Raw genomic sequence first — 288,358 nt, 5'->3', positions numbered from 1 at the left:
TACCCTTTTTCCTTACACTGTTAAGGAATGGACTTTTTCCCAGCTGGTATTTACCTGAATAATCACATCCTCTATTATAAAAGCAACACTGTGCACCCTGGCTTTTAACTGTTTATCTTCTTTGTAGAGCTAATATCACCGTTTCTAGGACAACTTTTGCCTGATCGCCTTTCTTTATCCAATTCAAAATCTACAAATGTTGCATTTGCTTTCAGGCTGCTAGTTCATCTTCTGTTGCAGCATAACCTTTTGCCTCTAGACTTAATTCATTTGAATAAAGGGCACTGCCTCAGTCCCCAGTCCACACCGTGCACAATGCTGTCATTTGCAAAGTCCAGCTAAATAATATAATCCATTTCTGATATTACCTTCTTGCCTTTCCAATCTCTCCTCTCTATCCCAAGAATGTTAAATTAATCCTGGAGTTACACATGGCAAATGCATGCTGTCTCTGAGCTCTTTTATTTATTTATTTATTTATTTTTACATTTGGTCATTTTTCTTCTATTTTGTGTTGTCTGACAGACCTACATTGTCAGAGCCCTGTCCATCAGCTTCAGTCTGAAGGGAGCTGGGGAGAGCTGTCAATTTGCTTGGTAACTTCTAATGACTTCTGAAGGGTTAATTCTCTTTTCCTACTATGAGTCTGCACATCTGCCTCTCCTATTGCCATCTAGAATAAATCTAATTTTTTAACCATAACAGTGCCCTGGTGACTGAGAGCTGTTAAAAATAATCATTAAAAAATCCACCACCAGAAGCACAGCTGCCCTCAGATTTCTTTCCTTCATGCTAAAACCCACTACTTCCAGATTCAGAGTGACATGTGAGTAAATCTTCTCTGCATTTCAAGAATGTCAAAGCCAGCAGAGCTTTTACCTTCACCAGTCTTTCTCTCAGGGTGTTATTTTCATCACCATAAAACTGACTCCCTATTATTTCTTTCTGAGCAATTTTAAAAAGGCATTTCACTGAAGAAGAATGACTCATTTTCATCTAAAATAATTTATCCTGAACATATATCAGGGTATTATATTGAAAAAAAAAAAAAAAAAAAAAAAAAAAAAAAAACATGCTGTTGATTCCACAAAGTGCAGACAGAATTCTTTAAAAGCTTTACTGTGGCACGGTTGCACACCCTGTGAAGTAATACACAGGTATCATGATGTTTACACTTCTTCAGAGTTATTAGTTGAACTGCACCTACCAGTGATCATGTCTTATTTAATAGCACAGTTAACATTCCAATCATTTAACTAAGGTGTTCTAATTAGCCTTCATAAAGGTCTCTCCTTCTCTCCCATGACTATACATCAAATTAGACTCTCGATTTTGATCCTTTAATGAGGATATATCAATGATGTGCCATTCCCCTGTATCCCTTATTTAGTATGCAAGTCCTGGTCCTCCAAGAACCATCTGTTTGCAAAAAGCATCTCTGTCACAGAATCACAGAATGACAGAGGTTGGCAGGGTCCTCTGGAGATCACCCAGTCCAACCCCTCTGCCAAGCAGAATCACCTAAAGCACATTGCGCATGGTGGCATCCAGGCACGTTTTGATTATCTCCAGAGAAGGAGACTCCACAACCTCTCTGGGCAACCTGCCCCAGTGCTCTATCATCCTCATAGTAAAGAAATGCCTCCTCATATTCAGCCAGAACCTCCTGTGCCCCTTGCTTCTCATCCTGTTGCTGGGCACAACTGAAAAGAGACTATCTCCATCCTCTCGACACCCTTCCCTCAGATATTTATGTACTTTGATGAGGTCTCCCCTCAGTTTTCTCTTTTCCAGGCTAAACAGGCCCAGTTCTTTCAGCCTGTCCTCTGTGTTGAGGCATCATGTTGCCAGTTTGTACACTGAGTACAGGAGGCAATAATTTGACACACACAGTGAAGTCCCATTTAAATCTTCCATGTATTTATTCCATGATACAGGGACAGAGATTCAAAATCACATTTTAAACACCTTTGGATATTTTATTCACGTTAGGACAGGTGATGCAGATCTAAAATAGCTATATTAGTGTTAACAGAGCAAATTGCCATCAGCAATTTGCCATCATCAATTGCCATCATCTCCTTTCCTTCTTCCTCTGCTGTTTACAGAACATTTGACATTTTTCTAGAGTTTAATACAAAATGAACCAAAAAAAAAAAAAAAGGGGGGGGAAAAAAAAAAAGAGTGGCCTGAAAAAAAGTGAATGTTGTGAAGATAACGTTACAGTTCCCAGTGGTATCCACTGTTCTAGATAGACATGAACAAGAGTCCATGTAACACTTCTCTGAATCTATCAGGCTTTACAGGTCAGTAGTTAGGCACCCCCTTACTTCAGACTGTGGTGTTAGTTCAGATTACTGGACTTTTTCTAGTTCAGGTAGGCCTACAATAGCAGGTTATATGAGGAGTAAAAACAAGACAAACATTTTGAGAAATAATGTCATCTTTTTTCTCTGTCTGACATTAAGAATTTATATTTCATTTACTTTAATTGCAGTCCCTCATGCTTCCTTTACTGGTGAACATATCTTATTTCCTAACACAATTTGTGGATTTTGACTAGTTTCTGGCCATCTGTTTTTTTGGTTGTTTTTTTTTTTTTTTTTTCAACAGTCATTAGAGTCTTGTTAAATTAACAGCTTGCTTGAAATTAACAGTTTTAGTAGCATGTAAATTATGAGCTATAGTGCCTGTATGAAGCATTCCAACCTTTCTCCAAATATAACATAAATCACCATCCTTCTGACACTGTGTAAAAATTTCAGTGGACTGCATTAAAATGAAGACTCTCCTGTGCTATTAAAACAATACAGGCATTTGCACATTTGAGTATCCCTTGCATAGGCAGAATCTGAGGGCGGGAGGGGGGGGGGGGGGAGATCACAATAAAATAATTTATAAAAGTCTTCTGTTGAAAATATGACAGGACAACCATCTCTGGCTCTTCTGCCACTGGCAACTCTGGGAAGGACAATGGTCCTCCAGGCTTCCAGACAGATCCAAAATATTCGCATCCTTCAATTTTCAGCTTCACAAAGTGCAGCAATTCCCTTATAAGCTCCTCATAACATGGTTTACCTTTATTTTATAACAGTTCATAGTTTCTTGTTTGCTTCTGGACGTAAACTGCATAGAACAAGAAGCTTTCCCAATTAACTTGGTATTCATAGAATGCTGTGCAGCAGCAAGGCTTGAAGAAGACCTCCTGAATCACTGCACTTAAGTATTGAATGCACCATGTAAAATAGTTCCCTTCATAAATTTATTATTGAATATCACCTAAAGGAAGTTTACTATTTTATTTCTCTTCTCACTGCTCTGACTGTTCCAGAACTTCTCTGGGGTTATGTTCAGGGAAAGTCTTTGGATTTTTAGCCAAGTCTTTGGATTTTTAGCCAAACTTCAGTTGTTACTAGTTTATTCTTACCTGGTTAATACATCTGTACACATTCTCACCTTGCAGCATGTCCCTTGGAGATATTTACAAAAAGTCATAAAGTACTCATTTTTCCGGAGGTTACAGACAGATGGATCTTGAATATTTACTGTATAAGAAGCCACATTTCCTGAAATGTACTAACATAATTCACAGACAAACATGAAATGCAATTTGCTACTGATTTTCAAAAATGGCTGACAGTCTTGAAAACTGTATGAAAAAATACATTTTTGAGCATCAAATGCTTCTTTTTTGATGACTTTTTATCTTATATCCTGGGTGCTTTCCCTTGGTCTGGGAGCATTCTCTGTTCTACTCCTAAAGACATTGGCCAATATGGCTATTTTAGGATTTTCCTAAATACTCAAACCAAAAGTTGAATAAGGCCTTGTCATGGAGAACTGTGCTTTGGTTGTGGTGATAAGGAGACAACATGTTAGCAGTGTACCTGTAAGGGACATGGGTGGCTAGGAGAGCAAGGAGGGAGGCATGCAAAGCAGGAGAGCAAGACCAGCAAGAGTCAGCAGCACAAGTTACACTACAAGATCAGCTATGAGATCAGAGTTCCTTTATTTGTTCACCACTTCAGACTTCTGTTTTCAGTTTGATCAAAATATTTGTTAAGACATTTTTTAGGACATGTAAGCAAGGAAAACTGGCTCATTTGGTATCAAAACATTAAATTTTCCTTTTTACCCTTTTGCTGGGAGGCATGTTACCAGTCAGCATGTTACCAGTGACCCCTTTAAATCTAAACCTGTCCTATTTTGCTTCCAGTAAGGTGCTGACAGAAAGGCTGTGTACAGTATAATGAACCATGGCTTTCATGATTAAACACATTCATCTTCAAACTTATTCTTCAAGACAGTTTGAACAACAGTCCTCCCTAGAAACTCTTTAGCTTCAAACATACCTGCTAGTTCAGTTAGCACTGTTTTTTCATTAGAAGCACTACCGTGTTAACACACCAGGCTTTTCTATAATTTTATTGCAAACCATCTCAAAAAAAAAAAAAAAAAAAACAAAAAAAAAAAACAATATAGAAAAAAAGATTAGGGGCGCAAATAAGGCTTTAGGAATATTACCACCCTTCATACCAACATCCAGCAAGGACGCCTGCATATTGTCCAAAACAAGATTTCACAGAATCACAGAATTGTCTAGGTTGGAAGAGACCTCAAGATCATCGAGTCCAACCTCTGACCTAACACTAACAAGTGCTCCACTAAACCATATCGCTAAGATTTTGCTTTCTTAAAGCTAAAAGTCTTTGAAGTGCCCCTTCATGAAGTGTGGATCCATCAAACAATGCTGGAAATATTAGTCACTGCAATTATAGTTCCTTTCAAATGTAGTTATGTCATGTAGGAGCTGATTTGTCCTACTTACTGCAGCAGTGAGTGATTAATTCTCACCCAATTACTTTTTGGAACATATTTTGGGGGGCTTCTGAAAACCAGAAAAATAAATAAATAAATAAATAAATGATTCCAGGATCAACATTGTATTTTCCAGCTATCACTTTTACTAGACACACAAGAGAGATAAATATTTTCATTCCTCTCTTATAGCTTACAGAAGCCTTATAACACTAGCCCCCTCATACTTTTTCTGGGTTTAGTTTATCCCCCTCCTCTGGTTGTTCCATTTCATTCTCGCTTCAGTGTTGTCTATGAACATTATCTGATCTGAGGTTGGCTTGGAAAACAGCCTCCCAGCCCTGAACAGCTTGCACTTGGTTATTCTCTAAACTTTTTAGCCACTTCAGTAGTAATTTTGTTTTGAATTTCAGCAGCTGACACACAGAAGAGTCACTGGAAGGAAAAAGATTAACAACTAATAAATTAAAGAGTAGCTTGGCCAAGAGATGTAGCCAGCATTTTATTGTGTTTCACTATCATGGAATACAGGTCTGACCTTAGTTTATTTAAATAGATATTTAATGTAGATTCTCTCAAGGTTGATCCCTGGCTGTTCTGTGGTGCCAGTGCCAGGCTTAGCTAAACCAGCATTGCTTGATTCTGGTAGTCTCTTAGCCAGTGGAGTAAATGAAATTAAGGTTCTCTTCAGCATAGTGATTTTATTCCCTACTGCCTTCCAGATTTATATTATCTCTATTATTTGCAGAAACACCCATGCCTCCTTGCATCCACCAAGTATATGCAGAGTTGTCTAAATGTGCCTAATCTGCACTGGAAAGCTGCTAGAGAAGCTCACAGATGCATCATCGAAAATGCTGTAAGAATGAAGGCTGTTTCCTCTAGGATAACAGCTCTTAGCCTGTCCCATGCTCTCTGACCTCATTCTCCCTCATGAATTATTTTTTAGGCAAAAGTGCTCATGCTTTCCAAAAGCCAGTTAAAATGAATGCAATGACCCCCTGCAGGAGTCAAGTGTTTCATGGGGTGCAGGGCGAGTACTCTAGTAGTCCAGAGGACTGGGCACCACCTTCATCCTGGTATTTTTTAAGCAACACAGAGATCATGGGTGTGCAGGGCTGCGATGATGGCAACACTCTCAATCCATCTTTCGGATCCATCTTTCCTGTATCACCTGCAACAAAGCTTGTATTTTGGGAACCACTGTAATGCAAGATAAGAGACAGAATCCCAGAAGCAGTTTTTAAATTGAAACTTTCCTTTCCAGGACCAGGGGCAGGGTAGAAGTTGAAGAAAGGTGGCCTTAAATTGTTCTACCCCAATCAATGATGGGGCTGTCATGGACATAGCCCATGATCTCCATCTGGAGAAGCCCTGCAACAAACTGAACTGCCCACTGGGGAAGTTCTCTGGGGTGAACAGTTTCCAGCTTGACCACACAGATAATATGGAGGGGGTAAGATTTTTTAGGGGGGAGCACACACTGAGTGTCTATATGTCTATTTCAAAATAATCTAGAACAGTTAAATTGTATTCTATGAGAATAAAACCACTCTGAAAAAAAAAAAAAAGGAGGGGGGGGTTGGAGTGGGGAGAAAAAAAAAGGTACATTTACAGCAAAGTTAAGCCTCCAAAATGCAACATATTTGAGATTAAAACCAATCAAAAAAAAAAAAAACAAAAAACAAAAAAAAACAAAAAACAACTCCACAACCCTGTTAATCTAATAGTCCAAAGGCAAGTGCTATGTAACAAAATAAAAGGACCTATATATAACAATATAACAGGACCTATATCTTCATTTATTTCCACTGAGAGAAATATGCAATACACATTGACTTTGTAATTTTTTCCCTGAATACTTTAACTACACCATTTTCAGTTTGGGAATCCTTTTCCTCACATCTTTCCTTCTTTCATCCCTGCAATGTATTGTGCTGATTTGCAAAGACCCTGCCACAAGTCTGCTCTAGACTTTACTGTTGGTTGTCAGAAGCTAGAGGTAAGCCACTGTAATTTAGACAGCCACTTAAGTCTGTTTGCATTAAATTCAAGACTTTTCTGTGTCTGTTCTACAAGAAATAAATTAGAAGGTAGAAAGTTAATTTGCAGTGATGTTAGTTCCTCCTCAGGACCCCAAGCTTTGAATTTTGCGTTGTTTCAGAGAAGATCAAGGAAAATCTCATCATCCATATTGAACATCCATTATGTAAATGAACTCCATCTGGGCATTTCAGAAAACTGTGAAGATACCAGGTGCTGATTTCCACCAATGAAAACCAAGTTGTCTTAGTAATTACAGGAAGGTACAGTAGGTAACTTATGTCCAGCAATAGTTTGTGATTTTTCTGTCAATACAAAATAAATTTGGATGATTGGAGAAATGATCTTGGAGGTCTTTTCCAACCTTAACAATTCTATGAAATTTCACTGACATTATGACAGCATCTTCAACACTCCCTTTTGCTTGGGAGCTAAACTTAGTCATTTTACTGGAGAAAAGAAATTGCTCAATACTTTAGATTGCAGTACCTTCTTCATAGCACTGTTAGCATCTGTTAAAGTCCCTTTTAAGGAGACATACCTGAGTCACTTAGGTCTCTTAGGTCTCTTCTGCAGCTGCGCATGCAGTTATGTGCACAGATGGTCTGGGGAAGGCTTTAACCTCTTATCCCAGAGATGGAATGCCAACTAGCTCTGCAAAACAGGTAACAGGTGTAAAGCAGCAGAAAGGGGAAACCTTGATGACATAAATTGAGAAATTATTTTAAGTACGGTTTGGGAAAAAAGTATTCTATAAGATGAGAGGTCTTCATTCTGTACATTAGATACTTGAGAAGCGCTTAACACTTAGTTTCCATCCCTCAAAACATTGAATTTCTTTGCATGTCTTCTTCTGTATCTCACTCTGATGGTGTATTGTCTGTTTATACAACTCCAAAAGAAATTAAAAGTATTGAGGTCTACATGAACTGTAGAATTTGTTTCCTCTATCTCTCTATCTGGTTTTCTCTTTTGGAGAATCACGTATAGCACACAAACACATACTAAACTCAGGCACATCTCTGAACATGGCATGAATCCTGACCTCTGGAGGATCAGAGACTAGTGGAGCTACTGATATAGCTGTGATTTATGTGTAAGTTGCTACATAGCTCAGCCAAGTGTGAGGAATTGGATGCAGCCTCTCTCAATAGAAGTACCACTCAGAAGTCATCCATTCTCATCAAAAACTAAATATCACAGTCACTGGAGTTACACAGCAAGAGCAGAAATGTGTTCTCTAGATGTACAGAAGTTTTAACAAGAAAATACACTGATCTTTGCAGCTATGTCACTAATATTTCTTGATGGTTTTTGGACTTCTGGAAGACAACTAAAACTCTGCTGCTTCTTAGGATGTTACACCACTCCAGTCACCACACTTGATTCAGAGATTTGACTGAACTGTGGTTCTCTCTTGTTTATTTTTGTATGCATAAACAAATATCAGAAGATCTAGATCTTTTAATGTATGAAGCTCACAGTCCAAAGAAGTAATTTCATTGTTATTTGGAATATCCCTTCAGATATTATTTGTGATAAAAACTCTGTCTGAAGCAATGATAAACAACATTACTGCAGTGCAGTTTGAATGCTGTACTTCTGAGGAGTGATGAATACTGCTTTTTGTAGTGATATTTGAAAACAGCCCTCCTGGAGCCTAGCTCATTTTCCCATTACAAGTAAAAGCCTTTGGCAGTTAAGAAACTTATTTGTTTAAAATTTCTTCCATTTACATCTGTGTGTCAAGGATATACTCTTTTCTCTTTCTCATACACTCATGATTTGCCAAACTGTGATACATTTGATAGGAAATAAGGTCTTACATATCTGTTACTGTCTGAGAAAAAATGTAGATTCTGTTTGCACACTAAACATTTTGCAGAACACATAAACTTTCTTACTTTCTTGTACACAAACTTTCTTACCTTCTTGCAGAATAGAATAAAGACTATTTTCTTTCAGTAGACACAGCAGAATTTCGGAATTGGCCCTTTAGCCTCTATGTGTTCTGTAATATTTACTTTGAATTTTTACTTTAGATGTAAATAATGAATTTGCAAATCAGAAAAAAAAAATTAAAAAAATCAAATTTTTTCAACAAGCTGATGTAGCAGACTTGGTACCATACAGCTTTAGGCCTGATTCTAAAAATCCTCATTCAAGTTACAATCCACAGGAATAAGAATTACAGAAATAAAATTTGCAGTCCTGTATATCCCTGAAACACCTTATAATTAAATATAATTCTCTTCATTAGCTGAAGATAGAGACAGATTTTAAAGTTAAGAAAAATATACCAGTGACAAAAGGAAAAAATTCTAAACATGTTCCATTTCAATTCTGTCTCCCACTGAACAGACATGCTTTAAGCTTATACGCCTTACCTCTCTTCTCATACTTACCTGTCAGAGCTTGGTTTTCATCCTGTATAAAAAGTAATTCAACACCACCCTTAGGTTTTTCTTTTGAAGCCATTCCTGTAGCTTTTTGAGAGCCACACTAACTTTAAGTCACTTTTCACACTACCTTCAGTGTTGCTCCTGTCTCACTTTCATTGCAGAAGGATCTGAATGGCTCTAAGCTCTGTCAGCTTCTGCAAAAGAGACTGCAACACTCCCTCACAGCCACTGTCCCTCTCTTTCTGCTGTGGATATTCTTACCTAGCATTAAAGCATAGTAAACTATCTCAGCTTCCACCTTAAGAACTTTTGTGCCTTCATTCATGTCCAAGACATTTGTTCTAGGATATGCTAGACACTAGTGAAATATTTCACTTTATTTCAAATAAGAAAGTTACTTCTTCCTCTGAATTTCTTTTCTATACTTATTTCTTATAGTTTAGCATGATAGGCAGTGTCAATTTTGTCTTGTGCAGCATGTGCTGCCTTCTTAGTGCCTAAACCTCCTAGGCAAATAGGAGGTCCATTTAAATGGGTGAAGGCTGGAAGTCTTATTCCTCACAGGTTATGGAGACACAACTCTCTCAGAGACTGTGTATGAGCTTGAAGTTATACAAGAAGGCTAAGCAGATCTAAGCATGATCATTTAGATGGCTTAGCTTTACAAGTATCTTTGCAAGAAAGTAAATATCTCAACTGAACCACCACTAACTTTGTATAAGTAGAAAAAAATGGCTGTCATACGATGATGAGCAATTGCTAGAGCAAGACAATAATTACCTGTCACATAAAGAATCAGCACTGCTATGTAAGTAGCAAATCAAGTCGATAATTGACATTATATAATTGCTCAATTTTTATTTTATAGTTAACTTTATCACCTATGAATCACATTAAGTCCCTTATTAAAAACCCTTCAATGTTAGCAATTGCTCACAAATAATTAATGTAGATAAAGCCAATCTCTAAATGAAAGGAAAAATCCATGATCATATGCCCTTTCCATTTCCAAGTGCCTGGCAATAATTATATAGGAGGCTTGTTATCTTGAGAGTTTTGTCCAGTCCTGCTCTAGTAAAGTAAAAGGTTCTTCCAGTTCTGTAACAACTCTCAGGAGAGTCCAATGCCACTACAAATCAAATTCAACCTGAAAGAATAAGAGCCATTTCTACCACAAGGCTTCTCAGCACATGTTCCCAGGCTACTGTAAGGTTAGGAATTTTGGCAGTCATTTGCATCCTTGTGTGACCCATCCAGGTTACATTTGCATCCTTGTGTGACCCTCTGTAGATATGCTCAGGATGCAGGTCCCTGAGCCAAGGAAAGCTCACAGCTTTCCTTGCTACAAATCACAAAGATTTGCGTTGCCATTTTTACCAAGTACATGTACATGTATATGTGCAAAATATAGCAGAGGCAATATAGAAGAAGGGAGGAGCTGGGAAATGAGAGGTAAAGATCCTGTCCCAGCTGCTCACTGGTTTGTAATGTGACAGCAGACAAAATCCATTTCATTGCAATCAAAGTTCTCCCTAAATAAATAGGAAATTATGTTGAGGCTTTCATATAAACAATTCATGTGGGAAATTGCAAAAAAAAACTATTTTTTGTAAAGCCCTTGAGATTATGAAATGTGGATTGCATATCTTTCTCATGTAATTTTATCAAGCATCTCAAAATACCAGTAAGAATATTCTGAAAGGCTACATGAAATAAAGATTTACTTTGTGGACTCTCTTTAGGAAGCTTTATACAAATATGGTGTTATCTCTCAGTGAAGTTGCTTTGATATAGCATGGTGTAAAAACCATAACTGAGGGAATATATATATATATATATTTCCCATTAAAAAAATGTGAGATTTTTCACTGTTAAACTGTTATAGTTTAATCTAATAATTTTAATATTTGCAAAATTACCACAGTAATTTACAAAATTTAATTGTTGATGGTTTTTTTAGAAAGTCACGTGCCAAAGAGATGGTTGATAGCAGGCCATCTATTAACTATTGTTATTTCATACACCAGTGTAGGCCTATATAATAACTGTAAGTCTTAATCATGCTAACTGTGAAGATAACTGAGAACTGTCTTTATTCTTGCTAGGAAAAAATTACAAGATTTTGAGATGACTTCATGTTTTGAAACTGGATAAAAGGTCATGTAGAATTTGACAGATCATTTTTCACAGTGGAGAAAAAAGATCTACAATTCCAAAGCTACACTAAACTGTAGAATTTACCTCTGGCTGAGAACTATGTCTTAGAAGAAACTCAGAAAGAAAAAAATTAAACTTTTCTATACATAGTTGTATATTATAGCTATGTTACATAAATTATTGTAGAACAACATATTGCAAGAAGCAGTGTATTACTTTATCTGTTTGTGTGCTAAAATTATCATTCAAAATTTTTTCTTCCATTAAGTATGTGAAGCGAGACAACTGAACACATAAAAAAGTACTGAATACACATAGAGGTAAATACTAAATTACTGTTGTGGTAGATGATGCAACACTATTTCAACCAGAAATTAACATTTCTTTCTAATATCAGTGCCACTCATTCTTAGTATTTTACTGAAAGCTTCCTATGGACACAGAAGCTTCCATGGGCAGATCAACTTACAGGAAAAAGGTTGAGTTTCTAGTTTGTTCCTCAACAATCTGAGCTCAATTCTGCTACTTAAACACACAATATGTTGTTTGAGACGCCACAATTTTCTGAGACAGCCTTTCAGAGAAGGCTGGTATCGTAAAGGACCGGTGAGAGCTCAGTGCCCTTCAGAAGACCATCTCAAATTGTAAGGGATGCCTTCCAACTGCATTGCACTGCCTATGTCAAAACATTGACTGGCCACTGTTCATGTAGACAAACCTGAGCTAATATAAAATAAGCTACCTTGGTGATGCTAGCAGCAGCAACAATTAAAATAGCAGAGGATAAATGTTCTACCATACTCCTAACCTGGCCACGTGCTGCAGTGAACTACAATGCTGCTAAGATTACACTGTCAAATTTAAAGCTAGATTGGTAATGTCTGCATAAGCAGCAATCACAAATAAAAACATGATAGAAATACAGGAAGAGAGGGTCAAAATAACCTGAAGAGAAAATACAGTGGTTCAGCAATTTCCTAAAGTTTCCCAATGACAGAGGCTGAGCCAATAAAATTCTCAGTCATGCAATCCAAAAATAATAAACCATATTTCCTGACAGAGAGGATGACCAAATATAGATCCATTGATCTGTCAGCTCTTTTAGTCTTCCTGTAATACGCTGTCCTCTTGAGACCTTAATTATTGATTCGCATTCTCCAGAGTTTCCTTATGAATCAATTTCAATAATCTTTAAGTAAAACTGAGCTGATATCATTAAAAAAATGTGGGCATTATCATTAGAAGTTGCAACACTGAATTTGAAGGCTTATTGCTTGCCTTTGATTGCATAGTTCATAAGATTCAAGGAACTGGTGGCAATTCATAAAAATTAATGTGTGACCTTGCCAGTAGACAAGGAATTCTTTACAGAGCCTATAATAGCTTTGGCTCAAAGGTATGTGCTAGAGAAGTTCTCTCACCATCCTTGATATGCTCTTTGTTCTCCACCTTTTAAGATGATGACAATAATTCATCTTCTTATTTAACCAGATGCCTTGGATATGTGTAACACTGATTACAGAGAGGGCCACATTTGACACTTCCGATTCTGGCATTCAGAGCAAGTGAATTTGAAACTCTCTTTGCCTTTATTTCCCAAACCAAATGCAAATAAAAGCTCTGGGGGAGATTCTTCAACTCTGGCATCTCTGAACAGTACATGATTTCCCTGAGAGTGGCCAGGCTCAGCTGCACATTTTATTGAAGAAAGTAAATCAACTCAAGAAATACAGCAGGATTTAGTGAATAAAACTTCTCATATTGTTGAAATAGACCGCTTATGCCCTGATGCAGATATATAGGGCAGCTTCTGAAAATACAGTCAACTTTGACTCCTTTCCTTCTCCAAATATAAGCCCAACACATGCTTTCAACTCACTGTCATAAAATTGCCTCGCTTCATCATTAATTTAATTTTCCTACACTCTCCAGAGCATAAGACTTTGAAAGATTAAACCTCATCTTTTAAATAATCAAATGACCTGCTAACAACCACTATCATAGCCCAATTTGGTGGAACTCTTCTATATTTTGTCTAAAAATATTGGAGAATTCCTCATTTTTCAACAAGTTCTACCAACAGGAAAACACACTGTTGGCAGAGGAACAAGTGAAAGCAGAGCTGGGGTACTAGATATTTCAGCCCCAGAGGTTCCTAAGAAGCACTGACAGTAGGATGCTAATCACAGGGTCAACACAGGAAATTAAATAGCTCTTAGACAACAGATATATATATATATATATATACTGCCGTTAAAGATAACAAAAAACATTTTTATAAATACATCAACGCAAAAAGGAGGACTAAGGAGAATCTCCATCCTTTACTGGATGTGGGGGGAAACTTAGTTACAAGAGATGAGGAAAAGGCGGAGGTGCTTAATGCCTTCTTTGCCTCAGTCTTCAGCGGCAATACCGGTTGTTCTCTGGATACCCAGTACCCTGAGCTGGTGGAAGGGGATGGGGGGAAGGATGTGGCCCTCACTATCCGCGTAGAACTGGTTGGTGACCTGCTACGGCACTTGGATGTGCACAAGTCGATGGGGCCAGATGAGATCCACCCAAGGGTACTGAGAGAACTGGCAGAGCAGCTGGCCAAGCCACTTACCATCATTTATCAGCAGTCCTGGCTATCGGGGGAGGTCCCAGCTGACTGGCGGCTAGCAAACGTGACACCCATCTACAAGAAGGGCCGGAGGGCAGACCCGGGAAACTACAGGCCTGTCAGTTTGACCTCCATACCAGGGAAGCTCCTCTTGAGAGTCATCATGCAGCACTTGCAGGGCAAGCAGGCGATCAGTCCCAGTCAGCATGGGTTTATGAAAGGCAGATCCTGCTTGACGAACCTGATCTCCTTCTATGACCAAGTGACGCGCTGGGTGGATGAGGGAAAGGCTGTGGATGTGGTCTACCTTGACTTCAGCAAGGCTTTTGACACCGTCTCCCACAGCATTCTCCTCAAGAAACTGGCTGCTCTTGGCTTGGACTGGCGCACGCTTCGTTGGGTTAGAAACTGGCTGGATAGCCGGGCCCAAAGAGTCGTGGTAAATGGAGTCAAGTCCAGTTGGAGGCCAGTCACTAGTGGCATTCCCCAGGGCTCAGTGCTGGGGCCGGTCCTCTTTAATATCTTCATCAATGATCTGGACGAGGGCATTGAGTGCACCCTCAGTAAGTGCAGATGACACCAAGCTATGCGCATATGTCGATCTGCTCGAGGGTAGGAAAGCTCTGCAGGAGGATCTGGATAGGCTGCACCAATGGGCTGAGGTCAACTGCATGAAGTTCAACAAGGCCAAGTGCCGGGTCCTGCACCTGGGGCGCAATAACCCCAAGCAGTGCTACAGGCTGGGAGATGAGTGGTTGGAGAGCTGCCAGGCAGAGAAGGACCTGGGAGTGATGGTTGATAGTCGGCTGAATATGAGCCAGCAGTGTGCTCAGGTGGCCAAAAAGGCCAACAGCATCCTGGCTTGCATAAGAAACAGTGTGACCAGCAGGGCCAGGGAGGTGATTGTCCCCCTGTACTCGGCTCTGGTGAGGCCGCACCTCGAGTACTGTGTTCAGTTTTGGGCCCCTCACTACAAGAAGGACATCGAGGTGCTTGAGCAGGTCCAGAGAAGGGCGACGAAGCTGGTGAGGGGCCTGGAGAACAAGTCCTACGAGGAGCGGCTGAAGGAGCTGGGCTTGTTCAGCCTGGAGAAAAGGAGGTTCAGGGGTGACCTTATTGCTCTTTACAGATACCTTAAAGGAGGCCGTAACGAGGTGGGGGTTGGTCTATTCTCTCACGTGCCTGGTGACAGGACAAGGGGGAATGGGCTTAAGTTGCGCCAGGGGTGTTTTAGGTTAGATGTTAGGAAGAACTTCTTTACCGAAAGGGTTGTTAGACACTGGAACAGGCTGCCCAGGGAAGTGGTGGAGTCCCCATCCCTGGAAGTCTTTAAAAGACGTTTAGATGTAGAGCTTAGGGATATGGTTTAGTGGGGACTGTTAGTGTTAGGTCAGAGGTTGGACTTAGGAGATCTTGAGGTCTCTTCCAACCTAGAAATTCTGTGATTCTGTGATATATATATATATATATATACACTGTGCCTCAACCCCTTTTATCTAGTCATGCCAGGGAGTCTAACTGAATGCTGAGTCTGCAAGCTTGAATGGAGACACTGGAAAAAACAGCAACTTGGTAAGAGCTTCTCCTCTTGCATCTCAGGCAAAATAAAGGAAAAAGGTGGAATCTCACCACATCCCAAAGTGGGCCTCACAGAGTACTTACTCTCACAAAGAATAAGAACTTCTACTGATATATGGCTCAGGTTTTGCTGTTGATATTTTTTTGTAGTCTCCTGATGTAGAATTTTACAGTCAGATATTAGTTAATCAAATTATTTCCTTGCTTATGCCTGAGAGTATCTAATGGAACTAGTCATTCAGGAGAGGCAGTGACTTTTTAAACTAAAAGAATGTAGATTTAGATTAGATGTGAAGAATAAATTCTTTACTATGAGGGTGGCAAGGCCCTGGAACAGGTCGCCCGCAGACGTTGTATATGCCCCATCCCTGGAGGTGTTCAAGTCCAGGCTGGATGGGGCTTTGAGCAATCTGGTCTGGTGGGAGGTGTCCCTGACCATGGCAGGGAGGTGGAATTAGATGATCTTTAAGGTCGCTTCCAACCAAACTGTTCTATGACTCTATGATTCTATGGTTCTATGTATAGACATGTTTCATTTGATGAACAGGAATTATGGAAATTTAAGAAAGAGTTGTCTACAAACTGTCCCTGCCAACTCCAAAAAGTGTTGGTGGACCAAATTAAACAATGATAGCTTGTATAATGTGTTACCATTTAGTTTCTGGTTTATGCGTTGTTAAATAACTAATGGTTTTAGCTGAGCTCATATTTGACAGAGATGTTATTTGTGTACTTTTTAAAAATCCATTAGTCCAGAAAATAAATTTAATTATTTTACAGATATATGGATTTCACTGAACCATTGACTCTGTGTGAATAAACAACAGATTCCAGACTTCTTTGAGGTGCCAATTCTCACTATCATGAGAGAGATCATGAGAGAGAAGCTAGAAGTTAGAAAGCTCTTATAATGTCTTTTGAGCTAAATACTGAAAGAAGAATGAAAACAAGTCCAAAGGAGAATATAATCAAGTTTCTCTAACATTTTCTGAAAATATTGGTTTGAGTTTTTCTTCAGGTGGGGAAATAAAGGGTTGAAATTTGTTTATTATTTCCAGAAAAAAAATAACAGTAAGCATTTAAAATGACTAGGAGTCAATTTTCAATGATGTTGAGTAAACTTACTTAAAGAATTAATTCCACATGGGATTAAACAAAAGAATCCATAAGACAACATAATTAGAAAGGCATTTTTCTATATTCTTGTCACCTTCTCTTTCATGTTGCTAGCAGTTTTGTTTGTTTTAGCCTGAGGCTTAGTTTAGTGATTGTGCCTAACAGAAGGACAAACATGGAAAAAAAATGAGGAGACAAACCAAACTCTGTCTGTAGATGAAGGTCAAGTTCACATCATCTAATCTCAGGAACACAAATTTCCCATTATCTCTAAAATGAAATACTGCAGACAATTTGGCTGAAATATTTGAGCCCTGTGAACTGGTTTAGGAAATCTTCAGGCAACTTCTTTTGCTTATGAGAAGAAAAGTAATAGCTGTGAGCTAAAAAAAAAAAAAAAAAAAAGAATTTGAGAAAATCTATTTACCACCAGGTTTGCTGCCAGGTCCTGAGCATGGGCCCCCTATCCACAGGCCCCTTCCCTGGGCTCTAAGCCACACAGCAAGAGTGACCCTGTCCCACAGTGACCATGGGGGAGATCCCAATGGTGTGGAGAGGCTTCAGCTTAGCCCAACCCTGGCCCAAGGAGGCCCTAGCACCTGGGGTGATGGCTCTGCTGTAAAGCAGCCCTGCCTAAGGCTCACCACAGATGGCCTGACCTGTCCCCAGCCCATCCCTGTGTAAAAAAAGCTCATGGGTTTAGATATGGATAATTTAATTAAAGGGAAGAGAAGAGGAAAACAAACAGACAAACAAGGGCCATGTGGAAGCACAGAGAAGAAAAAAATATCCTCTATTTCCCATCAATGAATGATGTTTGTCCACATCCCAGGAAACGGGACCTCAATACACATAGCAGTTACTTGGGAGGACAGACGTCTTCATAAAGAGAGGCCCCCCACCACTTCCCTCTTCCCACCTTTTATCACTCAGTGTGACACCATAAAGTATGGAATATCCCTTTGGTTGGTTTAGGTCAGCTGCCCTGGTGATGTCACCTTCCCACCTCTTGCCCACCACTTTTGTTATTTTGTCAAAGATTTTTAAAGAAAATTTATTTACCAAATATATTCAGTAAATTTGTAAGATGCTATGCTCCTCAATCCTACATCCTTGATTATGAGCTGGAGTTCTCTCCTGGGATACATCCTGAGGCTCATGATGCTTATGTTATTACTTTGGATTGCAAAGTTTTTTGGTGGTGGTGGTTTTTGTTTGTTTGTTTGTTTGTTTGTTTGTTTTTGCTTTGTTTTGTTTTTGTTTTTGTTTTTGTGACACCTGTTTTGACCCAGATGTTTTCCCTCTGAAGAGTGCAGAGGTTTTACAACTATTAGCCTGCATTTATACCAGTGGTAAAGACTGATCAGATTTCAGTAGGAATAGAGTATAGCTCACAGCTGAGGTGCTTCATAAATCCTATTTATCTGCTAATGTTAAAGAGGGTAAAACCACCTGCAGTGAACCAATTAGATGGAAGACAATTTATGTGTTTTGTTCTGGAGTCCAGCTGAAGTGCGCAGTGCAGGACAGTCCCTGGCAACATCTTCAGCTCATTTCAGGGAGAGAAAGGTGTGAGCCTTGCAGCTCATGCTGAAACATCCTCATCACTGTCAGCTGCTCCTGGCTGCAGGCTCTGGGTTTGAGCCCAAATTTAATAATTTCAAAGGTGTGAATTAGTATCTTCAGCCAATCTGAAAAGCATTTTTCTTCCAGGCTTCTGCCTTCAAACTCAGATCTCAGCAGCAGCTACCACACAAATCTTGGGCTTAAAACTGGGCAGTGAATAGGACCTGCTGCTTTTAATTATCTTTTAATCTCTTCTGAGCTGCTTTTCTTTAAATTGCTAGTACAGCTACTTAATTTCCCTCCCCAGCATTACCATTTGTTGGTGGTTTTATTATTATTACTGTTGATGTCGTTATTGTTATTATTTAATTGTTTCTTCTTACTTGAAGATAATAGCCACCCTTCCCATCTGAAGATAATAGATAGCTGGAAAGCCTTCCCCAAAATGCATCAGATCACAGCTTCTGAACAGGTTTCTTAAACTGCTTTACAATAGCAAGCTAAAAGCCTTCCAACTCAGGTTTACTGTGCCATGGCTGTGGGATGAGCAGAGAGCAAGCATTAATAACTTGGTGTAAACATAGTCACAAACTAAAGTACTTTGGACTTCTATCTTCAGAGCACAGCCTAATAAGATTTCAGGTACAGGAGAACCAAGAGAAGGCACTGGAGAGCAGAGACCGATTGGCTTCAATGTTCAGGAAGAGCATGGAAATGGACTTTTGGATCCAAAGACCTGAAATGGCTTTGCTTGCTGCCTCCCTAATCCTGAAAGCATCAAAGTCAGGTGGGTGTCTCTCTTAACTTTAAAGATCACAAACATTTGTTCCATGTCAGCTCACTCTGACATGGGCTTCTGGGCTCTGATCTCCTGCCTACTGACAAATCTGACTGTGAAAGGAGAAAGAAATGGTGGATTACAAAAAGGCTTTGGGAACTATACATACAGTATTAAACTCTCAAGAGTGCTCAGACCCAGGCTAGAGCTAGACTGTCTCTTTCTGTTCTTTCTTTAGCCCATTGACTCAAATCCCTGGATCCCAGGCTCAGCTCCATAAGGATCTGTAGGAAGCATTCCCACTCAAACATCCCACAGTGCTATGATGAGGGTACTTTTCTCTAAGGTGGGAAAATGAGTAGAATCCTAGATAGACCAGGGAAAGTTCAAGGTGCCAGTGTGTGCTTTATCCACTAACATATAGCAAAAGACACATAGTACCTTATCTTCCAGTGAAGAACTCAAAGAGGTTGCCCAAAGTTGTACATGCCCCAACCTTGAAGGTGTTCAAGGCCAGGCTGGATGGGGCTTTGAGCAACCTGGTCTGGTGGGAGGTGTCCCTGGCCATGGTAGAGAATTGGAACTGGATGATCTTTAAGGTCCCTTCCAACCCAAACCATGCTGTGATTCTACACCTGAATTATGATGGAAATAGAGCCTGAAGATATGTGCTCATGTTCCTAGAAAAAGCGCTTTGGAGTATGTGTGAATGACTAAAGTGAGATACCGCTTTAGTGAGTTTTTTACTTTTTTTAGCGAGAGGTTTCCAAGTAGGTAAGTGCCTACAAAATTAGGCAGTATTTGAAAGCAGCAAGTCTAGGTTTCTGTCTAGGAGGAATGCATACAGCTTTGATTTATGTGTCTACATCCCAAATTAGATGGGATTTTAGCAGCTTAGTTCCTATCCAGAGTGAATATATAAATATATTTTTGCCACAAGTTGATGTGAAAAACTTTGTCAATATAATTTCTACAGTAGATTAAAACTAATTTCCTATATTTATATATAAGCCTAAGTGACAAACAAGAATAGATAGGTAAATGATAAATAAAATGCAGTGCAGATCCTTAATCGGCTTCAGTCTTCTATGCCCAAAAGACTGTGAGGAACAGTTGCAGGTATGAATAAACGAGGAGCCAGAAGACTCACATCTCAATTATATCACAAGACTTGGGCTTGCCCTGGTATGCCACATAGGTCAGACCTCATAATTCCTGCTGAGAAATCTGTGTCTGTATGTGCTTATAGAATTACTCTGGAACTCTTTAACCTAAATTACAGTTCTAAGACGTCCCAAAGCATCCTATAAGTTGTTTCATATTTTAGAATCTTTCTAAATTCTACTGCTGCTTAAATCTAATTCATTTTCCCTCTGAGTAAAGGTACAGTAGCTCTGAAAACAACAATTTGTATTATATCCATATACATGGATATAATGAGTGGAGAAGGAAGAAGTAGCTTTTAGAACTAAACCTGTCTTCTTCTCAGACATCTTTGCAAGAAATATTAAAACTGTTATCTCTAGTCTTCAAGACTCAATCTGATGCAAACATATAATTTTCATTAATGTTAATGGAACTTGTGCAGATGCATCATCTTAAAAAAAAGCCAGTGAGTAATAAAAGCTGTAGCAAAGTAAAAACAGGTGGCACTACACAGACATGGCTAGCAAATACAATATTTTAATATGAACCTTCAATTTTCCCTAAAATTACAATATCCTAATCAATTCTTGGAAATTTATATGTAAAGATGTGGGGAAAAAAAAAAAAAAAAAAAAAAAAAAAACAGTGGGACAACTCATCAAAAGTTTTGTCTGTCCCTTAACACCTGTGTTTCCTGCTGTTCCCAAAAGGAATAAAAATCTTATTGCACATGTTGCATTGTTTAATTAACAAGAAAGCAGCTATAAGTTGTTATTTCTCCCTTTCACAATTCAGAAAGAAAAGAAATCCTCCATATCATAATTTGTTTTTAATAAATATTATGTATATAATGTATATATATAGTGAATTTTTATCTACTGAACAAAACTTAGATGTTTTTTAGCTATCTGAAAAGCTGAATGAGAAAATGCTCAACACATGCAAGTATTTTGTTTTGTTTTGTTTTTTGAACTTGGTGTCTTAAATACTAAGTAAGACCAACTTTTGAGTCTGGATCAATTCTTTCTGAGATATTACTTATTCAAAGGCCTCAAGACTTCTCTGCACACTCTCAAAGGGAAGTTAAATGACTGATATTAAAGGAACTCTTGTGTATTTTGGCTGATCTTTGCAGCAGTAAAAATATCTACATCTACCAACTTAGTATTTTTATTTGTAAATTAATTCTGCACTTAACCAAATTCCCAGATGGTAAGAATGGAACTAGAAACAATCCTGTTTCTAAGAACTAGACATATTTGTTTTCTTTTGTTTTTTGTTCCAACTTTTCTGAAACGTTCCTGTGTTTGCTAATGTACTTTTTAGCCTACAAAGTCTAAGTTGTGTGGAAGGAAGTGATGCTTTTCAGAGTAAGGAGAACAAAAAGAAATAGAAGAAAAATAAAATAAATAAATAAATAAATAAAACACCTCTTACGCCTGATTCAGATAGAGTTTTAAACTGTAATCTGATTAACAATTAAATTGTTAAGTCACAAACTTGTGTCCTGGATCTCCTAGCTTGGTATTTCAAAACCCACTAATCCCCCAGGGTCAATAACTTACCTGCAAGTGAGAAAAGCGTAGGCTAGTTTACTTCATTTTCCTTGTTTTCTACTTTAATCTTTTGAGGTCTTTTCAGTCCTCACTTAGGCTGTGGATTAAGGCCAGAACATGTTTGATAGAGATGCTGGTATAAGATATCCCATATCTCTCTCTTCTTCCTGGCTGTTCATTCCCACCTAAACTAGGGATAGGCATTAGAGATAACTCTGAAAGTTGTTAAGGAAAAATTAAAATAATAATAATAATAAAATAAAAAATAAAAATAATAAAAAAGCCAGATTTATTCCTGGTCTGATTGACAGAGCAGATAAGTCCTGTTGTGCCGGACAGTTCACTCTGTAAACAGGGATCTGATTTCTCAGTTCACAGGTGGTCATCCATCCCTTCATAAACTGGCAGGTAACTGTGCAAACAGTAAATAAACTATAAAAGAGAGAGAGGAAAAAAAATGTTTGTAGATGTTTAAATGACCTTTTAGCAGGTAACAAGCAGATGGGCTCTGCCTACCACTGGCAGTGAGGGTAAGCGTTTTGTTGATTACTAGGAAAAGCTGGCTGGAAAACTCTGTAGTTCTCCCCTCCTTTCCTGCTCCACATCATCACTATCTGCATGATCATTAACACAGCAGTTAGTTGAAGAACAGCAGCTGGTTAACATCAGTTATTTTGGAACATTAATAATTCAGGTAAATGATTATCAGGTAAATGATTAACAACATTCACAATAAACTTTCTTTTCCTTTCTTCTTTCTTTTCCTTTCTTCTTTTCCTCTGTTACCAAAAAAAAAAAAAGTTACTATTTCAGATAATACATGCCTGAATTGCCTAATTTGGCAAGTCAACACTGTGACACCTATTGTAGAAAAGTGTGGAGAATTGGCCTCAAATGTCAGTCACATAGTCCTGACATATCGTTCTTATAGAGAGGAAAAAGAGGATATTTGTCTAGTGATGAATTAGTGTTTCAGGATGGAGCTATAATAATTTGTTCAAAGACTTGGGGAAAAGATTCACTGTTCCTTTCACTAAATCTTACCTTACAAATTATGCTAGCAGGGAATCTGTTTTCTAAATCACTGAGGAAAGCAAAGAAAAATACCAAAACTTTCCGAATGACTTCTAAATCTAGTAGCATGTATGTTTATATGTGCAGGAAACAGCCTTGCTGGTAACTTCAGAAGCTGGTAAGGATAGAGTTCCTTTGATGGACAGTAGAAGGTAAAGAGCTATCCTATGGCTTATTAATTTCTCACTGGTATAGTTTTTTATAATTTTCTCTTAATAAGATTTTATAGATTTTTTTTTTCTCACTTTTGTAGAAGGAATCTGTCTGAAGGTAGAATTTGTGAGTAGAAAATAAGAAGTCAACAATAGATGCATGTCTTAAACAGATAACAACCATTGCAAGGAATGCAGGAATCAATTTGCCAACCTTATGCATGTGAACTGTCCAGTATCCAGCATAAACTTCAATGAGCACTGTCCCTTACTGGAAGCTTAGAGTGGTTTCATTTCATCCTTCATTCATCAAAATTTTCCTGGACAGCTGTCTGAAATTACATTCTTGCAGTCACCATATTTAGATGCAGATTTTTGTTTAATTTTTCAGCTTATTAGGAGTAGGAGTGTTCATAAATATGATCTTAAGTAAGAGGTGTGAGTCCTTTCAAGTGTTTTCCAACTATGCTATCTATATTATGGGAATGTTGTAAGGCAATATGACTGATAACAGTTGGAATTTGTGATTCACAACATAATTTGAATCAGTGAAGCTGTATAAATAGCAGGCAATATTGAAAGAATTTCTGAAAATCCTTTAAGTTTTTGTGTCATCTTATGGCCATAAGGCTTTAAGTCTTCATGTCATCTCAAATACTGTCAGAAATACATGACATTTAGGGCAGAAGCAGAGCTAAGGTACTACAAATAAAAAACCTTATGTTATAGAAAACATTTTTCCTGTACTCTCCAAAATCTATAATCCTAACCATAAACAACTTCTCTTCATGCCTGGTAAAGTCTTAGTGCCCTCTGATTTTTTGAGTAGGATCCTTTAGAACCATAAAAATGTTAGAAGCTTAATTTAAACAAGTCTTATTAGTTCCTCAGTTGTAATGAGGACAGACAGGCAGTCCCCAAAAGTATCTGACCTCACATGTTTTCAACACATAAATTAGGATGAGATTAATCACCCCACAGAAAGGTGTTTTTATCATCAGGAACTAGGGAGAAGTCTAGGCAACTGTCTTAGACTAGACCCCTCAAGTTTATACAACTGGTGTTAGTTCTCACCCTTTGAATTAGTTTTCAAAGATGATTTTTCATTTAGGGAAATATTTTCATAAATATTTTTTCAATAGAATCATACAGTAACTTAGGTTGGAAAGGACCTCCAGAGTTCATGTAGCACAAGTCTCTACTCAAAGCAGGTTCAGTTAGATCAGGTTGGTCAAGGTCATGTCCAGTCTTGAACACTTTCAAGAATACAGATCCAACAACATCTGCCTCCCGCAGTATTCTCCTGGAGAAGCTGGCAGCCCATGGCTTGGGCAGATACACCCTGCAGGGTTAAAAACTGGCTGGAGATCTGGGCCCAGAGAGTGGTGGTCAACAGACTGAAATCCAGCTGGCAACCAGTCACCAGTGGTGTTCCCCAGGGGTCGGTGTTGGGGCCCATTCTCTTTAATATCTTTATTGATGACTTTGAAGAGGTAATTGAGTGTACCCTCAGTAAGTTTGCAGATGACACCAAATTGGGGGAAGTGTTGATCTGCCAGTGGGTAGGAAGGCCCATCAGACAGATCTGGACAGGATGGGTCGATGGGCAGAGACCAATGGGATGAGGTTCAACATGGCTAAGTGCTGGGACCTGCACTTTGGCCACAACAACCCCACAAAGTGCTATAGGCTTGGGAAAGAGTGGCTAGAAAGCTGTGCAGAGGAAATGGATCTGGGGGTGCTGATTGATGCTCACCTGAACATAAGCTAACAGTGTGCCCAGGTGGTCAAGAAGGCTGATGGCATCCTGGCTTGGATCAGGAATAGTGTAGCCAGCAGGACCAGGGAGGTGATTGTTCCCCTGTACTCTGCTCTAGTGAGGCCGCACCTCGAGTACTGTGTTCAGTTTTGGGCCCTTCACCATAAAAAAGGCATTAAGACTCCTGATATGTCTTGTGGTCCAGCTCCCTGAGCATCTTCATATGTCAAACTAACAATATGCCCATCTTTCATGTACAGGGGAGCCAAAATCTGGATGCAGAACTCCACATCTGTCTCACAGATGCTGAATAAGGGAAAATGATCATCCAGCCTTCTGGCTATAGTTTTACTAGTACAGGCTTCACTCTTCCTAGTACACTCTTGCTGATGGTGATATGACAAACAGTCTAGAGTTGTGCAAAGTTAGACCACAGGATACAATTTAGCCAAATGGTGACCATAAAGGTCTTGGTATCTATGACTTATATCTAGAAGGATCTGTGAAGGCTACTAAGAGCGTAACTCCTGGAAACAAAGCCAAATTCAATGAGATAAAAAGAGTGAACAAATACTAAGCAAAGCAACTCAACTCTTTTTCTCCTACTAAGTTTATTTTTTGGCCACGTCAGTTTTGTTACTCAGCAATCTGTTATATAAACAAAGCATGATTAACTGGTATAGAGTAGAAACAAGGAGCAGTTGTGGGGAAGACATAGGTTTTCATTACATATTTCTCCTATTGGAAAAATTATCTGTGCAAGTACTCCCTAAGAAAAATAAGTGTAGTCTTTTAGGGTTTAAATTTGCTTTAATTTACTGTCCATGGCTTCCTGGGAAAATATTTTCAATCCAGAAATGGAAAAAGATTGAAAACCACAGAATTAGAGAAGGACAGAGGAGATAATTGACTCCAGTGAACTTGTTAAAGAAGAGTGAGCCGTTCCAGTTAAGTCCATTAGTGAATACATAGAGCATACCATATGCTTGGCAAGATGCATTTCATCAGATTCTGCTAGATTTATCAAGTTTCATTGGTTTGCAATTTCTCTGAGATATAGAGAAAATGATTTAGCATCCCAATAGAAGCTAAGCCCCAATAGAGTTTTGCTTATCTAACTTAACTGTGAGAGGTGCATTTGCACCAGTGGCTGAAATACTTCTAATGGAAGAATAAGGTTTCCACTCTATACCAAACTGTATAATAGTTACATGTTTTATGAAGGTCTTTGGCTGGAATGTTTAGTCCTCAGCTTTAGATGGACCTTTAACCTGATTTATAGTTGTAAATATAATTAGATTGAAATATAAAAGTATAAACATGATTATAATATTTACAATTGTTACATTAGAAAATGTTGGACAACAATAGTTATTAGTGACACAAACTGTATGTTTTTTGAATTCCTGAAAATCAAGACCGTAGTTGTACTTCCTAAAAAATCAGCTTTCAAATAAGAGTCTAAAGGTTTTGCTCATAATACTGATCTGGAAGAAAGGTGTCATGAAGCATGCTACAATCACACTCCTTTTTCTTCCTTCCCATCCCTATTTATTGAGGCTATTGCTATCAATAGATAAGGTTATTATAGCAAAACATATTCGGTCCTCAATGGAAGAAACAATTTATTACATATCTTAGCAGTTTCTCAAAAGGAATTTGGGAGATCTACAGACTTACAGCAAAGTGAGAAGAAAAAGAAGAGAACATTATGTCAGTACCTTGAAACGGGACATTTACCAATGACAAAATTTAAATTAATATTTATAGAGAATGAAATAGAGAAGAGAATTTTGATTTGTTTGCTCTCCACCACTGAAGTAAAATTAAATATGGAGGTTGGTTTTACCTTAATTTAGGTTGTCTAAATGCATTTAACATTAAAGTGCAGACATGTTAATGTCTGGTGTCTTTTATGTGGAGAAATCATGGTGAACATACACTATAGTAATAAGCCTGAGTTAATGGAATATGTATTTTAATTAAGTGGCTCAACCATGGCTGAGTGGCTAGAGGAGGAATCAAACCCTGTTCTCCAGCAATAAAAGAGCTATCATTTTCATCAAGTTGCACACAGATCCACAGAAATAGAGCCGTGAAGAAGCAAGATTGGAAAGGCATGCATGAATTATCTGAAGGCAATATTGCCCTAGCTCAATAACACCACAGTAAATATTGTATGTGTCTGAAGACCACCTACTGGAAGAGAACAAAACCTATGGTACACAGAGATAATTTGAAGTTCAGTTCAAAACTAGAAACTTCAGGATTAATGAATTTTTTCATGTTCAAAACTTCTAAGAAACAAGGTCAGGCCAAAAGTACAGCAAGCACAGTATCCTGTCTCCGACAGTAAAAAGCAGCAAATTTTGAAGCAAAAGGATAAATATAAAATAATTGTTTCACTGATAAGACCTCCCAGCTAGGATAATCTCACTGGGGAATATAACTAATGGAGAAAACAGTACAACTGAAACTGGAAGTTCTCCAGGGTTTAGACTATTTCCCTAATCAGTCTGGGAAGGGAAGAACCTGTAATTTACAGTAAAAAAAAGCACTCATATATTTCTGATGAAACAATCGTTTCCAGAAAACAACAATCCAGAGGTCTAAATGGTCTCTAACTCTTTCCTCCCACATTACAGATTATTTCAAGGGAGATAATAAACTCAAATTTAAAGAAAAAAAAAATGTATCCATGAATATCAATAGTTCATCTGAAAAAGAGGGAAGATTCAAGGTCCCAAACTTCTCTCTCTCCAGTGCCAAAGCAAAAAAGACAGCTTTTGTTAAGGAAGAAAAAAACTCTTTGCCTCAGAGCTCATTGAAAAGAATAAGACAGGAACAATGATTATAAAGTAAAATTATAAAGAGATTCCAAGAACAATTCAATTTTCTTTGTCTGTCTAGCGTATCATTCATACATTTGGAAGCAAAGTTTATCTTCTTCCACCTAGGCATCCAGACTAAAGTCATACTCTTTCTTCACTGGAACTCTTAAAACATCTTTCCAGCTAAGTGTTTTATACACAATTCTAGAGTCCGAGCAGTAGCTATTTGATTATGAGAAAAAGTAAATTAGCTGTATCAAAGAATCACAGAACGGTTAAGGTTAGAAGGGACCTGTAGAGGTCATCTGATCCAATTGCCCTGCTTAAGAAGTGATACCTAGAACAGATTGCCTGGGACCATGTCCAGGTGGTTTTGAAGATCTCCAGGAAGGAGACTCCACAACATCTCTGGGTAATTTGTGTCAGGGCTCAGCACAGCACAGCACAGAAGCGCTGCCTGGTGTTCAGGGGGAGCCTCCGGTGTTCCAGTTTGTGCCCATTACCTTTCGTTCTGGCACTGGGCACCACTGAAAACAGCCTGGATCTATCATCTTTGCACTCTCTCTTCAGGTATTTAGAAACATGGATGAGATCTCCCCTGAGCCTCCAAGTCTCCATATTGAACACCTAACTCTCTCAGCCCCTCCTCACAGGAGAGATGCTCCAGTCCCTTCATCATCTTGGTGGCCCTCCACTGGTTTATTTCCAGTATATCCACTTCTCTCTTGTACTGGGAGGCCCAGAAATGGACACAGTGCTCCACATGCAGCCTCACCAATAGTGAGTAGAGAGAAGGGATCACCTCTTTTGACCTGCCTTTGCCTAATGTAGGCAAGAACACCATTAGCCTTCTTAGTGGCAAGGGCACATTTCTGACTCATGTTCAATTTGGTGTCTACCAGGACACCCAGGTTCTCTGCAGAGCTACTTTTGTGAGAAGCAACGTTGCATTTTTGCAGTGGAAAATGTGAAAGTAGAATGTTGTTTTTGCAGTGTAAAATTCCACTGAACTTGTATATTCAAAAGTGATCATGCATGCGTGACGATGGCATAGCAGTGGGGAGAACATTGAGCAGATAAGGGGAAGGTTCCACTGTCCCAAAATAAGGAAGATAGATAAGAAAAACATTATGAGCAGTGAAAAATCAGTAAATAAATAAATAAAAATTAAAAAAAAAAAAATCACAGGCCCTCTAGTCACAAGAGAAGGAAGAAAGAAAAAGGAAAAGGAGAAATTAATGGTTGGTCAAATAAAATTGTACATACATGGTAAAATAATAAGTGTTGAGTAGTTTGTGAACCTGTAGTACCCAGCCAATGAGGAAAGAGGAGGAATCAAGTGTCGTGTAATAGGAAATATACCGTTATGATATACTTTTACTGTGTGCTCCTATTTGCTGGACGCCTGCCATTGCAATCACAAATAAAATAGCTTCACAAATTTTCTTGTTGTCCTTGACATACCTGGCTAGATTAAATTCTTACTGGCCTTTCCTAATTCAATCCCTTGCTGTTGGGACGATGTCTTTGTATTCCTCCCAGGTTACCTGTCCTTGCTTCCACCCTTTGTAGGTTTCTTTTTTGTGTTTGAGTTTGGCCACAAGATCCTTGTTCATCCGTATAGGCCTCCCAGAATTTTTGCTTGACTTTGTCTGTGTTGGGATGCTTTGCTCTTGAGCTTGAAGGAAGTGATACTTTAATATTACCCAGCTTTCTTCATCCCCTTTTCCCTCCAGGGCTTTATCCCTCAGAACTCTACCAAGCAGATCACTGAAGAGGAGAAAGACCGCTCTCCTGAAGTCCAGGTTTGTGATCTTGCTTTGCACCCTCCTCACTGCTCTAAGGATCCTGAACTCCATCATAGTACATTAATATGTTATCTTACCATCTTAAAATTTTTCTCCTGTAAACCTGTTTGTAAAGAAAACAGTCAAGTATCGCTTACTCTCAAACTTAGCACTGGTAAGGTAATTTAGTCTATAGAAAGTCCTTACTTACAGTAATTTAAGATTTAAATTATGTGATCTTGAAGAAAAGTAGATTTGTATTTGAGGAATCATAATATTCCACTTGTTATTACAGCATAAAAATACAATTGTGTGCCAAAAATAATTATTAAAGTACAAATAATTAAACTGCGTTAACTACTTGTGAATTTATTTAATATTACCATTTTAAGTCTCAGTATACTTAAGCAATTTGAATACTTTATGAAATATAGGCAATCAAATACAAAGCTGACAGGTCCTAGCCCATGGTACATAGCACTTACTGCAATCTGGACCGCTTATAATTTTTGTAGTTCTAGATGTCTCCCTAATGAAATCATAATCAGTTGTAAAAACTGGCTGTTGGCCAATTCACTGAGCAATTTCTTTTCAGGGACTCATGATTGTACTTTCCAGCACTAGAAGGTCACTGGTTGTCTTTTGTCGTGGTTCTGCTCGAGTGGGCAGCCGAGCTCCACCACAGCCGCTCTCTCACTCCCCTCCTCAAAGAGGAATGGGGAGAAAATATGTGAAAGGGGCTCAAGGATTGAGATAAGGACGAGAAAATCACGCAATAATTAGTGTAACGGGCAAACCAGACTCAGCATAAGAAGACAGATAGTAAGATTTATTACTCATTACTAACAAGCTAGAGAAGTGAGAAACAAAGGAAAGAAACCAAAAGCACCTCCCCCCCCCATCCACCCTCTTCCACCTCCTCCCCCCGAGCGGCGCAGGGGAACGGGGGAATGGGGGTTATGGTCAGTCTACAGCACTTCTTCTCTGCCGCTCCTTCTCGGTCACTCTCGTCCCCTGTGCTGTGGGGTCCCACCCACGGGATGCAGTCCTTGACGAACTGATCCGGCGTGGGCTTCCCACAGGCAGCAGCTCTTCCAGAACTGCTCCAGATATGGGTCCATACCACGGGGTCCATCCCTCAGGAGAAAACTGCTCCAACCTGGCTCCCCTACGGACAGCAGCTCCTGCCAGATCACCTGCTCCTGCGTGGTCTCCTCTCCACGGGCTACAGGTCCGGCCCGGAATCTGCTCCGGCAGGGGTCTTCCACAGGCGGCAGCCTCCGTCGGTGCAGGGCCACCTGCTCCAACGTGGTCTCCTCCACGGGCTGCAGCGTGAAACCCTGCTCCACCGTGGTACCCCATGGGCTGCAGGGGGACATCCTGCTTCACCATGGTCCTCACCACAGGCCGCAGGGGACTTCTGCTCCGGCGCCTGGAGCACCTCTCCCCCTCCTTCTACACTGACCTTGGCACCTGCAAGGCTGTTTCTCACTCCCTTAACTCTCCCGGCTGCTGTGTGGCGCAGCAGTTTTTTCCCTGTCTTAAATATGCTCTCACAGAGGCGCAAAACAACATCGCTTATTGGCTCAGATCTGGAAAACAATGGGGCCCTTCCCAAACATGGGGCGGCTTCTAGATCTTTCTCACAGAAACCACCCCTATGGCCCCCTGCTACCAAAGCCTTGCCACGTAAACCCACTACATCCTTTAATCATTTAATTTTTGAATTCAGTTTTGTTTTGTCCTTTATCTCTTTCTCATCACTGTTGTATATGAGAATTTCCTTTCCTTTCCCTGGTGCAATTTTTCATTGTATGCTGAATTAGACATGGACTTATATCTTCTTTTCAACCCCTTGACATTTGTGATACATGAAGAAAGGCTAAGCAAAACATGTCTGTCTTACATAGTAGGCTCAATGTTCAATGAGTGAACAACATTTTTCAGGATTTAAGTCATAAAACCTGCTTAGTATTTCAGCACAAAGTCCCTGACACACCTGCAGAGGTCACTAATGTGAGAGCCTGCTGTGTCAATTCAGAATGAAGAGATTATTGTGATAGCAGATATAGCTTGTTCTGCATACATAATATGTAATCTTACATCATCCTGTTGTTATGTGTGAGTCTGATCAACAAAGTAGACCCTGAGAGACATGCTTGACATCCAAGGTTGCTAAAAAAAAAAAAAATGTATTCTTGATAAATTCAGCCTGCTTTTTTAAAGATGTTCTCTATAGCCAGCTCTACTCAGTCCTTGCTTTAAGCAATTGTCTTAGTAGGTTGCTAGGGAAGGGAAGGGAAGGGAAGGGAAGGGAAGGGAAGGGAAGGGAAGGGAAGGGAAGGGAAGGGAAGGGAAGGGAAGGGAAGGGAAGGGAAGGGAAGGGAAGGGAAGGGAAGGGAAGGGAAGGGAAGGGAAGGGAAGGGAAGGGAAGGGAAGGGAAGGGAAGGGAAGGGAAGGGAAGGGAAGGGAAGGGAAGGGAAGGGAAGGGAAGGGAAGGGAAATATATATATTGTAATTTGTATTTCCTTTATGACATGTCTGGAAAGATTCATATTACCATTGTGGGATGAGGGAGGAGAAGTGATGTACTGCATGAAGTTAATATAAGGACTCTTATCTGTGGACCTGGCTCTCCTTTACTTGTGAGTCACAGTACTCATACAGCAGTGACTTGAGACTGAATCTAAGGTCCATGTGGAATCAGTCAGGCAATAGAAATATTTAGCCAGCTTTAACTGAACATATTCTGCATGAGAAAAGATTTATAGAGCAAATGCAACATATGTTGAGCTATAATTAGTTCCTCAAATGTTGGGCATCTTTCTGAGAGAGCTGCTATAATCTATAGTGCGATAGAGTACAGAGCATAATGTAATCACAGATTATTCTTGAATTTACACCATACTCAGTGAGTTTCAGGGCAAACAAGATGAACATCTGGTAGCAGAGACAAGTATCAATGAACTTAGCACTGTATTTTGACTCATGCAGCTGTCCTAGCTAGCTGCATTAAAAGCTTTTGTTACTCCTGATGTCTGCAACGCATGTGTAAGAGTCTGTGGGAAAGAAATAAGTCTCACATCATTTGCAAGCTCTCTTCCTTTCATAAAATATGTATTCATTCAAGCTAAAAATACAGCTTCGTAAGTCACGTTCACATGACCTATGTACTGAGAATGTCCTCATGACATCAGAGTAGTAAATATACTAGAGGGACTGACAAAGCAGTGATACCTGGCTCTACACTGATCATGGTCCCCTTTGACAAAAGATCTTTGTCTCCCTGTGAATACTTCTAATATTTTGCCCTAGGAACTGAAGAATCAAATTATCTTTCTATTCCTTGAAAGTGTGATGAATTTCAGTTTGATCCAGGTTATGTGTTTCCTGCTGCCTCACTAAAAGTTAATGAACTTGCACAGTATGTATGTCAGCAAATAATGTGGAGGACAAATATAGTATGATTTATGTACATTGGACCCTTTCACTGATTTTGTGCAGAAGGACAAGATTAATCATATTAGCATTTTTCTTCTTCCCCAGACAGTGGAGGAATGTGTAACATAGTTCTGAATATACTGACCAGAGGAAAACAAATTTTTATGTCTTCCACCATGATCTGGGTCCTTTTGATAGAACCAAGTACTACAGAATGAGTTTTATCCCAGCCATTGCCTAGAGCAATGATTTTGCAGGGACTTATGGTTGGACAGCTGGGAAACCCATTCCTGATGTGCCAAAAAACTGCTCTAAGTTTGGCTGTTTAGATTTTGAACAAGAGATGGGAACAAAACAATCTTAAAAGTCTACTATTTAGAGCTTTCATCTCCCGACCAGTATGGGATTGATTTTAACTGCAGAATATTTTGTCCACCCTGGCTGTAAATGAGACACTTCACTGAGCTGTAGGCTATAGTATCCTGACTACAGTATTCTGATTATATTATTCTTATTTGTGATTGAAATGATTCCTATGTCTGGAGTTAGCAGCCTCCATAGCAGCTTTCTGCTATCCTGAAACACCTACTTATACATATAAAATAATATATTATTTGTACGTTATTATGCATCAGTGGCTCCAAATCATTAGTCAGGAACTACAGCTGTAGGAATTGTACAAACTCATAGAGGTAAAATGGGGTCCCTGAGTTTGCATTCTAAATCTAGGAAAGTTGTAATAACTATATATATATATGTAATATATATATAATTATGTTGTTATTACAATATATTATATATCATATATATATATATAACCAACTACATATATATATGTAGTTACATATATATATATATATGTAATATATGCAGTTACATATATATATATGTAATAACACATATATATAAGTATATATATGTATAGTTACAGACACGGTCAGGCAAAACATTTGTGGTGTTACCTTCTTTAAAAAATCTTGGCACTTTTAACAAATGCCAGTCAGACACCCTACCAGCATGCAAACACTGAAGTTTTCTTAAAGTGTGCCTTATTGATATGGGATCTTAACTTCTTCAGATAAGGCATTGATTTCCAGGTAAGATGCAGTCTTTAGTAATCAAAAGTTTTACAGCTGGAATTCAAGCTGCATGGAATTTTACTTGGGACTGAGGTATTAATGGCCTTGTTTAATAAACGCCTCTCTTGTGTGCAAGTCAGTGTAATTCCATATGTTAAAAATAGAAAATTACTTTTTGGGGACTACCATTGCTGTGATAAATATCCTTTAAAATCAGTGTGAATTTGTGCTTAGTACGTGCCTTTCTGAACTGCATGATACTTATGGTCCTGGGAAGAGGATTTTAATATCAACAAACAGGAAAATTGTCACAAAGGCAAGAGTCATGCAGCACGTAGCCTCATTTCAGGAAACTTAGTAATAGCTGAGAGTTGCTATATGTAACTGGGTTGCTATTGGAGTACTAGGCTTAAAACAGTGTGTTTTATTAACAAAACCAGTATTAATTTCCTGTTTCATCTTTACTAATAGGCAAGCTAAAGCAAAATACAAATGCCAAGCTCTCACGTCCTTCCATGAAAAAAATACCTTTTGGAAGTCAACCAGGTTCATGGATGCAAACAATAGTGAATTGTTCCATTGGACCTGTAGGCACTCCCCTTAAAGCATTTGGTAACGTGAATTCTCTGTGAGCACACAGGTGATTATGCCAATGGCCAAAGCCACCCACAATACTAGAACTGAACAAGTATTCCTTCTGAGGTTTTATCACTTCTTGGAGGGAACAAACATTATATTTATAGCACAGCTGAGAGCAAGGTTCTAGGATACTATATTTGAAAAAAGTCATTACATGACCTTGTGCTATGTTTCCTGTCAATTAAGCCTCAAAACATATTATTCATAACTGTGAAATATGCTCCAAAACAGAAAGTTAAGTCTTTTGAATCAAGACTATTTATAGCTAATTACTGTGCTGCTCTGGTTTTTAAGTCTTTCTTGTCTTTGTGTTAATTTCCTGTTTATATGAGAATTCATCATTCTTTTCTACCATACATAACTTGATTCTCTGTAATGATTCACTTTTACACAGGATCATCATAAACATTTTTATATCTTGTTACCTGTACTGAGCAGTCACTTCTTCATTTTAATTTAAATCAGAATTATAGAATATCATTTTGATTTGAACCATTTTATGTGAAACATTTAATATTTAACTCTGCCATTCACCGATTGTATGTTGAACGCTGCCAGTCTCAAGGATCTACCTAAATTAGTATAGAATTCTTTTATCTAGAAACAAAATAAATTAGGCAATTCTCAGGTAACCCAAAGCCATTGTTTTATCAAGTCTCATGTCAAATTAAAAAACAAGCAGAAGAAATTAGAAGCCAAATCTACATAGTCTGAAAGGTAGGGAAAAAATGACTGAGAAGCAAAGTCATGGCAACCAGACTAAAATATTTCTAAACAACCAGTCTGTTCAATCAGATTTTCTCTTCTTTTTAAAAGTTTTTAGAACAGGCTACACAGGTGTAAAGCTGGGAATGAGAGAGACAATATGAATGAAGGATGGGGATGAGTGGATAAGCTCTTGGATGATGCCAACTCCTACTTCAGGCGACTGGATAAAATGCAAGAGAGAAAGTATTGTAAATTAACTCTGAAATTATGGACAAGATGGGACTTGTAGATGAGCCCATCCTTAAGACTGATGTGTGGGTGAGAAGGAAAGATACACCTGTAATCCAATAATGTGAATGATACCACTTTATAAACATAACAACGCGCAGAAGACTCTCCAGGCTCAGGGGAACCTCTGTTCCCCTGGAAGAATGCTTTCAACAGCATGTGTTTCACAGGCATTCAAACTCATGTTTTGAATTAGTGAAGTAATTTATTCATTTTAGTTCTGATTCATAATCAAATGTATCAATGGAAGAGGCAAATAAATGTAATGTACTTGGCTAGAAATATATGAAACAATGTTAACCATTCCTTTTGCAATAAAATGAAGAACTGGTTGATGACCTGGTACGGCACTTGGATATGCACAAGTCGATGGGGCCAGATGAGATCCACCCAAGGGTACTGAGAGAACTGGCAGAGCAGCTGGCCAAGCCACTTACCATCATTTATCAACAGTCCTGGCTATCGGGGGAGGTCCCAGCTGACTGGCGGCTAGCAAACGTGACACCCGTCTACAAGAAGGGCCGGAGGGCAGACCCGGGAAACTACAGGCCTGTCAGTTTGACCTCCATACCAGGGAAGCTCATGGAGCAGATCCTCTTGAGAGTCATCATGCAGCACTTGCAGGGCAAGCAGGCGATCAGGCCCAGTCAGCATGGGTTTATGGAAGGCAGATCCTGCTTAACGAACCTGATCTCCTTCTGTGACAAAGTGATGTGCTGGGTGGACGAGGGAAAGGCTGTGGATGTGGTCTACCTTGACTTCAGCGAGTCTTTTGACACCGTTTCCCACAGCATTCTCCCCAAGAAACTGGCTGCTCTTGGCTTGGACTGGCGCACGCTTCGTTGGGTTAGAAACTGGCTGGATAGCCGGGCCCAAAGAGTCGTGGTAAATGGAGTCAAGTCCAGTTGGAGGCCAGTCACTAGTGGCGTTCCCCAGGGCTCAGTGCTGGGGCCAGTCCTCTTTAACATCTTCATCAATGATCTGAACGAGGGCATTGAGTGCACCCTCAGTAAGTTTGCAGATGACACCAAGTTAGGTGCGTGTGTCGATCTGCTCGAGGGTAGGAAGGCTCTGCAGGAAGATCTGGATAGGCTGCACCAATGGGCTGAGGTCAACTGCATGAAGTTCAACAAGGCCAAGTGCCGGGTCCTCCACCTGGGGTGCAATAACCCCAAGCAGTGCTACAGGCTGGGAGATGAGTGGTTGGAGAGCTGCCAGGCAGAGAAGGACCTGGGAGTATTGGTGGATAGTCAGCTGAATATGAGCCAGCAGTGTGCTCAGGTGGCCAAGAAGGCCAACAGCATCCTGGCTTGCATAAGAAACAGTGTGACCAGCAGGGCTAGGGAGGTGATTGTCCCCCTGTACTCGGCTCTGGTGAGGCCGCACCTCAAGTACTGTGTTCAGTTTTGGGCCCCTCGCTACAAGAAGGACATCGAGGTGCTTGAGCAGGTCCAGAGAAGGGCGACAAAGCTGGTGAAGGGCCTGGAGAAAAGCTGGTGAAGGGCCTGGAGAACAAGTCTTATGAGGAGCGGCTGAAGGAGCTGGGCTTGTTCAGCCTGGAGAAGAGGAGGCTCAGGGGCGACTTAATCACTCTCTACAGGTACCTCAAAGGAGGCTGTAGTGAGGTGCGGGTTGGTCTGCTCTCCCATGTGCCTGGTGACAGGACAAGGGGGAATGGGCTTAAGTTGCACCAGGGGTGTTTTAGGTTGGACCTTAGGAAGAACTTCTTTACCGAAAGGGTTGTTAGACATTGGAACAGGCTGCCCAGGGAAGTGGTGGAGTCCCCATCCCTGGAAGTCTTTAAAAGACGTTTAGATGTAGAGCTTAGGGATATGGTTTAGTGGGGACTGTTAGTCTTAGGTCAGAGGTTGGACTTGATGATCTTGAGGTCTCTTCCAACCTAGAAATTCTGTGATTCTGTGAAAACAATGGAAACAATCACTAAATAAGTGTTCCTCTATAAAATAATGTGCATGTGTTCATGTATGTTTATGTGTGTGACTATGGCAAGCAGAGTTATAAGCATAATTTGGTATCATATGTTGAAAGAATGAAGAAAAAGGTTTGCAGATTGAAAAAGATGCTTGAGAACTTTCAGTAAGTGCAAAGTCATACCTCTTTTGAGGTATTGTAATTCTTTACATTACTTTAATTCTGGTGACTAGTTAGCTTAATGATCACAACAATAAACAGTGTTTAATCTTAGAAAATTCATCCATATTGGGAAATCTGTGTAGTGGCTTGCTGGATGACACCAAGGAACCAAATCCCAGCACTGGGATGCACTCCAGCACCCCAGTTGTCCAGGCATTAATGGCTGAACTGCTACTTGAAGAATTAGTTGCAGGTGAAGAACTGCTGAATAACTGTTTTGCACTGTGTTTGCTTGTGTGACATACACCTTATTACCTGCAAAAGAATCTAATGAATAATTGCAAATTTCAAACTTCAGGTTTTTACAGGATGTTATTCACAATTTGCCTATTCAGTTTATGTTGAGTGATGAATGCTTGAAACAACACATGCAGTCATAAACAGTATAAGTCAAACCCCCACGCATTTCAGACTTTTCTAGCTGTATGTCTCTTTTACTCATTACTTTTGACTATTCACTAAATTTCAAACAATCAACTTAATCAGAAAATTACCAAATACAATAGATCTGTATTAGCTCCAGCAATTATTGTGATTACTGGTAATAATCAGGAACATGCCCTGGCAATTTCTGATGGTTCTGGTTGCCAGGTAGGTCAGGAGCACCATGAGAACAGCTTCTTAAACCGCGTTTTGAACCTTCCCTTTCTTGTTGTCCCTAGTAAACAACAAGCACAGAGGTAAGCAAAACAAGTCAGAAAAGAACATGAGGATTTTTTTCAAAGCTTAAAAAAGTTTTGGTTTAAGTCTGATGTGAAAGTTCATGAGACTTATCCAAAACATTTCCACCCTATTAATAGCCTTGGTTTAATATAAGCATGGAGCAAAGACACTGTGAAAACTTCCCAAATAAATCTGTTAATGCACTTCATTTGGGGGTTACGTAATTGCTTGATTAGTTCTAGAACCTCTTCAGAAGCCAAACTGTATTATGCAAAATTTAAAGTCTTCTAAACATGGCTCATGGCAGTGCCGGATAAGATGTTTCCAACAAGAAACAATGTCAGCAGTAAGAAAGCGAAGATATCAACTCAGTTCTATACCAGATTAGTATTGTTTTATTCACAAGACCAATTCACATGGGTGCAGTGCTAGTGAGTCTTTCAAACCTTTGGAGAAGGCTACAAAAATTACCATAGGAAGGTCATTTTTCAAGCGTGGCCTTAGCTTTGGAAGCTGCAGATGGTGCTACAGAGCTATGAACTATTTCAAAATCTAGCTTAAATGAAGAATCAAATTACTTGTAAAATTATCAGGCATCACCCATCATGCAGTTGCCTTGTGACTGATATCACTCTTGGTCTCAGTTTTTCAGACATAGTAACATAAAGATCATTGCACTGTCACGCTTTGTAGTGAAAGTTACTGGTTTTGGCAACAGCAAAGTAGATGTTGAATGTTTTTTTTAGCACCAGAGTATGCCTATGAGGCATTTTGAGTTTTTGGCATATACTGAACTGGGATGAAATGCTTTGAAATTTATGAGAGGTTTTAACTCTTCTGTTCCCAAATTAGCAACATTTTACATTTTGTGTGTTTGTTGTTTGTTTTTTTCCAAGTGTTCAATCTTTTAAAAGGGTAAATAAGCTCATTGGCTTTCCACTTATATTAAAATACTTTGAAAATCTCATTTATTTCACTGCTAAGTGCAAAGTTTTCTTTAGCCCTCCTACCAATCAGAAGAAATAAAATAGGATTTCAGTTAACGTTCACAGGCATAGGCAGGTGATGCTTCTGGGAAGGGACCAGAGAACCTGTGGCACAAGGAGGACAGTCAGAACAGGAGAAGACACAGGCACCCACCAAGACCCGGGGTGGGGAGAAAGGATACCCAAGGTGCAGAGTTTGTGGGGTCAACCACAAAAAGGGAAGGGCATGTGGAGGAACTATGTAATAATAATTTTGCTTTGGACATGAACTTAAATTTAGGACAATCTGGTAAAGGGTCTTCCAGTGCCTAACTTTCTGATTACTACTGGAAATGATAATAGATATATATTTTTTTCAGTGATTACTTTCAGTGCCAAAAAAATAAGGGATGAATAATAAACTTAAAATTTGTAAGACCCTCAGTGGCAGATGCTCAAAATGTGTCTCCTGGGGAGATATGATTTGAATGACCTTGACCTACAGTAGTCATATTTTAGCAATGTCCAGGAAAATGTTGTTACTCACAGAAAAGAGACATCTGAAACACACTGCTATGACATACAAATAAAACCTTGCTGCAAAGGGTCTCATATTAGGTATAGGAACCCAGAATGTGGTTTCATTCAATGCAAAACTCCACTTCATGATCTCAATTGAAAAATAACTGAATTTTTGTTTAACTAAAAAGGCGAATCAACACCCAGATTCCAACATGTGCTGGAATGTTTTGCTGAAATGTGTATTAACTATTAATCCTGTTACATTGGATAAATATAAGTATAAATATATATGTACATATACATATAATCAAAACCGTGAGAAAGTTAAACAAACTAGCCTTGATTTCAGGGATAAGGTATAATAAAGCCATCAAAACTCACAAATAATAATCGTGATGATAGGGATACAAACAGGCTTTTTCCCTGGTATTTTGCATAATAGGCAGAACACTAGGAATACTAAATAAATCAAGGTCAGCGAAGTATTCAAAGCTTAAAAACAAACATTAGAACAGGCTAACAGAAATTTAGAACTTGGAAGTGTATTGTAACAATCACAGAATGATTTCAAATGTTGGTACATCACTAAATTCTGAATTCTGCAGTTACTGTCATCGGGGAGTCCCAGTTAAAAATAACATCTTACTTAGCAGTTCAGTGTAATACAATCTCTGCAAGTAAGATGAAGGATATGTAAAGTCAGCCAAGATTAGACTGCCCATATGTAACCTGTCCATAGGTGCTGACACCCTTGCTTGGGGATGTACCAACTGGTTACCTCCTCAGAGCTGGATGCTTGGAAGGGGAGGTAGATTTTCCTATGTACTCCGTCAAAAGTGGGGGGCACCACCAGGTGAGCATACAAAGGAATGCACCCCAAATGTAAACTCTTCCCTTGTTTGCTCTTGGGGAGCTCCATAAAGGCCATTGAGTTTTCATTGGCCCCAGAGGTCCTATCATGTTAGCGTAATAAAAGATCATTGAGCATCCACAAAGAGCATCTTTAGGGAAATTGGAGAAAGAAAATTCCCAAGGCCTGGGAATCTGTTCAGTACTAAAAGTTAGTTCCTTCCTACCATATAACTTCATACCATTTTTTCTAGTGTGGGAGGATACATTTGAAGAGACAATTTCTCAGTGATGTGGCAGCTCATTTTAAGGTTGGACTAGAACACAGAGATGTGAGAGGCTTGATGGAGGAAGAACCAAGAGGTGGAAACAGCCTTTGCATCCAAACCTAACTATTGCAGGGACATTTCTAGGAGGGAATAATTAGGAAAAAATAAATAAATTTCAGAGAAAAGTGTGTGTTTACTTGTGGTGTCCTTCATCCTCAGATTTAGGTCCAAGAACCAGCTATAAGCTTATCTGATCATGATTAAATATATTCCTCACATCTAATTTCATGGACCTGTCACACTAGGGCAGGAATAGTAACGAGTTTTTAAAATCCTAGAATCTTGAAACAGGAAAAATATCTTCAAATTAAAGTGTTATAACTTCCAGGAAAGAAGCCAGTTATTTCAAGAGCAGATCAGAAATTATTTTCTGCAGAACAGAACAATTAGGGGAGTTACCAAATTCAGCCCTCTGCTTGAGTAATCAGATCTGTCTATATTCTCTAGCAAACATCAATTCACAGAATGTAATGCAGCATTTATTTGGAACACAGTTCTGTTTGCTCCAGCTTTTTGATTGTTTCACAGTCAAGAGTAACAGAAAATAGATTCCCTATAATTAATTGTTCTTCAGTAAGGAGAAAAAAATAAATATATTGTACATAAAAGCTTTTAAGCTGTAGTTTCTCATGACAACACTCATCTTGTTTTCTAAAGCAATTTGGTCTTTGCAAGAGACTGCAGGCAAAATCTGGGCCATTGGGTAGTGGTGCTATGTAACATAAGGGATGCAAACAGATATGTAAGATCAATATGAACAACTCTGAAAACACAAACTTTTTATTCCCACATGGAGCTCATTAGAACACACACTGAAATCTGCTTCCCCAATATTGATTTTAGTACTAACATATAATTTGATAAAAGGCATGAAATGAATAGAGTAGGAAGAGGAAGAAACACCACAGTCTCTATCTCAGAGCGTGTCAGAAGTGGACAAATTCTGGAATTTCTATTCTGTGTGGCCATTTAGTTCTTTGGTGTTACCTTTTAACAGAAATTGAAATTAAATGTTAAAAACTCCCATGAGGCTAAATTTCTAGAAGAGTTCACCTCAGAAATGTTGAATATTATCTGAAATTTCATTTCAATACAGACAAAAGAGTCTTTTCACTAAAGTTTTCCATGACAAATCCTAATATAAAAGTCAACATGATAAAGCCAGAACAAAGCACTTCAGCTTTATCACAACACTCCATTAAGAACCTACTCACAACTATGCCAGCTATGAGAACTGACAGTTCCTGCAATAATGTGACTTAATCTGATCTTTGCTTTTCAAATAGAAAAGTTTTTGGAGGTTTTAATAAAACAATATATTCATATCAAGATTCTCAAACATTCTCAGACATTAGTTCCTGAATTTGAAGGACTGGGTAAACATTTAAAAGTATTTTTAGAAGCATTTATTACTGTCCACAGAAGATTAATGTATCTTATTTTTTTTTCTGTTTGTGGTTAATTTTCCTGTTTTTTTGTGTGTTTTTTTTTTTGTTTTGTTTTGTTTTGTGATTTTTATTTTTTTTTCCTCTCAAAAAATGTTGCATGATGAAAGCCAGTATCCCTTCAGTCCCATAGAGCTCTACAGCAGAACAGAGGCAGCTAGTGGACACTGCAGTTCAAGCAACAGTTTCTGGGCTCTGCTTTGAGATCCTGTACATTTTCTGGGAACTTTAACTGAGATTGTCAAGGGACGGCTGGGAGCCCTCCAAGGAACAGCAGGGTGCCTGCTTCTGCCAGGAAAGGTTGGCTGCAACTGCCCATAAGCTTTCAGAGATGGAGGAGGCCAGCAGCCAGTGCAGCATTGGAGTAATGAGGGCTCAGGAGTCCCAGCCCCAGATGCATTGTGTGGGATCTGCAGTGCTTCTGCTTACTGAGTTGGGAAACTGAGATTTCCACAACACTGCAGTCCGGTAGCTGGTGAACTCTGGCTCCTGCTCTGCCTGAAGATCTGCAGCTACAGAAGAGTTTCAGTGGAGAAAAGGAGGAGGGTCAGGAGCCATATCCAGCACAGCTCCATTGGACTGAACCCAAGCTACATGGGAGCACCAGGATGAAGTAGTGAGTGATGGGCTGGTGAGAGATTCTCTATGGCAAGGGAAGTGAGACCTCCATCCGATGACCCAACCTGTCACCTAGGCAGGTTTTCTGCTTGCTGGTGGTGCAGATCCGGGACATTGTTAGAGGTTGCCAAGGCTGTTAGTTGTTAGACAGCAACTCTCTGCTGCTCCTCCACATGGGCACTGATGGTATGGCCAGGAATGGCTGATACACCAGATGGATGTGCTGTCAGTCAGAGGGACCTCAACACGTTGGGAGAATGGGCCATCAGGGACCTCACAAAGTTCAATAAAGGGACATGCCAAGTCTTGTACATGGGAAAGCCAACTAGAGGCAAACTGCCTGGAAAACAGCTCTGGGTCCTGGGGGTCCTGGTAGACACCAGGTTGACCATCCATCAATGTGCCCTTGCTACAAAGAAGGCCAACAGCCTTCTGGGCTGCATTAGTTAGAGTATTGCCAGCCTGTTGAGGGGTTTGACACTTCTACCCTGCTCATCTCAGGTGAGACACACCTGGAGTACTGTGCCTGGTGCTGGGCTTCTCAGTGCAAGAGAAACATGGACATACTTGGGAGTTTAGAAATGAACCACAAAGGTGATTAGGGGCTTGGAACATTTCACATACAAGGAAAGGCTGAGAGAGCTGAGACTGTTCAAGCTGAAGAAGAGAAACTCAGGGGATCTTAGTAATGGATATAAATATCAGATGGTGTGAGTAAAGAAAACAGAGCCAGATTCTTCTCAGTGGTGTCCAGAGACAAGAAGCAATGGGAACTGAAATAAGGGAAATTCCATTTAAACTTAAGAAAAAGCTTTTTTACTGTGAGGGTGATCAGATTCTGGGACAGTTTGACCAGAGAGGTCTGAAGTCTTCCTCATTGGGGATATTGAAAACCTAATTGGACAAGGCCATTTAGCCAGAAAAAGCTGACACTGAGCAGGTCTGAGCAGGGTGGTTGGGTTTAGGTGATCTCCAGAGGTACCTGCAAATCTAAGCAATTCTATACATCAGATGAAATTACTTTCAGTTTAGAATCGTGCCTTTGTGATTGCAATAATAATGTTTTGTAAGAAAGAAACCACATATACTGTCAAATCATTTCTCAGTGAATTTTTTAGTCAGCTTTCTATCACTTAACACTGTAACAGTGCCATCTCCTTCTCCTTGTTATCTCCACCCTATTCACTGACAGACAAAATGTGTTTGATTTTTTTCTGAATTACTGAATATTAAACGAGATGAAAATAGAATCCAATTTGAATAAAATAGGAAAAATATCATAATTTCATAGGAAGATTTAAAGTGATTCAGTAAATTCTAAGATAACTATATATTTTATTCCTTTTATGAAATTAATCCAGTATCAACCTTTTGGCCCTGCTTGAGCAGAGGGTTTGGACCAGAGATCTATTATAATTAGAATCCATTCTAAAGTGGATCTGTCCAGAGATCCACTTTAATCTCAGCTATTCTGTGATTCTGTGAATGTGTCTCTTAGACATGATTTTTGCTTGGTTTGGTATTTTTTTATGGAAGAGGAAGGAAGTGGCCTGACTAATATTTGTTTCATTTCCATAGTTTTTTCTGACTTTTTTCATTTCCTGTACCTTGCATACATTATGGGTCGCTTATGTTCAAAAATCATATGTTTAAAAGGCAGAATTAATATACTAACTGTATTTTTATTTAAGACACTATTGGATGTCTTGCTCCATGGTGCAGATGAAGAAGTAACACCAAGCATTGATACAGCTGTTGCAGTAGAATGAAAGCCTAAAACAAGGTAGTAAACAGCAAAAGGGAAAAAGGATGAAGTAGAAGGTTTGTGTGACACTAGGGATTATATTCACACTACAAATTACAGCTCATGCTTTGATCTTTCAATTTAAACCACTGCAGCCACTTTTCTGAATACCATTTGACAAACATTGTTTTAGGCATAAAAGGTAATTTCCTCTATAATATGCAAATGTCAGTATTGAGGCAAAAAAAAAGGTCTGTCTAGGCAAGGATCCTCATTCTTTTCCTAGTCCTCTTCTACTGTTAGAAAAAGAACAGCTTATTAACATACAATTCTTCACTCTAATACTCTCCTGACTCATTTCTCATATAAATTTAGACAAACACAACAAAGATGTGTACATCTGAGATAGTCACTTTGGGAATCCCACCATATGGAAAATACATTTGGTGAAACTTGCCTGACCTACTTCAAGCATCACTATCAAAATGAGATGAATCATGCTCTAAAAGTATTTACTTCTTCTTTGGCTACAGAAGGAACCAAGCAAGATTAGCTCAGATATAAATGTCTTTGTAAGAGACAGATTAAGGTCTCTGAGATTAATCCCATTCAAAATGCCTGTAGTCAAACTTGAATTTGGGGTTTTAAAATAAAGAGGTATGGGCTAGGTCTCAGACCCATTCTCAGACCCACACCTGATGTAGCTATACTCCCAGGGAGCAGAAAACTTGTGATACTGAGATGTGTTCAGCAAAGTGGGAATGGCAACAGCAAAGCAGTGACAAGAAACAGTGATAGAAACAGAGGTCAGAAGCATAAAAGGAGCAGCAAGAGGGTAGCAGGCAAAGCAAGTAGTTTCAGAACAAGCTATTGAACTGACTAGGAGCTGGGCAATGAGCACGTAATGCGGCATAATCAGGGAATAAGGGCTGCATCTTCAACCGCATCAGTAAATCTCAGTTGAAGGAATACTGTTATCAACATTTCCTAAATACTGGTCCTTACCTCTTTAAACTCCATTAGTTGTTTTTCCAATATGCTTTTCTTCACATATATAAAAGAGGACCTTGATCTTCCTTAAGGCTTTTGTTTAAAAATATTATCTCTGTGTGACTGCTGTTCCCTCTGAAGCACCCCGGAAGGTGCAATTTAGTGTCTGAGATGGAGCATGGGCTGAAGTTGTTTTAAGCTTTTAATGGAAATCATTAGAAATTGAACCTATCCTTTTCTTACTGGTTAAACACATTTGACAGAAGGGTCAGGTCAGACCAAGATTGACTGGTGCTTCCAGCAAGGAAATTGTACAAAACAGCTTCACTCTGTACAGCATCTTTCATGCAAAACAAAGCAGAAATACCTTTAAAAGCAAGAGAGTATAATAGAATGATTGCTCTTAATGAAACCCAACAAAATCATCATCAAAAGCAAAACTAAACAAGGACAAAGCTAAGAAAATAATTATAAGAATCAAAACAAATTAAGAACAGGAAGGAACAAGAAAACCTGGTAGGTTATTTCAAAACAAGAAAAAAAAATGCATCTAGGCAGTCGTAGCATCAATATTTCACTTTAATTTACTTAGCAAAATGAGACTGCAGCCTCCAGACTCTTTTTCTCAGATAGAATTTGAAATTCTAGCTGCCTTATGGTAAAATAGATTTGGTAAAATAAAGCTACAGAGGGTAAAACAAAACTCAGTTTTCTCAGGAAAACATGGTGCTACCAACCTCCTGTGACACTCTAAAGTTGGTTCTTATTTAAGCTCAATGAGCAAAAATCTAGTGTATCAATGAGAATCCTTATAACAAAATGTAACATTCTCATGATGAAGGTCCTCTGTCATCACTGTTCAAAATTTGGGGCTGGAAATGTCAGTCATCATTAAAAAAAAAATGTTGTAGATCAAACTTCCTTCTAATAACACAGGCTTTTCTAATCCTTCTTCCCACGGTTCTGCTTTCAAGACTTAGACCTTTCTTTCTGCAGGCCTTAGGGAAAATCGCGTGAATCCAGACTCTTTGTCATAGATGCATTGTTTTTTGCCCAAAAAATAACTGTTTTTTTCCTTCCAGCTGTTCTTATCCCACAGTCATACCCTCTGCTGTCAAAATAGTTTAATCTACAGTGACTGTTGATGTTACTTTTCACTCAAATAAGGAGAAAAAACAACACCAAAAACAACAAAGAGAAAGAAAGGCAAGGCAAGGTAAGTCAAGGAAAGGAAAGGAAAGGGCAAGGAAAGGCAAGGGTGCAGTCTACCACAGTAGTTCTGGAGTAATGAACCTCAGGTTGGAAAAAAAGGATTGTACATATTTTTTTATGCCTTAAGTATACAAGTGTCTTAATTTTAGAATGAAATATTGCAATATTGCTCTATTACAATTTTTGAATCAAAATAACTTCAAAGACCATTTACTATGTGAATATTTATTGCTGGTTTTCAAGATAGGTCATGAACAAGTGCATTGAACTTTAAAAGCAATCATGACAAATTATTTAAAGTAGAGATGCCAAGTGTCTTGACATCCAGACCACATGGCATTTACAAACAAAGACAGTGAGACAGAGTAGAATTGCTCCCTTGAGTAATATGGTCTTTGTTTCCACGACCTACGGTGATCCTCTTGCTCAAGCGTGCCATACATTTCCTTTCTATGTGAAACACTACTATTTCCAGTTCATAAAATGATTTAAAAGGTCACTATCAAAGACTGGCTGCTCCGAGTGTTCTAAAATTCACAGGCTTAATCAGATTCTGTTGAAATTTTCTGTGGCCTATGACATAGGGATTAATGATGCTGAAATGGAGTCACTTGAAAAACTCACTTCCAGAGAACATGCTCTCCACTTGCTCCCAAAGCAGGCCAGTAAAAGTTCAACAAGTTCTCCTGGCTTATTTACTTGGAGCTTAAAAAATGGCCCAGATCAACAGTGCTCCATATTTTTCAGGGAATAAGGCAACTATAAATAAGAATCTAACATTTTCTCAACAAAGGCAACACTTTTATTTGGAAGAACTGTGCCAAACAGGACTAAAACTTGTCTTCTTTCAAACCCAGAGTTTCCTCCAGACAAATATGTCTACATTTCACAGTCTCTTCACCTCTCATGGCTACTTTTAAGCCTTGCACTTAAGAGACCATGGAGCAGAGCATGATGCCCTAAAGCCACCTAAATATCCCTTCAGCATATTTGACAAAACTCAGCACTGAAATTTAGCAAATCTCCTTCCCCAGGATATAAAGAGACTTATCTTTAATCCCAAATACATATTTGAAAAAATGCAGGGAACACTGGTTAGACACCTCATTGTGAAGGACCCTCACCACCAGTTACTTCCCATCTCAAGCCTGGGACACAGGAGAGATTTCTGCAGTGTCATGAACAGCTGCTCATCAGCTGACCCACAGTCATGAATCATGTTTATATTCTCAGTCTTAGGAAAACACAAGATGATGCACGCTGATTAAATGAGTTGAACCTAGTCCACATTACCTCACATTTGCAAGGAGCTGAAACCACCCATGCAGTCAGACATTGCTACTCCATGATGCACAATAGTGTGTTAAGTCACGAAATCCTGATGGCTCAGACACGTTAAGGCCCAGCTAAGACAATCTTCTCTAGGCTACCTCTCCTCATTTGATACAGCTGCCTGAGAAAATTCAACACCACCAAACTGTACACATTATTACCGATTACTCCAGTGGCTCCCCATTTCTGTGGCTTTGGCAAGTATCTGAACCTTCTGCTATGCAAATCACAGAGTGGATTACTAAAGGTTTCAGGTTTATCTTGTATCTATATTCAGACAGTTTTCCAAATAATTTATGAATATTTAATACCCAAAAAGAATAACTAAGTGGTTTCTGAAAGAGGAGATATCTAGTTATCAACATTACGAAGGCCAATGGGCCAGTTCTCCACAGAATTTATTTTTAAAATACTTTTTCACTCCTTTTTACCCCAGTTATTTTATGTGGGAAACATTAAATGATTATTCTGTGATGAAATGAAAGGTAGCCAGAGTTCTTTACCTGAAATGTAGCAAACTAACAGCTGAGTTTAATGGCAAGGCATGTGCTAAGGTATGCCAACTCTACCTAAATGTCAAAGCCTAAATACCGACCACATCACAATACCCCATAGCAATCCTAGGAAATTTAGGAGGCCAACATTGTACCTTTTAAGTCACTCTCTGTCTCTCGGTTTAGTATTTATGGAGCATCTAAGATGGATAAGCAAAACAGTAAATTGGTTAACGGAGAAGTCTTCATTAGCAAACTACATGCAAAACATTAAAATCAAACAGGTTACACTAAGGAGGATCCAGAAGGATGTAGGGCTTATATCCATCCTGGTCACTCATTGGCTCTTGTTACATTCTAGAAAGACTGGTGATGACGTTGGTAATGACTGACAGAAGCCCTTCTCTGACCTTTTCCCAAACTAATGATGTTTTCACAAAGAGGCAATAGCAGTTATTTTCTGTTACATGAGAATTTATTATATCATACCATAGAATATTATTCTTCCTAAGTGAAGCTGGAATGAAATCAGAGGAAAAGAAATCTCATCCACTTGACAGACTAAAATCCTGCATTTGTTAAAAATAAACATGGTTTGAGTGGTAGGGACATTGTGTCTGTCTTCAGCCTCACATTTAGCTGCAGATTGTGAGCAGTGAAAGATCTGATGATCTGATGATTTTCTCATAAATTCTCCTCTCGGAGAGAAGTTCAAAATGAACTCTGTGATTTCTACCTAACACACAGATTCTAAAAACTGAAGACATTTGTAAGCATTTTTTCCTGAGATACTATGAGAGTTTCCATATGCACAAGCAGTGATATTAATGCAAGTGCATAAGTTTTACTCAGCAGCTATGAAGTGTGACTGTTCTACAACTTTATACTGGGTCTTGCTGAACTACCAACTAGACTCAAGGCAGGCAAAACTGTGCGAAATTGAAGAGGAAAAGACTGACTAGAAAATCAGCTCCAAAGATCAAAATGTAGCACTTGATTCCAACTTAAAAAAAAAAAAAAAAAAAAAAAAAAAAAAAACAGACTTGCCCATTGCTGTTAGTTTCTTTTAATTGAAGACAAAATTCTCTGTTTACGTTTTTGCTTCTCCAACAGCATTGCCTCTGCATGAAAAAAGACATTGATATGGTAATTCACAGCAGTCATTTGTATCTTTAGAACATCTGATAATGTAAGTTGTGCTTCATATTTCGGAAGTGTAAGTGTAGAATCAACAAAAGAAAAACTTAGAATGTGAAATGAGATAGAAAAAAATAGGGAAATTTTGGTGGAAAAACTAATGGGGATAAAATCATGTTCTGCTTCTGTCTCCTGGTGGTTTTGTTTCATAATTGTTTCATTAACATGTCTTCCTTACAGGAAAGAAAAAGAAAAGAAAAAAAAAAAAAAAAAGAAAAAAAAAAAAAAAAGAAAAGAAAAAAGAAAAAAAAACTCTGCTTCTAAGTCTAATTATTTTCATTACAATAGTTAGTATATTCTACAAAAAAAATTTGCTACAAAGTTAAATATTTAGATGAAACATTAAATTCCAAGCAAAACTTTCTACTGTCCAAAACTGATGACATTTTTAAATCTAGCTAATAGAACCATTGAGAAGTTTCAGGATAGTTTCAGATATGATTCAAATTTCTCAAAATTTGTTGTGAAGTAAGACAGTGATTTCCCCCCAGTTCTTAACATGTAACTTCATTAACAGTATTCTTGCTGCATTTCTATCGTTACTTTATTAATTGATGTTCTTTACATGGTACTTTTTCTAACAGATGATTTGAAAGAGAGTATTTCACAATGGAGCTGATTTGTCTTCATTTACATTTCTGTAAAGGTAACCATTGATTTCTGGAGTGATATTATATTCATTATTACAAATAAGGGCAAAATCAGACTTATTTCCAAGTCTGATTTGGACTTGTAACAAGTTCCATGGAAGTGGTTTTATCAAACACTTTCTTTATCACAGTAATTAATTTGAAATGACTTTAACAATGTTATAGTATTTCAAATCAGAGGAGCTGGCTGTAGTCATCATTAGGGCTGTGAAAAACTCAGTCTTTTCAGTTTGCAAAGGATCTTATTAACAAGTGTCATGTTTTGTTTTACATTGGCTGAAGTTTAACATCGGAATTTAAGGTCAAGCTAACTGAAAAATTTTCAAATGTTTGACTGCTCAGTATTGAACATGCTGGAGCTGGTTTAAAATAAAATTGGTCTGACTCCTTAAAATAAGCTTCTTAAAACTTTGTATATACCACCTTTGTAGTACAGATTCTTTGGTTTAGACAAACTTTAGTTCCACCTCTGCACATGAAATGTGAAAATGTATTGGGTTCAATTGCCATGCCATTTATACTTTTTTTCCCCATGTAATGGAAGTACTAATTAAACTGATATGAGCAACTCAGTTATGGCTTTTGAGTTTTGTTATAAAACCTATTTGGAGAGTGAATTTTGCCATATTCTTCAGACAGAAAGAGAAGAAAAAATGTTCTACCCACTTTCCAGCTTGAGCAATTATAAATTCATTGTTTTCAATGGTCTTCTTCCTAAGTTCTTTGTGTAAGAACTCCCCCACCGCAAGAAAAAAAAAAAAAAAAGAAAAAACACCAAGGAGGTTTTAAAACCCGGGCTTGTTGCTATTTTAAGATTTTATACCTTGCAAATAGATTTCTTCTTTCCTTGAAATTGCAAACAGACTGTTTACTCAAATCTTTCCAACAGCTATTTAAAAAATCCCTGTACCTATCTTCCTGTAGAATAACCAGTTCTTAGGAACAGAGCACAAAGCAGCACGTAAGTGCATCCCCTTCTGGGCATCCTGTGTTCTGCAAGGCCAAAATGATTTTCTATGTTCAGAACAATTTTTCAGCATTTTGAGGGATCAGCCCAAAACTAGTAGATTTTTTTCATTTTCTTTGATCAAGCTTCCAAACAATATTTAGAAACTTTGGAGGGAGACCCTCCATGTTCAGTGTAATATGGAAATGGTCGTGGGAAGCAAAAGCTGATTGCTATCTAATCAGTCACATAGCTCTTCAAACTTTATTTTTAGTCTTTTATCAAAAGGAGAGTTTCCCTAAGTACCTTCTCAGGAAATGGAGTTACAATGCTAAGGTAATAAATCATCTATACAGATGTAAAATAAATGTGTATCATAATTCAATGCATTCCATTACTAATTTTATGAGGTTTAATATTGTCTGACATGGTTGACTCAGCAGACTTTAAAAAAATGTTCAATACAGGCACATGGGAATGTGAGTGGTCTGTCCACTGAGCTTTAACTCAAAAGTATAGATAAGAAATCTGACTTTCTAAGTCAGTTTTCTAAGTGCAAAATGGAAAACTTTCAACTACTACCTTAAAAACCATCTCAATGACAACGTATTTCCTAACCTCCTAAGTGATGAAGAAAAAGGGCAAAAGCAAAGACCTCATCACCCAGTTTTTGTTTTGTTTTCTTTTATGAAGACTAACCCTTTCTCTAGTTTTAAAAGAGAATGATGAGAACTTATTTCTGGAGAAGGTCTTGGCCTGTAGTTCTCAGGCAGGCTCAGAGATGAGCACAGAGACTACTTGCCCCTGCCCTCCTTTGAGCCCTGTGCCTGTCCCTGGTGGGCACTGGGACCAGGGGTGCTTCAGGCACTGAGTCCTATGCTAAGACTTCACCAAAACTGAAAAACAGTGTGGTACAATGGAAGCGGGTTGGTAGGCAGGCACACCTGGTACCAAGGTGCATGATAGATTCAGACAGGGAAGTTAAACTCCAGACTGGAACTAGTCTGGCTCTGGAAATTTAATACCCCTCAGTGGTCAGACTGCATTGTATGTGGTCTTGGAGCCTATCTCCCAGTTTAATTTTCTCCAGAAAGAACTGTGTCTGTGTGATGCGAGACCAAACCACAACATGAACAGCAGCACTGTAATTGCAGAACATCGGGATTCACTTCTGAAGTGCACTCCCAGCCTAAATTGAGAAGCTAGCGTAGATGCAGTCTGAGATGCTCAGCCTCCTGCACTGGAAAAAGACTTGGTGCTGCATATAACATTACTAATATAAAGACAGAGAGTCCAGCAGCCTGGAAACAGCAGTATGTGGGCATCAGAAGTCTGATAACAATGAGCTCACAGAGTTTTACCAAAAGCAATTTGCTTTTGGCCTTAAGTTAGGTATGCATCAACCAAAATCAGCTGACGTATGTTAGTAGACTACGGCTCTAAGCAGTCACAGTGATCGCTCCCGACCTCATGTTGTGTGAACCAGTGGATTATACTCTTTGTAAGCCAGGCAGAATCCATTTGGCAGAAACAAGATGATATCAACAAAAATAACTCAACTCAGAGGTTATCAGAAGCTTTTAGTGTTCAACATCACCATGAAGCTAGTGAGTGTCTGAAACAATCTGCTGACTGCGTCCTACTTTTTTCTCTTTCCTTCATTACCTTGGGAAGCCTGTTTCCAGGCAGTGTTCAGCAGTAAAGGCCATCACTTGCTATTACTATTTAGAAATTAAATCCTTCTCTGACAACTCAGCCTGCTGGAAAAAGCCAGCTTTTGCTTTCTTACTGCACCACTAAATGAACTAAATTAACTTCCAGAAAGGGCACAGGGCTCACTCTCCTGCATATTTCAGTTGCTGGCTGTCAACTGGGAGTTGCAAATGCTCGGTTAAAAGATGTCAGATAATTTTGGCTTCTCAGGTACCTTGAAATGAAAATCTTTTTAAAAGCTATATAGTGCCTCATCTCTAAACAGACAGCTGAATACTCCAGCTACAGCCTTAGAGCATGGAGGGTGAAGAAGAACATCTTGTGTGCAAAAGGAGCTGGGCAGATATCTTTAAACTAGCACAGAAGGACTGGTCTGTGGACATCCAGCTACAGGTTCGCTGTGCTTAAGTAGCACTTACTGTTAACACTGGTTCTTGGAATATATGTTTAGCTTGATTGCAATTATTTTGCACAACCGTGGCTACACTACACCCAGCCTCTCCCAGCTCATACTAAGCCATGTTGGGTGCCTTCACACGCTGTTCTTAGATGTGGTTTGCACTTGGTGTGACTGCAATGTCTGCAAGGGGTCCTCTACTCATCTACAACACACATGGGCCATGTCTCAGCACTTCTCTCCTGTGCACACTCATCAACAGGCAAAAGCTGTGCAATTGTGCACCTCTGCTTTGAGAGGGCAGAGAGAGCACTGACCTCATTGCAGTGTCACCCCACATACTGTCACCAGCTCAGATTTGACCACAGGCCCTCTGGAATCACTCCTGGCCTCTGATGCCAAGACTGAGGTTTGTTAACATCAGCAGTGTTAACACAACGCTGAAATTTTCCGGCTGCCCACTGGACATTCTTTTTTACTGCCAAACCTAGCAATATGTGCTAGATGCATGCACACACAAATGCTATGACTATGGTCCTGCTCTCACCAAAACTAATGAAAGTTAACTTAATTTACATCAGAGGAGGCTGTACTCAATTCCTTATCAGAGAAAAATAGAAGGAGTGAACACAAAAGAGATACAATGCACTTGCTAATGTACCCAGTACTGGCAGCAATACTAAAGCACTACCCATACGATACCACTTACAGCCAGGCAATCACTACACTCTGGGGACACCAACACTCAGCATAGCATTAGAGCCCTCATTAGCAGCAATGAGATTTCATGCACACCCCCTACGAGTCCCGTTTGACGCACTGACAGTAAATATCAAGCCAACACACTTGTGCACGTACCCATTAATGCGGTTAAAACTCAATGCAATGAATGCCTGATAACAGGTTTAGTACTTTGAATTAGCTTACAGGAAATGCAAGCTGGTAAAACCAAGGCATTATTTCAAGCTTGTTATTTTAAACAAAGTTGAAAATAATTACATTTACTTTTTGCCAGTTTATTCAAGGCTACAGATTTACTTCACACCAGCCTCCAGTACTTTTGATCATTCAGCAGTGGATTCACCTTCTGTTGGTGTTAGAAAAACAGCTGGAGACAAAGAAAGAGACCCCATAGCAGGAGAAAAGCTTTTAGCCTGAGGCATACAGCACTGAGGCACACAGCAATAGAAATGCTGACCTCAGAGACAACCTGATGGCTGAAGCAGCTGAGGACAGAGCTGGCACTCAGTGACATTGAGTCTCAGCTCACAGCATTTCTCCAAGTTTTCCTCTCATCCCTGTATCAATTCACCTTCAGCTGCAGATCCAATTCAAGACTCTGTAGGAATCCACCCTCAGAGAGATCCCATCCAGAAGAATGCAGGTTGATTATCCCAGAGGTTTCGTACTGGTGTGGAATCAAGCAAGCAGCACTTCTGTGGCTCCAGATGTGACACTGAGAGTGTGGCTACATCCAGGTCCCTGCCATCCCCTCCCCACTGAAGGTGGCTGTCCCTACAGCTTCCCTCAAAAAAGGGGTCCAGGTGGGTGTTTCCCAGTCTATTCAGTCAGAATAATCCAGACCCTTCATTAAAGTGTTTAAAAAAGTTATGCCTGAAGAAGAATGCAGGGCACATAGATTAATTTTTCTCCTTCAGGAAAAATTGTACTGTCTGTAAACTTCAGCAGGAGGACGGACATTGTGAACCCATGAAGCTGTTTGCTTAGTGAACAACTCCCCACAGCTCTGTATTCTCTTCTTATAGGCATTGCTGTTCCAGTATAAAATGTTTTTTCTTAGAGGTTTATCACTTCCGGCTGCAGGAAGATTACTACTTTAGATTAGCTTGTGTCATTCCACTGAGACAAACAATTTAAATATAGAAAAGTTCTCAGCAACCACTGCCTCTTCTTCAAATAATGAGTAAAAATCAGAGATATGCACCCTCCAGCTTCCTATGGCTAAGGCTTCAGCAGGGCAAAGACACATCAAAATGGAGTACCAGTAAAGGAACAGCTCTTTAAGGTACACATGCTCTTGTTTTACCATTTTTCTTTTAGTATATGACAAATTACTTCCTCTGCCTATTAATATCTTAATTTTCTTTGCTAATTGTTTACATCAAAATGTTGGATATGAAATATGAGAGTATAGAAAATTAGAAGCTAAATCAAATTATATGTCTCCGCATATTTGTGCTTTTCTTTGTCTGAATTTTTCCTATGTTATGTTCACCGTTTGATTCTCAGGATACTAAGGCAGCTTTTAGTGTAGCATATTGAAAGAGTTGTAAAATATGGAGCCAGTAATTTCCAACTGAGATGAGTTAATAACAGTAATAAAACAACAACCTACATATTTCTCAGCTGAAGATCTCAAAGCACTCAGATAAGCACATAAAGCGACACAGGCCTTTAGGAAACAAGTTATAGCTAAGAAAATTGAGTTATGAAAAGATGGCATGACTGAAATACAGCAATAGTGAAACTGAGAAAGACCTGATTCCTGTCAAATTTTAGTTTTCAATGGCAAGAGTCTATATAGATATATATTTGAGAGGTACAGGTCAAAGGTAAGACAACTGTTTAACAAAAAAAATTCATAGACTTACATCATCTGGGAACAAAGAGCATCTTTTTTATTCCTGTGGTACAATCTGTTCATTTTTCTTTCCACATTATCTACTTCGAAAATGTACTGAGAAGTTTCATGCCAGTTGCATTGCCATGCAATAGGCGTTTTTAAAAGGCAGGGGATGCCTCAAAAACACTTAACTTTGCTAGTATCAAACATGATGAACAATTTTTGCCACTAATGAATTCACTGAGCACTTAAAGTCTTCAAGTTCCTTATGGAGGAGTGTTAAAGACTGGGGGCTTGTCTTTATGCCTTACATCTCCTATCATGGAAGGTTTCTGTTGCAATTTTCTAGGCATAAATAAATATTTTAGCCTGAACTGCAAAGTGATATCAGTTTTCTGACCCTAATGACCAATTATTTAGCTGAGTTCTGTTCAGCCACATACTCTACCACGTGCCTCCCTCTCTCAGATGTTCAATGTAACTCAGATGTTCAATGAATTTTCTGCCTCAAAGTTGTAGGTTCAGTTTATTATGCCATGGAAATAATTTGAATGTATTGGAAACTAAGGATTCTTTAGAATTTCATATACCTTTTAAAAACCATTTACCAGATAAAAATATTACAGACATCAAAGAAAGATGTAGAGGCCTAAAGGAGATTTCTCTTTCATAGCAGTTTCTGAAACTTTTTGTTTCTATCCGTGAAGTCTGAGATCTTTTCTCTAAGATCTTTCTCACATCTCCTTGATATGAATAAAAAGGCTGGACTGATATTCTCCATTCCTGCTGAAGATGGATGACTATGTGGCAATGACTACTCAATTCATAGGAACTGGGAATATACACCTGGGTCTGTTAAGCAGCTAGAAAGCAAAAGATCTGGTTTCTGGTGCCTACATCCAGATCCTTTACAATTACTCATTCCTTAGATAGAATGTTTACATAGCTCAGGTAAAAATGATTAAGAACAGCATTCACATGCATAGTTGAATAAATACCATGTCACTTGCTACAGAGGAGCACAAGTGTCATGTCCAACTTCAGCAGAGAGGGTGGAAAATATCTGCTTGTAGCCTAGATGGTAGCATTGTGGTTATTATCTCATGTAAGGTTATCATCTCATGAGGTTATTATCTCATGTAAGGCAGAAAGATGATCTTATGCTTAGGGCTTTGAATTCAGGACTGGATGAGTGTTCTCAGTGCTATAAAAGATAGACACCACCAGTGTCAAAAATGTCTTTTCTAAGAAGCAGCCCTAGTGGATCAAGACATTCATGAGATCCAACTCTTTGTAGAGACTTACTCCAGGGGAGGTGAATTCTGCTCCTGTACATCTGCATCTATTCATGACCAGAGCTGCCCCAGCTAAACAGTTCATGGCTTTATGGGCTAACAGGGAATAGACTTGAAAAAAAGGGTGTTCTTCTTCATTAGCTCAAGATAAATCCTAACTAAGTTGTCTAGTTCAGATGTAGTAGCAAAAACCTGATATTTAATGTTCTGTGAGACAAATCCAAGTAATAACTTTGCACTTAAGTACCTCAATTACGTTATTAAATGGCCACATTCTCTGTTGAATTAAGTCCTTGGAGGATTAAGCTAGCTGCATCCTGTGCTGATTTGAAACATTGAAATTAATGAGTCTAGAGAGGTTGAGAATTAGTCTTACCATTAATGTTCTTTATGCTGATTATCAATTCTAATAAAATCAGATTTATTGCAATTGCTGAGCAACTTCAGCAGTCGTATCACAGACACTGCAAAATTATGCAAGTGGAAATGTTGCCATAAAATACAGGCAAATACCATTAGCACCTTCTGAAAAAGAAAGCAAAAAAAATAGATGCAATCCTAATAATATTTATGCATATGTGGGAAGAAACATTCAGGTTTCTTTGTTTGTAAAATATTACAAAAGATTTCTGAGCTGTGATTGCAGTCCATCAGATGCAAGGTAAGATCCAATAAAAGTGAAAATAAAATTTCACCAGTTCAACATAAAAATCATCTCTTCTGCAAAATGTTGATAATGGTGAGATAAAATTGATGTATTTTTCTATTTACAAATAGCAAAGAAAAGCTGAAGTTCACCGTCATAATGGATTTCTCAATGAACACATAGTATAGAGCAATAATGGGAGAAGTATGGCTGGTGCTTCACAGAGATCTCAGCAGGTCATCACACTCTTCCCATCTAACCTTAGAGGGTCCAAGATCATAATAAAAATTCTCAAACACTTTCACCAGAAAAATCCTGAAATAAAACTCTGAGAAAATATCTTAATTGTTTGCATATTGTTGCAATTGAATATGTGTATATATCTACAAATTAGAGACTGCTGTGGTGGGAGTGTTCAGAAGACTGATAAATAAGTCTGCATTACAGAACCATGAAGCTGAATCCACAGTCAGCACTAATTGCTATGGTCCTTGGTGATCCTAGTTACCTAGGCAGAGGTAATCAAGCCTTAAAGCTCCTTGATAAGGGAGGTTGGACCTGAAACAGGTCTCATCCTTCTCTCCTGTTGTCCTCAAATCTGAGATTTCCTTTTGTAAATTTTCAGTCTCTGGATATTTACTAGGCCTTTTACCCTTGTTCCTGAAGTACATATGGGCTATGTGCTGTTTTGATGGCGTTATATTCCAGACTATAGCTGGTACCTTATTTTACAATTTAGCTATGTTTTGTTTTTTTTTTTTTTTGTTTGTTTGTTTGTTTGTTTTTTCTTGCTTGCTAAACTGCATCTTCTTGTCTTAAAGCAAAAGCAATCTGATCGGATCTTACCATCGCCCTTCCCCTGTGATCAGCAGGTGACCAGTAGGTGACCATCAGCTACTTATTCATAGTTCTCAGGCCTCTTTTTAACCTGTGCCCATGCTTCCAAGGTCTCCACTGCTACCCCATGCTTCAGCTTCACACCATGACTGGAGACACCCAACAGCATGTTCCAGTTCAGACAGCAAGCTCTCACCACAAGTTGGTAACAAGCCTAGGCTGGGGCTTGTTCAGTTAGCACACAACAATTAAGCATAAGGTACAATGACTTTAACTGGGTCACTGTGTACAAAAATATTCATCTATTGGTTACCAGTTATTTATATTAATTTGTTTATGACTGAGTTCAAAGCAAGTTAATACTAAGTCCTTCTCAGCCTATTTCTACTTTGTGCGTACAAAAATCTGCACTTAGGCTTCATTGTTGACGTTGAACCATGAACAGTCAACAGGTCCTGCTGCTTTCCATGGTCTCCATGGGAGCAGTGGGTGGTTGTGCAGAGAAATGGCCCATTATTAGTTCAGAATTAAACCCTCGTGCCCATTAGAGAGGAAAGAGTGATGTTTGTGGAGCATATGCTTCACTTTAAAAAATACTAGCTCCCAGCAGTCTTGTTGACATAATCCAAACTAATAAGCAAATGGGCTTCAGGGCAGCAGTTGTACCCAACAAACCTGCTCCCCAGGAAGTGCATTAGAAATAGGAAGGGGCATGTCAGACAAAATGGGAAACAGCCACAGTCTGTGATAATGTAATTTTCTTTTTTGTACAAATCCAAATTGTTTTCAAACATACTTACCTCTTCTTATTATCAAATAACAACAATTTACTCTGGAGCACAGGAGTTTCCTTGAGAAGGAACTATTAAAGCAATTTTATGGTCTTCTGATCTCTTCAAATCCCTGACTAATGATGACACTGGTTGCTATTGTGCTTGCTCATTTGTTTGCTAGTTCAAGGATTGTGTGACCATTAGTGTAAAACTTTTTCCACTAGGAATAATCCCCTGTTCCAGGGAAATGGCACTGTGTTGTTTCTCACTGACTGAAGATGAAGTGCCAAATTTCCTTCTCACCCTCTTAGGCCCCAGTGGGCCAGGCATGTTAAGAGAGCCATGCTGGTGCTTTTTGCTGCTGTAATGCATCAGGGAGAGCAGGTGAGGCTGCAGGATGAAGCCCTTTTTATATACTTCATATGTGAGAAGCTGCACTGTGAAAGCACTCTTGAGCTGCCTCTATGGATTTGAAAAAGTATTTGGGGCCTTCAGTGTAATGCTACAGATGTAAAGAATTAATTAAATTGATTTAAATCAACACTGATTAAAGCTACTGCATCACTACTCGTGCAAGCTATTCCACCAGTGATGTGAAATGTGTAGAGCAGCAAATAACAGAAAATGTTTATATCTGCATCTGGTGCCCATCTGAAGAGCTGTCCTGCTGGGTGTATTCATGCAAGTCATTGGCTTCCAGGAAGAATATTGCATCACCATCTGGTTCAGAAGTTAGAAAAAAATGTCAACAATGACAGGATTCTGAATTATGCAGTGCAAGTTTTTTGTCTGTAAAAACTTCCTTAGAGTAAAATGAAAAATGTTTTGCTCCTCTGTTAATTGTGATGCCCTGTGTTGCTAGTAGGGAAAAGGTTTCAAGAAAAGTGGATAAGTATAGCTTCTGGTAGGTTTTTTTCTTTTATACTTAGGGTTACACAACAATAAGAAGAGATGAATAAAAGTGGGAAGAGTAAACCTGCAATATTGACATAATTTTGTGTTTATTTGATACTAAACTACTCATACAGAAAAATGTTTACATTTATGCTTTTAAAATCTCTTAATGTACTTGCTAATATTTGCATGTAATTTGTTTTAAAGACTGTAAATTATGGACTATGTTAAACACTTCCTGTTAGACCCACTTCTTAAAACTTTTGTGAATGCAAGTTGCAAGTTATAATATAAGCAGGAAATCAATATTAATACAAGACTTGCCCAGGGCATCATTTCCTTCTACACACACACACAAACACACTAAATAAACAAATAAATAAATATTTCTTTAATAAAGACATAAAAAAAAAAAAAGAGAGAGAAAAAAAAATCTGCTACAGAAGAATCTCTAGTTTTAGTAAATATTAAATGAAAATTGTACACCAAAAAAATCTTTTTTTTTTTTTTTTTTTAATGAAATACATTTTTTGGCCTTTTTTTTTTTAGAAATTCCAACTTGCTTCACCAGGAGCACATTTCTAGGAACTTATTCTTTGTGTGTTCTGTTTGTCACTATTTCTGTAGTCTGGTAATTACACCAGTTCAATAATCATTTGTGGTGTTAAATAATTACCTATCAAGTACTTTTACAGTCATTTGAATTTCAACACATGTATTCCGGATTGTTCTGAGTTAAAGTTAAAACAACTTTTTTACAACTGGATATTTTCAAGTAATTTATATGCAAATATAAGCATAATATACATATATAAGTGTAGTCCACTTCAGCATCTGAACTAGATCTCCTGAGGTCCCTTCCAACCACAACCATCTGTGATTCTGCGTTTTTTTCTTGCTAAAGTGAATCATCTTAGAACTTTGATCATGATTCTACCAATTTTCAATGTTACACTACTGTAACTATATTTAAACTCTTCGTGATTTACAGAAACCTATGTGGAAGACAGTCCAGAAATAGTATTTGTAGAAAATCATATCAAAGTAGTAATAATACAGCTGGTTATATAATGCCACACTTTAGAAAGATAAAGAAAGCATTTTATTTCATTTTTCTGGCCTCACACCAAAATAGTACAGATATTTCCTACTGTCACATAAGTTCTGGATGTCAGAAATTATGCTGGGAAACAAACTGCATCTCAGAGAGCAGCTGAGGGCTGGCACACAGCTGTTTGTCACTAATATAATGAATCACCCTCTAGAGATTTGCATAGGGGAAATTAATAGACTAATATGTCAACTTTATATAACATCAACAGAGGTCATTTGGAGATTGCTCCCTGTAATTTCTTCCCTGAACATGAATGACAATTCACGTTGCTATGGAAGTATCACATAGTTCACTGTTTTTCCCAGCTTTGACCAATAAGTTTAAGTAACCAGAAATTTTGAATGTATGTTACTGATATGGAGAAGAATTCTAACTGTATCAAGATAAACTGATCCTTCAAGACTTACCAAGTGACAATCAATTGCTTTCATTTGCTTTTGGAATGGGACCCCAAATTTCACTCCATCTTTGAGTAGGTCACGAAGTTACATCACTTGTCATCAGTCATCCTTTGCAAAAGTCCAAGAAGTCAACCTTCATAAAGGTCTAATGAGTTTTTCAAAAGATGAGAGTCATTTTTTGTCAATTGTGGGCAGCAAAAGTATAAAAAATCAACTCCTTCAAAGTCCAGTAGACTTTATTGGCCAAAAATCCTCAGCATATGGGGAAGAGGATTTATGAGAGTGAAGAAAAATGCTCTCTGATCTATTTCGCCATATATCACTACCAACATTTTTATCAGTACAGTGGCGGTGCATTAGTTAGGGTTGGGATAAAGTGTTTGCTGCTGAGAAACATGCCTGTAGAAACTCATCAGAAGCCCTTCTAAGTGGAATCCTCACATGTTATCTGAATCATTCTCAGGGAGGCAAGCATGAGGATGGGACATATCAAACAACAGATCCAGCACTGGAAAAATATACAAATTCTCTTTGAAGTTATTGGTCCGCTAACTGTAGGGAACAGAGAAAGCACCTTGAATTGTACCAGCCTCCAGGTTGTTTTAAAGCACATTAGACTTCATCTTCCAGTGCCCATCTTCAACTACAAGAGATGAATTTTTGAGATTTGCATTTCAATATAATAAAGTCATGTAAATTTTACTCAGCTTCTTTGTAGTCTTAAAAGAGATTTCATGATGGGTGACCAACCAAAGTGTCTTTTCTTTACGTAGCTAAGAACTTAAAACACTGATATTTGTCTGAACTTCTAGCACATCTACCCTCCACATAGTACCAAAAGTCCTTTCAGTAGTGTGCAGAGATTTTTATTATGAACTTACAAGGACATTTTCAGAAAGTGATAACACAGAAAGACTCCTCCAAGAAGCAGAAGAGTAGGAAGAAGACTTGAAACTTATGGTTGTCCACAAACTGAGATAACACTCCTACTATCAAACTGCAATAGCAATGATCACTCAATACTTAATGCTCCATACCTCCCCTTTTCTTATTTTCCTCCACATCATCCATCATTCTCCACTTTCAGTATTACAGTCCAAAAGTTCTGTCCCCATGTTATACAATCATGTGAATGTGTGCATGAATGAATCAAAACATTAAAGAAACTAATCTCAAAAATAATCTTTAAAGAACTCCAGTGGTAAAATCCCCCAAAGCTGGCTCCCACTGTTTCAGCTCTAAGCATTTCCGTCTTTCACTTCCTCAGTTAATCACGCATCTTATAATTTCCACATTAATCCCCAACTTCTTCCATTTAATGAATAATTTCCATGGTGACTGTCTGTCGTATTCTATGCTTATGTCCAGATAGATTAAATATCACTTCTTTTACATAGTCAATAATTATTCTTTTCAAATAAAGATACTGAGTTAATGATGTACAGTGGACCATTGGTAAATCCATGTATCATTTTGAACCATTTTCTAATCATTTGGATTACTTTGATAATTCTTTCCCTTGATTTGTGTTCTTAAGTCCATATATATTGATACCAGATTGAAAAGGCAGCAAATATTTAATCAACAAGACAAAAAGGAAAATTCTAACTTGAGTTAGTAACACAGGTAAGGAGAGAAAAAGTCTTTTATGGAAGTCTTAAGAACTAAAGAGATAGTGGGTGTAAATGGAGTGGAGTCTATAAAGAATGCAAAAAAAAATCCCATCTGATTATGAAATAAAACTATGGTTAAAGTAGCCAGGAAGTGTGGGGATAAAGGAAGAAAGAAAAGGAAAAAATAGGGTTTCTGAGAAATGAGGATGAACAGGTAATAAATAACCTCAGCATGTTCCCAAAATAACTACTTACATAGAGTTACAAAGTTTAGCTTGGGGGCAAAGTCAGGTTATCCAGTGGGAATGAGAAGAAGAAAACAGAAATTACCAAACCTAAGGTAAAAGCAAATTTCAGCATTCACTTGGTGGATTCTAACTGTATAAACAAGGTCATCTTTCTCACAGCATGCTGAAGGAACACAAAAACACAGGTCTGACACAAAGGACTGAGCTCCCTGATATGAAATAACAAATATACATTTCATCCCCAAGAAAAGTAGCTGGAGAATCTCTGAGAAAGTAACAGGGCAACACTGGGCCTCATCAGAGACCTGCAGCTGGCACTGCCATGCTAACTGCAGTGAAAACCACTGCTCAGGACCAGCACGGGTGGCAGAAGGTGATATAACCCCCATCAGCAACTTTGCACTGGGACTAGCTCTCACTTGGCTAATCCTAACAGAGTCTATAAAGTTTGTGAACTTTGATCTTGAAGATGATGCTGAAGCCTTCCTCCTTGCCTCTGAATAAACTGTGGTGGTATCAAAGTTGCTCTCTTCATCTGTTAATCCCATTAGCAAGGGATTAACAAGCACAATCCTGAGTTGTAACTAGACAATGACTCCATCCTGTGTAAAGTAGAATCCCCAAGGAAAAGCCATTAGAACTGAATCAGCTGGGTTCGGATCACTTGTCCTGAGGGTTCATGATTCATCTGAAGATGTTTGTCTCCCCTTCCACCATTTCTGTCCCCAGTGCCATAGCTTGCAGCCACATTATCTGCAGTGAAATTGCTTATGACAAAGGAGCTCTGTAAAAGTGATCACTGGAACAAGCTGAGTATATTGCTATTGAAAGCAATGCAAAAATATTGGAAACTAATAGAAAGCATGTGGTAGGGACTGAATGCAGAAGTTTACTGGGATGGAAACACCCTAAAAGCCATCCCTTTTCCTGAATCTGCTGAGGTATTTTTCTTGGGGAGTCGGCAATAGGGGGCAGGAGCAAAACCAGGATGCTTACTGTCTCTGGGGAAACCCCAACTTGCCAGGCTTAGGAGTCAAGCTTCCTCTTCTATCTGTCTCTGGCCCCATGAATCTTTCAATCCTCTTTGAACAGTGGCCCAGCCACTTCTGAGCAAGAGATTTTGCCAAAGGAATGAAGGGTATGCGGCAGTGAAGCTAGACGTCTCTCAGGACTTACTTATGAGGTTCATTGTAATACTGTTCTACACGGTGATCTTACAAAGAATGTGAGTAAATAATAGGAGATAGCATATATTCACATGATCTTTACAGAAGCTAATTAACAAGAACAACTGTAGTAATAGAGAGACATAATAATTATAGTCATAATAATTAAATTATTATTGTAACAGATGTCAGATTTGTATCATTCGTGAATACACACACACAGAGTTTACTTCTAATTCCTGTGTGTGCGGTTGATTTTTATACTATGTCAGTATTATTTAAACATTTACACTAGAGATTTTTCCCACAGCTTGCCTCCGTTTCCTGTTTGAAAACTGGTGACCTTAAATACCAAGAAGCCCTTTAAATAGCTCGTGGCGGGTGACACAAGCTCATGTTTTTATTTTTAATGAGAAAAGAAGCATATCTAACAAGGACCTATTCATGCAATATGAATCACAGGGGTAGAAATGTTCCAGTTTACCAACAACATAAAAGCAAGTTTATATTTTCTTTTGAAGTTCCAGCAAACAAAATCTCATGTTAAGAAAGTACATGTCTTTTTTATTGTGCCAGGAAACACATGTAGTTACATAATCTAACTCCAATACGTCAAAATCTGATCTCAGTTCTCTATATTCCCTTTATGTTACCTGCTAGAGCTTAAAATCTCTGGATAGAACATATCACAGCCTGCTTTTTGCTTTAGTCTCTATTGAAAAATCATTCACAATTTTCCCAACTTTATTTCCTTAATGCAAATAACTAATAAGCATTTCTATGCTAGTGTCTGCCTATGGAATGAGTTCTCCTAACTGATGTTCTTAATAGTTTTGCCAAACAAATGGAAAGCAGAATCTTGACTCAACAGGCAGCCACACCAATCTTACATCAATGTCTCTTCTTTGAAATTGTTGGTGTGAAGCCAGTTTAGTAGCAATTGAAAATCACATAAATGACCAATCGTATTCCCATCATTAGACTGTGCTATGGATCAAATGGTGCCACCAACACGCATGGAAAGTGAGAAACTGCTATGCAACTGTCTCCTTAGTAGTGAATTCAACAAAGTGGCCTGACTCTCCACTGTTCAAACAGTGACAAAATCAGAACAGTAGAGTTTTTTTATTAAAATGCCAGTGACCAGGCAAACTAGCTACACATACCATCTTGCCTGTGCCCACACTGGTATCAGACATCAGACTGATGTTCCAGTAGTGCTTAATGATGGAAAAACAGCACAGGCACATGTTCAGTGATGTTACAGTTTGCCTGAAGAGGACCATTGTCCCCATCATAGTAAAGGGGAACAGGACAAATGACTCTCAGTTGAACATGAAATGGTTGCCCTAAAATCACCTGTCACACTGTGGCTAAGGTATCATGTGCCAGCAAGAGGGATATGTTGTAATCAGAAAAAAATATATATATATGCTGCATGTAATAAAAGTGTAGTGAAATTTCTTGTTCTCACAGTCCTCCTGCACCCACTCTGTCCCTTTCTCATATTCCTTACAAACCTTTTCCCTTTCTTTGCTTAGGACAAATAACAAATATAAGACAAATTCCTGTTTGTTTTTTGGCCTCAGAAGTGGTGTCATTAGGAGGTGGATCACTCAGATTTTCTTTTACACCCTTTTCTCCTCCTCCAGACAGAATTGTCCATCTAGGCAGCCACAGCACACTGCTCTGCCTTTTGTGCCCTTCCCAAGGCCTGCCCTGGCTGGGTGGACCTGCTAAACAGCCTTCACATCATGTGCTCTTTTGGCAAGTCAGTAGAAAATAATTTTCATCTGATTAAATTCTCTCATTCTCCATTATGTATTTTACAGAAAGTGCTAGAGGAAAGTTAGCATACTAACTGATGACACATGAGATGGAAAGAGGCCAAGCCAGCACCCACCGGTATGACAATCCATGGTGTCATACACAGGACAGTGACACTAATGCCATAGACATGAGTTATCATAACAAGGCTTACAATGGTCTTACAACATCTTACTTAGCTTGCAAGGCTTACAAGTTCTTACAGTGGTATTACACTATTATTTTTACACCATTAACTCATATATAGCTGCTAGTTCTAGGCAGTGTATCCTGTTCTGCAGTGCTGGTGCTCAGCCCTTCTTTGTGAGTGCATGGCATTTCACTGTCCATAGCTCAGTCGGCTTGCCAGTCTTCCCCCTTATTCTGTCTCTGTCCTTCTAAAATTTCAAAACCTGTTGGTCAAATTCAAATTCAACAGAAGTAACAGTCTCACAGGTATAAAAACTTTAATCAGCCAGGGAAATAAATCTTATTAGAACTCTCATTTCTGTGATAATAAGTTCTAATTGGAGCTTATTTGAATATATTAGGCCTTCTTGGAGCTTTCTATAATTACCATTTCTCTCTGTTGAATGAATGACTACAGGCTCGATGCCTCTTACAACTCTGAGAATTCACACAGGAGCTCAGCCTCCACACACAATTTCGCATCACTTTCAGCATGCATGGAAGGACCTTTTAATTTAAATCTATGCATAATATCCAAAATCTGCCAGTAAGCTGAATGAGGAGCTAGGATTTAACCAAATTGCATGTCTCCCATTCTTTGGGGCAAAATTTGGTCTGATGATCCAGTGGTAAATGCATGATGGTGAGTCTGGAAAAAAAAATAATCCTGATTTCTTGTCATTACCAGAAGTTCCTAATGAGATGGTAGGTGAATCACTAAGGGCCATGGTCAAACTGCTTCAATTCACAAAACTGATTTCCTAGTTGTTTGGCTCTAGTTGGTTGGATAGCTTTTACAGATACCCAGTAGATGATACTAAGAGCAGATATTTAAGAGAAAATTAGAAAGTTAAGCTTACCAAATATATATATATATATATATTTATTTTTTTTTTGTGGTTCAACTTACCGATTTCTAAACTGTAGACAACTGCATTCATCTGTTTTAAAGGTATGAGAAAATATATTAACAACTCCAAGGCATTCAGATGTTGTCCTGGCAAGGAGGGCCATATAAATGCCAACAAACCATGAATGGTATTCCCAGTATTAGTCAGTAACAATGACTTAGTTTGATTCACTTATTTTTCTTCTGCATTTTAATCTCCCATTCTGACACCAGAAACCAAAAAAAAAAAAAAAAAAAAAAAAAAAAAAAAAAGAGCTAATATGTTTGCTGTTCTATCGTCAGTCTTTCCTTATTTGGGACACAAAGACTATTGTCAATTTCTTATATTTTGTGTGTATAAAGTAGCTTCTGTGTATCACTTCCAGCATTATGTGAAGCTACTCTTTTCAGAGGAAACAAAAGAAAGCATGCTGCTTGTATAAATCTTAAAATAATTCACCATAAATCAGAATAGTTATTATTATACAGAGTTAGAAATTGCCCAGTTTACTGGGTACCAGTCTTCGTAAAATTATACTACTGCTACTCTTGTCAGTGAGTGAAAATAAAGCTCTTTTGTACTAACTCAGTATGTTCAGGAACTACTTATGAAGAAATGGAACCTCATTAAGGTGTTGACCAAATTCACAAATACAGTTTTTCATTATTACGATGAAACAGAACAATGGTCAATCCAATATCATTTATTGGTTAAGTAAAATTTATAAAAGTGTGAGATCATCAGTCTTACCCAAGAGTTTAGAACAAGTTTAGAACAAGTTTAGAACAATCTTGTGAAAGTGACCTTGTAAAGCAAAAAACAAGTAAACCAGACATGAACTGGAAAGAAAATTCCATTTCATCGGAGCACAAAAAATAAATAAATAAATAAATAAATCTCAAGACATTACCAGTAATCAAATCCTACAACTCCCAGAGGGTCAATAAAACTTTCTTGAACTTTTAGCAGCTTAGCCAGTAAAAACTCCAAGGGTTGATCTCCTCTTAAATTGCTGTAAAACCAGCAAAGTTCAGAATCATGCCATGTGTACTTCCACAGCATACACAAACAAATCGTTACAGCAGATCTATCAAGCACAGGATAGTTTCAGATGTTTGCTCCGCCTACTTTGCATCCCAATGTTAGGTAGGGCAAAGTTTGGATCTTGGATTTATTTTCATGGAAACGACTCAAAACCTCCTTGTTGAACATCTCACTGCTCTAAAAGTGCTACCAATGCATTTACTGGGGACTTGGTACCCTGTCCTTACAAAAAATGACTTAGATTCTTCCACAAGGAGTAGGTATTTCATTTTCAATTGGGGTTATGCAGCTGAACAAACACCAAATTCAAGTTTACGTGTATGTTTATCACTGCTCTTCCTTTAAATAAGTTACCAGACTGAGTGAAATCACCCATAAAGGATGCAACTAAAAACTAAATACTGTCTGGCCCCAATGAATATTGTCTATGTTGTCCCATTATGCAGCAACAGAAAAGTAATCAAATGATGTAGAAAGCTGTTCCCAAAACTATTTAAATGGCAAGGCTCACGTTAATAGAGTTAATCATCGAAGATCTGATAAGGGTTCATGCTCCTGTTGTATGTGGTGATGATGCAGGGCCATAACCAACTCGGAACTATAAGACCCTGGGCAGCCACTGTCTCTGAATCTGTCCCACAGTGCTCCTGAATGGTCTCATCCATACTTTGAGATGCTTATTGTTGATTGCGGTAGCTTGGGTTGATTTGATGGTAGAACAGAGAAGTACCCAACACTGCACAGAAAACAGAAGAGGTAAACAATTGCATCCCTGCATCAATTTACTGATATGAGGAGGACAAAGACCCTCACAAGCAGGAACCTTTATAGGTTCCAGATGTAATGAACTAAATGTTATTGAACATTATTAAAGCAACAAGTCAGCAGAATCACTCCTAGACTGAATGTGGATTTGCCATCCATCTATGTTACACACATAGTATCACACTGCTGAAGCAATCCACATAAATCGTTTATCTTTAGATTAAGATAAAGATCCCCTTTTCGCATTCCTGCTCCAAGTCTATTAAAGGCATTCCATTATGCTAAGATCCTATCTCTCTGTACAAAGAATGTCTTATATCAGTGAAATATTAAATGATGTTCCTTTCTTCAGTGGCTACTGTGACCCAGCTCATTTCTAGCACTTGCTTGGAAGCCATGTGGCTGTCATAGCTTTATTGCAAGGCCTGGCCTAGAGGAAATTGTACTCCTCTCATCTCCTACAGAAATGCCCTTGCAATTCCACATCTTTATTGCAAATATTTTCTTTAATGAAGCATAATCCAGTATGAATAAATAAATGTGTTATAAATTTACTTGAGACTTTTACAATCATCTTTCCTACACTTTCCCATTTGGCTTTATGTCCTCCATAACGGAGGACCACTCACATGCCTTGTCTGGTCTCCATTATCTCATTTACCATACTTCTGGACTGCATGTGATCTTTTACATCTGGCAATAGTGGCAACCCAGGTACACAGACTTACACAGGGCACAACTGGAGGATGGCAATCATTATTATTATCACTGCCATATGCAGCAGATATTCAAAGCAGGAACACACTCTTGGATGAATGGGTACACTCTTGGATGAATGGGTTCAAACTGAAACAAAAGCCTTAACGAAGTATGAAATGTTGCCTTTGAGTATGTATCATCAAACCTAATCATTTGTGCATGCACCAAGGTAGTGGAAAACATCACCTTGATGCCTCCCAGGCTGGAAAGTGAAGCTTATTTTCAAGAGCTCTCTAATCACTTAAGTTGCCCTATAAAAAGCACCTGCCACTGAGAAAACAAAGTATGAGCTAATTTTCTACAGTTCAAAAGACAACGAAAGTGCCTGAATCAGGGATATGATTTCAAGCTGTGACTCCCAGTCTTATATGGAAGAAGGTGAAATTTTCAAGTTTTCCCATTTTCCACCCCCATGTTCAACAACCCTTCCTCCTGATATACACTAAATGCAGATACAGATGTGATGCCAATACCAATGCAAGGTGAGTAGCATGTTATTTCTGTCTAGCGTTAGTATTAGGCCTTTTCAAACCTTCCTTTGGCTTTGATACATGCACTTTCTGGCAGTTTCAGAACGCCCATGCAGTTGTCCTGCCTCCCTTCTTCCTTGCCCATGGTCCCCCCTCACTAAATGCACTGCAGGAAAGAGGCAGCAGGGCTGGGCCAGTGATGTTCATTATAATAACAATAATGAATGGATATTTATTCTAATAATAAATCATTTATTGACTGCCAGTTTGATTATGCCTGACTAAACTAAGATAAGATATTCATGAATGGTAGCTAAATGGCAAGTTTCTTGTTTTCTGGATACCTGACAAGCAGCCCCAGCGTCAATTTTCCTGAGGTACCGAGCCTTTCCATCTGTGTTGTATAATATGAAGCATATTTTGAAAAGTCTCCATATTTAGTAGATATCACTGTGTGCCTCAGTTCCCAAGATGCACAATGGGGATAAAAACAGTCCTTCATCTCGCTGTGTTTTTTGTGAAAATAAATTAGTATGTTAGAAAGTCTTGTACTCCACACAATGATTGCCATAGAAACACCACAAGGAAAGGATTGGTTTGATTTTCAGAGAAGCATATAGTAAATAAAGGGCTAGGCCATAGCTTGAACAATGAACATTAAAATAAAATAAAATAAAATAAAATAAAATAAAATAAAATAAAATAAAATAAAATAAAATAAAATAAAATAAAATAAAATAAAATAAATAAAATAATACTGGCCATTGTAACACAGTCCATCTTGTGCACTGAATGAGGAAGCGTACATCTGTAAAAAGAATATGTGATCACATCATGAACATTTAGTCATGCGTACATGTTTTAAAGTGTTTTTCCTCTATAAATTCCCCACTCTTTGATCATTGAAAAAAGTTATTTATCTCTTGCATACCTGTATAAAGAAGTTTGTGTGCATATCTGTAGGAATACTTCATAAAATCTTTGTATTAATGACTTTTAACATTAAAAACTACCTTTTATTTTTTTCCCATTTTAGATCACTGATGTTACTACACCAAAAGCTTCCTCTGCTAGAGCTCATGTGCAATGGCATTCCTGTTTTTATGCATCAGCTCTGCTTCTTTTCAGGTGAGTTCTAAACACAAATCTTCTGGTTTTTTTTTTTTTTTTTTTTTTTTTTTTCCTATAACATTTGAATAGTCAAATGGAGAAATTAACCTCACAATTTTTCTGTTTCACCAATCCTTCAATTAGGTTGTGTTATTTGTTTGAGTTAAGAATGAAACACATGAGGAGTAAGTATCTTCAACGCACCGCTGGCATTTCAGGAAATCAGTGTTAGATGGGAAATCTTTAACAGAATCCTCTGTTCATGTCATCTTACTGTCTGGGGAGTTCTGGAATCTGATGACAGCTTTTGTTCAAGTAAATTAGTGAACAAATACAAGCTTTTATTTACTGCAGGCATAGATCTGGTGGACAGGGCAGAACAACCCCTCAGGGAAAAATGACAATGTCAGGAAACTCCATCTCGGGTGTGTAAAGTCAAATAAGAACTCATAAGGAATATTATCCCAGCCTCAATAATTTACAAAATCGCAGCTTGTTTATCACATAAAGCATATGTAAGAGAAGCATAACATAGTTTCACTTAACTCGGCGTGTGACAAACTACTGTTAACCATTTCCATGGCAATGCATGCTTGGCAGCTAAGCTTTGATTTCAGAGACAAAATTTGTTTGTTTCTTTTTTGCTCTTATCTAACCACAACTATAACAAAATCTTCTCCTGCCTTCATGCACTGGCATCCTCTCCACTTTTGCAACAGATTCAAGCTTCTTTACCTCACCTTAATTCTTCGAGGATGATGGTGTCTGTAGCCTGGTCTGCCTCATCCTCCATCTCTCTCCATCTCTGCCTTCCACTCACTCCTCTCCTCAACCACCTCTGCTCCTCCTCCTGTCCTTTGCACCTGTTTTCTGCCAACAGATCACCAACAGTTTTTCTTCCTTTCTTCCTTCTATAAAAGAGATGGGCTTTTGTTTGGTAACAACACTCAGCCAGTTGCTACTGAGTACAGCTAATTTTCCTGGAGCAGAAAAGCACATGCAGGTCTATCTTGCTACTGCTGTGCTTTTGCTACCTCTTAAACAACTGCCAGTTTCCTCTATGCCTAACGCTGGCTTCCACTCCACATGCTGGCAGAAATTTTCAGGTTTCCTGTGGGATCTGAAGCTTCTGAAGAGCTGCTGAAGACTCCAGCTGAAAAACTCACAAATAAACAGAAACTGAGACAGCAAACAAGCTTCCAGTAGCTTCAAAGAATGGTATTTTACCAAAGAAAAATGTTGGTCAGGAAACTTCTGACCAGTTCCACTAAATTCACTTATTCATTTCCCCAGCTGTAAAATAAATTATTTTTCATTTCTCCAGGAACGATGTACAGAAGTTCAGCTAAGAAGCAAACACCTTGAAAAGCTTTCAGTATTTCTGGAGAAAATAGTTACACAGATGTGGAAAATCAGAAATAAGGAGATATATGGTTACGTCAAGGATTTAATCAACTCATTATGCTCACAGCCATAAAGGACACAAATGGCAGATACTTTGTAGAACTGCCCTGAAAAGTTTACATTGCCTTTTTTTTTTTATTATTATTCTAATGAACTGGAAATTTTCCACCAATCAGACTCTACAAAAAAGCCTTATATAATTTATAAATATACCTGGTGCAAAAGGATCAGCTGAGGTCTGCCTATCTATTCACAATAATAATCACATATTTCTATAGCAGACCTGATTCCAGAATAATACTGACCATTATCAGCTACAAAAACAACCATGCTCTACTCTCAATTAAAATGTTTTTTTTTTTTGAAGGTTCTTTTTCAAAAATGAAATAAAAAATACATAAAATAAAAGTCTTTCAATCTAAGATTACACACCACAGTGCACTGCAAGGGTCTCCACTTTTCCATTCAGGAAGCATATTTAATGTGTTTTTGGTTTGGTTTGGTTTGGTTTTTTGTTGTTTTGTGTGTGTGTGTGTGTGTGTGTGTGTGTTTTTCTCCCTTTCCCAGGAGGATTTTCAGAAGAGCTGCATGGCTCAACTCCATTTGTCCACAATTACAAGTTTTCAGGAGCATCCTGTGATATGAGAGCTCACAAACATGCACCACTTATATCTCCAGGAATTTTCTTACAACAAGGAGACTGAGTAGGGATATAGGAGTCCTCTTCCTTTAGGTAAGTGGGCTTGCTCCATTACGCCTGGAAAAAGTTAGGTTATCAGCACCATCTAAATACCAAAAACATCATCTAAAGAGGTACCTAATTTAGGTACAGGAACTACTGGAGTTACTGGGAACTCGAGACCAGGGATATGCTTTCAGGATCACCAGGAAAGCCAGAGAAAGGGCCTGACTCTCAATGCATGGTGAGCCTGCACAAACTGATTGCACGATATGCAACAGGGACTAATTTGGGGCATTTATTTTCTCAAAAGCCAATGAATACTAAGCAAAACACACCTATGTCTCTGTCAACCTAGATTTTTTTCCAGTAATTCTAATCAGAAATGGTACATACTTAGTTTGATGCAGTGATGCATATTTGCAAGCTTTCCTCGCTTGTAGCTGGCTTCTGAAAAAGTTGAATCTAGAATTTGAGTGCTTCCTTCATTGAAAAAGCAAATTTGTAAATAATCACAAAATCTTCTGCTGATGATGGCATTAATTACATCTATTCATATAGTCATAAATACAGTGGCTGTCCTCAGTAACTTTGTAAGTAGTGATGTAGGAAAAGACAGAGAATTTGTAATGAACAGCACGAACTAGTCAATAAAACTATATTTGATTATCTGTGAATTCACTGTGGAATTTTCCTGTCCTTTTATATGTTCTTTCCTTACAGCCCAGAAAATAAAATAACCTGAGGCTTTCTTCATTTTAAAAGTTATCCACAACTCACCAAATCAAAGTTTGTCGTATACATTTTTCAAAGGCAACAGAAATATATGGCCATTTAGGTTTAAAATTATTACATACCTACTTCAGTGAATGAACTTAATCACAGCTAATTCAACTCAATAGTATTTCAAGGAAGAGCATAAAAAGGTTTCACTTTATAACAAAGCAGAAATACACTCTATAAATGCAATTCAAGGGAATGTCTTGCATCAATATATTAAATACTAAATTTAATTAAAGATTTCACCTAAAAAATCTTTAGCTTGATTGTCTAATCTTGAGTCCTAAACTGAGACTTCAGCTTGGATTCAGGTAAGCATTTAATTAAGGTAACGTGCAAGTACTTTAGGTTGGGGTGCCCAAGCTGCAGGAGGCAATGGTAGGGCCCTGGGTGGGCAAAGGGGAGATCCATTCCAAGGTTCAGAAAGGGAAAGTTCAGGTGTCCCCAGACTCCCTATATAGATGTATCCAATGAAAGGAATGTGTGGCTCCCCAGGTACCTACCTTCCTCTGTCGGAGCCCAAAGGATGCCCAAAAAGCTGCCTCTCTGGCTGTGTTTAATCTCCTGATTTCACTCAAGTTTCCATTTCCTTTTAGGAGATTTGGGCTGCAACTGCAATACAGCAAAAACACTTAAGAGTTACCATATCGTACACTTACTCCCCCTCTTTTTCTTTTTTTTTTTTTCTTTTTGTTCTGCATTAAAGGTGAAGATAAAATCTTAGCTCAATCAGAGAAATTAACAGCAAGCAGGATACATTAAAATCTAAAATTATAGCCATTTTGTCTCAAGACAATAACATAACAAGTGTTATTTATAGATCTCTCCAATGAATTTTTATATGTGTAAATGAAGGAGTTACATTTTGAGTGCAGTTGGCTTCGGGCTTTGAGTATTTTCTATGGTTAAATAACATTTGTCACAGAAATTAAACTGAGGCAACATGACGAAATTTCCACCTGTAGTTATAGCAAAATAAGTAGACAAAGTTTTTGAACTAGCTCTTTTTTAGTATTTATTTATCTGTCATTTCCAGTACATTTCATATCCATCTCCAGTTTTTTTGTTGGTATGGAAAACAAGGCCTAAAACTATTCCTTTTATTCTTTTAAAAAATGTAACTTCAATTTAGGTGTTAATATCCTATCAATTGAGACTGTTCCCCCTGCTATCCTGGCTTGATATCTTCAGATTCTGCACACAAATTATGATGTTTTGCCAGGCTTGAAAATGCTGCAGGTGCTACTATGCCCACCACAGCAGAGGACAATTGCTTTTCTAGTCAGAGACAGACCCCCCTTCACAGAGCCTCCACCCTACGTCCCATCCCACACCTGTGCTGCTCTACCTCCTAGTCCCACTGTCCCCTAGTGTTGGGGACACTGCTGAGAAATTAAATGATTCAGTGGAGATGGCTTTATAAAGCTTCTTTGACTTGTGTTGCATCTTCCTTTGATGACTATTATAAGTAAGTATTACATGGGAAAATAAATTAGTAGAATCCTCCTGGTCACGCCAACGCAAAATGGCTTTAAAACCTCTCCATAATCACAGACTAATGGGAATGATGCTAAAAGGAGTTAAGACAGGCTAACTTTTGAGAAAAACTCTCATTTAAAAAAAAAAAAAAAAAAAAAAGAGCTATCACTGAGGAAAAAATACAGACTTACTGGGGATTTACACAGATAAAATCTAAATTGAATTAGTATTTCTCCTGTTCCTCTGGGTTTTATGTTTTCAATTTCATTTTAAAATCCTGCTGTGGTTAGGAATGGACTGCTTTTCCATCTTGAATTTACTTGGTCTAATCCAGTGGACATCCTGGAAGCAGACCTCTCCCTAGTTCTTACAAAGACTTATAAACTTCTCCCCAGACATTCATCTTTCACTTGGGATTAGGGATGGGATTAGGTTACTGATCTTTACCCCTTCCAATTGGTTTAGAAACTTTCTCCCCTTTGCTTTAAAGTCCCCAAGATCTCAGCTTGTCTGCTCTATCACTGGGACCTTGAGGGTTTGTAGAAGCAGCCAGGCTGTACACACTGACACCTCCTCATTCAGCTTTTGCATGCATGCAGAAGAGTATCCAAAAGAAGCATTCCCATTCCTACAGCTGTGGAGGAGCTTAGGGAGAAGGAACAAGCCCCCAGGCAGCTGGGGAGGGCAAATTCCTTGTGCAGCATCCCCACACCTTGTATCTTCACTCTGGAATCCAGCAGCGAGTCCTCCAAGGGAGCATCCCTGCTCAGGAGCAATGTCTGCAGCAGGCAGTGGCACACACAGCCCTGCAGTAATACTCCCAGTCATACCTAACCCTGCAAGGATGCATCAGCTTTCAGTCTCCATGCACTGATGTTTGGCATCTGCACGCAGGCTTGTCCAATGGCTCTTCAAGGGTCGTGAGACTGAACCTTACATGATGACATGATGATTTTGTTTCGAAGAGAAACCTCTGAAGGAAAGGAAGTTTCTTGAGAAGATGGCAAAATGATAAAGACTTGCAGATGATTAAACCCACACTGATTTACAAAAAAAAAAAAAAAAAAAAAAAAAAAAGATTTCCAAACTAGAAAGGTTATAAATAAAAGGACTCAAGCATTTCTCTCACACATATTTAGAGGTGGATTAAGCGTATTTTACCCCAACATGCCCATCGTTACTGTGTGGGTCTGGACAGACCATGGGGAATTGTTCTGCTAGAAGGGTACATGCCCCATGGAGGACAATCCTTCACAAAGCCAAGCCTGACAGCAAAGCCGCCCCCAGACCTACCCCAGCTTGTCAGCAGTCAGTGGTTGCTTGTTATACACCATGGAAAAAGCAGCATTTTGTGCAGGAGGTCAGACTTGAAATTCTTTTGAAAAACCTCTAAGTAGAAGGTGGTTAAAAATGATAAGCATTAATCACTCATTCATTGTCATTAGTATGAAGGAGTTATTTCTGCCTCTGCCTTCTAATTAAAACGGATAGAAAGGAAGTGGGGGGAAATCATTTAAGCATCTAAAAAGACATTAGCAAATGGACATAAAGCAAAACTTAACCAAAAATGTCTGAACAATTAGATAGCTGGATTACTTCAAATATTTCACCCAAAAAATAGAGTATGCCTTTTCTTCTTGATTGCAATTTTCTATCAAGAAAAAAGGTTATTAAAACTGTAATATCTCATATGCTTTGTGTCAAAATATTCTTTTATATTACTTGGACCTTTTCAGCTTTGGTGCGGTGGTCTGCTCAATTCTGTTCTATTTATTTCTCTACATGGACTATCAGTCTATGTAGTCGGATCACAATTAAATCAGAGCACTAGAAAGGTCTGCAATATACATAGACTTGCAGGACTTTATTAAATATTATAAGGCAAAAATAGTTTTAAACATAAAAAGGAATCTACTGTCATAGGCAGAAAACATGCAAAATGAACACTTTTTTAAAGAAACTTTCATTTCTGAGTTCTCAATTTTATAGCTTGTATTTACTTTTGCTTACCAAAAATGTAGAAGAAAAAAATAGTTTTGATTTCATATCTGCTCATTGGAGAAAATTAATTGATGTTATTGACATTTTTATCTGCAGCTATGTGCCACAAAATAGCTGAGACCTGGAAACCACTGCTGTATTTTAATGTGCATCATGGTTTCCCAATCCCTGGTTCATTTTAACAGCTTTGTCAGAAGTTTGCTGTGAACTGATTGTTGAAAGAAAATATGAAAATAAACTACAATCTGGAAGGATAAGGGGAAAATAGAAAACGAAGACAGGAAGAAATTATTTCATTAAGAAAATGTTTTCTTGTGTCCATTTATAAATTTATAATTGCAATATTCACAGCAGTTATGAGACAACTTCCTAAAAGTGACCTCTGCTTGCACTGGCAATTAAACTGCTTCCTTATTTGCCATTCAAAGGCGGAAAGAACATATCAGCTGCTTCCTAAATTCCTAGCTCCTGTAAACGTACAGAAGCTTTTGCATAAGCCCAGAGCTGGCAGCCTGAGCTGTACTGTAACACTAATGAAAATTCAGAGACTGCTGTCTCAGAATAACATGTCCAAGTGTCTGTTTATGGGAAATTGTACAGTCAAACACACCAGAAACAAAGGTGCCTCTGAGAAGTGCTATCAAGAGGCCTGACCAAACCCTGACACAGCTGCAGTTGGCAGCATCTGGACAGTGTTCTCCTGCAGGCTTGGCCGTGTGGTCAGCACGCAGAGATCCAAGCACACCAACTGCTCTGCACACCTGCACAGCACTGCTCTTCGCACCAGCTGCTGACTTCCAACATAGAAGGCAGGCTAGAACTGGAACACTGAAACAGGGACCTACGGTTTGTACGTGGTCTGGAGAAAGAGGCCTGAGCAGGGAGAGGGGTCACTTTCTCCATCGGTACAGACACATGGCTGCATGGTGGCCCCTGAAGTCCTGGTCTGACAGCTGCTCTGACCTGGTCACAGCATGCTGTACCACCCACCTCAGAAACACCATGTAATACTTTTCCATGAAAACTTAGTGCACCAGGGGAAGAAGTGTATGGCATGCACCCAGGCACGAGAAGAGTTATGCAGAAGAGGAATTAAGCCACTGCCAGACTTACCTGTCCTAGAACTGTTTGAGTCTTTCTTGTGTCATTTTGCTCAGCTCATAACTCATGGGTAAGTTTCGGGACTGTCTACAATGGCCATCACCACAATGAGTGGCAGAGCGTCAATGAGATGAACTTTGAGGTTATTGGACTGTCTGGCTTGTCCAGGGGTTCTGCTTGGGCTCTTGGAAAGTTTGGGGTAACTTTATTGTTTTCTTGGTATTTTTTTTTGTTTTTCTTTTTTTGTTGTTTGTTTGTTTGTTTTGGTTTGTCTTTTTTGTGTGTGTGTGTGTGTGTTTTGTTTGTTTGTTTGTTTTTGGGGGGAGTAGTTTGTTTTGTTGTTGCTTTTTCCCCTGTTTTATCTGTCAGATTGCCTACAGAGAACCATGAATTTCTTCCCAGTCATTCTAGCACCTGCCCTAAAGACCCATTGCCCATCCAGAAGATCGTAATAGATGTCTCCATGCCATCCTGTGGATGTACCCTAGGAAGTTGCCTTCGCAACTCTGGTTACCACAGTTTGAACACAGTGCAGATATCCAGCGCAACTACACTTTTATTTTCTGTTTTACTGTTTAGCACTGGATGTCTGCACTGTACCATGTGCAGAGAATTCAATGTGGTCACTTTTAAGAGTGGAAATTTATCACCATGAGCCCCTCATAAAGCACCCCTAAAGCATCTCAGACTGCGTGGAGGAAAGATAAATAAATAAATAAATAAATAAATAAATAAAACAGTAAAGGGAAATGCATAAAAAACACAGCACGTAGGAGCTGTGAGGGTCAGTGTGAGCTATAGGGGTTTCCTGACGGCAGAGCACAAACACAGGGAGCCCAGCACGGGCTGCCCTTCCTACCACCACCAGCTGTGGTGTGAAACCAGTAACTTCCATGCAAACTGGGCTGAGGTGCAGTCAGGTGAGGACAGCTGATGTAAAATCTGGAAGATAGCGTGTAAAAATAAATAAATAAATAACTCTTATAAAGCGGAACGAGGGAGGCTGGGAGGTACAACATCTCCCCTGGCTCCCTGAGAAAGACCGTCCCGGCGAGTCGCCGCGGAGCTGCCTCCGAGAGGGGACGGGGAGGGGGCGAGGCACGGTCCCGGCCCCTCTGGAGGCCTCGTCCCCTCCCCGTCCCCTCACGGCGACATGTCCTCGGTGCTTTGTCGCCCCCTGCCGGGTGGCACCGAGAAATGTTGCCATGGCAGCGCCTGCAGCCCGCCCGGCCATGTCTGTGGCGCTGCCCCCGGGCGAGGAGCGCGGCCTAGCGGGTGTCTGTGCTCTGCCTGTGCCGGGTTAGGTTGAAATTAACCCCGGAGGCTGAGCTGAGCAGGGGGAGAGCAGCTCCCCCCACATAAATCCATAAAACCCCGGGGGAGAGAACAGCCCCCCCAAAAAATCCATGCAACCCTCCGGGCCTGGTCATCCCCTTGGCTTTCACCAAGTTTGAGTCTGTCCCCTCAGAATTTGAACATCAGGAGGAATGTAGGTGCTTGGCAGTTTCCTGTCACTGGCAAAAGGAAGAGGTGTACCTGGAAAAACTTTCCAGGTTTTGGATTTTTTTATTTTTATTTTTTTTTCTGTTTTGCTTTTCTTGCCTGAAAGCTGAGCCTGGTGATTGCTTCTGTGTGTTTGATTTTGTTACAGACCTGTCTGCGTTCCACCTTCCAAGGACAGTCTTTGGGAAAAAAAAAAAAAAAAAAAAAAAAAAAAGTAGAATCATCAGATCACATATGCCTGGAGAAACGCTCAGTCAATGGAGAAAAACACATGGAAAATAAATGCAGTCAAGACAGTTTTGTAGTGATCTTACCAGGCACCTCTTTCATTGAGCCTTACAATAGAAATGCCTGGGTATGTCTTCACACGTGATCACTATACACATACAGACACACAGCTAAAATTCAAAATCTTGAAGGAAAGAAAGTTTAATGGAAGGACTACTCATTTAATTACATGAGTTATGTCTTTATGAAATGCTGCACACAATAGAGAGTTTTGCAGTGTTCCATGTGAGGATTTGTTAGAGCCTGTTGTAAAGTAAGAATTAAACTTTTGATTGATGACTAATCACAGAATGTAGGAAAATCAACTGCATCCATTGAGAGCCCAAGATGTCCTTCTTCCCTCAATTTTAATACATTTTACAATGAGCTGCAAAACAAAGTACAGCCTGTCTTTATTGATCAGCACATGCGGTGGATCAATACCCAGCCTGGAAGTTGGTGTGAATGTTTCCAGTATCCATTTTATAAATAACTTCTGGTCTCCATACAGTCATGCAAGCACAAATCACACGGAGCAGCTCTCCTACACCGATGGATTATCCCTGCTGGTTGCCAGGCTAGTACTGAGACCCACGCAGGGAATGCTCCAGAAGGAGTACTGCAAAACAAAGCTAATGTCACCAGAAAAATTTCTGATTCACTGGTTCTAAATATAAAATCATGTTTATTCTTCACTGTTAGGTGCATTACATATAAAACTAGTTGCAGTGGCTGCATGTAGAAGGATCCACATCAGAAGTAGAATTGGCATATATGTAACACAGAAACAGAGTATCAGGAATTGGAGGGGACCCACAAGGACCATCGAGTCCAACTCCTGGCTCTACACAGGACCACCCCAAAATCAGACCACATGTCTGAGAGTATAGCCCAAACACTCCTTGAACTCCAGCAGACTCAGCGCCATGACCAAGTCCCTTGGGAGCCTGTTCCAGTGCTCAGCCGCCTTCTTGGTGAAGAACCTTTTCCTGACACCCAGCCTGACCTTCCCTAATTAAAAATGGCTGAATGCAGTTTGCCAGCTGGAAGCTCATCTCCAGGAACGGCAACAAATACATCTATGGCAGCATTTCTGGTGTGAACCACCACTGTGGAGACTGAAAGAGACAACAGATACCATCACTATGTGCCTCATGGGATCTCAAGGGGAGGCAGAGAATTACTTCCTTGATGACCTGTTTCATTCTGGCATGCCCTGTCAGATGTCACTGTCAAAATTATTTCTAACTTCTTTTCTGCCATTGCTAACAGTCAGGCCTCTCCTTCTGGGAAAGGTTCAGGTATTGCAAGCCAACTGAGGTGTCCCTGGGTATCCTGCCTGGCATATACTCCAGCTCCAGAGCAGCCAGTGTCTACCATGAAAATTGTGTGGGACACTTTGTGTGCAATGACATTTCCAATGGCTCCAATGCTTCTGCATAGGCAGATTAATCCCTTTCTAAAGGTTGCCATGTTTACAGGACTTGATTTGTCCTGCTAAGCTCTAGGTATCCTCCAAAGCTCAGGTAAGAAGCGCAGGTTTTCTTTGCTCCCTGTGCAATCAACAGGGACAGTACGACTTTCCTCAGGGCAATTTAAAATCTGGATCAATCTGTTAATATGCGTGTCTTTTGCTGATAAGATGGGGAGCACTGAGTAGCTGAACTTCCTAGTTGAAAGTCTCTGCATGTGAGAATTTATTATTTTATTTTCCAGTGATGAGGCCAGCGTAAAAACCTGGCTGCTTAGATAGCTGCCTAAGCATTGTACACAAATTCAGAAAGTAAGCTGTAAGGATTTCAGGGCACCTGCAGATGGAAACCTCTGCATAAGCATAGGTTTGGTACCAGAGGAGCACTGCTTGGATGCAGATTCCTTATTTTACTGATTTGTCACTAACACAAAATAGAATCATAGAATGGTTTGGGTTGGAAGGGACCTTAAAGATCACCTAATTCCAGCTCCCCTGCCATGAGTATGGACATCTCCCACTAGAGCAAAATAACCTTGGTCTGTACGGAGTCATGAGCTGTAAGTAATATTATTTGATCCTGATGTATCCAAATTTATACTAAGGCTAGCTTTCAGATCTTTGCATGTGGAAAGTATTGGTTTATTTCTCTCTTCTGCGTCTTATCTGCAATGTTTTTCAAGTCATCATATTTCCCACTAGCCTAATTAAAGCTAAGCTTAAAAATGCTGCCTGTTTTTATTATATTGGGGGAGCAAATACTCAACAGAGAACGATCCTACTATTTCCTGTATCATTTTTTCTGCTATAAAAGACTAAGACTAAGTGTTAGGGCTAGCCTCATCAGACCACAGTTCTGAGCAAAAATGTCATGATTTTATTCTCTGTTTTAATCTTGGAAAAACTAGTGTTTTTTATTCTATGATCTCCAGTTCATTATATGTAATGACTGTGTGTTTATTTTATCTCACTTCTTAGGGAATTCATTCTTTTTGCTTACAAGGAGAAAGACCCAAACTTCAAGACTTGCTTACCTACCACAATCCCTGAACGCCACTTTTACAGTTTTATTTTTATTTCTCTCAGACAAGGACCTTCCGTGACAGCTTTCACAAATGTGTTTCAGTCGAGCCACAGAATGTGGTGACTTGGCTGCTTTGGTCTCTTCCATTTGTATTTAATTATAAATTGTTCAGTGTGCACATTTACCCTTCTAACTCTCCCTACTTTCATTGATTTCAGATCAAAAAAAACATTGGCTTTGTGGTCCTTGATTTTTCTCCTTCACCACGTGTTCTTGTTGTGTCTGCAGTATCTTACTTATGTCATTACTTTCCGGTCAAGAATTTCACTTATTCCAAGAACGTGTTTGACAACATTGATGCCTACTTCTCCTTTTGGAAGTTGATTCTTCATTAGAGGTCTTTCTTCCACTGCAAGTCAAAAATGTCCACGACTCTACTATGCACTGAGCATCAGACCCCAAGCACAGCTCAGAGATGTACCTGGCCTCACATCACATCTTAGACTTGGCCTGCAGTGACTGTTTCAGATACTTCAGGAATCAATGTGAGATGAGAGCAGTTAAAGAGTGACTTCTCACTCATACCTACCCACTTTCTTTAAGTCTGGTATTTAGGAACCTCCTGAACTGGATATTACATTTGGAGTTTGCATCATGTTTAGCAGTACCTAAAGGGTCAAGATTACGTCTCTTCTCATCTTGAACACACTTGTGTTTTTGGCATTCACAATATATGATGGTAATATCCTACATTTAATCACAGATTATAACGAAAGGATTTCCTGTTTGTATTGAGGCAACTGTTAGATTAGACTGGGAGCCACTTAACAGTGATCAAGGATTCATCGTCCCTGTGCCAAAAATGGTTAATCACAGATTTCCTTCTTATAATTTTGTTTTTCTAACCTAGAAAAAGTGTCTTTAGTTTACCTAATATTTCAGTTGCTCTTGTCACTCTTGTTTGTACTTTCTTCTTACCCTCCTGTGACCTTTTATAACTGGAGTGGCCAGAACTGTATGTATGCAGTGTTCAAGATGCAGGCACACCATTTAAATCTGCATTATTTCTTCATCACATAAACTCTTTGTTAGGATTCTTGCTGTTGATGCGCTTGAGAAGTTATTATTTATTCTTTTTCCTTTTGCATGTTTCTCCCGAAAGTTGTTTTTAAACATAAAGCTACAAATGATCGAGCCAAACCACTAAGAGTTGTATTGCATTCAATTTTCATCCATGCAACACAACTTCAACTTTTATTTGTTATTGGAATCTCCTCTGAAATTTCAAAACAATTCAAAGAGGATACCAGTGCCATGTTCTTTATCTGCAACTGGAGCATGCTTTCAGCAGTGGAAATAATCCTGCCAAAGAAGGAGGATGTTATTAAACACTTGTTTTCTGCCTATAGTCTATTTTGCAGCATCCAGCAAGTTCAAAGCAGATGTTACCCATCTTTCAAAATATACTTGTCTGGGACCGTGTTGCATTTCTAAATATTATAAACTGCAGAGTCAACAGAAAATTAGCCTAATTTCTCAAAACTCATGTCAAAGTATTCCATGGCACATAGCCCTTTTTTTTTTTTTTTTTTTTTTTTTTTTCCCACAGTGCTAATATCTTTATTCAGACCAGCAAAATACTAGCAGACAGCATGCATTCTTTCCTTCTTCATCACATCAATCTCATTTATATCACAGGAGCTGGAAACAACTTGTCAGGGCCATTAAAGAGGTGCAAAGCCCCTGCACAGTTGTTTACTAAATGTCTGCTTTAGTTGTTTAAGTCTGAACTTTCTCCTTTGTGCACTGGAGTCTCTTAAAGTTTCAAAAGCATCTATAACCGGGGAAGGTTTGCAATGTTCTCTTTTCTCTTTTTTACCTATTCTAACACCGGTATATTTTTTATTCTCTTAATATCATCTTTATAGTCTTACTCTTGAATATCTTTCATCTGTGGGAATTGTGTGATTATTCCTGTCACCCATTTATCAACTTTCTTGTGTGACATTTCAGCTACCACTATGGGAATGTTCTATACTATAACTTTTTATGCGCATAAATCTTTCCTTAAGTTTGAACACTGACTCAGTTACTGAATCATGACTAGACATGGACTGGTAATACTCATCATCAGAAGACAATTATAATTTTCCTTTTCAGAACAGAAACATGTAATTGGTTTAAGATATGGTTTTACAAAACCTAATTCTGCCTACCACTGGGAGTGAAATCACCTAATGTAGTTCATCACTGTATTTTTCAAAATCCAGCTATGGATCCAACTATCAGCTCAGAAAGTATTGTTTTCTACCACTTTTTAAGAGATTCGCTAAGCATTTTGTTAATGGCATAGCTGATCATGGTAGCAACCATCTTCTGCCTAACAGATCAGTGGTTAGAGCAGCCACCAAATGGGACATCTGATTTTAGGCAGACAGAAATACAGCAGAACCGTGTCCTTATCTACCAGACTAATGTCTTACTGAAAACAATCTCTACTCCTAATGTGGAAACCTGGAGTTACACTTTCATCAAGAACCCAAGTGTCAGCAACTTGGGAAAAAAGCACATAAAACCGAGAATTCAGGTGTGCCTATCTAAAATAAACTTCATTTATACTTTAAGTAGTATAATACTCATAAGTAAGCAAGCCTTTCTCCTGTGAGCCAAGGTCTTTCATAGACGGTGTCCTTGTCCCTTGATTCTTATCATCAAGACTGTTGAGTGCCTGTTTTCAAAAAAAAAAAAAAAAACACCCTAGAGCTTATGGCCAAGGTAACCTGCTATATACAGTGATCTGTTTTAAACTCTAAACTTGAAACTGATCTATACCCCTACTTAATGGCAAAATATTTTAGACACTGAAAACTGTAAGCTATTATGCAAGCAAAGAGCATGTTCTTCCACTTTGATTATCATTTTTTTATGAAATCTAAATGTATCTGTCCAAAAGGAAAAGAATTAGAATACTGTTTTAATGAAGGCACAAATATCTCTCCTTTTTTTTTTTTTTTTTTTTTTTCTGTGTTGTCAAAGAAGGGAATAAAACATTGAAACTGTCTCCATAGGAGTTCAAAAGGTGGACCTCTGGAAAGTAGAAGACACTTTTATACTGAGGTGCTGGTTGAATGCCTCAGGAGATTGCCCAGAGGGGTTCTGGAATCTATAACTTGGGAATACTCGAAACACAGCAGGACATGGCTGGTCCTGGGCAACCTGCTTTATGTGACACTGCTTGCACAGATGATTTTGAGAGTTCCCTTCCAACTTCAGCAATTCTGTAATTCTGTGATCTCTCTCCATTGATTTGAAAAACAAACAACAAAAAAAGTGTTGGGGAAAAAAAAAAAAAATGTCCTTGTTATTTCTTGGGTCTAGACAGCTGAATTTCAACTGTATCTGGTCTAACACTATGGACAGTGGATCTTACCTTAAATTCCTAATCTAGGCAGATATTCAGGAAAAAAAAATAGTCAATTGCTGCAATTCTAATACTTACTTAAAGAGCCAAAATTGGATAGTGTGAATATTTTGTATGCTATAGGCTTATTGTTTTGCCATTGTCCCATTACTAGATGAGAGACATCTCTCAACTTTGGAAGAAGGGAAGAAATAAAATTTTATGAAGTTGCAAGGCACTAGTTTTAAGTTTGAGGAGAACGATCCTATTCTGTTGCATTCCCAGGAAACTTATTCACTGTACTATTATGGCAGGAAAAGCTGACGTATTTCTCTATGCATTATAGACTTGTTGCAGAAACTTGACTTTACGAAGGAAAATTTGTTATTGTTTGCTGTTGGTCTATAGTTCTGTAACCAGGATGATGTCACCACCATAGTAACAAACAATTGCACTGCAGTGAGCTTGGAGAGTTTCTTTCATCAGACTTAGTATGTATATATGCAGAGCCAGAATTTTCTCCAGAAAAGGGAGCAATCAATTCTTAAAAAAGTAGAGGTCTTGTAGCGGAAATATAGTAATGCCCGAGTCTGTGCTCTGTTATATTACTTGCTATTGAATAAATAAATAATCTTCAGAGAGCTTTAGAATATAAATAAATACCCCAAAATGCACACAGATATCTGTCCATTTCACAGTACAGGAAGTAGTGAAAGCATGGAAGTCCAGCATGGATGGATGTGGAGTTCCTGACTGAGCTCAAACACAAAAATGAAGGACCCAGAAGGTGAAAGCAGCAACAAGCTCTTTGAGAAGAACAAAAAGACATCACCTGCAGTTGTCCAGTAGAATTTGCAAAGCCAAAGCTCAGCTGAAGCTGAAACTAGCAAGGGAGATGAATGTCAACAAGAAAAAGGGTTTATGAATACACTGACAGCTAAAGAAAGGCAAGGAGAAGGTTGACCCATTGCTCAAGGGGCAGAGGATCTCATGACCAGGGACATGAGAAAGATTGAGGTACCTGATCCTTTTTTTGCCTGTTTTTGCTGAGCCTTGTCCTTTGGCTTCCTTGGTCCCCCAAGCCTACTAGCAGAGTCTATGGGAGTGAAGCAGCACCCACAGCAGAAGAACAGAGAATTAACTTAACCCAGTTCAGACATATACAAGAAGACAGAGGCAGTCCAGATAGGACAATAGGCAGCAAACACAAGCTGGAACATGGGAAATTCCAATCAGATGTTAGGAAAACAAATCCACCATGTGGGTGGTCAAATGCTTGAACATATTGCCTCAAGAGTTTGTTTCGTATTTGGAATAGAGGAGTCTATGAGCAACCTGATCTAATTAGATATGCTGTTAGCAGGGACTTGGACTAAGTGAGCTTCATAAATTATCAATGATTCTTCAATGACCTGTACCTCATTTTATAACCCCATATAATGAAAACGTCTGTCTCTGACTTATTTACGTGCATCATGGCAAAATGCAACTAGAACAGCTAGAACAGATCTATAGTGAAGGCACACAGAAAAAAAAAAATAAATAAATAAATAAAGCATCAAAATGTATCAAATGCCATGCATGCACATACACAAATTTTCTTAAGGACATAAGCTTTTTTTTTTTTTTTTTTTTTTTTTTTTTTTTTTTTTTTTTTCCCTGTATTTGTAAAGCCTGAATGGAGTCTAGTTCCTTATACTGACCCAGCAACATCATCTGACCACAGCTACTGGTGCCTATTAAAGGTTTCTGTTAAAGACAAAGACAGATAAAAAATATCATCTTCTGGGGCTGTTATTTCTGGATGACTTGTACAAAGCATGATCACTATTTTCTCAGAAGATCAAGACAAATCAGGACTGTCTCTGTTTTGTTGGATCATCCACCAACTTTGTCTGGGGAGAATGAGAGCCCATGCTTATTAGGTTAGCTGTGGGCTTAATTTGTGCACTTTTACGTAACTAGGAAAAGGAACCAGCTCTACAGAGACCAATCACTGAACAGAGTTTCCATATGAAGCTGTGGTTACAGAACTGGGCATTTACAGGATGAAGTGTATTTAATATATTACATATATATTAAATATAATATATATATTCAATATATATAAGCTATATTTGCAGCCTTCAGTAAAAGAATAGTGGGCTTGTACATTCAGAACAAGCAGAAGTGTCAAGGATCATGCTGCCAACATTTGCAGAACACCCAACACAATAAATTTCAAGCAAGAGTTCTTGATTCTTGAGATGGTAGTTTAAATAACTGCATATTAATTGTGCATTATATTTGTGATCAATCAATAACTAGAAAAACTTATGTAAATTGTTGAATGCAACCAACTAAAATTTAGAATCAAGCTATGCATCAAAGTTTCCAACTTACAACTTGGAGTACTGTATGATGTACATAAACACAATATTTTTAGTGAAGCATAAATACAGTATATATAATGTTAGCATATTTTTTCTGTAGATGTGGTCTGTAACAGAGACCGCTAATAAAACCAAAATGTTTATTCATGTTAATGAAACACGGCTGATTATAAAGTTTTAAATTAATACCAGAATTTACAGTTAAAATAGAGAGGGAAAAAAAAAAAAAAAAAAGAGGTAATCTAATAGTTTAGAGGATCTTTTACTGTCCAATTAAGGTCTTTCCAAGTGGAAAGTAAAATGCCTTTGGTTGTACTGTTTTGTTATTTCCAGATGTCTAATACACTAAACCCTGTACTGCCACGTCAGTAGTACTCAGGCTATGGAAACCATGTTGTCATTTGTTTATATTACTGTAGCATCATAAACTGGGTCAAATCGTTTGAGTTCACCAAACTGAGATTTACAAATTGAAGACATACTCTTGGAAAAAGAAAACAAAAGAAATGCTGTTTCATAACATCAGAGATTACTTGTCCTTTAAAGACGATTTTTCATAGTCTGGAGTATCATTCCTGGAATAGATATTAAATGTCATTTAACCAAGCTCCTTTTTATTTGGAGCACTCAATCAGTTTCTTTAAATGTGCTACATCATACAGGTTCCTTATTTAGTTGAAACAAGTCTGTTTGGGTAGTAAGTGGCTCATTACTAAGTCCTAAATATATGTTGACAAAAATCTTATGTATGGGTTTGGAAACCATAGGTTGTAAATACTGAACACAAGGCCCCAAAATCAGTTGAATGTCCTTGTAAATTCTCTGTACTTAAGTAAAACAATTATTTGTTTTCACGGTTGTTTTATTCTAAGAGAGGAAATAGAATGAATCTGAAGACAGTAGACATCTATCACATAGAAAATATTCTATCGTCATTGCTGCATTTCAGATTTGCACCAGGCAATTTGCCAACTCATTTCTGGCACTCTGCTTTTCTAAGCATAAACTGAATTCTAAAACAAAAACAGGCTATACCAATACCAATATACTACATTTCAGCACACTGACATGTTGATGGACTATGAGATTCCCATGCTTAAAAACTTTTTATCAAAAACTTATTCAGATCCTCTCAGCTGCTAGACTCCATGAAAGGAATGAAAATCATTACATGCTATTAATTATTATCTAATTAATTGCTGTAGACTTCAGAGAAGCAATAAGTGTGATCATGACTAATTGATAATACGGGAAATACAAGAGGAGAAAATCATAACAATCTATTTTCATGTCTGTTTTTTAATCTGAAAAAGGACTAAAGCATTTTCTATCTTTTGCTGCCTGAATTGTGCCTGCATGATTTTAAAGTGTTAAAATTGAAGTAGTATTTGTAATTTGGACATCATTCTGTTTACAGATTACATTGCAGATCCAACTCCTACAGCTCAACACAAGTCAAGCCTGGAGTAAGATTGAATCATTTTATCTACTGTGCTGGTTTTGGTGGGTATAGAGTTAATTTTCTTCATAGTAGATTTTATGGTGCTATGTTTTGGATTTGTGGCCAAAACAGTGTTGATAACACACTAATATTTCAGCTATTGCTGCACAGTGCTTACACAGCATTAAGGCCTTTCCTGCTTCTCACCCAGCCCCAACAGGGAGCAGGCTGCGGGTGGGCAAGAGGGGGCACAGCCAGGACAGCCAAAGGGATGTCCCATATCATATGGCATCATAACAGATGGGGAAGGGGAGATATTCAGAGTTATGGTGTTTGTCTTCTCAACTGTTCAGTGTGATGAGCCCTGCTTTCCTGGACATGACTGAACATCTGCTTGCCAGTGGGAAGCAGTGGGAAACAGGAAAGAATTTCCTGTTTTGCTTTGCTTGCACATGCAGCTTTTACTTTATCTATTAAACTGTCTGTCTCATTTTTAATATTCTGATTCTCTTCCCCATCCCATTGTGGGGGAGTGAACAAGTGGCTGTGTGGAGCTTAGCTGCCAAATGGGGTTAACCCACAACATCTACAAAGAGAAGAAATTCTAACCTACAGAGAACACACTGTCTGCCTGTGACCTTGCTAATAAAACAGTATTTAGTGGTATTAAAGCATATTTGCTGAGTGCAATAGACTCTACAAATTGTCTTGGAAATGTTTTTATCTTCTGAGGAACGGTAAATATTCTCTTGCTCCCCCAGAACAGACTTTGAGGGTTTTGTTTGTTTGTTTTTGTTTGTTTGTTTGTTTGTTGTGCAGTTTTACAACATGACATAGATTCAGTTTTCAGTGTCTGTGAGAATGATCTTTCAAGCTTCAACTACCTTTTCAGGCTCATCTCCTCTGTGATTTATTACTACCAGCTAATCTAAGAAATGTAGACAAAGGAGAAACTAAACTTGGTAATTAAATATGGTAATATCTGCCAATACAAGTCTACTGTCTTCATTTACCACCTTCATTTTTAAGCAGGACATCTTACAAATTCAAAAGGAGTCTCAGGGTATCCATAGACTCTAGCACTATACTTAGCATCCAGATTTCCTACTTAGACTCTTTCTTTCTTCTCACAAGCCTGGACCTAGTTGTCAGCACACAGGTCCTACTTTCAAATTTTTAGGCTTTCATCAATACCAAAATTTCATCAATGTCAAATCTGTCCACGGCCATTCTCCACTAGGCTTGTTGTACTGCAGCGTGGGGACTCTTTCTGACATAACAGCCCTAACAGAGTAACAACATCCAGGCTTGCAGCCAGAGTTCATACTCTTTAAGCAGTGACATACTCCTCTAATGCTTGTTAATCTTAATGTGGAAGCTGTTTCATTTTAGTATCTGCCTTTATAGGTCTGCTGGGTTCACATTGCTGTTAGAGATTGTATTCCTGATAAACCTGGAGTGGAAGGGAGCAATAAAGAAGGTGTACATACCCTTTTACCACGTCTAACTCCGAGGACTACAGGAAGTATATTAGTTACTGCAAGGAGTTATTCAGTCTCTTACATCCTCTCTAATCCTCATCACACCCCTAGCAGGGTCTCTGAGCATGGGGTATTTTGTTGTCAGACCCTCTGCAAGGAGTGTCAGATACCCTCACTCCCACAATCCCTCTTCAGGGCCTGTGATACTTTTCCTCAAGCTACTTCCAACCATGCTTCTGCTACAGGGCCCCATTAGTATAAGGACAGTCCTCAGTTTCTCTCCAGCAAAGACTAACCTCCTTCTGCTCTTAGAATCTTTTTAGCTCCAATTGTTTAAGAATAGTCAGGCACAAAAGAGAAAGAAAAAACTCTTCTCTCCCTTGACTTTGTAGCATTACATAAAACCTAGCAGAAGCTTCATTTCTTCCTATAACTACATATAATTTTGGAAAGTTCTAAAACATGGTAGTTTAGACCCAAGAGTGGTCCCTCACAAAAGATAAGTAGTCAGGCAAAAATACCTGGAGGCCTGGGAGGATAAGCAAGGAGCTCCTGGCCAGGAAGGAAGCATAGAGAGAGAGGAATCAAGGGTGGGTTACGTTGGAGGAACACAGAAACATTGTTCAAGTGCCATGGGATGAAGTTAGGAAAGTTAAAGCTTATTGAATTGAATCTGGCTAGGGATGTCAAGGACAACACAAAGGGCTTCCATAACTTCATCAGTGGCAAAAAGAAGACTAGGAAAAATGTGGTCACACTGCTGAATGAGATGGGAGACCTGGTTACATAAGGAGAGACAGCTGAGGTACTGAATGCCTTGTCTCAGTCTTTATCAGTAAGACTGGCCTTCAGGAATCTCAGGTCCCAGAAACCAGGTGGAAAAGACTGGAGCAAGGATCAGGTGAGGGGACACTTGAGCAAACTGTATATTCCTAAGCCCATGGATCCTGATGTGATGCACCCATGAGTGCTGAGGGAGCTGGCAGATGTGATTACGAGGCCACTTCAGTCTCATCTTCAATCATGGTGAAAGGGAGAAGTGCCCAAAGACTGGAGGAACGCAAATGTCACTCTGATGACACTCTGACCTTCAAGAAGGTCAAGGAAGACCTGGGGAACTGGATGGTCAGCTTCACCTTGACCCCTGGGAAGGTAGTGGAGCAGCTAATCCTGGAAAACAGTTCTAGGCACATGAAAGAGAAGAAAATCATCGTGGATTCACCAAGAGTATGTCATTCCTAACCAACCTGATAAGCTTCTATAAGGAAATGACCAGCCTGGTAGTTGAGGATAGAGCAGTGGATGTAGTTTACTCAGACTTCACTAAGGCCTTTGACACTGTCTACCATAAGACTGTCATAGATGAGCTGGATGGGCAGACAATGAAGTGGATAGAAAACTGGAGAAATGGTGGAGGCCAGAGGGTGACACAAAATCTGGATGAAGGCCAGTTAGTAGCAGTGTCAAGTGACCAAGGGTCAATACTGTGTCCAGTCCTGTTTAGCATCTTCACTAATCATCCAGATAACGGAGCAAAGCGTACCCACAGCAAGTTTGCAGATGACACAAAACATGGGGGACTGGTGGATACACCAGAGGCCCATGCTGCCATCCATAGGGATCTCAACAGGCTGGAGAAGGGGGCTGACAGCAACCTCGTGGAGCTCAACAAGGAGAAATGCAGAGTCCTGAACCTGGGGAAGAACAACCCCAGGCACCAGGACATGCTGGGGTGCACCTAGGTGGGAACCAGAAAAGCAGAAAGGGACCTGGGGGTCCTGGTGGGCACCGAGTTGAACAAGAGCCAGCAACATGCCTGTGCAGCAAAGAACCCTGACAGCATCCTGGGCTGCATTAGGCAAAAGTATCACCAGCAGGTCCAGAGAGGTGATCCTTCCCCTCAAAGAAGCACTCTTGAGGCCACTCCTGGAGTCCTGTGCTCATCGCTAGGCTCCCCAGTACAAGAGGGACGTGGAGCTACTGGAAAGAGAGATTCTGCGATTCTGAACTGAAGATGGTTTGCAGTCACTGTCCTAATGCTTATAGAAAGTGTGAGACAGTAAAAATGAAGACTATAGTTTTTAACTGATTTAATTCCACATGTTGCTACAGAGCTAACCTGCTGAAACTGAAGCAGAAATGAAAAACACTGTGCTCAGTTTCTACAGAATAGGTGCTGAGTTCATGAAACACTGCTGTACAGACAATATTCACATTTTTATTGATATTATTCCATTTTTATTGATAGGAATTCAAACATTTCACACTGCTTAATTTAAAATGTATTTACACTACTCCAATTTTTTGTTCATTATTACATTAACATTCACAAAGTAAATACCAATAAGAATGAAAAAGACAAGACTGTGCCCATATATCCAAATATTAAAATTCCAAAGGTTACATGAAATGTCATACATTTTCTTCGAAAACAATTGTCCATTTTCAGTGAATTGTGAAAGAGACGAATCGTAATGGAAGAGTAAAAACCCAAATATGAAACGTTGACTATGAAACTTAAGTATAAAACAGACCATAGTTCTTGCACATCAGGATCTACCTTACTTGTATAAAACAGATCCTGAGAGTACAGAGTGCTCAGGGTCCATAAAATACTCTCAGGGCCTGATTTTATACAGATAAGGTATTACAAGGTATACAAGTAAGAAACCTTACATATGCTCTGACATGAGCCAGTGTAATCTTGCTTGATAAGGAATATAGAAAGAAGAGCTGGTTATGGAAAACCAACCTAAGGTGAAAAAAAAAAAAGGTATTTTTCCAAAATATGATTACTGGAGTGACAGGTATATGATGCTTTAAAGAAAACTTCTTGCAATTTCTTGGCAATTCAGATATGCAAAGAGCATAGAAGAAACACATTCAAAAGTCAGAATTACTGTCCTTATTATAATTTTTCCACTTACTGAGATTGCGTAAGAAGCAGTTAAACAAAAGCTGACAAACACTAAGCTTCATTTTTTTTCTGAAAATCCTTTTCTTAGGGCCTTCTCACTCAAATGGGAACACTACAAATGCTGACATTTCATAATAAAAATGAGTAACTGTATTATGCAAATATCTAATAATGTTTTAAGACTGAACTATTTTACTGAAAATGAAAAGTGTTAATTTGCAGTGATATATTTTCCCACATAACTGCTAGAAGAAAGGCATTTCTATTTTCATGGGTTAATTGAAATATGGATTAAAGGTTCTCCGAATTTTCATTGAAACTGATTTAATTTTGACAGGTTTGTTGTTTACTGTCCACGTATCCCAGTGAATCCCAGTTGCAAGAAATCTACCTGTGTAACGATGAACACCATTAAGATTTGCAAGGCCACACTGGTTGAACCACCATCCAGTGCTCTCACTGAAGTTACTGCAGCTCTTTACAGGCTGTTGTTTAATAGTGCACACTGGCCTACACCCATCATTATCAACATCAAATGTGCTGAAAGGCATTGAATTCTGATTATCTTCTTTTCTGTATCCTCTAAAGGCATCACCTAAGTGCAAAAGATAAAACAGAATGATGATAAAGGAGTTATTTATGGAGAAACACTACAAACTTTTCCTCTAAAATTACCAGAAAAACAGATTTGCTCAAAAGCAGTTCAAGACAGCACTAATGAATCGGTAATGTGTTGAAGACACAGGTAAAGAAAAATATAAAATACTCAGAAGTATGGAAGAGGTGATGGAACACCTTTACCTTCCTGTTGCTCTTAGTGATACACACTAACTCTGAAGGTAAATGCTTCTGTCCTCAAAGACAGTAAAAAAAAAGATAAAAGAAATGAGAAGAGCTGTTAACTGAAGATTTTCCAGGAATGTGCCCAAAGTTCCAGAGTGAGTCATGAGATGAAACTGAATTGTTTAAACACACACGTCAGTGATTACTGGTTCTATTATCTTACTAAAAAATAATGTTTCTTACAGGCAGAATAAGGCACCAACAGTTTCAGAGAATAACTATTACTTTGATAATAAGTGAATATTCTTGCATATTAGTAAACATGAGGCAAAACAAAATTAGAGAAATCTTTAAATGCATTAAAGAAGGAAGTTCTTACCAGCATTTCCTGAATAATGCCCCAAATGGATTTTAAAAGAACATGCTTCATCCTCTATCCAAAATCCATCATATGCTGCATAGGCATGCTTGTCATTTTCTGATTCCAAATCCACATAAAGACTGAAACTAGTTGCTTTTTGGTTTACTATATGAAAAATCTTCCTCAATCCAAGCCAAAATTCCCCTAAAACAGGAATATAATGTATAGTCAATAAATTTCTAGAAACAAAAAGTGTAGTGTCTTCTAGTTTTCCTATTTTTGTTCCTGAACCAAGTGTAATAAAAATTGTCTGATGGGCATATGTCCATTTGAAAGACTAATGAGTGGTCTCCTTACTTCACTGGGAAAATCCATGAAAGAATTCATATGCCTGTATCATTGCTTTCCTCAGCAACAATTTTAGAACACTGTACACATGATGACTTTCAAATGTTCATCTCCAGCCTGCTTCAGAAGAGTACAAGAACTAGAAGTGCTAAAGGTCCTCGTGACTAAATAGAACTCAGTAGTGCTCCTAGAGGCAATACTGAGAAACAAATGATAGAATTGTATGAAACGCAACAAAGCTCAAACCCTGTTCTCGAGATTTGCTGCCCCTGTAAATCATGCTTTTTTCCATGAAAGGTTGCTCCATGTGATTTGAACTTATTTCTATAGTTGAAAATGTGTGTGTTTCATTGCAATCCCAGACGATATCCTGAAAAAGCAGCTGTTTTTAGGTTAGCTGGATGAGAGGTGGCACTAAACAAAATAATACCACAATTGTGTTGGTATTAGGTACTGAAATATATCCATTCTCTTTCTAACCATTCCTAATGGTGTAATATTACTGTTTTTTCTTTCCTTCAGGGAAATATTTTGCAAGCATTATTAAAACCACATAAGGCCTTTTTAAACCTGAAAAAAAAAAATGGGGAAAATGCAACTTATACATATTTCAGGATGAAAATATTGCAACATATTAAACACTTCTTGTGAGCAGAATACAATGGTTAAAGATTCCTGTAGGGTGATGTCATCATTGAGAAGATTAGAGAATAGATTTGATGGAGAGGGAAAATAAAACAAACAAACAAACTCTAACTAGAAGTATAACTAGAATACTTCTTAAGAAACAAGAACTTTATTCTCCATACTCCTAAAAACCATACAAGTTAGTGTAAATGTAGCTTACATAAAGACAGCAAAAACACTGGATCCAAAGTACTTAAGAGTATCTAAAATTAATACCAGATAGGTCACCAAATCCATCCAGATATTCAGACCATGTTCTCTGAAATGTAATGATTCCATCGGTTCTTTTCTGAACTACAGTCCATCCACCTCCTTGAAAATCCATGTCACACAAAACCTAACATAAACATAGATACTATTAAGTATTCTTGAAGCAGCTATGAAGAAGTAAATAACATTTAAATGCAATAAAGGTGGACTATTCTGATTCTTGCTAAACAATGTACCTTCCAATTATTTTAACAAAAAATCTTGAACAAAATTAAGTAATTAACCTGGAGTATTTTCCTTTATGTTCTTTTTAGTCTGCTGCATTTGGAGACTTCCTCAACCAGTGCAAACTGTTGCATGCAAGTGTCTGTTCACATCAGATGTAAAAAATGCACTTTCATAATTGTTAATGTATATTAATAAAACCATGAAGTGGAAGCAACATGCAACAGCATGTATTACTTATGCAAAAACTTACAGATAGAAGCACTAATACTGAATATACCTTTATTTCAACAAAGCAAAATAGACACTGCTTCTTTTGTGTTCTCCCCTACCATTATACTTTCCTCCCAAGAAAGGCTGTCTTTGTGATCCCTGGGAGATGCAGAGCCCTTAAAAGGTGAGGGAATGGAAAAAGTGATAGTGATAAGCCAGTATATAATCATTTATGCTGGAACAGTGGAAAACTCTACATCAAAAGGGGCCCCAATCCAGGAAAGTCTCAATATGAACATTTAACAGCCTGTAACTGAGCAGTCCCACTGAATACACCAAATCGACTCTCAAATTCTTTGCTTTATGAGACATCACTAAAATTTGTGCCCAATGCTATGTCAAATGGCAATGGTCTACCTGTTCTCTGCTCTACTATGGAGTATCACGTTACGTGGCACATTTTCTCCTCAGCCCATTTAACTTTAGACATGTAATTGAGTTCCCTAAATTGGGCACCTAATTGTGCTTGTCTCCCCTCTAATCCCCCATCTAGAGAGAAGTGGCATTCATACCGTGGCTCTGGGAAACCAAGATCTAAATCACCCTCTGCAGGTGGCAGAAACCTCCTACAGTCTACAGAAAGGGTCCTTAGACTCTTGGCTGCACTCTATGGGTTTCACTTAAGTGCCCAAAGCTAAGTGCAATGCATCACAGTCACTTTGGATATTTTTCGTGTATATCCTCAGTGCCAGTGCTTCACCAGGCCTAACAGGAATTAAACATTCTTGACATCCTAATATAGAGAGGTGCATATTGCATGTTTAGACAGTGCAACCGCCTAAGGAGCAGTCTGAGTTTTGTATGTTGCACCTGCATGGTTTGTACCACTCAGACACTTGGCATGAAACAAAAGACTCTTCCTTTGGCAGGAGCACATCAACATCACACTCAGACCTTCTGTGACTTAACATCTATGAAAGACAGGCAGGCAACGAAGCTGCAATTTGGTCTAATTAATGCAACTTGGACAGTCTTGGATTCTCAAGCAAGTCAATGCCATTGGATGCTCTGAGCAATTCTTATAACCCAAATATTGAATGAATCATAGTAAAGGTCATGTGCATGAAAGTACAGCTGGAAAATGATTGGCTTTACTCCCTGGAGAATCATGTGTTTATTTCAGTCACCCAGGGGAGGTGGAACTGGAATAAAAAGAAATATGTATGACTCCAAAATGAGTGTTTAGATACAGATACCTAAAATGCATTAAAAATAATCCTACTGACTCATCCATTGTCTTGAGAAGAGGATTGCATGCTTGGCTACTCTTCTCACTATCAATCAGAAACAGAAGAGGAGCCCAGTTAGTCACAACATCAAACTCTGATCAAGTATAAATCAGTGGGAATGGTGATAATTCTCAGAAGGAACAGATTTGGGTCTACATGAAAGATCATCAGCCGATTATTTAGATATGGCACCTAAACATACTGCAGCTAAGCAAGAACATGAAATAGGTACACAAAAAATTGTCATTGCAGTATTTCTTAATTCCTTATATGCTGGAAATGATGTGACAGGTTTCTTTCTTAAAGCCTTGTAATCATTAATCCACTTTACAGTTTGTTTTATGTCCCATATCATGCAAGGTATCCAGGGCATGACTGTGACAGGTACAATTTCAACTAAATGACCAAGAAGTTGCTTCTACTGAATATTTTCCCTTTCCACCTTTAGTGTACATAAGAAGTATATTACAAACAACTGTAGTTTCACTGACCACCCTGGAAGTGTCATCGATTTAAATTTACTTACAAGGAAAGGAATCAGAAAGTGAGAATGATTCAATTTTCCAGAAGAGAAACTGTTTTTAATTGCCTCGTGTTTGGATGCTCAGACAAAAGGCCTAATTTTCTGAGATGACAAGAAGAACCTGCAGCTCACACCAAAACTGCATATTATTACTCCCTGAATTCAGTTTTATATTAGTTCAAGTTAAACACCTAAAACCTATGCTCACTTTTGAAAACATGGCATTTCAAACATGAAGTCATGAGATCATGAGAAATTTCTAAAATAATTTTCTTTATTTATCTATATATGCAAATTATTCTAGAGAAATTTTGTTTTGATTTCAGATACATTTAAGGGGCAGCTAATTTTCCATTGCTAAAAAGGTCCTCATTTAAACAAATTGTTTCATACTTTCTTTTCTGTTTTTATTATTATTATTACTATTATTATTATTGTTGTTATTATTATTATTATTATTATTATTATTATTATTATTATTATTATTATTTTCTTAATATGATTTTCTACCTGTTTGTATTTTTCTTATTTTGCTAGTCTTTAAATCTTCCAAAATGCATGGGTATCAACCTCTTAAAAGCATAACAATTTATTGTTTATATTTTAATTTCTTGATTGTTTTTGTTCATCCAGAATTTCTCTTGTACTCTTTGTATGCTTCAACACATGTTAAAAATACCTTAAACAGTTTTCCTTAAAATAACATTCTGTAGGGAACACACCACATCCTTTAGATATTTTTCTCCAAGAATTTTTGGCACTATCTTTTAATTTCTGTGTAACATCTACCAGACAAGAAATGAGACACTCATTTCATGAGTGCAGAGATTTCTTATTATTTATTGTTACCTTGTGGTTTTAATCAAATTATTATTTTTCCTTTTGTTTCTTGTTCTCCTTAGGGAACCTTTCCACATAATAACTGATTCTTGGTTCCTTAGACACTGGCAGTAACTTCAAATGTGGAAAAATGATAAACATACTTTTGAAGTGAAAGGAGCTTTACCATTTCACATGTATTTGCCAAAAGCTATGACTAGACCAAGAAATCACTTTTCTCACATAGACAGAAAAGCCATACCATCTCTCAGTAAAAGTAATTTGGGTGAGGTATGAATATTTCCTCAACACGATACCCCTCAATCCAGAAGAAAGCAGATGCATTTTGTGCTATGGTTCAGCAGAGGTGAGGCAGAGAGTATTTTCTGCATACTTATAAGTGTGATTATTCTGCAAACACTTCTACATGTCTTTGCCTTTATTTTACCTGGAATGAACTTGCTGATGAGCTACAGATATTCGCCTTGAGCTCGCTGCATTGTATAGAGCAAGCAACAGGCTTTTCTATCAGGGGTCTACAGAACCAAATCCATTATGTCTTTTGAGATCCCAAGATACTTCTGAAGCCTTTTCATAACAACTCTGAGCTCTTTTTCATAGCATTTTGTAGGTTTCCAGCTGGCTAGAGATAAAGGGATTCATCCTTCCTTTGTTATATATAAAGGAGGACTTTAAAGTTTGATATTAAATTTTGCTATTTATTAACTGGCTAAAACTCCACATATTTTTTTTTCTCCAAAAAGTAATGACCCCAGCATGTACTGCAAAATTGAAAGTTTGTAACTGCCATATCTGCCTTCCCACTATGCATAAGGAATTCCTAAGTAGAACAACCCAAAATAAAAATAAACTGACAAAAAAAAATGTTTTCTTTATGGTTTCATGGATCTGGTCATAGGAAACATGACTTCATGCTGCACTTCATCCTTTTTTTCTTCATTTTAAGTATGTATGTCCTACAATGACTGGATATGAAGACTATAAGTTTAGACGCTCTCTGCCTTAAGACTGAGTAATGATAATGCTCAGACAAAAGCTAAGCACCTATTTCTCTAGCAGATGTACATCAACACCTACATTAAGATGCCCAGGAAATATCATAGTCCAAGGTATAGATACCAACATCGCCTCTCAAGAGAAGGCAACACTATACAGTTGTCCAGCAAAGCAAGAAGTCCAATTTTAGGTCCAAATGGATCAGACTTTTGGCTCTTCACTTTCCACCTCTAACATAGAAGAGAACAGCATTTTTCAATGTCCAAAAGGGAGGCTTGAAATTTTCTTCAATTTTTCTCTTCTGTATATTTTTCACTGTATTTGAAAACTGATGAGGGGATATTATGAGAGATTAAATTTCTTTGTAGAAACAGAGAAAAATTTCCAAATTATAGTAAAGGCAGGCACATTTGGATGTTTTGATAAACTTCTTATTCATATGTTGGGATACTGTCAAGGAAAACACTTTAAATCTATTAAATATATTCTAAGTGCATATTCTTAAGTAAATTGTGACTATCGTGAGAGATAAATTCATTACCTCAAAAGGATAATTTGATCCTTCTGGATGAATAATGTACAGACCAGTTGGAGTTTTTGAAACAGAACCGATGGTATCTTTAATATCAGTGCAATCCAACCCTAGAGAACAAAGTATTTGATGAAGCTTGTTAGCACAACATGTTAAAAAAATACAGCTTAAGCACAGAAATATTAATTTTGTTGGGAACTTATGAATGACATAATCACTCAAATATTGTCATGAAAACTTAGAATCATGTTTTGTCATGAATTTACCTTATAAATGAAAATTCTCTGAACTCCATTAAGCTTGGAAAGAAGAATAAATTGCATTCTATTGAGAAAGTTCTATCTCATCTCAGCTGATATGATACAGAAAGTAAAGATTTTATAACCGGGTCTTATTTTACAGATTGTATTTGGGCAACACTTGTACAGAGTAAAAACACAAATTATCCAGGGAAGAATGTCTTCTTCCTGGAAATATTTGTATCTATATTTATAAAAGCTTTCACATCATAATGTTTATATAAAATGTCCTTTGCTTCTAAGTGTTAAGCCTGGTCTGTGTTAGACTCAAGGAAGCAGTTCCTAAGGCTAGGGGGAGTGCTTAGAGGTAATGTTTCCTGTAGTTGGGCTAGACACTATAAAGATGAACAGTGTAGAAATGACTTCCATTTCATTTGAAAAATGGGTATTGCAAATGGTGAGCACAATTATTTCATTACAAAAGAAAGTACTGGTTAGGAACATGAGACATGAACTGATGAACTGATGATCATGCTTGGTATTTTCCATAAAAATCAACAAGATGCTAAACAGAATGCCCACAATTATCAGCTTGCGAATAATTTAAACCTGTTCTTACATAGATTCTTACATAGTTCACAAATTTTCCAGATTTTATGTGTGCATACTAACACAGAATAAATACTGTACATGTTATAATTGTTTGGTTTTGCTTTAACTTGTTCTTAGTTAAAATACTCTCAAAGATAAAAAAGGAGGAGGTCAAGACTAAATGTGAAAAATACTTGCCATGAGATTGAACTGCTTTGTAAGGAAGTGGATCCAAATGCTTTCTCAAAACTTCTGCATTCAAAAGAAGAACTCTGTTCATGAGTTCATTCACCTGCAAGTTTAAATAAAATATTTTTAAATATGATGCAGTGAGAAACTTTATATTCGTAGGAAGCTCTTTTTCACAGAATCACAGAATTTTCTAGGTTGGAAGAGACCTCGAGATTATCGAGTCCAACCTCTGACCTAACACTAACAAGTCCTCCACTAAACCATATCCCTAAGCTCTACATCTAAACGTCTTTTAAAAACCTCCAGGGATGGGGACTCCACCACTTCCCTGGGCAGCCCATTCCAATGCCTAACAACCTTCTCAGTAAAGTTCTTCCTAATATCCAACCTAAAACACCCCTGGTGCAACTTTAGCCCATTCCCCCTCATCCTGTCACCAGGCACGTGGGAGAATAGACCAACCCCCACCTTGTTACAGCCTCCTTTAATGTATTTATAAAGATAAGGTCGACCTTATAAAGATAAGGTCGCCCCTGAGCCTCCTTTTCTCCAGGCTGAACAAGCCCAGCTCCCTCAGCCACTCCTCGTAGGACTTGTTCTCCAGGCCCCTCACCAGCTTCATCGCCCTTCTCTGGACTCGCTCGAGCACCTCCATGTCCTTCTTGTAGCGAGGGGCCCAAAACTGAACACAGTACTCGAGGTGCGGCCTCACCAGAGCCAAGTACAGGGGGACAATCACTTCCCTAGACCTGCTGGCCACACTGCTTCTTATACAAGCCAGGATGCTGTTGGCCTTTTCGGCCACCTAAGCACACTGCTGGCTCATATTCAGTGCTAATCACTCCTTATAGAAATGGAACTCACACCTTACCCAAAGTACAAGTGATGGTGATAGAAATTCTAATTCTACTGTTCTAATGATAAAATAAATAAAAAATATATTTTTCCTCCATAAGACAATAAGTGTAGTGCTAAATAATAATAAAAATCCTTATGATAAAGAATACCTGATTAGAAAGGTAATCCAAGGAAGACTGTTGATCATCCATCATGTTTCTCACCAACTTTTTTGTGCTTCTTGCATATTCAACAAGAGAGTTCTGTAAATTTCCTTTGAAAGAAATATGTTCACCTACTTCATTAGCACAAATTAGAAATATTCTTGACCAAATAATGGCATGCTTATTTATGATATCTAAGTGAATATTGAAGGTGTTTAACCTTAGGGTACCAAAAAGTGAAATTAAAGTAGTACAGAGACCAAAGATTAGATACAAATATGCTAATACCTCAGCCTCACTTGTTGCAGTGCAGACATCTTAAGAAAAGATGACTCTTCATAAGGTTTAAAGAATTTCATATTTTGCTACTCAGATAACCAGTTAGTGGATACAACAGAAATATAAATGTACCTGATAAAGGATAGACATGGTTTCCTGCCATTCTACAATTTCGTTCATTCACTATGCTATTTACTCATGCTCCTGCTTTTTGCCCTGATGCTAAAAATAAAATACAATAAAATAATAATAGTAATAATAGTAATAGTAATAATAATAATAACAATAATAATGATAATAATAATAATTTTCCAGATAGTTAATAGTACATATTAAAAATCATATGAAAAAGACAAGAATTTTGACTAATTTTTCTGAGGATGGATAGACAGCATCCGTTGATATGTAGTTTTGTCTAGGTGTCTCAGACATCAAGCTGAAGTACAATTTCTTCTCACTTAATTTCAGACACCTAACATTGGTATTTAAATGAGGGACAGACACCCTAGTCTTCCTCTTTAAGGGAGAGCTACAGACATTCAGAGGACAACACAGACTTACATGGAGCAAGTTGTTGCCTGGATGTGCTTGTCCCCATCAATGATTATAAAAAGAAACTACTACAATAAACTTTGTCATCCCAGCTGCACACAACACCCCAAATCTTTTGAACAATATTCACCTTGGGTAGATGGGTCAAAGTCTGTCACATGTGCTCAAGAAAAATAAAAAATAAATTGGCGCAGCAAAGCATAGCATAGCAGAGGATTGCGTAGCATGGCATTGCATAGCTTGTTGTTGAGCGTATTCTTTATGAATACATACTGCACATGTACTGTTTTTCCCCTCGTAAAATTTTAGCTTGAACATCACATGGTACAAGGCATTGTTCTTTTTGTTTTGAAATGTCTGTGGATTTATTTTTCTCTTCTGCCTTGAGTGGTTTTTCCACAGCTCCAACATTCCTTGTGCCCTGTTGTACCAAACAATGAAGGGGGAAACAAATTGATCATAAATGTATGTTAAATAGCTCGGTCTGCCAAAATGAAGCAGATTACTCCATGGATCTTCCATTAAAACCTTTTTTTTTTTTTTTTTAAATGCTTTATCAAGCAATACTTGACAGAGCTGAGACCTAGGCCTATGAAGTATCTTCTGCTTAGCCATACCTCTCAAGAGTATCAGAGGCAAAGAATAACCTCTATCAATTTTAAAAATACCACCAACATTTCTGCTGTGGTATCTCTACCTGTGAGTACTGTGAACTGGAAGCTACAGCTCACAAGTGCTTTCACTTAAGAAGACTACATCCACCACTCCCAACAGACATCTCAAATGCTAACAAAGTTAATTTCACTCAACAGGAGAGGACTTTGGGACTTACCACGTACTACCAGAACACTTTTACTCTACAAAGTCCCTAAATCCATGACTTAGACTCTGATCATGGAAATACTTCCACAAATTATTAATTGCACACGAGTAGTCCCAAATAGATTTGCAGACAAACCCAACATTTAAAATATTTTAAGTGCTCTTTCAGAGAAGAGAGTAAAGGGACTGTATTTACAGGGATAAAATATCTGAAATGGTAACAATAAAAGCATTGGTAAAAGTAGTTTCAAACTGCTGCACCTATAAATGTTATTTTAAAACAGTACTTTCATATATAATATTTTTTCCTCCACGGTACCAGGTAATATGATATAAGTGAATTTCTCTGATTCATCACTTAAAGAAAAGCTAAAAGTAATCCCTGAAATATGTGTCATTGTATAAAGGCTAAGAAACATATTTTCCTTTGTCTTTGTTTCTTAATTCCATAATCTCAGAAGGCACTGTGGCATGCTCCTATGCTGCACTTTCAGATGTAAATAGGACCCATAGAAATGCAAGGATTTTAATGAAAATGAAAATTTATTTAGACTTGACTGTATCTTCAGCATACTTGTTCTCCTTTCCTGCTTCAGGTTTCTCCTTCTGGTTTTGGCACTACACTGACACAGTTTTTTTTCCTATTTTTGTTTTCTCAAAGTGAAACTAAATAAATTAATTATCAATACACATTAATAAATAAGTAAAGAAATTAAATTATTAACAAAGATATTTTAAGAAAAAAAAAAGTTTCTGAATTATTTTAATTGCTTTTTGTGATTAGAGATAAATAAATGCTAGAGATCTAAAAGAATATGTTTCTTTAATATAGAAATAAACACAGAATAAAGGAAGAAAAATTCTATAACAGTTATAAATAGATCAACTGAAACTTACAAATAAGTTGCTTGAAACCAAGTTTTGTTCCAGGGCTTTACCACAGCTACTCACCAGCTGTTCAGTTAAATACTGTTCAGAAAATATTTTAATCAATAATTGTTTTTAAAATGCCAACATAAAAGAGGCAATTAAATCTAACCTCAGAAATTCAAGTGAAAACTGTGACGCTGCCAAGACCAAGAGTTACTCTGCCTTTACAGTGATATAGATGGGATTAAAAATATGGCCTAACCACTGAGCTGTGATAAAAGACATTATGACAATATTTTTCTCCTAATATACTGAATTTCTACAGCTTCTTTTCTCTATCTGAAAATACCTGATTCTTCTGTATTTTCATACTTATCCTGAATAGAGCAGTCTATATTTTAAAAAGCATCAGCCACTTTTCTGAGAAACTATTCAGCTGTATTCATTATCTTATCTCAGCATAGTAATTGAAAATCTTACCTTAGATGAACAAGGTTTGACATTACTTATGACAGTCTCTCCCCAGCTGACCAAAAAAATACTAAGAGATATCAATGAAGTTACCCTAAAGCAGTTCATCTTTTACTTGAAGAAATGCAAATGTTTTGACGGGTTTCAAGTTTCTGTGGAAAGGATTGTACACTATGAAGTCCTGAGCTAACTATTCGGGAATGTGTAGAGCACAAAGAGCAGCCAACACATCACTCCTTTAATGCCTGCATTTAATAAAACATATTTCAGTTGCACAGTAGGTTTTATATACTACACTGTTTGTCTCCTGAGAGCAATTACTGCTTACTACCTGTAGATGACACATCAAACATACATTGTCATTGTGGTAAAACTGTGACAGATTTCTTATATGACAGAAATCTTCTTCAGAATTCTTATGTGACAGATATCTTATATGCTGTTTTTGAGAATTGGTGTATTCGGTGCTGAGAATCTGGGGCTAGCAGAAAGGGGAGGGGGAAGTAATCATCAATTTTCATCTTTTTACAAAGGTTTTCATTATTAAAATGAAGGTGTTTACATTGGTGTGATAGCAGAGCACTAGAATTGGCTGTGGAGCCAATTTTAGAATATGTCCCAGCAGCAAATTCTACATAGAAAAGTGAAAAATATTACTTTAATACTTTTTGTTACATTAAAAATTACTGGGAAGATGCTCAGTCTCACTGGTAGACCATCTTTGGCAACAGTGGTATTGAGAGTGGGACAATAATTCAAATACAGCAATTTTTACCCCTGAAAAATGTCAAAGTACAAGAGAATGTCCTGAAAAAGAAGAAAATTAAATTTAGTCCACGGAAACTTAATTAAAACTATGCAGCAGGCGCTTACAGTTTTCACACACTCAAATACACAATTTTTGTATCTTAAAAAATTAGATCTGGTATTTTAACCAGAACTGGTATTTTAACCAGCCAGATCTAAAGGGAAATTGTTTTGAAAGTTCTTGAAGGTCCAAGAGATTTCAGCTACGCATGAACATTAGAGAATTTAAACTGTTTGTGATCTGGCTGAACAAATGAAACTTCAGCTCCTAGCTGGGATATATATTGTCTAAAGGACACTGAGACTGTTCAATATCACCTTATGCTAGTACAGCCAGTGTTCTAAATTTGTCTCAGTGCTGTGGTTCATCTCCATCCCTGTCTGAAGTTGGAATACACTGGAAATTACATTGGAAATAGCCTTTACCATAACAAGATCTGAAAGCAGTTGCAAGTTGTGGGTTAATCCACTGTTAAATCCAGATTTTAATCCTTTTTTTAACCCAATGTTTTGTTTTGAAATTAATAGCTGAAGGGCACTAAGCACCTGCAACTGGTGTCTTCCTGAGAGGAGCACATTCAACTGCTTGAGAAAGTTCTAACAACTTTGGTTTTCCAGTAACTCACAAAATCAAATTTTTAATTTGTTCTGAAGCACCACAATGCACATTATAGTTTTCCAAGATAAGAGTTACGAGAATTTTACAAGTGCTTCAGTGGATGCTGGCTTAAAAAAAAAAAAAAAAAAAAAAAAAAAAAAAAAAATGCATGTTATGATCCATAGTCAAGCCTTGTATGAAGGTGAAAAGATTTCCATTGCTACCCATAAACGACATTAAGGGGGAATGACTATTCCCCCTATACAGAAAAATGGGAAGAGGAGGCAAATTTTGGAAGGGAATAGTTAAAATGGTCAGAACCTTGGCTGAACTCCTCCCATGCAGTCACCTACACAGATAAACTAAAGCTTGGACGAAAGCTAAAGGGCACTAGCAGATTAATCCCCCCAGGAACAAGAAGGAAAGAAAAATGTGTTTCTGCACCAGCATAGCTGTGCTCAGGTTTCAAATAGGATTTGTAATAAATTCAGTCTGTCCTGCACAGATTTAAAAGCTGATCTTGTCACTGGAATATCAGTCTCTAGCTCACATTAAGATTTAAAAAACTTCTTTCAAATAAGCTGCCAGAGCAGGACCTTCCGTTTTGTAACCACTTGAGATCAGGCTGCTCGCTGTCTCAGAATAATCATACAATTCTCTAATACACGGTCCTCAGCTTGTCATCTTCTCATCCAACAGTCTGAAAGACGTGAATTATTAATATAACATAATCCTAAATTTCAGAAAGTATCCAAGATGAAGCTGTGAGTTTTGCTGGTTAAGGTCAAAATTTGAAGTAAGTTTAAAGAAAGATGCTCAAATTCTGTAGTTGTTTCACAGCTCTGATGCAGTCTTCTTTGAGTGACTCTGTTCTCAATACTGATCAAGTCTTCTAAGGCTTCCTAAGTTAAATGCTGTATTTTATCAGGATAACTGGGATATTCAAAGTGTGAGTTGAAAAAGCATGTGAAAAGTACCATCTAGAGGCAGAAAAGTGACAACCAGTTTTCCACCTACAATGCAGAAAAGTTCAGACTGGGCAAGGAGGTGAATGTGGGGCTGTTTTGTCTGAACTAGAGGTGAAAGACTTCCATTTTAGGGCGTTTTCAACAGTGATATCTGGGATATTGTAAACATGAAGCATTTTTGGCAATCTGAGCGTCAGTGGTCTTGACTGTAAAATGGCAAGAGAAACACCTACTTCATAAGCTGCTGCAAATATGTGCAGGGGTGTCTGTGGAGAAAAGTATTTTACAAATGCAGAGTACTATTTTTACCCTCCTGGTCAAAGACATAGAACAGCTGCACATTGAAAAAGAGAAGAATTGGTTTAAGCTCAAATACAACAGCCAAGAAATGTCTCGCCAGGAAATCACCAAGGCATTTAGCCTTCTGCTGACAACTCATCCAAGGCATGGCAGTATCCCAAGACAACACACCCTGCTTTGCCTGAAAAATAAAATGAAGACTTTTCACTCTTAAGAACTAGGGGTTTTTTGTTTGTTTGTTTGTTTGTTTGTTTGTTTTACTTTGCAGATGTATGTACTTTTTAAAATAAAATTTATACATATTTTAATGTATTTGTACATATCTTATTTTGTTGATCTACATTTTTAATAAAATGTATACAAAAATATATATTTTGACATATCTTTTTATTATTTATTTATTTATATGTCTTTTTATTTATTTTTCATTGCGTTTTTTGCATTCTGTGCTTTGAAAAAGTGTTTATCCTGTTCTTGCCATGTCTTCTCCACCAACAGACTCCACATACATCCCCGGAGAGATCTGCAAGCCCATCAACAGCAGCGGGCTCAGGAACGCGCTTCGTTGGCCCTGCAAAAAAAAAGGAGAAACGTGGTTGTTCGAGAGACCGGTTTAAAATAAATAAATTGATAATCCGGTAGCATCCTGCTCTTTGTAGAGAGGCTGGGAAGCCCAGTGGGACCTCAGAGACCCTCAGATAGACTCAGGAGGTGGGCAGGCCCCCGGGGGAGCCAGGACCCGCTGCCCACCTCTCCCGGGCACCTCCATAGCCCAGCCCGGCCCCACCCGGTTTAGGGCCACCCATGGCAGCACCCGCCAAACCGCCGTCCCCTCAGCCGCTGCCCCACCGCCCCGCCCCGTTGCGAAGGAAGCGGCGTCGCCGGTTGCTACGATGGCGGCCCTGTTGCCGGCGGAGCGAGGCTAAAGTGCCTCAAAAAAGAGCCGAGAACCGCTCCCGGTCCCCCCGGTAGGGCGGCAGCGGGCCCGGGTCGCCTCATGGAGCCCGGGGGGGCAGCGCTCGGCCGCTGCCTCCAGCGCTGGGCAGCGGGCGAGGGGGGTGCTATGGCGGATCCCGGAGCGTATCCTTCCGCCGCCGCGGGGCCGGGGGCTGAGGCGGCCGGGGGAGCCCTCAAGGATCCCACCCCGGAGGCGACCTCAAGGGCGGCAGCGGGGACCCCTGCTCGCTGCCGAGGTCGTCGGGCTGCCCGGACCCCTTGTGGGGTGGTGGGGTTATGGGGTGGTGGGGTTATGGGGTGGTGGGGTATGGGTACAGGGCGGTGGCATCCCTGTCAGCATCCCCCCCGTCAGGGGCTGCCTCTGAGGTGGCTAAGGGTAAAACTCCTCCGCCGTTGTTTTTAAACAACTCTAACAACAAAGTACGAAGTCAACTTTTCCATAATACTCTTCCTTGTTTTCCCTCTTCTCAGAGATACTGCCCTTGGGAATTATGTTTTCCATCCTCACTGGGAAATCTGTGTTTTCTTCAGTTTTAAGTAATGGTGTGAGATGTACTGACACAAGTTGTCAGCTCTGCTTGTACCATACTACTTAAGGCATTATTTCAGTGAGGCGTGACTCTGTGGAGAGCTGTTATTATCCAACAAAAATAATTTCACCCCGTAAACAACTAATCCTTTATATAGTGAGGGGGGAGGGGGGGGGTTGGTATTTTTGCTCTTTAAACATCTTCATTGTGATACAAGCACCCATATGGTACAAATTTAGATAAGAACATCAAAATGTATCTTCAAATAGACTAAGGTGAGATTTTTTCATCTGCAGATGTCATAAAAAGTGAGTGCAAAGCATCAGCAAAAATCACTGGAAGTAGTAAAATGCAATTATATTTTTTTCTGGATGAACATTAAGTGAGATACAACCATAATACATATTCATGGGACCAACTGTTGCATAGTTAGTCAAATGGCATATCAATTTTGTATCTTATGGATAAAGTTTGCCCTCTCCCAAAAAGACATGTCGAGTCAAACAGGCTGTTGCATCTGGTAACGACCTCTTGGATACAGTTCCCATTGTCCTTAACACAAGACTAGGGACGGAGCTTTAACATTTCATTTTGGATGGGATTTAGAAGAAGAGCGCTGGGCATTGAAAGAAGATCAAAAGCTATTTCGGAGTAAGGCACAGAAATATCTGATAGAGACAAACAGAAGAAGAAGGTAAGTAGCTAGGGCTCCTTGGTTGCAGATCATAAAAAACTGAGTCAGAAGTTTGAGACAGGTCAATATGTTTCTACTGTGTGCATATTCACTTTGCCAAGCAGTCTCAGTGCTTTGATGTGCTTTGATCAAGAGGCATCTAGGCCTTTTTTTTTTTTCTATAGGACAAATAAATTTTAAAGGGTGAATATTCAGAAGTACTATTCTTTGGACAGCCAATATAGTCACCTCTTATTGTATAAAACACAGGTAACTAGGTAACTATCAGGTCCTCTTGTGGCTGTGATTTGCATTTATTATACACTTCCATTTTTTATTAGTTTCAGTGGAATTGTAACACATGAGCTCAGATATACAGTAAGAGCAGGCAGGCCATTGTTCCTGCTTACTGAAGTGTATGCAGTGAGTGCATGGAGCAACAGCTGGACAGCCTCCCCTATGGGAAGTGGCTTTGTAATCCCACTGCCCAATGAATGCAATGCGAAGTCTCCCTAGTTAAGCAGTATATTTTTCACCAAGTTATTATGTACTGATATTTTTAATGGAACTTTGAATATCCTGCATTTCCTCATACATGAGAATGCAACATCGTGAAATATTCTGTGACAAATGGGTGAAGTAAATTGTACGTTGAGATGCTTCAGTGCAGAGGTGTGGGTAGTTTGGTAGGCACAGTGGGCTTTTCCCTAGGACTTAGGTCATACTCTCATATACAAGGGGCTGATGCTGTGTGCTCTGGAGACAGATGGGTTCCTCCCTGAGACATTTCAGAACCAGCCCCAGCCTCAGACCAGCTTTGTCTGCCTAGTGTTAACTCTCTGAAACACTCATCCCGCATAGTACCCATATCAGGTGATCTGCTGTGCAACATTTATTTATTGACATGGGTTGAGAAGTCATTAGAGTCAGTAGATACTGCTTTACTGCTGTTTTAGCCTCACAAAAGCCCAGCATAATGTGCTGTCTGCATATATTTTGAAATATAAAGAAAAATGGAAGAGGCAGTAGTATCACCTGGGAGTGATTAAAGACCGTGTGCGATCCACAGCCTTTGCAGATAATAAACTGAGCCTCAGCTGAAAGATCGAATATCTTGTTTAGTGTTCTGGAACCGTACTCCTGTAACACCATGCATCTCAGACGAACACTATTTATCATATGTTGGTCTTGAAATATTATACTCTGATGGAAAAGCAAGCACTAGACAGCCTGCATATTTTTGATGGACTGGGGTAGCTAAACTAATGCTCGTCGATGCATAAATACATTTCCATATGAATTCATTGTGGCCTTAAGAAACAGCATAAATCCAAGTTACCCAGGTGAGCCAGTTAAAAATGTAGGTATGGTATTCATAGAAGGAAATTGTTTCCATTTGTGGTAACTGAAAACAAGTATTATAAGCAGTTCAGATGGAAATCTGTGGTGACAAGTCTTCTGCTAACTGCAAATGAGTTAGTTGTCTAATGTTAAAAAGGTAGTGAGTGCATACAGTATTAATAAATTGTGAAATATAATTCAAAACTTCGGGCCATTGCATATATGGTGGAAAGCAATTTAGAAGTCAAAAGTTCATTGAAATTGAATATTTTTTGCCAAAAGTTATGGAGGTAGGAAGTGATTTATCTTCTGATGGATCAGCCATCAGGTTACGTCCCAAACCTGTGTATGAGCTAAGATCCATTAGCTTTGTAACAGATTGTAAAGTGTTAGCTATGATGATGGTTTCTCAAGGGTAGCAGGACTTCTTTAAGCTCCGCATTCTCACCTGACAGCATCCTAAATTCTCCCTGACAGGGCTCGCAGGCATGTGTCAGAAGTTATTCTTGGCACAGCTACTTTATAATTTCAAAACTGGAATTTTCTCTTGATTTTTTTTTTCTTTCAAATATACAGAGGAGACGGGAATGCACTGTTTAATATGACAATTTGTTTTCTACTTCTAACCTTCACGCAGAATGGCTGGGGTAGGAAGGGACCTCTGGGTCCATCTGGTCTAACCCCTGCTCAGGCAGGGACACCCGTAGCAGGCTGCCCAAGACCATGTCCAGACAGCTTTTCAAGATCTCCAAGGAGGGAACTCCAGGATGCTGTCAGGGTTCTTTGCTGCACAGGCATGTTGCTGGCTCTTTTTCAACTTGGTGCCCACCAGGACCCCCAGGTCCCTTTCTGCTCTTCTGGTTCCCACCTAGGTGCACCCCAGCATGTCCTGGTGCCTGGGGTTGTTCCTCCCCAGGTGCAGGACTCTGCACTTCTCCTTGTTGAGCTCTATGAGGTTCCTGTCAGCCCACTTCTCCAGCCTGTTGAGATCCCTATGGATGGCAGTAGGAGCCTCTGGTGTATCCACTTCTCCCGCAAGTTTTGTGTCATCTACAAACTTGCTGTGGGTACGCTTTGCTCCGTTATCTGGATGATTCGTGAAGATGCTAAACAGGACTGGACACAGCATTGTCCCCTGGGGAGCACTGCTGGGTGCCATGGTCACCATCCTGTCATCGGCTTTTCAGCCCCCTTTTCATCCACCTCGCTGCCTGCTCATTCAGCCCATACACCAACAGCTCGTCTACTAAGATCTTATGGGAGGCAGCGTCAAAGGCCCTGCTGAAGTCTAGGTAGCCTATCCACTGGTCTTTCCTCCCCTACCAGGCAGACTTTTCATTGTAGAAGCTTATCAAGTTGGTCAAGTATGGCCAAATTTAAGGTTACCCTTAAATTTACAAAGCCTCTTCTGAAAAGCAATAGCAGTGAATCTCCTCTTACAAACAGACCTAGGGAAGAAATAGCAGAGCCTCTGCTCTGTTCTTAATCTTGTTTTATTTAGGTTCTTTCTCCTTGTGTTGCACTGTGAAGAAAAACTTACATGTTTGGGTCTTCTGTGTGTGTGTGTGAGCTGGTTTGTTGGGTTCTTTTTGGAAGAACCACCACCAGTCTATCTTTAAACATGCTTATACCAAGGATGGGGCCAAGTGTGTTAGCCTCTAGTGCCCAACACTTTTTAAGCTAAGGAGATCTCCAGGTGCAGAGAGCTTGCAAATTGAAGTTTTCAATTTTTTTTTTGTTTGTTTTGTTTTCCACCTTTTCTAAATGGACTTGTAGTGAAATTTTACCTGACAGATTGTATTGACCTGTTGTTAATACATCTAAAATGCAGCAGCTTCAACATTAAAAATCATCCACTTCTGACAAGATGTGCTCAGTTAATTAATGTATTAGTAAGGAGAAAAAAATCACTTGCACAGAAAAAAATAAGCAGGTGTAGCTTTGGAAAGCAAAGCCTCAACAACTTCAGTCACAGATCTTTTTCAAGGTGAATACTTAAAGGAACCCATGCTTACATCATATCTGATGCCATCAGCTTCTTTGCATCCTTGTACAGACCAAACTCCTTCGTTTTGTATTAACAACAGTCCTTCAACGTAATGAACAGCCACACAGATTATCTTCACTTAAATTGCCTGAGTCACTCCTCGATTGTCTCGCTAAGACGTAATGTTGCAATTTCAAGACCAGTTTAAGAATTAAATGAGCTCTGGGGTAGCAGCTGACATATTTTGTTTAAATAACAGTATTTCAGAAATAAGAGCTACTGACTAAGCACATACTTTATAGAAATGAATAGGAGATCATATTTTGTGTTTCTATGCAGGGAACTGCAGCCATCCTGCTGGTACTGCTCTGCAAAGTGCATATCCCATTTCACCGTGAGGTTACTGGCTGCAGGTAGATGGTTGGGTCAGGAAGCAGAAAATCTTATGCAATTGTGTGCGTGCATTTTTAAATAAACCCCGCAGTCAGCTGCCATGGGTCAGTGTTTTGAATTACCTTGAAATCTGAATAGCTAACCCATCTGTTGTAATTGGGGAAGGAAATATTTCCCCAGTTTGTATCAGTTTTCAATCTAATCACTGCTGCTTTTTTTTCAAAAAAGAAAATAATAATTTTCAATGTATACACAAGCTTTGTGCTCCACCTACTGGCTGATTATCACTGATTATTTAATAAAAGATCTTTAAGTTCAGTTTTTGATAGAGAAACACAAAGGTTTTAGTGCCAGAAATGGGAGGGAACTGTTAGCACCTGGCAAGAAGAGGAGACCAAGTGTTAAGAATTTGGTATTGCTTTCTACATGAGAATGAAGCTGCAAAAAGCAGCGGTCAGTGCAACCACGCTGACCTGTAATCCAGCGCTGCCACCGCTGCAGACGGGCCACAGGATTGTGCTGACTTTGCAAGGTCTCAGGCTGGGGGCTTGTCAAGTTTGCTCTGTGTGAACTTCTCATGACCTGCCTGCAGCTTTTTTTTGCTTGGTTTAGCTGGGACAGCAATTTTTCTAATTGACCAGGTGTCTGCGGCTAATTTATTTCACGTTGTTTGTCTTTTTATGGTATGAGCATGGTTTTATACAGATAGCAGTAACAAGCAGCTATCTGTGCAGGATGAAGAATTTACAACCAACCTGATGACACAGCGCAGAGAAACACAGGCCTGGTACGAGAGCAGAGGTCTCAGGATCTGGGGGCGCAGGTTGCAGCGTAGAGGAGTGCAGGCTCGGGAAGATAAGAGCTGGCACACAGGCTTGGCACAGGAGACCCCGCAGCTATAAACAACTCACCGCTAGTCAGTTAAAGAAATGCAGACCTGGAGATGGCAAAACTGACTTTAGGGGCAACAGAGAAAAATAAAATGGCATGTGGTACGTGTAAAAGTCTCCCTGTGTGGACTGTTTGGATGGACTGTGGGGCTGCAGATGCATGAAGGAAGAGCAAAGGTGTAAAAGCATCACAGCAAACAAAAATGCTCCAAGGGGATCCTGAGGTGAGGGAGAAGAAAGCGTTAGCACAAATATCATGTTGCTCCTGGTGAAGGGACTCCAGATGCTGACAGCTCACTGTAACAGCCCAGGAGCACCAGAATGAAACTACCAGCTTTGGGACCCAGAAGAGAAAGAGAAGAGTGATCATAATGTCAGAAAATGGGAAGGAACTAAGCATGTGAATAGCAGTTTCAACTATTAGTACTATTGTTGAGTCTTTATCTGTTTGGAAATATTCCAATTGTGTTATTATTTTTCAGTAACAATTATATCTGGGTTAACGGTGTCCAAATTAGTCCCTTAGGAACTGAATTATCCTAACAAAAAAATATCCTGGCTCATATAAGGTATGCTTCCTTTTCACTGATAAAAGAGATTTGGAGTGCAGCAAATTGGTGGATAGTGTGGGCAGCTCTGTTGTGAACCCTTGGGGCGTTTTGGAGCACAGCCCCCTGTGAGCCCTAATGGTCAGTCCTTCTGAAGCCAGTACGGCACTTTGGGGCTGTCCCTTTTCATTCAGCAAATCATCACAGAAGATGACGGAGTACAGCTAATATGTGTTCCTATGACCCTGGCGAGTATTTCATTTAAATAAAATAATTGATTTATGAGCAACCTCCACAGAACCTTTTAATAATACGGGGTATTTCCTGTTTGCTCATGGATAACATTTGGAGTGTGACACCCCATTCTACCCTTTCCTTGATCTTGCTGTAGTCATTAAGTGTACAGATACCCTTCCGCATCAACTTTAAATTATTGTGCACTGGTTTGCAATGAAGGTATGACAAAGGATATTTGTATCCTGATGAATATCACCACCTCGGTATCAAAAGGTTCATTTCATAGCATTCCAAATGCACTCTTTCTCTCTCTATATATATATATTGTTTTGTGTTTTTTTCATCCAAGGCAGTAATAAGCATTTAGTCCACCTATGACTGTAGCATCCATCACTTCACTGGGAAGGTAATTTAATAAAATTAACCAGGAAATAGTTTTACCATCTGGTTACACTGTTTTTAGCATGAAAATACCTTCCACATAATGTCTGTATATGCTAAATCTTCTAAGGTTCGTATTCCAAATTTGCTATAAACATTTTGGCAGCCATTGCAAAAATTGCTGCACCAGCGGATTGTTTATAGCAGACAGAAAAACCAGGTTAAAAAAACACCAATCAGGAAATTCTTCTGCTAACTCCCCATCTTAAAGCCATGCTCTTTTGCCAATATTACATCTGCGATATGAACCCAAGTTGGTGGCTTCGTCTGGTGGATGGACAAACATTTGTTTTAAGTGGTTTTCTGTAAGATGTCGTTGTGCATTTGTGAAATGATTTCTTTTACATAATGCACCTGGGTTTCCCAATTTACATTCTGTAAGGTCAAGAAGTTAATGATGCAGGCTTCGTTGAGTATCTTTAAAGATACATTTCCTTCCAATTAAAACAAAATGCTATTTCTCCCTCATGTCTTACTCCAGACAGCATCAGCAGTTGTACCTTCCCATTTCCAGCTATATGGAACAAGAGTATTTTTTTAATTCCAGCTGTAAGGAATGTGGAAGAGCGCAGCTATGTCATACTCCAAAATCCCTTTAAAAATAAATAGTGAAAGGCTCTGTCAGAATTTGCTCATTTCTTTTTGGAGTTATACTCTGGAGTTATTCCAGAGTTGTAGAATTTCCCACATGTCTGAATTTAACAGCTATAGTTCAACTAAAGGCTTTCTTGAGCAGCTTCTAGAAATATTAAGGAGATGGAGAAGAATGTTTTTAAAATACTTTCTGGGGTAAGCAAGTCTGTTTCCTCGATTGTGATTTTCCTATACTTTCAGTCAACATAAAAATTATATAATATTGCATATTTCTCTATTTAACCCAAGTGAAACACAGAAATACTGAAAGCTGAAAATAAACTCTCATTCTATTTCTGAAACTTCTAGATTATATGAACAACTAAAGTGATGTGGGTATATTTCTCTGACAGGTTTTTCTGGTTTTGGATAACTGCTTGTCCAGCCTCACCTCATGCCTCGTGTCAAATCATTCCTACTTGCTGAGAAGAGGTATTTCAAATGAAATCTGCAGTGATGGGATCATGTTTTAATACTATTTCTGACCATCAGAAAGCACTTCTTTGCTGTGCAGGTGAGGGAGCCCTGGCACAGGCTGTCCAGGGAGGCTGTGGGGTCTTCTTGGAGATCTTCAAGAGCCACCTGGACATGATCCTGGGCAGCCTGCTCTAGGTGTCCCTGCTTGAGCAGGGGTTGGACCTCCAGAGGTGCCTTCCAACCTTACGTATTCTGTGATTCAGTTTCTGTTTGCATAAGTCAGTCTGCTGTCTTGTTCTTCATTTGGGCTATAGAGCTTTGTAATTCTTCATCTCTAGAAAAGATTAGGTGATCCTGCTCAGCAGTAGGGTTGGACGAGATGATCTTCAGAGGTCCCTTCCAACCTCAGCCATTCTGTGATTCTGTGATTACCTTGAATTACTTAGGAATTCCTCTGGATTTTTGAAAGCATAACTTTATTAAGTGTTACTAGCAACGTAAGTTTTGAATAGCTGCATGGAAGCCCTTTACAGTGCATTTCCACTTCAAAAAATACATGTTTTGCCTTCACTTGCTGTTAATGCAATAATTGGTCCATAAAATTGGGAAATGTCAGACATTAGATTCAGTGGGTTTTGACAACCATGCATATCTGTGTTTTCAAATAGCAAAAGTTCCTTAGGTATCTGCTACTCTTTGGCTTTCAGGTGTAATAAAGTGGATATGCCTGTAAAAGTTGTATTTGGGAATTAGTTGGATATTTTCCTATTTTTTTAACTACTGTGCACTTACTGCCTTTAGACTTCCAAAACCCGAACCTACTATTTCAAATTATTTTCCTGTTTGTTTTCACAGGTGAATTGGCAGCATTTTGAAGGGATACTAGGGAGTTTAAAGTTTAATATTTGAACTTTTTCCCTAGAAAGAAAAGGGAAAAATAAATCAAATAGCCTGAGTTACGGAGTAACTCTGTTGAGGAGCAGCTTTGCTTCCAGTTGTAGTGATTCCTGCATGGCAGACTCATTAGAAGTTGTGTATTTAAGTATTGCTTTGTCTATGGAGGCACTGTGCCAATGAGTTTACTGATGGAAGGTATGTTTTACTCAAGGAACCAATTTAAGTTTGTCAGCAAAAGTTGAGGCTTTTGTCAGCAAGAAGAAAAATTCCACATAGCTTCAACAAACCTGTGCCTACAGAAGAAGTTTGTGATTTTTTTTCAATCAGAATGTGCATTGCTTTGCAGCTGGTTGAAGGACACATTTTAAATGTATATGATATTAACAACAGATTCAGTCAGTCACAGTTTCACACCACTCTATTATCCCACTTTGTGCTACTAAACTGATTGTTTTTCAGGAAGTTTCTCAACAATTGGAAGCTGATACTAACTCATGCATTTCTAGGTTAAAGCTGTAGTTCTTGTATGTCATTTCTGAAAACACCTCTTAAACTATTTCCTCAACAGCTCCTGAAAGGCACGCACACACAGTATTTGTAGTTCACCTTCCTGTAGGTTTGCCCACTGTGACAGACTTTGGTGGTAATGTAAAGAATGTAGTGAAAATGACACTGGTGACAAGAACTGTTTGAGTCTGCGTGTTAATTCGTGTATAAGAAAGAATTACATCTCTGGTTGATGCTAACAAAGTAACAGGATTATGGTGTGTCTCTTCTTCATAACCCACTGTCCCATTTAGGTTCAGTCTAACCATAATGATCCAACTGTGCTGAAATTTATCACATTTAATTTGTGGACAAGCAAACTTCCATTCCAAAACCACAAAATAATAAACTAGATGCTGACGTTTCTGTAAATGTAATTAGAAAACATGGGTATCATCTACTTTTGCTTCCTAAATACAGAGCCTTTGAAGAAAGATGGAAGCAAAAAGAAGAAAAAGAACAAAGACTAAGAGACAAAGTTCTGCAACAGAGGAGGATTAAACTTCAAGAAGCAACTGAGAGGTTCCAGCGTGCTCATCTGCCTGCTTCTCAGCACAAACAAATAGGTTTGTAAATTAAAATTTAAACATTATTTACAATACACATTTTTTTTATGCTAATAAAATGTAGTTAAGGCAAAACAAAACAATTAACTTAATTCAAATTAATTGAATTAATAAGCAAAACATAACTGACAGGAAGCACAGGTCTGATTCTTATGACAGAAGTGGTAGAAGGAATGAAATAACAACGTTTGTTTGTTTTTTTCTAAATACTATATTGTGAAATATTTCTTTATATTTCAATCACAGCATGTAATTAGCTCCCAGGGATATTGTGTTTTCCTTTTTTTCCCCCAATTTTTCACTGCAGTGTCCTCTGCTTCTAATACTGCGATTTCAAAGTTGCGTATAAGATGTTACAAGGCCATTGAAAGTCATTGGGATGGTGTGACAATCCCCTGTGTGAAGCCCTGAGTGTGAAATATTCAAGAATATGCATTTTGTTTATCATTAAGTAAAGGCAGTCCTAGTGTATATTATTGTATTACATAACTTTTGCTGAATTAGTCAGCTTTTTAAGCAGTTCTTTCACTGCTGGGAAGTAATGATCGCAGCAACGCAGTTCCTGCTTTCTGAGTTGGAATCAGGGCAGATTGGCAGGAGTTCTTAACAGCTTCAGCCAAGTCTGACTTCCAGTCAACTTTCCAGTGTTGAAACTCTGAAGATGTGGTATATTACTTAGAAATTCTTCAACAGATTTACTCTTCCAACTGCAATTGCGCCAGCTGTGAGGTAATGTCTCTGACTTCAAGATCAAATGTCAGATTAAAATAACAAAATAGAATGGTACTCAGGGCTTCTTCTTCATAGCCCTACTGACAGCCCAGACTGTGCAGCAATGATAATGAATCATAACTTTTTTCTTGGTTTTCCTTAATAGCAATTCTGTCTCTGCCACTTTCTATCCTATGTTTGCTTATTTGTATGAAGCAAAACCTTGTGCCTGTCTGGACTCTTTCTTTCTCCACTGATTCAGTTCCTAAGTCACAATTTGGCCTCTATAAAACACCTGCAAGTCATAACTTTGGCTTAGTGCATGGACATAATAATCACAATGTGAAAACAAAGTTAGTGCTGGATTTTTTAACCACCCACTTTTTCAACAGTGCAGTAGAAGAACAAATAGAAAAACTGTTGACTAAATGCATTGCAATAAACACTTAAATAGACTGGGTTTTATTTCAGAGGAACATGAGATGTTCCAGCATGCCTAACAATGCTAAACTACGTTTTTTTTGTTTTTTTTTTTTTTTGTAACAGTCTGGATTTAGGCTTCCAAATTTAAGAATCTTAACCAAAACATGTATGGTAAAATATTCCTTTTTTTTTTTTTCTGGTGTGTTTTTTATCCTGATAACTCTAGTCCAGACAAAAGCAGCTTTTCAGCTAGAAGAAGCTCTTGAACAAATTAAAGGATCAGTTTTAACATCAGGATTGTACTTGCCCAGCAGAAACAAAACCACCTTCAGGTAAGCATTTTTGTTTATTCTGATGATCAAAAGAAGTAAATTACTTGGTGTATTCAATAAACAGTAGATGATTACTCTCTCAGAAATTGCAGGCCATCTTTCTGTGGCAAAGAAGCACTTCTGTGAAATGTTCCAATGAAAATATTATGAAACATCCTTAAGTTGTTTGCGTGCAGTAGGTACAACAGCAGAGGAGATGATACAAACCTTTTCCCTTCAGGAGAATTCTGGGAATAGTCAGGGTGAACCTGGTCCCCGTTCAGTTGTGCCTGACTCAGACTGTCATGGTTACCAAGCCATCTGCTGCTCTATGAAGTATAAAGTACTCTGTCAAGATACTTTCTTCTTCTCATCCACATTTTTCTCTTTTGACAGTCAAGGATAGTGTTGCTTGCATATTCATCCCATGATCTTATCTTCTTTCCAGCTGTTGCTCCTTTCAATTTCTCATCCCTTATATGTATCTTGAACATCTTGATAACAATTTCCCCTGTAAATTTTTCTTATATCACGTACAAGTTGAATCCCAAACTCTTCACTCTACCTGAGCACTTTTTCTAAGATGCATTGCCTTACCACAGAACATTTCTACATGTATAGTTTATCTGCTGTATTTGATACTCTTTCCTGATTATCACCTTTCCAAACACACATTTCTTCAACTATTCAGTTCAGTGTTTTATTTTTTCTGGTTGCTGCTGTTGTTATTACTATCATTATAATTATTTTGCACGTGCTGTAAATTGTGCAGATGTTCAGAATAGAGATAATGTTTGTGTCCAGTGGATTGTAGCTATTAAAAAACAACAACAAAAAGGAAAAACTACCTGCCAAATACAAGTTGAAATTATGGTAAAAACATGTAGATGTTTCTGAACACTACAGAAGCACCCATTCCTTTGTCTCATTTCACTCAGTCTTGGCTTAGGACAGCAACTCTGTGTCTTCCCCCTACTACCAAAATTTATTTATTTATTTCCCAACTTTCTACAAACTTCTTTTTGTGCTTTAAGGGCTCACAGTTCTTTCTCAGAACATCTTCAAACCACTCACTCTTTGCTTATTTTCTGACAGGATTATATTGCTGTCACTATATTATAATGTATCATTTTTAAATTTGCTATCTTGTAAGAACTGTAGTGCATTCTTTCCTTGATTTTCATTTCTGTAACTTGATTTCTTATAGAAATTATGTTTATTTTTTTGTATGGAACAGGCTACACAGAGAAGTTGTGGATGCCCCATCCCTGGAGGTGTTCAAGGCCAATTTGGATGGAGCTTTGAGCAACCTGGTCTGGTGGGAGGTGTCCCTGCCAATGGCAGGGGATTAGAATTAGATGATCTTTAAGGTCCCTTCCAACCCAAACTATTCTAAGATATTTCTTTACAGGCTCTTATCCCCTAGTAACCAAATCCAAGAGAGAGATAGAGAATCTCAAATACGATTTTACTTCTCTGATTTTGAAAATGGAAATTATGCAAGGAAGAAATTATTCAAAGTGACCCCAGCATGAAAAACACTTTAAAGTTGTGTCCACATTGACCTATTTTGATTAGCGGGTCACAAGCCAGTCAGTATTGGTAAGACAGCACATGAATATCTTGGTACCTGCCACAGAATGTGCTGCCTCTTCTCCAGCTGGTAACTGGGAGACTTGGGTAAGTAGCCATATGAGGTGGGTGAAGGAGGATGTGGACAATGTGGGTACAGAAATAACAGAAAAAGAATTAAGTTGTCGCCATAAAGGTTTCTTTATAGGGGCAAAGTGTGCAAATTATTATGAAATAAAGCTTTGCTTGTTCTAATGCTAGCAGAATTTATCTTTCTTCCTTGTGACAGAAAATACAGTAAGCATTTTTGTCTGCATCTCACACAACACCTTACCCACTGTAAGCACTGTGATTTAAACTGAACAAACACAATGCAGCACAGATTATTTTAGTCTGTTGCAGAAAATGTTAGCACTGGGCAGTTCCTGTTCATTTTTGACTGGGAGCCATAGTTCTCTCCCTGTGTGGGTCACAAAAGTAGCATTTCTGTGTATTCAGACTTGGTTCCAAAAATTGTGTAACATTCTCTTAGAGGTCAAATAGATTTCTTCCAAAACAGTAAAGCAAAGCAAGTTTTGATACAGAAAAGGTTTTTCAGAAAGTAACCGTTCACCAGTTGTGAGATGTAAACATTTAAATATATATAACAGTCCCCAAAATTTGGGGACAGCAAAAAACTTACTCAAATGAGGCAGTAGATCCCTTTCTATATTTCTGTCTATTCTTCCAATTCTGTAAGCATTTAAACCAATACATATATATATATCATCATTATAATTTACCCTCTCTCAGCAACAGAATGCATAGAATTCATCAAAAGTCCTCTAGTAAAGAAAAAAAAATGAATCTTGTTTTAAGCATTTAAGACAAATATGGCTGCATCAAGAATATCCCAAGAAAATCCCAAGTTGGAAGGGACCCACCATTATGGAGTCCAACTCCTGGCTCCACACAGGACTACCAAAAAATTAAACTATATGTCTGATGGCGTTGTCCAAATGCTTCTTGAACTCCAATAGGCTCAGTACTGTGGCCACTTCCCTGGAGTTGTATTTGATTATGATCAGTTTGGGGACAGAAACTAAAAAATATGACAAATCAAAACTATTCCCTGAAAAAAAGCTACCTACAAATTTTTATAAATGTAACTGATCTAAACATTCAAATAGATATCAAGAAACTTTACCAAAAAAAGAAAAAGACAGATTTGTGTCCACATGCATATAAGTCTGGTCCACAACAACAAAGTCTTCAACAGACAATAGGTACAGGTTTTTGGTTGACAAAGATATCTCCCATTCAGAAGAATACAGAATGCAGTTTTCAGAGTTCTAAAAATAAATTTGAGAAGTTGTTCTCCCTTTTTACTATCAGCCATGTCATCAGAAATAACAAATTCCTTCTCAGACTTTGCCAAACATATATTCTGACTGGGTCAGTGCAGTTAAGAGAACCTTTTGGAAGAGTTATATAAAATATTCTCAAGAAAGCTCAAGAAATGGAGATAAACGAAAGAAAGGGGTTATTGAGTTTCTGTACATGTATTAGGCATGTACAGAAACTAGAAACAACAGAGAAAGGATCAGTGTCAATTGCTATGGAGTTCTACCTAAGCAGTCAAGCAACCAAGTCAAGCACTCAAGCACAGCTGGCAGCCTGCTAACAGTTATACTTCCAAAAGGCTAGAGGTTGGTTGGCCTGCAAGTTGGTGGGTTTTGGAGCTTGGTGTTTTTTTGTTTGGTTGGTTAGTTTTTTGTTTGTTTGTTTGTTTGTTTTGCTATTTTAATACCTTTCTTATTGGTTAAAGCTACTTATTTCTTGCTTTTGTCATCCTTGATATCCACTTATTTCTCACTTCTGTTTTTTCACACATTAGTTCCTATTCCTAGTGATCTTACCCAGTCAAGTTCCAGTTCTCTTAATTCTTGAACATATCTTGTTACAGACTCCCTGCCTTCCTAGTCTCTGATTGCTCATTTTCCTTGTCATTTGGCTTCCCATGCTTCCTGGCCTCTTTAATTCCTGGGTGTCTGTCAGCCCCATGGTTCTGGATAATTCCTAACCTGTGGAAAACAGTGATTTCCTCAGTCTTCATTTGAGCTCACTGTGACCACAGTGCACAGCTACAGTAGCAACTCTGAAGATATTTTTTTCAGGTAGAAAATATAAATTCTTTCATGTCCCACAATACTGACATTACAGGTCATCACTAGAAGCAACATCTAGCAAGGCCTTCGTGCTGTCTGAAGTAAGGGAATATCTGACAGAAGCAGTATATAGTCATCCTCTATATAAGCCAGCCTTATGGAAAAAAATAGAGGTCATTTTCCTTCTTAAAAAAAAAAAAAAAATCCATGTTCCCATCCTGTAAATGACCAAACTGTTGGCTGACATTTTCTGGAATAATCCAGCCTGAGGCATTCACCCAACAACCCAATCAGAAAACTCTGACAATTTATAAATAACAGAAGAGAACATTTAAAATGGAAAGTGTTGGAGAGTTTTAATGCTAGAGAGTACAAATAGCACCACCTGTAGTTACATGGAGTTCAGCTTTCCTTCACATGCCAGGCATTTGTTGGTGATGTATACTTTTGGAAAGGAACATATTTGAAAGTGTATCATTGACGCATAGAAGTAAGCCAAAATAATAAGTTATTTGCTTGCATCAAGAGCCACAGATGACACTTCATCCTCATCAGCATCTAGAAACGGTTATTCCCATCAGGAGCAGATTTCAGCAATGGTTGGCTACGATAACACAATGCAGGAGAGCAGTACAACAGGCATGGATAGTAACCAACTTCTATTCCAGAAAAATCTGAAAGAAATGCAGCAGCTCCTAGAAAAACAGCATCTCAGCAACTTGGAGGTACGATATTTTCATGTGATTCATTGCATGATGTAATGTAATTTAAATGTAATTTAAATTTTTAAATGTAATTCTTGAAAATTCTTGAAAATTCTTTTTAAATGTAATTCTTGAAAATGTTATTCTTGAATATGATAAAAAAGAAAGACTGTTAAGCACACCTTACCAATTAAACACCTAGACACACTGCACTCTGCCTTACTAATAGGTTATTTATAGTTAGAGTATTGTACTGGGTCTGGTGGTAAAACCACCACAAGTATACATATTTTCAATAAGAAATTAGAAATCTTTAAAAATGTTTGTAAGGATATTTTCACAAAAGCCTCAAAGACATCAGTTATGTTGTCTTTCTTTCTCTGAACCTAAGATTTGACTGCTAGAATTCTTGGCTCTGGAGTAGCTAGACATTAGTCTATCACAGGAGTCTTGTACTAGCTCCAAACTTAAACTGGCAGCTTCCAGATATGCACTTAAGTTTCTGCTTTGCTGATTGCTATAGCTCAGCACAAAAAGCTATAGCAATATAATGATGGTAGGTCAAATGTTGAGTTTGTTTTTGTTTTCCCTAATGTGCGGTGATTTCTTGGGCATTGACTTCAAGTCTCTTGAGATTCTACATCCTTTTTTGTCATCTTTGGAATATATGTAAGTGTTCTAGTAACAAGCCATGGGTACATCTTAATTCCATGTCTAAATTAACTTTTGGACTCCAAATCAGTTTCAAAAGGCACCTTAGAAACACAGTGAAAATCCTGAAGAACTGAGGTCCAAAGTGATTTCCTTCAACTGCACCTTTATGTCTGATTTTAGGTCAGTCATTGTTGTCTTTGATTTTGGAAATGTCTTTCTTTAATATTATATTTTTTTGCAAACAAAAAGACATAATTTTGGTCTCACTCATATTTCTGTAATGCTAAGTACGAGACTCATGATGTCTGAGATGACCTTGACACAATGAAGCAGCCTTGCTTTTACTCTGGAAATGGCTAGAGATCATTGATTGACAAGAATTTGTCCAAGAACTTTTCCTTAGAAAAAAAAAAAAATAAAAGAGCAAGGACTTTTCCTTTTAATGCATCCTGATGGATAACTTTTGAAGGACTGCTGTGTGCTGTTCAGATATATTTGGACTTCTTTGATATTAATGTTTCCAGGCACATTCATCTCGGTCTTTGTACCCACTTTGTTCTGGTGGGGATTCATGAGAATCTTGAGAAGCTGATGGCTAATACAGAAAATCTCACTCAACTGGAGTAAATTTCAAAAAGGTTGAGGAGACAGAAGGAACATTTTGTACTGGCAAGGCTGTTAATTAGTATTCATTCTTTTATATAATAATCAGCTTTAGATGCTGCATATAATATAGAAATTTACAAATTAATGTGTTTGCAAATCAATGTTTTTGAAAATGTTTTGGTCCTATTAAGATTCTCCCAGAATATATTTTTCTGCTGCCACTAGGGGTTGCTCATCTTCTTCCCTCTGATAAATAGTTTAAAATTATAACTATTTATACTTGAAGCATTTGACTTTCTTTCTTGAAATTTCAAGCTTTGGACTCTGATTAGAAAAATAGTCAAGAAAACTATTGTTGTTGTTATAAAGCCTGAGTTTGGAAGCTTAATTCTTGGATTGGGCTGGTGTGTATGTGTGCTGTGACTTTCTGTGATGTGATGCAGTATTTATAATACTAAGGTTACTGACATAAATAGTCTTCAGTGGTCTTGTTGCTGTCTGTTGTCCAAAGTCATTTCAGCAGCGCTTGCCTTTCTGAAACAAACATCGAAGTATTTCACTGTGGACATGCTTTGCAGTCTAACCATCCATTGAGGTCCTTTAACCTCTCTTGGGTTCTGTTTTTACAGGCCTACCAGGATTATAAAGATTCCTAAAATTCTTTTCTCTCCTACAGAGCAATAAAGTTCTATGTAGACCTTATCCATAGAATTGGTGTGTTCCAACCTTAAAGATTTGTATAGTTTCAGCAGTAAACCAAGGTTTTCAGTGACCCTTTTACCATTCTCCAAAATTACTTTGGTTAAAATATTGAGAGCAATAGATTTTATTTTGTGCAACAGTTGCATCTGAGTCAGTACATCAAATTATTATGCCCATAAATAAACTCCACTCTGAAGAAATTAATGTTGTTAACTTCATTCTCAATCAAAGGGGTTTTTTTGCACAGTTCTTTCCTGTTTGTATTGCAGGCATAAATAAAATCTTTAAGGTGGAGCTGGTAGCACTGTCTTTAGCTAAAGCTGCATGCAGCTTTTGACCAAAAGACATTACCCACAATTGCATATCATTTTGCCAAATGTTATGTGTTGAAATTTTCTATTTCTGGCACCTGCCTGGAGCTGAATAATGAAAATTCCCATTAAAATGGCTCAACAATGTCAAGGAATAATATTATTCGTATAACTTTTTGTCTTTTTCTTTCCATCACATTGTCAACTTGGTGCCCATATGAAACTGTTTTGGTAAATACAATACTTTTATGCTCTTCCAGAAAAACACATTAGGCTTGAATTAAACTGTTTGATTGACTTCACATTTTATCTCTATTGTTTCATTTTTTTAAACAAAATACTTGGAAGTAAGAGCGAATTCACAGACAAAATAGCTATAGATTACAACATGGAGACTGTATTTTCCTCTTCCCTCCTCTGCATAACCATAATTAAATTATTCAAGTGGTATCTGTGAAATCCAAATTTAAATCCTTTTTCTGATTGATTTGAAACAGGAATTTTACTTTGGCTGTCCTTTTGTTTTAAAGTGTATTGTGCATCAATCAAAGTACTCATTATTGTTATTTCTGTGGTTCCCCTTGCCATAAAATACTTCACTGTTTATAGAAGCAGGGGCACAGGTATCATTTCTCAGAAACAGCAACCCAAACTAAGGGGTTGGAGGGTTTTTCTTGTATTATCTCTAATATAATAACATTTTGTAGCCTGTTATAGGGTGTGTGATTATATATTCTATGTATAGGGTAAGTAGGCATCTGGGAAAATACTGAAGAATACTGAAGAATATTTCTTAAGTGATGTTACACTGAGTGAAAGCAGCAGATACTTCAAACACGTATGTATGGACATTGCCTTAGTTGCATGAATAAGTGGCCAGTATGACTGTTAGCTCTTTGTATTACTGGGCTTCTGAGTATGGACTGTGTCTATGAAATGGAAATGTGTCAGGTATCTTGCAGAAAAACTGAATTAATTTTCAAGTGCATTCCTATTATGACTGGAATGAGTTAAACAAAGGTTCCTTTTGCAGAATGCATTGTATCATTCTAGCTCTTCAGAGGCATAAATGAGACCAGCATGGAAAAAAGGAGTGCCAGTATATGAAATCTCTCCCAGGAGTCAAGAAATTTTAGAATGGTCAGGGCTAGTTATTGGGAAAACAGATTTCTAAGGGGAGGGCATAAAATAAAATGGGATTTGAACTGAATTCAGATTTGATTTTGAGAAGACCATTCAGAGACTGGAAATGTGTTTCTGTGGTCACCTTAAACCAAAAAAAAATCTGGTCATCTTTGACTTTTAACTGTGAATGTTAACATCTTTTATGTTGATCACTTGAATTTTATGACAAACTCAAGTGATTTCCTTACTGCTTTTCTTTTTAGCAAGATCAGGGAGCCTCAGCTTTTGTTGGCTTTCAACCAGTATTGCAACATACCATTATCATCCACATTATTTCACTAATCCAAAGCAACTTCACATTTGCTATAAAGGTTACTAATCACATTGAAATTTATCTCCAGACTAATTTATTTTCCTTATTTTAATACTCAGACTTGCTTTCATTATGTATTCCTCAGAGTAGTCTTTTTTAAAGTAAATTAGCATTTTATTCCAAGACTGTGCTGTAGAAAATGACATTACAAACCTTGTGTCTGACAATCTGGATGTTCATTTATTTGAATAGCACTTTGTGTCAATTCAAAGCCCCACTTTCGCAGAAGATCATATAGAATTGAAGCAGAAACAGCATTGACAGTACAAAAGATTTTGTTTTACAGGTGGATGAATATGTTAATAAGACTTTTGAAAATATAACAATTGTTACATATACAACATTGGTCACAAAGCACAGAAAAAAGGAAATTGAGAACTGTCATCTGCATACCTGTTCCTCCCTTATAAGCATATACTTTTTCATAAGAACTCACATACATATTACCATGCTTCCATTTTTGTTTTTATATTCATAAACATACATCCATATAAATATGTATGTATATATGAAATAACTAATATAGCTATGCACTAGGTTATTTCTCCATTTCTTCAGAGCTGTTTTTGAAGTGACTTGTTTTATTGGAACAGAATAAAATGTTCATAAATGCAGCTAAAGGGAAGGAAAAGAGGAAAAAAACAGTATATGATCTCTTATTTACTGTGGTTATGGTAATAATAAAATGTTTGCTTGCAGAAAGGGAATGGAAAATAATAAAGTTTCTGCATACTGATCTGCCAGAGTTTTATATTATGATAACTTGGTCTTGTCAGAGAGAGTATATACCAATGTCTCAAGGGGAAGTTGGGAAATCTATTGCTTTCTCACCAAGATTAAAGTATCTCTGTCTGGAGTAATTCTGCCCTTTGAAGATGTCAGAGCTGTATTTTGTTTTGTTTTAAGAGATAAGCCTCTTTTTGTGAAGTGGAAAGCAAAATAAAATTTAACTATTTTTCTTCAAGTATTCCTCTTCTGTCCTAGTAGGCTCATGGTGGCTGGGGAACAGAAACATAGTCACCTCTTTCAATTTTATGCAGTATTAATTCTTATCAATCCCCAGCAGTGCTTCTGTAGGACTTTGCAGCTTGATCTTTGCTGTGCAGTTAATGCCTGATACTGGCACATCTCTGTAAAGAATTATGGCTCACCAACTGGGAGACCAAGCATTAATCCAGATTCTCAGAATTTGGACAGGAACAGGTAGAGAACATCTGGGACCCAGGAAACTCACAGATCTTGTAACAGCCAACTTAATTATGCTTTCAAATAGTGGCAAGAAAAGCATATGAATGTCAGCTTTACATTCAGTAGGTTTTTAGGGGAAGGTGGATGTAGTAGATGTATGTTCTTATAAATCAAAAGAAAAAAAAAAAAAAGCAGGTAGGAAATAGGAAACATCTAAGAAAGACAAGGGACACCTTCATAGCTTCTTTGGTGGGTTCGGTAGAATGTTCTGGATCTGTTGTCTAACAGAGGAACTAAAATCCTGCCTCAATAGGATTTGCTTTCTTGGCTTGGCCCAAATCATCTGAGAAATCAGCATTGTATAGTGCCTGAATTGTATGTGTTTACCAAGCATGCATAGACAATAGTTTGCAAGTTTTCTAATGGACATTTCCATTCCAAAGGTGGTGAACTCAAAACCAGTAAAAGTGTTTAGGTACCTCACTGGCTTTGAAAGGTAGCCTTGTGTCTTTATGAACATCGGTGTCTTTTACTCCACAACAAAAGTGAGAGAGAGCATTGTTTGCATATAACACACAAAGAACTCCTATAAATAAACTAAAAATCAAAATCAAAATTCTCAAAATTAGCAAATAATGTGAGAAGACAGGAGCCTGGGTTTTCAGAACAGGTAGCATTTTTACAGCATTTGTCTTCAGAAGAGTGTTCTCATTCATTTCTTGGAATTGTGAACAGTCAGCACTTCTGCAGAAAATGTCAAATACGTATATGGCAGCTCTTCGGTGTAATGGAGCTCTGATAGAGTCCGTTGGCAGAAAATTCACTTGTCAGGTTCTCTTAATATTATACTTATTGCAATGTTATTCTTTCATTTGCCTCATGAAAGGTTTCTTAGGCTTATGTTTTCTCTTTGTTTGAGTGCTTTGCTGAAATGAAATGGCTTAACACAGCTGTTCTAAGTCTTAAGACATGTAAGCAACCTCTTTAACTCCTCAGAAATATTCCCTCTCCCAAAGTACCAAGTATGTGGACAGGCTGGGTTTAAACTTTGTGTATTAGGGACATAAGAAAATGAAGGCAACAGGCAATACAATAAATTGTATTTATGTAACAGAAAAGATATACAAATCTAGAAAATAAAGGCATAATACACTCTATGAACATTTTTCTGCCTTTTCACCCTATAATATTCCCAAAGATCAAAACGAATGATTGGGATATCCAGGTTTATTTCCCTGACACTATTGACCACTAAAGGAATGAATAATTGCTGAATGCTTTTTGAGGTCTTTATGCATAGTACTCTTTATGCATTTTTAGAAGAAAATGTGACATTCACTTCCATTACAAAATCCACTAGAAAAGCAAAATAAAACATGTAAATATTTAATGAGAATGATAAGCAGCCTTCATGTGTGAAATGATTAAATTGTATGCTACAACAAAATAAATGTATGTGAGCTAAATTTGCATGAACTAAGTAAAAGTGATTGTGCATTTAAATGAGGACACCTTTATTCTTTCGTTTCAAACTTATTTCTGGAGGTTGCCTCACCTGAAATCTTTTGTCCCCATGAGGTTCTGTTGTACCAGGACAGTAACATTACATATAATGTGGGATTAAATCTGTTTTCAAATTCTGAACCAAAAATATTTGAATTGTTTTGATTTTAATTTTTAAAAGTTGCAGCTTTTCTTGCATTCTATAAAGCAGTTTTAAGCTAACCTGCTATAGAAGCAGGGTTGTTTTATTAAGTCAACCATTACATTTTTTTCCCCTATATTTAACCTAGTCATTGTAGAAGTGCATGTTTAGCCATACAGGTGCAGTCTCCAGTTCAGACAAGAAGTAAGCCAGACACCTCTGCTTTCTTTTTATTGATGGTTTGCTTTGATTTGTTTTGCTTTTCCCGTTTGAAAATTCCAGAGTTAGTTCTTAAATTTGGCCTGGTACAGAAACCTACAAGCATATGCTTTTTCCTTGTTTGGTTAAGTTCAAGCAGAGGTTAACAATACAATTTAGCCAAACATAAGGTTAATAAATAACTAACAATGCATTATTTATTCTTTTCTATTAGAAAGACACCAGTTTGTATAGCTTTAATTTTAAAACGTTCCCTAAAGGGATCTTTCTCTACACTTGGTTCTTTGTTCTTGTATTTAGTTTCTTTATCTCAGATCATAACTATAATAGAAGACTGTACCAACCTCTCAACATTTAGGGCAAGATAAGGTTTAATTCAATCATAAAAAGTCTTTCAGGACCCACTCAGATTTTTATTTTGCAATTTAAAATATTTGTACAGCTATAAACTATGCAATATTATGGTATTTTTTTGTTAGAATAAACAGTTTTACTACAAAAATATGTTCTCATTCTCTAATTTTATGCACACTTTGTTAAGTTTTCAAAATGCTAATTCTATTCTAATTTCCAGAGGGATGCATAATAACTCACCTAGGTGAACAGATTTTGCCACTTGAAACCTTTCTCTTTTAAAGCCAAAAAAATGGCATTGCTTTATGCCTAAGGCAGTTCCCCTTAGTTTTTCATCACAATTTTCTCCAATGCATAGAGTAAAATTTAGCAGCTCAGTTATATGTAAGTGGATTTAATAGCACGTAGAGAGAAGAATACAGGAATGTGAAAGCAGATAATAGGCATGTATTCCTTGACATTTATGTGCATTTTCAAATCTTATACTTAATAAAATATGTATTTTCAACCATGTCAGGCATCTGAGTGTCTAGATGGAGAAGTATCAGTGAAGAAAATACCTGCGTAGCACATAAAGTCAGCCCACTGGCAATTTGGATGGTGCCTGTTGCTCTTATTCATCATTGCATTATGATGAATAATCATAATGCAATGGTTGGGGGAGGGCATGGAATCCCCTATACCCTTGATCAGTCCTGATCAAGCAAATGATATTTTCCACTTTCTGAAAGATGAGAAGAGAGAGTTAAGGAGTGTGAGTATGACAGCTGTCGCATTTGCCATGACATTTAAATGTGCCTTACTTGTGGAGCTCTGTATGAAACAAACAAACAAACATATTTGGTCTAGTGTTGTGGAATAATTCTAGTTTGGAGAAGAATTAATATTGAATCTGCATTTTCATGGATTCTCTTTTGTTTTGTAAACTCCATTTCATGTTAGAGTACAAGAATCACAGTTCTTTCCTCTGAGTTTGATCCCAAAAGCAGATCATTTTCTTTTGCAATTAAACACAGGTAAATTTTGACTTGATGAAAACATTAATAATGCTATGACCCCAAGTCACAAAAACATTGGGCCCAATATTGATTGTATTTTAGCCTAAGCTGTAGTGTTAAAATGAAAAACTAGTATCAGTGAAGAAAAAAAAAATTTGATAAACTTAACAGTCTGGTTTTATGTGTGTATTTCAGAATTTTCAAGAAGTTGAGAAAACAGATGATTCAGGAAGTTTATCAAGTCTTGACAGTCTTGAGGCTGGGGAACAAAATGGAACTTGCAGACCACCAAGTGAATCACCTTTGACTATGCAATGTGACTGTGCCCAGTATAATCCTGGAAAATCACAGACCAGGAGCAATGATTTGATTTATACAAACGAAAACACTTCTAAAAACATACATCTAAATAATTGTCAGAGAAATTTAGATTCCCAAAACAGCCACAACAACTTACCTGTTCATGATCTTTTAGCTAAACATAATTTTCTAACTCTTGCTGAAGACGTAAATAGTTTAGAAGAGAAGTTATCTGTTTCTCACAGATCTGAAGAAAATGCTGTAGAGTTCTTTACTTCTGGTAATCAAGAAAGCTCTGTAAATAAAGCATTTACTTTTCTGAAAAATATAAAAGAAGAAAGAAAGAATCCATCTTCTGGAACGGCCAGCACATTGGCCACTGGTCATCCTGCTTTCAGTCCTTGCAAAGCCTGGGCCAGCCCTGATTCTATTCCAGGAGAAAGAATTCAGGATCTGATGCAAGAACAGAGCTTTAAAATGACCCCACAAAATAGAAGTAAATCTGTGCAAACCTTCAGTGAACCTATTGCAACATCTGGAATCTTATTTCCTAATCAGAGGTGTTCCACTGGCGTTCCCAGCACAGCTGATACGTTGCCAAAGGACAAAAACATTAGTAAAGATTTTTTTAAAAATACTTTGGGAAAAGTGATTGAAACAAAAGGAGAAAGCATTAGATGTGTTGATGACCTTGACCAAGGATCATCTTTATTTCATGATGCTTCAGTTCTGTGCAATATTAAGCAACAGAATAACAAGGAGAAAGAAAAGGCAAATGTGGCTGAAACTATGTCACTGGTGTCTGATACAGAATTCAGTTTTGGCATCCCTGCAGAGCACAAAACCCTGAAAAACAATATTTATGACAGAAAAAGAGCAAAACTATTCAGAAGTATCTTAAAGAAGGAATCTAAATATGAACCCAGTCATTTCAAAGCTGTGGTTATGAACCATGGGATCAGTTTTGGAACTCGACCTGTGTCTTCTATCAGAGACAGTTTGGAACTGGCAAAAATGAAAAAGAAAAGTGCAGAAAATGAAAAAAAGAATAGGAAAATAAGATGGTGGGATCAGATTAACAAGATAATAATGGAAAATAATGAAAAACACTATGAAAAAAATACCAATGAAATATCTTCTGCACAGCTGCAATGTCTTCAAAATGCAAGTGATTCTCCTTGGACTAATTTAAGTATGGTTGTTCACCCTTCAAACACCAGGTTCACAAGAAATCACCAGGAAAATTCTCATATATCAAACCCAAATGTTAATTCTGGAACATCAAATAAAGAATGCATGTCTCTGAATACGTTTATGTCTACTGGATCCTCTTTTGCTAAAAAAGCTTGGATGATATCAAAAGATGAAGAAAGCAAACCCCCGGAATGTAATAACAAATCTAAAATTCATGAAGGTAATCAACACAAAAATAAGCCAAAAATAACCAGAAGACCAAGACCCATAGGAACCCATCCGGGTTCTATGCTGAAGAACGGAAGAGGCACTCTGGTCCAACCACAGTCGGCTTCTGAAGCCAACACAGTTCCAGCAGCTCAAGGCAGGGTGTTGGTACCTCATCCACCATCCGCACCTACAACAGGAAACACAAGTGGCAAAACAATGGTCAGCCTGGGGTTTCAGCCACGGCCTTCCTCTGGTCTTCAATCTGCCACTAGAAATGGTAATTATTTCAATGAAAGGCATGTTTTGTTAGCAGATCAAGCTTTAACTAGGAGAACTAGAGCACACAGAGAGAGCATTACCTGTAGTTCTGACTTGGCCACACCTTGCTGCAGCATGTCCAGATACGAACCTTTGGCAAAAAAATACTTATTCTGTAAATAGTGGTCAGACAAGTGCCTGTCAAGATCATTCAGTAACCTGCACTGAAAGAAGATCTGTTAATGCAGAAAATGGATTACATCCTGATCATATCCCAACAGCTGACAAAACAGGATGTGCATGGAAAGGAGTGCATGCTGCCCTAGCTCTAAAGGACTCTGCTTGTGGTTTAGAGTCATATGTCTGGGCTTTTGGGGTGGGGGACATTCATTAGAATGTACTTTTAAATTACATCACAAATTTGTTTTCAGTTAAAACCTTCAGCCTTTCATCCATTCACACAATACTTGGTTTTAACAAGTTTTCAGCAGTTGTGATTATCATTTCTATTCTAGTGGTGCCCAGAGGCCTCTCAAATGCGGATCCCCATTTTTATAAGCTCTCTACAATATTAAATGAAAAGGAAGTGCTTTCCCTGAGATTATATACCTGACTAATGAGCAGATGTGACAGGTGGTCTAAATAATGATATAGGAGGAAGTGAGTTTATATGAGCAATTTTTACAAGGTAACTGGGAGTCATAGCTTGTTATCCAAGTCACTGCCACCTGAAAGTGAAAGAAATGTAGATCTACCATGTTTTTAAAATGCTGACACTGCAAATGCCTAAAATTATTAAGTCTTAGTCTCATTAATACAATTAATACTCAAAAAAAATTTTAAACAATTTTAAACTTCTACTAGACAAATTTGCTGTTCTTCAAAATGTCTGATTTGTAAAGATCTTTAAGATACAAATTTTTAAATTTTAAGAAATCTCAGGGATTTTTCAGAAATTTCTTGCAATTTATTAGAAAATAACCTTAGGAGCAATATGATGCAGAGGGTGTTTGGTAAGGTAAGAGAAAAGATGTGTAAGAAATTTGGGGAGAATAAACTTTATGGGGTTTACATTTCAAAATGTTTCATACTTTTTGATTTAGCTTTTTTCTCCTCTGCAACCCAGCTATATGCTGTACTTTCAGGCAGTGACGGCATCCTTCTGCTGGTACTTTCTATATTATATGCTGATTTGCTTTCTCTTGAGGGCTACAGCTAGAAACAGAACTCCTGAAACCAAGCCGTGCTGCAGGTACACACAGCGCTCCAACCTGCTGACTGAGCTGTCATCAGCCATGTAGCTCAAAGAGATTTTCTAGCAAAATAAGACATTCTAGTAACTTGAAAAAAAAAAAAAAAAAAAAAGTTTCTTATTTTATCTAGTCTAAATTCATAGTTTTAACAATGGGAGCAGAGCTAGATGATTACTCTTGGCCTGAAGGAGGTGGACAAAATGAGAAATTTCTTCTGTTTGTCCATTCCAGTTCAAAGGCAAACAGATGAGCTTAAGATATGTGTGATTTAAGTTAGCCTATTTGATTTTACATTGGAAATGAATGAAGTCTCCCATTACCATACGTGGCCTCCAGCAGAGCTACTTGCCTATTGATACCCTTATTTGCACATCAGATAAGTGAGCAGGCCCCAGTATCATAGAGCTGCAGCTCTTTTAGAGGAAGAGCTGAGCAATCTCATTTTAAAATTGGGGTGGGCGGCCCTCAGTATCTGCTTACATTTTGTGCTTGGAAAGTCTTCTCTATTTTAAATACTCTAGATAAGTCTTAATGGCTGGCTAGTATTTGTTCTATTGCCTGCAAATGCATATAGATCACCATGATCTTTGTTTTGAAGGGCTTGATAGAGAGACTGAGTACTGTGTTGTTCTTGAGTAAATTATCTGCTGTGGCACTATCACAGGGCTCAGTAAGGTCTGTGAGAAAATGTGATCTGCACTGTGTGACCAAATGTGTGCTACAGAAAGTGAGAATACGCTGAAGAAACAAAATTGTCGTAAATGAGGACCGTCCTTTAACTGGGGTTCCAGGCTTGAAATTGTGTATTGTCTGGCTGACACAAGCTATCCTCTGTTGCTGGATAGTAGAATTATTTTAACTTCTTTGGTGTTCAGCCAGTAAAATGCTTTAAAAATGTGTTTAACATTCAGCCTGAGACAAATTGTGCCTCGTGAACACAGAACAGGACACGGTATAGTGATGGGATTCAGTAGGTCAGGTTAATGGTTGGACTTGATGATCTTGAAGGTCTTTTCCAGCCTAAATAATTCTGTGATTGTGTGATAAACACAGGACTAATTCACATGCTTGGAGTTAAACAGACATATCTCAGTATCTCATGCCCTTAAACACACTACTGCTTGTTATATTTTGTATTAAATTTCCCAAAGGAGTCTTTCCTAGACATAGATCTAATCTTGCAAACCGATTCAATTAAATGTTGATGTATCAGTAGAGTAACTTTGGAATTTATTTTTCAGAGAAAGGTTATGTGATTACTAATATAAGACAGGGTTTCTTCTTTGATTCTTTCCAAATTTCAATATTACACAGTCACATTTCTTTCTTCTCAGGTGCTATTCAGCATCATGTGTCACATTACAATAATTCACATATAACTAAATGGCAACCTTTTAAAGCTCCTGTATCCTGTATTACTGCTGGTGAGAGAAGCCAAAAGACTATTTTCAAACCTTCTTCTAGGATGAATGAATTCTTTTCTTTCTCTGCAAACAGTAAAAATTCTGCTTTGTTGAATATCACTATAATAACAAGTAAAGAACTCAAATTCTGTCAAAATCACTAAAAGACTCCTTGGCCTTGTCCTGAACTTATAAAGCTGTACATTAAATTTACATGGTATTACATAAATAAATAGGTGATTTATATTCCCAAGAAGAAATCAAATAACTGTATTTACAAATGAGAATATATCTCCTCGGATATGTAGATCCTGACTTGCAGGTGAAAATAGCGATTTGCATCCTCAGATTGCATGCATGGAATTTTAAAGTAGAACTTAATTTTCATTTTGAAACCTGATGGTTTGATTATGAAAATATATTGTTACACCAGACAAAACTGAGATAAATTTGAGGTACAATATCTAAGTTAGGCCTCTCTATCTGAGGGAAAATACTATACAGTGCATATAATCCACATCTGGATTTTATAGTCTTATCTAAGATTAAACTAAATATGCCTTAGAAGCACCTGTTTCACTCTTCACCATAGGAAAATAATCTAGAGAGATCTGATGCAAACATCTATAAGATAGACATTTAAACTTTGACAGAGAAATTTATTCACCATTAATAGTTTTTCTTTATCATATTTTTACATGTGTTTATTTTATTTTTGTATGCATCTCATTTAAGGTGTTGTTCCTGTTACAAGACAAAAACAGATTTTTGACAACTGTGAGCATAAACACAGAGCTTTTTCAGAACAGAGAAGCCAAACTGTGGCATCTAAAAAGACGTCTACTCATCATACACAGGTAAATATTTCATCATACACAGGTAAATATTTGATGCTATTAAAAAAAAAAAAAAAAAAAAAAGCTTATTTTTCCTCAAAATTTAAATAATTTCAGGTGTATCAAAAATGTTGTTCTGTCACAATTTTGAATCAATGTGCTAAGTCAGCTTGCTGTCACTACTAATGAAAATAATTAAATCAACTTCAATACATCTACTGAATTAGTATGCACTAACATTTTTGCACTTGAAACATTTAGTAATATGAAATAATAAATTAAAATGTTCAGGAAGTAGTACAGTAACCTTAAATTACACTTAAAATAGTTTTAAAATATTTTGATAGAATTCGTTACGTGCTGTCCAGCTGAGTCCTATTCAATCTGCATTTGATCCAGCACAAAGTATGAATAATACCTACAAGTCTGAAGAAGGTATAGTAACACATCTCACTTCAATTCTTTGTTATTCATAAAGTAGTGACCTAATGTAGGCACTATGTAACATCACTTGTGTCTTTTAGCCCCAATGATTCTAGTTTGTTGTCTAGACCTATTTTTTTTCACAGAAATGTAAAATGCAACATTATATGTTATGAAATTGATGGTTTTATAACTTTTATTCTTTATGCATAAGAACAAATAGTCAAGTTTAATTGTGTTCCTCTTTGTATTTAGCTGTATGTATCATACATAACAGTATGATAGGGACAGGTATTGGTTTATTATATATTTGCAAGACTAGTAGAACTTGCTCTGGAACAAGTCATCCCCATTGTAAAACATATTAGTGATCTTAATTTTATCATTTTCTAACATATCATGCTTCTTGACTACCATCTTTTTGATCTTTTAAATGTGAATTTAACACAGACCCATAGTCACAAAAGCAAGCAGTATATTTAAATGTCATGAGCTCTTCTCACTTGAGTTTACCCCTGTAATCTCATCAGTTTCAGAAAGCACTGCTCTGTTTCTTATGGCAGAAAAACTTGCAAGTACACCAGCTGCAGAAGATGAAATCCTGGCAGCTATGGAAGGTATGCAACCAGCGAGACAACCCTTTCTGCTTACCAGGGCTCCGTGTCTAGGCATGAGTGCACTTTCAGTAGAAGAAGAGAAGATTTTTCAGTCTCTTGATCGTCTCAACCAAAGGCTACAAAGTAAGTTTGATAATAAATAGGATCCTCATCAAGTGATTAAGTAACTTTATGTTTTGTTGTCTTGGATTAGGTTTGATTAAAAACATTAATCTCATGATAGAAATCTCTTTTCCTCTTATTTTATTGTTATTATTCTTTACTAACTGTAGCAAACAGTAGATCAAAATCACTAAACCTTCTTATAGTAAACAGAACTAATTTAAAATAATGGTGACTTTTCCTTTGTCAAAAAAAAAAATCAAAATATGATTGGAGGACACCTTCAGAAACTAGTTCAGCCCTTCAGAAACAGTAAACAGAAACAGTAGCTGTTGTTTGTAATAGGTGTTTCTTAAAATTGTTCTTTAAACAAGTACAAGCCTCACTTAGGAATCTCTTCTGATGCTTATCCATCCTGTTTTTTTTTTCAATTATATTTTGTCAAGAATTACTCTTTATTATATACTTTATATTTTCACATATCTAACCCTTTATAATGAAAAGGTTTTCATTTTCTTTATTCTAGTCTTTTGAAATGTTCCTCTTCTCCATGAATTCTTAAGGATCACAAATGCAATTCTGAGATTGCTGCAGCCAAATCTGAATGTTTGTGTGAATATCACTTGCACAAATACTCTTAAAGTGTCAGACTTACCTGAGCATTCTACAACCTGTTCTTTTTGTATACCATCTTTATGCCAGTGTTTCTTATATGAGCTATTTGATCACAATCGACATTTTGTTGAAGAATGTTGAGAAAAAGTCTCTACTTGTTCTTGCTATTTTTTCTCTCCAGTGGTTAAACACTTTCATTGGTCATCCTATTAGAACTAACACACATGTAGAAGTAACTTACTTTTTAGTCTCTTGCTGTTGTATCTTGTGGTTAGTATTTGCTTTGACCTACATGACCGAATTGCCATGCCTGGAGCTGTTTAAGAGATGTGGGTGTGGTGCTTAGGGACATGTTTTAGTGATGAAATTGGAAGTGTTAGGCAGATGGTTGGAATTGATAATCTTAAGGGTCTTTTCCAACCAAAATGATTCTATGATTCTATAATCATGCAGGTCTTTAATAAAAATTCTCAGTAGTTTTACAGTTTCTGCATTTTGTGTGTTTCATCCTTTCCAAGATAACATTCTCAGACATATGGTTTAATTTTTAGGTAGTCTCCTGTGGAGCCATGAGTTGGATTTGATGATCCTTATGACCTTATGTCCCTTACGGCTTGTGATATTCCATGATACAGTATTGGAAATCAATGGGGGACCTTGTGACTTGGTCCATGTGGTCTGTTCATGGCTTTCCACATATTGGAATAACTTCTGCTTGTCATTTTTTCTTTTTATGGAACTTCTAACTCTGCTGTTTTTTCCTTTCTGCTTGGATTTGTTTCATTTCAAATTTTACTTGCCAATTATTCAAGTTTACAAGAGTCTGTTTTCTTGAAGTCCATTGATTTTATTTTACTGTTCTACTTACTTTCCTAGTGGACTGCATTACTTCGTGGTCAGTTTACCAAAGTTTACCCCGATAGTTCGTGTTGCCTGGAATCATACCAGACCGGGACTTATTTTATGGCATTAAACTCCAACACACTATCCATATGTTTCCACATCAAATGATGGATTGCTTGACTTTGAGGGAAAAGGTTTCAGTTTCCTGTAAATTGCAACAGCAGGATAAAAGAACTTTTCAACCTCTTAGAAACTTTCTGTAACTACAGCTTCCCATTCTTGCTCCCATCTAGCTGTGGTTCAAAATTTCCTGACACTGTACCTCATTCCTCTTGCTTCAAGGCAAATGGAAGTAAAGAATTCTCTCTTTTGTAGGAGAGGAGTTTTGGTATGATGTGCTCAGGTCAATAAAGTATACATTAGGAAAGAGAAATGCAATAAAATTCAAAAGAAATTGCTGTATGAATAACAGCGAAATTGAAAAAAAAAAAAAAAAAGCAAATTCATCAAAGAAATTGAAAGCAATAAAGCTGAAGTTTGCCAAGTGTGAAAAAGAAAATTGAGGAAACTAAGAAAAGAACATAAGGAATATTAAAGTATATAAGTCAATGGATTACAAATGACTGTGCAAGTTAAAATAATACATATATGTATGTATTCTAAATTTAGCTTGCTTAAATATTTTGGAAATTGGTCATAAGAAGCTGTGAAATTTTACAGGTAGACATATGACATGTAAGTACATGGAAGTATGTACCTCTAAGTTAGTAAGTAAAGTGTTATAAGTAAAGTACTTAGATGACACATAAGTACAATATCTTTATCCACCTTTTTCAGCTTTGTTTTCACACGTTACCAAGTGCCTGAAACTCTGTAGGTTTGGGTGTGTTTTATGTTGTTGTTGTTGTTGTTGTTGTTTCTTTGTTTGTTTAATGAATAACAGATAGTCACTAACCAATCTGTCTGGAAGTTTTGTTGCCAGCTTTGAGCACCTGACACACTTTTCTAAAGATTTAGATTTCTTTATAGACACAGTAGATTTTTTTTTCCAGATACCTAGCTGAATTTTTTTAAAATACAGATATGTCATATACTTCAACAGATATCAGTAAAGGAAAAAAGAACAGTTCTATTAAACTACATTTCCACACTCTTCACAAAGTTTTGTGCTGAATATTTGATTGTGAATCATATTTCTATCCTAGTATTTGGATTAAATAACATTTGTCATACACTTTGATTCTGTTTTTAGATGTTCAAGAAGCCATTACCAGAAACCCATCTGCCTCAGGTGTCTTACAGATAATCACTCCTTTAGTAGGTATATAATTTAAATAAGTTCAGCTTTATTGCTATTCAACTTTATTTCCTACAAATTGACCTACTTTCCTACAAAGTGGCTTATTTTATAGCAAAAATATAATTGAAAGTATTTACCTCGATCTGTTTAACTGACTTGCCAGACTTTCAGCTTTCTATTTATGTAAAAAGTAATACATTAATGAACTTTGCATTACTGTAATCGGGCTGTGAGAGTTTATACCCAACTGCCTTATCCTCTGGCTTCAATTTCCCTTTTGAAATCTGAAGACACTTGCAAAGTCCAAGAAGTTTCAAGAACTTCTCAGGAATAATAATGTAGCAGGATCCATTTGAACTATATATAACTCATAATTAATTTATTTCATAATAATTTTGAGAGGAGAGGGAGAATGATGTGTGGTAGTGCATAAAATAATTGTTAATATAATGAATTCTTACTTGGACCTGCAGATGTAAGTGATAAATATTACCTTTCTTCAGAAAGTGTTTATGTTTTGGTTTATGTATTCTAGATCTTGTCAGTTTGAAACAAAATAATCATGACACCTCCCATATAAAGAACTGAATAGGGAAATAAGTGCACAATGTGAAAAATTTACATTTTGAATGATCAGTTTGTAATTCAGAAGTTAGTATTTATGTTTCTGTAATATCAATCTCTTCCTTTAATATATATTTGTTAGGAAAAGTATATTTGTATATTTTGAAGCTAGTGTGTATTAATGTGTATTAACTTAGGAAAAAAATATAGCCAGATGACTGTATACTTCATGTACTTTTTGTACTTGTACTTACCTCCACATACTTCATACACTTGACTGGATAAACTAGCGTTTATAAGCTCTCTAACAAAAATGTTATAGAAAATACTTTTTACTCAGAAGTCATTTGCCACCTACTGAGTTTGAAACTAGAAGGAAAAAAAAAAAAAAGAACATTTTTGAGGCCCCTAAATTCAACGTGGTTGCCTAGATTTGAAGTGGAATTGTGTAAAGCACAATGTTATCTCTGTTCATGTGGGCCTCAGTATGTGTGACCTGGAACCTCAGTGCTGTTTCCTCTGTCTCCTATCTTAAGAATTTAATTCCTAATGGACAACAACTTTAAAAATGCTATTTTTCAGCAATTAGTGTAGCAATATAATTACCTTTATTGCATCTAACTGTCTTGTACTATAGTATTTTTGAGCCTGTGGGTTTCTCTGGGGATTTCTTCATAGCTCATTCTTCTTAAAAAAAAAAAAAATAGCTGCTCTCCCCACCAATGCAAGTTTCTGTCATCCAGTAGTCAGTCCTTTTGGTCAGCTGATCATGAATGAACAAACATTTCTTCCATTAATCCTTCATCTACAGCATTTTTATTGCATGAATAAAATAAAAACACTAGTCTCTGTAAGTTCACTAATGGGCATTTAAGAGCTTTTTTTTCCATATGGTTATATACTTGATCATTTAAACAGGAGTGTGTATGTGTAGATACAGATCCAGATCTCAGGCACTAGCTTGGAATTTTTCTCAATGATGAGTGAACAACTGTTGTGCAAGTTTCCAGCTGCAGAAAAAGAGCAGAAAACTGAGGTTAAATTCTTATGCTATGGGATGAGATGAAAAGTCTTAATTTTTACTTCACAGAGAGGACCACATGCTTCAGCTCTTCTTATTTCAGAGCAATCAAATAAAGCATGTATATTCACTCAGTAATTCGTATGAATGACATCGTGCCCTCTAAATCCAGATGAAGTTGCACAGTTGTTCACATATGACGGAAAAGAGGTCACATCAATATCATCAAATGATGTTTCTTAAATGCTATACATAATTGCATTTCTGGTTTTGCACATATACATCTCATTATTCTCCATTTTATTATAGAGTGTTCAGCAGTGTATATCCTCCCCTTTGGTGAATACTACAGTAACCACCCAGCAGTACCAGAATGCATCAGCTAGCAATCAGTTGCAATTCCACAGGAAATACTGATATTCTCCTTAAAAAGGTGCTCCAGTATATTGCAGCATTATGTACTTTTTATGTGTGTATTATTTGACACTATAAAATTAGCCATAAAATAAAGATGAAAGCAGTAACTCGAGTAATGAATGTCAATTGGCTGTTAAGCATTTTTAGGATAATTAAGTCTATTTTATTATGCACTTTATTGTAAAACACTGTATATTAAAGCAATGAAAATACCTCACATTTTTAGCATTTATATTGGTAGCATAAATTTCCTGTACCTGTAATTAAAGTGAAGAAAAAAAAAATCACTACTTAGATTATGTGTAAACCATTTCTGTGTTTTTTAGGATTTGCTAATAGACTCTATTACATTTGTAAATGATACATTGTAAAAGTGATTTGATTATCAGTAAATAATGCATGGAGTTTCATCTTTTTCCTTTATTATCAGTGGCTATATTGCAAATTATTGCAGACTGTCTGCAGTAATTACTATCTTATTCAGTAGCTACATCTGATGGTACTGAAGCTGACTATGCTCCCAGTATCATACGTCTTCTGCTTCTCCTTCATACTTCTACTGCTTCTTCCTGAATTTGTTGGAGGTTCCTGTTCTCCAGCTTTCCTCAATGTTTTTCAACGTTTGCACTTAAAGAGCAGTTCTTCCTCAGCTCCTCCTGTGAAGGAACCCAGGCTGAAACTGGCAGGAAATTAGAAAAATTCCTGGGGAAGGACAAATACAACAAAGGGTATGTAGATGCACTTTCACTGAAGCACATTGGGGAAACCTTTATACATCAATGGCAGTTTTGGGCTAAAATAATTATTCTAGAAACACAACACCATAAGCACTCAGCTAGCTCAACAGCAAAATGTGGTTTTTGTTTTTCCTCATGAGCTTTACCTTGGTCATCCACATTACACAATCTCCACATAAGGAGAGTTACAAGCAACTAAAGTGGGGACAACAGGCCTGGAGAGGAGGACTCCATTCCTGTCTTTAAGATAGACAGATGGAGCCAAATAATAACATATTCTGCATAAGGGTATATATATTCCAAGAACATGACTAAATGTCTTTCTGCAGAGCTTGGTGCACTTGCAGTTGTCATTGTAAGTGGTTATTTTGGAGGGCAATTTGGTTTTGACAGTCTTGGACTGACGGATTATACATTGGTCCTTCAATTTTAAGTTCACCTGTTGCATGACTATTAACATGTCAACAGATTTGTCTTGGTGATAAACCTGTCTGCATTGCCACACCAGTTCTAGAGCAAAGGCCTTTTGTTAGTTAACTAGCATGACACCTAAATCTGTGAGATTTGATAATTTTTAAGGAGTAGTAACTTTTTAACCTCCTCTCATTTTCTCTTCCTCTGCTGTTTCAGTGCAAAGTAGATAAATATTGCAAAAAGCTGTAGAAGCCATACACAATGCACAGAACCGGTCAACAAATCTAAGCTGGTAACCATCTTCAAGAAACAATAAAAGCAATTTACTAAATCTCTGGATTTATAATTCCCTATTACATGTCTGATTTTCCTTTTATTATCTACACAGTAAAAATTGTGGGGTTGGCTTTGGGACTTAAGCACTCGTATTTCCATCAGTGCTGCCTAAATGCTACACAGTGTTATTGCCAGCCTTTGTTAGAGTGTTTGGGAGCTTAGAAGAGTATTTCAGGAGTGGGCCGAGTGCTCTACTAGTGCAACCACAGAAACACACACTCAGAAGGACATAAGCACTTCTCTGGATAGAACACATCTTCCCAGAAGAAGCAATCAAAAAATATTTGGCAAAAGTATTTTTAAAACTGTTATTCACAATCCTAAAAAGACCATCACACCAGTACCTTTAATTAGTGCTGCCGTTGCTTAGGAGAGAACCAACCTGTCAAACGGAGACAAAAGGAAAACAAGTGCCCAACACAGAAATGGAAAGTTTATCAGGAAATTAGGGCTACCTGCTGGTGGGTGATATCAGCCACAATTAAGAACAGTTTGTAGCAAACAGCAGCAGAAATTTTACAAAGGAAGTTTAGGGAAAGATTGTTTTTCTCAAAACAATGTTTTGAAGAATGAAAGGATGCTAGCTTTCTCCTCTAGCTAGGCACTGCAACGTCTTTGGGGAAAAAAATCTGATAGACTTGAAAGGGCTGACTTCAGTCTGGAGCCTGTTAAAATAAATTGTACTTAAACACCAAAACTGCAGAAACTCGGAGTCCCCTTCTGATTGCTGTTGCCATCTGCCCTGTCCCCGCTGCCAGTAGGGGGAAGCTATAGCTGCAGTCCACAAGCCTAAAGGATTGCAATGTGTGTTAGCCCTTATAGGGTCTTTGGTGTTCAAATACATGTTAAATACCCAGCAGAAGACATCCATGTATCTTCAGAGCAAATGAACAAAGACCTTCTGAGTTTGACTTCAGGATTGGTTTGCACTGAAAAAACTCAGCCCTCACATCTCTGTTTGTATGCAGTATGCTGCAACATTCCAGTATGGTGAGGATTTAATATTTAAATAGTGAGGGGAAGTTTCCCCACAGAGATTAAGAGACGGAAAGCAAATAATCCAAATACCAGAGGCCATGGATCAAAAACAACTCTTGCTAGTCAGCAAGCCAGAATGCCAGCTTAACCAGGTTTCTTCTCCCATTAATCGGTTTAGGTGGCAAAAGCAAAGCCAGAGAGTCAGCTTCCTCTCGTAATTACACAGTGAGATTTTTCAAAGCCAGGTGCCTGCATTTAAGTTTCTAGGAAAATATTTTCAAGTAGGATACTTGATTTAGGGTTACAGGCTTCAACTCAAAGAAGATAACCTTGTTTCTTAGATTGCTTTGACTCCTTTGACAATATTAAAGTATAGTTTTTGTTTAGGTGTCTCAACAGTGTGATTCTCAGAAGTAAGGAATGTGCGTTAGGGCAGCGAGACCAGGGGCAGCTGCTGGATTCTGAGCACTTCAGAAGAGCCAACGAGCCCTTTTTTTCCCATTACTTGATGGATTCTTCAGATTGATATCTACAGATCTTTCTATTCATCACATAGAAATAAATAATGATGATGATGATAAATAATAATAAAGCAGATAACTTAATTTTTCAAGTTAACTGCACTAAAATCAACAAGATTGGTTTAGACAAACATTAAAATTTGGGTACCTTAGACTTCCTCCTAAAACTCTTCAGTCTGCCTGCCATTTTTGTTGCTTAAAAAAAAAAAAAAAAAGTCCATATTCTTTCTAAAATTAAATTTTAGTATGAAAACATATGGAAAACAGGTTAAAAATTATGGTTTCCAATACAAGCCTAAATGCTCTCCTTCAAAAATAACCTTGTATCCTCAGTACCTGTCCTTCACCATTTGGTGAAGTATGCTTTAAGCAAAAATCTGAAGTCCAACACATCACATGAAGTCATACAGAGGAGCTGGAGCTCAAAAATTAATTCTGCATTGCTGAAATTAAGCTTCTACTTTTCACAGAAAACAAACGTGTTTTTCTTTTTGGAAAGAAATTTGCTGTTTTACTCTTCTTCTTATTCTAATTTGTTCCTTTGGGCTCAACACTGGTTGAATTGGCCCATCCATGAATCGTGGATTTGTAAGGGATATTTACCTGTGGTGTAACATTGCACTAACACAACTGCTTACTAATATAATAATATTTCACTAATACTATTCACAATATTTTACTACTACTACTAAATACTATACTACTAATGCTACTACTACTACTACCTAGGCAAACCCAACTGTGATTGCCTTCAGCCTGACAACAAGGCAGCAGCCAGGGAGAATATTCCAAACAGGTCCCAAACAGCAGCAGAGTGGAGCTGGATGAAGGTGTCGTTGACAAGCAGCCTCCCACCAGGTGAAGGCTGGGGTTAGGAGAAAGAAGCTGAGGCTAACACAAACTTGATGCCCACCAGGGGTCTGCAGGGCATGAAAGCACCTCAGGCAAGGTGCCCTTCTCAGGGGCTGTGGCTGCTGGTGGTGCCATGGAGGCAGCAGCTGTGGATGTGAGGGGTGGGTGAAGCTGCAGGGACATGTGTGCTGGTGGGGACAGGCAAGGAGATGGGGCCTGGCTGGGTTGCTGCCACAGCAGCCCAGGGTTTTTGGACAAGACTCTGATTCTCCATCCCCTTCTGGCATTTTCGGCCATCCAGGGGCAGCAGGGGCCTTGCTTGCTGGAGAGGTCTTGGTGGTGGCAATAACTGCAGTGGTGAGAGGAGGCAAGAGGGGGCTGGGAGGAGCCAGAGACCTTCCTCTTCCAGCCACTGTTCTGGCTAATTTGCTTTCATAGGGAAAAATTATTTTCTGCAGCTTCCAGATTCAGAGGGTAATGGACCTGCAGCATTGTGAAGGGACTGGCCAGCTGTACTTCATGCTTCAAACGTTTTAAATGCTATGTTTACTGTCAAAAGGAGCACGCATAAATCTCTACTCTAATGATGTTTGAGGAGCAGCGAGCATTTGTGTAAAATGGCACTGCCTTTTTATATACTGCACACTGTTAGGATTGAGGGTACCTCGAAACGTTTGAGACTAAAAGGCCCTCTTGAGAGCTGCATTTACTGGTCTTAGTAAATGTGTATAGAAATGTACAGTATTTAGTACACAGGTCTTTGAGTTGTATGGCAGGAGCCATGGTAAAGCTCCTGCTGTGGATGAGAATGGGACTGATGCTGTCAAGTTCTGCGAACAAAACCAGAATGACAACGCACATTAGAAAACAAATCAGCAAACGATGGACAGACTGAATATGGGGAGCAACACCAAAAACATGTGGCTGTTGGTGTGTGGGAATGATCAGACTCACTTGTCATCAAGCACAATGAAACACTAAAATCTGCTCAATCACATATAGAGAGGAGGTTCCACATTCTTTAATCATCCTTATCATAATATTCATAATAGATGGCTCATAATGAGTCCTGCTCTCTAACACCACTGCTTTTATAAGAGAGAATTCACCCAGGGTGAATTTGATCCTATATAACTAGAGATGACTGCACAATGTTTTTGGAATTGTATCTGAAATTGTAGCCACAAGATTCCTTCAATATTGAATATAAATCCCAAGCCAGCAACAATGGTGGCACTAATCCAGGTGACAGAAGTGACTGTGGGTGACACAAATCTACATATAATGTATTATTGTATATATTACTTTTGTGTTTGAGAAGAAAGGAGTTGTTCAGCATTTGTATTTAATTTGTATCCAATAGTCCATGATCTTTCAGAGTGACAAGGAGAGAAAGAATAAAGAAAATTGGAAGAGGAGAAGGAGAAGGAGAAGGAGAAGGAGAAGGAGAAGGAGAAGGAGAAGGAGAAGAGAAGGAGAAGGAGAAGGAGAAGGAGAAGGAGAAGGAGAAGGAGAAGGAGAAGGAGAAGGAGAAGGAGAAGGAGAAGGAGAAGGAGAAGGAGAAGGAGAAGGAGAAGGAGAAGGAGAAGGAGAAGGAGAAGGAGAAGGAGAAGGAGAAGGAGAAGGAGAAGGAGAAGGAGAAGGAGAAGGAGAAAGAAGGAGAAGGAGAAGGAGAAGGAAAGACCCTGTGCCCTTTTTTCAGCTTTCAGCAACATCTGTTCATATTTAAGTTTTCCTACTGGTGCTGGGATGAGGCACTAAAAGATGCTGAATCTCTTTAACATTGTGCCCGTGTACAGTCAGGTAAAAATGCCAATAAAATGGACCATTGTCTGTTATTTGATTGCCATTGAAGAACTGTGTCATTAAACAAAGTCAAATAAATTAAAATACTTATTTCTAAAGGAGATGATCCTGAAATACTTCATATTCAGCAAACAGTTTTGGTCAAAGAAAAAGATCAGAAATGTTAACATATTTCTGTTCATATTTAAAAGTCTGTTATCTCACTTCAGGGTAAGGTGTTGAGACTAAAAGTAGCTTAATCAGATTAGCTGGAAGCTATATGAAATGGTTAGTTTCAGGTCTATTTAAATACTTTATTCATGTCTCGCCAATGGAAATTATTTCTCCTTCTGATTTCTCAGTTTGGCCCTCTAATTAAAAGCAAAAGTTATTTGTGCTATCTGCTCAAGATGTCTAAACTCTGTTCTTAGGTGTAGGCAAAGGGCTTACACTGGAGAACATGGCCTTAAGAGATCCTATGGTCGGTTTGCTGGAGTTATTTTCTCTTGGTTATTCACATTGCACCATGGATCTCGGTGTTTCCTGGTCAGCCCATGCACACAGTATCCCTTTGGAGACCAGAGATGTTGAGACAGCACGGCAAGGTTTCAGCAGGCAGGTATATGGAGGCAAGGATGAGTACTTGCACAGAGCTTTCAGGATATTGCTCTTAACAGCAGAGCCAGGGAGGCAGACCCCAGGTTGTGCTCTGGGTGAAACGCTTTCCATTTCCTTCCAGAAATGAAAGGGGACTTGGCCGACCAGAAAGGTTTAGGTTAAGTGTATAACAACCTGCATCCAGTGGAGCTGAAGGGTGATCTTGGGATTTATTAACATTAGTAAGTCTTCCCTCTTTTTTCTTGGTTTGTTAGAAAGCTGGATGAAAATGTGCAAATGGTTATGTTCTTCAGACCTCTCAGAATTGCTGCACCATCCAAAGCTTGTGACTGAGTCCCTCTCTCTGGTGGTCTGAGCTCTACGGAAAGGATCTGCTTTCTGAAGCAGATCATGCTGTAAGGTCTTGCGGGATGGCAGAGACTTTGCACACATGATATGCCTTCGCAAGCACAACTGAACCTTCCAGTGGAATGATCTTATTATACATATGTGGATCCTTTTCTGGAGGGATGGACATATATAGGGCATACATAAATAAATTCTTTATCCTTAGTAGTTAGCACTGCTAGCAAGAGTGGTAGAGATAATAACTTTTTTCCCTACTCTTTTTAGATTTCAGGATGTGGTGTATGATAACGCATGCTTCTGTGCGGTTGCTACAAAAATACCCTGCTGGCCGGGAGGGGGGATCTGCCTTCATTTGAGGGGGTTTTGTAGACCAAATATGGCCCAAGCCTGTTTGATAGTTCTCTCGTAAATGAAACGATGACAATCCTCTTGTGACTAGGAAACATTCCAGAGCCAGGGTGTAGGGTTACACAATGGTACAGTGTCTTGCCCCTGATTTATAATTTGAGAAGCAGATTGCGTTCAGACAGAATGCAAGCTGAACAATGAGGTTTCTAGTCCTGATCTCATTAACTGAGATTTATACCAAGAGGCTATTGTATCTTGTTCTTGTGGTTTGCCATGCCAGCAAACATTCATAAAGTTATTTAAAAAAGAAAGCTTCTGTCACACACACGGGTCAGAAAGTTCTCAGGAAAATATCTAGTCAAATATCAAGTGGTCTCAATCTGCACTTACTATGCCTTATGTTTCTGGCCTTAATAAGACTCAGTATGATTACTGGATCAAACGTCACAGTCAAGCCCATTAGACTTAAAGATTTGTGGAGACACGGCCTAAAATACTTTTTCACATATTTATGTTGGTTCACAGCTGAGTCACTCTAAGATGGCTTATTAGCTGCAGGAATTTTCTCCCCGTGCTGAAGAAACATTTTTGGGTGGAATAACAACACCCCAAAAGCCGCTTTCCCTCCCGCAGCCCCCAGAGCCACCGTGCTACATGAAGGGTCTCAAAGACACCAGCCCAGGGTCTGTTCTGTGCTGACAGGCACAAATGAGGATGCCCAGCACGTTAATTAATGCATCAATATTGCTGCTGGGCAGTAAGAAGGAAGCAGAGGGCCTGTCCCAGCCTCTCTGTGACAGAAAATGGAGCGGGCCGGGCCAGCCCGGCCGTGTGTGCTGAGGGCACAGCTTGAGGCCTGCAGGCCTGCTCGGCCCCTCAGCGGGACACCCTCACAAAGCGCCACGCAGAGCACAGTGAACTCCAGCATGGCTCTGAGGGGATTAAATGCCAGTCTGTCTGAGGACAGCCAATGTCAGGCTTCAAAGTGCCACCCAGCTTTCACCACTGCTTTCCATGCTGCCTTGAAACAGGGGCAGGTTATCATTAGCATGGCGCGTGACTTCACAGCTCCGCCTGCACGTCCTGCCATGCTGTCACGGGTAGAAATAACCACGCAGTGCCGTCAGCTCACGGCCTGGACAGACACCGAGCGCTGAGGGAACACTCCTGTAAAACACATTTTCTCAGACAGCCGATGCCCATGTCAGATGACAAACACCCAAATGCAAACTCTGTGGCCAATTTCCGCGAATTAAATAGCTGAGAGCAGGTGAGGAACCAGGGCAGAAGAAAACATTAGGCAAACCTTCAGACAGTAGCCAGTCCCACAGCATGGAAAACTGCTGATAAATAGCACACACTGCAGCAGAGAGCAGGGATCTGCCCCACCACGCGTAGTGTAACACCTGCACCCGTGGTATGTGCAATTTGTACGGTGAAAATAGGACACGTTTCTCCCCAGTAAAGGTGCAGCAAATGAGTCTTTACATGCCAAATTAACAGTAGAGATCATCCTCACATCCTGCTGTACCTGGATCTTTTGGTCTCCTCTGCCTGAACTCTGACCATGGATCAGATGAAATAATGCAGCATCTTCTCAATAAAATCCTGCCATCAGTCTTATAAAGAAGAGCCGCAAAGTATTTTTTTAGTCTTATATTTTTTAATAGATTTTGAAATTGGCTCAGGTTATCTCAGCTTCATATCATGTCCCTTTGCTCTCTGGTGAGCCCAGAGAAGTAGGAACATCTTGCTCACTTTTTGTGTGCTATTCGTTGTTTTGCAAGCTTTTTCCAGAAGAGCAGACTGTACTGCAATCACAGCTTTTCTATCTTGCTAACGACTTGTCGCTGAATGCCAGACAGCCCAAATATGGACTAATCAGGATAGTAATGCATGACATTTTCTAGGCAATATGTGAATGATAAGCTTTAACTAACTTAGACTGTCTTCAGCTTAATCCGTACCTTTTTTTCTTTGGCTGAATGTTTGGTGTTAAGTGACAGAAACATGTGAACTGTTCTTTCTTTTCTTTCTTTTATTTTTTTTTTTCTCCCCAATGTATTAATTACTCTTTATCTCTTTACTTCACAGAAGTTGTATTTCCCATCAAGGAAGTTCTCCTTTATAAGTTTTCTATCCAAGTGCAGCTGATTTCCAGTATTTTATGCCTCCATTAGTACAAAAAGCTGGAGGAGACAATCCAGAGAATTTCCTCCAGGTACTAAATACTAAAGTTCTGTCAAAGTTCAATGATCTAACAAGGCAATACTTAAAGCAATGAATCATTTATTGAACCTTTGCAATCCAAACCCCAAAGTTTTCAACTGCAGCTCTGTGTTTCCCTTCTTGGAAAGCCCTGCCTCTGAAAACTGCACTTTTTGTGTTTCTGAAGACCTAGGTCTAGAGTGAGAAAAACAGGAGGATGCTATGCAAAAGCTTCTGGCTGCAGATTTGGAATCAAGCCTTGGACCTAGGACTGATGCCCAGACAGTCTGTTAACCCAAGGCAGTTCTGTGCTTGGGCGGGAGCCAAACTTTGGGCACGGGTTTGGCACTGGGCCATTGTCCTGACCTTACTTATCCTCTTAGACATGTGCATGTCACTCTAAATGTTCCCACAGGTTAATATCCCTCAGAGAACTACGTGATTACCTCAGGCTTCTAGTCACTCTATAGACACAAAGAGTCACAGTGCTTGTGCTGTCTCCTCACAGATATTATCTGAGTGAATTAGGACATGGAAGAGGAATATAAAAGACTTCTCCAACCTTGTCGAGGTTAAATGCTACTCTATACAGCTGTCTCCAGAGTATTCATTTGCCATGAACAGGGCACCTTGGGGCCCTGACTCACAAGGCTTGTCATGGATAGTACTGGAAATAAAAACAGTATTTTAGCAGTGCTGTCTGCCAAGCTATCCCCAAGTGGTATTAGACAGGGGACATTCAAAAAAGAGGTAACTGGAGAAAAGATCTTTCCTGCAAAAGGAAGCTGCCCTGTTTGCTCTCAATTCCCACCCACCTCCCCCTCTTTCAAGGGACCTGGTAGATGTCTCACCCTCTTTCTGGCCTTCAGTGCATGACAGCAAAGAAGAGGAGGTAGCACTGAAATGGACACAGGGACCACTTCCAACAGGGAAACTGCACCTGGCACTGCACATCAAAACTGTGGCTACAGAGACATATACATGTAGATGGTGTCCACGTGGGTGAACATCTTGTGGATTTCTGACTGCAGTTAAAAGCAGCTTGTTTTATTTTCAGTGTAGGCCTATTCCTTCCATTCTGAGAGTGGCTCATTTCCATTCATCCATTACAAAAATAACACTGCAACCAGCATGAAGTTGTTCTGTTTCTTCCAGTCATGAGGCACCAGAGACCCCATACAGAAGAACCCCCCCATACTTTCAGTCCAGCACGAGATCAGCACAAGGAAACACCAGTACCAGCTCTCTTCAGAGGGGCTCACAGGTATATTGTCTCAGGCCCTATCTGGGCTCAGTTATTCCAACAAGAACAGTAAATACTAAGATGCTTTATTTCATCTCTGCTTGTAAGTGAGTTTTGGCTTGTAGAATTTATACAAACAGGCTGCTCCAACAAAGGACATTTCAAGTTCCTTATTCTTCATGTCAAGAACTCTTCCTTTCCTTTCCTTTCCTTTCCTTTCCTTTCCTTTCCTTTCCTTTCCTTTCCTTTCCTTTCCTTTCCTTTCCTTTCCTTTCCTTTCCTTTCCTTTCCTTTCCTTTCCTTTCCTTTCCTTTCCTTTCCTTTCCTTTCCTTTCCTTTCCTTTCCTTTCCTTTCCTTTCCTTTCCTTTCCTTTCCTTTCCTTTCCTTTCCTTTCCTTCAGAGAAGATTAAATAAACTATTTAACATACTGAAAGGAATAACTTTTGGACAGTGTTATAATAGTGCAAGGCTTTAGTTTCAGCAGTGTGTACTGACTCCTGATGGGACTAAAAATTCCCATTTATTTTAATGGAAATTGGGTGTTCATATTTTTCTGAAAGATTTTAAAATCTCAGGTATGATTTATAAACCAAGTACAAACACAGTATTTGAAGAGCACCTTTCCTCTGAAAGAGCAATAAATGTACAGAGCAGACTGCAGCAGATCAAGGTGAATCCAGTGGAAATGCATAGTTCAGTTCCTGAATACCAACGCGTAAATCCTTTCCAGAAGTCATATAGGAGAGACTTTAAAAATAAAATAATTCTTAAAACTATAAAGATTTCCCTGCCTCCATGGGTCAAAATTCTCCTTCCATGGTTCGCAGCTGCCAGCCACGTTACCCTTCCCCTGAGAGCTTACTACAAACACATAACTTTGGGGCACAGCACTTAAAGCTCTGCACAGTGCTGTCAATTTAGCTTGGCACCGCATGCAACATCTGGCCCATAATTAATAGAGCACTTTAAGATCCTCCAGGAACTATTAAACTCAAGGTATATTAAACTTAATGAGTCTAAAAGTTACACTTTTATTTTTTTTTTTCTGTGGAAGAGAAAAGCTGAAGGGTTAAGGATGATGGAGTTATTAACATATTTTAAGAAGCAGGAGTACCGTGTTTCACATCTCTTCCTGCTCCTCAGATCTCTTTTTTCCTTAATAAGACAGTCCTTGCACATCAGCATGCGGGATATCGGATGGCCCTTTTGTCCTTATCCATTTCCCATAAAGAACATTACTGCCACGGCTGCTCTTGTTTCCTTTGGCAGCTGAGCAGCTGGAGGTTTCACATGCAGTAAATCCGCAGCCGTAGCAGAGGCATAGCCCCACCAGGCCCATGGCCACCGTGTTTGCCATGCGCTGAGGAAGTCCCAAAGCTGCCCCCTGGGCCACCACGTGTCACCTGCTCCCCTCTGGGCTCTGTACCCCTGCCTTCTGCTGCCTGGCCACTGTGCGGGGACGGGGCACCAGCTGAAAGCTGCCTCTTGGTGTCCCATGTATGGATTTATTGAGAAAGTTGGAAGGAGATGTTAAAAAATAAATGTACAGTACCAATGTAAACCAAAGAATTATAAGTTTCATGTTTCCTGTAGGTGTATAGAAATTGTGTGGGAGATAATTGCCCTGCTTCCTTTAGAAATACTACAGAGAAATAAGCACTTTTAAGGCACAATTAATCTGCCCCTAAGGTATATATCTAAAATAGGTCAGAGGAATCAGTCCCTAACACTGCCTATTTGTTTCTAATGACATGAAAAAGAACTTAGAGACAAGATCAGGTGTAAGTACTGTGTAGACATTTGGAGGTAGATGATAGATGGTAGATGGTCTGCCCTTGTAGCAGACCCAGGAGAGGTCTACTGACTTCACTTCTTCCCTTGGCACACTTTTTGTTTGTTTGTTTGTTTGTTTTACTATTATTATTGTTTGGTGGTGGTGTTTTGTTGGTTTGGTTTGGTTTGGTTAATATTTGGTAGTTGTTTTGGGGTATGTGTTTGTGTGTTTTTACATTTTCCCACTAAATCTCAAACTTAGGTTACTGAATTTAGCTACAAACAGATGATAGCAATAAGAACTTGACTATCACCAGTGCACCCTGCAGCATATCCTGGCCAACTGGTCATGTGCCTGCAGATGCAACTTTCTTCACTTGCCATGAATTCTCCTTTATCCAAATAACCGAAGATTTGTGCTTCCACAAATAAATGAAACATGTGCTTCCAAACCTAACCTGAGGACATCCGAAATCTCTGCATCCTAATTCTTGAAGCGTCTGATGCCACTGGTACACTTGGTGTATAGACGCTGGGCTGACTCTGTGTAGATCAGTTTGCTTATAGCTCCAACACTAAATAAAATGGACCAGAGCCAATTCCCTGGCTCCAAAAGCAAGTGCCTTGCTGCTTCTTGCAGCAACACAGCTAAGCTTTCTTTCCATCTAGAGCAGGGTGCTTTGTTCACACTGCATTTGGGAAGAGTCCCAGGACTGTGGTAGGCCCTGAGCTGGGCTTGGACATTGTCAGGGAGAGTGCTGCCAGTTAAACTGCATGGACCACCAACAGCTTGGTGCCTAAACCCATCCCCTGTGTTCCTAAATGTAGCATCCTACAGCAATGTAGCTACAGAGGTGGTTTAAGAGTCTAATAAAAAGCACTGGCACATAGTGTCGTGTGAATGTGGGTTGTGGTTTCCATCAAACAGACAGTTCATATATATCCCTGTACCTAGGACCTGGTTTTAACTCCAACAAGGACAATCTGGCCGTGGGCATTGGAGAAATGGCTGTATTTTTAATATTGTCTTGCATTGTGAACATATCAAGGAAAGACAATACACTGCTGTAGCATGCTCAGTATTAAACTGGAGTGAAGGTTTAATATTACACTGGTCTCTTGACTCGATCTTTCAAGGCAGAATCTTCAATGTTACCCAGGTAAGTTTCCCAATTCCAATCTGACCAACTCCACTATAAAAGTTTGAGTTACTCCAAGTGGAAGATTCAAGACAGGGGAAAAAAAAAAAAAAAAATATATATATATATATATATATATACATATATATATACATATACTTATATATATATATTTCAAATTTAAGTAAACAAAAGATACATCTCTACCATCTTGCTGGGTTGTGCTAGAGCATTGCCAGCTCTTCACTCCTGAATGTCCATGCTGCCTACGTGTTAGCTCACCCTCAAACTAACTCAGCAAGCTCAGAAGTCCCTGGGTTGGGGAGAACTTGGCGGAGCCCAAGAGACGTGTGCCAGTGTCCCACCCCCACACTGCAGGAAGGTGCAGCATGAATCTGACTCATGTCAGATTTGGCTTCTCCCAGACTAACCGGTCTTTCAGCAGGCCCCTCCATGGCCTCATGTCCTAAGCCACCCTTGGTGTTACACAACAAAAAGACATATCTGGCAGGCTGCAAAGCAGCTTCCCAACAGCAGCCCAGGGCAACATCTCAAAAGGACCATGCCCAAATCAATGGGTCCATTGTCAGGAAGATTTCTTAGCACCAGTTTAAAATTATTCTGAGTGCTATAGTACCAGATAGTTTCATACTAGCTGGAGAGCAGTGATGGTTCTATTTCATATCTACGTATGTGTAAATTGTATATGTGTATATATACATGAGTTTTGTCTCCCATGTGTGTATATCTGTGGGCATGCATAAATGCAGGAGGGGTAACCAGCCTTTGGGTGCAGCCAGGCACTGCTGCTTTGGCTGTAACAAGATGTGTTGTGATCCTTGCAAGAAGTGCTGCAGTGGAGTTCATCATGATCCATGACTGCTGTGACCATGATCTTGAGAAGCAGGTCTCTGTTTTGCTTTTCTGAACATGAATATTACTGAGAATACCAGGGAGGAACCCTCTTTCTAGACTGTGACACTTACTCCTATAGAGTCATAATACATCTTCTAATGTGTTCATCATCAATGTTAGCCTGGTGACTTGTTTTTAAGTTTTCACAGCAACTGGATTTTTTTTTTTTTATTTATTTTTCTTTAGGGCATATCTAAACAAACAAGGAACAAGGAATGAGCTCAGACATTCACACTTATTGTCCTATTGCTTAATTCTTAGCGCTCTCCTTCACTCTGTTGTGGGCCGCGCCAGTTTTCAATAAAAGTCAGTTCTAGAGGGAGTTGACCTTGCAGAGTGGGGATGCAAAGCCAGTCAGCACTATTCAGCCCCAAGGCTTGAATCAACTTAGCAGTATAAACACAGCCCAACAGTCTGTATGTTCAATGAGATGAAAAGGAGCAAACAATCCCTATTCCATTTAATGCCAATTTAGGGCTCTTAACACTGCCTTACCCACAAATCACACAGTTGTATTGTCTAACTGAGAGTTTTTGTAGGGTGATAGGACAAGGGTTTGAGAAATCTGTCCATTCTGATAATATTGTGAGGAGAGTACAGGTTTACAATCAATGCTTCACTAAGAGGTATTCAGCATGCTGATTTTGGTAAAATAAGAATCTGGAATAAAGAGGACACTTAAAATAAACAGGATCCTAGGAAGTGCATTCACTTTAAGTTTATGTTTATTTTTCCCTAGAGGGAAAGAGGTAGAGCTTGCCAACCTTTTAAGTTGCTTGCTAACTGCATAATGAATGGGGATAAGTTAACTTCGACTATGTTTTCAATTTCCTCAGTGAACCAGATGCCAATGCATTTTTCTGTCAACATTTGAATATAAAAGCCTCCTTACACACCTAAAACAATCTTCAGTTCTTCCAACTTAATCAAGTTTATCTTACAGATTTGATAGAACTACAGTTCACGGGATATTTGGAACTATTGATCTAATTTAAGACAAATATGAGGATGTGAATATGGCTATAATATTTGCTTCCTTTTTTTTTTTTTTTTTTTATTCCTGGAATACTTTGCTATTCCCTTATTAACACTGAATGTGTGTTCTAAATCTAACTTGAAAAACTGTGTTCTTAAAAATTATGTCCGAAGATTGAAAACCCATTTATCCACCACGAGTGATGTATCTACATCTGAAGATATTCACGTATAAATAGTATGTAAAACTCCAATCCTTTTGCTCTTGAATTAAAAGGCACAACTCCAACAACTGTAGCATCTGAAACATTTTCAGGAACCTGAAATTGAGAAGAGAAGGTGTTAACAAGGAAACAAAAGAGAAGGGAAAAAAAAAAAGGAAAAAAAAAAAAAAGAGAGAGAAAGAGAAAGAAGGCCACATTAAAACAAACAAAAATCCCATAGTAATGAAATTTTTTTATGAATTAACTTAAATTTACTTTTCAAGGGAGAAGAGATAAAGAAAAAAAAAAAAAAAAAAAAGCCTTAAAGACCTTATAGCCAACTCCAGACTTGGATTTTCCCTACCTCATAGAATCACAGAATCATAGAATGGCTTGGGATGGAAGAGACCTTAACGATCATCTAATTCCACCACCACCCCCTGCCATGGCCAGGGACACCTCCCACCAGACCAGGTTGCCCAAAGCCCCATCCAGCCTGGCCTTGAACACCTCCAGGGATGGGGCATCCACAGCTTCTCTGTGCAACTTGTGCCAGGGCCTCATCACCTTCTGAGTGAAGAATTCCCTCCCTACCTATCTAAATCGTCCCTCTTTCAGTTTAAAACCATTCCCCCTTGTCCTATCATTATCTGCCCAAGTAAAAAGTTGCCCTCCATCTTTTTAGTAAGCCCCCTTTAAGTATTAAAAGGCTGCAGTGAGTCTCCCCAGAGCCTTCTCCTCTTCAGGCTGAACATCCCCAGCTCTCTCAGTCTTTCTTTATAGGAGAGGTGCTACTCTCAGCAAGTATTTGTTGTGTCTTGCTTACGGGCTTGAAAACCCTTAACACCCCTTCTTCAGATTACAAAGTATTTTACTGTATGCACATGCCTAGAACAACCAGTCTATTTTTGGCAAGGATTTCTTGGTCTATTGTTGTATAAATAATTTCTCCAAATGTTTCTTCCCTGATCCATTTTTTTTTTTCTAAAATGGTTTTAATACCCAAACATTTACCACTCTAGTCTAAATATTCCTCAGATGAACTACAGCTTGATTAGGAAGACAACTGAAACTTCAGAGAAAATGGCAACGATCCTCTGGGAGCCAGCCTGGGCACGGTAAATCAAGAATCCTTCAGAAGGAAAAGGCATCACGTCTTTCTGCCGGGACTTCTGCTTTTGATAAGTTTGTATGTTGGAAGCTTTATCTATCACTTCTTAGCTTAACCTTTAGCAAGGAAAATTTTATTTTAGAAACTGAAATACAGAAAATACTGTAATTGAAAGTAAAGTGTTGCCACTTCTCTTTTGGACTTGTTCCTAAGGAATAAAACCAGATTGTCTATTCTTCACCATGTCAGATGAACAGGAAGAACAATCCCATCTTTTTTTGCAGGGGATAGAACTGATTGATTTTCATCAATTTTCATAGTTTCTGGCTCATTTTTTCTTGTTATTATTCCAATTAGAAGAAATATATTCTTGGAAAAACTTTAAGACAGCATCTGCATATGATTTTATTCAAATGATACTGTGCAGACTAAGAAACATGGGAGACTCTTACCTAGCTTGTGCCTGTGTCTTAGAAGGAGTATGTCATTTCCTCACTGAGACAGTAGTGCTTTAGTGACTGAGCCATAATCACTTATTTGGAAGGCTAAGAGGAAGCTCATTTCTTTTATACTGGTCCTTTCAGAATGGAGTCAAAGGGTGGGACCGATGCTGACACACTAACTGCACAGTATGATTAGAAAGACACAAGGAATGAAAGGAGGGGGATACACCAGGTGAGGAAAACAGTACAAGGACAGAATTTAGAAGAATCCATGCACCTGTATAATATATTATCCTGGTATATTACTGTGGATTTTCAGCCTTTTTGATCATTTGTTTTACACGTGGAAATTTATTCTCACCAGATAAATTACTGAAGTAAACCAGTGTACGTATCTTCTTATGTAATTGGCATCTGTAGACAAAGTGGTGAGCTCTCTCATTTGTTTCCTTTCCAGAGGACATGCACAAGATTTAGGCCACACAATTCACATCTGTAAGCCAGAGTTCCACACTCTTCTTGCAGACTTGGACATGGGACTGGGGAGAGGAATTGTTTCATTCAGCATAGTTTCTGAGGCATACTACAATCATGAGACCACTAACACTGCACAGAAAATCAAACAGCAGCTTAGAATAGAAAATAGAAAAGAAAAACACCAATTGATCCAGGAGGAGGAGTTTGTAAAGAGAATTAACCTCATGAGTTTGTAAAGAGAATTAACCTCATGATTCCTGGAAGTCCAACTGAAATGGTTACCCTTTTTTTTTTTTTTTTTTACGTTTTTTTTTCCAAAATCCTTAGAATGTTTTTGTTTGTTTGTTTGTTTGTTCCTTTTGGTAGAAAATACAGAAATGTCAAGTTTTTTTCAAACTGTTTGATGGTTCTGTTTTGACAACACCAGTCTTTCCTACATTGACCCTATACTTGTTGACTTCAGGCTGTGCTGCCCTAACTCATCCAAAACAGACACCTTTGAAAGGCTACCCTCACTCTTCAATTAGTCCTGATTGCTCTAGCCTGTCTCTTAGGTTGAGTAGAATGACTAGCATCTTTTCCTTCAGACATTTACATGGGTGCCAGTCTGTTCCCAGGTGTTTATTATCCCTACATCCTTAGACATGTTTGTCTATCCTAGGGTTGAATTTGTAGAGGTGACCAAGGACAGTCCCAGTGCATGATAGAACTCATTATCACCAGTTCTCTGGCAGAATCTTAATCTCACTTTGAGCAGGGCGAATTGCATGAAACATCTCTCTTCCTCTGCCTTTTACAGTCCAGGAGGTGCTGGCATTATAACTAGAAATAAAAGTCTTGGTTGATAGTCTATTGGCTCCTGCAGAAGTCATAATTGTGGAGAAAACAGCAAAGCGATTGGAAAATTTCAAAAGAAGAAAGATTTCCCCTCCCTCCAAATGACTTTTTTTGTTCTTGGTGTTGTATTTTCTTTCTTTTTCTGGACAAGCCTACAACAACCTCAGGCTTGACTTTATGGAACAGTTAAATACCTGTCTTATACCTAAATACCATCAGGACCCATGGTGCAGACTGTCCTCTTTTATGTGACTTCCTGAGCTCGCTTCAGTAAGCACTCCCATTGCTGTCCCGGTAGACAGAATCCTACACGAACCAAGACAGCCAGCGTCTGCATTACCCTTTCATCCACGTGGATGAAGGCTGGACTTTACCTATGGGGGAAATACGTATCCATACATTGCCTTTGATAACTTCCAGATCAGAGGGCACTATAGCACCAATCTCTGTTAGCCTCACTGTTGAAATTGTCTTTTTTGTGTAGAAATGTAATACGGGTTGGACTGAAGAGCGTAAGAATGAATCTAGAGTTACTGGAAGGAGACTTCAATTCAAGGGCATGTCTCAGTTCTCCTAATTCACATGGAACTTCTCCTTTTGTCTTATGCTGTTTCCTTTTGGCAAGTTTAGGTGGCTTTTTGCCACTTTTTTTTTTTTTTGGGGGGGTGGGGGAGGATCTCTTCACATTTTGTGGTAGCAGACCAGACATGTAATCAAGAATCTGGATCTTGATAGGCATCTCAGCCCAACAACGCTACCTTCTATGTCCTTTGTGGATCTAGTGCTAAATTGCTTGCTTAAATCGCAATAGAAACTTTGTGGTCACATTGGGAACTGACTGCAGTTTTCCAAAGCCCAGAAGATGCAGTCCATACTGGAGACTGTCTTTCCCTCCCCTTTCTAAGAAGAATAGATTTCCTTACACCATCAGAAACAATAGCAAGAAACAAATCTGCATAGGAATTTAGACTAAAACATTTAAAATAAAACCCCACACATAAGGCATTTCACAAAGGTCAGACAACAAATATGGCAGTTCAGCAAAGACCTCACCATTTTAGTAAACAGAACTGAAAACAGAGCAGTGTCTCCACCCTCCCAGTCTGTTTGAGGGTTTAGATTGCCAGCCTCTCAGATGGCCTAGGTTAAGATTCATGATTACGCAATGAAGGATGCTCGTCAGACTGAATGGACGATGACATTTGGGTACCTTATTTTACACTGCTTTATAAACTTTGTTTAAACAGTATAAACAGTAGACAAAGGAAACTGGATTTTGCAATAAAAGCTATTTTTATGAAAGCAAAACAGTCACATGACCTCTTACCCAGCTTTTAAAAGAGCAATAGAACTTGCTTTGCCTGCCAGCCCTGAAAAAGACTGAATTTAATGTCAAAGACAGAGGTCTTGTTAGGCAACAGTGCTACATTCCAAATCTTACATGTTTATAGCTTCCCCTATTGCTATAACCCCACCCTCTCAACGAGAAAAAAAAAAATGCAGTCAGGTTTAACCCTTCATAGCTTTTGACTTTTACTGCAGTGGAGACCACCCTGATTTTTCACCAGGTAATTTTTTCAAAGCAAAGTATATTGATGAGTAGCTTGCATACATGAGATGCATTTGTAAACACTGAGCTCACATGCACTGCAGGAGAGAATTCAAGGTCTCTGTGGGTACGAAGCATGCTGATTTCAAATGATCCATGTCAAGCTATGCTGAGATTTGTCACTGACTTACCCATGTCAGTGTAAAAGCAACACTGCAGGCAAGCCCTCGCTTGTTGTTTGCTAATTTCAGCACACACAGATTTCTTCTAAGTCACTCTAAATATATATATATATATTTATATTGTAAACATGCCCTGCTGGAAAACTACACACATTTTCCTTTTGAAATGAAGCTTTTCTTTTCCCTGCTGAAACTTTTTATAATCTCCTCAAATGTGGTATCACACCTTGTTAACCCCTCAGTACTCGCTGAATTTTGGATGTGATAATCCAGAAATGGAACCCCTAGAAAACCCCATTCAATGAGAAGGAAAGCCAAGGAATATCAGCGTGAATGATGTAACAAAGTAAGTGTCAAAATAAATAGAGTAACTAATTTTAAATTCAGTAGTCAAACACAAAAAAAAAATGGAAAAAGAATAATTTTAAATATAAACAACTGGGTGACGTTGTTATTTATAATGAAGAAGCTGTAAAACATGAATGGTGTGGCACAGAAAGCAACATAGGGTGCAAAGCTTCCTGAGGGTGAGTGGGAGGAGAAGAGACAAAGTAGCTCAAGGCTGGGTAGGATGGATGTGCCAACAGTGCGAGGGCAGGAGCACAGGAACTGGGATCCTGGAGATAGCTCTGTCATTCACTCGTAGGTATGGGGGAGTGGGGCTAAGCTGGGATGTGCAAAACACTGTTGGGGTAGATAATAGATAACAGTCTTAGATCCTTTATCAAGAAAGAGCATAGGTGGAGAATAAGGTGTACCGAGCTGGGAGGGAGATTAAATGCATTTGTGATAGGAAGGACAGGCGTGTTTTTTTTTTCAGTCACTCAGCCAGCACCTCCACACCTGGAGCTGATCCCTGAACCCTTACTTTAGGGGCACGTTGGTTAGATATATATACCTCACGTGAACAGTAGGCATTCATGCCATCGTACTCGTATTTATATCACATTCAAGACAGTTGAAGTATGGAGTTTAGAATGCTTTTTAGCTCACAGTTTGGTAGATGTTTCATCAGCTGATTAAGTCTGTAAACTCTAAGGGCAGCACTGACTTGGGACTCAATTCAGCAGCCTACACATGAGCACCTAGTTCCACCTGAGACAAAGCAGAGCTTCCCTTTAAGGATCTGGCAGATATATCATTACTTGGAGCACACACAGACTCTAGCTGCCATTCCAGAAAATCAGAAAAGGAATATCTAGGGCAATCTGAAGGATACCTTGGGCATCTGAAATGTCTCTCTATGCAATTAAATTGAGATCTTGATCTCCCCTGATGATAATGGAAGCTTTGCTGGCCTGTAAGTGCTAACAAGTAGACACCTCAAATTACACCTCCAAAGCTGAAACACACCTCCAGGTCTTAGCTCTCATCTCTAGACCCAGTACCATTTGAAATGCCCACCCAACCTCCAGTCACCAGACTGGAGGAGCACAGTTGTCCCCTAGGTCTTTTGTCATATCTGACAGCCCAATGGAGATGTTGCAGTCCCTTGAGGGATCAAGCAACTGAGTCAAGCCTCCAGCATCCAGAACATCAGTAACTCCTACAAGTACCCTGATCACTGCCCAGAGAAAAGCAGCACGTCCCATAGCCTGGTACTGCTGTGTTCATGCAGGTAGAAAGGAGATTAAATGTTACACTTTTAAAAGTATGGAAAACTTGTTAACAATATAGAGACAATCTGTTTTCAAATGGGAAGATGTGAGTATCAGAAATCAGTCAGGACAAAAGCATATCCATAGGCAAAATGTAATTCTTAACATATCTGTAAAAACTCTCTTGGGAGACTAACAAAACACCTTACAGTATGGCTACACAATTACTACCTTGTCTATAAATACTAAAAAAGAAACAAACCAACAAAGAAAAAAAAAAAAAAGGAGCAATAAGAAGAGTTTAAAATAGTATTGCTGAAGAATTTTCGCGTCTAAATCCAAGATTACTTCAATATTTCATATTAGCTAGGCAGTCACTGAATCAAAGTAATAAGATCCTTGGCACTTGGACAGGCCCCAGAATTGACCCCTTCCTGCTAAGTGCCCCAGTCAAGAAGTTATAGAGACAAATTCAAGTTTGTTTTCTCTAACTACTATAGTCAAATGTTATTTTCTACATGGAGAAATGGTTTCTGAGATACAATTACCCAGATCCATTGTAAGCCTTTGTATGTAAACAGTGACTGAAAACTTTGTGTGTGAGCTATGTTCTTGGCTTGCATTCGTAGAAGAAAGGGGTAGTGGATGAATTTGGAACTGGGCATCCCAGTTCCTACTTGTGCATATGAACAACTCCTGTATTGCTCAAAAAGTGGAACAGCAACTCAGAACCCTTTTATTTTCTTGGTGGTTTAAAAGAAACTGTAACATATGTCTGATTTTAAAAAGGGTGTTTAGAAACCAGCCTTCAAGGGAGAGCTTTAAGGCAGTGAATTTCCAGGGGAGTATGTAAATTGTAAAGGGGAGATGAGATGAGAGCGTCTGATCTTTTTTTTGTTTCCTCCTTTGTCTGAGGAAACTTCTCTTCCTTGGTAGGCCTGGATGGTGTCACACACACTGTGCTGGGTTTCCTGGGCCTCACTCTAATTCTTATTACGCTTCTCCAGGCATCTCATATTTCTTTTTCAAGGAGCAAAGAAAATGTAGGCATTTCAATGCTTGTTGCTTTGATGCCTACACTCACTTTTGGTATTTAGCCTCACATGTTTTCTTTTACTACTTATCTCTAAATACTTTTTATGATGCAAACTGTAAATTTTCTATTTTGGGACTGCTTTTTGAATTAAGCTTCATAATTGGCTGCAGTGCATATATAAAGCAATATACACAAGTTCTTTGGAGGTTATTAATGTAACAGTCTCTTGATTAAACTAAAACAGGCAACACGGACAAATCTAGCATAAACATAGCCATCTTTTCACCCTGTCCCGTGTGTCAGGGAGATGAGACTGGGCTGCTTTGTAAAGGGGGATGAGCTGAGAGCTGCGGGTGATGATAAGGCCAGCAGGGCAGAGCCTTCCCTGGCACTCACAGCACCCCAGCCAGAACTGCAAAGCAGGTCCGGTGGCAGTGACCAGATTCAACCACGAGTTCAGGTCACCAGGCAAGCCTGTAGTGACAAGACGGATTGAGCTTGAGGTCAGGCTCAGGATGGGTGAGGTTCACAGCCAGGCGCAGACATGCCATCCACACAGATCCAGGAAGGAGCAAAGGCAAGAGGTAGGGCTGATAATGGAGTTCCCAAACCAAGAGGATCAGGCTCCCATTGAGGCACCTCACAGCTCTTGCAGCTGCCTGACCCAAGGTTACTGCAGAGCTGGCCTTGAGTGCAGGCAGGCACATCACTGGGGAAAAGTGTGTTGCCAAGTCTCTGCACCTCACCCGAGGTCCTGACACTGTTACCCAGAAATAAGTTTGTTAGGACAGGGGACACGACACCAACCCCAGTAGCCGAAGCAGTTAGGAGCAGTGAACTTGGACCTTCTCATCCTGAAAAAGGCTAAAATGCAGATCTCCCTCTTTCTGGGTGAGAGCTCTAGTCACACTGTATGAAGGTGGCCACTTTGAGCTCTTGGGTTGTGTTTTGAAAGAAAACCTGTGGCATTTATCTGCAAGCAGAGGTGTTGTTGTCTGTCTTCCTCAGCCTGGCTCTGGAGGGGACAGGGACTCCTGCCTTGCACCTTTGCACTACTGAAGGGCAGAAGTTGGTGTGAAGGTGGAGTAAAGGGAGAGTTCAGACATGTCATAGCCTTTCCTATTTGCTAAGTTATTGGTAATTTTAATTAACTCCCATGATATTGAGCCCTTTCTCTTCTGTCTGTCTCATGGACTTGTGAGTCTGGTGTTTTTTATCAGTCCAAGTACCTAGAGATGGATGTTGATATCCTGTAAGTCTTCTGCTGATGCTGGAAGGCACTGTCATATCATACATAGTGCCTCCTGTTCTGACCACAGCACAAACAAGATGCAGGATCTGGACTGTAACTTACTCTCAGTCAGACTCTTCCTGTGTCCAGTTTTGCACATACATACACAGGTACAAAAGAGACATGGACGTACTGGAGAGAGTCCAAGGGAGGGCCACCTAGATAAGGAAATCACTGCAGCACCCTTTCTGACGACAGGCTGAGAGAGCTGGGACTGTTCAGCCTGGAGGAGAAAAAGAAGAGGGAGGATCTCATTAATGTCTATAAATACCTGAAAAGAGGGTGCAAAGAGGACAAAGCCAGGCTGTTTTCAGTGGTGTCCGTGCCAGAACAAGAGGCAATGAGCACAAACTGGAACACAAGAGGTTCTGTCTGAGCACCAGGCAGCTCTTCTGTGCTGTGTGGGTGTGGGAGCACTGGCACAGGTTGCCCAGAGAGGTTGTGGAGTCTCCTCCTTGGAGATCTTCAAAAGCTGTCTTTACGCAGTGCCAAGCAAGCTGCTTTAGATGTCTCTGCTTGAGCAGGCAGTTTGACCAGATGGCCTTCAAAGGTCCCTTCCAACCTTAACCATTGTATGATTCAGTGATTTTAATACTGGAAAGACTTAATTCTTTCACAAATGTATGCTCATAATTATCCCTTTCCTCCTCTCTTTCACTAATTTGTGCAGATTAACCATCCCTCAGTGATGTTGAAGACTTCTGCCAGCAGGGCAGAGCTGCTGCTCGGGTTCTTTGGGTTCTTTGCCGCCTCCCTGCCTGGAACCAGCTGCTGTTCCACCAACAGCTGACCTTTGCCTCAAAGACTGATGCACTTTGCAAAGGTGCAACAGGGCTGGTCCTCTGTAATTTGATTTTTGTTTGCCATGGAAAGGCTGGTTTATTTGCTTTGCACTTAAAGGCCGTGGTTTATTCAGGACTGTAAAACTCTTCAAAATCATGTGTAAGTAAATACATGAAAAACAAACAATACTGAAAATAGGTCTGGCAAAGACTGAGGCACTACTATTGCTTAATAGTATATTACTTACAAGACTTCATTCTGCAGCAGAAAAACATATTTTCGCCCTCAAAATATCTTCCCTGAGACCATAAAATCCTTAGCAGCATGAACTTAAAAAAAAAAAATTAAATGTTCATGTTTAAGACTTCGACTATCTACTTTGTGTTGTTGTGAATGACAGCACAAGATGAAGCCAGTACTCAAATTCCAAGTCCCAATCTAACTTCTACTGCTGTAAAGTGCTTAAAACTGGAAATGTTGAATTACAAAACTACGACAGGTACATTACACAACATTAAAGACATTAATTCAGTAGCTTAGAGCTTCCTGTCCTGATCCTCCTGAGCCAGTTCTGAAGTCCTTACTCATTTCCTTACCTCTGATTCATCAAAGCATTTAAACACTCTTGATTTCAGTGGGATTTGAGCATACAGTTGTTGATTCGACATTTGAATCAGAGAAAATCTTCACTAAAGCCAGTGTTCTTGTATTTATTTATTTATTTATTTATTTATTTTCTCCCAGAAGTCTAGGACCTAAAGTTTCACTTTTTTTTTTTTTTTTTTAAATCTATATTTGAGTCTACACAACTTGAAATTCAGAATGTGTGTTTGGTAGTTGTTGCTACACATCACTCCCTGCCCAAACCAGTTCTTTCACTTGGGCTATTTAATCTCTGGCTGGTAATATTAGTGGCAAGAGGAATTCACCAGATGAGGTAGCACTGGAGTAGGTGGAGAAGTGTTGAGAATAAGGTTATAATTATTTGTTTCAGGTGTCACCGTTTTTGATCATATTTAAGTACTAAGTAGAAAGGCATGTTTGTTTTGTTGTTGTTGTTTTGTTTTGTTTTGTTTTATCCCACGATAACAATCATTTTTATATTAATCCCAGAGTTGAATCTGTGGGATGTTTTTCCAGGGCCAATGCCAGTGGTTTTATCTCTGTTCTCTGCTCTGCCCCCAGCACATGCTGCATCTTTGTGCTCTGCTTTCCCCTCAAATCAGACACAATTCAGCTTCAGGGATTTTTTTTAATTTTATTTATTTATTTTTTTTTTTTAGGAAACAAAAGAAATAAACAATATTAGAAACAAACAAAGCTACTGCTAAACTTCTTACATATAAACGGGTCTGCTGGTTAACCAAAGGAGCAGATTAATGGGGAGATGACATTTTTGGAGACCATTGCTGGTTTTGGAGACAGGGTGGATTGTTAGGGGATGTAGCATAAGGCAGCAGCCTTCTGCTCTTGCTGCTGTCCCTGAAAAGGGCAGGAAATTTCCGAGATTTTGCAACGCGTCTCTCGCTTTACTGGGCTTTTACAAATAACTTCCTTAAGTGACAACATACTTTCCTCAAATTTTCCACTGGGAAAAGCCTGGAAGCACAACCTCAGGATTTCCCCATGGGTCAACACTTTGGGAAGTAAGAAGCAGCCCTGATTCATTACAGCTTCATAATTCATAACTTTGGGCGTTTCGTAATTCACTTTTGGCATGACCGGGTGGCGTTGGCTCAGCCAACAGCGGTGGTCTCACTCCCGGGCGTGCACAGGCTCTCCTTCGGCAAGCCTGATTTTTTCCAGCGCATGGATAGGAGCAGAGGGAAGGAGGGAGCGGGTTGATGTTTAATTAGAGTATTTTCTTTATGAGAACCACAGAAATCCTGTCAGAAGTTGGGCCCTGGCGGTGCAGGACGAGGCGGCGGAACCTTTTTGAGCGGGTCCGGGCCCCGCGGCGGGAGCGAGCCGGGGCCGCACCGCCCGCGCCGCGCCGTTACCGAGGCAACCGCTGAGGTGGCGGCGCTGTGAGATGGCGGCCGGGGAGCAGCGGGGCTCGGAGGGCTTCGCTTTCCGTCTGCTGCCACAGAAAGCCTTCCCCTGCCTGCAGAACAGCGACATTCGGGACCGGCTCCTCAAGTGGTGGGCGTGGGGAAGCCCGCTGCCCCCCGGGGGAGGTTGAGAGGGAAGGAAGAAGCAGAGCTCTCGATATGAACCGGCGGCGGGTCCGGGTGCCCCCTCCCCATGTTATTATATACTTGGAAGTCTCCTCAGTATTTTCAGTATTTTCTGGCGGTACAAAGCGCTTGTTCTGAGGCGAAAGGTGTTGATCCTTGTCTTCCAGCCTCAGCCCCGGTCTCTTGCATCTCCACAGCTGTGTTTCCCCAGCCCTCCACGGAGCGCTGTGTGTGTGTGTGGATGTGTGTGGATAAAAGACAGAAAAAAAAAACACACCACAACAGTGTAGGCACTGGTCTGAGAGGGACCTCATGTAGTGTGTCTAGGCAAATGTGCACAGTGAGTAAGTACCTACTGCACATGCAATACCTGTTGCTTCTCATTTCTCCGTTTCAGGTCCATGCACGGCAGGATCACGGCTCAAGCGTTCAGTTTTGACCAGCAGTTTAAGCCCTATCAGAAGGATGAATTTGTTTGGGTAGTTTTAAGTCCTTTGTATTTGAAATTATATATACTGGAAACCTAAATGATGGAAAACACTGGAGCAATGTTAATGTGTTATTTGCTCACTTTGAAAGTAGGTAATTTAGGTATGGTGGTCTAACCTTGTCTTGTGGGTTAACTGTATTGCCTACTGGAAGTATCTCAGTCTATAGTATAGAAACTTGATACTGTTTTAAGATAGAACAATTTAATTGTTCAAGCCTGAGAATGGGAATCTGAGATGGATACTGATTTTGGCCACCACTCTTAATGTTGGGAAGTCCACCTAGGACTTTATACATGCCGTTTGTACTGTTAGCTTAGAGCTATTACTGCGTTATCACAGTAAATATACAGTATAATTACACATGCATAAGCACCACGTATCTGAAAGTGCATCATTTTTAAATTTACTGGATACCATTGCTTATACTGGAATTGTGGGCTCTCAGCTTTTTGAGACTCATCTCTCACACTGATTTTGTGACCTTGACTTATATTGTCTGCAAAGTCAAATCTGTTCATCTGTTTGCAGGTGGAAAAAAATGATCATCTGTGGTTTTGAAAACAGCATGGTCTTCAACTCTGTTTTAAAAAACACTCAAAACAACAACAATGACAAAAAACTTTTTTTATTTGCCGTAGGTGTATTTTATATTGTTATCTTGGATGAAGAATTGAACCTCTTGGTATTTTAAAGGAATACACATAAAAATACAGTAATATTTCATCTCCCACTGAAAACATCTCATATTATTGAAGTTGTAAAAAAGTTTTACTTTGTTAATTATGCATTTAGGTTCTCAATGCTTGTCTCCTTTGAATTAAAAATGTAAAAGTATCACTAAGAAGTGATGGACTCCAAGTAGCTGTGAATTAATGGAGGATGAGGCGAGCATTACTTTACACAGTCTGATCTCTCTATGTCTCAGAGAGGTGATAATGAGATTTGGTGATGCAGACATTGAAAAATCCATCATTTTCCTTAGCAGCTTGTTCAGTGATTATTCACTCTGGTGGTATGTGTATACATTAGGTTGCGTTTTCTTAACTGACTTATATATCATTTAAACTTGTCAACTATCAACATCACTATGCACTTTTTACTGATAAATTAATAAGATGGAATACAGCAGATCTAACTGCAGGACATTTTTTCCATTCCTTCAATAACCTATGGATTTCTTCTGTATCAATTTAATAATTTCTACCTATCTACACTTGTCAAAACTTCACTTTATTTACAAAATGTAAATTTTAGCATTTCATTTTTTATCTCAACAACATTGCATGCAGAGGTAGAATTGTTACATGTCATTTTCCTTCTGCACCTCCAGTGATTTCATTAATTCTTTTTGTCTGTTCTTGGACTGTAAGTTCTTAACTGCAAGAACTTCATACTGCATATGTAGGTGTCTATGAAGATACTGAGTCTTCCAGATAATGGCAACACAAAGTGACAAAAACATGTATTTGATGGTATGAAATTTGGTATCCAAAGTGAAAGGTCATACAGAATGCACTTCCTAATTGGATCCTTAGAATTGATTTTGAAAATATCAAGGGCACTGTATACGACGATTTTATGTTTGATCTAATTAACTCTTATTCTTCTATTTGAATATTAGGCATTTTTTAATGATCCAAATGTGAACTCCAGTTTAAAGTTGCTCTCACCTTCAGGACAGTGGACTACATTGGGTAAATTTAGAATAAATTAATCTTAAAGAAAAAAGTTTGTTCTGTAACTGTTTTATTTTAATTTACTATTTTGTAATGATAAGAGTTCATATACTGTACCTTCATCTGGTTGAAATATTTTAAAGAATGAAAGAATGACTTCTTTTACTAAATAATAGGAAAAATATTTTATTTTTTTTAAAGGCTTAATTAACAAATTTTACTTTTTTTTTTTTCCTGAGCCCCACATTGATTCATACGCCAAGCTACTAGAGGTGGTTTTAAAGACTGTGACATCCAGTTAACCTAATCATTATCCAGACATAACCATTTATTCAGTTGAATAATCTGAATTATTATTATGCCTTATTCTTATTTGGAGAAAGACACTTATCTACGTATGTAGCTACCTAATTTAGGAGAGATTAAGATTATTGCTCTGTTACAAATTAAAGTAGAGGAAGCAGAAAATTAGATATCGTATATACACAAGCTCTGGGGTGTGCTGTATCCATACATTAAAAATTGTCTGGGTGCAAAGAGAGATCCATATGATATGTTGCTGTAGTTGCCATCATGGTATAAGGTTGATGTTTACCCTATCATTATACACTCATAATGCTTGATTTTGTCTGAAGATGTAGGTGAGATGCTGACAAAGAAAGACCAATAGCACATGATTTTATGGCAACACTTTGAAACTGCTTTTTTTTTTTAATTATTGTGTAATGAGACATAAAATGTCATGGAACTACATATGATAATGTAGTAGGATTTTGCGCATAAAGTGAGCTCTGATATCTCCAAAGTGATTCTCCTTAATAGGAATACTTAAAAAGGGTATTGTGGGAAGTCCTCAGTTCTTTTGTTTTGTCTGCAAGTAGTTTAGTATGTGTAAATATTTAATGGAGCTTTGGGAATTTTCTAGCTTTTCCACTTCATCTCTCTGGAATTGGCATAGGTTTTCCACACTATATACAGTGACACTAGACATTGACACCTGTTTGTCAGCAGAATCCATTTTCCAAACTATCCCACTGTTAAAACAATTGAATTATATAACATGCAAAAACATGCAAAAAAAATGTCAAGTCCCCCTTTAGGAGCCTCTTTTTCACTCTGGCAAAAAGAAGATAAATATATTTCAAAGCCTGGGTGAACCTCTTCCTGCTTTGGGCAAGAATCTTTTACGGCTATCTGTCTAGCCTATGAATTGTCAGTCCCTGTAGTGAAGGTCAGTAGGTTACATACCTCATGTTAAGAGCAGAGGGTCACTTGCCAAGGATCCCAGCTTAACTCCTGATTCTGCTCAATCTTCCTCAGCACAGAAGTAATACATTTTGTTTTGAGGACTGGAAGGGTTCCCTTTTTAAATCCTGAACAGCTGGTATACCCCATTTGCTCTTAAAATTTCATCTTCCCATTCTTTGCCTATTTTTGGTGAGGAATGTTGGCACATTTTTCTATAGTTAGTCTTCATGTGCATTTTTTGAAAATATAGTAAGAATTAGCTTTGAGTGGGAGGAGGTACAAAATCATCTAGTATTTCCTTCTTCAGACACTTTAAAATACTAATCCAGACATACAAGTTACTTGTCACTGTGGAGTAACTTTTAAAAACAAGTTTCTGTTCCTGAATTAAACTACTAGTAGTGTTTTTGTTTGATTTTTTTTTTTAACCTGAAGAAAATTACATAATCTTTATTGATTCTAATACTGCATTTATTATTTATTCTTTAGCAAACCAAAATGTAGATTTTTTTATTATTTTTTTATTTTTTTTTAGGGGATGATCCATAATATAAGGTGGAGTTTAGATAGGTTCTTAAATCTTCCTCCTTCCTCCAGCATGAACTTGGACAGAAAGTATTTGTAGACCCTGTCAGCTTTGTTTAAAACTTCAATATAATATTTTAGACTTTTTTTGTTTTGTTTTGTTTTGTTTTCCAGGCAGCAGTCCTCTTTTACCTTCTTACTAAGAGTTTATTTTCCTTTTGAATTCAGTGGTTATGGTTTCACTTTCATATTTATCTCCACCTCTTGTCTATTAGTTGTCTATCTCCTTTCTGTAAAATCTGTCTCTCTAAGTTTTACTGCTTTTATGGCTTTATTGCTTTTTTTGTTTTGTTTAATCTCAGTGTTTGTTTCTCTTTTCTGCTTTTCATCCTCACCTTAATTTTATCAGACATAATATCCCCAGTCAGCATCAAGGAGTGTAAAATGTCCCTCTCTTCCCAGCTCCCCCACATGCTGGAATTCCCAGTAGAATCCCACAATAATTCATTGTCTTAAGTACTCCAGTTTTAACATTACTCGAAATACAACTTTTTAGGTAAACTATACATAAGCATATTCTCTCCTCTGTTTCTTTTGATTAGATATGCTTTATTACCTCTTCTTACACCACACTTGTTAACTTACTGCAGTAGGGATGGATTTTTTCCCCTCCTCCTGACTTCCTAACAGAGTACCTGACAGTTCTGTCACGTGTTTTAAGCTCCCTTCATCTCTTACTTTCATACTTCTAAAATAGAAGCAGCACAAGGAATACATTTGATGCATTCCAACTTATGTATTGACTCTTGTATTTTTAAATAGCAGCAATGAAAACTAAATGGTAGTTTTTCTTTTGACACATTACCAGCCTTGCACCTGTCAGCAGTCTTAAGGAGGCAGGACTGTATCTGCTTAAACTCAATTAACACTTGAAAAGTTATCTTCAAAGGATAGGGATACATTCTTTTTTCTGTAAGTAAAAATTCAGTATTTGTCTAAGAAAGACTCTGAGTTGCCATACATACTTGAAGCTTAAATGATTTCTGGTTTTGGAATTGGGTTTAAAAATCTGTGAGGTAATCTTAAATAATTTTTTTAGGCTGCTGTTACAGGTTTTCATTTGCAAAAATTGTAGATGTTGTTTGAATTTTATTTCTTTATTTGAGTATTTTTATTCTTTATTTGAATTCTGCTTCTGAAGTACCAACTTTTTATAACTGAGTACTAAGCTTGCACGATATATGTTCTATGTAAACTGTTTTGTAAATAGCAAGTTGGAGAGGTTTCCTTGAGGAACAAGTCTTTTTTAAACATTGGTGGAATTCTAGATGTATCTATTCTGGGGTTTATCTCCACAATACTAGATAAGCAATATGTTCATTTAAAAGTATATTGGCAGCACTTTGTAGATGTTCCAAAAGTAAGAAGTTTTGTTTCAATACTTAGCTCTTTGTTTTCCACTTGCAGAGTTGTCGGGACATTTCTTCTTCCTATTTTATTGCTCATTTTTATAGTGTTATTAGAGCTGGTTACTCTTTTCCAGGAAATTCTGAAGTTTCAAGCCTCACCTCTCAAATGGAGAATAGGAGCTTCCAGTATATTCAAACTTTTCCATTTACAGTTTAGTTGTATGAAGTGCTGAATAGGACACAAAGCTCTTGATTTCATTTTTTCTTCCAACAGATGTTTTCAGGACATCTTTTTTCAGAGCTGAAGTGTGTCTCCTTTCCTTTCCTTCCCCCTCCCCCCCCCCCCCCCCCCCCCAGTAAAATCCTAACAAATTGAAGGCCTATAAATAGATCACTTTCTTATACTTTGAGCTGGATAACTAGGAAAATGTAAGATATGTAAAATGTCTCTCTCTTTTTTTTTTTTTCCAAGTCGTTTAACATCTGATTTTTATTAATCTTGAATCAGTTTTTGATTCATCTATCTTTACAAAATAATTTATATGTTAGAGGACAATTTATTTCTTATTAAACCTCAAAAAAAAAAAAAATCCTGTGAAAGGAATGCAGAGAACTGAAAGTTAGATGAGTCTGTGGATGAGGAGTTGGAAGGAAGTAATAACTAACTAACTACATAAAGGTCTCCTTCCCCTCCCTGCTTAGGTTAAGAGGCTTTAAGTCACTTTTTTTTTTTTTTCCAGACTTGTGATTTTGGTTACATAATGATTTTTTGATAATCCCTACGTGGACAGCAAAGAGAATGTCCTAAAACTTTTTCTTTAACAAAAGTTATCCTTTGCCATAACCATATCTGTAGATGTGAACTCAAGCAATTAAATGCCAAGCTTTTCCGTATAATTTCTTTACATCACATTGGCCCAATTAAAAAAAAAAAAGTACAGTTTCATGATGGTACTTTTAGCTTAATAGACATGTTTTCAAGCCATCTATTTATAACTTCTAATTGCTTTTCCTAGTGTTGATCAGATAGGTGTACAGTTTACCTGGATTTATGTATCAAAAGTCCACTGTTCAGACTTAACCTGTGAATAAATAATCTCTATGGATAATATCTGAGATTTTTGGAAGTGTGAGGGAAGAGAAATGTTAGGTTATGCTATGCTTGCAGAGATTAGGATCAGAATGGAGAGTCATATATGCTTTTGGAAGCACCGCTGTTCATGCAGCTTTTTTTGATGTGTTTCTGTTTCTGAAATACTGTTGTCTAGAGTGAAACTTGGCAGTTTCCAAAATATTACTCCTAGTGATCCTTTAGATCAGTTTGCCAGCTCACCACTTAATTTAATTGTATAATTAACAGTCTTTTGATAGTCTGATGTTGACTGATCTACCATTGAGGGAATCTACAAATGAGAAAAGATGGGAGTAAACTCCTAGACAGCTAGAATTTTGTGAATATTATTTCTGCTGAGAAACATTGCCAGTGTGTGCCCCCTCGTGTTTTCCCTCGTGCTCATCCTTTGTCGAGCCCTCTCTTCCTCTCCTTTTCAGAAGCACTCTGAAGGATGTTCAGGGGGGCTTGGAGATGACCAGAGCACGTGTTCACAGAAACATAGAATGGTTTGGGTTGGAAGGGACCTTAAAGGTCATCTAGTTTCAACCCCCTGCCATGGGCAGGGACACTTCCCACTAAATCAGGTTGCTCAAAGCCGTGTGTCTCGCTGAACCCTTGGTCTGTAGAGAGCAGATGGAACTGGACTGTGTCCAGTGCTTCTTAAACATATGAGTCCAATGCTATTGAAGGTGTCTCAAGTTACCAACACCATGCATACAGATCTGTAGATGTAACACTGTATATAAAGAAGATATGTTCCCTTATGGACTGATACCTTGTTAAACAAAGTACTACCGAGTACCTCAGATGGCACTAAATGTCTATGAGCAAGAATATCCAGCCTCAGATGATTCACAAGCACAGAAAACAAACAAACAAAAAAATACAGGAAAATGTACCTGTACTTACTGTTTGCAGAAAGAATACTCCTTATTCATGCAGGAAACGCTGACAGTACTTTTTTCATCTTCTGAAATAGCTGACTAGTAAAGCTTACAGTGGGTAGCTACAAAATAATTTTGTGAAAAGTTCAGATAAAAGAAAAATGTGTTGGGGTTGTGGGATTTTCTTTTATTTTGCTTTGCTGGCTGCTGTTAGCAGCTAGTGACTTTTCTACTTTAAATGTGGTATTTTGTTCTTAGATATAACTTAAGTTGTGGAATATGATTTTCTAGGGTGTGATCTAACGCGATGTGGAGTTTCACATGGTGTTTTATCTAATATTTGTTTCGACTGATACTGTTGCCAACAGGGGGAGCAAACACATGAGCCTTAATGTAGTGTTAGTGTTTGGCTGAATTTAATGTTTTCTTTACCCTTGTTTCTCAGCTTTCTTTGTTTTTTTGAGGGACTGTATGACTGAGTCATACTTATGTGGTTTGTAGTTTTTTTTTTGTTGTTTTTTTTTTTAAGAATATGCCACACAACCATTTAGAGAAGTTAATTAATTCCACACCATATCAAATTATGAATGATTGTGAAACAATTACTACATGGAAATTCTTCTGTTGTATTTATCACAACAGGCTTGATGTGACTCTTTCCTTTATATTCCAGGTTCCAAAGTGACAAAAATTGAAGCTACAGTGGTGCCCTGTACACAGATTTCGATGTCATTTTTTGATCGGCTGTACACTGAAGGACTTGTTAGAGAAACTGGACATATTGTGAAATGTTATGATGAGTATTATGATGATATTCTTATCTCTGATGAATTAAGGAAGGTCAGTACAGCAATGAATAATTCTTTCTAATTTCTTGTACTCCGTTAGGTTTCAAAGGACACGTTTTTCAGTATTTTTCCGGTATTTTTTTTTCTGACACTACCTTTGAAGATAAAAACGGGAATCGAAAGCCATGTGATAGAAATGATTAAAGCACTGCAGTGTCTGAGTATCAAAACAGTGGCTATTTTCCAGTTGGGCCCTCTTATCTTTTCAATTAGGAGAAAAAGGTAAAACCTTCTTCTCCCCACCACTTTGACAAGCACTCACTGCTTGGGGATGCGTGGGGAAATCCAGCTACTCTTTTTTGTAGAAAAACAAGAGGAGCCAATGGAAGGGTCCTATGATACCCAGAGCTGCAGGATCACCCAACCATCCAGGTAGTTTATGAAACTGAGTGCACTCAGTAGCTGCTTCCTGAAGCATTCCTCACCAGGAATGCTGACCATATCATATGTGAAGGTATTTAAGGAAACGTAGCTCCAGATACTTTGAGCTAAGATAAAGGAGAGGAAACTAAGAAAAGAGAAATGATTTTGTGCTGTAAGATTGGAAAAGGACTAAACATAACCCTTAAATAGGCCTGCAAAGTGAAAATTCTGTTTGTCACCTTCCAGTGGAGGTGTTAGAGAACAGATAATTCTGAAAAAGAATCTCTCTTAACAGTGTCACCTTCTTAATCAACATGTCTTCATTGTAAGTGTTTCTTTTGACTTCATAAGCTAAAACAAATTTTTATTACTTATGTTTGTTTAGCATTAGCAAAGCATAGTGTGGGAGAACTGGATTTTGCTCTTCCTTGTATATATAATCAACTTAAGTGCTTAATAATTACAGAGTTGCACTCATTTGCACTTGGCAAATCCTTTGAAGACGATGTATTTGAACCAGTGACACTGGTTACAGGATGTGGCCTGAAATACTGGTCTGTCTTGTAAAGTTCTGGGAAAAGCAGAGAACTCAAGCTCATGTTTGAATTTCAGATGTGGTCTGTAGCCTAGCAGTTCAAAATGCTATCTATTTACTTATAAGTTGGGTCTGTGTGAAATGTTTTCTGAAAATTAAGTATATTTGATGTAATAAAGTTAGAGGCAACATTTAAAATGAGTCATTGGATTTTCAGTCTCTCTTCATTTTCCTTCCCTTGGAAGAAATGTGTGACTGCTTTTACAGGGTGAAGGATTCACATTGGTTTGTAATGAACATGATTCCTACTTACAAGACTTAAGACGGCAGAAAGAACTAAGAGTCAAATCTTCCACAACTGAACTCAAAAGCTTCAGATTCAATTAGTCAGCACCTTAGAATTGTAGACTGTAGGGGGCAGCAAGCTGTCCAGTGTCCTGGTGTCAGCAGGTGGCAGAGGGTGGCCCTCAGCTGTAAAACTTCATGTTTCATTTCAACCTGGCATGCCTTCGCTTGGTTCAGCTGAGGAGGGGTTGGGATATGTATGTGGTCACCAACAACAGCTGCTGTCCTGATCCTTTGTTACTCAGATGTGTAGTGAAACTATAAAGAGGGCCACAGAGCAGTAAGTTCAAGTCTAGCTTAGACCTGTTTGCCTGCATCTAGGTTGGTACCTACGTTTTGTTGTCACGCTGAACTACAGTTCCTGCCCACCCTTACAGCTGGAAGTGTCGAGGCTAATCTGTCAAGAACCCTGTGTTCACACAATATTGCAGCAAAAGGCAGGTGGGACACATGGAAGCAGCTGAATAGCATGCCTGGCTTATCCATGGTACAGATAAACGCTCACTAGACTCTGCAGTAAAGAATGGTGTGAATTTGAGTGATCTCCTCTGGGATTCCTTTAGGAATGTGAGATAACTGTAAAAGCTTAGAGGCAAAAAGCAAATGCGGTCAAAGTTACCAAAGACAAACTAATTGGTAGTGATCAACATACCAGATAGCGCTAGATTATTTTCAGGTTATTGATTGTTTCATTAGGTTGATGAGCAATTAAGCAATGAATCACAAGACTCTTGAAAAATATCCCCTTATGTTTTGCGGGCACGAATCTATCAGTCGTATTGACAGTATTTTAAACCTAATTGTATCACAGGAAGAAGGATTTAGAGAAAAGTACTAATTATTTCCACCCCTTATTCATATAAAACATAATGAACATAACTGTGTGATATACAGCAAAGTAGTTGCTTGTATACTTAATTGAAAATAAGAATTTTTCATCTGTTTAATTTCTGTATTATTTTCTTGTTCCATAAGGTCTTGCTTCTGGAAGATTCGGACCATTACAATATATTCAGTCAATCAGACCGCAAAGAATTTCTGTTCTGTCTTTTTAAGCATCTTTGTATTGGAGGAGTTCTTTGCCAGTTTGAAGACTTGCTTGGGCCATACTTAGAAACTACCAAAGCTTTATATAAAGACCTGGTGAGGCAAGTGTTTCCTTTTCTATACAGTTGTGTATGTATGTGCTGGGCATAGATTCTTTGTGTGAATTACTGTAAATTTACTGTGTGTTACTGCTTCAAAAATAGGTCTGTTATTTAATAAATCTGCAAGCTTATTTATGTTCAGCTATTAAAATACCCTACAACAATGGTAGTAGTTCAGTGGCAAAATATATGCAATTTTAATGGCAGTTGTCCTGTATAAAACCTTTTTATTGTATCACAGGAATGGACATTGATGTTTTGTAGTTCACTCCCATTTTAAAGATTTTTATTTCTGTAGTCCTCTAATGAAAACATCGCATGCCACTGGAACTAGATTGTATTTCCACTGTCGTTGATAAAATATCAAGTTAGTCTTGGATGGATAGTCTTGGACTACTTTCAAGCTGTTCTTGTTTTAGGATTTAAAAACTGAATAACATCAAATCATATTTTTTTTTGGTTCTGTTTATGCTTTATTCCATCTGATTATTATTATTTTTAAAAATTCAGTTGGATTTTGGCATTCTTTGCCCCACAGATACACTTCTTGCAGCATATAGCTGTGGAGGAATATGGCTGTTAGCATGACAGTGAGCTAACACATTTTTTTGCCAGGTCTGGTATATGGAATTGTTTGGCATTTATGTATTTTTTTCCTGAGATGAGAGCAATTGATCAAAGATGTCAATTCAGGGGAAAAAAAAAAAAAGCAACTTTCTCCCTTTTTGATATACCCATATGATGACTTCACTGACTGACAAAATAGTTAGTGAGAAATGGAATGTCGTTGTCAGTTATGCATTCCTAGCTGAGCTAATGGGAATATGCAGCTCATCAGCCATGTTACTAAAATTCTATATTGTATTCCTATTCTATACTTTACCACCACAGTATTGGTGGAACAGTGTAAATGACAGTATGAATCTGAACAATAGAAAACAATTGCAGATCTCTGAGATGTGAGATAGCATCCACGCTATCAGAGTTCTTGTACTAAGTAATGCACTGGAGTGAACAAAACAAAGACTTCAAATTGTTTAGAGTAGGAATAGTGTGGGGTTTTTTGTTGTTTTTTTTTTTTTTGTTTGTTTGTTTGTTTTTCTCCTTTTTGTTTTTTTTTCTCCTCGGCTGTATTTGGAATGGTGAGATTAGCAACTGTTACTTCATCTCCTATTTTAAGTTTATATACAAGCACACTAGAAAAAAAAATCACGTGTAAATTATCTTCCTCTTTGATTCTGTTCTTAAAATGCCATTGGTTAAACTTCAGAGTAAAATGTGTCTGAACAAAGATATGGTGAAAGGATTAGACTCAGTAACTCACCTGAATATTTCTTGACTTTTGTAGCACTTGTATGAAGCTTGCTGCATCCAAACAATACGTAAAACAAAATATTTGGCTTCTTTCTTGGCATTTTTTTGTAATACTTAACCAAAGAAGTTTACAAAACCTTAATAACTGCTAAGCAGCCCCCAGATTTTCTAATAGTCAGTACTTTTCAGGGTCTGTGTTGATTTAGTCATATGCTGTTTCCAGTGAATTATTTATAAAATTTATTCTTAATCATTTATAAAATTAATTAAATAAATAAATGATTAAAGTAGCAGTAGAACAGCTGATACTTCTAAAGGAACCTCTGAAACAAAGAAACTATTACAAATATTCCAAGATTTTTTAGAAATAACTAAATTGGGTTTCTGCATTTATTATTTCGAACCTTGGGATTAGTCACCAAAGCTTTCTTACTAGTGTGAACTTCATTTTTGATTTTTCACGTAGAGAGAAATCTAGTGGGTCCTTCAGAAATACATAGTATGATGTAAAACGATCTATCAGTACTTCAGCTCTGCTTTCCCTTTTCTCTTAAACAGTTGCACTTAAACAGGCTGTTCCTTACGCTAATCCTTGGCCTTAGTTCACTGTGCACTGACTACAGCTGTTTCTGCTCTTGTGTTGTTGAGTTGACCCAGGATAAAACACCAAATCTAATCAGTTCCTTCACTTTCTCGCTTCTTTTTGATGATGATTTTTTTTCCCCCTAAACAGTTTAAAGTTTTGTTCTGAGCCATTCCTCCTCCTTGCTTTTGTGTCTCCTTAAACGTTTCCTCCTTCTTTCTTTTCCTATGGTAAACTCCGATAAGGATGTTAAGTAGTTCTTGTTATTAAAACAAACAAACAAACACAAAAGCACCTTCCAAAGTCTTCCCCAAAATTTCATCCTGCTTTCATTGTTTGCTTTTCCTACATCCTCAACCCATTCACTATTGTCCTATTACATATTTCTGTGACTTTTCTTGTGTGTTACTTTTGTTTTTTGTTTTTCAGTTGTCAGCTACTGTTCTATCCTCCACAGTTTTAAAACGTACCTGTTCACTTCATGTGACATCACTGTTCTTTGATAGTTACCTACGGTGTGTCTCTCCATTCCTGTGACTAATGTCTGTAGATGTCTCACTGCCAGTGGAGCTGGTATTTGCACTGACTAGTACTTGAAAAAACAAGTCACAATGTAACTGTATCTTTTATCTTGCTCCTCTCATATTAAATTATTTGTCAATCCAATCAGAAAAGTTTTCGATCTCCACATTTCAGACTTCTTCTCCCCATTAACAGTCACATTTGTCTCCTGCTTTCTCTCTCTATTCCCTCTGTCCCTGGTTTATCCAAACTGATGATGTGTTTTTTATTTATTTTTTGTTGTTTTTGTTACCACCTTCTTAAGAGAGAAAAAAAACATTGAAACAGTAAACAATGAAGCTCTGAAGAGCTCATGCCAGTCTTGACTTGTTTGATTTCTAATTTCCAGTCTGTGGTCTGTACTGTGTCACTTACTTCATTTTTGCACAATGTATACTAGACAGTAAAACGATGAAATTACTTTCTTATGGCCTGTTATTTTCTGTAAACAATAGCTCATGACAGTATTGGTTTCTTAAATTGTTTTACCAGAGGGTTCACCTTAAAATTCCTGTTGAAACTCAACTGTTTTTAAATTCTTCTCTTCTAGACAGTTATCCTGTATGTGGTTTCTTCTCATCTTGGATCACAATCTCATTAGATGCATTGTACTCTTTGTAAAGTGATAAAAACTTGTAAAGTGATGAAAACTTACAGTATTGAGAAGTTCCATAAGCTGTACTTTTTTTTTTTTTTTTTCTCTTGACAGCTCATAAGGCTTGGTAGAAAACAAATTGACAGTATTATTAGTTCTTAGTTGATGTGCATGGAAAAATTAGTCCCTACAGGTGAACTTAGGCCAATCATGGTATGCTTCCAGACTAAACCCACTGGTGTTTGGTCCAAAAATTTTTCTTAAGGGAAGGAGCCTTCATATGAAGAATTCCACAAAAATGTCTCTAGTGCTCAGAGCAGTAGACCCTGAATAGGAGGTTTTCCCTATTCTTTTTCTTACAGTTTCTCCTTGCCATTCATGAGTTCCAACTCCCAGGCACTAAAGTTCAAAACAGTGTCAAAAGGTTTGATATTTCGTTTTACTAAACCATTTCCATTTATACGGTTTTATAATGAGAGAGTGTAACAATCTTGAAATTAACTGCTCTTACTATTTTACAAGCACTGCTAAGGAATTCCAAATCAAACTATGAAATGTCAGAGGTTTTCTGCTTTGGAAAATGAGTAATAATTGCTTCATAATGAATTTATGAACAACTTGTTGATACTAACCCAGCAGTAATTAACCTGTGACCAACTGAGTCCATCCAGAATTTCAGTCGTGTCCTGTTTAACCTAGAAAAAATAAAAATGATGGCTGTAGTATTTTTGGTTTAGTTAAAGAACACATTTACATCACAAAAGTGTGTTAGTTAAGATATAATTTACAAATCTTTGTGATCTCCTAAGTTGATAAATCTTGTTTTCTTTACTAAACTTGTTTTTTCTGACAGTGTCTCTCACCGGTGGCAGCTACTGTAGTGTCTTGTTGTTATTGTCCTCTTCTCCTTCCTTTTGTGCCTTCTCCTTTCCCTGAAAATAAATTAATTTATGTGAAAGCACTGGGTTGTTCTTTTAATGTTTGGAAAGCCTAGTAAAATATTGCCAGTAAGGTTAGGATATAAGTTCAATTCAAAGTGAATTGAGACATGATTAGAAAGATTTTTTTCTTCATAAACTGAGGATAGATGCACATTGAAATGAAGAAGAAACTTCCATATTCAATGAGTAGCGTAGGACTCAACAATTTGGAAGAAAAACGTAGGTATTATGAAATTATTTTTACAGAAAAAAAATATCATCTTCAAGAAGACAAGGCAGTATTTTTCTAAAACCTTTAAAAAAAAAAAGTTTGTCAAAGACAACATCCTGGTTTCTTTCAAGCCAGAAAGAGGAGTATCTCATCTGATTTTGGCAGATATGTTATTTTGCCTTAAAATTAACCAAAGTACTAGAAATAAACATTCAGTCTGAAAAATGACTTACAGGAAGCTAACCACAAGAGGAAAATTTCTCAATGCAGCAGAATAAATAGGAAGATTTATTTTCTGTCACTTCTTGCTTTGGTATCCTAGATATATATGTATATAATATAAAAATGTAGAAACCAGAAATTGAAAGCTATTGTTCTCAGATGGAAAAATGTGGAGCCACAGTAACTTAAACACAACTGCAGCTTTTCAGGGTGGTGATGTGTTGTAGAAAGTGTTGACCCCACTACTGCTCTATACCTTGTTCTCAAAAGTTGTCACTCTTCTAGCAGACGTGGTTAAACAGTTCCTGAACTGCTGGAGTTTACAACCCTGTACGTTAGCATAAACTGACATCCATTTTAGTTTATCTTAAAATGCTGGTCTGTAAACTGCAGTGGTTCAGCAGCTGAGTCATGAACCAGTTGAGCTGTCCCTGCTGGGAAGGCACTAATCTCATGAGGGGTGGTAAGGCAGACAACTGGGGCCAGTACCAGTTTCAGCAATGCCGTCTTAATCCACTGCTGAGTCTATCAACATGTGAGTTACAGCAAAAAATTCTGAGAAAGCCTTGTTACTGACTCACCACAGGAAAGATCAACTTCACAGTATAGGCTTAATTCATACATGACTGTTGTTACTCTGCAGATGAAATCAGTTAAAGCCAGTTTTTTAACTGGTTAAAGAGGTTGAATCAACAAGAATGGTGCTGGTTGGTCTGGGTTTTGTTTGTCCTCATAAAAAGCAGCTTTGTGAAAGCAATGAGATTAGGGAACTGCTCTCATACCTTGGAGTTGGTGCAGTGTACAACTAGACTGTGTTTAACACACACTTTATAGAAATTTGGCTGTTTTGGGGACCTTTCTAGGGAACTTGAACCTGCCTGTGACAAGGCAGGTTCTGAGCTATGTGCTTCTTGGAACTCTGTAAGTATGGGACCTATAAAGCATAATCGGGAAGAAATATAAACATCACTTAAAGCAGACCTGAGGAAAATAATTCATTTAAAAAATATGTTAAGATAATTGCAATAGTATCTTGGTGTGATTGGTAATAGTGACAGAAGAACTGGCAGTCCACAACAAACACATCTAGAAATTGAAAAATTCAGAAATAATACCATCCTGAGTTGCATAGCTGTCCATGCATACATCATTCTAAAGGAGGAAAAATGAATTTAAAACATAATTATATACTGATTAAAAATGATCTGAAGTTTGCATTTCTTTAAAAATACCACTGCTACCCTTTGTAGTCTGAATTAAGATGTGGTTCACTTTGCAGCTTTTTTTTTTTTTTCTTGCAAAATATGTGAAAGGTTTTTAACAAAATGTTTAGCTGAGTCACTTTTCATAGCTACCAAAATGCAAACTTCATACTGGATACTTTATACTCTAGGCCTGGGTAATATTACTGAAATTTAGTGGCTGAAAACGGTAAGACCAATTCAGATGAGTAGTTGCATTTTCATCCAATAGTTTTCTGTTGCCATAATATCCATGTTATCTAACAGTGTAGCTCTTCATGGCCAATGTAACATGAGTTGAATTTTAACTATTAATTTGAACTTGATCATATTTGAGCAAGAACAATGAATATGTTAAAATGTATTTTAAATATATTTAATAAGTGTATTTATTGAATGAAGGATTCTAATAATACTGTAAATATTAAGTATGTATTATGTCCCCTGGTTTTCAGTGTTCGAAAGAATCATGAAACAAAAGAAATAAGCATTACTTCAACTGTCTTCAGAGTGTCTGCATATGTAAGTATTAACAATTTTATAGTACAGAATTTTACTGGAAGTGACATGCATAGCATGAAAACATGGAATTGACATTTACACAATGAAAATATAATACTCCATTTTCAAGGGTTATTTTTCCATAGTTGTTGCCATTGTTTATTCATAAACTCATCCCTGATCTCATCCTGCTTGCACTCTTGAGTAACTCTTCATCGATTATCACCAGCTAAAATTTTATTTGGGTAGTTCACTAAAAATAGGTTTACTGGATTACACTTGAAGTCATAATAGTTATCCAGAAACTTCTTTATTAATAAATAAATAAATAAATCTTTAGGTCTGAGTAATTCTATTTTTATATCTACTTAAGATAGAAGTAAGGATTAAGAATCCACTCAACTTTGTATAGTTCTGTTCTTTGAAATGTTGCTACAGCTTTCTGAATAGCTTGTATTGCATCTGTTACCGTAAAGACTGCAAGAAAATTTAGTATATGAAAGGGTGAGAATGGTGAGATGACTGCTAACCTCTTTTCCCCTCCCTTGTCAAGTCTCATTCCTTTCTGTTTCTCTTGCAAAATCATGCATTTACCATCAAGATAAGTTTGAGAACTGGCTGCATGTTTACTAGATTCAGCATACCTGGCGTTTAATTGTTACTACTCCAAAGCCTTCTTGAGTAACCAGAATATGTAAGCAGATAATGTACCTACATCCAAAAGAAATAGCTGATGTCATTTCAGACTGTGCAAACTTCCCTTTAGGTTGCCAATACCCTGGTTGTTCATCTGTGGGTCATCATCTTTTATGTAGTATGTGTAATTCATAGAAGGCTTCTAAAATGTTTTCTAAAAATAAGTACTTTACTTATGTATCACAGTTCACCTTTCTACTGGGCTGCAGACTTTCATAAAAAAAATAAAGTAAAAAATGTAAACAAACAAACAAAAAACACCACAACTGATAATATTATATTTTACTGTTATTACCATTTTTCCCCCTATCTTTGAATCAAATATATGGACACGAACTTTGCAGACTGCTGCTGTGTTTAGGTACATGTTTAGATATTTAAGAGCTCCCATGGCTGTCTTTGTCATACGTTAAATATCGTCAGTATTAACAACAACAACAACAAAAGGCATCCTTCAGTAACTTTTTTGAAAACAAAGAAGTGGATGGACAAAAGAAAATCCAGTGTAAATACATAGTATGTTATCCTTCCTGTAGCCTTGGTGGGAAAATTTGGCTTTCCTGCATATTCTGAAAAATTGTGAGGTGAAGGAAAGTTCTAAAATTCTAGTTTGCTCTAAAGAAATCTTGAATAAACTTCCCTGAAAACAGACAGAGTCTTAAGCAATTGGGTCTGGATTGTCTGATGGTTCTGTGAAACAAAACTCTACTTAGAAATTAACAGAAAGGTACTTAATAGAACACAAATGTCTTGTGCTTTAGATGAAAACTTCCTCTCAAAGAGACAAACACATTTCTGCAGTAGATATAGTTTCTGAATTCATTTGGTAAATAACTGTAGAGTGTCGTGTGATAATGTTGAGGTAACAATTTATAAGCCATATTTTCTTGATTTGTACCTGAAAGAAATGGACATACCCTTGTAGCCTGACATAAAGGAAAGCTGTTTTGGTAAAGGTGACTTGAACTGCAGCTGAGAAGTTAGAAGAAGCCATATTTTTGCAAGCTGCATTAATAAATGGATAAATAAATACTTGTATATTTGCACAAGTATAAACGGAATCAGGACTTAATTTTATGTAACGCCATCCTGATACCATCACTTTCTTTTTACTTAGTTTTTAATTTTTAGCTAATGAGCCCTCATTTTGTAAACAATATCTAGAAAAAGAACATTACTAAAATCAGGTAATCAGAAAGTAAACTGTCATTGATATTGTATGAAAATTGTGAGTAGTGCCTCCTTTTTAGCAAGTCTGTGTCGATAGAGCTATAATTCTGGTGTGATTATATCAAAATCAGTGATGTAAACTGATGTAATCTCTGAAAGGGGTATGCTTAAAAAGCAGTTTGGAACAAATTTAATCCTGAAGTAGTCAGATCTCTCAATCTTGATACTTAAAGGTATTAGGGTGTACTTATAAATGTCTACAGATCTGTTTAGCATCAGAACTTTGTAGACCTGGCTATCATAAGAGAAATCATTTTAAATCTTGGGGCTAGTGAAATTTTGTTACAGATGAAGTATTTGGATGGTGATTGCTATTTTATAATCTTTTTTTTTTTTTTTTAATCTGAAACCTAACTATAGCAATGTTAGAAATCATTGTAATAAATAACTTACTCAAAAATTCTTCTTAAAAAACTGTTGATTAAAGGATGCTGTTCTGCACGATGTTCAGCAGTATCATTTTTTCTGTATTAAGCTATGCATGTGCTCTTTTTCAGTCATCTGCACATGATCTGTATTCCTACAAAGAAAAAGTAAAATGACCCCACTCTGTATCAGTACATTAAATCATTTCACCCACTACATGTCTGAACTGAAGTCCAAATTGCAGATAGAATTGGTATGATCCTTTATGCACCCAATTGCTATAAGGAGCAGAATAAATCCATATAAATTCCAGTGCCTCTATGGTCAAATCCTTTAATTTTGTTGTTGTTGTTTTAATGGCCTCTTTACTAACTAAAATAAATTTAAGGACCCTTTTAACTTGATCAGATTTATTTTTTTCCTCATACCAGGTTTGCTATACTCTGGAGTTTCTTGAAATGCCTTATCACTGAGAAGTTATTTTTGTTCTTGAGTTGATGTGCAAACTTGTCTTTAAACAGTCAAAAACTGAGCTGACATAGATCAACTCTGGACTGCAGAAATGGGATCTTCAGTAGGAATAGAAAATAAGTTTAATCTAACCAGCAATCACATCTTGACACTGGTCTCTTGCTTTCTTTCTGTTTTGTGCATGAACTTAAGTTACTTTTGGATCAAACTCCAAGGCATTGTGATGCTGAGTACTGTAAAACTGTAAAGCTTGCTCTCCTTACTGTTATTGAGAATCCAACATTTGATACACAAGGATCCCGGTAAAACATCTGTAGAGAGTTAGGTGTCTTAAAATTGGAGCTACAGAGTTTGTATGCTGTGTTCCTTAAAAATAGAATGCTATTTTTAGCTTGTGGTATTTGACTACCACCAGAAAATGCAGTGAATAGACGCATAAAATCTCTACCTGTCTTAAACAATGCTTTTACAGTGGTGCTTATCTTCATTTAAGATGTATGGTCCTGAATTTAGGTTCCCTCAAAGGAAGTTGTCAGAACATATAGTAGGGGGTTCATCCTCTTGAAAAAAATAGAGAAACTGGGGTGCCAGCAACAGCTACTGGATAAAATTCATAGATGGTCTTTGGAGCAGAAATTGGAACCCAGATCTCTTCCTTTAAGCTGACTGATTACAGTTTCCATGATTTCTTGGTCCAAAAAAAAAAAAGACATTATTTTATGCAAGGGAAGAGAGCTTCAACAAAAGACTGTGATAGATGTTCCTCTCATATGGAATAGTCTTTAGTTGAGGAGTTTAAAATTTTCCTGGAGAAAATGGAAAATACATGCATTATATGAATTCCCTCAGAACCTATATCTCTTTAAAGGTGTTGAGGAGTGGCATGACACTATAGTGTGCCAAAGACAGTAGGTGTCAGCTACATATTGTTGATTTTTTAGATGTTCAACTACCACAATGAATGCACCAAACAAACAAACACCTCTCTAAATCCCCCCTCTAGTTCCTGTGTACCTGGATTTGAAGTGGGTGTTGAGCTGTGCCGCCCTGTCAAGGCTGAAGCCTCTCTTGACATGCACAGAAGTAGGACATTAAATGGAAGAGCCCAGTTCTTGCAGTGTCTGGTGCCAGCTGAACGTGTTTTTTCAGAATTAGGATTTGGTAGCTAGGTGTCTAGGTTCTCTTCAGATGCTTTTAGCGAGTTGGTGCACAAATTGCTTTTGATAACAGTTCAAAGTTGTTAATAATAAGTTGTTAGTAAGTGCGGGTTCAGTGAGGGTTTTCCTTAAGTATTTGAGACTGAACGGATGCATTAGTAAATGTTCATTGAGGAAGACTCATTGATAGAAGAGCTTTACATACTTAGTCCCTAAATAAATTTGTATTTTGATGAAACGTGTTGGGATCCTTGTATACTCAATCATCTGTATTTTAGGTTTGTATCGTGTTAAGCCTGTGTTTACGTGCCTAACTTTGCATTTTATATTAGTAGTGCATTTAAAGACTGTAAGGTTACTGGGGTGGGTAAAAGCACTGTGCCTGCTGGAGCGTCGGGATCCGAAGGGAGACAGACCCTGCACGCAAACCAGCGTTTGTCCCATCGTGCCATGAAGCCAGGCGCTGGGGCAAAGCGCTGCGTTTCGCCCAGCTTTGAGGAATGCCCTGCCCGGCCTCCACGTCGCCATTACCACGCTTCTTTTCGCTTCCTCCCAGGACGAGGCCGGCCTGCGGTACCCCTCGGGCAGCAGCCACGAGCAGACCTTCTCCTACTTGGCGGTGGACCCCTGGCAGCGCCACGTGCACGCCCTGTACCACTGCTACGGGGTCAGCGCGCTCTGCCCCTAAAGCACCCCCCGCTTATGGGGTCGGGACCCCCCACACCTTGCTGCGAGGCCGGGGGAGAGTTGTGCATAGCCTAACACAGCCCCGGGGCTGTGCGGGGCTGTTAATTAATTAAAGGCGCTTCTCCTCCTCCTCCTCGTCTTCCTCTTCCTCGCCCCGGGGGGGTGCTGGGGGTGCTTGGGGGGTGCTGGAGGTCGTGGCCCCGGCTCAGCTGCAGCCCCTTGCTGGGTGTGGGGGTGTTGGGGAGGGTTGTGTTTTTTTTGGGGGGGGGGGATATTGGGGGCGCCCCCCCCCTTCGGGGGTGGCGGGGGAGGGGAGCGCGGGCGCCTGGAAGTTGGGAGAGGAGCTGGGGGGGGGGGGGTAAAAGTTGTGGTTGGCGGCGCGGCCCCGCGGCTGGGGAGCGCGGGCGGGCGGGACAGGGGAGGGGGGGAGGCGGGCGCGCACAGAGGGGCGCCGGGCAGGAGGGGCGAGCCCGGCCACAAAAGAGACTGCGGGGTGCGAGGGGGGTCTGGGCTGGGAGGGGTCCGGGCGGCGAACCCCCTTTTTTCACCCCTCCAAACCCCTCCTGCTGTCCGGCGGTACGGGCGGGCGCAGGCAGGCGGGCCGCTGCCCGTGTGGGATCCGGTGCGGGCGGGCTCAGGAGGGGCGGAGCCGGGAGCCGAAAGCGCTTCGGGCGGGCGTAACTGCGAACTTTTGTTTGGCGTCCGCCGCCACTTCGCTTCCGCCGCCGGGACGGAGGCGCCGGCCGGGCTGGGCCGGGCTGGGGCCGGGGGGGCAGAGCAGAGCAGAGCCGTCGGGCCGCCCGGCTTTCCCCGCTCAGGGCTTAACGAAACCCCCGGAGCCAGCAGGACCGAGCCGCGGGGCATGCGGGGCCGCCGAGCCGGGCTGTGAGCCGCCCAGCCCAGCCCCGCGCCGCTCAGCGCCGGGGGGTCCCGCCGGAGCCATGGATCCCGGGCAGCCCCCAGCGCAGCAGCCTCAGCAGCAGCAGCCGCCGGCGGCAGCGCAGCCCCCGGCCTCGCAGCAGGCTCCCCCGCAGCCCCCCGGAGCCGTGGTGGTGGCGGCGGCGGGGGGGACCCCGGGCGGCGGGGCTCAGCCCCCCGGGGGGGGTCCGCCGCCGGCGGGCCACCAGATCGTCCATGTGCGGGGCGACTCGGAGACCGACCTGGAGGCGCTCTTCAACGCCGTCATGAACCCCAAGGGGGCCAACGTGCCGCACACGCTGCCCATGCGGCTGAGGAAGCTGCCCGACTCCTTCTTCAAGCCGCCCGAGCCCAAAGCCCACTCCCGGCAGGTGAGGGGGGGGGGGCCGGGGGGCTGGGGGGGTGGTCCCGGTGCTGCCCACCCCGGGGTGCGGGGAAGGGGCTGGTGCGGGACCCCGGGGTGCTGGCTGCCTTCCTCCCTCCCCCCATTCTTCCTCCTCCTCGTCTTTAGGGGGGGTCCCCAAACTTGTCCCGGCCCTGCAGTGCTCGGTCCCGTCTGTGGGAGGCCGTGCCAAACTTTTTTTTCCGCTCCCCCCCCCCCCGTCCGTCTCTCCCAAACAATATGGATGGAGCGGCGCTTCCACCATTTCGCCGCCTGGGCAGGCTGAGGGCTGAGCCCTCCCTCCCCCGGTGCGAGCAGGGCCGGGGCCGGGGGCACGGCGCCGCCCCAAATGGGGGGGGGGGGGGGACCGGGACACGGCCCGTGCCCACCGCCAGGGGGTCACCGAGGGCCGGGCTCGGCGGCCCAGCTGGGGAATAAATGGGGTTTCGGGAAATCAAGGGGGTTTTGGGAAATAATTGGGGTTTCTGGTCGCCTCTTGGCCCCCGGGGGGGGGGGGGGCAGCAGGAGGGAGGCTGCCCTTCCATGGGGTCAGCCGGCCCCTCCGTGATCCTGCCCAGTTCTGGGGCTGGGGGTTTTACGGCTCGCCTTGGGGTTGATTCATTTTTCCAAAGACTCGAAAATCAGCCCGGCCTTTCTGTTGGGAGGCCGAAAAGAAAATAGGGAGAGGGGTGGGGCTGAGTTGTCTCTGTAGTTTGTTCTCTTGCTCCCGAGTTGCAGGCTGACATCGCCGGGCCGCGGGACGGGAGCGGAAAGTTGCTGCGCCGAGCGCTCTCCCCCTTGTGCGAGCGCCGTGGCGGTGTGCTGGTGCACGGACGTGAGCTGGCCCACGCTCAGCGGCTGCTGTGCCGTGTTCGCTGCGGGAACTGCAGCTAAATGGCCTTCAAAACGCAGTGAACTTGTGGGACGGGACGTTCACCCAGCTTCTTGTGTTTGTAAGCTCGGTGTTGTCCCGCCGGGGTACGTTACCCCACGTCTGTAACACCCGCTCCTCAGCTGGGCCGTTGTCCCTCATCTCTGTCAGCATTTCCATAAACATAAACCTGAAATTCAGCTGCAACCAGAGAATCATTTACTTCATTGTTGGCCGTCTTATATTAAAAGACGGCTTTCATTTTCCCTTTTTCGTTCAGTTGTGCCATAGCGATATAGTTGAACGGGAGAGGGCTTCACGTTTCTGTAGCTCCCAACAACTAAAGCACCCCAAATTCAGTTGAATTGCAACTTTTGTGTTGTGTTTATACCCCAAAGTAAAGTAGTTCGGTTGCAGTGCACCGTGTGAAGCTTGGAGCGTGCTCACGCACAGCTGGAGCAGAAAGCCTCCCTGAGTTGTAAATGGGGCCTCGTGTATGGTGCAATCCTTTGCGTAGGGAGGTGTGGCAAGGGCCGAGCCGTGCATCTTATTGTAGGTGGCCATGTTGTTCTGGTGTATCTGCAGAACTAATTAATCAGTCAACGTATAGAAAAGCTACCGTTTTAACCCAGTTTTCAGAGCTGCCTTTTCTCTTTAGTAGTGGATGCGAGTTTACTACTGGCAGAGGAGCCGTGGGCACCTCAGGCTGGCAGCTCGCGGGAATGGCTTTGTGAGTCACTTCTGACTGACCGGTTACACCGTGCGCGGAAGCTTGCTTTAGATAAAGCTCAGGCAGGCTCTTTGTAAGCTCCCGATACCCTTAAAGTGCAGTTTGTGCAAGGGTTAGGAAATTCTCTATTCAGTCCCGTGTAGCTTTTTGTTGTTGAGCTCAGGAGTCTTCCTCTCGGAGCTGGCTGCAGTCAGTGGGCCTGTCTGTGTTGCTCTTCTCCTTGTGCAATCCTTTAAAGCCGTGTGGAGGGTGTGTGAGGGATGTCCTTGCACCCTGCACCCCCGTTTCAACAGGAGAGTGTGAAACTAACTCCCCCGGCAGGACGGGGGTGCGATGGGGATGGGTGGGTGCAGTCCAGCAGTGAACCACGCAGCTTGCTGTGTGTGGTCTGCTGCCTGCAGACGTGGTTTCTTCTTAAGCCCACACCAAGGATTAAGAACTTCAGTTTTCAAAATAAAACTAAAAAGAGTTATTTATAGTTAATACTGACTTTTACAAGGACTTACGCCAATTAACCAACCCAGTTCAAGACTATTGAACAGCAACAACTGCAAAATGAGCAGAGCACGGGAAATGACTAACTTTGGAGTTTCTTCTGAAAGATTCACTTAATGTGAAATGTCTTCTAATAGATGTATTTCTGCTAAAGTACAAAAATCTGACGGGAAATACCTTCATTCCTGACAGGCCAGCACTGATGCAGGGACAGCAGGAGCCCTGACCCCTCAGCATGTCCGAGCTCATTCCTCACCAGCATCGCTGCAGCTGGGTGCTGTTTCTCCGGGGACACTTACACCCTCGGGAGTAGTGACTGGACCCGGAGCTCCATCTTCTCAACATCTCCGCCAGTCTTCCTTTGAGATCCCTGATGATGTACCTTTGCCACCAGGTTGGGAGATGGCAAAGACACCATCTGGACAGAGATACTTTCTTAAGTAAGTAAAACTTGTTTTCGTTTATCTGTATCTTCTTTTTGTGCGGTCTCTGAATTTTAGTAAAGTTCATTGTGTTTAAAGTACATATTTTAAAAACACTCCTTATGTGTAGTAGGAGAGGGGATCCTGCCACTGAGGAATTTCTCCCACATCAACACTACTGTTTCTGAAAATTGTATGTTGTTCTGTGAATATTTATCCTATCTAAATCTCAGCTGAAGAATGTCATCCATTATATTGTATACTAAAAATCAGTGAAAAGCATGTTGTGATTTTTAAACAACATGACCTTTGGGTCTGCTGGATCTTGCCAGAGTTCTCATTCAGGTCAAAATACACTTTACCTTATTTTCATGATACAGATTAACTTTAGACTATTATAGTGAGGCTATACCAGGACCTCTTGGTTTGTCAATAAGTACAATTGTGTAAGTAAAGAGTCAAAACATTGCTGCCTACTCTATTCATGAGGAAGTTAATTTATGTGTTTGATTGCAGTACTGTAACTCTTAACTCATTTGCGTTCCCTGCAGTGAAAGGGAAATTGCAGAATTTCTAACAGAATCACAGAATTTCTAGGTTGGAAGAGACCTCAAGATCATCGAGTCCAATCTCTGACCTAACACTAACAGTCCCCACTAAACCATATCCCTAAGCTCTACATCTAAACGTCTTTTAAAGACTTCCAGGGATGGTGACTCCACCACCTCCCTGGGCAGCCTGTTCCAATGTCTAACAACCCTTTCGGTAAAGAAGTTCTTCCTATCATCTAACCCAAAACTCCCCTGGCGCAACTTAAGCCCATTCCCCCTCGTTCTGTCACCAGGCATGTGGGAGAACAGGCCAACCCCCACCTCGCTACAGCCTCCTTTAAGGTATCTGTAGAGAGCAATAAGGTCGCCCCTGAGCCTCCTTTTCTCCAGGAAGATTGTTTCTTAACATTGTTTCTTGTTCCTGTGGCTTTTTCACACAGTGAAATTAGTATCACCTTTTCTGTAACTGAGGAGAGGTTACATATGCCAGCCATCTGACAGCTAGTCCATCAGGGAGCATTTTCTTTTTTGCCGTTTCTGAAACAGCAGGAGCTTGTCCTTCTTTCTGCAAGCGTGCCCACCATGACGCATAATTGGCCCTCAAATATTTTGACTATATTTTGAACTTTTTATTTAACTGAAAGGCTCTAAATAACCCATTGTGTGTCATTTTCAGGGCTGGGAGAGGGGAGGGGCAGCACAGTGTGTTATTTATGTAAAACTTGTTTCTGCCAAGTAAAACATCTGTATTCCTACCTTTCTTGCTAAAAACCAACATTGTCATTAATACCTCCATTTGATTGAAGTATTTGAGCTTATAGCTTTTAAAACTAATTTATGTTGTCTGCAGTAAGAATGGATATCACAGAACTTGTTAAAACTTTCTTGTTCCCATAGTGGTGGTGCTTTCATACAGAGAAATTAGTGTCAGTTTTTAAAACCAAAAATAGATTACAGCAATTGTCTGAAATTAGTCGAGCATAAATGTTACTGTTGAAAGCCATCATTTTGTGTTAGGAAAACAAAAATGAGCATTACGTAAAGATGTCGAAGATGTGGTATTTTCTTTGGTGCAGTTTAACAAATCAGCATATTCTAGAATGTGTGAACTTCAGTGGGCACGAGTAGAATTTCTTGGAACAATGTGAGTTTATGCCATTTGAGATTGGTAGCTCATTAGGCCTTGAGGAAAGCACAGATAGAGTTTTGAAACGAAAAGCAAACTTTCTTGTTTAGACTGTGTTAGTGAAAGCTCTTAAAGAACAACTTATGAAACCTGAAAAACAGATACTTGCTTTTTAAGTTTTACTCTTACAAATGTTTTTGTTAATGTAGTGTTTTTTTGCAGAAAGTAGACCAACTTAAGAGATACAAAGTGTCTTTACACAAAAAGTTGATTTTTAAATTATGCTTATTCAGGTGAAATCAGAGTGAAAGTTTTGATCCTGGAAAGCTTTTGTGCAGGTTCATTATTACCACAAAAAAAAAAAATCTTTTCCTTTTTTTTTCTACAAGTTTCTTGTCCTTTCTTGGTGTTCTGGTATCCATTTCAAAGGGTCAGGTTTCAGCAAGAACAATAAAGAGCCTGAGACTGGAAAGTACACACAAGTCTGGCAAACTCATCTGCATGTGCAAGATCGTTTGTTCTCAAGCAGACATCCAAAGTAAATGATTGAAAGAGCTGCTAGCTGTGAAGGATGTGTCTTGAAGGGGAAAGGAGTGGAAACAAACCAGGTTGTTAGGAATAAAAATAAAGGCTGTACTTTCTGAACCTCTCTCTGCTGGGTCACATGCTGACCTTGGGAGATTTTAAACAGCTTAATGGGCTGTTTTCTTTTGGCTTTCCTTGGGTGATGCAGTGGTATGGAGAGGCTAATGAGGACAGTTCTGAAGGCTCAGTTCACACTTTCGAAGTACATTTCTGGTTCTTAAAAGATTGTTTAATATTGTCTACAGGTGAGATCCCCCCAACTTCACTGGAGTTCATGAAGATTTGTAAGAAAAAAAAAAAACACTCAGTGTTTTCAAGTACTAGCAAAATGTTTTCTTTGTATGCTTAAGAAATTCAAAGAATTTCTGAGAATTAATTTTAAGTAGCAAGTTTGTATTTCAGAAGCTTTTCTCATTGTTGAGTGATAAGTTCAATTTCATACGTGCAAACTTGTTAAAATCATGTCTTGTCTAGTTATACCTTACGTTTTTGCTCAGAGCATGAGGACTGAGATTCCTGATGCTAAATAAATTTAATGTGGTTCCTTCTATACTGATTTTTGGTCTCTCTTCCAAGTATTCAGCTTTTTTGTTGGATTGGCTGCATTGCTCTTTGTTTCCATTTGTTCCGTAACCACTCCATGAACGGTCTGGTAATCAGGCTCTAGAAAGATCTTTGCAGAATAGGTAACAGTATTAGATTTTTTCCAGATGTCAGTAAGCCTTATGGTTATAGTTATCATAATACGCTACATTGTAAACTGAATAATTTAAAAGTGAGTTTCATACTTAATACTGTAAGGATTTTAGTCGCTTCCACTAACCAAAAGGTAAAGCACCACAAGTATAGTGGTTTGTGCAAAGAGATAAATTAAAAAACAGTAAGTATAGGGGGGAAAATACCTGTCTGGCCTAATAAATGCATGTGTTTATGTGTATATAGGCCAGATACATGCCACGCACCTATCAGTGCCTACTGAAAGAGGGTGAGAGTGGAAGTGTAGAGTGATACAGAATTATTCTGGTAAATCAGTCTGTCATCTAGATAAACAGTCCCCTTTATGCATGAATGGCCAACGTATGATTTCCACTCATTAGCGTTCATCTTGCTGTTATGAGAAGGACTCTCGAGTGTAATTTTCTGTTAATGAAAATGCAGATGGTTTTGGCCGGTGAGTTCAAACACACTTGCTATCCAGCTGGTAAAACTAATTCTATTTTTTACTGAAACTGCTACTTAAATAGAACTTATTAGTTGAGACTTGCCTGGTTTCTAAGTGGTCATAGCTGAGTCATCCCGGCATTGTTGTGCGGTAGGCTTTAGCCCATTCTTAAGCATGCAGTCAAAGAGACTTGCTTGGTTTCTGTGGCGATGTCAACTGCATTGCTTTTTAACCACTTCCTGTTAGCCAGCTGCTGGTTGACATTTCAGTGAACTATGGAGAAAGATAGTGGATCACTCTCTAGGCAAAAGAAAATATGCCGCAGGAGGAGCAGGCGGCAGTTCCCCAAAGCAGAACTGTGTACGGGCTCCGTTCGATTTTTGGAATTCCTCCTGTGCCATTTTAACTCAGCCTTACGCTTTTAATCCTTTCAGAGGTCGTGCAATACTTCACATTTTGTCGTGTGGGGAAAAGTTAGCTGATTGTCCAGCAAACAAGTCTTGTAATTACTTTTCCTACAGGAAGTAGTTCTTGCAAGCAGTTTATCAACAACTTCCTATTTTTTCTGTGAAGTGTTGAATGACTTCCTGAAGGAGGCCAAGGTGGTTTTCATTAGTATCTGTGGGCGTGTTTGAGGTGTTTACCCATCTGGCAGAAACCTTAAAAATAGATCGTTGTTACACATTTCTTTCTTACTCCACACAGAGCCATGACCGTACGGAGTGAAGCTGAATGGTTTTAAGATACCGAACGGTTTTAAGATAACAGGGAGCTATGGTTCATTTCTTTAACTCGTGGGACTCTGTGTGTACAAGAATATTATGTCATACATGACAAATAACCAGCAATGCTGTTTTAAATTTCTTTCACATCTCTATTTTTGCCCCTGTCTGGAACCAACTGCTTCAGCAATATCATCTGCTCCCTTCATTCTCCTCTCCTCCCCACCCTTCTAACCTTCTAGGGCAGAAAATGTTTGTTGGAAAAATTGCTGCCACAGTTGTATATTTTTGTTGAATACCTAAATTTTCTGGGGAATTGTGTATTTAGAATCATTAGTTATGGGAGCTCCTCTGTTTGTGGTTCTATAGTTTAGGCTAGTTTGGCATTGAAAGAGATGTACTGTTGGAAACCAAACCTGCAACCACTGCTTTTGGCAGGCTTGACTACTTTTTCATACTTACACTAAAAAGAAATGGAAGTTTTTTCTGTGTGCTAAATTCTATTTGTAATATGTCAAACTCATTTCATCTTTATATTGGTGATTTCTGACTTTATGAAAGTATTCATGAGATCGTTGATCTAAAAAATTCCATGAGATTTGTGCAGCGGAAAATGGGCACTGTCAGTTTCAGAACGTAGCTAGAGAAGAGAAATACTAACTCAAATGCTTTTGAAGTAGAACACACTGTGGTATGTTTTTTGGCAATTTAAGACTTTGGGTCTTGGAAGACCAAGTACTAGAGCGTATATCTTTCCATCTGCCTCTTACTTGAAGAAACCTGAAATTTGTTTTGTGAAAAAAACTATTTTGAACGTACACTTGTACTAAAGATTTCCATATCTTTAAAAGGGAGGAAGAAGAAGAAGAAGCAGAAGGGCAAGCCTGTGTTATTTGTGTTAGTACTGAGCCTGAGCTGGAAGGAGGATGAAAGCACACCTCCAGTTCTCTCAATTCAGAGAACGTGCAGCCAGCTCACTGGGTGGGCATCGGTGAAAGAAATGGCACAGGGTGCTTTTCCTGTGTTTGATTTTGTTTTGCCTAAGAAAAATTGCAGAGGTACTGATAATATCTTTGCATTCAATATACTGCCATACAAGATAATTTTATAAGACTCTTCCAAAAACAGTTTTATTAAGCTGATGTGATTTTTTGGTAAACAAAATATATACCCTGTGGTTTTCATTAACATATTTTCCTTTTATTTATAAGTGTGTTTATATTAATTATTCTCAGAAAAAATAGAACTGGGGACAAATACAGAATCTGTAGTTAGTTTTAAGATAATTAAATTCTTTGAGGATGTTTTTTTTTAATTGGCTGTTGATCTGTACCTTTCTTCCTCCCACAGGTTTTGCCTCTCAATATATCTCTTAAAAATAATCTTTGTGCTTTATAGTGTCTGATTCAGTGCCTACTGGAACTTTTCCATGAATTCTGAAAAGCATTGGATCAAACCTCCACTGAGAGCTGCTAGTGCTGTAGGGGAGCATGGGCCAACTGTAGAAGATGATGAATATGGTTCTTACAAATCTAAATTGGATCCGAATACACACACACTGGAGAGAGAGAAAGCAGTGGCATACTTATGAAATTAAGATTGTGTTAACACAATTTTCATTAAGGCAGAAAAAAGGGGTTGTTTCAAGTATCAAACATAAAAACTAAACCTTTCAATTTCCGTTATGGAGTTGGTCAGAATTAGTACTTATTTATCTATTGAGAATACTTTTGGTTTATATACTTGGAATGTATAATACTGTTTTATAGCCATGCGTACGTATCTCCTACATTTAATTTGAAATGAGTTTATGTTACTGGGGTCTGAAAACTGTAATGTGGTGACTGCTACAATTGTGACTAAATTCTTTACTATGTCTTTTATAATGAGAAATCTTAGAGTCTCTCTCTGATCAGTAATAAGAAGCATCTGATATAGGGTTAATCAGGATTCTATATAAAGTATGCTTCTGCTATTCCACACAAGATTTTGTCAGGTTGTATTTGTTTAAAAGTAGTAGCATCAAGCTCCATGGGAGCAATTACGCCACTATGGAATCACTTCTGTTTGCTCAGGTCTTGACCTTTTCTAAAGACAAACAAGAATTTGATATAAATCAAGATGAGTATCTTCTGGACTCTCTTATCCTTTACCCTTTCTTCTGAGTGTTGAAGATGACAAAGAATTATAGAAGGTTTTCTTTAGTAGTCTTTTGGTTTGTAGCATAGTGTAACCTGTAACTCATCAACCACAATATGGAAATTCCCACTCAGTAGAGAGCAGTAAAATAAAATGATATTAATTTAAAAGCTCTGATAAATCCAAGACAGACACTACCCTACTAGTTTTTACAAACATTATTTCTAATGGGTAAATGCAATTTAACTCTGAGTAGTACGTGGCAAAAATCCGACCTTTTAATAAGATTAATCTCTTGCTTTGTTATCTCTCCTCCTCTGCAAATGAAGAAAATCAGTAGGTTGAAAATTTCATATGCAAGGCCTCCACTTCCATCTGCACTTGTGGCACAACAACTGCATGTTTTTAAAAGCTAGCACAGAGCAAGCAGAGTGGGTTTTTCACACAGTTTGCCCATCTTTACAGTAGACTTTCAGAGAAAGGAACTTTTTATTTACTGGACATGCTGAAATGTTTACCTGCGGGACCTGAACTGGGTCACGTGTAAAATGAAAGCAAGAGTACTTGTCCCTAGTTTGCTCCCAAATAAACATTTTCATATATCAGACATCAGCAATTACTGGGTGATTTCCTGGAGATCAAGGTGTTTTACTCAGGGTTAAAATACAAGAGTAACTGTTTAAAAACTGCTCTGGTATTAATTGCAAACAGTTTCGGTCAGACTCTTGATTAAGACTATCCTCCCACTGCCAGCCAACCAAAGGAAAAAAGAAATGAGGTAAATGGCTATAGAGAGATGTCAGCCAAATCAGAGATGTTTCTCCTCTTTTTATATGTGGCCAGACCACTGCATATGTTTATCTTCACAGCTGGGAACAAATTCAGATGATGTAATTCGATTTGGTTTAACCTTTTGAAACTGATAGCAGCTCAGTTCTATTAATTTTGTTTCCTAATGTTTTTGTAAATTGCAGTGTATTTGTATTTGTTTGTACAGTCCAAACACACATACGCGGTAAAACTCATTAATGGTATATCTCAGATTTCACTATTTTATATAAAAGTTGTTCCCTCTTTTTTTTTTTTCTTTCCTTCCAAAAAAGCTGTGTGTGATTATGTAACCCCCCTAATATTTAAATGACTCAATTTCTTCAGTAATTCCTAGAGAAATTTTCCCTTGGTTGAATGCGGGAAATTTACGTGAATCTTCTATGAGTAGCAGCAGTCCTCTGGCGGGTGTCCCTAGGACGTGACCAAGATCACAGCATCACAAAATGGTGGGAAGGGACCTTGGGGTCCATTTGGTCCCAGCCATGCTCAAGCAGGGATACCCAGAGCAGACTGCCCAGGACCATGTCCAGGTGGCTTTTGAAGGTCTCCGAAAAATGGCAGGGAGACTCCACCACTTTTCAAAGGCCTCCCAACTAAAAGATAGCATCGAGTTGTGGAAGAAAGACAGGACTGTCTGCAGGGGAAGCTTGACGTTTGAGGAGTTCACATAATGTGAAACCTTCTTGGGAGGAGGCTGTGCTGGAATGTTAGCAGATAAATGCCGTGTAATGGCAGGACATAGTCTCACAACCAGCTTGCTAAACTTCATTTTTGTGTAAGGGGATATTTGGAAATTTACCAGATAAAATATATTTCAGTGTGTTTAAATAGGAATCTAGAGCATGGGGACATTTGTCTTTTTTATGAAAACTCTACTTCATACATATGTATATATACAGACATACATGTATATATTATATATGTGTGTATATACATGTTTGTTTGCTAATTAACACTGGAGTTTTGTTTGGAGAACAGGAGTTTTTGGAAGGCATAACCAGACTGTGCCCCTGTTTCACAGCCTCCTGAAGTGCTTCCTGGAGTTTCTTTTCTAGGATTCGCTCAGCTGGTGTTTAATCTGGTTTTAACAAAGTTACTTCAGGCGGTGTTTCAGGCAAGTATAGCTAGGTTTTCTAAATTGCTGGTTAAGTCAAACTAATAATATAAAGCTGCCTTGTAAAGCAGGACCTTTACCAGTGTGCTGCGTGTCAGTCATGGCAGTTGCTAAGGAAACAAAGCTGTCCTGAAAACAGTCGTGGACTTTGCTTTAATTTCACTAATGAGACTTTGCTGTGTCATAGTGAAAGACCAGATCCCTTTTGTTGAGACTCTGGCATGCGGTTTGTTAACTTAGATTGGTGTTAGCAGTAAGTTTAGTTATTGATTATTACACTGAGGTTGGGAAGCCAGTTGTGTTGTTTTTTTCTTTCTCCTGCTGAACTGTTTTATAGGGAAGTCAAGTAAAGGTCATTTACTATTGCTAGTTTATCTCCAAAGGGTTCTGATTTATGGAGAGCTTTGTTGGTAGTCTGTCTGCGCTGCATGAGTTTATTCAAATAGTTATTGCTTTAAGGATGTCTTTCCCTTTCTAATTACCTGTTGTAACTGAAATGTTAAGTAAACTTTTTGTGTTTTCCGGATATGTTGTAAAATTAGCCATCTGTGACGTAGTAGTACGTTATCTGAAAGCAAACAAGCACGGGTTGTATATGCAAAATGGAATTCTTTGGGTAAAGGAAAGAAGCACAACTCACTAAGTGGCCTTTAATTCCAGGTATACTTTCTCATAGGACCTCAAAAAATTCTTCCTTGTTTCATGATCCTTTTCAAAACCTTGATTGGCAAATCCTCTACAACTACTTTTCTTTCAAAATATACATGGTCTCTTTAGAATGGTAAGAGAGAATAAAGTTTCTTTCCACATTTACTGTGTTGATGGTATAGTTGGAGGACTTTAAATACCTGGTACTCACAATTCAGCGGTGTTCTTTAATACTTCATTATTGAAAAAATCTTTATCAGACTGAACAGCTTTACATTAAGTATAGGAAATGAGGTACAGTTACAAAAGTGTAATCTGAAATATAAAAGGTCGTTAGAAAGAAAAGGTAAAATTAAAGAATCACTGTCCCAATAAAAGTTTTCTTAGCATGAGGGCTACTAATAAGGCTAATTATTAGTGGAAATCTTACTGTTTGTAACAAAATGTAACAGGACTGAGTGGTACAGCACAGATTGCATGTGTTTCCCTTGTTTACAAGGGACGGTGCATGGACTTTTTGTTCTCTAGCCTGAGTTTAAAAATGTTTTTGTAATAAAGACATGCAGTGATAGCTGTGTATCAAACATGAATCTTCACGTCCTAGCTGGTAGTCTAAGAAGCACCTTCTATGCCTGACTTTATAGGCCGTTTCTGTATATATAACAAAAACATGTTTCTGGAAATGAAGAAATAGTGTGTGTTAATTGGAGCCTAGCTGTCCCTTGATGTCTCTGCTTGCCGTTAGGTCAGGATAAATTATGCCTGTTTAACAGCAAAAAGTTTTAAACTCTCCCAGTCTTAGTGAGAGCATCCGATGGCACATTCCCTGGCTGCAGTGCTTTGTAGGAATGAGCCTGACTAAGCTAAAACCGCTTGCGTTCTGGTTTGTGAATGGGTAGGTTTTGAGAGCTTTTTCGTAGGCTGCTGTTGACATAATCACATTACCATCAGTGTTGATCCATGTTTCACTTTCCTACTTCTGTCCCTAAATACACAAGTACTTAATTTCCATCTTTATGGGATACTTACACTCTTCTAGCCAGTCAGTTTAACATTTGGACTGAAACAAGCGTTCCCTTTCTTTCATAGCTGGTCTTTCAGGTTTTTCCTTACAGGAATCATAGTCTGAAGCTGTTCTAAAGCACAACTATGATATTGGGACCAAGTGATTACTAGATAATGGAGGATAGGAACTTCCAGATTTGTAGTGTTAAGAGAACTGTTACAATCTGTATGCTTGTGAGTTTTTGTTTTTGCCATTTTTTTTTTCACCATAATGACTAATAACTGAAAAAAATCTATTGGTATTTCACAATATCCTGATAATTTAGTCACTGGCTAGGCATAAGGAAGAAAAACGGGAAACAAACCTTAGCATAACCATTTAGTTAAAAATTAACATTTTAAGTATCCTTATTAACAAGGTCAAAGGAAGTTTTAATTATATTCTTCAAAAATTATTTTGCAACTCAAATCTGTGCCCGTTTTTTATTCACAGTTAGGTGGGTCCTAACACGATCAGCTTTGTGTTATAGACATTTGTGGAGGAATTTGGACCATTCATTGTTTTCTTGATGAGTTAAATGTCTGTTGTGCATGGCAGTGTCTCCAGGAAAAATGATTCTTAATTCAATTTAGAAGCTGTGGTGCCCATTGTCCAACTTCTGGTTTTAAGGTTGCGTCGGAATGGGGGTGGGCAGGAGGGGAGCTTTTTTCTTCTGGCGCAGCTATTTGTGTGGCTTTTGCTCAGGGCTACAATTTGAGTCCTGTTTATGCTATGATGGTGAGCAACTCGGAGGTTGCGTGTGAACTGTAATTGATTCCTCCACTCCACAGTCCTCTCGCAGGAGGAGCGCAGCCCCTGCCCTCTGCCAAGTTTTGCCCTCTCAGAATGTCTTCAGATGCTTGCTCTGTGAAACTGAAGGGAAAGGATTTAAAATGCTTTCTAAACCAAGGTAATAGCTTACTTACCCAGTTGTTGAGAGAGTTGCAGTAAAGTGAAGATTGCTGGCTTTTGGAATGGATAAATTTAATGTAAATAAGCTTATGTGAAGAAATCTTTATTCCCCACAGGAAGACATTAAGCACTTTTTTTGTGCTCACAGAACAAGTTCGTTTGTGTGGAATTTATTTGAAATACAGGAGATTCTGGTGCTTGTTGCCCTGCCAGGATCTGCATATTTTTTTTTTCCTTTAACTTTGTAAAACTGTTTATATGAGAGAGATTTGCAAGCTTATGAGTTTGCTTTTACGTGATGCCTTTAATTCTGAAGTATCTGGAATAACTATCGTATACTTATCTCTGCAGGTAAAGGTATTTGATCTGTATTGCCCTTACCCGCAGCTGTGGTATAAAGTCATGAGAGCTTAGACTAGTAGCCGTTCAGTTACTTGCCCGCTGTTGATTAAAATATCCCCGTCCCATCTACCGTATGTAGTAGGTATGTGTGTACTTTGTCTTGATTTAGTCCAACTGCAAGATGCGCGTTGTGTAAAAGAAACAGATGCACGTGTTACTTTGTTGTACAGGATGTGGTTCGGTTCTTGACTTCCAACTAAAATCTTTGTCTATTTTTCAAGCTGCAGAAAAATAAATAAGATGTGAATTCTTGGAAGCAGTTACTTTATCAAACTGATGAGTCAAAAAAAAATTATGAAAAGAAGATACACAGGCTGCAGTGCTATAGCGACTGGCTCTGTCCCATTGTTCTGCTTCATAAAGCAATCTTCGTTTTCACTTTGATAGCACCAGTTGCTTTTCATTGAGGTTAGTATATAACTTGCATCATGGGCAATATTTCTGTTAAAGGAAAAATACATTTTTTCCAAGCTATTAGACTAGTTAGGCCGTGTTCCTGCCCAGTATTTCAGAGAACCTATTAGCTGTTACCTCTCTGGTGGATCCTACAGATCCAATATTTGGCTTTTGGCAGACACAGAAGGGCTGACCTGCGGAATCAGACACTAATTTTTTAGCGTTGTTTCATATAGGTAGCTTTTGTGTAATACATCTAAGGTATAAATATAATGATTATGTGAAGGAAATAAATCAGATGTTGTATGGTTGATGTGGAGATAAGAAATGAGAATACTAGCAGTAGGGAGGCAGTTAGAAGTAGCCATGCTGTTCTCCCAAAGTCTTTATCTACTGTTTTTGATTAGAAGTTCAGTTTTTAAAACCTAGCAACTACTGAGCCCTGCCAGCTTTGCTCTCATAAGATGGTTTATTAGCAGCATCTCTGTAAACGTATCCATGATGACTAAGAAACCTATCCATGACGGACTAAGAACAACTCGGGTATATGTGATACTCTTTCTGAGTACTCTCTGGTTTACAACTGCTTTCATTCCAGGAGTATCCTGAGCCAGGTATGGTTTCTGTCTATCTCTGTCCTCCAAGACTTGTGCTGTCTCCCCTTGAGACCATGTAAGCTTTTAGCATCTGCTGTGTGCTTTGGCAAGAAATTTCTCTCTGGCCATCCATCCACTGCATGAAGAAACGCCTTTTTCTGTTTTAAACTTGGCTTCCATCAGCTTCAATCAGCGGTGCCCAGTTCTTATTTTGGAAGTGACAATGAACAGTTGATGCTTGTCCATGCTGCTCAAGATTGATCTTCTCTGCAAATTATCTTTTTTTTTGAAACTCGAGTCCTAATCTGCTGCGTCTTCTGGGGCAGAAGCTTTTTTTTTCCCCCTTCAGTGATCCCTGTAGCCCTTCTGTGAGCCTCTTGCAGTTTTTCTTATTTTTAAGATGTTGTGCAGCACCCATCATTCTGAACCTTCCATCTTAAACAACAACAAAAAAAAAGGTAATCTCATGTTCGTTTTATTCCGTCTGGTGTTTATTGTCCTTTGACTATGTATGTTTTTTTTCAGTTCTTTGCAGTCAGCAGATGAACTTCTATCTCTGGGAGACTTTGTGCTGCTACTGGGCTTCTTTTTCCAGCACAGATCCTAGTGCATAGGCCCCTGTGGAAGTTGACCAGGCCTATCCGTGTTGTAAAAGCTACCGTCTTCTACTTCCTGGTTCTTATTAGTATTAATTGCTCACGTCGTATCAGGACCTATCCTTATTCTGTAGCTGCCTTTTTAACAAAAGAAACAAAAAAAACTTTACTGTTCCTAATCATATCTTCTAGTCATCAGTTTCTGAAACGTTATGCCTGCTATTATTGCTGTGTCTCTAGAAGTTTTCCTAATGAATTTTGAGATACAAACTCTTAACGTTGGTGCATTTGCTTTGAAATGGAAAGGTCTTTACTTCATTCCCATGTGTAGGATCTGCTCCAACAATAGTGTGGTGGTGTGATAAAATGATATGTTGTTAATATAATTAAAAAACAAAAACAAACAAACCAACACCCTGAGAGATTCATTTCCAGAATGAAGTATCTGTCTTTTAGCTGATACTGCACACATACGTGTAGGTTTTTAATTGAATGCATATGTTGTTGGAGAAGTAAGCAATACCAAGGTATTTGGAAGACAGGTAATTTCTTCACATGTGTTGTTCCAGTAATGCTAAAAGAATGTCAGTCTGAACTTTGCTTTGGAATTGACATTTCAAATTCTGCTTTTGAATTCAATTACAAAATAACTGCTGTCAATACTGTGAATTATTTTAGTTTATCGTCACTGGATACGTACTGCACAACACTGAATAAGTGACTACATGTCAAGACAGTTTTCTTACCAAAATAAGAGTACTTGGCACTAATTAAGATTGTCAACCAGTGGTAATTATCTTTTGATAGTTGAGTTTGTTGTTTCCATATGTGGTGATCAGTAATTGTATAATAAGGGGCAATCATCTGGGTCTTCTAAAACACCACCACCAAACAAACAAACAAAACCCTTGTGTGATTCAAGTTCAAGTGAGATGAAAACGTTCTTCTCCGAGCAGTGAAGGTTGATTGAATTGATATAGGAGGTTCAGGATTGTTAGGAATCTTAAGTAGACTGGAAGATGCAAAGAGCTGTGGATGTGCCATATGATCTAGATATGTTTGTGTTTTTTTTCCTTCTCTAAGTTCACAAATGCAAATGTTTGTGTCTTAATTGCTACGTAGCCAATATAGTGTTTAATGAAGGTTGGTCATCTCTCCAACCTTATGCTCAGAGTAGAACGTGGCTAACGCTAGATCAGGCCAGGTGTGACTGTTCAGCCAAGTCTGGAGAACCTCCAAGGGTGGAGATCCCACAGCCCTTCTTCTTCCTGTTAATATGCTCCTTCACAAAAAGGCTCTATACAGCAGAGTAAAGCCTATAGCATAGATTCTGGTGGACAGCTCACACCTAATGACTACTAAAACGGGGTGTAGTTTCTCTTCAAACCAAGCAAATGAAGTGGCATGCTTTTGGGTAGGATTTTCTTATTGTCTCGTATGTAGAGTTCAATTATTTATACAGGGACTTGCCTTCCTGGAGTGCTTGAATGATGTATATTGGTTTTCTAGGTTATTGCTCAGTGTTGTGATTTGCATTTATGCAATTCCTTTAATTTGCTTGGAGCTCTGATAGGTTACTGGGTATGGAGCACAGTAATCCCATTTCAACTAGCACACGAGATGACTTCTTCAGTGATCGGAGCTGCGTGTTAAGTCATAATAGCAGGGAATTGTATTCAAAGTAGAAGAAATTGCTGCTTGCCTATGAAATCATCCTCCGTGTTTGTTCTCCTGGTGTTCTGTAATTATGGGTTTCTGGACTAGATAGAACAGATTAAAATATAAATCCACGGGGGAAGTATGTCCTTTATTTTCAATGTAGTTTGGTTATGTATACATAATTTAAAAAAAAAAAAAAAGTCTTGCAAGTGTAACCTCACAGCTGAATACAAGGATAGATATGGGTTCAGCTACCATTGAGGTGGCCACAATCACACACAGAGATGGCCATTATGTTTGCCATAGTTTGTTGTCTGTTTTGGGAGCTACTTTGTAGTTCTTATTGCTACAGTTGGTCTTAATTTTTCCTGTGAGTCAGTAGTGGTACCAGTCATGCATGGTACGTGAGATGGGAGTAAAACTCATGGGAAGGCAGGGCATGATATGGTTAAATGTGTTCTATGTTCGCATCAAGTTTGAGGAGTGGAAAAAAAAAACAACAAAACAGCTTTGTAGACTTTGAGAAAGTGTTTCTTGAGTTTCAGAGCTGTAGTGCTGGCATAGTTATTTGTGAAGTTACACCATGAGCCACACACAAAGCATTTTTTCTGGTATGGTATTTTTTTTCAACTGATTGGTTCTCTGCCCCAGTTCATGGCGAGGCTGCTTAGAGGAGGTGGTAGAGGTGGGCTGTGCATGAGAATAAACGAAGCCCCTTACAGCAGTGCTGCTGCTGCAGAGATGTGCGTGGAGTCACTCCGTCTGACACAGAAATCCAGTTTTACTTCACAGTGTAGTGACTTGTTTTAACTAATGTGTAGCTGATGGCTTTTAGTAATTTGATCCAATATTCAATATAACATAAACCAACTAGTTCTTAAACTTTTAAAATAATTGTATAGCACTAGTGACTTTTAACAGAATTGTAGTAAATGAGAGTGACAGTTTGTTGGATTTTTGTGTGTTGTACTGTTCCTCCTCTTGTGTCCTGTGCATTGTTTGTAATATCTTAAAACATTAGAATCAGTTTTGGAGCCAATAAAACAGTTCTGTTTTGCTCTTTGGAACATAGTAAACGTGTTTTTGGTGTTTTGAGTAGTGTTTTTTTGTTTTTTTTTTTTTTGAATTACTATCAATACTATATATAACATAACATATTAACACTTCCTATGGAGAGATAGAGGGATGTTATATTACTCTATCTTTGGCAGCTTCAGACTGGCTTTGATGCATTTGTATTGTCTGCAATAAATATATCTGAGATTTCACAGGAGTCTGTTTTTACTGTATTGAAATGATATTTTTAACAACTGTATAATGGCTGTATTGAATTATAAAACTACACTTACAGGAGAAACTGTATAAATATTTAAAAAACAAGCTTTATTTAAATGTCTCCTTCTAATTCTTGACTCTAGTTTCTAAGCAATATTCTTCTGTTGCTAGTTGCAAACAAATTCACTGTGACTTTTAAACACAGTCATTACAAGAGTAAGCAAGCAATAGGCATAACATTTACAATTTGTCTTCCTTGAATCCAAGTTCTGTTACGAACCTCCAGAAAAGGGATCTTTTTGTGTTTTCCTGTTAAGCCTCTATGCACAGCCTGTGATGACGATGCTCAACAAAACCAGCTACTCTTAATCTAAAATTCAGGGAGCTGGCATAGTTAATATTTTTGAGAATTATAGTGAAAGAAAGCCTACCGAGTTTCACTTGTAACGTTGCATTTTGAGATACTTGATTTTAAGAAAGAAACAACATCAACAAAAACCTCCTTGTATATGAGTTCCTATAGGTATGTTATCTGCACATCTTTCTGTTGTGGAATTTACATTTCCATGCTCTGTATGGAAGCACAGATTTCATTGAATGGAGGAATTTGAAACGTGGCCCAAGACTTTCTATTTCTGTGTCTAACAGTAAATGTTGGTCGTCTACTAGTACTATGTCATACGTACATGGGTGGTGGTATGGATGAGTTGGTATAAAAAGACTTATTTTTTTAAATACAACTATGCATTAATGTATAGCTTAGTATGAACTTCAAAATAGCAAATAAAATAATGGGAAAAAGCAGTTCTTAAACAGCTGTATGGAGACGGGAAACAACAAAAAACAGGTGTTTGTCCGGCTTGTAAACTGAAATTGGGAAAGTTTTATTATGGACATCTGTGTAGAGTTAGCACCTTCCTGTTCCACAAAAACTGAACCAAGGTTCAGTAATTCCAGTCCATTCCAGTCCCACCAATATATATCATAGTTAATTGGGACAGGCAAGTTTTTTTTTAAATAATATGTATGTGTTTAATATCTATTTTTTATATATATATATTTAAGTAAGCATATATATATATAAAAAACAATACTTAGCTGTAATCTAGTATACATTCTGTAACTGATACTCGAATGTCCGTGGTTGTTTTTAAACACTTCTAACAGTATTCATAACTTAGCTTTGCTGTGGTTATAAGCTTGATGTTTGAACTAAGTTTAACTGAAGTCAGCAAGGTGTGTGGGTATTTTATTTATATTTTTGTGTTTTATTTATTTTAAACAGCTACCTTGGTATTGAGCTATCAGTCAGTGTGATGTGTTATGCTAATGTAGCTAACATCTATTTTGAAACTCAATTTTCTTGCCTTTGTACAGAATCTTTTTTTTTTTTTTCCTTGTAATTTATCAGAATCAAAACATTCCTGCTAAACTGGAAGACCTGAAATAGAGTCTTTTGTAAACAGCACTGGGAGGTAGATAGCTTGGATTTTTATCAGTCCGTATTTTATGTAAAATTATATCAGTATATTTAAGCCTGTGAATGCTGAACAGGATTTTGGTCTGTCCAGTGCTTTGATGGGATTTTAAATCTGGATGAAATAAATACACTAGTGTAACAACTATTAACAAGGGATCAGACTACTAATTTCAGTTTGTTAACACTACAGATTTTGTGCACCTTGTGTTCAAAATTATGATGGGAAAAGCATGACTTCTGAGTCACTTTTAATACTCCTGCAAAGCTATTTCCAGTAATAACTTAATCAAAGCATACTCTCAATAAAATGGAGGAAAATAAGCTCTTATAAAATAAGTGATTGAGATCTAAGGATTATTTTTCAATTGAAAAATAATCTAGTTGCCCTATTTTAAGTGGGATATTTCACACAGAAGCTAGTTTACTTATGCTGTACAACTCTTCAGTAGTAGTTCTGTTGCAACTCTGGTCCAGCTAAAACCAGAGTTAGTCCTGCCAGTCCTCAGAATTCTTGTCAGGATGCACATGTAAGCAAAAATCTTAAATGTAGAAGTGTATATCGGTGGAACAATTAATAAACGTACCAAGTTTTAGTAAGAAAAGGGCAATACCATAACTCTGTTAAAAGTTGTGCAGGTACAGTTATTTGTTGATGAGCTTGCAAGTTCCCGAAGCACAGCTACCAGCAGAATTGCAGTGTGGAGCAAGGTCCAAACTCGTAGTGCAGGTAACGTGGGGAGGGCTTTCAGGGAAACTGCAGCAGAAGGGAACTGAGAAATAATGCAGAACTGGCAGTTCCTCATTTCTTTCCCTTGTGTACGAAACAAAGTTGTTCCACAAAAGCAATAGAACAGGCAATGATTTAACTTAGTTGTAAGTAATAATGATGGTTTGAAATAATTGCATGCCTATACAGTATGATGGTGTGTTACTCTTCTCAGCAGCATAACTAGCATGCTACTATTTCCTGCAGTGGAGCTGGGCTTGATTTAGCAGCCTGAGGGATCAGCTTCTCTTATACGATGTTTTTTGCTCTGAAAATACAGGTGGTTTGTTCCCCATAGGCCGATCAAGCAGGATGATTTAAAAAAAATAACAAAAACAAAAAACACTGAGTATCTGACAAACAGGAGTTGATGTGGGGAAGCAAGAAAAGAAGGGATGTGTAGGTGTATGTCTGCTAGTATAGGAATTGGTCACGGTTTATTCTTGGAGGAATTGTTGATAACAAAAAAAAATCTAGCCTGTACCATTGTCTGTCATCGGATATTCTTCTAGATGTTTGTAAGTGTGAATACACATTGATATTTTACGAACTGTAAAAAGTTCAGTGCTTTTTTAGTCTCTTCTCTGTTCCTTGTGTAAATAGTTGCTGTAGTTGTGGTTAATCTCAAAAAACAGAATAAAAACTGAAGCTGTTCCTTGCTATACATGTACACAGCTCCTTCTTGATTTATGACTTGTTCTTCCAGTTGACCTGCTTGGTTTAACTGCTGTGCTGTGTAAAACTAAAGTAAACTTAGAATGTTTTAATTAACTTTTCTACTACATGATGATAGAGCAAATAGTTTCAGTGCGTGTGTTCATTACAGAAAGATGTATTCAACTCTGATGGGAGAATGAAAGGTTGACAGCAGATACATAAATGAGAAGGTAAACAATTTAATTTTATTCAGAAGTTGAAATTAAAAACCAAATTTGTTTTAAGAAATAAATGTCACTAAAATTCTCGATGTTCAATATAGAACTTCAGTGATTGACACGCCCATGGAGTGAAAAGGTCTAACAGTGTTATATTTGTGTGTTGTGTAAATCCAGTTAAGGACTTATATATATCGTATATAGCGTGACATTTCTGTTCTTTCAAAGCAGTGTAATTACCAGATGTGATTTACAGGTTGTAGTTGTGATTCTGGATTTTTTTTTTTTTGTATTTGAGGTTATTCTGTGAGGTAGAGTTGTCTATCTTTAATAGTCTTTATGGGGTAACTTTTTATGCAGCTTAGCCAGTATGACCAAAATCTTTAATAAAAAAAAAAAAAAAAAAGGAAGAGATCTTGGTTATGAGTTATATGTATTTTTATACCCTAGGTTGTGACTTATTTTTTTCATTTTATAAGCACTAGATACACCATTGGTTATAATGTCACCCAGTAGACTGTAAAAATTAATGGCTTTAATTTCCTTTTTAAATAATGCTCTGTATCAAGACACATACCTTTTGATTTTGCAGTTAACTGAAGCTAATGTACAGGTTGATTTTTATGTGACTGAATACTTCCTTCTTCAGTGAGTGATTTGGTGTTAACATTATTAAAATCAATTACCAGAAGTCTGATACGTTAACACTTGTTACTCAATCTGCTTCTGTTTGGAGAATCCATTTTCATTCCAAGGTTATGTTTTACTTCATACCAAGAAACATATTAAGAACTGAGTAACCAAGTCAGGCTTTTCTTTAAAGAAAAAGGAAAGGGTCAAAAGGGTAATTTATTTAATCAATGCTTATACCATGCGGTTCAGAAGCCAGCAGTGGATTTCTGTTGATTTTGATAATTTGCTGATTCTTGTAAGGAAAGCCTGGAAACTTCAGATCTTTATTTTTGGTTTGTCTTTGACTGCTTATTTAGTCCATCAGTAGTTATTTACTGCACAAGTATTTCAAGGGTGCAGAAGAAACTGGCAGTTAAGATTGAAAAAGCTCAAAGTTGTGGTAGGTTTGATTCTAAAAATGTGTACACACAAACAACAGAATTGTGTGTGTGTGAGTGGTCTTACATCTGTTAGGCTGTTTAAGTAGACTAACTTAATTTTCTGTGGTATTGCAAGCCTTCGAACTTTTGCACCGACTGCTTTTGCAAATACACATTAACACAACTTGGAATTCAACCTGCTGTTTTTTTACTGATTCATCAGATTTTAGACCGTGTGAACAAGTCCAACCTGACCTTGAAATTTAAATGGTGCCTTTTTAGGCTGATGCACCTTCCAGCAAAAGGAAGATAATTTAATTTGGAAGCAGTAGAGATGGTTGTCACCTAGTCTGGCCTTCTCGATGTAGGCCATATACTGTCATTCATGAATTTCTCTGACGATATATAAATGTATTCTTGCCAAATCATGTCCTGTTTAAATGTTTGCTTTCACTGGAGTGATGCAAGAGCCATGCAGAAGAAATTGAGGATCATTTCCATATGAAATGGAGTTAGGATTCTGAAATGAGTTTCTCTTCTGAGAGACCATACAGAATACTGGATTTGTGTTATTGGTGGAACGCAAAAGTAATGGAAAAGAAATGGAAATAATGTGTAACGTTAACTCCTCTCTGAGAAAGGTGTAAACTCAGCATAGGTTTTAGTGCTTGAACACTTTGGAGAATTTAATCTACTAAAATATAGACATCACTTTAATTTAAAAAAGCTTGAATATTCCAGTGTGAGATTTAAGATTTTAATTTTTTATCTAGAATATGATCAAAGAACGTGTGTCAGACAAAAATGGGTCCCTGCAGTCTGAAAAGGCGACAGCTTGCATATTGACTGTGTTTTTCAAAGTCAATGCAAGCTATCCAAACTAATTGTGAAGCCAATTTTAATTGGTATATAAGAATTGGTTTGAAACTTCCCACCTTCTTGTGGAGTTAATTAGACAGTCATGTTTTATTAAGTAATATTATTTAAAACAAAAATGAATTTGTTACTTCACAGCTGTTTGTGGTAGAGAGAAGTCAGTGGATTAAATTTGAGGCCTAGTTTTCTTGACGGGGATTTCATAACATTTCCCACACAGTACTTTACTTGTCTCAGACTTTGGATAAATATGTGTCTAGATTTCTGTGGCTTCAGTAATTGCCTGTTTGTTTGCTGAAGCTCTGGTTTGTGACTTCCTTTAGTGAGGCTATTCAAATTTGAGAGGTGGGTTGTAAGAATAAAAGTGCACTTGTGTACGTGTATAAAACGCGCTTAGTGGTCAGTAAATGGAACTGAAGATCAGCATCTCGTGTCACTTTGGCAATGGTTGTAATTCTGATTAAAAGACAATACACTAAAAGCATTTATCAACCATTTGAAAAGAAGACGCGCTGATTCTTGAAAGGGAAATAGAGACTGAAATTGAAAAGGAAATTTGGTTTTCTTGTGGTAGTGCCAGTCTGATAGGCACATAATGTTCCTTCCTTCTTGAGGGAGCAGAGCAAAGCAGTCATACAAAGACATGTTTTAACAGCATCTTGGTAGACACAACCACGTGTTAACTCTGAGTTTAACCATGTTTTGAAGAGTTCTGGGAAGTAAGGCTTCAACATTATCTATGAGGCTGAATGATGAGAATTTTTGAATAAATGGTGTGGGGAAGTACATGCTACATACTGAAATTATTATAAAACTTATTACTGCCTGAGGGTACACTTCACAACAAAAGCATTAATTAAAAGCAGTATTACCCTGGCAAGACGTGGAGAACAAGATCTGTTCTTGTAACAGAAGCATAATTGCAGTCTTGTCAAAATATCATTAGACCCTGTGGCAACTGAAAGAACATCTTCCCAACATGGCTTGGCTTTTTGGAGTCCATTTTTTATACTTTAATTTAATAGTTTTCTATTTACAACTTCTTTAATTTTCGCAGTTGAGTTGAATAAGGGTATTTTAGTGAAGATCAGGAAAAAGCGAAACAAATGGAACCAGATACTCTTCAGCATGTTATTAAAGGGAGTAATGTGTTTTTGCAAAGCTGTTTTATCCTCCTACGGTATAAATCTGATGGAAGCTTGATGTGGAAAATTAGAGGGGAGAGAGGCAGTGGAAGAAAGACACAGTGGTTGTTAATTTAACCCTCTGTTGTTGTAGAAGGTTGTTTTCAACTTGAGTTGATTAAGCACGAGAGCTGGCAGACTATCTGACACAGGTTTTATCAGCAGTGTTTTAGATGCAGTGTGCTCAACCATGTCGGTCATGAATCCAACAACTGTTGCATATACTTGAATGCATCGTTTTGAAGGCAGTCTCTACAGTAAGACATTGCTTTGGAAAAGGGAAAGTGTTTTGTTGTTGAGTACTATCTTGTTGGGATACTGATGACAAAAAAACAAGTTCAAAGAGTCTTCATTATATTAAATGTAATAATATTAAAAGTAAACTCATTAAATGACCATTCTGTACAGAAAGATTAGGTACATAAGCATATGGATGTCTTTAATGCTTGGCTTGACTTTTTGTGTTCCTGTTTTTGGTGGCTGTTGGGTTTATTTTGTTCTGTGGTTTATAGGTACTTTTAGACCAATCACCTGGTCTAAAAGCTATCAGTTGATCAACTAATCACAGTTGTTTTATGGCATTGTGACGCCTTCAGTTCTGTTAGTAGTTTCAGAAAGCATAGTGTAAATGTTTTTGGTATGTTCCCTGTCTCTTCTCTCCCCCAAACCAATCAACAGCTTTTGGGATTTAATAGTGTTGATCTCTGAGCTGTTTCTTTTCATCAGTTTTGGGGAAGGTAGTAGAAATATTAAACAAAATTGTTTGGTGGCTCCTAGGTTAGTGAACTTCATATTTCTAAAGCTGCTAATAGAAAAGCTTGAGTCGGTTTGCCTTTTTAAACAAATAGTAATTGAACCACTTCAATTCCTAAAATTCACCAGTTATTTTGATAGTTGGCATAGAAATGCTGAAAAACTCAAGTTCTATTTCACTTCATGACTTGTTTGCTGTGTAAATCCTTGTCTTATTTTCTGATCTCCCATTTTTTCTACACATGCCTTTTCTTGGAAGTATTTTTCATCAATATGAATAAAAAGTAATCTGGAGCATCCAATGAATGTTTGTTTAAATTAGTTCTTAATTGACAGTTTCTCAGACTTTAACCAGATTTCTTTCTTGTCCAAACCTTACTCTTTGGCAGTTGTAGCATTTGCTACAATGCAAGAACTGCTGCTCATGTGGTGTGTATTGGTGACGTGAGTCTGGTTTCCGGCTTTCCTGCTAGCTTAGTCCCTTCAGTCTTGGATTTCTGAAATACAAACCTAAAAAACCTGTTGACTCTCAGGTTCTTTAAAAATGCTTGGACTTTCTGGTGAGTCAGTTTTCATATGAATATGTGCATTTTAATAGTTTCTGAAATGCACAGTTTCTGTGTATTTTCAAGTTTTCTGGTTTGGGAAATGCTAAGAAAATAAAAATGGATAAAAGCATTTGTGGTTTAGAAACTGTAGCCTGTAGGAAAAGATTAGTCTTGACAATAGAGCATTGTCTATTGAGTCAATTAAGCATGTAGGTTTAGCTAGCTTGGGAACAAGTTCCAGCATGTGACGTTGTAAATAGCATTCTCACATAACAAATGTAGGCTTGGTAAGTGGGCCATAATTTCCCCTGCCACTTCATCGGGTTTTTTGAGTCAACTGTACTGATGCTGTTAGAGTCTTTCTGATGACTCTCTTAGGTTGCTGCTACTACATGCTCAGGGAGTGTTGGATCAAGATAAGGCTAAGTTGGTCGAAGTGTTGTCTTGCTGATGTTTTTCTGCTTATCCATACGCAGAAATGGGAATGTGGGATGCAGGTACTCAAAATGCTGATTCTTCTACCTGTCCAACTTGTTCACTTGAATACATTTTAAACACCTAGTCACTTTATCAGGCAAGACATATGAACAACTAGAAGAACTTACCCCATCCCTGAAGGTGTTCAAGGTCAGGCTGGATGGGGCCTTGGCCGACCTGATCTAGTGGGTGGCATCTCTGCCTGTGGTGGGGGGATGGAGTTAGATGATCTTTAAGGTCCCTTCCAACCCAAGCGATTCTATGATTATATGAACTGAATACCTCTATAGATTGTCAGGGCAGCTGAATTTCACCTCAATCGCCTTCTCATTTCCCTTTCTCAAAGTAAGGATTGAAAATGATGAAAAAGGGCTCAAAGGTAGAGATATGGTCAGGGACACCGCTCACCAATTGTTATCAAAGGCAAAAAAAAAAAAAAAAAGTGAGATTAATGTAATTTATAGCCTGTCTCTAGCGGACCAGTGAGAGCTAAAAGCAAACTAGAAACACCTTCCCTCCTATCCACCCTGTTCTACCTCATCCCCCTGAGCAGTGCAGGGCAATGGGGGCTGCGGTCAGCCTGCGGGGGCTGCCCACAGGCTGCAGCTCTTCAGGAACTGATCCCACATGGCTCTGTACCACGGGGTCCATCCCCCAGGAGCAAACTGCTCCAGCACGGGTCCCCTACGGGTGGGCGGCAGCTCCCCCCAGACCCCCTGCTCCTGCGTGGGCTCCTCTCCACGGGCTGCAGCTCCGGCCCGGGGCCTGCTCCTGCGGGGGCTCTCCATGGGCTGCAGCCTCCTCCAGGCCACATCCACCTGCTCCACCGGCGGCTCCTCCACCCATGGGGGGGCTGCAGCGTGGAGATCTGCTCCATGTGGGACCCATGGGCTGCAGGGGGACAGCCTGCTCCACCAGGGGCCTCACCACAGGCTACAGGGGAACTTGTGCTGCCTGGAGCACCTCCTGCCCTCCTGCTGCACTCCCCTTGGGGACTGCAGGGCTGCTTCTGGGCTCTGCTCACAGAGGCCACCCTATAGCCCCTTGCCACCAAAACCTTTCCATGTAAGCTCCATACAATTGGTGATACAAAAATCATGGCAAACTAAAGGACTCCTTCTCCGCATAAAGCAGGCAGTGGGAGGAAAACCTTGTTTCTGTAGCTTTTACCTTTCACATCAGGCCTGTCTTCATTGTTGGTTATATTTTTTTTGTCATTTGGATTTGGCTTTGTACTAAAACCACCTTTTTTCCTCTTTTCACTCCTAATACTGTTGTATTTGATGGGGAATTATTAGAGGTGGATCTTAAGCATGATCATCAGGTCAGCATTCTCATTCTATTTATGAGAATAGAAAGGCAGCAAATATTTAAGTAGTTTTGCGAGACTGCTACTTTCAGGTAGGTTTTGTGATGTGCCTCATGGATTGACCTGTTGCAGACATGGAACTATGTAATCTCTAGCAGAATAATACTCTGCTGTGTTAAATGCTGCCATTTTTGGATTGTGATCTGCCTACACCTCTAGAAGTCTCAGCTTTTGGTGAAATGTAACAAATATGATTGCTGTTAAAGATAAAAGCATGATACAAAGATTCTCTGGCATGTCTGTTTTTAGCAACAAACATGTAAGAGCAGTGTGGTCAAGCTGCCTAACTGGAAAAAAAAGTTAACTGCATTTTGGCTGCTTTAGGGGATATTACATTCCAGGTTCTGAAATGGTGTACGTTTCTTAAGGATGACATTCACCACTTGGACAGTAAGCCAGTGGTCTCCAAAGTGGATGGCATGTTTTCAACTCCTGTTGAGGTGTGGGAAGAAAGTTTTTTTGGTACTATAAATAAATCAAAAAAAAATATATATATAGCTTTAATCTTCTCTTTTTTTTTTTTTTTAATTTCTGGTTTTGTATATGTTTTGTACTCTGTATAATAAATCCATGCGGTCATACATCTATATAACTTACAAATATGCAATATGTATATAACTTACAAATATGCATATACTGGGGATGTGTGCTCCGAGCTTTTATTGATGGGGTGCATGATCAAAAAAGTTTGGAGACCACTGGTCTAGAATTTTCGTGTGTTGGGTTCTTTGTCCTGCTTTCTTACTATTGGCAAATCTCTCATATTCTCATATAGCGTTATTTTAAAACATTAGGAGCAAAGTACTTCGCAGTTTTGTTTTTAGTTGGTTGGATTAACCTGTGCTGGTATATGTAAGGTTGTATGGAGTGAACAATAAGCCTATGGAAAGATGACTTTGATTCAGTTGTGCTGGTGTAGAAAAATTGTAGTAGTTTCATTTTTAAATGACGTCAGAATTTGTGTTTCCAATAAATGCTGGCCATGTTTAAACAAAATAATGTTAGGTTTACTGATGTTTATAGGCTGACTTAAAAAAAAAAAAAAGTCATTGAGTTAAAGTAAGAAGAAGGAGAAGATCAGATGTGGTATTTGGCAGGTTGAGACATCCTTGTTCCTGAAATAGAAATAGTGAAACTAATTGATTTTACTGTATCCTTGCTTCTGTTCTTCTTTGTCTGTTCTTAATAGTCTGTGTGATCAATTTACATAAACTTGTTAATTTAGAAAGCATGAACTTATTGAGCTGTTGATTACATAATAAGTCATAAAACTGAAAGAAACTGAAGCACCTAATGAAACGTTTTATCTTTTTGCCATACTCAAAACTCTTTTCAGTTCAGATTTTGAGAAAGATAGATGTTCAAGCTCTTTTTAGTAATCTTGTTCTAATTTTAATTTGCTCAGAGAAGGACAGTAATTCTGGACATCTTTCCTCTGTACAGTTTCAGGATTGATATAGGTCACATGGTACTACATCCACATGATGGATTTTTGCATAACTGGAGTCTTGTGTCAGGGAAATACTCAGCATTTTCTTAAAAATATCTTTTTGAAGGGGGTTGCTTTCAGAAGTTGTCTGGGAAGTTCTGCCTGCATTACATACAGCGGAAAGAAGGGGCTGGTTGCAGTGTGCCCGGTCCTTGGCCCAGTTGTGTCATCGTTAAAGAATTACTGCAATCTGAACCTTTAACATAAAAACTTAGGAAAACATAGTCCAAAGCTTTAGCCTCCTCCCATGCTTTAGATTTGAGTAGGGTCTTGGTCTTGCTGCTGATAGAGATTTTTTTTTGTTAATTTATTAGTTTCTAAAGTTGTTTTTGATACTCTGGGATATTTTAAGTATTTTCAGATTTTTTTCAAGTCCTGTATCTGTAATACAGGACTTGCAATAAAGCAATGCTGCTTCACCTCTTCTGGTTGCTGAATAAAACTCCATAGACAGGAGTGGGTTAATGGAGGAGGGTTAACAAAGTCATGCATCTCAGGCCTCTCAGAAAATGAGATTTCATCAGCAAAGCCCCTTAGTAAGTGGATTCAGGAGGTGATGGCAAAAAGAAAGTTTCTGCCAAAATACTTGTGTCATCTGGGTTGCAGGCAGGGCAGGAGAAGTGCCTTCGCTGGGTGAAGGACACGCCAGGGGAGACCTGTGCCCACTTGGCAACATCAGCCAGAAGGTAAGAGGTCATCTCCCCAGCTGAGGTGGTCAGAGGTGAGGGTGGTGAGGCCCTGGGACAGGTTGCCCAGAGAAGCTGTGGATGCCCCCATCCCTGGAGGTGTTAAAGGCCAGGCTAGTTCAGCCTTCATCAGCCTGATCTAGTGGGAGGTGTCTCTGCCTATGGCAGGGGGTTGAATTAGATGGTCTTTAAAAGGTCCCTTCCAACCCAACCCATTTTGTGATTCTATGAAAGGTGCGCTTGTGCCCACTGGCCAGATAATGGATGTCCAGCTTTTGCCACTCTGACTGATGCTTTCTTCTCTCAGGTTTCATTGTCACAGCACACAGGGAGGATGAACAGTCTGATGGAGCTGTAAATAAGTATTTTTGGTGATTATGCCTTGTGCTGGCCGTGTGTGTGGCCTTTGTGTGGGAGCTCAAGCGATCTTTGTGGGGTCAGTAGGTGCTCACAGTCCAGGCCCTTGGTCATAAAAGCTGTCCTACAAATGAGGAAAAGAGAAATGTGGCGTTGTGTGCACATGTACCTTTTGTTGTGCTATTAATACCTGTTGCTTTTTGTTACGGTATGGCCGTCGTGAGGATTTCTCCTGCTCTCCTGATGCTTCTGCATTTCAGTGTGGGCTTGGTGAAGCAGTCCAGAGACCCTTTGAGGTGTCTGTACAGAATCCCACTTCTATGCTTTTTTCTTTTTTTTATTCCTTCCTTAACAATGCAATTTTACTGGTTTTGGCTTAATTCCTTGAGGATGTTCTAGTTGTCAGCCGCCTACTGCTGTCTTCCAATACAGGGGCTGTTTTCCATGTTTCAGGATGGCTGTGGAAGCACAAGAAGCCTGTTGATTCCTCCTCGGATGAGAGGGCTGTAGCGTAGGGCCTCTCTTACTGCATGTTGGTAAACCTTGCGAGTACTGAAACAGTGAGGCTGCACAACTTGACTGCTGCTGGAAGTACTTTGACTCCTGGTAACATAATGAACTCAAAACAGCTGCAGAGGTGCATTCAGCATCAAACACACGGGCTGACTTTTAATTAGCTACACCTGTCCAAACATGGGTGATGGCACTGGAGGCAGAACTTGACACCTACAGTTATGCAGAGAGGAGGGAGCCTGGCTTGGCTTCCAGGGTGGTAAGAAAGCTTTTTGAACAATGCTGGGAGTCAGTTTCAGTTCTGAAGTGATACAGAATGGTAGCACCAAATACGAAATCTCAAAATCTCCCTTTTCAAAATAGAAAATCTGTGGTATTTTCATCTGCTTACACTAGCGTTGAATCTGCTTCTTTGAAGTAGATGCTTCAGAGAGGCTAGGTCTTTCATTGTCTGTACTACTAGTTAGGTTTTTGATGCTTAAGAGAAAAACTAAATAGTTGTGGTTGCCTCTGGATTGGTAGATTTGACTTTATAGAAAGCATTGAGTGTATTTAATCAACCATCTGAAACGTACCGAGTGTTTTGCTGGGTATTCCAAGATACCTTCCTTACTTGACTTTAGGACCCAGAAGTGGTTGGGGTCCGGTGCCTGTAAATAAACATTTATTATTCTGCAAAGATTTAGAAACGACTCCTGCGTGATGCCGCTCCTGAGCGGGAAGGTGCTACAAATGCAGGCTGTGATTAGCTGGCTTCGTTTCAAGCTTCATTAAGAGGGTGTGACCTGTGGGTTCCAGTTGATTAAATCCAGAGATGGGGCAAGTAAACATCTTAAGAAACAACCATTTTCCAGACCAAGGCAGACCAGTATGCAATTGTTCATATTCTTAGAAAAAGCACACTCATTGACATATTTTCTTTAGAATTTTGGATGGGAAGGGAGGGTCAAGAAAATGAGCGTATAGCGAAGTTTTTCTTTGAGTATTCCAGGAAGAAATCAAACATTTTAGAGTGCTGGATTTTCAGGCTGCTGAAAAAAGTAGAACTTCAGAGTGTTTTTGACTGTCTCCATAGAAATTCCTTCCTCCCCCACCATGTTCTTTCATATTTAGTTTCCATAACCAGCGCACTATTGTGAAGGAGGGGAAATGCAGGGTAACTGCAGGGAAGCCAGCCAATCACTCCGGCATCAGAGCAGACTCCAGGGCTTGTGGAGCTAACCTTTCTGACCTTCACAAGGGGCCTCTCTGAGGAGAGCCATTTTTCCTGCCTTGTAATGGTAAAGAAAAAACTTGGCAACTGCTTTGATCAGCAAAGCAAAAACAAGGAGAGCAAGGAGCAAATGGGCAACTTTGTGCACAAAACTGCTAAGTCAGTGCTTGGCTTTCTCTGCTCGGGAGCAGTGTTACCACCTTAAACAGAACACATGCACATTTCTGTAGGGTCTGGGGAGGGCTGTTGTACAGTTTTAGAAAATCCTTCTGCTCAAATAAGGGAAAATTGTGGTCATTACCAGTTGCAGTGGGGTGAAAGTGTTTCATCTACTAGTTGGGCAATGTGAGAGTGAGGGAGCTTTTCCTTTCTCATTTTTTTGGGCAGGATTTTCAAAAGAAGGCCTTGCACAATACTTTTAAAAAATAATTCTGGTACTGAGGGGCAGACGTTTCTTGTATGCAGCTGGCATATATTTTTACTGTGCTATTTATTGCTTTCCAACTTTTGATGGTGTTTTTCTCAGTTGATGCCTACAATGCATTTCAGATGCCTAGTGGAAGAAATAGTGGTTTTACTTTACAAGTATGTAAGGTTTTGTTTTAACTTGTACTGATTTAAAAAAATCAGTTCTTATATTGCTAATATTTTATATTAGCTTTTAGCTTCACTTCTTCCTTGTGTTCTCTTTTACTGTTCTTCAGCTGCAGATCTCTAAATGCAGCTGTATCCTTCTGACACAGTTCCTAGTCTCTCTGGTAAGTGGTGTTCCTGCTGTGTGATAGTTTTCTGCTCAGCACATGGCGTTAATTCTTCCACCTGAACTTAAGTGCTCTGTATCCTTCCTCTGCCTGTGAGTAGCACAGGGTTGTTGTTGTTTTTATTCAGCACTTCCTTCCATTTCAGTGAGAGTCTGCCTCACAATTCAGTTTGCCAGACAATTTCTGTCCAGTGAACTCAGGCTTTGTTCATTCTCTGCAAGAATTCTTCCTGTGGTTTGTAAATTTTGCAAATTTCCACCTCCTTCCTTTGCTACCTCAGTTTCTCTTCATGCCACTTGGCTCCTTAGCAGATTTTGATATTCCAGATTGCCAGATTCCTGTGCAAGTCATGTTTCCTCTTTTAGACTTCAACCATTCACTTTCTTTTGATGTTTCATCCTTTCCTCAGCCACTCCCTAGTTAATCACCCCTAGTACCGTGCTGGGGTGGTTGACAGTGATTTTTCTTCTTTCCTACTTGTCTGAAAACAAGCAATCAGCTCCACAGCTCTGAGGCCAGGTAAGCTGCTTGCAGGTCTGTGTTGTTCTGGAGCAGTGCCCTTTGATTTTATGGAAGTGGAGAAATTTAAATGAGTTTTACCATCTAACAAAATAGCTACAGGTTTTCAGTAATTAAACAGTTTTAGATCCTCGCATAGTTCTGGACAGGATGCAAGCTCTTTTTCCACTAAGATAATTTATTTCTGTGCAAACTCTTTTTCAGCACCTTTCACCTGCAGGGCATCTGTTCCTCCAACACCTGCAGTGGTGCTCAGATAAGATACTTGGTATCTGATGAAGATACACAGGAAATGGGCTTGCTTGAAATCCCTCCTCACCAATCCGTTTCCAAGTGAGACAAGGCTGAGCGGCTCCACCAGCAGGTTTAGTTCTCTTGCCCATGGTGCACGGTCTTACTGCGGGTACTGTATTTAGGGGGGCAGACCCAACATCTGCCTGCTGCCTCCCCCTTTGATTTTATTGACAAAAAACAGTGCAGAGCTGTTCCTGGCCAGTTCAGCATGCAGGAGGAGCGTGCCCGCAGCCCTCCCCTGCTCCTGGCTGATGTGGAGGCGATACTGGCAGCACCAGCTTCCAGCCGGCTCTGGGCGTGCTCCAGCACAGAGTGCGGCGGTGTTTGGCTATTGGGATGGTGCCTGCCATCCAAGCAGCTGTTCCCTGTGCTAGAAGGTACGTGGGTTACCAGACAGACTGCTGGATTAAAGGGCTACAGCAATCAAGGCTCGTTTAGGTAGTGGAGTAAGACCGAAATACTGAAGAGCTCAGAAAGCAGTGAAGTCAGAGATGAGGAGAAAGGGAGCACAGAGAAATGGGGACTGAAATAAAGCCACTCAACTCCATGGCCTTGCTCACTTTCCTACAGTTTCACATTGGATGTGGTTTTTTTTCCTGTGGCCTATTCTTTGCCTTTTGTTATGCTGTTGCATTTTTCTTCATCAACACAAAATAAGAAAGAAGGTTTCTTGTAGAGTAGAACATGGTATCTGATCTGTAACAGTCCCTTTCTCATTAGAACATAAATATTTTGTAACAATTTCCTGAACAGATTTCTGAAAATATGTATAAAATATAATAAGCTCTGAGAGAATAACTAGAAGTTCTAATGTGCAAGCTTTTAGAACTAACAAAATGTATTTTTTTATGTATAGTTTACTTTTAAAAGGTCTTGAGATAAAACTTGATGTTATGACCTGTGTAGTGATTCAAAATGATTGCAGGATAAATTTTAAAGATAACACTAACCAGTGCATGTTTGCCACTGAGCTCTGAGAGCATGATAAATTCTGGAAGGAAGTTGCTGGGTAAGTAGTGACCCACAGCTCAGAAGGCATTTGCCAAGTGCTTGTTTACTTTCTTGGCCTTTCAGTGTAAAACTAAGAAACTGGGAGCTGAAGAGAGCAGGGTGGTTTGTTTCCTTCTTCTATGGCTGTGATTAGAAACTGGATGTGAGAAAATGACATCTATTTTTAAAAACTTGCGGTAAGTGATGACTAGCAGCAGTTGATTCAGATCACTAAAACAGATCAGGCATTTTGTGAGGAAAATGAAAATTACTGGAGTGGGGCAGGCTGAGGGGATTGCAGATGACTTGTAAGGAATATTACTGAAAAAGATAGTGGGGTTTGTTCTCTTGATATATCCTCCTTTTTGCCTGTAAGGACTGATTTATACCTCCTGATCTGGAGATTACGATATAGATGGTAATCTAGATCACTGACTTTAAAGGGCAGTAGTGGAGACACCGGTTTGCTGTGACAATGGGTTCCTGTGATGGAGCAGTGCTATCACTGCAGTCATTTGCAGTTCATGCTGCTTGTCCTGGCAGGTGTGTCAGTAACCTATAACCTATGTAGAGGCTTGCCCATGAGAAGTTGATGTGGAATTGGAGTGAAGGTTGTTCAGGATTATTCCATTAACTGTGATCTGTAATTCACTGCTTAAAATTCAGAAAAGTTGGATTCTATTGCTCAGTTCCTGAAATCACTGGTAGGACAGCACACATTGGCACTTCTGAGATCCCTGTCAGTGTAGCTCCAAACACAGGTTATAAAACAAATACATTATTCCCCAGAATCTTACATTCTAGTTACAGAACAAGTCAAATCCACGCAAATAGGCAAGGCAGAACTTCAGCATACGAGATTGTTGCAGTTACATCTTTGCTTTATGTGAGGGGCTTAAAAATACAGAACTGTGGCCACCTGGTTGGTAAGCCCAGATCAAAAGTAGCCCTGAAAAGTGAGGACACTTTAGGCTACAGAAAGTCAATCTTTTAGTAGAGATTAAAGGCTCTCAGTTTGTCCAAGAATTCGGAGTGGAGCCCTGGAAGAAGGGTCCTGCACTGACAAGCGAATTTATGAAGCAGTTGGTGAATTTTGCAGGCAAAGAAAGGAAAAGCTGGAAGCTGATAATGTTGGCTTTTGGAACTGAAAGGGAGTGGAGGAAAGGGATGGGTCACAGGGAAGTGCTGACTAATGGTCAGCAAACACTCAAAGGGAGTTCTTGTGTTTAAAAGCTGGCCTCACTTCCTAAAAGGAAAATAAAACCCAAACTGTTCAAGCATGAAATTTGGCCTGTGGAAGTCTGAGCTGGACTGCTAGAAGCTGGGGAGGGGCTACGCTGGAAGGAGGGCTTGATTAGGATAACGCTTTTAGCCATTAAACTTCTGGTGTGACCTGGGTTCTTGTCTCTCTTTTTGGGTAGGGTCTATTTTATTAGAGAAACCTCATCTTTATCTGTGTTACTATCTTTATTATACTGGAGAAGTCTGTAACTAGTAAGCCGGAGTTTAAATGGTAAACATACATTTTTTAATAAGTAAATTAAAAAACAAACAAACAAAAACCAGATATTACATTTTTCCCCCTTATTCCTATGCCTCCCCTCCCGCCCTCTGTAATGGCTGAACGCTGATTGTGGTAAGTGGTGGATGAAGACTGAAGGGATTCCAAAGCTGGAATTAATTGATACTAAGTTAAGGTGATAATATTCATTAATTAGGATTTATTTGTTACTTCAACTCTACTGGAAATCCCATGCTGAAATTTAGTGAAAGTTGGAGATCCATTATATTTGCTTAGTGGTCTGTTTTGTGCCTAAGGATAGGGTTGAACCGTTCCTAAATAAGTACTTCACTGTACGTATTGATAAGACACGTTAGTTACTGTTCTTGGTAAAGATAAAAATGTTACATATACATATATACATGTACTTTAAGAATCATTAGTAATTTAACTGATGTGATTTTAACTAAACTGCACATCACAATTTATAATTTTTATTTTTCATTCCCTGTACACCAAAAGATATGCAGAAAGCAAGTCAAATTACTGCAAATCAAATGTATAAGAGCTGAGGTATTGGTATCACAATGTTGATTTCATGGAATAAATTAAAACTTAAGAACTCTTTAAAAGACTGTTCTTAGAAGTTGCATGGGTCTTTACTTTTTGCTTCTAGAGAGAAAGTAGGGTTTGTTTTGCTGTTGGTGATTTCACTGTCTTAAGTTTCTCTGTTGCTTCCACATGTCTAATAATATAAAGATTTCTATTGCTATTTCAAATGGAAATTTTCCATTTGATGTTTTTTGAATGTTTGCAATGAAATTTGAGTTCAAAATCAGTTTTACCTTGCATTATTGATTTAACACCACGGGCTTCTAAAATACTTCTTAAGCTGATGCTCTTTGAACTCTGTGGTGGAAGGACTGTAGATCCTGGAACTTGAAAATCCTCAGATTTAAAACCATTTTTAGCTCAGTATTAAAATAAATGTAGTAGTTCTAATATTTATGTATACAGTATACTTAGTTATTTTAGCTATCATTTTAAACTGTTTATGCTAAGTTGTGTAATTTCTTCCTACACTTTTGCTCTGTATCATCTTTTCCAGCTCAGGTTAAATGGGTAAATAAAAACAACTTCTCAAAGCACAGCCTTTAGACAATATGTCATATCTGGGTGCAGAGAAATCTGTTGCTTCTGGTGCTTTGCAACTTGGGAAATCAGTTTGCAGGGGGGTTGAAGCATGGTGATGAAAAGGGAATAATCTGCTGGTGAAAAATACAAAGTACTGTATTGCCTACAGCTGGCTGAGCAGGTAGCTCACAGGTACCAGCTCAGGCAGCATCATGCCTGGAAGATTTTCTTCTTTGTTTTACATGGCAATCTTTAAAGTCTTCAGGGACGTGAATAATTGCCTCCAACCTCAGTGGCACGTAGTGTCTGAACTGGAAGTGGAACAAGCTCTGCCTGAGACGTGATCGTAAGGAGGAGTCAGAAAGGGAAGGAAAAATCCAGTAACACAGGAAGTGGAAGTGGAAAGGGGGGGTGAAAGAATACTGAATAAGAAGGAAAAACTAAACATTAACAGCGTGAGATGGGTACAGTAGCCAAAACACTGAATTATGGAGAAAGGAAATAAAGGAGTTGTGGTGTGGGGGTTGTTTTTTATTTATTTTTTTATTTTTTTTTAGTCTCAAATGAGGAAAAGATAACCTATAAGGCTGTCTATATGACTAAAGCTGGGAACATCTAAACAGGTGATTGACTTAAGGTGTGAAGTGCTTGTTCTGAAGCATGTATTTAAAAGTAGTTGATGATATTAATTTGGCAAGAAAAACAGTTCCATTTGTTTTTTCAGCAAAATGCTGTGCATTTGTTTCCAGTAGGCCCTACCTAATGGTTTTGTAGCCAGCCCATCCTGTCAGGGCCATCTGGGAGCGATCATTGTCTGAAAACTCAAGCAACCAGTCTGAACTGCCCTCTGAGACTTCCTACTTAGAGCAATAAGGAAACAAGCTAAAGAATCTTTTTATCTTCATATTTTGTTTTCCTTGGTGGTGGCTAGCCTAAGGGTTATTCAGCAGGATTGCAAGGAACCCCCTTTAGATCCTCAGGCAGCTGGCTGTAGCAGCTTTTGTTGCAGCGTGCTTAGGCAAGCCTCTCTGACTTGCAACCTTCAGGCAACCAAAAACAGGTATATGGAAGGGGGCATAAAACTGGCTCCTGCACATGCAGAGATGCATTTGATTTCCCTCTTGCTTTTTGTCTCCTTTATGAGCTGACTGGGGAGAGAGACATGAGATAGAATCTCAGAGATAAAAGGACAGGAAAGTGATAAGGGATTCTATGGCACATGGCTCCTCAAAATGGTCTGCCCTTCCCCTAATAACGTGAAAGTTAGTGTTTCTGTAATCTCCTCTTTATTGTTACAGAAAACAAAACGGTTGCATCTGGAGAAGGTCTTCTCTGTGCTTGCTAAGTAGGGGCGTAGGAGGGCATCCGTAAAGTTAAAAGAACCCATTAACTTGGAATAGCGGTGGAGACAGCTCTTCCTTTAGGTTTGCCCTCAGTGGTATCGCAATCTCTCTCATTTAAAGTTAAGAAACATGAATTTTGAGCATGTTGAGTGGCTCAGCCATAGGGAAACAAACTTCTTAACTTTGGGGGCTGGGTGGAGAGAAGGGGGAGATTTCCTTTAAATATAGTCTTCTGTGGGACTGTGAGAGGGCAGGTTTAAATAAAATCAAATAAATCTGATGATACCAACTGTGATACCAGCATTTGGTCCTCTACAGAATTTGGAAAATGACTGAGTTGATACAAAGAAAGTAAAAGCCAGGTCTTTTCTTTTTAATCTCTGCAATACTACCGATTCTTACAGTTTTCAAAGTAATGGGAAGAGCCCTGGAAATTGAAGTGTCCTCATTTCTTTCATCTCAAACTTGGAAAAGAATATCATTTCATTTGGAAGATCCAAAGAGAAATCCAAGAATCATGTTTTTTCATAAGCCATTTAAATGTTTTTAAGTTTTAAGTGTTGTGGTACTAACTCCTGGGTTTCTTTTTTGTACATGAGGTCCTTGAGTGCAGAGTAGGAAGAGGGACAGGAGGAAAAAAGAACAAATCCAGAGATCAGCATATCATGACTTCCATTTTTACTTGACAAATGGCAGTTGTTTTACAAGCACATTATAATAAAAGTGAGTCTACCTTTGGCAAAGCTTTGCTCCTATTGTGCCTTCATCTCGTGTTAGTCATGCCCGTATGGTTAGACTGCCTACTGCCCCTGTCCATTTTAGGATTATATGCTCCCCTGAAGTTCAGGGAGAGCCTTCCTGAAAGTGCCTTCCTAAGAAGGGCTGTGCTTGTCTGCCACCCCCAAAAAGTGATTAGACAAATCAGAGCAGTGAGCCTAATACTCAATCCCCAGTGTATCTGCATTATGTGCTGTCAGCATACAGGCTGGTGCTAATAGAAGCTGCCTTTGAATACTCTGTTTTAAACACAGCATTTTGTGTATCTTTTAAAAACTCTTATTCCATAACTCATATTCCGTGTACCAGTGTCTGTGGCTTTATGGGACATGTTTGCAGGAATTTGCTGGTTCTTAGCATCTTGCAGGCTGGATCTACTTCAGGAACAAATTCCAGAGGGGGGTCTGTTGGAGAATGTGCCTCACTCCTAGTGAGTTTGTGCAAAATGTATTTCTGTACTAATTTGGCTTTTGTCAGCACCATTGAAGTCATTTAGGTGCTCCTTATTGCGTTGCTCTAGTTCAGCTTTAGATCATTCATGTGTGGAATGAATTTCTGCTGCCTAGGACACTTAATGAAGCATCGTGTGCATCTGGCCCAGGTCTGACACTCTAGGTTTCACACTCTAAGGGGACACGGCTCTGACGGGCTCTTCCCACCTGGTAATGTAGCTGTCAACAGCAATGTTGTGCCCATCATTCTTCTAATACACTTTGCTTATGTTCTTTCTCGAAGTTAATGAAATTGCAGCTGTGGCACAACATAATTGCACACTTACCAGTTGCATGTTGATTTGGGGATGTGCTTTTGCAAGCTGTAAGTAGGATAGAGCTGTGTGTATCATCCTATCACCAGCGTGCTCTGTCATCGTATGCTGGTGGTGTGGTTTGGTGAGGACATCAGCAGCAGTGTCAATCAAGTAGTCCAACACAAGCTTTGCCTGGTTAACATACAGATCTGATGAGGGGAAAAAAAACAAAAAAACATGTTATGTATTGCTACAATATTCAGAAACTTTGTTCCTATTTCTGTGAAGCAGTTGGGCCATGCCCACCTTGAGATGGATCATGGTAGGAATTTTAGTTCCTTTCTGCAATTTCTAGGAGGAAGTCAGATTAAGAGGCTGTCAGTTTTACTGCTGTGTACCCGATCTTAATCTGTAATAATCCTGGAGCCTAGGGAAATTTTGCAAGATAATGGGAGAGGACAAGTGGAAGCTATGCTTTTCCAGCAATAGGTGGAGTATCATCTCTCTGCAGATGCTATTTCCATTGCTGTGAACAACACTTTTTCCTTCTGTTGATTTTATTTAAATAATAAAAAAAATACATTTTTCATTATTCAAAAAGAGAAATGTAAGGTTCTTAAAGGATCTTTGGTCATTTTGAGCGTATCTTCTTGTATAACTCTGGTTTGAATTTAGGAAAGTGTTTATGGAGTATTGGATTGAGATAGAGATCATTGCTAACAACAGAGCTCATTTACCCTTCAGCCTTTTCTTCTTACTGTTGCTGCTTGGCATTGAAATTTGTGTCATCCCAGTGTTTTAATGCAGGTAAGGTGTAAATCTGTAACGCTGTTACACTGTTGGCAAAGAACTGTCCTTTGCTCTTAAGTTAGCAACCCCTAATTAAAAATGGCCCATAGAGCTGAAGACTTGATTTCACATTTCAATCCTTCCATTTTGGAAGTACCATTAATAGGGTAGAAAAAAGGATGGACAAAGTAAGTCATAGCTTCCACCCCCAGGAAAAGCTGAATCCACTCCGTTCTGTGTAATAATGTCCTGAGCATCGTATCAGTCATAACACAGAAATCTCTACGTCCTATTTTCCAGTTTTCAAGAGTAGTAATAAAAGCAGTTCAGACTGAGACTGTTTTTACTCTAAACTTTTTCTTTTATCCCATTTTTAAGTTGAACCTTAGAAAATGGATGGGCTAGGGGACCCAACAGATACAGTGTCAGATTTTGGCCTTTTAGCTGTTACCACCCTTCTTAGACATTTGTATTCACCTCTGCTCTTGAATTAGTAGATCCTGTCACTTTCACAACTGTTCTACAGTCATACTGCCACATTTTTCATGCTCCTGTAGAGGTTAGGCCTCTGCAAAAGTGGATATTCTGGTTTCCTCTCTGCCTGCTAGCTCTATTTACAGGTTGGTTATCTTGCAGGTAACCCAAACTGCTTAGACACAGGCCAAGTTTGTATAAGATTTGGCACAGGGTTTAGTTTGAAATTAATTTTTGTGTGTGAGAGGCAGTTTATGGCGGTTCCAAGAGCAGAAATGCTCGGTAAGTTTCTCCTGGTGCCAGCAGAAGAACCAGCTTTCAGTATATACATCCTGTCCGGATGTACTGAAATACACAGGTGAGAGCTCTAAAAACCTTTCACATCGTTACACATTAGTTAGCCTGAGGAAACCAGGTGGTTAAGAAGACAAGGGGAAAAATCTGGAAGAACAGAACTTGTGGCTCAGTCGTTTAGGATAAAACAGAATCAAAGGTGAGGTGTTTGCTGATGGAGCAGTTCACATTTGGGGTATAATGAAAAGCTGAAGTTTCACACCAACTTTAGAAAATACTTAATCTTAGCTTTGTGCCACTTACTCATGTTACACAGACTGTCTTATTCATCCCCAAATATATAAAAAGTGCATGAGGCCTGGTCACCAGTTTTGGTAGGTCTGTCACAATGTGGTCAGTGGTACGTGCTTGTGTTCTTACTTTGTTTCTAATAAAACAGGACTTCCAGTGAATTCTTAAAATAGTCCTGGAAATCTCAACACCAAAATCCAAGTTAGTCATTGTGACTTCACTAGACGGTGGAAATAATTTTCTCATGCAGGCATAAAATATAAGACTTGTCTACCTAGTAAAACATAGAAGCATGACTGTATCGACAGATACTAAGCTAGTTCGTTAGGGATGCTTTCGTATTGAACAACAGCTTGCCTTTCTGAACGTTTGTGCCTATTTATTTTTCTTGGAATGTTCTTTAATGAAGTCATGTCCAAACTGCAAAGAGAAGTGATGGGTTGTTTATTCTGTCTTGTGTACGTCCTTTCATGTGTAGATCAGGCCTTTTCAGTGTTTGCTATTGCAGAAATTTTATATATTATGTTCATCTGGTACCTAAGATTAAAACATCTTTTCTTCCTAATGGCACATTTTTTGTTTTTGGGTTTTTTTTTTTTTACACATTTTAGGGTAATGATTTGGCAATTTCTGACTCGCTCACATTAATAATATCTTTTCTGAGAGGAACCATTCTTGTAAAATGAAAATTCTCACTGCAGATGACATAGAGGTGCGCACTATATATAAGGAATATTTATGCCGATTTGGGGACAAAAAGAGGAAGAAATAATCATGATTTTGTAATGACTGAGAATTCTGTTAAATGAACAAAGTCCTCAACATGCTTTGGGAAGTGTGTGTTGAGCAACAGGGCTGCAGTTGCAGTACTCCTCCAGAATACCAAAACTGAAGGCCTTTTAGGTAATATTTATCGCTGGTGACTGTGGTTGCATATAACTCCAGGACTGCAGTGGGTATGCAACTCCTAAGGAATGAAACTTTTACTGGAGGATTTAAGTACATTTTGAGTGTCCTTTTTGTGTTAGCTCACTTCTGACTTGGCTTCCAGTAATACCATTCACTTCTCTTCAGTGGAGCTACTACAACAGTACAAAGGTGAAGGTGTATCATGCTACTGCAGGGGCAGATCAGTTTTCCATTTTTAGGAATGGCTGTATTTTATTAGTCTTTCAGCACCTAAGGGTGATTTTAAGTAGGAAGTAACAGATGTGGTGGTGTGTGTTTGTTTGTTTCTTTTTTTTAAATTCAGTTAAGAATTGAATACCACAAATCTGGCATGTGATAGTGTTTAATGCCAAAAAGATTTCTTTCACATAAGAACTACAGCTCTTGCTAACTGCAGAAATGCGCTTAGCATGAAAAAAACAAACAAACAAAGCACATTTTATTAAAAGTTATAATACATATATAGGGGGGAACAGCTTGATTGTCTTCATAATGCATAGCGCTTAAAGTGCTTTTTGGTTGAGGTTGTTTCTTAGAACAATCACTCTTCTTGATACCAGAATTGATACATGTTTGCTAGCAAATATTTAACATATTCTGGGTGTTTTGGTTTTGTGCACACAGTGCAGAGCTGTGATTCTACCTCATGAGTAGGTTTAATTTTAATCTTACAGTACTGTACTAGATATAAGGACTGATTTGATACATCACTTTTTTAATGAGGTTGACAGTAGTACTTTATCAAAATGTGGCTCAGATCACCTTTACTAAGTGTAAGGGTTGGGGCAGTTGGCAGCTAATGGAGCTGCTATGGAAAAATTCTGTTCAGTGCAGGGAAAGATGATGTGGGGTTGGTGCCAGTGTTCTTGTTTTAGACCTTCCCTGTGCTGCTACTCAAAACAGGGGTAAACATCTCTACCTGCAGAGAGTGTCCTCCTTCCATACTTACACTGATAATGAGGAATGCATGATGTTTATAGTAAGTTACCGTGGCACACATACTGCAGATATTTAACAAAATTAAAGCCTGTTGTTGTTACTGTAGTACTGGGATTTACTTAAACCTTTCATCCTCAGAAATGGGTGCCTGCCTGCTCTGCATTCCTCCGTTTGATTAGCATGATTTGGAAGCTGGGGGAAAGAATTAATGCGTTGTGATGCTTGGGGTGTTTTTTTTATATGTAGCATCCAAAAACTCAGGATACGGCACAGAGAGGTGAGGTATGTGTGTGGACTATGGTTTGAGGAAAAATGGAGAATTTTTGAGTGAAGGTGTTGGGAAAATGTATATGTAGGCCAGGAAGCAGAAAGCTGAGTGGGATGGGACAAAGTTTGCCTTATTGAACCAGCCTTGTGATTTGTATGACTCGAACATAATCAGCTTGATTGCTTTGAGGCTTTTCTTTTGTGGCTCTTTGTTCTAAGAATCCTGGCTGGAGCTGTGCTGGTAAAGTAAGGAACATGCTGACTTCCCTCAAGTGATATTCAGCTGGGGAAAAGTCGGAAGCTGCTGCTGTCTAAAATAGCTAACCACGTTAACAAGCCCATCTGAACATTAACTGTACTTTGCATGGTATACTTGCGCAGTTTTGAGGATCTGATAATGCTGCCTTTGTGCTCAAAATTGGCAGTGGTTCTGAGATGGCTTCTTCCACAGTCCCTTCATCTGTCCCGTGCTCAGATATGTTTGGAAAAGTTTGGTGAATGTCGTTTCTGTGTGTCCCTACAGGTAACTATAAAATGGTTCTGTAATGCAGTGAGGCAACATTTTTCCCTCTGTTTTGTGCTCTGCATTCAAATAGGGTATAAAAACAAAGGCCATAAAATATGTACCCTAGGTATACGTTTTATAACTGTGTAGTTTTGCAAGTATTTTTATAGGAGTTAAATGGAAATAAAAAATGTGCAATCATGGGCGCAGTGGTGTTTTCCCAGTTTCCTCTGTTCCCAGAACCGAACTGAGCAAATATAACAAATTAGAAATAGAGGGGAGGAGTGGCACATGCTGGTACTGTAACTTAAACACAGTCTGTGAAGCATTACTGTGCAGTGTTTTTACATCTGTATTATCTTTTCCTGCTTTCATTGCTTTGCAAAACTGACCGGCAGAAAAATGAAATTTTTTTTGGAAAAAAAGTTTTATGTACATTCCAGTATATATATGGCAGTCTTTACTATGTTTTTCCCTGTTCTATAAATAAACAGGCTAAAAAGGAAATAAAGAAGCCTCGCTGCATGTGGCATGTTTCTCGGTTAAGCTGCATGTTGAAAAATGTATGTGAGCAAAGACATAGTATGCTTAATAGTACCTGCATTAAATGAGCTGTATCATGGAAAGTAACACCATGGCAGTGATACCATTTTAATTAAACCTTTAGTAACAGGGGGGCTTCCTGTCCACAAGGGAAAGCTGGCATTACTTGCCACGCGTAGACAAAGTAAGGCTTTGTTTACCCTTAGATTTTTGTAAAATAATATTCCTGCCTGTTTTGTGATCATACTAGAATATGGCTTTAAATTCTTGGCCTGAAATCATGTGTGTTTAGAGAGGGTAAAATACAAGGGAGAAGATACTTAGCTTAAAATAAAACTTGTTTTTGAAAATCACTTTGTGATACCTTCTACTTTCTAATAATTGTTAAAGGGACTTCATGTTACAATATGATAAATAATTGTATACCAGTAATTATTTTGGTGACTAATGACCCATTTTATGATCCTCTGAAGTTGTAGTTATTAATTTTCACTTGTTTGAGATCATTAGGTATTAACAGAATTTAGTATTTCAGGAAAAAAAATATATTTTTGAATACCAACGGACATGTTAAAAACACTAATTCAGCAGAAAGTGTTTTCATTAATTGAAGTCAAGGGTTTCAGTAGTAAGTTCCTAGACACAGTAACTGGTTGCTTGGGGCGGAGAGATGTTCTGTTTTGTTAAGCCAGTTTGACCCAGGAGGAGATCTTAATTTATGACCAGTGCTCTGGGGTGCTGTGGCCATGCAAATACATCAAGTTTGAGATTCAACTCCTCTGATGTCAGTGGATCTGACCTAATTACCTTAGGTTCCTTTCTCAATGCAGAAAATAGGCCTGATTCACCTTCAGTACATTCCTTAAATTTATCAAATGAACATCCTAACAGTGCTCTTCTAGGTTCCTATTTAGTAGGGAGCGGGGTGACAAGGTCAGATGTACACAAAGATGTAGATGTTGAGGTGACCAAGTCTGAATTATCTGTCCCTGTAAAATAATACAGTACCACCTCCTAAGCTTAGATATGCCTTAAAGTAGCATTAATTATGCAGTAAATCTTCCCAATTCACAACTGTGATTTAATCCCGATGTAAAGATGTAAAATGTGTAGCCTGACTAGTAGTTCTGTACAAATACGTACTGATCCACAAAGGATATGTACAAAACCATGCAAAACATGGGTACAAACACAAATACAAATTGGAGTACCTAGTTTTGAATTTAGCTCACCACTGGACTCTACATTGCAACTTTAAATGTAGCATTTTTTGTTGGAGGAAGTGAAAATGAGCATTCCATATAATCCAAAAAGAGAGAACTTTGGTTACTGTAAGGAAAGAATGGCACCAAGTTAGCGATGTCTTGGATTCTAATGGATGTAGGGCTACTTGGATATGAGTTTGAATTGATACCAATTTGAAATGAATTGATAACAAGCCTTGCTGTCAAAGCTTAGCATGCATTAGTTTTATTTTTGTTCCACATGTACTTTTCAGAGCAATCTCAATTAATGGCATCAAGATACTGTGATGCTTGTTTGTGAATAGCCTGCATTTGTTATTCATTAGATTAGCAAAGCATGCTAATCACATACTCAAAAGGTGAAGTAATCATTCATTACACTTTGTGTTTTCATTGACTTAAATAGTTTTGTGAATGACAGTGGTGAATGTATTTTCCAGGGCTTTTTTTCTTTTCAAAACAGATAAATCAAAGCTCCCAAAGTGTTGTAATTAGGTTCTAGAGAGGACTAAGTTGAGTTCCTGGGCAATCCAGCTGTCCTCATCTTTTCACATGAAGTTGAAAGGCTACTGAACATCACTTTTTTTTAATTACTGCTCTAGTGTGACTGAACATCTCTGTGGTAACTTAAGTAACCAGCCCTCGGTGGGGAGGGGAGTAGGCCTTAAATAATCTGAGGATGCGGTCTACGCACAGAAAGTTTGGGAAGACTGATGATTACTCACCAGCCAGTTCATTACAGCTCCCCAGGCACTGGATGTGAACTCATCACGCCAAGTTACTCGACTGTGCTTGAGATTCCAGGCATAACTGGCTCGGTTTGAAAGACTGAAGTCGTGTTTAAAAATGACAAGTAACTAAACAAGAAAGGGAGATAATGTTTAGCTCATGGATGTGTTATGGTACAATAATCTAGGTTCCAGTATTCGTCTTGAGCCACATCTGACCATTGCTGCAGCTCTAATCGCTACAGCTCTTTGCTGGGAAAGTGATGGTGACCAGAGTAAAGGGTTTGAGAGTTCTTTGGCGAGAATCCAAAAGTTCTTGTTTGGTTTTGAATGTGGCTGCTGTTGGCAGCCTTAACCTTTTGTTGCTAAACTTTATGAGCTAGCAGGTCATTATTGTGAATGTCTGACTGTCCTAACTCTGGCTTTGTTTCCTCAGTCATATTGATCAAACAACAACATGGCAAGATCCGAGGAAGGCCATGCTTTCCCAGATGAATGTCACAGCTCCCACCAGTCCTCCCGTGCAACAGAACTTAATGAACTCAGCATCAGGTAAGCAAAATCTGTGTTTTGTGGAGAAGGTCATACAAATGAAGATACTGGTAGCTATTTTAATCCTCAGGGTTGTTGTAGGGGTGTTGAAATCTCACAGTTGTCTGTTTAGTTTGAAATGTTAAACAAAAAACCTGATGCATCAAACGAGAGGCTGATACTTGAGGTAAGAGAACACGTAACGTTTGTCAGCAAAAAGTATACTGTAGTTTCTAGGTCTGCATAAAAAGTATGCTTCAAATGTTTTTAAAGAAAGTGAATTCCTGCATTTGTTTCTTCTGAATGAAATGTTGTTATATAAGTGTAATTTTACATTAAAGTTAGTGCTTCTGCAATATTTTTCTGCCTCCCCTTGCTCACTTACTATACTTGGTGTCCTCCTGTATATTTATATTTCTCGCATTTGTAATAGACAACACACTTTTTTTGTCTTTACTAAACAAAGCAAACACCTGGAAATTCTGAAGCAGAGACCTTTTGGTTTTCTTCTCCAATCATTTTCAAAATCCTGTATTGTGATTGTTCCTCTAGCTGAGGAAATAGGATATCTTTTCCTGGAATTAGAATTGTTTTTCAGCTAGCTTAGGGGAGGCTGTTATTAGACACAGTAATAAAGTGTGTTTGTTCTTACTCTAAAATCTGCTACATGTTTTCATAGCTCTATTGTCCTGATGATGCAGAGAGCAAGCAGGTAAATTTGGCCCCATGCTAGTTTTGCTGCTGCACTCTTCTCTATGCTTTGTCACCGTCTGTCTCTGGGGTTCACATTTTATTTATTTTTTGTCTGATTTCATTTTGTGTATGTCTGTTGTTCCTGTATTTCACAAAGGTTGGTCTTTGGTGCTGCTTTTTGTTGTCCATTTAGACAGCTTTGTTTCTTGCTGCAATTCATACGCTGCAGACAATACTGAAAGATTAACAGACATGACCAAACTGTGCTGTTCATGGCTGAGTATTAGAGGGTAAGCTGATCAAAAGTTTTGCTGGCTAGGCCAGGAGGTTGGATTATCCTGAAACAAATGAAAGAGGCCTGTTCAAGTTCAGGAAGTCATGATTCAGAGCAATTAAGCTCTCAGTCTCTAATGTGAAAATACAATCTGTGATTATTTTTTTCTGTAAATATATCCCAGGAAACTACAGCAATAGAGATGATGTGTTTTAGTAGGGCTCTCCCTAAAGAACAGGGAATAGGAGAAAGAAAACAACTTCTCTGTCTGTTCTTTTCTTTGGTTTATCTTCTTGTTTATACTAAAACTAGCTGCTGACTGTTTGAATGCTGACACATTCTGTGTTTTAAGATAACTCCTCAAACCTTCCATTGCATCATAGAATTAACAGGAAAAAGTGTTGATAGTGAAGTAGGACACATTTTGTACGCTTATTAAAATAAGTATAAAATACTTAGAAAAAATAAAGAAAATGATTAGTTGTTAGGGGTAAAAATCTAAAAGAATAGCAATTCTCAAGGATTATTTCGAAAAGAAAATGAAGAAATTAAATGTAATCACAAAAGTGCGAGCAAGTGATCTTGCATAGATCTTGCTGCTCATGTGGTAAAGAAGAAATGAAAATTTGTTGTGGGTTATCTTGTGGCCTGAGAAGGATTTTATTTGAATACAAATTTATTGAGCGTTCCTTTTTTATTTCATAAATGATACTGTATTGAATACAAACTGAAATCTTGTAAAGGGTTTTTCCCCAGTGCTTTGACCATGTGCATGAAGAAACCAAAACTTCTCTGTATATTGATAATTACATGTTTAAATGGTGCTTTTTTTTTTTTTTTACACTTAAATCACTTGTAGTAATATGGCTTAGAACTGACTCTTTGGGTGCATCCCTTTAACTTGATTGTGTTTAACAAAAAGCTATTTTGAATTAAATAATATTGAATCTATATTTTTTGTGTAATTCTATTTCTTATACTTGATTTGGTAAATCTTCATGTACTAACTTAAAATTTTAACTGTGTAATTGTTTTTACTAAAGCTTTTTATATGTGGGTTTGTTATTTTCTTCTACTGAATTTATGGTAATTTGTACTTCCTTGGTGGCTCATAAAGAATGAGAGAAATGGAAAAACCAAGTAACTATCCCCTCAGCACAGTGGAATTTAAATTTGAGTGCTAGCATCGTATAGATAGGACTGCTTAATGTTCTAATTTGGAAATTCATCCTCAAGAACTGGGAAATAAAGTTGAGACCTTCAAGTCAAATTTTTTCCTGTTATGAAATACTGCTGGCAGTGAAACATGCGCTAGTGCTTTGAGAGCCTTTCAGGAAAGATGGTAGGAAAATCCAAGTAAGCACTGTGACAGCTGGGGGTCAGTGACCAGCAAAAAAAAAAAAAAAAAAAATTGTCTAAAATGCCACAAGAGAGGAAGTTTTTCTTTCTATACAGTTCATCCTTGCATAGCACCAATTAATTGTAGCCCTTAATCAGAAGTTACTGATCGACTTTTAGTGTATGTAATTGCAGACTGCCATAGGAGCTTGCGAGTAAAGTTGCTGTGGTAAAATACAAAAGCAAAGATTTTTAGGGGCTGCCTTAAGAGCCACTAGAGACTTAAATTAGGTAGAGTTAAGAACAGAAAAACAAACCGAAGAGGGAGGGATACACAGGCCTTGGAAAGCTGCTGCATATTGAAGATAAACCTGTTGTCTTTTCTGGATAAGCAGTATAAATGGAGCTCAGGGGAAGTCGGAAGACAGCAAAACGAAAAGATTAGTGGAAAGGATGAAGGCAAGTCAAAAAAGTGATTGGAATCAAGATTGGCGTTGGGAGGATGTAGTTGGAGATTTTAAGGTTGTTTTTCTTGAGAAATCCCATCTCTTGAGGCAGAGACTGTGAGAGAGCAGCCAGGTATCTTGCTGCAAGTTATGTTTCTTTAAGGAAATTAAAGTCATCTGAATGAGCTTCATCTATTCCTAGATAGGAATGTGAATGAAGTGCTATATGAATGATATATATAATATGTAAGCATATATTATTTACAGGAGGGTGTCAGTATGTGAAAGGGAGGATGGTTTTGGTTTGGTTCTTTGATGCGTTTTTGTCCCAGTTCTGCTGTACTTGGCTTACTCAACTAAATCACGTAATCAGCTAAAACATTTTGTGCCACATGTATGTGGAGAAGCATGGTGTGTTTTTAGATGCCATTTGTTGTTTAATTTTCTACTAAATATGATTGCATTTTTGTAGCAATAATGGAAAGAAATATGCCTATTAATTTTAAATATGCAATGTATATAAAAATTAGCTTTAACTATTCTGATTTTTGGTGCATTTCTAACATTTTTTTTCCCTAAAGGTGCTGCAGGAAAACATATGTTGTTCTCTCTTTATTTTTAATCTTAAGAACAAATGTAGTAATAAAATTATAGTTATTCTGAGGACCTGTCCTGTACAGTTCCTACTGAAGTAATGAAACATGAAACAAAGAAATGAAACAATGCCTTTTTGTTATATAATTATCAGTTGAGATAATATAGATGGGATAAGTAAATGTGTATTTATATACTTCCCTTCTTCAGATAATTTTATTTCCTGAGTCATGCTTAACACAGCACTGCTTACTTCAGCCTCTTCTGCTTGCACATAGACATTAGATCATTGGCTTTGGAGCAGATTCCCTGTCTTTGTCGTCTTTCATCTTTCCCTTGCATTGCAGTTTGGAATTGGGCTTCCTGGTGAAAATTTGTAGCCATAGTGTTATTGCGTTGCCCCTTCAGGTAAGGTTTCGGTGTCATGTTAAAGATCAGTAGGAAAATGGACTAATTCGTAACTTAAGGTGTGGGTTTTTTCTTCCTTTGTGGGAGAGGGAGAATTATGCCAATAACTAAAACAAGTTCTTGCTCTTCTCTTAGATCCTTGCTCACTTCAGTTGCAGATTTCCCTTCTGTGTAACCAGTTGTACTACAAATGCTGCTTTGTGCACAGTCAACACCACGTATGCTCTGTTGTGAAACTCAAGTTTCGAAGTATATGCATGACAGTAATGTTCACTCCTTACTGCCTTGCCATTTTATAATAATATCCTTTTGTAAGCTGTGCTCAGTTGATGAGATAAACTTGGACTCCTGGTGAATTCTGTAGATTTCGATATCGTTTTAAAAAGTTTGGGAATCGCAGTGATTTCACAGATTAGGAAAGTCCTTAAAGATCAAAGTATTGGGTGATTCCTGCTGTGAATTAGAGGATTTCATTTCCTTGGTTGTCAGTGCATTTTCTTTAATAGCTAACTACAGATACTCTCTAATATGCATTAGTCTTGTGATTAAAAAAAAAAAAAGCTTTATTTACATTTTATACTTACACATCAGAAACTGTAGGGACTTGTATTTACTTTTGTATCTCAGTGTAGGTTGAATTTATGTTTTTGCTTTGGTAACTCTGTTGCCTTCTATCTGCCAGCAGTGAGCTCTGCTTTGTGTTCAAGGCTCATTGCATTTCACGGCAAAAATGGTGTACCGAGAAACTAAAAACAAAAAATGAAGACTTGCACTGAATGGAGGCATGCACATGGACTTTTAAAATTGCATGTATTTACGTTAAGTTACAGCAATATCTAAATATTTAGTTCTAGAGGTATGCATTATCAGTAGTTCACTAGGTTCCAACTTCCAAAACGTAAGCCATCGTTAGTTAAAGGATAAACAGAAAAAAAAATACCAAAAAAAAATACTTCAGTAAACGGGGAGTTGAACTAGAAGGCTTGTCTCTCACTGTGCAAATAATTTAATAGAAATGGAATTTTGTGGTTGTATTTGATTGACCTAGGAGGCATCAAACAGAGCTAGTAGGAGACCATGCCACAAGAGTATTGTTGCTGCTAAATGTTTATGAAAGTTCAGGGGGACAATGGAGAAGTATCTGAAAGACAGATATCTACCTTGGCACCTAGTAAATAGACAGAATGTGACTGAGGAAATCACCTGAGGTACCTGGAGGCCAAGGGATTCATAGTCACTATACTTTCTAGATTTAGCTGTGATTTAGGAGTCTGACAGTAAACAGTCTCCTTTCAGTCATTTATCAGTCATTCAGTGATTTAGTAAGGGCTGTCCATCCACCCAGGCTAAGTGCCTGTGCTAGACAGATTTCTGGTTAGACCCAGAATGGCTGTTACTGCATTATATGGGCTACAGTAATTACGGGAGTTTTAGTGAAAAGGTCTGAACATCAGCATTACTGAGCTTACATAGCTTATGTTTTAGGTGACTTAAGTTAATTCTGGGAATTCTGTTCCTGTTGAGCCTTTGGAGATGTGGAGACGTAATTGCACAGGAGTGCAATCAGACTTGAAAGTCTTTGATTTCGTAACTGCTCACAAAACTAAATGGGAATTACAGAGGTGATAGCTGTACAAACCAATTTTTAATTCACCATTTCAATGTGTAGGGATGTCAGCAGAACACGAGCATTTTACTGGCTAGAGAAGAAAGCAACATAGTGGTTGGTTAATGTCAAAAGCTTCTAGGACAAACCTGTTTCTGCAGCTGTTGATGGCACTTCACGAAGACCACTGGCTACTCTGACAGCCAGGTGAGCAGACAGACCTTTACTCCTTTACTGTCCTGTCTGCAGTTGTGTGTTTTATTTAGAAAGAACCTTGGCCAGGTTTGTCTAGTAAATTAATGTTCATCAGATCATTGAATCTAGTAAGCAGAATTCTTCCAGGAGGTAGGTGGACTGATCAGCTCCTGGCATCCTGCTTCAAAGGCATTTTATCCTTTCTTTTTACAAAGACACATGCCAGACCAGAATATGCTTTACTCAATGTTCAAGAGGACTGACACCCCAAGGGTAGTTTTGTTTTTTCCTAGAGCCAGCTGGTTTTTGGCTTTGCAGTTCAAAAGAGAGATTCTTGCTGAGTTTCATCTTCTAGGGATGTGTGGCTTTGAAGGACTCTGGGGCAAACAGTGGTTAGAAGGTCTGCCCGCATGGCTAGGGTGTTGGCTTAGCAGTCAAGGAATATTTTCGGTTCATCAGATTTTACAGTTGGATGATATGGGGCATGTACCCACGGTATAAAATAGCATCTGATTAGCTTGGCTGCTTTTGGGGTGTAGTTACTAAGTACAGGGTTCTTTGCACTTGAGCTTTGAATTCTGCATAAAAGTCCTGTTAACCCTGGATGTGGTAGGATTTTTGAATGCTTTCTGGCGTTGTCACTCTTTCTTGCTGTTCTGTTCAACAGCCTCAGATAAAAGCTGAGGTAGTGGTGTTACTTGTCTGCAGCACTTAAAGCTTGTGAGCATTAAGAGGAAGAAAGGAAAATCCAGTGCCTGTATACCGGTTTTCCTCATTTGGCAGCATGTAGTTCTCTGATAGTGGAATAGAGGGTTTGCTAGAGAAAGGCATAGCTTCTGGGGCCAAAATGAGGGAGTTAGAAATGTAGTTTGTAGGGGATTTCTTGGGCCAAAGACTACAGTAAGAAATTCTTGTCCTGGTTACGCCTTGGGATATTACTGAAATGCAATTGAATGATGATTTTACTCTCTTGACATTCCTCCAGGAATGTCTTTTGAGATTAAGCAAAAAAATCTATCCTCCACCCTCCCAGGGCTTTAAACAATGAAAATCTTCAGCAGTAGCACAAGTGTAGAACAGTAAGACAGACAAAGAGCTAACATACTTTGAATGTGGATATAGTAGGTACTTCAGGCATATATTTTAGTTTCTGGGTGTATGTCTGAATCTTGTGTGAAATGACAATCTTGTGGATAATGTATCTTCTGCAGAGTGGTCTCTGAGTCTAGCAGAGGGGTGGCTTTTGCTAGTGTGTTACTGTCTTACGTTGAGGAACTTTGGAAAGAGAGGTTGTACATGATGCAAAATATAGATGAATGTCCATGATCATACAGAGATGGGAAGGAGACGTTTCTGAACTGTAGAGCACTGAAGGGTTATTTCCTCCAAAGCTGATATTTGGACCTCAGGACTCTGTGTTCAGACAATAGCTTTGGACTCCAGAATGCTGTCGCACAACTGCGTTTACCATTGCCTAAATGTAGGTTTCCCTGAATGTGCCTTTCTGTGCATAGAGATGTAGCACTGCTGGTCGTAGCGCTTTGTCTCTGTCTGCTGCTGGTGTTTTCTTACCTTGACGTTGCTTTTTTGCATCCTGTTCTTCAGATTTGTGTTTGTGCTTGCTTAAGCCTTTAACAATTTTACAGCAAGTTACAGTGTGAAGAAAAGTGCAAATAAGTCTTGTCACTTGTTTAACTGCTTGTGAAGGATCAGGGAAATAGTATTTCTGAAACTTGTCACTATTGCTGCTGCTGCTGGGCCTTAATCACTAGCTAAACTTTCCCATGAAAGGTAGAATATCTATGCTGCTTCTTTTTTTCTGGTGCTCATGCTGGTTTCATTCTGGCAGGCTTGACTTATTGCTGGTTTTGTACTATAATGCTATAGCAAAAGATAGTGTCAAAAGCATACAAAAGGATGCAAACAAATTATAAAATAAGACTCCAAATCCGAAATCAATATGATAGTGCTTTCTGTGCTTTGATTTCCCACTCGCCATTTCGTTGTCCTTATCCCAGAAATGTTAGACGTGAGCCTGAAACTCCTTTGCTTCATGTACTGTTATATATGTAAAATGTTGGAATTTTTTTTAGATCAATTTCAGCTGGAGCAAACAAGAGCCCGCCATGAACTCCTTCCTTCTATATTGCAGGCCCACTCCCCGATGGATGGGAACAAGCTATGACCCAGGATGGAGAAATTTACTACATAAACCATAAGAACAAGACAACATCTTGGCTAGACCCAAGGCTTGACCCACGCTTTGGTAAAAGTTCATCTCGCTTCAGAATTTTTGATTCACTTCAGTTCACTTAGCTTGAATTACACAGGCATAGTTTGAAAACTCTTTATAGTATAATTAAAATAGATTTTTAATTTGAAACATAGACCTTATTTAAATCCTTATTTTAAAAATAAAATATAAAAAGATTAGCACACATCCTGTAGGAATATGTCACCTAACGTAGGTGTTGGGATTTTGCCATATGATCCATAGAGTTCCCAAACTTTAGAAATAATTTATCTAAAGACAGACTCAGCCAAGTTCAGTCTTCCCTTAAACTTGCAATTCTTTACTATGGAAGATTCTTTTAATTCCTAAATAAATACTTACTTTCCTATGCACTACCCTAAGGGAGGGTATTGTCAAATAATAATTTATGCTATTTAAATACACTTGAAACATATACCAGCTTATAATTCCAGCTTGTCACAGTGATGATCATGATGAAACTTTGTTTTAAACAATACAGAGATAAATGTTTAGATGTGTCATTTCTACTTTAACCTCCTTTGTGTGAGGTAAAAAATATTAAGCAGACTATTATTATTTAAAATGGAAATAGTAACTTAAATTAGGCATCACAAGGTGTAGATCTAAATACGTAACAAAATAGGACTGGTATCAGCTTTTTGCAATTCTTTGATCTATATGAAAAGCAGAGCTGCAAGCACTTCAATAAAGTATTGGCACTGATGAATACAAATAGCAGTAACATTAAGAGAATGGTTTACTAGATGGTCCAAGGGATTGTTCTGATGTATTTAAGGTGGTATTACAACTTCGGTTTTTCTTTAAAGTCACGATCTCTGTATGTGTGAGCTTTATTAGATGCATTAATTTGCCCGTGATTTGTTTTCCCAACAACTTAGTATTTTAAGTTCTTTTGGATTTCAGTTAACTTTTCCAGAGACATGGAAGGAACAGTAGGGGTAAAAAAAAAAAAAAAAAAAAAATCATTGTGGTTTTCAAGCTTTAGTTTTGGACTCGGTGCAACTAAATGAAAACAGTGTGCAGATCACTGAGTAGGTCAGGCTGAGGGGATACAAAGCCTTTGAAGCTTTACAGGGGTTGACCTAACAACAACTGTGGGCCCCTTTTGGGAGAGGCATTAACTCCATGAATGCCATATAAACACAGAGCTGCAGAACTCAACAGTCACTGTTCTGTTTTGCTTTTCTGAAACGGCTGTTAGAAATTTCAGCTTTTTTGTTTTGTAGGCTTGAGCGCTCACATTAAACATCCGTTTGCTCTTATGGAAATCATTAGGTTGTCACACTTTGTTTATAAACTGCTCTCCGGTTTGTAGACAGGTCGAACCACTGTGCAACTTGAGCACAAAGGTGGGGCATATATTGAAGGTTGTCAGCTTTGGCAAGCGTCCATGCTGGCTTTAACAGAGTTGTGGACCTGTTTGCATGTTGTGAGAGGAGTGTGTGGGTAATTGGCAACTCACAATTACATAATCAGGTGAATAAGGCTGAAAAGGAAGCAGTCATTTTGAAAATCAATGTTACCTTTTGCATTTAAAATGGGCAGGTCAATTATATTCACTTAAGTAATCTTGCAAGATATGCATTTTGCTCTTCTTTGCATTACCGTGCAGTTTCGGATGATGAGCTGGATATACCAGCTGGAATTAAAAAGGAGTGTGGGGGGGAAGGCAAAGGTAGTTTGGTTTGCCTTTTAATTGGCAAAGGTCATGAGTGAGATGAATCTTACTTCTCAGAACTACGTTGTGCTCCTTTGTAAATACTGCAGCCTAACCGTAAGGCTAAAAGCTACTTGTCTTGTGCATACTGAAACTCCCTCAAATGTGAAGTCTGTGCAGTTAAACTGAAAGAAGTTAGAAATGTCCAAAAGGCTGCATAAGGGTTTCTTGCTGCATAGCTTCCCTTTTTGGGCCCACTGTGTATGTGTATCCCAGACAGGCTTGAGTATATGCCAAGGCTCTTTATTTTGTGGTCGGACTTTTAATCTGTTCCAGACCTTTTCAGTCAAAGAGCTCAAGTGTAACTGAAAGGGGCAGGAAAGAAGAAGGAAAAAAAAAAAAAAGCATGTGGGCTCTTCTGATCTAGAGTGACGGCAAATAGAGACAAGCTGCTAGCTGCTGTTGAGCTTGAAGGAGTTTTCCTTGAAATCTGAAGTTGTACACATCGTATTGTGGTTTATGTTTTTGTCATTCAAGCCAAGAAAATACTGAATCTTTTTCCTGATGTTTTCTCACTTGTGACCTTCAGAAACCACTCCAGCAAAGAAGAAAAAATCAGTTTGACAGAGCTAACTTAGCAAGCCTTGCATTTATTTATCATGTAGAGATCCTCAACTAATAAGTGCTGTGACCCTAAATAGACCATGAATGACTCAGAAGTTTACCTTTTAATGCTTAATGCAGGTTGAAAATCCCCACTCCCAGCCCTCCAGATCACCTTATTTATTTTCTGTCACTGTGTTTTAATACAAGGGCTTGGATTTCATTATTTTTTTGGTCTACTAACACTTTCTGAAGGCAACCTAGGTGGATTCTTCTTTGTAATAGTAAAGTCTTCGATCATTACAATACTAACATTAATTGAAAATGACAAAGTTCATTTCTTCCTCAGTAGTACCCCTCTGAGTGATCTGAAGAACCATTGAAAACAGTAAAACTGTTGAATGGTATGTGCAAACATACTCTTCTATTTCAGTATTCAGAAAGGGAAGGTTTCAAGAGTCTTTGCCTTTACTGATTTTGAATTCCCAGCTTCCAAGGAGACAGCCCTTATTTCTCTGTGTTTTGCTCATCACTTGGCAGCTTTGTATTCATCTTTCTTTTCTGCAGTAGGTATGCATATACTTTTTTAAAAGTACTGCTCGGAATCTTCCATTAATGTGGCTGGAAAAGAGGGAGGAAGGAGGATCAGGTTAAAGAAATTGTTTTAGGCAGACATACCTACTGACTTATTTGGTAAAGGGAATTCGGGTATTGCGTTCCTGCCTCTAAACAAAAAATAAAAGGGTGCTGTTGATATGGATTCTTTCTTGAAGCAGGCCTTTAAGACGGTGCATCAGATAAGAGTTTCTGTCAGAATACTGTGCTGTGGAGTAGGCTGAGTCTCAAATCTGAGTGCTTCAAGTTGAAGATAAGGGTTTCGATCAGAGACCCAAATCTAACACCTTTGAAGTGGGCCAGAGGTCTTCAGCTACACTGCTTAAACGGCACAGAAGTCTTGTTGGCTCACTCAGATGTTGATCCTCCCAAGGTTACGTATTTGGCATTAGAATAGTTGTGAGTTAGGAGAATTGACAAAGCTTAAAGTCTAGGAGAGGACGAAATATGAAAGAAGGGTCTTCTCATGCCAAGTACAGACAAATTGTAGAAGATTAGATGGGATCAAAGGATGGGGGTTGGGAAGGGGCTTCCTTAGGCCTGTGTCAGCAGGATTCTTTGTGCTAGTGAAGCATCTGGTACAAACATGCTGTCCAGCCTTTAGCGGTGCCTCTACAGGCCCCATAGGAAAGGGCTTCAAGTTACTATTTTTAAGGTTACATATTTAAGAGAAACAGTCAGGTCAAGCTCGTGTTTTGTGATGTTTTGTCTTTTACTAGCTTATGCTACTGTGCATTGTTCATTCTTCACAGATCCTGATGTTTTTGTAGGCCTCCCAAACAGCATTGATAGGTTTTCTTGATAGTCAAAGGCTGTCTCGGTGCGAAGCAGGTCAGCTAAGCACCCTTGAGTGGCCAGAGCTACTGAAGCAGAAGAACATCTGCTTTTTCTATAAAATTAAATTTCCTAGAACCACTTGAAGTTTGGAATTATTCAACTTTATTGCTACAGGTTTCCGAAAGTTGGCTTTCGTATCAAATACTGTTAAAGGAATTTTAACTGTTAGTTCAGTTTGCAGATGGCAGGGCTGGTTTTTGAAACACAAGGAGAAATAATTTGCCTTTGGTGAACTTGAAGTGGGAAAATATTGGAAACTGGCATTTAATTTGCATCTTTATTGGGTTAATACAAGTCTTACATTTGAATGTAGTACTCCGTTAGAGAAGGTAGGCAAACCTTTCTGCAGGAATTGGAATAAAACACATTACTGTTTGTTTTCTTATTTTATTCTAAACTTCAGTTTTACAGGCTTGTTATTAACGATCAGACTAATGTTATATATCCCAGACTTTTTCCTTCTGTTCTTTCATATGTTGGAGCTGCCAAATGGGGTATGAAGCAAGAGATGTGACCTCGGATTGAAATCGTTGCCACAACTCCCACTTAGGGATCATGTTAAGATTTTGTGAAGGTCTATATGAATTTTGGATGAGGAGGAAGAGATGGCAAGACGGTGTTTAACATCATTATGGAAAATGCCACAGGGGCTTGGTGTACAGTAGCTGCTTAAACTACACAAGTAGGAAAAGGAGTAATGATGACAGTTGGAGTGCAGAGAACACACATCAGGACTTTGTTTCCTTCTTTCATAATCCAGGAACTTTGTATCTTTAAAACAACAAAAAGGGTGTGCTCAGGACTACTGAAGGAGATTAAAAGGTGGTATTCCGTATTGTTTTCTTATCCCTTACCCGTCTAACACTTTAATATGTGTTTCTTCATATTAGTTTGTAGTAGCCTCACTGAGGCAGATTTGTGGACAGGACAGAGATAGACCTCTAGTCTGGAGAATCTTTTATCATCTTTTTATCTGGTCTTAAAGTGACCCAGGCCTTCTGCCTAGTCACAGTGGCCTTTCAGATTTTGCAGGTTCCAGATCCACCTTCCATTTTTGTGCAAAAGCAGAACGTGAGCAACAGTTGGTTTTGATCTGCAAATTTAAAGTTATATTGGCTTTACGTGCTCTGTCACTAAAACAAAATGGATTTGACTCATCTGAGAGGTCTGTTACTAGATTTTTCACTTTCCTGCTTCTGTCTTTCCAGAAGGACAATTTCAGGAGATCATTTAGGATGGGGACTAGACTTATTTTGGTATGACTGTCAGAATGTGTACATACTAAGCAACATCAATATTCACTGAACCAGTGGCTTCTGTCAAAGTAAGTTCATTGTGTATCTGTAAGCCAGACAAAATTTCACTGGTAAGCATCCCATTGTTTTCGAGATGCTGCCCTTATAAAATGTGACAGTAAATGCTTATTAGTTGTTCATTATCTATCAGAAATCTTGCTTTGTTCACAAGCAGTATGTATTTAGACCTCTTTACTGAATGGAGTTCATTGAATCTGCCCACAAGTACTGTGTGAACTACTTTATGTAGAATATTTAGCGTACTAATAAAAAGGAGAAAAAATAAAACCTTTTATGGTAGATTTCTTGGGACAATAGGTTTACGTGAGTTTACACTTGCTCTTTTCAGAATTATTTAAACCAGTTTGAGAAAGATTTGTTGGTAATGGTATCTTTATGCCAGTATAGTTAATGTATATACCTCCACTGTTGTGGATGAACATAGCTAGAACAACTTTGACAGTAAAAGAAATCTGTACTCCTAATAAGGCCGTTTTATCCACCATGTTCTTCTAGCACTGCAGTTTTTCTCTGTTAATGAACAAGCTATGTTAGAAATTAAAGGTGCATCGTTTATCTGTAATCTAAATATATATACACAAAATAATTATATACTCTATATCTAATCATACATAATCTAAAATTCAAAGAAGCATTAGCTTTCTTCTTTCCCTCCTTGAATTCAGGCGTGTTGAAACATGATTTCAGTTTCTTATATAGAATGTAGTTTTATACTGCTTCTTGATAGAACACTGATTTTTTTTAATAACAGTTTTTGCCAGGTTGTATAACTCCTGTTTAATAATTTCTAATGGATTTATAGTGGAGATTAAAAAAAAAAAAAAAAAAAAAGCAGGTGTGTGCATGTTTTTACACCAGGTATGTGGACCTCAAAAAGTGGACAAATGAATTAAAGGAAATGCCCATTTAAAAACAAACCAAAAAAAAAAAAAAGGAAAAAAGAATTATGAGAAATTATACAAAAGCTTACAATTTGGCCTAATTAACTCAGGAAGTGTTATGTGAGGGAACGTACCTTCATGTATAGCTCTTTGCTGATTAAACTTTGGTCTAAAATGCAGGCCAGCTTTTGATGAAATATATTTTGACAGATCTTCAGTTGACAGGCATGGAGTCAGAGATGCTGTAGGGTCTTAACGATGGTCAATCAATCAAGCTGTGGCAACTCTGCATTCTAGAGTACAAGAAGACTCATAAAAAAGCAATGGCAGCTTTATGAAAACAAAACAAAGAACCTATAATTCATAGTTTTTTTAATCAGTGGGAACCACAGTGATACAAAAAAAAAAAAAAGAAAAATATTGATTTGATTTGAGTAGAAATAATAAATGCAGAGTAATCAATCCACAGTTTGGCCATGCTTCTGTAATAGTGTTTTCATTAGATATTTCTTATTTTAACCAAGAGTCTAGCTCTGGAGTATGCGAATATTTCTTTTTACCTATGATGCTAAGATTTCCTTTTATGTTTACTGCAGCAAAGATGTAGCTTTTCCCCCTCACTTTTAGCTTCTGAATTCTCAGATTAATCAAAATTGAAAACAACAGAATATTTTCTGGATTTTTAGGTTGCATTATAACAGCAGCATTAGGAAACACCAAATGGGACTTCCTTTAAGTAATATAGGAATGCAGTTCGAAACATGGCTTGTATTCTGATAAGCCAAGAAATTGTTGTACCAAGTCTCTCTAAAAAGGCACTTGGAACAAGCTTTAATTACTTCCGAGACGTGTTCTTTTAGATCCTGCTGGTAACTTTCTTCACAGTTCTTTTCAGTTTGATCAGAGGATTTTTGCCTCTGTTGCAGTGGTACAAGCTAGCATCGTTAAAAAGCCAAGCCATAACCAAACAGATCCACAAAGAACTGTCTAACTTCCAAGTGCAGCTAAAGGGGAAAAGTGCTCTTTTTTCAGTTCCTGCAACAAAATACTGATTCTGACTGTTACGAACAGTAAGTTACAGTTTGTCCAGATACTGAGCGCTTTTGTTTGTTTGCTTAAATAAATGTCTTTGCATTTGGAGATGGAAATTAGCTTTGGTTTTCAAGAGTGAACTGATAAAAACAAAAGGGAGACCTTCAGACATTCAGCTGTGTCTCGTAATCAGCAAGGGTGCTCTACAGCAGTGTTTGCATGTGATCCAGCATGGGGAAAGGTACTGTGTTGCTGCAAACTGTCAGCGCCCTGGGACGTGATTTAAATTGGCATAGGATCTCGGGAGAGAATTAGCCTTTTATGTTTGAGTTGTTACCAATATGCTGGCCTTTTCTCTCTAGCACCAATGCCTGGTAATTGTTTCTCTTTTTTTCCGTTAACGTTATAGACAGCGGTCTAAACTCCTTTCAGTAACTGTCAAGTATTATCTGCTACAGTACAGAACAGGCTTTTTGCTGTTAAGTTTAGGTGGTAGAACGCTTAATATATAACATTTGAAGACCACTAATTCCTAAACGGTTCTCAAAAGCATATTGCAGCTATTATGATAGGCTGCATTCTGCAGATTGTGAATCTAAGCCATATTATAGGACTGCACGATCTTTTTTACTGTCTTAAGTTGCCCGTGTTTTTTAACTTGTCTGCCCCTCCTCCTCCTCTCTCCAATCCCCCTCTTCTAGAAACAAAGACTTGTTTGTTCCTCCTCTGCCTGTGAGGTCTTTGCACCCACACAGTGAAGGCTGCAGAGCCCCTTATTTAAATGCTTTCCATACCCTTGGAAGGTAAGGAACGGGATGCATCAGAAAACTGATAAGTCCTAACTCTTATAGATAACTGAAGTTCTTTGACTTTGAATTCAAGGTATTTAAAAAGAGCTGTGTGTGTCTGGATCATGACAAACCTGTGAGGTGTGAAAAAATTAAATGTGCATATAGGAGATCTCACTGATAAGCATATTCTCTAGAGTGCGAATGTCTGTAGTTATGTCCCTAGTAAGTAATGGTTGGAGAATTGAGATTTAAACAGAAAACACACGTGCACGCACAAAACAACTTCAAAGCCTCTGTTTTTCCCTGTCACTTGAAACAAGTTTTTTTTTCCCCTTTTTAATTAAATAATGTATTGGAAATGGTAGAAAACTACATTTTTCTTTGTTTACCTTGAAGATTGCATAACTGTGTAATGAGCCAAGATCGCTGATCTTAATAGTGTTTTTTTCTTCCACTAAGTCTTCACCTGGATGTATTTGCTGGTTGAGTTTTATTAAGTCTTTTTTAATCTCCAAACTTTAATTTCATAGGTAAAATATTCCCATTACATGAAAATACCTTTATGATCTGTTGAGAGAACAGTTCTAAAATCTTGACAATTTTTTACTCTTATTATTTTTATTCAAGTCTTTTATTCTTGCATTCTTCAAACAGTAAAATAGTTGGACAATAATTTTAGTAAGTACTTGAACAAAAAATTTGAAACTGTATCTTAAGTTCTGTTTCTGAAGAGTTACCAAATCACATAATTTTCCCCAAATATTTATTGTTGAATATTAATAATACACACTGATGTATCAATAGTTTGTGATATTCCTTTTTAAATACATTTCTAGTTAGAAAAAAATCATTACAAGCTATTTCAGGGATCTAAGATGATGGAATAAAATGAAAAGTGTCAGACAAACATGATTTCTTAACAGTTTAGATTGCAAAGTCAACAGATAGGAAAAATTGAGCAAACTTTGATCAGGGTGAGCAGGAGTAATACAAGTAGCTGTCAGAAAGATACAGGTATATAAAACATGAAAAATTTGACATGAGAGGGAAACAATTTGCAAAGTTGCATATTAGTGGAAAAGAGACTGATGGAACTAGTACTTGTATGTTGCATGCAGGAAAAACAAATTTTAAACGTGGTGAAGGGATGTCATTAATCCACACTTAATGTTTGACTGAGGTTACAAACTGTTGAATGTATGTGTTTAATTGTGACCTGACTTGCCTGTGAATTGCATGAGGCGCGGACTCTAGAAACCAGGATTGTGTAACTGGAGACTAGACCATAAAGGTGGCCTTTTTAACCAAATGAAAATTGACATTCTTCAACTTTTAGGTACTTATTTTTTACAAGCTAGGTAGTTTGCTTTCAATTTAGATTACCTTTTTTCAGGTGATTTTGTAGGTAGTCGTAATCTTCTAACCTTTGTCCCTCTTTACTTTCAACTGTAATTGACCTTCCATCTTGTTTAATAGCAGGGTTTGAATCCTGGAACTTCTGAACCTCAGCACAGACTTCTGCCTGAGTTACAGAATTAGCTAGTAGCAGGAAAAAGCTATTTTTGGCTACTTTCAGAAAGTTTTTGGTTGTCCCCTACTGGCCCATTCATTGTTTTTTTGTTTTGTTTTGTTTTTTGTTTTTTTCCAAGGTGGAAGAGGGTAGGATGCAAAAAGCGAAGACACAGTCTTGGTTCCAGACATGATAATATTCTGGGTTTAAAAAAAAAAAAAAAAAGGAGATGAGTTCCTCGGTTTAGTATTGTTGTGTCCAGCTTGTCTGGAGCTGCTAGATGGGCTGTCTTTTTGCATTGCTGTCTCTAGTTTCAGCTTTGCCCTAGTTTGGAAAATGTAGGTAGCCTAACTGCTGTTCGTCTTCCAGTAGAGATTGCCCAGAGGAGCTCTTGGATCTTGTGTTAGTTCATGTAGTTCATGGCTCATATCCTTCATAGGACAGCTGTTGGTACTGTTGAAACTTTCGTTTAGCAGTTGTTTGTGGTGTTTCGGGCATGTGAACTTTGTGTCCTGTGCAGCAGAGGAACAAGCTGTCCTGTTGCTGGACTAGAGATCATAGCCAGTTGGTTGGCTGCTCCAGGTTACTTCTTCGTGACTCATAGAATCACAGAATGGTTTGAGTTGGAAAAGACCTTAAAGATCATCTAATTCAAAACCCCCTAGAATGCCACCCACTAGATCAGGCTGGCCAAGGCCGCAACCATCCTGGCCTTGAACACCTCCAGAGATGGGGCATCCACAGCTTCTCTGAGCAACCTGTTCCAGGGCTCACCACTCTCATAGAAAAGAGTGTCTTCCTTATATCTAATCTAAATGTACTCTTTTGTAGTTTAAATCCTAGTCCTCCCTACACCCTCTGACAAAGAGTCCATCCCCAGCTTTCTTGTAGCCCCTTCAGGTACTGGCAGGCTGCTGTTCTCTCTGGAGCATTCTCTTCTCCAGGCTGAACAACCCCAACTCCTTCAGCCTGTCTTCACAGGGGAGGTGCTCCAGACCCTTATTCATCTTTGTGGCCTCCTCTGGACTCGGTCTAATACTTCCAGAACCTTATGCTGGGGGCCCCAGAGCTGAACACAGTTCAGATGCTGGATGTCTCACAACAACACCCGCTTTATTTTAAGCTTTATCCACAGCATCTTCAGCTTCTCCCTGTTCTTTTCTTTTTCACTGAGTCAGGATGGGACTTGCAGGTTGTAGTTTAATATCCAGCTCTTTTGTGTTCGCTCTGTATTTTCTACTTGTACTTTGATCAAGTTTCTATTCCTGCTTCATGTATTCACTTACCTTACAGGAAGTTATGCCTTAATGTTTCATACATATGATCACAAATATTTCAAATTATTTCAAGCTATTCAACACTTCATTTTCTTTTCACTTGACCCATGAAAACTTGTCGCACCATTCCATTAAAATATTGACTCAATGCTGGACATGAGCACCATATGGAATAGTGAAAAGGGTAAGCTAGAGAGTTGAATAACTTCTTGAATTTTTTTCTTATCTCTTCTGTTCTCAGTATAGCAAGAAATACAGCATTTCCTCATGTGTTACCTCTCAAAGGAAAGACAAGCTGTGAAGAAACAACCATTGTTATTATTATTATGAGATAAATGTATTTAGGCTTAAACAAAACAAAGGCACTTGTATACCTTAAGCTGAACACTCAAAAGACAGTGCAGACTGAAGGGCTTTTCAGAGGAAAAGATGATACCAATTCTTTGAGATAATGCTCCTTTCTTAAAATAGTTAAGTGTTAGTGTTCCAGGAATCCTTTTTATATGATGAAAACATTAATTCAAACTAAGACACCAGATGGTTTTCTTTGCACCAAAACAGCCTGTCATCCTAAATAGAAGTTCACTCCTTTTTCTCTTGGTTCCCATAAACCATAATCCTCATTCCCAGAAAAAAAAATCCTACCTCTCCCATTACTGCCTCAACAAATGCATTGTGCAGCATATTGTGAACGCTAACAGATTCAGGCTGTTCCAAGGAAGAAGTGGAGCTAATTACAAAAGTGAAAGCCTCTGAAAATCGTGTCCTTATTACATATTAGCCTTTCCCAGCCTTTTTCTCCCCTATGGGAACTCCAGTGCCTCTGACTTTAACCATACTGGTCTCTGGAGGGGAACAGGTTGGGGGGGAGCAGGTCTGTCAAGTAGATGCATTATTTTATAAAACAAAAATGTTAGCTGTTGCTTTCCTGGGGAAGGGGAGATTGGCTCTCATATATTAGTCGCACAGGAAAGGTGTACCACATAGCCTTTGTGGGGAAGAGGAAAACAAAGCATTAGTAAAATGCTTCCTGTGCAAATGGTAGTATGTGTGGCTGTGTAATTAATTCATCTGCTGTTTCTGTACCAGCTCTAATTTTGTGTGTCAAGATGACCTAGCTGGAGCCTATAATACTCAAAACTTGTGACAAGGATGTGAATGATTGTTGGATGAGCTGCACCACATCAGGAAGAGTGGGAGCCTGTAATCAAATGTAGCTGGATATAAGTGTGATGATCTGTTTTGTCATCCTGTGTGTTCCTAAGCTTAGCAATTCTAAGATTTCATGTGAACAAATGATTTTTTATTATTTGTTTCTGAATTGAGAATAGTTTGTTAAGAAGAGAGAACATTGAAATATTTCACCACCGCTTTGAAAACGTTCACCAACTTGCGTGTTTAACTCTGTTTTCAGAAGCTTTTAGAACAAGTACGTTCTCTTAAACATGAGAAGGTTGCATTAATTTCACAGGAACAATACATGTGAGCATACATATCACACTGAAAATCAGTATAGTTGCATGTTTTGTGTTGTTGGGACTTGTACTTTTTTAATACGTGTTGTCTTAGGATAATACTTATTCTGTATCTGTTTGAATTTTATTTTTAAATGCTTATTGTTTTGGTTTCTTAGCCATGAATCAGCGAATCAGCCAAAGTGCTCCAGTGAAACAGCCACCCCCTCTGGCTCCTCAGAGTCCCCAAGGTGGTGTGATGGGTGGGAGTAGCTCCAATCAGCAGCAACAGATGAGACTTCAGCAGCTACAGATGGAGAAGGAAAGGCTGAGACTGAAGCATCAAGAACTGCTTCGGCAGGTGAGGCCACAGGTTAGACACCTACTTCCACTATTTCTTTTGTATGTTGTGTTACGTTTTGTTTTGTTTTGGCTAAGTTGATGTTTCAGTGAGCATTGAAGACCAGTAACTACAAAAAGCTTTGAGATACAAAAAGATCTGAAGTCATTCTGCTTGGTAGTGAAAGCATCTGACTTACCACACTGAAGGATTTTGCTTTCCTCCCTCTCTAACAAAACTTTCTGAGGGCAGGTTTCTGCTATTAGGATGACATCATGGACTGCTGATCTGACTGGAGATTCCTCTTGAGAATATATTTTCATACTCACTGAGTTCTGAGTCATGCAAAAAGAAGAAGCTGGTTCCCACAGTTGCTTTAGTTCTCCCTTTTAAGTGGAGGAAAGTCTTTCACTTTCATAACATGTCTGTAGGATTCCGAGGCACTTTCATGGTTTATATAAGATACATTGAGGAGACAGCTTGTTGCTAAAAATCTCATCTGTTTTACAGTGGAGGGGAGCATGGAACAACTGAATCACTCATGCTGCGTTTTGAACCTGTGGTTTTTCTTATGATGAGGAATTTCAAACTTCACAGTTAGGCTGCAAGCTATTCCTATTAGTGTTTTTCTACTGTATAAGTATTACTATAAAGAATGTCAAAATGTAGGGCTGGATGTTAGAACCTCTGGATCCTGAATTCGGGCTTGACTTTTCACTTTGTTTAAGCCTTCTGCTTCCACTTTTCCATCTGAATGTTTCAGAAGAGGTGACTGCCATCTGTGTTAGATACTTAAGATATTCTTTGGTGTGTCTTTTTTTTTTTTTTTGGCACTGTTGAAGAAAACACTAATCTTTTCTTTGAGGAAAACCTTTTAAAATCTTACCCTGCTCCCTTTTCACTTTGGGTGATGGGCCTTGTATCAGGAGAGGATAATATCTTAAAGTCCTCAAAGACAGCTCTTCTCTTTCTTCATCACCTGCAGTGTTCTGTCCTGGAATCTGACTTGTGTTATCTCTTTTGTAGTCAAGGCTTGTTTTTGTAGGAATCTTCAGCATCTCTTGGTATCAGATGGGTCATCTTTAAAGCTGTTACTTTTTATAGTACTCTAGGTAAGAATACATGGCAAAGATGGCATCAGGACTTTCTATGCTTAAGCATCTGGGCCTCTGCTGTTCTTGCTTTGCTATTAATCCACCGACAAACATTTTACTCTGTGCTAGCATGCTTCTAGGTAGGCCTTCTAATTTTCTTCCTTCCTCAGTTGTCATTGAAAACCTGACTAACTTTGGACCAGGTGACAGCCAGTTCCCTTCATGTTGTTCTCCCTGGTCATCCAGCTTTTCTGTCAAATACTCATCCTTGGTAAATCTATGAGTTTGTTTCACTGTGTCATGATTTTTATAGTTTCTTAACTCCTTTATCCTGTCTGATCTGGCCTGTCTTGGGGGCTTGATACTACAAGATGGTGTTTGTAAGACAGCCTGCATAGGCAAACCATGCAGCTAAAGTAATTTTTATCCATCTTATTTTTACTCTTAGGCATTGCGGAATATCAATCCCAGCACAGCAAATTCTCCAAAACATCAGGTAGGCTCTTAACTGATGTTTCAGCATAATTAGAAACATGAAGGCGTTAGGCTAGCAGAGGAACTTTGCTACATAAAGGCATTCTAAGGAAAAAAACAAAAACAAAACAAACAAACAAAAAAAAACAACAAGCTCTGCCCTACATGTTTTTGAACCACTTCCCTGATCACAACCCTAAAATTGTTTTTGAGTGCAGCATTACCACAACGTTGTATCAATATTTAAAAGCAAATGAGGAATTCATTGCACGTTTTTCTGCATTGAAAACAACCTTCCTATTTAGCATTCTTGAAGATACTGCTGTTCCAGTCCTGATGTCAAGATGTATATTTAAAAGAAACCTCCCATTATTTCGAAGGTAGTAGTTTGTGACTTTTAAATACTTTTCATATGGATGTTCTTACCAGTTTGCTTAAACAGGTATGATCTTAAAGAAGGATATCTGTAAATCAGTTAATAACAATTTATTTAAAATATTTATTACTTTTAAACGTGTGCAGTGTAATAATTATTTAGTAGATTAGACTAAAAAAATAATTGCTGTGGGGTTATAATACATAATTACTCCATTTTGATACTTGCAGGCTACTGTACAGATACATTTTTCTTTATTGGAAACAACAATTCCTAAAAGACTTCCAAGCTCAGAGCAAATGAAAATGGTCAAAATTGTAGCACGGTAAACAGCTGAATGTGGACTTCTTTTGAATGCTTAAGAAGTTGAATATGGAATGAATCCCTGAAAGGGTGGATTTATGGATACATTCAGAGAGCTTCTTGCTTGCTATTGCTAACATTATTCTTAATCTACTGGTTCTTAGGACAATATTTTTATTGGCTTGTATTGTACTTTGTATTTCTAAGAAAAACAGTATTATGCAGTCTGCAAGAAAACCAGAATAGAAGAAAGTGTCCTGTGTTTGGAAGTCATGAGTAGTGGTATACTATTGCATTCTGAATTGTACTGCAGAATTTGTACATTACTAGTTCTTCAGAAAAGATCATCTTCAAAATAAGAAACTCGGACTTAAAAACAAACAAACATACTGACACCCTGAAAAAAATCTTCCTTGTTTGGTGGTGTAAGTGGCACTCTAAAACTGAACCTGAGATACAATCATTATCCAACTATTTTATTTTTTTTACAGAGCGTTAACCACACAATGCTCTCAATGATCAATATTAGATCCTGCTATGAAAGAGAAGAAAAAAATGACTTAAGAATTGCTGGTATAGAAGGAAATAAGCAGAGAAGCACACTCCTTCACACCAGTTGGAAACATCTTATCTTCTGCTACAATTAAATCATTCAGAAGGGATGCTTTTCTTACTAAATGCCAAAACTGTATTCTGTGTTTCCTGGTATGCCTGAAACCCTATCATATTGTTGTTCCCTCTTCCACAGTAACTACTTCTTCCTATTGCCAACTTACAAATATGTAGCAAATGGGAGTCTTTGGAATCAATTTCATACTTAACTCAAAAAGATCAGATTTCTTGAACTTAGTTCTTCAAGCCAGAATTTCACTAAACAGCTACAAAAGCTCAAGGGACCTTATTGATAACTTGCAAACGTGTATCAATCACTTTTTTTTTTGGGTTGGGCGGGGAACCACTGAAAGGGCTTAAGCAAAAATCAGAATTCCAGTTACATTTCAAGAGGCTTCATACTAGGATCCCATGTATACACACTCACCTGACGGATCAGTCTGCAGTTGATAATGAGCCAAGCTGTCTTTTGAGTAATCTGATAGAAAAATATGCAACCATGTCAACTTGTAGTTCTGTTATATTAGCTTATTCATGTCACATCACTTGGATGTGTTTTTTGTGCTTTCATTTGCCACTTCAATAATGTAGTGTCCATGTGGAACAAGGACTTTTCTGTATTGTTTTCTAAATGGTTTGGGGGGCTTTACGCTACAGGATCAAACGCTGTCTGTCTTCTCTATTGGTGCTATTATTGAAGTCCTAATACGAACCTCTGGTCAGGTCAACCTAGTGAACCTGGAAAATATGCAGAGAAATTACACTTCTTCAGTCAACTCCTTGTTGACAGATACATTCCCTTGTAAATAAAATTCATGAAGCTTAAAGGACTTTTCTGCGTTATGATAATAAATTTGCATTTAAGGGAAGAATAATAGCTTTTGTTGCTAAATTTCTCATACCACCATTCTTGCAGCTTGTCTTTCATAAAATATCTCTTTTATATGAATACCAATAAATGTTTCTAAACTCAACAAGATCTCTGAGCTTTTCTTAATCATAGCATCAGATAGGTTAGAAGGGACTTGAAGTCATCTAGTCTAACACCTTACATCTTGCCCAACCTTCTTGAGGTTTTTATTCACCTAACTTGGATACAGAGTTGATACCTATCTTTGGTCAGGTTTTCTGGTTCTGAATGTTTTCTGTGCTAGTTTTTCTCTGCCGTGATACAGTAGGATCCTGTAGTAATACTCAATGTTAGGTATGAAGACCTTGGTACTTAAGTGCCTCCTGGAAAGGTGAAACAATTTCTCAGCTTCATCTTCTGTTGTAAGTCCTGTGAAATACTCTTGTTTGAATGAGGACATATAATTCTGAAAATGTCCAAGGCAAAGGTATTTGAAGCAAAAGTTGACATCCATATTTACTGTGCATAAAAAAGTACTCTTGGCTATTGCTACTTCCAAGGAATTTGAAAACAGCAAGCATCTGTTCACTTAATTATTCTCATCGTGAATTATCTGTGAACATCCTAAGGATGCATACCTGTCTTAGTTACAAGATTGAGTGACTTGACTTCTCCCTGCCTCCAGAAGTTTCCTACATTTAGCATCCAGTTGTCAACATCTCACCTAATGTTAGCCAACTTGTGCATAAATCATAAAATTGGCTAGATAACTGGGTAACAGATTCCTTGTCTTCCAGTGTACGATGGAAAGAGAAAGAGGCAAATAATTTTAAGGAACTGATGGTGTTATTCTTGGATGATATGCAGACTACTTACTTGCGATAAGACTGGAAGATTTCTTATTTGTCTGCCACTGATATTGAGGTATTTGCTAGTCAGATGAGCTTAATACATAGCTGCTTATGTGCTAGGCTCCTCCGAGTATGCTTGCTTATTTTGTATCTGCTGCGTGTTCTCAGCACTGAATGAAGAGCCCTGTCTTGGAACCACATGCTGTCCCATGTCCTGCCCAGTCTGCTCAGTTCTTCTTTCTGAGTTACCTTTCTGTTATCTCTGCTGCTTTCTTGGTAGTTCTGCATACCTGGAATGTGCGCTGTGTTCATCATTTCATTTTTTTTGATCCTTTTTATTTTATGAAGTACCTCTCTCACACTGTTGTTCTGTTGCCTCAGGCTTATTTCCTACCAACTTATGAGGGACATTCTGGAAACTCCTCTGTTCTTTGAAGAATCTGCAAAGACACTTGGCCATTCTCCCACTGTTTTCTGAATCGCTTGTTCTTGTTTGATATTTGCTCCTACATGCATAAAATATGAGCATTTACGGTGCTAAATCAATGCTGGTTTTGAAAGCTATTCCAGTATCCTTTAATTTTGTCTCCATTTTAGCTGGTGGTCAGTTTGTACGTATACCAATATAAAGCTGTGTTATTGTCAGATTTGTGATGTTTTCTAGAAAGCATGGAAGACAGCATTAAAAACAAGTCCACTTTTGCAGGCAGTTTCTATGGTGCTAGTGAAACTGGAAGTATTGTTGAGCACTTATTTTTTTCCCATGTAATGTGTCATTAGGAAAAAAAAAAGCATAAATTTGTATATGAGGGTTAAGTATTATGGTATTGTATTAAGCTGCTGACTTGCAGCTCTTTTTTAGGAAGTGAACTAGAGTGCAGTTATTGTTGGGTCTTGAAAAATGTGGAGTTTAAAGCAAGATTCAGATGTGTTGTATTGTTGATACATTTCAGTTTTATGGCTTTAAATTTTATGTGCTTATTTTAACTTAAGGTACGTTTTTATGCTCAACATTTTCACTAAGATTTAAAATGTTTCTTTTGTTTCCTAGTGAATCCCAGTGTTGTCCATTGACATTCTCTCTCTTCTCAGCCATCCATGTGTTATCTGAAGCTGACCTAGACTGACAAAATAAAAATGATTTATCAAGGTTTCATCAAGGGTATTAAGCTCTCAACAAAGAGAGATTTACAGGGAGTGTTTTCAAAGGACTTTTTGCATTTTAAAAAGGCCAGAGGTACTGCTAAAGCAGAAGACTTGTGTTGACCTGAGTATGAGATGGCTGGCAGTACATACCAGCTTTTGCTAGAAGGAAGCAGAAATTGTTAGAGGGAGGCTATCCAACTCTGCTTGGTTTTCATGATTGCTGACACGTACCTGGTTAACTGATGCTTTGGGGACACGCCATCTGGGCAGGTGCAGTGCTTGGAGGCATGGTAGGTAGCAAGAGGAATAGGAAGCGGTGGCACAGCAGAGGACTGCGAAACCAGACAAGAAACCAGACTCTACTAACCAATGTCTATTCCAGTTTATGCTGCCCTATCCACATTTGCAAAGGTGTTGTTTAAAAGCTTTTGTTAACAAAGTATTTATGCAAAAGACATTACGTAGAATTGTGCCAAGTGTACACTACACAATTAACAATCACTCTATCAGCATCACCTCTTAAATTAATTTTGCTGGTTTTTGTGATTGCAACACTAAATGATTTATGCTTTTCCCTTATTCTTCACTAATTGCGTAACTCCTCATTGCCAAATTCATTTGTCTTCATCCGTTCATGCATTTTCCCTGTTTCTTTTCTGCATATACTTTAACTTTGTGGCTCTTAAATGAGACCTAGAATATTTGAAGTGATGAAATAATTGGTGCTGATTGTCTACCCAAAGTGCAGCCTTTCCCCTAACGCCTCTCTTCGATCCTATTGAAGCCTGTGGAGGATTTGATAGTTGAGCAGTGTTTGGAGACAGAAATGATACAACTGGCCCTCTTCAAGTCAGTTTACCAAAATAAATATCCATTGAAGTTGACCAGTTTGTTATATGTTTAATATTGTAAGAATATGATACATGAGTTGCACAAGGGAGTCTTTACCTTTTCTCAGAACTTTTGTAAAGATTAAAGTGCTCTGAAAAGAGTAGTTTCATAAACTTAATTTGAACATGGTGTATGTGACCTGGAACTTGATATAAAACTGTATGCAGCTGTGAAAAGTAAAGTCAGCCTGATGAATTTACACAATACTTACCATATTTTTAAAATTACTTTGCTTAAGGAGATAGCAGATCATTTTGGTCTTGTATGTAATATCCAAACTTCAGATTCTGTATTAACAATAGGAATGCTAAGCTTTTATTTTCCCAGAGGTACTTAAAAAAAAAAAAAAAAAAAAAAGTTCAAGATACTTACAAAAATAGGATGAGATCAAGTTATAGAAATCTAAGCCAGGATTCTGTCATGGTTTTATTTTTGCCTCCAGACTTTAAATACTTCTAATAAAGGATATATTTTTAAAGCATGAATTAAAAGCCTGGAGTTCACATTGCTCTGTTTGTAGCTGGGACAGGCTTATACACTCCCATACATGTTTTTTAATTATAGGAAGCACATAGCTTCTTTATTGAAAGTCACTTTTATAAGGAAGAAATAAAAAGACTACTCTTCGAGCTACCCAAGTTTAGCTTCCATTACGTGCACCTTTTAGGAAAAATACACTTAATGTGGTCTTGAAGATTTATAGAAAACTTTGCCCCTCTTATGGAATTATTAAAAGTCATTCTGCATTTGTTTCTGAATAGCGTGGCTTTTCTGTAATTCCTTTCCCTTCCAGACTCCCAGATTGACATAAATTTATTACTTGAATGAGTAATGGAATAACATTCTCTCTAGTGGGGAGAGCTGTAGTTCTGCCTCCTGAATAATTAGCATTAATGCAAACAGCTGTAGTTTTGCACTTCAGCAATGCTGTTGTTGAAACAAGAACAAAAATTAGTAGTAATATTATTAATTTCCTAGGTTGTACACACTTAAGAATAGGCAAAATGCAGTTCTCTCTTCTGGTTTAATCTCTTTTCAGTGGATCTTTAGTGAAATGCAACTTTTCATTTGTAGCTAGCCAGTATATGAATAGCATTTATTTTTGCTACAATATTTAAGGTCATGTATTGCAAAATTTCAGTCAATCTTTACTACGCATTAAGGATTTAGAAAATACAAAGGTAACTTTCTCATTTCCAAATTGCTTATTCTGTTGTAGTGACTTTTTTTTCTTAAAGTACGGAGATTTTTTTTTTCTTTACGGGTGTTAGTAACTCTTAGAAAAGGGATCTGTGTAGATGTTTTTTAAAAGCTATTGCATCATCAGGCAGTGGTGATTGCGTGGTAGGCTTAGTCTTTCCAATGAGATAAATTGTCACTACAGTGCTTTCCATACAGAAATGATTATATGTTGGTTTTGCTTTGTCGCTGCTCTCTGATGAAGCTTCATCCGAAGGCTGCTGGCACTTGGCTCCTCTTCTTTGTCCTTGGCAGGGACTGCAGCCCAAGGATGTACAAATGCAACGTATGGATCAAATTGAGAGGGAAGGGGGAAAGGCCAAAGAGTAGTTCTTGCCGCAGCCCGTTAGTTGGAGAGGCATAAGGAGGCATAAGAGCAGAGGTGTCACAGATTGACAGCTCTGCTGTCAGAGAATGAATGTGTATCATACCTGTACTACAGGTATGAACCCATGGCTGAAAACGTTCTAAAAGCAGTGGTGCAAATCCGAGTGATTTCCACCCCTGCCCTGATTGTTGGACAAAATAGCAAAATGGATTTAGTTAATAGTTGCATCATATGAAGGTAGTCTCACAGAGAAGGGAAGGTTCAAATGACATGTGGAAGAATTCTAGTCTCCAGGAGGGTAGAAATGTGAGCAAGTAGTTTTTGCAGTTCTTGAGTTGTCTCTGGGTTTGATGTGCTAAGACCTTCCTCAGATCACCGTTTGTGAAGTGTTCCAAGAAAGATTTTTTTTTTTTCATACCAACTTTTTTGTATCAAATCCAATGTAGCTGATAGAAGCTGGTAAACTTAGCTGTAAACCAACACCTCATTATATAGCCTTTGCACTTGGTTTTATTACATAAGAAAGTGAAAATCATATTGATAAACCTATAGAAATGGGTTAAAGATGCATACCATACTGTGATCTGAAAACAAGGACAAGGAATGTTAGTATTTATTAGGGCGGTAGCCAGTTAAGTGTTGGTGAACACTGGACTATATTTACTTGGGGAGACAATCAGGTGCATCAGATTCAGAAAAAAAGACACTTGGTATGTTTGGTACATTTCTGCAAAGGTCTAATCAACTGGAGTGAGAAATCCTAGTACAAGGTACGGAACTTGCTATTAAAGGAACATGTAGAATAATAAATTCACAGGAATTGTAGTGAATCACATACAAGATTAGGAAAAAAATGTACTGTGGGGAAGCGTATTTAGCACAATCTGCTGGAAAATATAGTAACCTTACATGTTATTTTTAAAGAAATCACTTAGAAGAATTGGAGAAAGAGTATTGTAATCTCTATATATAGTGTTCATATATTATTGTGTGTGTGTATATAGTGCATATAACTGGATGAAGAACTCTCATTTTACAAATGAGGAATACTGATTATTGTTAAGACTGACAAGACAACTTTTGCTTGAGATTAGCTTCCCAGGCACAGATTGGATAACCAGGTACTACTAATGATGGTAACAAGATAGTCAAAAGATAATGGGTAACATGTGGATTATCTGTTTAAAAAGGGAGCAGGGGCAGTAGAAATGACAGAAAATGTTCCTTTTCTCCACTTACCTTTAATTTTGCATATATATATATTTTTTTTTTAATGTTAAAACTTAATTTCAGTAAATAATAATGATAAGCGTTATGGATGGATTGTGTGGTTCTGCATTTAGTGCGTAGTAAGATGAGTAAAAATATATAATCTGAAGTTTGTGACTTCAAAAGTGCTGCCTTCTTTAGTTTTAATAAGGAATTATTAGGAATTCGAAGAGCTTTAAGATTTACTTTTGGGAGAAATCATTGAATTTATCAATCACAAATTTCAAAATGTATCAAATGAGTGAATCTGAATATGTAGGGAAAGGCTTTAAACCTTGCTGAGTGAAATAGGCGTGGTAAAAAGGAAATCAAGGATTAAATAGGAAATTACAGGAAATAGGGAAAAAGAGCTAGTCACAGTGATGTTTCAGAGGTCAGATACTGTTAACTATTCTTTTTGATCTTAAGAATAAACTTAGTAAAAGGATACTGAAATGCAATGAAAAAATTACCTATACGTGCTGATATTTATATACATAAATATATTTAGAGTGAAGTCCCTGTATGTAATACTGGACATGACTGGTTGAACTTCAGTTACCAATGAAGCCAATAAAAATTCTTGCTTTGTCTTCAGAAGCTTACTTTCATTTAAATCTTGTAACTGAAAACACTGAAAGCATCAGTTATCCTAGAATGTCATATGTTTATGTATCTGGAACATATTTGAATGTCTAACATGATCTTTTCTTTTCTCCTCATTTTTCACTCCCGTTTTAGGAATTGGCTCTCCGTAGCCAGCTTCCAACAATGGAACAAGATGGTGGATCTCAAAATCCTGTATCATCTCCTGGAATGTCTCAGGAACTGAGAACAATGACTACAAATAGTTCTGATCCCTTTCTTAACAGGTTTGTAGGAGTAGCTACTGGAGGAAAAAAAAATTGATTTAAAATTCTGTTCAGTACATGTAATAGTTTATTTTGAACATCTGTCTGTGCCAAAAGCCACAGCTGTAAATGAATCTTTCCTTAAATGGCAAGTCTAGTAAAAGTTGAGGATTAAAAGCTGTCTCCTGTGGGAGGAAGTAGTCTGTTCAGACTTGTAGGAAGGTTTTTTATTCAAAGTCATAACATGTTGCCTCTGCATAATCTGTTGACTAACAGTCATTTCAAATTACTGACTCAGAAGAATTTGTGAATAGCTTGCTATGAGATCAGATGAACTATGAGGCACATTTAGGACTACACCTTGAGGTTCATTTTAAGGTTTCTCTGTTCACCTCTCCCCATTGGTTCAGTTATTAATTTAGCAGTATTTTTACTCTGTTAAATGTTAGCTGTGCAAACAGTGGAATGTTTCATTTTAAACACAGAATTAGTTGGAAGTGTGGGCCTTTCAATTTAAGAATTAGAATTTTGCAATATAGACTTGTGTTTTTATGTAACTTTTTCCTTAATCCGTCTGAGTTGAGGAACGTTTGTTTTCTTAGAAATACTGTTCTAATTACATCTTGCAAATACTTCATGCTAACAAGCACAATTTTGGAAAACCTGCTGCAGCTTGTGATAAGTTGCATCTATATTTTTGTTTAGCATGCTGAAAAGGAAAGATGGAAATGACAAAAGAATCTAATCTCTGAACCACATACATTTTTTTAATTAATGGAGTAAAAAATGTACCTATTTTCACCAGTATTAAGTGGTTGAACTTAAGTTGTGGTCATTAATTTTGTAGTGCTCCATTGAACTGTATTTTTTCAGTGGTCTAAACTGGTACCAACTCGGCGTCTGTTACCATTAGACAAAAAGATTACGTGTTCTATCAGAGTTCATCAGTACTTCTCTGCGTTACATTGAAATGTTAGCCTAACTTCAGGGTAATTACTGTAAGTTCTTATGGAGTATAACAGGCTTGTCCTTCTCTTTAATGGTGTATTATTATATGTACGGGGGAAAAAAACCCACATGTTAATCTTAATTCTTTTGATGTAAGTCTTAACTTCCATGTTTTTGCCACCAATATAGTTTCAGCTCTGCTTGCAAGATAGGAGGTCCACATCATGTTAGGACCGGCATAATTCTGGAGTTGAGCAAGACTAAATACCTGCTATAATTTCAGATACTGAAAACGTAAAAACTTTGTAAACCTTTGCTGCAATTATAAATTTCCTCCTCCATTCTTTTAAATTATGGAACGTTACTGATCTCTCACATCTTCATCCCTCAAAAAGTATCTTCATGGTATCTAACTTTTTGTGTTACTGATATTCTGAGATCTTAGTTTATGTCAGTTAAATCTACTTTTTATAGGAGTCTTGTCCATCTCTTCTAATTAGAATGAGGATTTGAGAAGTTCAGCAGATGGATGGCATGCTTTTACAGCATCTTGCCAATAGAATACGTTCATACAGTTTAGGTGATGTAAATAAAATCTGTTGCTCATAGTACTTTCACAGAATCACCGAATTGTGTAGGTTGGAAGAGACCTCCAAGATCATCTAGTCCAACCTCTGACATAACAATAACCAGTCTTCCACTAAACCATATCACTAAGATGTACTTTCTTCCACTACATGTAGTATTGTGTGTATAAGTGTTGCGCATGCTACTGTTGGGGAGGAAAAGCAGTTAACTTCTCAAGGTACACTGTTCATTATGTGTTGGAGAAAAGCAAATCAAAAAATTAGGCCTTGCATATGGAGAAGAAAACAGTGGTGCTTTGTTATTCGAATCCCTAAGTAAGTGTGATTTCCAAATTTTGGGTCAGTGTTTCAGGAAGACCTACCTCCTACACAAATAAATCTGCTTAGAAAACTTCATTTTTTTGTTAGGGAGAGGGCTTGTTTTCCATGGAATTCAACACGGAATCCGGCATGATCTTTAGCTGTGCTAGCCCTGTGCCAACGAATAAAAAGGACAAGAAATCTTAAAACTGACTACCTACTGATCTATCTGAAGTTGCATGTTGAGCAATACAGTTGTGGGCAATAATTTCCCATACTATGACTATGAAATGAAGAAATTCTTGTAAATGGAAGATGGCCTCAGTGTGTTGTAGTAAAAACTAGCTTGAATTTTCTTGAAGGCTGTTGCCATCATACATCAAACCCAATAATGCTTTAAAATTTATTTCTTAAAAAATGTAGTACCTTCACATCTTAAACTTGTTTTCTGCATCTTTAGTTTTTGAAATGGCCACCGTACTCTTCTCTATGTCAAATATTCCAGCAATGGACTAATTTGTCTGTTGTGCTTTTGTACATATGAAATGTAAAATGATGGATCTTTGCCTTGAATTAGAAAGGGCAAAAAAGCTAGAAAGGACAAATTCAAATTATAAGTAGTTTTTTGCCAGGTTGATAATTAGCAAAGGGTATTTATTGTAAAGTGGGAATGTTACCATTTGCCCAGTTTTAAATATGTTTAGCTATTCCCTTTTTTTGTAGCCCGCACCAAATACTGAAAAATCTGTACCTGACTTGAGCTCAGATTTTTTTTCATTTGCATTTTGTTTTGAGCATTGTTCCCTTCTAGATAATTTTATACACATCATTGCATTTAATTCTGGCATATTAAGGGAAAGAGACTTCTTAAAGGACACTTGTGGATATGAGTGGATGTCACTTGTGGATCTGAGAACCAGATGCTGCAGTCTGGTGGCCCAGTAGTTTTGTCCTAATTGTCTCCGTTATGTCCCTTATGTTAAAGTTCAGACTTCCAGGAATACTTCCAGGAATGCTTCTTTTTCTTTACAGTGTATATAAAGTTCCTGGTGAAGCAGTCCTCCTAACTTTACATTCCAAAGTTCAGGTAGTTGAATATTTTCCACCCCTTACATATCCAGACCAAAACATCTCAATGCTACAGTGAAGCAATTTGAAAAAATGTACAGTGGTGTTCTCATTTATGTAGTCAGTCTTCTGCCTGCTGTCTTCACGACTTACTATCTTTATGCTACGCTTTATTTTTAAATGAAATATTTAACAATGCAGACTTTATTAAACAACTTCACCTTTTGATTTGCCACTCTGGTTATGTTTTTGGCTGTTAGATTTATATTGGCAGTGATGGTAATTCTCCATTTAATTCCTAAATCGGGCTTTCTTCTTTTGTATACAGACATTTTGACAAGTATTTATTGAAGAAGCATCCACTCTATTTTGGGTAATGCAGTTTAGTTGCATGCAGTAATTTTGGGTAGTGTGATGACTGGATGAAGAAGTCCTTGCTGAAGCGAGGAAATGTGTATTAGGGTGATCTGGAGACAGGAGGGCTGGACATTCCAAGTGGGACCGCAGCAGCCAAAAAGCCTTCTCACCCAGAATGATTTAGTTCAGCATAGTCTCAGTTCTGTGCCTAGTATTTTGTCTCGCAAAGTAAACCGGCATTTTTTTTCAAAGAAGTTTTAAATGGCTTTCTTTTTAAGGTTGTAATCAAATGTGTGGTGATACTATTTTTAAATCAATCGGGGGGGAGGAGGGAAGAAGTGCTTTAAAGGTATAGAAAAGCTAGTTTTCTTTCTTGTGTGGCAAGGATGTCCTCATGAAATCTAAAATATATATAATATATATATAATGTATGTAATATATGTTATATAAACACAGTTGATGGCAGTTGACTTGCATCTGATGTTGAACAGCTGTTCAACTATTTTCAGTCTGGTTCTGCATGCTTGACAAGGCATACACTATGGATTTCACGAGTACGTTACAAGCAGGATCAGTATGTCTTCAAATGCTAATTGAGCTGATGTGCAGCTTAATTTTGTTTTGATTTGCACTTAGTATTCAAGGTGGAAAACCTGTAAAGGTCCTCAGTGAATGTAACCACAACCAGAAGAAATACAGATTTGAAAATGTTTTGTGAAGCTTGGATATTAGTAGACATAGGGAGAGAAGTAGTGGTGTGTTCCTACAGCTGCTTCTGCTCATTTTGTCCGGTGTGACTGTTTGCATCCGTTAGCTATCATAGCAAATGTTTTCAGATTTATGCTGATCTGTATCATTTGTATAACAAGTAGCAATCCCCCCCCCTCCCTTTTTTGAAAATTGTTCCAGCCAGGATAATGATATATACCGCTGTATATAGCTTTTCTTACTGTTCTACTTTCAAATAAATAATTGATCAAATTTATAAGAAAGTCAACTGAAAACTGGATGCATCCCCCTCAAGCTGGTCAAGTTGATCATTTGACTGGCATACTCTTCACCCCCATCCCAAATTTCCCACTGCAGTAGTCTTGGTCTTGCTTGCTCTGCTGGCAGTAAGATGGCAGTAAGAAAACTAATGTATGTAAGGCCCCATGCCACCTGTTTTGCTAACTGTTCTGTCAACAAGATCATTCTAAAGAGGGTTTGTTTACAGGATGGCTTCTGTACCAGTGCTTGATTTATATTAGGGCACTCTCTTGCTATGACATGTGTGACTGCACCAGTAGTAATGCAGCAGTGGGAAGCAATGGATGAATTGCTAAAGGAGTTCCAACTTCAGCTCCTATTCAGTGACCTAGAAATGCCCTTCAGTGGCTGATGAAACAAGGGGACGTTAGTAGTTAATTTTTTTTTGTTAAAACCTTAACAGAAATGTGAAATGCTATACCGTTATTAAGTTTCATAATCGTTAAGGACTGTGATATACTTCTGGTGGTTTTTAGCTGTGGGTGGGTGTGAAAAGTTTAAAACAATGCAGAACGTTGGGCATTTTTTTAAAAGCCACTTAACTATGATCTTATTGAGTTAAATTGAACCTAAATAATCTGGTTTTAATTGGAAAAGGTCTGCATAAAATAAAAACCAGGTGTCTCTTACAGACAGACTTCAGCTTTTAATTAGAATAGAGCATTTCTTGTGACAGCAATGTTATCAAAGCCCTTGAATTGGTTCTAACACAAACATCTAACTATTTTAATTGCTTAAGTACTCTACCCTCATTTTTTTTCTGCCTTTCTTCTATTACAGTGGAACATATCACTCCAGAGATGAAAGCACAGATAGCGGACTTAGCATGAGCAGTTACAGTGTACCCAGAACCCCCGATGACTTCCTGAACAGTGTTGATGAGATGGATACAGGTTTGTTTTTCTAAACAGTCTTAACGCATGCTTCCCAAATATGCTTGTGTCAAATGCTCAGCCCCATTGCAATGGAAACAAGCAACTCTGAGAAACTCTGAGAAATTTTTTGCATAGTTGTTCTTCCTGCTTCTGTTTCTATAACAGAAATGTTGTAGTTAAATTTGTGAAAGGCATACTTGTAATAAATTCTGTTGGGAGGGAGTGGGGCAGACCTCATAAATAGTATCACTACTGTAGTTACATGGAATTTGAGTTTGCTTTTTTTTAAAAAACTCATTATAACACCTCCTCAGCAGTATTGCTAATATTTCTCCAAACAGGATTTGACTGAGCATTGCCTTTTAAGCATAAAAATAAAAATACGCTAAATGACATCAAAGATATGTAGAGATTCAGATCAGTAAGTTAAAGTTGAACAAAGGCAAGTTCTTTGCACGTCTGCATGCAGTTAAGTCATCTCGGGTTTTCGTGATGGATTTCTGTGAATCACACTGCTTGTATGATGCAAGAGATCCAGGATTAACCTTTAGCCAGTTGTGATAAGTTGTAAGTTTGGTACCTCCAGTATATTTAACGTCCCTCTTGCTTTGTGTTTTAACTAGGTGACAGTATCAGCCAAAGTAACATCCCGTCCCATCAGAACCGTTTCCCAGACTACCTTGAAGCCATTCCAGGGACAAATGTGGACCTTGGGACACTGGAAGGAGATGGAATGAATATAGAAGGAGAAGAACTGATGCCAAGTCTGCAAGAGGCTTTGAGCTCTGACATCCTTAATGACATGGAATCTGTCTTGGCAGCCACCAAGCTAGATAAAGAGAGTTTTCTTACTTGGTTATAGGGGCCTCAGGGAGACTGAATTCTAAATCTGTGAAGGATCTAAGGAGAATAGGACACCTGTATCTGAAGTTCAGAACAAGCCAGTGTGGCACACTTTGGCTTGTGTTCAGAAAAAGTAAATGAACAAATATTCAACAAGATTCTTTCATTTTGCTCTTCCTTGTCCATCGCTGCTGTTATATATTGCTGACTTTTTTCCACAGTTGACTCTGAAGAACAGACATCTTCTTGATCTTTTTCTATTGCTGTTGCAACTACTGTTGGGGTGGGGGGGAGATGATGAGCCTATTTGGATGACGAATGCCATTCCTTTTGTCCTAGTGTGTGCTTGCATATCATTTTATCTAAGTACTCAGATTTGAGAGTTAATTTCTGCATGACACTGCTTGTAGTTTGCTCAGCTAGTTGTCTCCTGCTGCCTGTGGCAAGTGGTAAAACATGACATACTGGGGTGACAAGCCAAAAATGATGTATCTGGTCAAAAGAAGTCAATACTGATTTGGAGATACAACTTAAAGGAGGGCTGAAGACTTTGGCATTAAGAGTTTCTACCAATAGCTCTTTCAGTAGCCACAAAGTGCTCTTGTTCATATTTTATGTTATAGTAAATCATGAGTCATTTTACATAGAAACATATATGAACTTTGATTGTTGCCACTTATTCTAGCCTAACTCTTGTTTGTCAAAAATAGTTTGATTATTTTTGTTAGTTGGTTTAACTGTAGCTGTAGGATGGGAAGTAATTCTAGGTGTTTTTTTAAATAGTGAAATCTTAAGGTTTTTTTCTGATTTCACATAGTCTTATTTAAATCTGAATTGTCTGCTTTTTTTATACCTAAAACATGCCTATTGTAGCCTGATAAGCTAGTGAGTACATAAAACAGTATGTTTCCCTGTAACTTTTTTATTTTTTAAAGGCTAGCTTTGAATGTAATCATTAGAATTCATGACCAGTGGCTTATTTTTCATGTTTCTTTGCAAGATTTTAAATTAGAATCTAAGTGTGGTATATATAATTTTCAAACGTATTTTAAAGTAGCAGAAACCATTTTAAAATGACAGATGCATCTTATCTCTCTTCTGGTTTTCAGTTTCGATATCTAAGTGAGCTTAGAATCCTTAACGAGGGGGGGGGAACCTTTATTAAAAGTTTCTCTTAAGTTAGCATGGAAAAATAGTCTGAACTTCATATCACTCTTAAGTTGCAATGAAAAGGCTAGAACACCAAAAAAATAAATAAATAAATAATAATCCTCAATTAAAAACTCTGAAGTGTAATAGTTGTCAAATTCCGTTTGGTGAAAAATAAGCCCTGGACACTATGTAGAAGACTGTAAAGATACGTGTTAGATGGTGACATGAGCAAGTAATGAAGTGTATATTAGTAGTAGAGCTTAGCATGGGGTAGAGGTGAATATGAGTTATCTTTATTTTAACAGGAAAAGATGTATCACTAAGTTGTCTGCAGGAGTTGACAGTTTCCAAAGAGTATTTTTAAATGAACAAAATGAGCATGAATCAAACTTTCAGTATAAGCTATGATGTTTTGCGGGGGGTGGTTTTCTTCTGACGAAAAGTAGTGTCACCAGTTAGCACCTCTATAACTAAGGGCCTGTCACCATTCTCAACGTGAGCCTTTATTTTCAAGGGTGTGTAACACAACTTTAAGGATACTGTAAGCATGAAGCTTGGTTTAAAAAAAAAAATCTCATCTAGCAGGGACTTCTCCCAGGGGGAGATTTTTGGTGTGTTTTGTTGTTGTGTTTTTTTGTTTCAGTTTTGTTTGGTTTTGGGTTTTTTTTGTTTTTGTTTTTTTTTTTTTGTTTTTTTTTGTTTTTTTTGTTTTTTTTTTACAAATTTTTCATGTTAGGAATGGATCAGCAAAAAAAAAATCATTGCCATTACTTGGATTTTTATGCTTCAGAAATAGTTCCAATAGGATAAATTTAAAGAAGGAAAACTCTGAAAAAGTCTCATTTTAAAAACTGAAGCAGCAGAGGCAGAGATGTGAATTTTGCCACTATAAATGTACTTCTAGTACCTTATGTAAGGATATTAGTATTTGAAATACGCAAAATTGTGGCTTGCTATGAAATACAGGCAGGTTTTAAAATAGCAATGTTCAAAACACTTCCACAATGACGAGTATATTCTGCTACGTTCAGCAATTAATAGGCCACTTATATATTGTGCAATGACACGGTAGCTCCTGAAGCAGTATATTGTGTCCAAGATAGGGATTTTAGCAGCATTTTTACAATTTCATTACGAATTCTCTCTTCTTCCCTTCAGGAAAAAATGACACTAAGCTGTTGTAACTTGAATGGTATCACTTAAAACCACAACAGCAAGGAAATTCAGCATTGTTTCCATTTCAGTTGTCTTCCACAGTTGTATCCAGGTATAATAGCACATACAATGCACTGAGTGCAGACTCCTGACATGCTGTACCTTGGTACAACAGGGTTGTATACAGAACAGGTTTTCTTTCCTTGCTTTTGTGTGTTTGTTGCAGCTTTAATATTTGAATGTTTTCTTCTCATTGTAAAAACACTAAATGGCTTATACTGTATTTGGGTAGCACTGCTTAGGGTAGATACTGACAAACTGGGAATCCTTGAACTGCTCTAACATTAATTCTGTTTTGTGATACTTATTTTAATTGATTTTAATACATTTCCGTTCTCTCATTTATTAGGAAACATACCGTAGACATGCTGTACTGTTGGCAATCAACACTAATTTGGATTTTTTTTTTTTTATTCTGCAAATGCATTGTTTGATGAAGTGGTTAAAATTGTTCGAAATGCAAAAGTTTTTTGGGTAGTATTTTATACTGATGTATATATTGAAACAAATCATTGTAATAATTGTAATAGCTTTTAGTTTTAAATACACTACATGCAGACAGATGGGGCTGTACAGTACTGGGCTGTTCAACACCTGGGCAGGGCTCCTGCTTGGGAACAGGTTGCAGTGTCAGTAAAACACATGGATCAAATATTGTACCATTCAGTGTTGGCGCTCACCAATGCAAAAGGCGAAGAGACGATTTCAACATAATTAACACTACGTAGCTCTCACACATCTGGTAAATCAGTACTAAAGTGACCTTTTCACTTACAAGCATGTTTTTTATACAAATTAACAAGTGTGCCTGTGTAAAATAATTTGTTTTCTGTATCTTGGAAAAAATACTCTACACATTTAGAATGTTGTATGTTAGAGAACTCTTAAATGCACCCTTGTCAAAAATTACATATATTAGTTACCCATGTTACTTTTTAGATATGAGCATGACTGTAAGTTAGGTACTTAAGTACGTTCTGTTACATTATTTTCTTTATGTAATACTTTTTTCAGTTGTTTTATTTGGTATAAATATATACTTTGTGCTTAAACATCTTGATTCGTTTTTAACATTCAGTAGAATGTAAAGACATCAGTTTCCTTCAGTGAGATGGATGCAGTGAACTGTTGAATTCCTATTTTAGTTTGTCTTTTTTTGTCCTCCTCGTCACAGTTTTTGTAATCGTAAACTCCAGTCCTGCAAACATTGTGTACAAGCTTACCTAAGGGACAGAGGAGTCCCACTGAACTCTTAGCGTTGAAGTACACATCTCCATCTGCTTGCAGTAATGAAGAGAGAGAGACTGTATTGAGCCTTGTACCGTTCATGTAAAACAACACTGCGATTGCATATGGCAGTATAGTGAGACCTGGTAACAAAATCCCTTATCTTCTGTAAGGAAGTGTCCTCTTTTTGCAGATATGTTTGCAATGTTCTGGATTTTCCACATGGCAGACACTTTGTTGGTTAACTCAAGGCGTACACAATAACTTGTGGCAGACCATCAATAAAGACACACTATTCTCATTCCCAAGTTCTGACTTACGAAATGTGAAATGTGTAATGGCATAATTTGAAAGGGCACAAGTTAAAATTTTGATGGGGTTCGCTAATTTTGACCTATAAAACAAATTTGGAAAAGTTTTTTTTTTTTTTTTTTTTCTGCAATGCAGTTCTTGATGGCTGAAGTCACAGCTTTGTTTCTTAGTAGTTCGAGTTACTAGTATTGAACACCAAAATGCCTCAGCCCTGCAAAATTCAATGCAGTTGCGTGTTTTTGTAGTTAAAGGTGTAGGACTTAATGATTCTGTATTAGTGTCTTTTACTCATGAGCTCATAGCTGTGTTTGCTCATTCAGATCCTTTAAATTACAACCTAACCTATCGTACCTCACACCTGGGAGTAGGAATCCTGTGCCAGGGCATGCCAAGGCACCAGTTTTATTTGCTGATAGCGCTATCATTATCTCCCATTTGTAAGGTGGTGACATACTGCAGCAGTTGGAGTACGAGTGACCTTCTGAGGCAGCCCCAAACAGACAGGCTGCACTACAGCAAAGCAGGATATCTGGTCCAGGTGTTCCAGGCTCGCTTGGGAATTCTTGTTGAAATACTTTCAACGCAGTTTAAAAAGTAGTGGTTTTACTGAGCCAGAAATAGCATGCCTCCGAGGAAGCTTTGAGCCTTCCTTATGCTAATGTGCAAGTTAGCAGGAGGAGAGGAGGGGAGGAAGGCATTTTTCACCCAGGATCATTAAGAAAATAATTGTTTGAAATCAAGCTACAATCTGATAAACTCCTGTCTGGGAGGTTCTTTCTGGGATAAAAGTGGGCACATCAGTTTTATTTAGTGTGTCAGTATCCTGTGTTTTCCTGTAGGAAAGTGAAGGTGTGCTGCTTGTGCCGTGTCACCACCACTTCTTACTGCCAGCAATTGTCTTCCTATTTTGATGATGCCTAAACTCAGGATGCAGATGACAAGTGTAATGAGAAATCTTGGCTAATGTAAAATGGTAAAGCTTATGCCAGCTGAAAAATCAAATTGTCTTCAGAGTGCAGAGTAGAGCTTTATTTACCAACATACCATGACCAGTACTTAATACCTCTAGGCTAGTGTATTTTTCTCTCTAAAGAAACAAGTAATTGAGGAAGCATGATGAAAAAGAAGCATATAAATAGCTGTGCATCTGATAGAGCTGCCCAGTCAGTTTTGTGGAAAACTCATGATTTTTCCTTTCCTGAGATGCTCCTCTCTAGTGAAGATGCCATAATAGTGAATACTGCAAATGCAGGCTGACCAGTGGCCTTCCCTATATATGTGGGCAAAGTTGGTCCTCTGATCATAATTCTTTGTACATTAAATAGGCTTGAATTGGAATGAAAGACAAGGTATTGGCTTTTCCTATCCTTTTATTAAGGAATTCAAAAAAAAAAAAGCTTGAATGGTCAAGAGTAGCACAAGAGGTTTTCTCTTTGACGTCAGGCAACAACAAAAGATTTCTATTTTTAAAAACACATTTCAGGTGAGGTATACTATCCCTTTCTCCTTCTCCCATGTATGGTATCTCTGAACTTGATTTAATTTCTGAATTTAGTTACTGTATTGGCCATCTTCAAGTTCTGATGTAACACTTGAAGACTTTAACCAAGACCAGGACCATGGGGCTCAGCCGGAGTTGCTGCCCTTTGGACCACAGTTGTCATCCTGGTGCAAGTCTGTAGCAGAAGGCAGGCTGAGCAGAGACCTTTTCCAGACTTCACCAAGCGGTCTGCTCATTCAGCTGAGGACAGAGGGTATGAAAAGATGGCTCGGAGGCCTCTGAGAGGTCCAGCTGTAACTGGACAATGTTCCTAGTTAAAGAGATGCTGGTTGTGCACAGATGTGGCAAAATCCCAGAGCCCTGCTCTTAAGCAGTGTGATTCAAATGGCAGAGTCTGATAGCAAATGGTAGCACCTATGAGGTGCCTGGGGGTCGGGCTGGTGGCTTTCAGCCTGTGATCCTGCAAGGGGCTGTGGAGCTGTGCCCAGCCAGAAGCTGCTGAGGGCGGCCTGGCTGGACCAGCCGGCCCCAATTTGAGCAGGACAGCTTGAGGCTGCTGAGAAAGTCCCACTGTCTAAAATGGTGACAACTGCAGGACTTGTTAAAGCCCCGCTGCAACTGCAGACTGGCCTTTTGCATTCATAGGCAGCAGTATTTTTAAACCCATGTCCTTTATTCATTTTTTTGTTATTTTGTTTGTTTTCACATAGTGTGTGACTCCTGCTAAAGTTCGCTGTTAACAGCATTTCAGGATCTTTCTCTAATGCAAGACTAAAATAGCCTTCTGAGCATGAAGTAATGTCCAGGGAAAGCTGAGCTCGCAATGATAAATACCCCAGAGTTTCCCCTAAAAGCATGTTTATTGTTAGACACTGAAATATGTACCTGGTCCCGGTTCAAAATAACAAGAGAAAAGGAGATCATTCCTCTTAGCATTCCCTGCATTCTTACTCAAGTAGCAAGGGGTTTGACCCGCAGGCATTTTGCTCAGTCCTTTGGAGGCACTTGGTGAATTAAATTTGGTAAGTTTTATATGGACATAGGTTCCTCTGAGAATTATCTGTATGAGAGAAGCACTAGTAGATCAGAAAAAAAAAAAAATCAGAAATTTTTCTGTGCAGCTTAGTCACAAAGCTAGAAAACCAGTCAGCCAAACAGTAATACCGAGTTTCTCTCATCTGTATACTAGCCTGGGCTTGGAAAATAAGGTACTTTTTAACAAAAAAAATCCATGATTGCAGTAAGGCTCAGGCTCACTATGGTTGTGATTTCATTGCAGATGAAGTTTAACTTGTGGTGTGCTTTTTGCTTTGTGGTCACCTTGAAAACAAAGCAGTGAATGAAGTCTGAGGAAGTCCATGAAAATAGGAGGACGGCCGGTCCGTGCTGCTGTGTTGGCCAGAGCTCTGCAGCTGCTTTTAGCCATGTCTCCCTTCTGATGAAGTGAAGACATCTGGTGGACTCGTCTCTGTGCGAACTGGCTGCACGTTTGCTTGCATTTTATTTTTAATGTCACTAACTTTTAACAGATGGCCACGTTACTGAAGCGAGTGTGCTGGTGACAAACAAAACCAAGGATGAAAATGTTCTTTAAAATATGGTGTTGGGTATGCCCTAGCTGAGTGAGAGCTGTCCTGGATGAAGGGGACTCCCACCTGGCTATGCTTTGCTTTAAGCAAGGCATTTTAGCAGTGCACAGGAAAGCTGTGTGGCATGGTTTTACTCGTTTCATGGGAGCACTGAAATGTTAATGTTTGCAAAGTGCTTTGAGGGTAAAAAAGTGCTTTGCTGGTTTTGGCTAATTTTACTGAGTGGCATCACCAAGAAGTGGGAGTGCAATTCATGCAATACAGTATGAGGAATGCATCTTATTCTACTAGTTTAATCCCACAAATCCATTGCAGAAAGGTAATAGGTCAGTGCACGTCAAACAGCAGCTTTCACTGGCATGGGGATGCTCAGGAGGAAGAGGGGGCTGGTTCAAGTTACCTTTCTCTGCTGCTCACCAGACAAAAGCTGAAATTACCTGGTGCTTGCTGGAAGGTGAGAGTGCATGAGCGATGTGCACCACTTCTTTGTTCTCTGGAAACTTCTGTGCCCAAGTCCTTGGGTTTTAGCTGTTCCCCTGATTCAGCTTTTTGGTGGAGTTTTAGTGAGTAATCTTTCTGGGAAGTCTGAGTAGGCTTTTAGTTGTAAAATTGTATTGATTAATTCTGGGTGTGAGGGTGAGAAAATCTTGTTTCATTATGCATATACTTATAAATATACACATGCACAGAGTAATGTTGCATCCATTTGTGTGTGTGTCTATAGACACACAGTTAAATACTAAATTTGTGCCTAAAGACAACTCAGTTATTCATGAGCATTTGGTCTAGACTCGTAAGGAAAGAAGCAGTAAAAGTGCATCTCAATTACTAGGTCTGTGCGGTTGTTGCTTATCTCCAAACCTCCAGGTTTTAGGTGTGATGCAGGAGCATTTCAATCACAATTAACACTAAAATTAGTAATAAGAGAACATGAATGTGCACACTATTAAGTTATGCTGCATCTGAAGAAACGATGTGCAAGTTAGGTTACTTTTTAGATGCTTAAAGGCACCTTGCAAAGAACTAAAAAGGGGCTGGGGTAAGAGAAGACGAGCT

General features: G+C 38.5%; 4 protein-coding genes and 4 long non-coding RNA genes across 31 annotated transcripts; 3 read left to right on the top strand and 5 right to left on the bottom strand.

Moving 5' to 3' along the window:
* Positions 1 to 69,075: 69,075 nt before the first annotated feature.
* LOC140001508 (uncharacterized) lies at positions 69,076 to 73,509 on the bottom strand. The gene is made up of 4 exons (XR_011806754.1): positions 73,382 to 73,509; positions 73,088 to 73,258; positions 71,582 to 71,743; positions 69,076 to 69,979 (listed from the first exon to the last, which is right to left on the bottom strand). It is a non-coding gene; the product is annotated as an uncharacterized lncRNA (long non-coding RNA).
* Positions 73,510 to 75,716: 2,207 nt separating this feature from the next.
* LOC140001507 (uncharacterized) lies at positions 75,717 to 81,334 on the bottom strand. The gene is made up of 3 exons (XR_011806753.1): positions 79,804 to 81,334; positions 77,520 to 77,662; positions 75,717 to 75,822 (listed from the first exon to the last, which is right to left on the bottom strand). It is a non-coding gene; the product is annotated as an uncharacterized lncRNA (long non-coding RNA).
* Positions 81,335 to 94,901: 13,567 nt separating this feature from the next.
* ANGPTL5 (angiopoietin like 5) lies at positions 94,902 to 109,144 on the bottom strand. 4 transcript variants are annotated; one of them, XM_038176086.2, is made up of 9 exons: positions 107,701 to 109,144; positions 107,248 to 107,319; positions 105,802 to 105,949; positions 104,704 to 104,828; positions 103,703 to 103,796; positions 102,684 to 102,784; positions 98,063 to 98,183; positions 96,830 to 97,015; positions 94,902 to 96,262 (listed from the first exon to the last, which is right to left on the bottom strand). In XM_038176086.2, the coding sequence occupies exons 1-9, from the start codon at positions 107,797 to 107,799 to the stop codon at positions 95,943 to 95,945; spliced, it is 1,266 nt and encodes a 421-aa protein (XP_038032014.1). In that variant the 5' UTR covers positions 107,800 to 109,144; the 3' UTR covers positions 94,902 to 95,942. The 4 variants fall into 4 exon arrangements, with proteins under 4 accessions (XP_038032014.1, XP_012961442.1, XP_038032026.1 ...); XM_013105988.5 differs by having other exon boundaries at positions 94,907 to 96,262; positions 104,704 to 104,807; positions 107,701 to 109,138; XM_038176098.2 differs by lacking the exon at positions 107,248 to 107,319 and having other exon boundaries at positions 94,909 to 96,262; positions 107,701 to 109,134.
* Positions 109,145 to 110,732: 1,588 nt separating this feature from the next.
* On the bottom strand, positions 110,733 to 111,246 carry LOC140001348 (uncharacterized). The gene is made up of 2 exons (XR_011806522.1): positions 111,115 to 111,246; positions 110,733 to 110,935 (listed from the first exon to the last, which is right to left on the bottom strand). It is a non-coding gene; the product is annotated as an uncharacterized lncRNA (long non-coding RNA).
* Positions 111,220 to 146,931, top strand: CEP126 (centrosomal protein 126). 10 transcript variants are annotated; one of them, XM_027467901.3, is made up of 11 exons: positions 111,220 to 111,444; positions 112,420 to 112,545; positions 121,275 to 121,420; positions 122,781 to 122,886; positions 127,111 to 127,309; positions 135,659 to 137,444; positions 140,817 to 140,938; positions 141,265 to 141,352; positions 141,871 to 142,080; positions 144,770 to 144,834; positions 146,712 to 146,931. In XM_027467901.3, exons 1-11 carry the CDS (start codon positions 111,362 to 111,364, stop codon positions 146,817 to 146,819), a joined length of 3,039 nt encoding a protein of 1,012 aa, XP_027323702.2. In that variant the 5' UTR covers positions 111,220 to 111,361; the 3' UTR covers positions 146,820 to 146,931. The 10 variants fall into 10 exon arrangements, 7 of the variants coding, with proteins under 7 accessions (XP_027323702.2, XP_027323706.2, XP_027323716.2 ...); XM_027467905.3 differs by having other exon boundaries at positions 144,770 to 144,838; XM_072032752.1 differs by lacking the exons at positions 144,770 to 144,834; positions 146,712 to 146,931 and adding exons at positions 119,348 to 119,426; positions 143,226 to 144,019 and having other exon boundaries at positions 111,305 to 111,444.
* Positions 146,932 to 162,058: 15,127 nt separating this feature from the next.
* Positions 162,059 to 177,243, bottom strand: LOC113845108 (uncharacterized). 2 transcript variants are annotated; one of them, XR_005264162.2, is made up of 4 exons: positions 177,113 to 177,243; positions 170,801 to 170,960; positions 164,129 to 164,306; positions 162,059 to 162,330 (listed from the first exon to the last, which is right to left on the bottom strand). It is a non-coding gene; the product is annotated as an uncharacterized lncRNA (long non-coding RNA). The 2 variants fall into 2 exon arrangements; XR_003500376.3 differs by lacking the exon at positions 170,801 to 170,960 and having other exon boundaries at positions 177,113 to 177,233.
* CFAP300 (cilia and flagella associated protein 300) lies at positions 172,844 to 195,189 on the top strand. Of its 4 annotated transcripts, none has more exons than XM_072032755.1 (7): positions 172,844 to 173,166; positions 174,095 to 174,176; positions 175,810 to 175,882; positions 181,718 to 181,884; positions 184,111 to 184,283; positions 190,407 to 190,473; positions 194,929 to 195,189. In XM_072032755.1, exons 1-7 carry the CDS (start codon positions 173,147 to 173,149, stop codon positions 195,058 to 195,060), a joined length of 714 nt encoding a protein of 237 aa, XP_071888856.1. In that variant the 5' UTR covers positions 172,844 to 173,146; the 3' UTR covers positions 195,061 to 195,189. The 4 variants fall into 4 exon arrangements, with proteins under 4 accessions (XP_071888856.1, XP_027323744.1, XP_071888855.1 ...); XM_027467943.3 differs by lacking the exon at positions 172,844 to 173,166 and adding an exon at positions 173,249 to 173,662; XM_072032754.1 differs by lacking the exon at positions 172,844 to 173,166 and adding an exon at positions 173,249 to 173,662 and having other exon boundaries at positions 193,176 to 195,189.
* Positions 195,190 to 195,650: 461 nt separating this feature from the next.
* Positions 195,651 to 284,208, top strand: YAP1 (Yes1 associated transcriptional regulator). 8 transcript variants are annotated; one of them, XM_027467967.3, is made up of 9 exons: positions 195,668 to 196,348; positions 198,648 to 198,895; positions 243,800 to 243,915; positions 251,601 to 251,714; positions 263,876 to 264,069; positions 265,579 to 265,626; positions 274,190 to 274,320; positions 279,369 to 279,481; positions 280,087 to 284,208. In XM_027467967.3, exons 1-9 carry the CDS (start codon positions 196,001 to 196,003, stop codon positions 280,323 to 280,325), a joined length of 1,551 nt encoding a protein of 516 aa, XP_027323768.1. In that variant the 5' UTR covers positions 195,668 to 196,000; the 3' UTR covers positions 280,326 to 284,208. The 8 variants fall into 8 exon arrangements, with proteins under 8 accessions (XP_071888849.1, XP_027323799.1, XP_027323806.1 ...); XM_027467978.3 differs by having other exon boundaries at positions 195,671 to 196,348; positions 263,876 to 264,057; XM_072032748.1 differs by lacking the exon at positions 251,601 to 251,714 and having other exon boundaries at positions 195,651 to 196,348.
* Positions 284,209 to 288,358: the final 4,150 nt, after the last annotated feature.

This window comes from Anas platyrhynchos, chromosome 1 (assembly GCF_047663525.1).
Source record: "Anas platyrhynchos isolate ZD024472 breed Pekin duck chromosome 1, IASCAAS_PekinDuck_T2T, whole genome shotgun sequence".
Classification (NCBI taxonomy): Eukaryota; Metazoa; Chordata; class Aves; order Anseriformes; family Anatidae; genus Anas; species Anas platyrhynchos.
This window is presented reverse-complemented; position numbering and strand designations above follow the sequence as displayed.

Excerpts from the sequence above, each read along its gene's own strand:
- CEP126 (XM_072032750.1), top strand. The coding sequence starts at position 111,362 with ATGGAGCCCGGGGGGGCAGCGCTCGGCCGCTGCCTCCAGCGCTGGGCA. Across the intron at positions 121,421-122,780 it reads TTCTCAGCACAAACAAATAG|TCCAGACAAAAGCAGCTTTT; the intron begins GTTTGTAAATTA and ends TGATAACTCTAG. Across the intron at positions 141,353-141,870 it reads TACCTACAAGTCTGAAGAAG|TTTCAGAAAGCACTGCTCTG; the intron begins GTATAGTAACAC and ends TAATCTCATCAG.
- CFAP300 (XM_027467943.3), top strand. The coding sequence starts at position 173,553 with ATGGCGGCCGGGGAGCAGCGGGGCTCGGAGGGCTTCGCTTTCCGTCTG. Across the intron at positions 174,177-175,809 it reads AGAAGGATGAATTTGTTTGG|GCATTTTTTAATGATCCAAA; the intron begins GTAGTTTTAAGT and ends TTTGAATATTAG. Across the intron at positions 181,885-184,110 it reads TCTCTGATGAATTAAGGAAG|GTCTTGCTTCTGGAAGATTC; the intron begins GTCAGTACAGCA and ends TTGTTCCATAAG.
- YAP1 (XM_027467967.3), top strand. The coding sequence starts at position 196,001 with ATGGATCCCGGGCAGCCCCCAGCGCAGCAGCCTCAGCAGCAGCAGCCG. Across the intron at positions 196,349-198,647 it reads CCAAAGCCCACTCCCGGCAG|GCCAGCACTGATGCAGGGAC; the intron begins GTGAGGGGGGGG and ends CATTCCTGACAG. Across the intron at positions 198,896-243,799 it reads GGACAGAGATACTTTCTTAA|TCATATTGATCAAACAACAA; the intron begins GTAAGTAAAACT and ends TTGTTTCCTCAG.
- ANGPTL5 (XM_038176086.2), bottom strand. The coding sequence starts at position 107,799 with ATGAACTGCTTTAGGGTAACTTCATTGATATCTCTTAGTATTTTTTTG. Across the intron at positions 105,950-107,247 it reads TGGTTTCAAGCAACTTATTT|GGCACAAGGAATGTTGGAGC; the intron begins GTAAGTTTCAGT and ends TTGGTACAACAG. Across the intron at positions 104,829-105,801 it reads GGAAAAACAGTACATGTGCA|GTGAACATATTTCTTTCAAA; the intron begins GTATGTATTCAT and ends CTAATGAAGTAG.